This window comes from Lynx rufus, unplaced genomic scaffold (assembly GCF_022079265.1).
Source record: "Lynx rufus isolate CCGP_SWC_20201006 ecotype Redwood Valley unplaced genomic scaffold, mLynRuf1.p SCAF_6, whole genome shotgun sequence".
In the NCBI taxonomy this organism is placed as follows: domain Eukaryota; kingdom Metazoa; phylum Chordata; class Mammalia; order Carnivora; family Felidae; genus Lynx; species Lynx rufus.
Window position 1 is genome coordinate 77,706,382 of NW_025814878.1, and position 288,358 is coordinate 77,994,739.

General features: G+C 35.6%; 3 protein-coding genes, 1 non-coding gene and 1 pseudogene across 5 annotated transcripts; 1 reads left to right on the top strand and 4 right to left on the bottom strand.

The window, feature by feature from the left end:
- Positions 1 to 5,315: 5,315 nt before the first annotated feature.
- MYO6 (myosin VI) lies at positions 5,316 to 148,958 on the bottom strand. The gene is made up of 32 exons (XM_047102759.1): positions 148,773 to 148,958; positions 90,286 to 90,417; positions 85,189 to 85,258; positions 80,896 to 80,969; positions 77,032 to 77,161; positions 74,283 to 74,388; positions 73,038 to 73,093; positions 68,420 to 68,517; positions 67,937 to 68,101; positions 65,461 to 65,541; positions 62,624 to 62,804; positions 56,594 to 56,738; positions 54,339 to 54,496; positions 52,830 to 52,921; positions 49,723 to 49,795; positions 47,625 to 47,752; positions 45,052 to 45,147; positions 44,602 to 44,775; positions 41,018 to 41,056; positions 39,314 to 39,407; positions 32,804 to 32,934; positions 32,631 to 32,708; positions 30,701 to 30,830; positions 28,771 to 28,861; positions 27,470 to 27,620; positions 24,958 to 25,166; positions 24,223 to 24,301; positions 22,952 to 23,112; positions 13,831 to 13,934; positions 12,775 to 12,906; positions 7,637 to 7,855; positions 5,316 to 7,115 (listed from the first exon to the last, which is right to left on the bottom strand). The coding sequence occupies exons 2-32, from the start codon at positions 90,400 to 90,402 to the stop codon at positions 6,916 to 6,918; spliced, it is 3,762 nt and encodes a 1,253-aa protein (XP_046958715.1). The 5' UTR covers positions 90,403 to 90,417; positions 148,773 to 148,958; the 3' UTR covers positions 5,316 to 6,915.
- Positions 143,129 to 146,549, bottom strand: LOC124529145 (26S proteasome complex subunit SEM1-like). The gene is made up of 2 exons (XM_047103020.1): positions 146,466 to 146,549; positions 143,129 to 143,371 (listed from the first exon to the last, which is right to left on the bottom strand). The coding sequence occupies exons 1-2, from the start codon at positions 146,547 to 146,549 to the stop codon at positions 143,129 to 143,131; spliced, it is 327 nt and encodes a 108-aa protein (XP_046958976.1).
- Positions 148,959 to 171,367: 22,409 nt separating the features above from the next.
- SENP6 (SUMO specific peptidase 6) lies at positions 171,368 to 287,404 on the bottom strand. Of its 2 annotated transcripts, XM_047103313.1 has the most exons (24): positions 287,255 to 287,404; positions 264,877 to 264,970; positions 262,873 to 262,933; positions 253,648 to 253,790; positions 252,490 to 252,594; positions 247,798 to 247,818; positions 236,924 to 236,994; positions 223,399 to 223,544; positions 216,862 to 217,159; positions 210,958 to 211,190; positions 208,038 to 208,208; positions 202,751 to 202,784; positions 202,148 to 202,342; positions 200,982 to 201,208; positions 199,558 to 199,667; positions 199,301 to 199,417; positions 187,853 to 187,975; positions 186,592 to 186,684; positions 183,536 to 183,963; positions 177,340 to 177,443; positions 175,703 to 175,791; positions 173,990 to 174,058; positions 173,740 to 173,890; positions 171,368 to 171,895 (listed from the first exon to the last, which is right to left on the bottom strand). In XM_047103313.1, exons 1-24 carry the CDS (start codon positions 287,304 to 287,306, stop codon positions 171,686 to 171,688), a joined length of 3,345 nt encoding a protein of 1,114 aa, XP_046959269.1. In that variant the 5' UTR covers positions 287,307 to 287,404; the 3' UTR covers positions 171,368 to 171,685. The 2 variants fall into 2 exon arrangements, with proteins under 2 accessions (XP_046959269.1, XP_046959271.1); XM_047103315.1 differs by lacking the exon at positions 247,798 to 247,818.
- On the bottom strand, positions 240,960 to 241,062 carry LOC124529500 (U6 spliceosomal RNA). Its single transcript, XR_006966386.1, has one exon. It is a non-coding gene; the product is annotated as a U6 spliceosomal RNA (small nuclear RNA).
- On the top strand, positions 279,056 to 279,908 carry LOC124528365 (protein LSM14 homolog A-like; annotated as a pseudogene).
- Positions 287,405 to 288,358: the final 954 nt, after the last annotated feature.

Consider the following 288,358-nt stretch of genomic DNA (forward strand, 5'->3'; position numbering starts at 1 on the left):
GGAGATGCAGTTCTCTCTGAAACACAGATGTATCCAGTATGTAAACAGTGGTGAGGGTATATATGCTCTGCACTTTAATGTCTGTAACGCACGCACACACACACACACACACACACACACACCTTCAGTTCTTCGGCACACTAGTTTTACAAGAAATTAGTGCTTGCACAGTAGATCGTTTTGTTGCCAATAATTTCTGAATTGTTCCTTTAATAGAAAAAGGAACTGGCATTCAGATATATATACTATGGGAAATCTAACTTTTCTTGTTACCACATAAAGCTATTTTTTTTTAACTTTATTTTTGAGAGGGACAGAGACAGCATGAGTGGAGGAGGGGCAGAGAGAGAGGGAGAGAGAGAATCCCTAACAGGTTCCATGCTGTCAGCACAGAGCCCAGTGTGGGGCCCGAACCCACAAAACCGTGAGATCATGAGCTGGGCCAAAACCAAGAGTCAGACGCTCAACCAACTGAGCCACCCAGGCACCCCCCGCATAAAGCTATTTTAAAGGAAGACACTATGTTGGGGGGAAAAATTACATTGTACTTTGTGACATAACCAATTCCTATTTTCCACCACAGAGAACTGTCTTCCTAAAATTTAATAATTCTATTGAATACTTCTTGACATTAACTTTGCTGTGTGCACAGGTAGATTGGCATCAAAGTAATCCAGTTTAGTCAGTTTTTAAATGTGCTACTTAATGAAAAATGATTTCTCTGTATCTATTTCAAATGTTCCACTACTATTTGCTGCAAAACCTTAATTTCAATAAAATGTAAGCACTATATTCATAGATTTTTAATAAAATGGATCTGTGTTTTAGTAGCTGTTCCCTGGATTTGCTTTATGGATTATGACACGATTTTAAGCATGATTTTAATGCTACCAAAAGATGAGAAAATATTGAACGTTGGCAGCACTATTTTAGCAGTAAAACTTCAAGAATAAAAACAAGTTATTTCCTAACAAACACATATTCTTTTGGGAAGTGGTATCCCCTCCTGGTTACAAACCCTTGCAAATTCACTCCTGTTGGCCTCAGAAATGCATGGCTCTCAACCCTATTCCCACCCCCAATTGTCCCCTAAAGTGAGGACCTGTGATTTGGGAGAAGGAATTCAAACTGTGACATGGTGATCAAGTGCCACAAAGAACGGTGGTAGGAGACGTACCTACTCACTTATCTCTGGAACCCAAGGGAAAACACGATTGTTAGAAGCATGATAGGCCAACCAAAAGCACTTGAAAACGATTCCATCAAGAGAAAAAATTAAATTCTAACACTATCACCTCCTCATAATGTGCCCTCCACCCTCTACATTTCAGTTGTGCTCTAACAAGAGTAAGGAATGTAGTTTTTGATGGGGAAAGAGAAGTAGGCGAACACTTCATTCTGTTAAAAAGGGTCCTGCTTTGAAGCCAGTGTCTCTCACTCACTGGATCACCCACTTTTCAGATTGGTCTTTTCCAACCAGCCAGAGAAGAGCTGTTGACCTGCACTCTCAGAAACCCCACCTGGATCATTAGGTTCCAAATGAGAGGCAGGAAGTAGCCTATGGAGACTATCTACATTCAAAGTCTCAGCAAGAAGGCCTCTTCTTTGGATCCCTAGATTTTACTTCCTTTGTCATGTCACAGATTGGTAAGGACCTGGGGAAAGGTAGCCAAGATTTGGGTTTTCTCTAGTTGATGAGGGAGCGTGGGGCAAGCTGAGGGCAAAATACAGTCTAACAGCACCCCCACCCCCCAGGTGGAATATGGGTGATATTCCTCGGACACTCCTGGCTGCCCAAGAACCAAGGAAAGGGATTTAAGTGCTTGCCATGGTAATGTGGGAAACTAAGGCAAATGTAAAATCAAATTCCCTTACTGCCTACAGCCCATTGACCTCCCTTTAGGAGCTCAGCTTCCTCGATGATGATATTTTGGTGGGGGCAAAAGGCAATCTTGGCTTAACATTATCCCAACCTCAAGGATCCTGTAAGTCTACTTCCTTTATCCCAACTGCCCAAAGATATATGCTAGCAATCATACTCCAAGCCCCCTGATATACATCTTAGGCGTCTCATGACTGAGGTTTTATTAAAAGGTAATAAATGGTGTTTCCCTAGCAACAGCTAGCCCCTCAAGGTCCTGGAAACCTTGCTTCCAAAATTCCTTAGAGATTTGTTCTATCCCTGACCCCCTCCCAACCTGAGGGTATATAAGGAGTTACCTGTTATGACCCCATGCAGCTCTTCATGCCCATGGATCTTGCCCCCACGCTCTAGTAAATCACCTTTTCTTGCACCAAAGAGGTCTTCAAGAATTCTTTCTTGGCCGTTGGCTCTAGACCCCATGAACCCCCATTACCCCAAAACTTCATCATAGTCAATGTGAGTAGTTGTAGACCACATATGGTCAGTCCTGTTTGTTCCCTGGATGGGAAACCCATAAAAGTTTAGGACCAAAACTCAAGGATATTCCAGTCAGTCACCTGAGTTCCACTGCCTCTTCCCACAGCCATCTAGCGCAGGGGTTCCAGCTCAGGACCCCAGACTTCTCCAATTGATTCCATCTGAGACGTGGGGCAACAAATGTAATACTTATAATTGTTTTTAACACGCTGTAACTGTATTAAAAGCACAAGATGCAAGAGGAAGTTCTACATAGATGGCATTTATTATTTCTATTTCCAGTACATCAGTATTTTAGGAAATAATCAGATATACATTTTTAAGGAAATGAGGAAAAATTAAGTAACAGTTGCAATTAGATGGATTTTCCAAAGTGAGAAGAAAATGGACAATAAGCCAATCTGAGGTTTGAAGGTGAGATTCTGCACAGATACAAATTAGGATTAAAGATTCTCATTTTAATGTACATTTTTTCCTGATTATCTTTTGAAAGATTTCTGGAAAGTCTGACAACCAAACTTACTTCATCTATTAAGTTGGTGATGGGAAGGAAGAATACACTGATGTGAACTGAACTTAACTGTATTCAATGATCTGGTACTGACGTGGGTAGACTCTACCTCTCAGAGTCTGTCCAACTCTATCCCTCCGTAAGACTTATGCACAGAATGTCTACTCACTGCTCATCTTCTCCAGTGTGGCGGTGCCATTTCTATATGCTAAGAATTTATACACCAGGTCTACTGTGACCCAAGTTTTAATAACCACAGGTTCTGCTTCTATATTACATATAATTCACTCTAAAACTCAGCAAAGATCAGGAGTGCTTTGTCACCTAAAATGTATCAGTGTTGTTCAACCTGGGGAAGTAGAGTTTTCAGGGGAAGACCCATTTCTTTCTCTTCCATCACTGTTCCTCTTCTCTTTCCTTATTGTTACAACTGTTCCCTCGACTTGTCCTTATTCTCATTTTTAGTATCTTCTGCCCTCTCCTCCCTTGTTAGTTTGTCTTCTGGGAGAAATAAACTCTCAATACTTGTTATTTCTGGTAATGAAACATAGAATATGTCACACCTTCTGGAGATGTGGAATGACAAAGGAACAACCCTTTGTAAATCTACAGGGGGCTACTCAAAACAATTTTTTTTTTATTCTTTTTGTTCCACATGATTGGAGCAAAAACGTTTATATCTCGTTCATGGTCTAGAATTAAATTACTTGATCCCTCTGGATTTCTTTTACCTCCTCTGTAAAAGGAGGCAGACCAACCACTAACATTGTATTAACTGATGATTCATTCAATAAATATTTATTCTACTTATCCAAGTACTCTTACAGTCCTTCACAAAAAGAAACCAAAGAGCTACGTATCTGGATCCCCTGAGAACCATAGTAATAACCTGTGAATTAAAATATTTTTTTAAAAATCCAATTAATAGAGCTCTACAATTAATCCTCATTATTATTCCTGCCTGTTTCTTCTATTCTCTAGCTAAGCTTCCACAAATACCACCTACCTATTTTCCACGTAAGATTATATTTTCTTTGTTGTTTGCAAAACAAAAGTGTTCACTGTGTTACAGGAAAGAATGACCTATTAAAAAGACATTATAGGAAGCAGAATGTAAGTTACAATAGAATGTCTCTTGTGTAGGCTTATACTCCTATGTGCATTATTTTATTTTTTCCTCACATAATCCTTTGAGAAGGTGCCATCTACTCAACTTTACAACAAAGAAAATTCACTGTTCTCTTGACATGTGTGTACTAAAGAAACTTCCTTTCTCTCAGTGCATACCCATAGCTCATAATACATATCTCAAATGTGTTAGTGGAATTAGGAATTACATTATAATCAAATTGAATTTTTCCTTCTCATTCTTAGTATTTTATGTATGTCTACTTTTGTAAAGTATACACTAAGGAAGGAACATGTACTGAGTAAGAAAACCCATTAAGAGAAGATTAGTTCTTGGGGCGCCTGGGTGGCTCAGCCAGCTGAGTGTCCGTCTTTGACTCAGGTCATGATCTCACGGTCCGTGAGTTCAAGCCCTGTGTCAGGCTCTGTGCTGTCAGCTCAGAGCCTGCAGCCTGTTTCAGGTTCTGTGTCTCCCTCTCTCTCTGCCCCTCCCCCGCTCATGCTCTGTCTCTCTCTCAAAAATAAACAAACATTCAAAAAAAATTTTTTTAAGAGATTAGTTCTTAATATACAGTACACTGGTTGAAATTTCAAATTTTAAATCTCAATTCAAATGACATTAAATAGAAATTGACTTTTGATTCCTATAGTTTTCACACAACGTTTATGGGTTTGACTGTGAACACTGTAAAGCAGCTATATCCACATCTTTTAGAACACCATTTCTGCTACTTCTTTTAAAGGCTGACAGGCTCCCAAATTTTTCCAGCAAAGGGGCATGTGTGTGTGTGTGTGTGTGTGTGTGTGTGTGTGTACTTGTGTATCTATTATATGTAGGTTACTGTAAATCTATCTGAATTAGGGCAATTCTCCTGGTAGCCAAAATTAACTCAGGAGACAACTTTAAATAGATAAGTTCTAGGACAGCTGTGTGACATAATTAGCAACAAAATAGCTTAAAACTGTGATTTTATTAGCTATTAAAATAAAAAATGAAAGACTTGCAACAATGCTTTGCTGTGATAAGTGTCTTACAAATTCTTCAAACATTAAGTTCTCTCATTACAGTAATTTTAACCTGTTTGATGGGTTTTCCATCTAGTACTTAAATGTATCTAGGAGATACATAAAACTCCTTCTGAAAACAGTACTAAAGGGATAAGTCATTAAAAGTCAATTTGGTTATTAAATTTTCTTCAAGGACTTTATTTGCTACTAGTTAAGCTCATCATTCACTATCCTACACAAATAAAAACACCAATTAAAGGCAAGTGATGAGAAGAGAGAGAACAGGTCGTTTATTTTCAGTAACCAGACCTTCTGCACCAATCACAGGGGCCAAATGACCCGAGGGTGGGTGAATCTCCACAGTAATACAGCCTTCAAAAGATAATCCTATTCACATTCCCAATAGCACAGATAGGACAATTTAATTTCTTTAACAGGAGACAATCATTTGCACAGTATCATAATAAATAAATATTTCTGTACTAAGACACATCTTATGAGAGAAACAATTCAGAAAAAAGTGTGTGGCTCTCACAAGCATTAATCTAATCAGCTGGGAAAGATCTTCCTGGCTGAGGTACTCTTTCTAGAAAAAACAATCACTGGAAATCATTTCAAAGGCTAGGGTCTTTAAAAATCAGGGGGAAAAGTACAGAGAATAATTTTATTTTTCTAATTTTATTCTAAAATACAAACACCACTATCATTATATCAGCATAACTCCATGATGTATTTTTGTCTCCAAATTCCTAATATAATGTCATAAATATTAAATTTGAAACTGCTGACATTTGATCAAAACTAACACACAAAGAAAAAAATTAAATCGTCAGTTACATGAAATAAGCAATTACCAAGTACTGGGCTTTTGAATTACAAAGCTTACAAAACAGTTCTATAATTACCAAAATCTCAAGGCCAAAAAAGACACTAGACATTTTCAAAAACAAAGATATTTTGAAACAGAACACTAGCTTAAATCATACGAAACAACTTGGACAAGATTCTGATACAAAAATTGCAACTGAGATGAAGTTGAAAGAATAATTTGAATTCAGTCCAGTTAAGCCACATTGCCACCGAAAACCTATTTCCTTTTCTAAATGAAACAAGTTATCTCAAAACTTTTAAGCACTGAAATGGCCTGAATTTCCTTTATTTGTCCACGGACTGTAAGAAAATATTCTTATATAGCAACAAAACATGATAGAAAAGAAAAATAAATCTGTGAGTACCTTCTTTATCGCAGAGTACATCAAATACATTCAGGCTCTTTTCTAGAATTCTAGAAGTTCAGGTGAATTGCTTTACTCAAACTAAGCCACACCACAAAGGAGGAGGAAAAAAAATTTTCCACTTTCAATGGAAATATCCATCAATTTCTGAAAAAGTGAATTAAAAAAGTACACAGCATTCCAGATCAAAGCATCAGTGCCTTGATTAAGTGCCTTAATTTTCACAAGAAAATTTAACCTAAGGTTTCATTATTCCAGTTATATGGTTCTGTGCCATCCTTGCAAAGTCAGTATTTTGAGTTTTTAAAACATTTCCTTTCCTAGAGAACAATTACAATGGACTTCAGGTAGTCTGTTGGCAAAGAATGAGAAATGTCAGAATCTGTCCAAGTGTTAACCAGTATTAGAAGGAGGAGAGGTTTAACAGTTACAGTTGGATACACGAAAACAATTTTTAGGTCCCAAGTTCACTACCATAATTTACCTTAAATTAACAAAAAGCCATGATTAATAAAATCTGTTCACTTTGTATCAGCAGTTCTAACATGGTCACAGAAAGGTCAAATCTTGGGGGGCACACACCCTACTTAGTGCCCCAGCCTGGCTCCCAGCTGTCAGGTCAGGTGCACCATCTACTTTAACAGGTTCTGCAGCATGGCCGTCGCATACGTGGGCCTCGCCTGTTTGCTCTCAATTGCATTCTGGAGGTACTGGATACCTCCGCAGCGTTCCCAAATTTCTTCAAACTGTCTTGGCAAAATCTCAGCACCACGCTTTCGAGTCAGGCCTGTCTCTTCAAGATTCAGCTCACACATCTCCATGTCATCCTTCCCTGCGCAGGTGAGACATCAGAGAATTAAGCATGTATCTCTTTAGAGGCGCTTATTATAGACTTTATACCTGAAAGAGTTACCAATTCTCACAGAATTGAGAACTTTTAAAACTTTGTTTTCTTCCTCTAAGACAGAAATCTCCTTAATAAGTTCACCAGAAACAAGTTAAATTTGTCTTCCACCAAGGACCCTTTCAGAAAGTACTAACACTGCAGTTGATCAAACACGTTATCAACCTTAATAAAAATGCTACATTTCTTTAAACAATTATAAATCAACTGATATAATTAAATACCAATGATAAGGCTCTAAGGACACAGACAAGTTTCTATGTGTTCTACGAGGACATAATTAATCCAAACAATTTCACATCATAAATTAATCCTCAAGTAACTGGAAGTCTAATTTAACTGCAAAACTCCATCCCTCAGTCCTGAAATTTAATGGATTATTAATATTGTATATTAGGCTGTTTCCTTCAGAGGGTTTATAATCCTTTTTCCACGTGACTCACACACACCAGCCACAAGCAGGATGGGCGGCTTGTCAGGATGGAGTTCCATCTGCCGGGCAATCCATGGGCCATCAAAGTGCGCGTACCACCAGCCTTTTTTCTTATTCTGCGGGTCTTTGTACTGGTCGGCAGGGCGGATGAATGGGATGCGGAAGAAGCGCTGCTGTCGGTTCATTTCGATCTCCTGCTGCCTGGCAGGAAGCTGAGACGCTGGGTTCTGCTGAGCTATTACAAAGAACAAGCAAGGGAAGTTACACCAGCAGCCCAGGGGATAATGCAAACAGCCTTTACTCCTAAAATGCACCACACATTTTGTAAGAGAAGAAGAGGGGTTCCTAATAGTAAATCTAAAACACATGTAAATATCAATTACTTAGAAGTGAGTAAAACGTAGAGTGTGATCTCTTAGAATTTTCTTTCCCTAAAGATGTTGCTTAACATCGCAAGTACACATATACACACACACCACTCCCCCTCACCCCCGCCGTAACACCAACAACAAACAAGCCCCAGCAGATTCCCACAAACGTCTGTATCAGTAACCTAAAATAAGAAAAGCAAACCAGTATTATTTGCTAGGATTTACAATTTTCCTCCAAAGAGTTCAAAGCTGAAGGCCACAGAATAACTTTCATGAGACTATCCATGATAAAACAAATGAATGGTAATTTCACAAACGTGAAGAATTATAGATACCTGTCAATCTAATTACCATTTCCTCAGAAAAGTGGAAGACAAAAGTTTGCTCTTTTGCCAACTGATTTTGGGATTTAAACTGACCAGAACAGATATTTTACTACTGCCACTACTAGACAACTTCATGACAACAACAAAAAAACTGCAACAGTTAAGCATGAACTTTCCTGAAATCCTCTTTCTCTTGGGATAAAATCCACTGAAATAAGTGGGAAGTATATAATATTTGGTTTTGTCATAAAAAAAAAAAAAAAAGAAAAAGAGAAAGAAAAACCTTGCTTTTCTGCTATTACTGGACCCGGCACTCATATCAATTTTTTCCCCTTGCTCAATTTTCATTACAAAACAGTTAGGTTTTTATTTTATCTACGAATACAAACACTTCCCTGGGCAATAATTTTGCAGTTTCAGCAGCATAATTTCAGAAAGTCTGTTTAATATGCTTTTTACTCACAACTTTAAAAGTAGACCAACCGTTTACTGCAGCTCAATTAAGAACCTCACTGAAATGCTTAAGTATGTCAATGAAAAATTATAGAATATATGTAAGTCAAGAAGGCCACATGGCTTTTGTAAGAATTTCCAAATACTGAAAGGATGAAAACACTCTTATTCTACTTTTAACACCAATAGCAAAGGCTTTATAGCAACTGAATTTATTTCTGTGCAAACCAGAGAAAGCAAAAAGCAGTTAGCAAAGCTGCACATGCCTAGGAAAGAATGACACCAAAGCCCAGTTTTGTTAGTGACTTTAAAGAGACACACCGCCTGCAGCATGTTCGTAGACATGAGTTCATTTACTCTTTGTTCCTCCAAACTACTTACAGTTTAGTGTTTCCATTTTAACTTTAAAAAATTTCCTACTTTGCAGAAAATATACTACCCCCAAATTAAGAAATTTTAAAAGCATAAGAAAAAAAAACTTTCCCTCCATCCTAAGCAGTAACAGAATACCGAACTGACAGGAAACTTACTAGGATACTGATGGCCACTTGTTAAATTAACCTTTTTTCTTTTAAAATAACAGCCTCCTGTACCTTAATATATTGGGTAAAATTTAGAAATCCAAGGGAAAGTCTTTGATAGTTTCTTTTTTTTAAACTAATGTTGAGAACTGAACATTGCATTAGGGAAGCCTTAATTTCCACAAATATTCATCTGAATAAGTACAAAGATACGGATGTTAAAAGTCTGAAACTAGGGGCACCTGGGTGGCTCAGCTGGTTAAGCACCCAACTCTTGATTTCAGCTCAGGTCATGACCCTGCAATTCGTGGAATTGAGCCCCAAGCTGGGTTCTGCATCACAGAGCTTGCTTGGGTCTCTCTCTCTGCCCCTCCCACACTCTCTCTTTGTCAAAATAAACATTTGTTAGTTTGAAACTAATAAATGACTTTTTTTCACATCCAATTGTGTCACCTTTAAAGTATGAAATGTTTTAAATGTGGCCCTATAAATTACAAGAAGCACTTAAAAAAAAATCAGGTCCAACAAGTTGGCAAACAAATATGGCATTATATCCAAATTATTATTGCTCAACTGACTGCAAAAAAAATTTACTGTATGCTAAGATGACTCAAAGCTTTTAAATTATCAAAAACATGCATCACAGGACACTATACAAGTCACGGAATAATCTCCTTCTTCTCTTAGGGGGCATCCTATTAAACCTGTATAGATTATCACACAAATTCAGATGTCTTTGGAGTGAAATGTTGATACCCTAACAGTGTTCGAAACCAGCACCTAAAGTTAGTCTTAATTCTAAAATATCAGCTGCTTATTGAGTTTTGCTACAATAAGAACTGTGCATATTCACAGCTTAAAGTGCTATTTTTTTAAAAGGAAACAATTTCATAAAACAACAGATTAATTTTGTTCTGCATATGTATTTTGGAGTGATCCAAATGAAAGCATAATCTCAAATTAAATATCTTAGTATGGCCAAACCAACATTAATGTAGTACAACTCCACTTAAAATTGTAGCAAAACAAAGTTTAATAGAAGTTAGTACTTTATAAAGTATTTTTAACCCATCTTCCAGTTAGCTCATAAGTTACAACCCATTGACTTACGTGAATTGTTCAAAAATGGTGCAAAATCTGTGAATAAATATTTTACATTGAAGAAAACATAAAAGTGGCAAAACTGTTAAATGAGCATTCTTCTCATTTATAAAGCCTTCCCATCAATCAAGGAGGTGACTAATAAATAAATATCCTATCCACAGCCAAATATTCTCATAATTACCTACAAGTATATGCTCCTTTCTGATTTTTTTTTAAAAAATCTATTTTGATAATATTTTAGGAAATTCTGCTTGATGAACATATAAAGAGGATCTAAATTCAAAAATATATGTATTTCATTTGTAATTCTGGGATACAGTAATATTCAAACAAAAATCCAACATGATGACTCAATAACAGATATTATAGTACCTTCAAAGCATTACTAGAATTTTTGTAGAAATAAAAAACTTCTAAATTCATCAAAAAAATATATGCCTTAGAGAAAAAGCACTGCCATGTTCATACACACTCAGTATGTTCTAATTTCTTTCAATTCCCTCAATCTTAAACTCATGCAATTTTTATTTTAGTAACTACGAAATAAAACTACTCTCCAAAGTCACTGTCTTAAGCAACTAAATACTGTAAATCATTACCGGGTAATTTGCCACTGCCCTAAGAATTATTTCTGGAAATCTCTTTCCATAGTAAATGTGATGAGAATGTGCTCACCCAGTACAGCATATAGGAGGAGGGTCTGATTCTCTCTACTCCCAGTTACAAGACTTTACTATGATCTGCCAAGTATTATTCTTAGGTAACAGCTACTTATATTTTTGTTAATCATAAGTTGTCACTTTATTTTCTCAAATTAAGGAATTCTTATCCTTGTAAATATTAAACTACAGAGTAGTTCCTTTTAAAGGTTTATTACCTACCCCTCTAGGAAACTACCTAGGTACAGAATTTTCTCAACTGAGCTGTTAGAAGTATCATAGTACACCTCACCTCCTTTTAACTGTACTCCTGTGTCAGAATGTATTTTACATGGGAAAAAAATAAAGAAAACAATAACTACTTTCAGAGCAGAAGTTACATTTTATCCTTAAAATGTCCCATAACCAAAGGCTACATACATGTGGAGTGTGTGTTCACATAAAATTCCATAAATTTGTTCATATACCTACATGGGACTCTTGGAAAATTTTCTTAATCTACTCTTTTGTTCTTCCAAATAGTATTATTATGAATGGAAACAGTGTAAGAACATACTCAGTAAGGTGTGTTCACACAAGGTAAGCCATGTATCATTTGCCCCTTTGGGGGTAAAGCTGGATGAGTACGGTACCAAAGTTTGGTTTAAAACTATAAGAAATATTTGTGTGTTCATTAAAAATATATGTGCCCTATATTACAACATTACTTTTCTTGTTTTAAGAAGTGCAATCATTCAAATGTATACATTTTGGGGGAAAAAAAACCATAATAAACACCTATCAGCTAAAGGCCATAATTAGAACATGACAGCTAAAAAGGTTATACCTAAACGGAATAGCCTATTCACATTTTTAGAAAACAAAGGAAACTGTGGTTAGAAACTTGTTACAGTAAACAGGTAATGGAATCATCCTGATATATTCAAATCCCAGAGATAAATCTCTAAGTTAGAGAAGAGAGTGGTGGTCACAAGAATATAATTGTGTAGAAGGCCTTCAAACTGCCAGTTCTTAGTTCTGGGTTCTCTCTCTTTGCCCTTCCAGAGCATTATATTCTGACTGATGACCACCACCACCACTCCCACCGCCCGCCCCCACCAAGCAATCACTAGCACTTACATCTAATTAACAATTACTTCCTTTACTCAATCTATTCTTTGCAACAACTTGGAAATACTAAAATTGTACCACTTAATTGACATTAATCAAACATTGCTTTCTTTTATTTACTTGGAAGATAGTGAGGAAGGCAAAATATAACTAACTGAGAGTTCATTTTCTAAGCCAACTTGGGTCATGCATTGTGAAACTATACTGTCAAGTATTGGGAATGATACTTTTTAAATAAAGACATTAAACATGGAAACTCTTTGCATTTCCACATATAATCGTTCTGCATGTGTATATACATATATGTAAAAAAATACATATTTACAACATTACTGCACAACTACTTCAGAATAGACAAGAATATTCTTACCTCCAGAGTTTACTTAACGAGTAAATTCAAATACTTCTCAATAAATATGACTTTAAAGACATATTAATAGAAATAATGCTATGAAAGATAAGCCACCGTGGTTGTGTTAGGCTCAGTGATTCACAGCTGCACGGTACAAGAAAATCTGTATTATATATTTTACCCAAATGTCTTATGTATAGTTACATATATTTATATATAGATACTCTGGAGCATTTAAAAGTACAGATTTGTTTTTACCATAATCAGTAACAGACTTTGGAGCACGTTGCTCTGTTTCAGTGTTTCTCTTCTTATTCTTGGATTTCCAAGCATGATACACTTTTAGTCTTCTGTGAAATTCTTCTCTGCAAGCTGCCAGGAGCTCAATATCTATGGATTATATAGAAAAAGCACCCCCCCACCAAAAAAGGAATTAGCATCCTAATTTAGTTGTCTAACATAATTATTCTGTGGCATAAACTTATATATATTTACACATATAATAAAACACATTTTTTGTTTTTAAATAGTACAAAATCAAAAGTAAGCATATTATTGATAAAGATGACCATTTTACAGTAATATTATCTTTTACATTTACAGAGCCTTTTCTTATGCATTATTACTATACCATTTGTTCTACGTAAGAACGCTGGGCTGAATAAATAAGTCTTTTATGAGTGAACCTGAATCAGAGAGGTGAAGTCACTTGTCCAAAGTCAGAGTCACTGTGCTCAAATGCAAGGTGTATTTAAATGCAACAGATTTTTTATGTTTGTAATTATGCAGACAAAGTCAGTGAGGAGGGAGAAAACATAACAAGTTCTGTACGCTTATGGCACCTGAGTTCATAGGCATAGCATCCTAAACTCAAACAGTGTGATTTAAACAAGAACACAATTATGTAGAATCATATGGATATAGTATTTTACTGCTTTGTTGGAAGAAAAATAGCTTTAAAAACAAAGCACTGCATTGCCATTTTTTACTTCGCATATGTAGGTCAAGACTCTGATATATAGGTATTTAAGTATTATGAATACCATCAGAAGGGTCAGTCATTAATACAGACCAAATCATAATTTCTCTCTGTTTTCCCTCTTAGACCTATATAAGAGACAGGCAAAATGAATTTAACATAAAGTCTTTCTTTGTGAGTAAACTCGATCACTATTTCAAGGTGAGAATAACAAAGAGAATGGTTTATGTTAGTTTATATGCCAAAAAAGAAAAAAATTTGCCCCAGTCTAAGTATTTCTTTTTTACCTGTTAGCCATGGAGCTTCCCAATTTTTCATCTTCTCCATACACTTACCACAAGAAGTATTGATGGTATCACGTAGTTCTGCATATTTCCATTTACTGAGATCGTATTTCTTGGTACCAGCAGCTGCCTTGGTGGCTTGTACAGCAGGACCTCTGTAATTATTATATATTTTTACATGTAAAATAGAAGCACAAAGGACATGTTGACTAAAGGGGCAAGAAGGTGAATCTAAGTCTGAGAACTGGAAATAACTACTAAAAAACCATATATTTTTGTATCTTTAACAGGTGAGATTAAGAATGGTATACTGCAGGGGCGCCTGGGTGGCTCAGTTGGTTAAGCATCCAACTTTGGCTCAGGTCATGATCTCACAGATTGTGAGTTCGAGCCCCGTGTCAGGCTCTGTGCTGATAGCTTGGATTCTGTGCCTTCTTTTCTCTCTGCTCCTCCCCAACTTGTACTCTGTCTCTCTGTGTCTCTCAAAAAATAAATAAATGTAAAAAAAAATTTTTTGTTTAAAGAATGGTATACTACAGGATTCCTACGTAAATTAAAATCTTCCAGTGTGCCATTTAATAGCTATATTATGTTTTCAATCAGAACTTCTGATTCTAAAACTCTGGTACCATGGACCTATCCCAGACTTCAGTTTAAATATTCCAACTAATGGATAAGTGGACACTTAATGTTAAAAACTACATTTATATATATTCCTCAAAATCAGAAAGAAAATCCTCTTGATTTCCTAAAAATCATTAGAAGTACATTAATGGTTTATGAGCCATAAAGGCGCACAGTACAATCACCCACAGACTACCAGAAGCTACAGGCGGCCAAGTCCCAACAAAAGCTACTGGCTCAGAACCTCCCTGGGCATGTGGTTGATGCAGGGTCCATACGTGAGTAGCCAAACTGCAACCCACTGCCATTAGTTGTGAAAGATGGGCTAAAAGAGCTGCTTGGAGTCTGGAAACCCCTGTGTTAAAGAACACTTAGAAAAGTTCTCTAAGGGGCGCCTGGGTGGCTCAGTCGGTTAAGTGTCCGACTTCGGCTCAGGTCATGATCTCACGGTCCATGGGTTCGAGCCCCGCGTCGGGCTCTGGGCTGATGGCTCAGAGCCTGGGGCCTGCTTCCGATTCTGTGTCTCCCTCTCTCTGCCCCTCCCCCGTTCATGCTCTGTCTCTCTCTGTCTCAAAAATAAATAAACATTAAAAAAAATTAAAAAAAAAAGTTCTCTAAGAAGATAAAACCACACCCTCATATTCAGCAAGTAATATGACAACTAGTAAATTATGGAGGCAGCCCAAGTATCCATCGATATATGAATGGACAAAGAAGATATGGTACGTACACACACACACACACACACACACACACTCTGGAAAATTATTCAGCCATAAAAAAGAATGAAATCTTGGCATTTGCAACAATATGGTTGGATCTAGAGAGTATAATGCTAAGTGAAATAAGTCAGAGAAAGACAAATACCATATGATCTCACTCATATTTGGAACTGAAGATACAAATGAGCAAAGTGGAAAAAGAGGCAAACCCAGAAACAGACTTTTAACTACACAGAACTGATGGTTAACCGAGTGGTGGGGTGGGGGTTGGATGAAATAAGGGATGGGGATTAAAGAGTACACTTACCATGATGAAGAAAAAGAAAAATCAGTAGCCAAGACTGAGAGCAGTGAGATAAAGACTATGCCCAATGTCCCCACACTGCTAGTAAATGGTAGCACCTGGGATTGAAACCCAGATTGCTCTGACTCTAAAAGTCCTAGTCTTAGTCCTGACTCTACCTTCTTTTATTTGCTTTATTCCTTCTACAAACATTAATGAGCACCCACTTAGGCCAACCCTTCACGCTAGGACCTGCTGACATAGACCTGTGTAAATTAAAAAAAAAAAAAATTAATTAAAGGAAGAGATTTTAATTCATGAGGCATAACAGAGATTTCAAAGGGCACAAATATAGTAGGAACATTGGTAAGAGGGAGGGAGGAAGGAAGGAAGAGAGAGAAAGAGAGAGAGAGAAGAGAAAGAGAGAGAGAGAGAAAGAAAGAAAGAAAGAAAAGAAAGAAAGAAAGAAAGAAAAGAAAGAAAAAGAAAGAGAAAAAGAAAGAAAAAAAATATATATATATAAAGATAAAATAAATTAAAAAATAAAATGGGATAAATTCAACTTTTTCATAGCAGTGCTACTCAGGGCTTACAACTTGTTTCTATATACATAACTTGAAATAACTATTCAGAAAACTTGGAAACTTCTTTTCTGTTAACAATAAACATTACTTTTCAGCAAAATATGACACCTGTCACACAGCAGACACTTAGAATAAGCTATAAGTAAGATCAATGTAACAAAGGAAGAATTTAAACACATCACATTTCAAGACATAAAAAAAAAAGAAAGATGGCACAAATATGAAAAGAACTAAATTTTAAAGAACTAAAATATTGCTTCTCAGGTATCACACAGAAATTTCACCTTTATCATTTCCTCTTTCCACATAAGAGGAAAATATCTCCTCTTAAAGAGGGATGATCAAGGTAGGATACCTGAAAATGAGGTCATATTTTCTCATTATTTTACATTCTGAAAGATAACTGCAATCTTGGCAGTCAAGACACTACCACTTAATGAGAAATGATATTTGAAAATATATATACTTCTTCCTGAAATAAAGTAAATTGTTCCTTTAATATTAAGCTTAACAATGAAATAAATAAGGCACTTTTGCTTCTTTAAATGGCCTCTTTATTCTTTCATTGTAGAGAATAAAAAATAGCACACTTCACTCTATGTACTTAATAACTGTTAGACATGATGATTGTTAGTAACATATAAGCCTGGCTAAAGAAGAATATGTGGCCAGTTAGTTCTCTCATTTTTACGGTTCAAACCTGTTTTAGATTTATTGCAGAATCTATCCTTTTCATAAGCTGTGTGACTGGCAATTTTCCATGCAGTTTTTTCTTCTTAATTGCTTTGCTCAAAAAGAGCCAGCTGCGTGTCAGCAAGGTCTTTCTATTACCCTCAGCAATAAATTAAGCTTTAACATTGTTCAAATATTCTTTTTACTCTTCTATATCTCTAAGCCACCATTCAGTAAACTAACAAAAAAAAATTCTCTTTTCTTCCTAGGTCTTCTAAGAGTCTTTTCGAGGAGAGCAGCTGAAAATTATTATGGGTTTTTGTTAATTTCTTTTGAAAAAGAGTGAATTTACATAATGTAGTTTTATAGATTGTCAGAATACCCATGAGGTGTCAATATACATAAGGCATATTTTGATACTTAAAAAAATAACACTGAATTCAAATTATTATTGCTTAAAATATGGTTTAATATTACTACCTTTTCGTTCATATTATGTCAAACAAAAATACATCTGCTAAAAAACATATTCAGCATCCCAAGTACATGAACGAAATGCATTTAAATGCTTTCCCCCATCTCTGGAATTACTAAAATAGTAAAGTAAAGGTGGAGTTTACTGCTTATTTAGGTTTGTTACAAAGACAATCATAAAAATGATATGCTAGAGTAGTAGCAAAACTGACTTCCGATTTTTAAAAATATATTAATTTTAACACTTTCAATTAACTCTGTAACTTCAAAACTGACAGTTAAAACGTTACCTGTTTATATCCTCTTATAAAGGACCAGATCCTGCTGGGAAGTCATATTCTCTGGTGGCTCAATTTTTACATCAGTGGTTTTTAAACCATGTGCTATGGTGAAAAGACTCTCACACTCTTTCTCTACTTTCCCTTCAAGGAGGCACAGAGATTCCCACCAGGGAAGGGACAGGGGCTGTGGGGCAGCACCACCTCCATGGAGAGTTTCAAAACTTTCATTCCGTTTGAGAGGAAAGGTTCCTCTACCGAGACTGAGGTGGTGAGGGCCAGTGACAAACTGGGCAGTACTACCAACAAGGAACAGTCACATCCAAAATGGCAACCGTTTCCCCACTGAGTATCACCGATTTAGAAGAACCCTGGTTTTTAGCTTTTTCTGTTAGGGTGGCATCAGGGTGAAGTGACATTTCTTGTACAGAAAATTTGCAAGGAAGAACAGACTATTCATGTAACAGGTTCCGGTCCAAATAATGAAGAGTGATTTAAAAATGTGACTTTAAGGTGACACTCATTTCCCCCAAATTCCACTGCACTAACCTATTCAGATATTCTGACATTTCTTTCGCCATCTGTTCCCTATAAGAAAAATGACAATACAACATAGTTTTATAAAGACAACTATATAAATTACCTAAAAGATCTAAAAGTATAATTTAAAATGTATGTTTTAACAGGATTATTGATTTAACCATTCACTATAATTTTACTTTGTAAAAGTCTATAATATACTTTTCAAGATGGCATATAACCATAAAATACAGCAAAATTTTTGTTTAAATACAGTTGAAGTTGTCTGAACTCCATTTTTGCAGTAGGAACTTTCAGATAAAATCTCATGAGAGCCAGGCTTTATGTATGGAATGTAATTAGCATGTTCTAAATGCACACAAGAAACTTGGCAGGATATAGATTCTACACAAGGGTTTTTACACTGGGGTTGCTTAGTAAATATTAATTAGACAAGGCATAACAGTGGTAAACGAAGCTGATCTATTTTATGGTGTCAGAGTTTAAACTTTGATATATTCTAAACTCTAAAATTCTAAATCAAAGCATGCTTTAAAAAAATAAAAGAATTCAAATGCACCAAGTGCTTGTTAAATTAAACACCAGAAGTATTCTGACTTTCCAAGGATAAACATTTCCTGAAGGCAAAACTTATTTTTCTTTTATTCCTCAGGGAAGTATAACTTTTCTCAATATTTGTTTAATTCTGTGAAATGGGATAGATGTTTCATTGTGTTCATCAACAATTCATTAATTTCATTATTTTATTTTCCTATTTGTTTTTCTTTCTTCCTTCATAATCATTTTCTCACGGCTAATTCTATTCATCAGACTCTGGCAGCCTCAAAATCTTACACATCAACAAAAATCATAAGAAAAGAAAATGGTTATGTTTGCATCAGGGTGCAGTTTCCTGGATGCCTATCAGGAGCTCTGACCCTGATTTAAAGGAGTAAAGGACCTTTGTAATTCTTTCTTTGTAATGAACATTAGGGGCTGACAGGAGGACTATCCAAGCAAGCACAGTCAGAGAAAAAGTAATCTTTCAAAACTGATGATCAAGGATAATAAATACAAAGTAATAAACAGAAATATGTATTAAATTATATATTGAGCAATTCACTTATCAATCTCCATTTAGGCTAGTCAGAATTTTCTAACTTTCAAACTCAGCAAGATTTTAATAAATATTTTTAATTCTATTATCACCCTACCTCAAGGTTTCTATCTTAGCATCCAAGAGCATCTCTGTTTCTACCATCTCTTTCTCCTAAACTTTCCTCCATTTCTTTTGCCACAGCAGGTTTTTTAAGGGAATTCATGGTCTTTCTAAGCTCGTTACCATGTGGCCTGTTGATGATATACAGATTTCTCCATATGCCCCAACACTACCCTGGATGGCAATCTCTACTGATTCAGCATCTCACCTGACCCTATATTACTGCTCTAGGAGCTGCACCAAAGAGACTAGACAGCAATGGTTCCTGCACCCAGGTGCTTTTTTCCTTCTAATTTTCCCAAACTATATGCAAACAGTCACCTTACACACTGGTTGCGGGGCTTATTTAATTCCAGCTCAAACGGTAACTATAAAGCTGTTGTCCTAATGGAGGGAAATAGCACCCAGAGATGTTTTCAAAATTTTTGGTGCCCTGTGGTATCAATGCTGTGGTGAAAGTATACTGCTGGCATCTGAGGAGGTGAAGGGCCAGGGGTGCCAAATGTCCAGCACAAGGAACAACTGCCCAGTGTCCCATGTGACATTGGCATGTCCACCGGACAGAGGTGAAACTCACATATACACAAATATACAGGGTTTTTTTCCCCATGGTTTTGATATTCACAGAATTTTTCCAGAAATGCAACTACTGTATGGAAAGGAGACAACTCAACTCTGTTCAGAACTTTACAAAGTCCTGTTCAAAATTTCATGGCACCGACAGAACATTCCTTTATCAATTTGCATTTGTAGCTGTCGCATTTATGGTGATGCTATGTATGAATAAAAACATCTGGAGTATTTGATTGTCCCAGTTGTGAGCAAGCACGTTCATATTAAAATATATATAGTATATATAAAATATAAGCAAAAAATAACAAAAATTTACTCCGATGAGGAAACTATTTCTCCTAAAAAGTAACCACAACTTGTTAAAAAAAAAAAAAAAAAAAAGGTTGTATGACTAAATCAAATTTTGAAAAGAGAAATGACATACGGTGTCATTTTGGGTCTTGCTCCACTGCTTCTGTGAAAAATAATGTATTTTAGTTAATGTCAAAACCAATTCCAAATTGTGAAAATCTAGATTGTGCCAAATTTGTTTCAATGACTTTACTGATTAAAAAAAAAAAAAAGCAAAAACCTGTTACCTTTATTTAATCTGAGATCACTCAAAATTTTAATGTTTAAAATTTTCATTAAAAATTATGAGAAAAGCATATTAAAGGCATTCAATGAAAATTAAAGAGCAAATATATTACATCTAGATTAGAAAATTCATAGAGTGTGAAGTGTGCTTGTTTTTTTACAGAATGTGAATATTATTTCATAATTTTAGGTAATGTGAAATTATCACTTTGCATCAAGGATCATATGTGTGGTTAATTGATTAAGATCATATTTTACAACATATTATGTAGAAAACAATTCTTACTTAGAAGTTACTGGATTGGAATCCAACCTGGAAAAGTAACTTGGAATTGTTTAATGCAACAGAATCCATTTGCATATATTTTTAATGCACCACAGAACCCAAGAATGACATATTCATACTATATATGAAGAACAGGATTACTTGAAGAATTCTTACTTGTAAATTTGTCAGAAATAATTCAGTGCTAACAAAGGTGAAATAAACATTCAAAAACATTTACTTGTAGCCCATGGAGTACAATGAAATTATCAAACATGGAAAATATGTATAGGACATCATCCATAATGAAGTGCTAATGCTTGTAGTACAGAGTATAAAATAACCAGGAGGTTCTGAAGGGAAGGAGCTCATGAGGACATGAGGGTCAGGAAAAGCTTTCCTGGAAAAGAGCTTAAAGGGGCATTCCAGAGGAGGGGACACCAACCCAGAAACTGTCTCACAGGAAAACTAAAACTAACTCTTTTGCCATTCAAGTCATAACTGCTTGAATATGTCCCAATTACTTAGTAGTGGTCCCATTACATAGCTAATTCTGCTTAACATAAACCACAGGTAACTTATCATTTATGTTAAATGTCCTGAATGATCCACTCTTTCTCTGAGACCACTCACCCTTGGAAGAAGTGCACCTTTTTTAAAAAAAAAATTTTTGAGTTTTTAAATTATTTTTGAGAGAGAGAGAGAGAGAGAGAGAGAGAGAGAGAGAGAGAGAGAGAGAGAAAGCATGTGTGCACGAGCAGGGGAGTGGCAGAAAGAGAAGGAGAGGGAGAATCCCAAGAAGAAGCTTGGGAATCCCAAGCCGACGTGGAGCTCAAACTCACAGTGAAATCATGACCTGAGCCAAAATCAAGAGTCAGAAGCCTAACCAACAGAGCCACCCAGGCACCCTAAGAAATGCACCTTTCTGCAGATGAGAAGGAGTCCACTTATGAGCCAGTATCTTATACATATTATATGGAATGGAACTGGATATAGTTTAATGTTTTGAAGGCTTAAACATAAAGCTTGGCCATGAATACCAATACTGACTGCAATAATGAGTATTAGAAACGAACTTCAGCTGTAATGAAGCCAGCTCGGTCAACTGCAGTACCTCCTCACACACAGAGAGGGCAGCTATAGGAGTTTGGTTCATAGGAGCTTGGCCCAGCTACTACTCAGTTACACTCAAAGGCTCTCAGCCATTCCAACATAACACAGGTGCAAGGAAGAGAAGAGCAGCTGAGCTGAGTCTGCAGTTTTAAGAGCCACAGCCCAGGAAAATATTTTAATTATGGTGAAATGTTAGTAAAGAGCTCAAATACTGGACTCAAATCCAAGAGCTTAATAATTACTATAATACTTTGTGTGACAGGCCCGTTCAGTTTATTTAAATATAATATACTTTCAAATACAGTTCAGACCCCAGAGCTCTCCCAAAACTATCACTTAGTAGAAAAAGCACGAAGGTGACAACATACTCTTTTCCATCCTTTTGTTTTAGCTAAATAAAATCTAATCACTGCCTCTCCATTCCTACCAAGTTTTTCCTTTCACAAGGACATAGCGACATCTAGTGGTTGGTTGCATTTTAATTACTATTTTTCACCAACAGTACTCCGACATTCTGAAAAGCACGGTTACATAAATCTATGTGCCTCTCAATATTATACAACATATATATCTACATACAGGGGAACCCCACAAACTAGCTATGCTCTGATTTTATAAGCAAATAATCAAATTACCGAATGTTTCTACATTCTAAATTTTTTTTTAATGAAAAAAGACCTTCCTGCAACTTTTAATAAGAACATCCATATTTCTCCACACTCCAATAAAATTCAGTACTTAGAGATAATTTGGAAAACTGGGGAGCCAATACATTTCAATATCATAAATATTCCTTCTTGGAAAGGGAAATCTATTGAGAAACATGATGTGTGTGTAAAATTTTTCCTCATTGTAAATGTTAGGGTGTATATTAAATAAAAATTTGTATTAGAAAAATAATAAATCCCAACCTCAAATACATTAAACTGGATTATAATATATTCATTGATTTCTGTGCCAGTATTTAATGGCAGGTACCTAGAAATTAGATGTTTACTTTTTATACAATATTCCTTGACAATTTCAGAGTAAAAGTTGAGATGTTTCATGAACTGAAGTATCAGTTTTATTTTTCAATAGTTTAACAATTTGATGCAATCATCTGTCTCATTTGCTTGGGTATAAAAGTAGATACAAGTAATTTTAAAATGATTTTACTTAAAACAGATCAGGACCTAAAGAATATGACTGCCCTGGTCCCTTTATGCTGAAATAAGCAGCAGAGATGGAAAGAAAGCAGGGTGCTACACCCCACCCCGCAGCCCAGTACCTCCGGAGCACCAGGTCAGCCTGGGCCTCGTCGCTGATGAGCTCAGCTTCGCTCTGGGCGATCCTCAGGGCCAGCTCCCGGTCGCGGCGCTCCTGCTCCAGAACCGCCTGCTGCTGAGATTCCTCTTCCCGCTGTCGGGCCAGCTGCTCCTCCACTTCAGCCTGCCAAGGGCAGAAAGCTATCTCACCAAGTTCTCTCCACATGTTTACTTGACCATTTCCATTACTACTTAAAACTGCTCCACACAATTCCTTACTACAGGATACATATTGTTTAACCAGAAGTCTCTCGAGGCTCCATTCTCTTCTATGTTACAATTAATGCTTCCTCTCTTTCCCAAATCCAAAAGAAGGTAAACGAACCACAGTTCTGCCATTCTATCACCATGAGTATCCCAAATACCACATGAGAATCCTGGGTATCACATTAACGCCAAGACCTGGACAGATGTCAAGAATTTAAAGTGCTGGTTGTGCTCAGGATGAATTATGAAAGCCAAGACAAACAGAAACTCAAATATATGATCAACCATTCTCAGACATGGGCCTTTTAAAAAATGGGGGTGGAGAGAATATCTTAATCCTAATCTACTGATACTAGTATCTACAAAGTTTTAAAATTATAATTATGTTGTAAGTGAATATTCATTGTATTGAATATTCATTGTATTGTATTGTATGTATTGTATTCATTGTATTGAATATTCATTGTATATAAAGTGTAATAACAATAACAACAAACTAGTATTTACTGAACTGCGCACTTAGGTTCTAGGTGCTTTAACAGGGGCACCTGGGTGGTTCTGTAGGTTGATTTTGGCTCAGGTCATTATCTCATGGTTTGTGATTTCAAGGCCTACATCAGGCTCTGTGCTGAGAACGCAGAGACTGCTTGGGATTTTCCCTCTCTCCCCTCTCTCTCTCTCAAAATAAATAAACTTAAAAAAAAAATTCTTTAACGTGTCAACTCATTTAATGCTCACAACTATCATTTATCCCTATTCCACAAAGAAAAAACTATAGCCCATAGTCACTCATGGTGATTTGTTCAATGTCACCGTATCTATCAACGACAGAGTCTGGATTTGAACTCACTTCCCTAGTTCCAAAGTTCCTTCCCATAACCACTTCAGAAAATGCCTTCTGTCTCTGGGGTAAACCAATGACAGCTTATCTAGCAAATCAAGGTTTTGTTTTCAACTTCTTTTGTTTTATAATTTTGTAGATTCTCTTTTCATAGAAATTCAGTCTGATTATCTAATAAATACATACCTGAATACGTTTTTCATCATCTTCCCTTTTCTTTCTCTCTTCTTCTTCTTGTTTTCTCTTTGCTTCCATCTCAAGTTTCCTATGAAAAAATAGAAAACTCCTCAAAAATTTATTGAACAAATCCATCAGAAGGCAATTTAACTATTAATAAACAAAGGTTACAAAATAAGAACTCAAATTAACCTCTTGGCCTTATGCATTATTAGCTTTGAAAATAATAAAATCTAACTCTACTGACAGTAATTTTTCTGAAATAAACAAAAAAATACAATTATATTCTATAACCTTTAAATCTGTATATTAACTTTGTTATAAACCCTAGTTACAACGTCCTGATCACACGTCTCCCTCTTCTGCTTCTCCAACTAAACAACTCTTAACACTTCTTCTGTCTGCCCTATGGTGGCAACCTTCCAAAAAGTTATCAGTTTTAAAACTGCAGAAAAGTAGAAGTGCTTTTTTATTGTTTATAAAATAACAACAATCCTAGCTCTAAAAAGAAGTTAAGAAATCCTCAGGTGTAAGAGTCTAACCAAAACTCAGATTATAATTAAAATTATTTTATGTTATTATTATAAAATGAACTTGTGTTTTCTATTTTAAAACTTATTCTAAAATTAGTTTTAAAATAAGAACATAATGTTTTAAAGTAAGAATATTCATTAACCAATATTAACACCAAAAATTTACTATTCTGTTAGCTTCCAATTCAAAACAGTAATATAAATTCCTTACATCCGCCTTTCCTCCTCTTCCTTTCTTCGACGTTGTTCATCTTCCTCACGTCTTTTTCTTTCTTTTTCCATTTCTTCTTGAATACGCCTCAGCCGTTCTGCTTCCTCTTCCTGCTGTTTTTTTTTCTGTAATGCGCTGAGGAGTTCCTCTGAGCTTTTAACTAGTGCATCATATTCTCTCTGTATTTGTTCCCTTGTCATCATAGTGGACTTAAGAACAAAATAATAAACACGTACTTAAAAAAATTAGCTCTTCTATTGCACAATGTGAATATACTGAATGCTACTGAATTACACATTTAAAAATGGTTATGATGGTTATGTTAAAAATGGATTGGTTAATATTACATGCTTTTACCACAAGAAAAAAAAAATATATATACACACAAATACAGCAAACACTGGAAAAGTTGGTAAGCAGTAAGGCCATTATCTTTGTTATACTACTGGTACACTAATGTTCAAAAATATTTTAAGTTATCTCTGCAGACAAATACTTGAGTCTATTTCCTATTAATCAAGTAATAAAATATCTAAGGGTGTACTGTAGACAAAGTAACATTACTATAGTTGAAAATTATGTTTTAAGGAATGATTTGTTAATTTTGCTTTTGTTTACTATTCTTTTTCAATAGATGTCTTTTATTTTTTTTCTATTAAGTATAATTTATTGTCAAATTGGTTTCCATACAACAACCAGTGCTCATCCCAACAGGTGCCCTCCTCAATGTGCATCACCCACTTTCCCCTCCCTCCCACCTCCCATCAGCCCTCAGTTTGTTCTCAGTATTGAAGAGTCTCTTATGCTTTGCCTCCCTCCCTCTCTGTAACTTTCTTTTTCCCCTTCCCCTTCCCCATGGTCTTCTGTTAAGTTTCTCAGGATCCACATATAAGTGAAAACATATGGCATCTGTCTTTCTCTGCCTGACTTATTTCACTTAGTATAATACCCTCCAGTTCCATCCACGTTGCTGCAAATGGCCAGATTTCATTCTTTCTCATTACCAAGTAGTATTCCATTGTATATATAAACCACATCTTCTTTATCCATTCATCAGTTGATGGACATTTAGGCTCTTTCCATAATTTGGCTATTGTTGAAAGTGCTGCTATAAACATTGGGGTACAAGTGCCCCTATGCATCAGCACTCCTGTATCCCCTGGGTAAATTCCTAGCAGTGCTATTTCTGGGTCATAGGGTAGATCTATTTTTAATTTTTTGAGGAACCTCCACACTGTTTTCCAGAGCGGCTGCACCAGTTTGCATTCCCACCAACAGTACAAGAGGGTTCCCATTTCTCCACATCCTCTCCAGCATCTATCGACTCCTGAGTTGTGCATTTTAGCCGCTCTGACCGGCGTGAGGTGGTATCTCAGTATGGTTTTGATTTGTTTACTATTCTTTAATAAGTAAAGGGAACTGTACCAAGGGAATATTTAAGAAATTATTAAATACACCCAAAATTGTTGGATGATTTTCCTAAGTGAGCTTCCAAAAATTGCAGCTGGGTTGATGTTCATTGAGATAAAACCACATACAGAGAAACGGCTACTGACAGATTTGTAAAATCAGTTAAGTTTATCCAAAGCATTTTCATTCTTCTCTTGAGCTCCTTTCTCCATTCTCCCTCCAAGATTTGCCACTGTCTACTTAAAATATCTGCAGAAAATATGTGCTTGCTTTAAGATATTATAGCCTGCATCAATACACTGACTTATGGATAAGAAAAACATTAAGACCCTAAAATATAACAGAATAGGCTTGAAGAAACAGATGTACTATAATTAACAAGCATATAGAAAACATTTTCAATCCCTCTGGTACTTAAATAAATGAAAATCAATACAAAAAAAGAGGCCCCATTTTTTTTCTCTAAAAAAACTTGGGGGAAAATTAATTGCTAAGTTTAAAACACTTAAGTAGTTCATGATATAGCCTATATAAAGATAATGTAATGACAGGGACAAGGCATATAACATAACAATAAGGGCACAAAATCAAATTGTGAGAACTTTACAAGTATATGTGCCTCTAAAAAACGCCTGGAAGGTGACTGACTATCCAACAGTGTAACAGCTGAATGTGTTACTGTCTGGGGTTAAGGGTTTTTTGGTGGTTTTCTCCACATTTTCCATAATATTACATTACTTTTATAATTTGAAAATTAGTTTCTGAAGGTAAAAAACATGAAACAAATTAAAATAATTTGCATTAATCCTCTCTCAGTGATGATTACTCAGAAGCTTACCAACAGAGTATAGTATTTTAATTACTATTTGGGAGGGGGCTTTCCTAACAAAAGATGAAATTGCATAAAAACTGTCTTATTTTTTCGCTGTAAAAATTTTCAAACATAGAACAATACAATGGTCATCACTTGCCATCACTGAGACTCAACATGTGTAACGTTTTGTATCTTTAAAAAAAGGACACCTTTCTATACAATTCAATATGAACCACAAAGTATATTAAATTGTTTAAAAAGTCAGTCATTTGGATCAAAATTCCATACCTTAATTTTGGCCATTAAAGCATCAATAGAAATTTCAAGGTCCTTGACCTGTTTATTCACCTCTGGTTTTCCATCTTTCAATGCATTTACTACTTCATTAAATTTATCGAGTCGTTTTTTCAGTGTGCCGACCTTAACCAGTCCATCGATGCTGTAAACATAATACTTCATCAAGGTTTAATTTCACCACTCAATGCCATGCATAGATTTTTCATCTTAATAAAATGCCAAATAAACATCTTGCTATAAATAGGGTATTTCACTTCTGTTTTCATATTGTCTAGGATTCTCTTTTTTAGATCTCTTGTTGAAAGTAAAAAAGAAATAAATATGGGTGTGAATGACACTGATGCCTGTTAGTATTTTAGCCTTCTTTATTTACATGAAAAATTTCAGAATTCAAATTATAGAAGAAGTTAGAAGAGTTATCTAATCACTTTGATGAGATTTAAGGATTAACAGTTATACAGGCCTCTAAGTTTAAAAAGTCTAAATAAGACTCAAATAAAAAGACTAAATAAAAAGACTAAACAGTGAGACAATATAATTCCTATACATAATCTTGAGAATTATGGTGACAACATTAATGTTTTTAAAAACAATGCCAAAAAAATAAAAAAATAATAAAAACAATGCCAATTTGTCATTTATCAAGAAACTCAAGCCACTAAAATAATTAGAATAAAAGAGCTTCTTTTAGCCATTTATTTCAACCTTTTACAGTATTTTCATTTTTGTAAGCTACTTCAAATCCTTTTGTAGAATAAGGCAAGTAATTAAATAATGAAATAATTAGTTAATTTCAAATACATAATATAAAATAACAGATTAATACATCTTTTTACAAAGAACACTAGTAAGGAGAAAACTCTGTAAGTATCCAAACTGCTCTTCATTGACCTTATAGCCATTTTATATTAGGGTAAATAGGTTTAATAGGGTTCTTTAGGCACTATTTTTTTTAATGTTTATTTTTATTTTTGAATGAGAGAGAGTGAGAGAGAGAGAGTGAGTGGAAGAGGGGCAGAGAGAGAGGGAGACACAGAATCTGAAGCAGGCTCCAGGCTCTGATCTGTCAGCAACAGAGCCCGATGCGAGGCTCAAACTCACAAACCACAAGATCATGACCTGATCGGACATTTAACAGACTGAGCCACCCAGATGCCCCTATATTTTTTATTTCAAATTTTTATTTAAATTCTAGTTAGTTAACATACATGGTAAAACTGGTTTCAGGTGTAGAATTCATCACTCACATGTAACACCAAGTGCTCATCCTAACAAGGCACTATTCATCTTACCGAGGTTTGTGTCTCCTTTTGCAAAGCCACATTCTAATAGTTTTTTGCATTTTAATGCAGGCTTCAGCTCGATATTTTATTTTGTTTTTCACTACATATGAGAGGAAAATACAATGACAGAAAATTATTCAGTTTAAATCAGGCATATAATATTCTTAAAAACCACTCATTTCCACACAGCAATTTTCAGGAAAAATGAAATCTTGACAAACACATTAGACCAGACATCAAAATCGGGAAGTTTAATATTTCTGTAATTCCTTACACTTCTTAAAACAAAAAGTACATAATGTATGTGGCTAGGTTTACACCTTAAATATACTATTTCCTTATTATGTCATACTATTGCTTCCCAAACTGTCCTAGGCAATACTGGTCTATTAAATGTTAACAGGTATGTCTTGAAAGAAGGACTCACTTGTCAAATAAATTTACAAAAAGCTATATGCTATACCTCCTTCAGGAGATGCATTGTGAACATACAAAGTAAAGCCTCTGAGAGCCCTACAGTAAAGAAACCTGTTTAACTTCAGTTACCCAGAACATCTTACACTAATCTGACCTCTGAACCTTTTTTTCAGAGCTTCCCTATTAACATCCTTCAAAGATTCTGTCTGGTTACCAACTTCACCACTGCAGAACACAGTCCACAAACAACTGGTATAGCATAGATAATTTACATACAATGTATTTTCCATCATAATGCAACTATAAAGCTGAAAGCCTTGAACCATAGTGACAAATGTGTCTATATTTTACTTGGAAACTATGGGAAAAAGAGCTTTTGTCATCTTTTTTATTATAGTTGTCTTTTTATCTATATGCACAATTGTCTAACAAAAAAACCTCAATAATAATCCTTGTTTGCAGATTTCCTTTCCATTGAGTCAAAGGAATTTTATTTTTCTTTTAATAAAGTACACCTTACTGAATCCTTTTTGTGTGCCTAGCACTGGTGAGTAGGGAGAAGGGAGGGGCAGCTGTAAATTTAATCAAGTTACTGACAATAATTCTATACAATTAAATATTTGCCATAAACCCTCAGGTAACCCAAAAACATTATGCCCCTAACCCTTGTTTTAGACACAAATAGTTACTATGACCTAGCAGACACACACGAAGTAGCAGCTCAGTCCAGTGTGTCAGAGAGAACAGGGTCTGAATGAGCAGTGGCAGGAGAAGAGGTTTGGAAAGGGAAGCTGAAACCCAGTTTCACAGGGTCTTGAAAGACATTCTAAGACTTTGCCCTACATCAAAGGAAAGCCTTAATAAAAAACATTCTAAGACTTTGCCCTGTATTAAAGGAAAGCCTTAATAAAAGGCTTTAGTTTAGAGAGGAACTCTAGGAAGAGAACTCCTGGGAAGCCAAGGAAACTCGGTTTGGGAGCTACTGAAGCTAACATGTGAGTGGGGAAGTGGGGCTCCACTAAGTCCCTGGCAATAAAGAGGAAAGAATGTACAGCACTTGGAGGAAGAATCAATAGGATGTGTTCACTGGCAAGATTTCAGGGACAAAAAGGGAGAGACACCATTACAATCTTGAAATTTCTGGTGTGTGTACCGGTGAAGCCATGCAGGTGGAAAGAGAAAAGTTCTGGCTTAAGTCTGAGAGACTGGGGGGGTCAGGTAGGGGGAGCGGGAGGAATCAAGACTGAGTTCTGTTTCTGTTTTGTTTAGGACACGGTGAAATTAATTTTCCCATAACACATTTGGATAAAGAAGATAAATATCACACATAAAAAATATTTTTTTTTAAAAGTCCACAAATAATAATTTACCATGTATATAGTACACACCAAGTGTTACGTACAGCCTGAATAAGTAACGTGGTCCCTGTGGCCCGTCACTCACCACTCAGACTTTATAACATTCCACAAACCGACTCATTTCCAAAGTAATTACAGATCTTGGTATGATAGGAAACACCTACGTTTGATGACTGAGAGGGAGCACCACTGAACTTTCTTCCAGCGACTGCAGACAAGCCAGTGATTGACTCTTTTAACCAGTTCTGCTAAATGGTCAGGGTCAGACTTCATAATCTGATCAAATTCTGCAAACTAGGAAATAAAATAATTTAGCAGCAGTATCAAAAGAAAATGTGTTTGAACACAAAGAGAGATACAAAATACTAGAAGTCAAAGCTAGTATCTAACTTTCTAGAAATTATCACAATCCAATAACAGACCCAAGTCTCAAGAGAGTACAGAGCAAATTCAAACATATCCAGTTGTATTTTGCTGCCTTCCTCTTCCATCAGCACCCTTTTCCGGAGGGGTAATCAGGGCTTACTCATTGCTAGTTAGCAAATTTAACAATAAAAGTAGAAAAAATCTTAAATGACAAGTACAGATGATTGGCAAAAAGGTTTTACTGAGAAAAGAGTGAAATTAAGGGCTGTTTCTGAACTGGCTCATCCACATACTCTGATATCTGTATACAGCTTCTGATAAGTGAAGGTCAGCTATATAATGTCAGGTACCACTATACTGTGCTCACTCTCCCAACTTCCATCCCTATTTTGGTCAGATATAAAAATTGCTACTAAGAGACAGACAACACAAATAAAACAGCCATGAGGTTACTAAAAAATAAAATCCATTATTTCCATAATTTACCACCAAATTATAAAATGATTTCTATCCTTTATTAAATATCTCACTATAATATATTGAGGATGTCACACACCTATCAATAAATGGCTTCTTATAATCAAAATTAAGTTAAAGGTAACATAACAAGATTAAAGATCTTTGAACTCTTGCCTTGTGCTTTCAACATATGTTTCTAATTAATTTTTCTGGGGGCAAAATAAGACCAAGTGTTTTCTCAGGCTACTAATTCTAAAATTATTACTAAAGCCCTGAAATAAGAGAAATGTCGAGCTTATGATAAATATGTATGATTATATAGCTAAGCCAACTATGAATATACATTTTTAATTTTTTTCTTTTATAAGAAATGTTATGGGTTCTCTGCAGTAAAAATATTCAAAATGGAAATGCATACATTGGTAATGCATTACATAGGTTTTTATCTCATGCTCAAAAATGTGAAATCAGATTTATTACTATCATTAATCTAGTCTTCAAGGCACTAGAGATATTTATTAATGACACTGCTAAGTCAAACAAATATGGTTGGCTATTATATAATAAGAGTTGTGTTTAAAATTATGAGGATGCAATTATTCACTCAATATTAATGAAGTCAGGAATGGTGAAAATGTTATGAACAGATTGTGAATAACATTTAGGTATTTGTTTTGTACACACGTTATGAAATATTCTATAACTCAGTCTTATAACCTAGTACAAGAATCTATAAATACAAAAACTATGGGTTAGCCTAAAATTATGTCACCTACAAAAGTATTTACACATTCATTCATTCTAAGATTTGAAAGAAGTTGGTACAAACCTCAGTCCAATTTCCAGTACCTTAAACATCTATTTATACTCTAATAGAACTTGTTCTTACAATGAAGACTCAAAAGTACTGTGAAATTTTTAATTATTGAAGACTGAATTAATATGTTTTAGAAAATGTTTCAACTTTTTAAAAACATAAACATTTTCTGGTTAATCCTTATTTAAGCAAAAAAATCCAATTAAACAATGCTCTGACTCCAGTACTTCCAAATGTGAAATAAAAACTGTAAAACTTATACAGAGTAGTACACATTGTAAACTTCTAACAAGTAGAGAAACTGTGTACACACACACACACACACATATGCATACTATTACTGACACTCATATAATTCATGAATAATAAGAACTACTAAACACTTCAAAACATGCCTTGACTCCAACTATCCATATTCATCATGTTAAACTTTAAAATACAAATGTACTTACCTTGCCAGGCCTAAAAAATACTTTTGTTAACCCAAACTTGTAGTCAATTTCATTCAAGCCCAAAGCTTTAAAAAGAGCCTGAAAAATAAAAGTTCAAAAGTTAAATGCCAAATAGTAGTTAGCAAGAAAGACAGTTCATAGCTAAGAAATTTCAATTTAGGCAGTATTCGTACCTTGCAAAACAGTCTTGGATCTAATCTTGCAAGTTTATCTGGCATATACTTTTTATACATGTTGTAGAGTTCATGAAAGGAAGCTCGTGATGGGAAACCACCCTGCATTAAGTCCAAAACAGACACCATACCTAGATTGAAAAACAAACACAAATTACTGCCAATCTCTGCACCGAAGTCCAAAAATAACTTGTGAATGATCAATTTTATAAATTAATGTTTAGAAAGGGGCAATTTATACGAATCATCAGCAAAGAACTATTACATAGGGACTATCACGTCCATACTCAATATGTACCAACTTATCCACCACCTAAAACTATTGTAGCAAATTTCATCTAAAACCAGCAGGACTAATCATTTTCTGGGGCACAAACTACTAGTCTCTAGAAAGCTCAAATCTAGTTTGTATCTTTTTTCTGCTAAAAACCTATGCCACAATCAACAGTATAGGAGGTAAAGGCCTGCATTAATTCACTTTCTAAGTCCTGAGGTTAATTTTTTAAAAAGATTCCTAATAGAGTCTCTAAGAAGTAGCCCCAAGTTCTCACTCAAGCTTATACAAGGCAAAAGAGAAAGAAAGGGGAGCTCAGTATTTCACTATAAAGATCCCTTTTCACTCACCTCTCAAAGAAGCTAGTCTATTGGGGTAAAGAGTCTATAGGAGTATCTATTTTCAATATAACTCTAGTACGTCTAATTTGAGCCTTGAGTCAGTGTGAAATTTTCACGTCAGAAAAGCATACGGTAGTCCGGGAAAGGTTCAACAATTGTAGATAATGCCAGGACTTTTATTTACAAAAAGGCCTGTATTTCACTCTCTGATACTTTCATATCAATGGAGATAATAAGATTATTCAACAAAGCGTTAAGACAAATGGCTAGCCATTTAGAAAACAAATGTTAACACTGGACACCGGATCCCTCCTCACTCCTTATACCAAAATAAATTCCTGGTGGTCAAAAATTTAAATTGGCAAAATGAAACTACAAAATATATTTTTTTAATAAGTGGATTGTTATTTTAAAAATAATCTCCCAGGAAAGATATCTTTTCTAGAGAGTCAGACTGAATTTTAACCTATCAGACTGGCAAAGGTATAAAACACCAATAGTACTCAAAGTTGACCAAGAGTACTCAAAGTGTAAGAAAACACACACATATACTACTGGTGGGAAAGTAAACCAGTGCAACAATTTTGGATGGCAATTTGGAAATATTTATCCCCTTGACTCAGTACTTTCTACTTCTACTTCTATGAATCTATCCTACAACTTGTCACACATGTGGACAAAAATGCACATTGAGAATGCACACATGTCCACTGGATCGCTGAAATAGAAAAAAATACAGAAATAAATATCAATGAATTAAATGATATTACAACCATGTGGCAGAATATGGTGTATTAATTTAAAAGAATGGGCAAAGCTTTATTTAACCAATACAAAAAATATACCCAAGACACAAAACTAAGTCATCACACCTGAGAAGACTTTTTAGTTATTATTATTGTGTACTATTTGATTTTTTCTTAGAGTCAACTACATAACTATTATAATTTTTAATACTAATTAACGAAGCACATAAAGGCAATCATTCCTAAGGAAAGAAATCTCTAAAACTAAATCTAGTTAGTTCTAGGCTCTAGTCAAGAAGTAAAGATTTGGCTAGTATTGTTACAATTCTTGCCCATGTATATCAAATAAACAAGTACCCTTGGGAACGTACACATGTGCCACCTCTGAGTCCCCTAGCTTGCTCTGTAGCTGAAGACGACATATGAACTTACAAACGTTCATTAAGAATTTCATGAAGCTTCGGGGAGCCTGGGAGGCTCGGTCGGTTGGACACCTGACTTCGGCTCAGGTCATGATCTCACCGCTCAGGGGCTCAAGCCCCACGTCAGGCTCTGTGCTGAAAGCTCGGAGCCTGGAGCCTGCTTCCAGTTCTGTATCTCCCTCTCTCTCTGTCCCTCTCCCACTCATGCTCTCTTTCTCTCAAAAATAAATACACATTAAAAAAAAATTTTTTTTTAAAAGAATTTCATGAAGCTTAACAAATTACCAAGCCTAGGGCTGCTTTCTCAGCACTTGAAGCTAATTTACTCTAAAGACCTTTCAACACTTTAAAAAAAAAAAAAAATCACCAAACCAAGTACTCTTCCTTCTAGAAATGTGACTGGTGAAGGGCTTATTGGTGCAGTCTGGCTGGTTATATTCAGAATCCTCTTTGCTGCCACAGATAGGCAGGAGAGCCCCAAGGTTACAGAGGAAGAACACCTGCCTTCTCTTACCTTCCCCTACTTTGCCCTGGTGTTGGCTGATCAGAAGATAGTAACTTTAGTAAAAGAAGTCCTAAATCAATTAATTCTTCTTAAATCAGAAAAAAATAATGAAAACAGAAAGGCAATCTAGAATTCAAATCTTAAATGTCTTTATTTTACAAAGCTTCATAAGTATTTTTATTTCTACTGGTTATTGGGGTGTTTTGTTTTTTCATTTTCCTCATTACCTAGCCACATAATTAGGACCAGTTCTGTATCACTTTACTATTATTATTACTTTAAAAAAAAAGTCAAACTACTATGAATTGGTGTCATCTACTAAACTGCCAACACATCTTAGCATATTGAAATACACTGCCTAACTGAAAGATAAATCCTAGCTAAAGCATCTATAACCCCACACTCTACCAATTTAAAAGTCTATATAGCTAAATGTAAACATGCTTGACTTGCCAGGACACCGGATGCTCATTTAGGAAATAAATGATTTATTGTATTAGGCTAAACAAACCATGAAGAGAAATTTAAATGAGAAAGGAGTCAAACTCAAAATAAAAACTATCTGAAGAAAATATCACAAAAATACATCCATATGTATGAATATGGCAGACATGAATTATTTAACATTACAGTATTTGTTAAAATTATTAACAAAAAGTCTTCACATGTGCCAGACCGTGCATTTCATTCAACAAATATTTACTAAGTCTAGTATAAGCTCTGCACTGCTCAGAGGCTGGGATAAATGTGCAAGCCAAAACAGACACTGTTTCTGCCCTTGAGAGATTTATAGGTTAGAGAAAAAAATTACATGATTGCACAAATCTATATATAATTTATGGCTAAAATGAAGGTACTCAGCACTCTTTACTCAGACCCCTCTTTCTGTTAAGGATATCAATAAAGGCTTTCACAAGGAAAGGACAATCAAGCGTAGAAATGAAAGATGAAGACAAAAGTCAGTCAAGAGCTTCTCAGAGGAAGCAGTATGTGCACAGGCCTTGTGACAGGAGGGAATATGGAGAACTTAAGGAACCAAACAAAGGCCAGCATGACTGGAGCACAGAGAGGAGAGAGAGAGTAGAGAGAGATGGAGCTAGGAACACATGGGCCAGACCTTTGGGGCCTCATAAGCTACTAGGATTTTACTCTTTCCCCTAATAATACTCAGAAGCCATTACAGCATTTTGAGCAGTAAAAAGATGTGATCAGACTTGAGTTGTAAAGCAACAATTCTGGATATATGTGAAGAACAGACGGAGCAGATGCAAGGAGAATACTTAGGAAGCTACAGCAAAAAGCCTGGTGAAAGATGGTGATAGCTTGGATTGGGAGTACTAAGACTCACTGTTTGCCAGCAGAGCAGATCTTAAATATTCTCACCACAAAAGAGAACTGGTAATTACGGGATCTGATGAGACTGTTAGCAAATGCTATGGGGATAATCATTTTACATACAGAAGTATATCTAATCAACATGTTGTACACCTTGCATTTACATTATAAGTCAGTTATATTTTGATAAATCTGGGGGGGGGACAAAGACTATTTAGGAGGTCACATCAGGCAGTGGGGACAGAGAATACATAACTATGCTGTGCAATATGGCACCCACTAGCTACATGGTTTGCAGTTGCACTAGCCACATGTGACTATTTAAATTTTTAAAAATTAAAATTAAATTTAAAAATCAGTACCTAAGTCATACTAGCCACATGTCAAGTGCTCAACAACCAGAGGCATCTACCATATTGCACAACACAGATATAAAATATTTCTATCAACATGGAAAGTTATATCAGACAGCACTGGGAAGAGTGAGAAAGAAACAGCCTAAACCAAAGCGTGAAAAACTCTTAACAAACACTACCCAGAGAAAAGAAGACCCTGCAGAGGAGTTGAGAATTTCCAGAAAATTAAAAAGAAAAGCAGGGGAGCACCTGGGTGGCTCAGTCTGTTAAGTGTTAGACTTCAGTTCAGGTCATGAATTCGAGCTCCAAATCAGGCTCCCTGCTGTCAGCATGAAGCCTCCTTTAATCCTCTGTCTCCCTCTCTCTATCTGCTCCTCTCCAGCTCTGTCTCTCTCTCTCTCAAAAATAAATAAATATTAAAAACAAAAAAAGAAAAAAAAGAAAATCAGCCACATGCTCTGATTCAGGAGCCAAGGAAAGGATACATTAATGGGCCCAATCAAGTCAAATGTCGATGTCCACTAAGATGAAGACTGAAAAAGGAATATCTGATTTAGGATCAGGGAAATCTCGGGTGACCTTATCAAGAATTATTTTGTTGTGGAGAGCCTGGGTGGCTTAGTTGGTTGGGCAGCTAACTCTTGATTTCAGCTCAGGTCATGATCTCATAGTTTGTGAGTTGGGGTCCCAAATCAGTCTTCACAATGACAGCATGAAGCCTGCTTGGGGTTCTCTCTTTCCCTCTCTGCCCCTCCCTGCTCGTGTTCTTGCTCTCTCCCTCTCTCTCAAAAACAACTTGAAAAAAAGAAAAGGAAGTACTCTGTTGGACTGATCAAGGTGAAAGCTGAATTCTCTTGGGTTACAGAGTGAGTGGAAGGCATGAAACTGAGAAAGCAAAAATAGGCTATTCTTGGACAGAAAAGGACAAACTATAGAATAAACAGTGAGGCTAGAGATAAGGAAATAGCTGGAAGGGAATGTGGGTCAGAGGAAATTAAGGTTAAGACTCCACATGTTTAAATGGTAGTGAGAGAGACTACCTCAAAGGGAATGATTCAATACAAATAATCGATATTGAAGATTCAAAAGAAAGTAGGAAGGGATGATTCCAAAGAACTATAGTCTCAACTTGGAAGAGAGGCACTTCCACCTTCTTAGCAAAAGGGAAGGTTATGCAGGTAGGTAGCAGTGTTTGGTAGCACACAGGTGAAGCTTTCCATCTTCTAGTAAGAAGCTGAGGCTGTCTATTGGCAGAGATTCAGAGATCTGGAGAGAGCAGGGTGGGTTTGCCTAAAGCTTATACAATTGTAATTTAAGAAAAAAGTACAAAATTACAAAATACAAAAGAATATAAAAGCAGGTACAGGGCTTTCAAAGGAGCCCATCTAAATGAGGGACCCTGAAGCTTAAGTGACCCTAGCTTTATAATGAATCTGACTTTGAGAGGAGCAAAATAAGGAGTAAGAAAGACCAGAGAGCTTAAGGAAGTATCACAAATTTGGGATGGAGCAAAAGGCAAGTAGAGGACTCATGCCCTGGGAGACAGGAGGCGTAGCATGGGTGTGGAGAGAAGATGGGCATGCAGTACAGGAAAAACAGTGAGCCTTGTGCCTAAGACTTCTATGACTGAGCAAAGTTAGAAGGTGGCAGGTGAAAGGTGGAGAGTGATAGTTTAGCCAAATGCACAGAAGTTCTGCAGCAGCCAAGGGCATTGTGTTTTCATTTTTTTGTAAGCAGTGGAGTGAGAGCAAGGACACCAAAACCCACCTCCTGACCCAGCTATTTAAGGAATGAGAAATGAACTACTGCCAGCCCGAGAAGGCCTGGGTGGCTCAGTCCATTAAGTGTCTGACTCTTGATTTTGGCTCAGGTCATAATCTCAAGTTTCATAAGGTCAAGCCCTGCTTCAGCTCAGCATGAAGCATGAAGCCTGCTTGGGATTCTCTCTAACTCTCCCTCACTCTCTGCTCCTCTCCCACTCATGCTCTCTCACTCTCTCAAAATAAATGAATAAACTTAAAAAACAAAAGAAAAACCTACTTAAGGCACATCTAGGTTTGCAGTTAAAGAGTTTTCATAAATTTTACTTCAATGCTGTAAAGTTGTTTTATTTCACAATAAACTATATCCCAATTTGCTAAAATAACTTGCTAGCCATGCTTTTCTTATAATTTAAGGAAATAGAAAATAAAAATCTTACTGTACTTAAAAACAATCAAGATAGCTGTGACTGGTTTAAAAACACTCCCAACACACATGGATATAAATTATAAAAATATGAAAATACCTAGGAGTGCCTGGGTGGCTCAGTCGGTTGAGCCTCCGACTTCGGCTCAGGTCATGATCTCACAGTCTGTGGGTTTGAGGCCCGCGTTGGGCTCTGTGCTGACAGCTCAGAGCCTGGAGCCTGCTTCAGATTCTGTGTGTGTGTCTCTCTCTCTCTAACCTTCCCCCGTTCATGCCCTGTCTCTCTGTCTCAAAAATAAATAAACATTAAAAAAAAATTTAAAAATATATATATATGAAAATACCTGAACATTGAAGTTGAGACAAAATCTGGGCACCTTCAAAGTGGTGGCTTGTCATCTTTAAATTAGGTTTGATACAACGAATAAAGCTTGCACCCTAGGAGAATAAAGATACTTTTTAAGACAATACAATAAGCATTCTTATTTTTCTATTTCTATGAACATCAGTAACTATCAAGCATGTTGCCATTAATATCTGAACCTCTTTTAAAATAATCACTAAAGAATCTAAAACTTAATTAGCATACTTTTAAAATTTCAAGCTTGGAATGAATTTCTGCATTATATACTAATGTTAGAAACATAGTACATTTTAGATTTGAGTACCAAAAATTGTGTTATTGTAAAAAGAAAAGTCTTTCATTGAAAAATATTTTAACATGTTTAAATATAATACATTTTTCAGACTGACACATATATGATTTTATTCTACATTTAAGTATATTTATATGCTATATTTCTGTGGTAAGAAAATTTTCCTATAACAAGACAAAGTAATAAAATTATGCCTCTTAAAATTTAGACCAAAGTGGGGAAAAATAAGTCAACCTTTTTCATCATTCTGTAAGTCCCTAAGCTGCACCACTTCACATTTTAAAGTTCTGTTTGTTAAACAGCATTTTTTTAAAGCTTTTAAAGGTATTCATTTAGAATCAGTTATCGGATTACGTTGAATGAGGCACAAAGAATATGGATATGTGCACAATGAACCTGTTGAGTATTAAAGTGAATATACCAAACATCCAAATAACTGTTCCTTTTCAGAGCAGTCCCCTTAAAAAACTGAATAGTTATTTCAACAATGATGCTCACTGCAAACACTTTCAGAACACTTTTTGGAAGTATCTTCTTATAAATCACAAAAGTACTCTCATTATTTGCCCTGTATTTGGTGTAATCTATATTTGGGCCATAAAGATAAAGGTAAAATACCCTCCTCATCAGACTTGGTTTTTAAAGATGTTTAGTTCCTAAGAGATAAATATTTGCAAACAATAAGAATATCTGCTAATGCTTCCAAAAGCAAGTCTAACAATAAATTAAGCAATAACAGCATCAAAAGAATAAATATTTGGCTTTTCAAAATGACTACGTGAAAAGGAAGAATACCTGGTTAAGTTCCGTAGATCTGTTTAAAAAATAAGCCTCGCCTTGAATCATGCCCACATAACCCACATATCATACTTCTTTCTCTGGTAAATTTTCCATTAAAAACCAGAGTGAACTATTAAAATGTCTAGTTAATTAAAAAAGGGGGGATATTGCCTCTATAACAGGACATAAAAATGTTATGTCCATTTTTTCCATGACAACACTGTCAGGCTGGAGAATGTTACTACTAGAATGATAAAATGAAAATGAATTACATGCATTATCTTTAATCCTAAAAAATATATTTTCTTTCTCCACATAAATAACTAATTATTTTCACTTTTCTGAAACTACAGGATAATCTGAATTGAGTAACATTTGAGAGAATTCTGTACATTTATAAAATAATGTGACTTCCCATATATATTTGACTTTCTTCAGAACAAGCCTAACCAAAATGACAACCATTTAAAAAACTAATTTTTTTAATGAGGGAATTCAGTTTTAAATTAATTTCTAATTATTCTATGTTTACTCTCTGTTTATTTGAGTAATTACTAACAGTAATTTCAGAGGACTATTTAAAAACTGTGAATTTTTTAAAATTTTACTCACAGTACTTCGAAGTTTATCCAGAAGCAGATTTAACTGTGTCTGCAGAAGAAAGCAAATCACTTTACTATTTCAAAAAGCAAAAGTACACAATGTCATAAGTTACCATTAGCTCTCCAACATTAGCATAAAATAACATGCAATAACATCAACATACAACACAGTGCAACTTAACAACTGATACATAAATTCTTTTACACTAACATGCAAAATATATGGCTAATATGATGACAAGGACAGTAACTTATACTAGTCATACAGAACTTGTATAATTAAAAGACTGAAAATTAGCAATGCTATAAAATATACACACATACTTGCAGGCGGGATGAATGAGGGAAAAGTGTACAGGCAACAAAGGAAGTACATGAAAATGCAGGGGATGCATTCCATAATAGATCAACAGAGCTGTACTTGAATATGTAGCAAGCTGGGTGCAGTTTCTGTCACACTCCATTGAAGAATGAAGACATACTTAAAATACACACTAATGGTATTAGAAATGTTTTATATAACACTTATCATAAATGAAATTGTCCTGCCTGGCTGTCAAAACCCTCTTGGCTATTTTAAAATATTTTACATTCCAATTATTTTTAAAAGCTTGGACAATTTTCTCAAAAACAACTTGACAATGTATACTACAAGTTACTCTATTTTCCTGTTTCTAATAATATTAACATTAAGTGACAGTAATTTACTCTGGTTTAATAATACATTAAAATCATGTTTTGCTTTACTTCTCTGCAAAGTAAATTATGTAAAATTCTCATGTCCATTTTATACTAAGATGCTTATTATACTACTTACAGAAGATAAATCCAGATGTTAATTCCTAAATTAACATTTTGAATCAATCCAATATGTTAATAATTATTATTTTTAATAATAGTCATTATTTAATAATAATATTTAATAATAGTTATTATTATTATTAATAATAATAGGTAGACTGTACTGAATACTTTCTATGAGTCAGGCACTGCTCAAAGATTTTCACAGGAATGATCAGGTTCAAACCACAAACAATTCAAATTAAGTATGTATTATCAGCCTCATTTTTCAGGTAAAAGCATTAAGGCCCAGAGGGATAAATTATTTGCCTATGATCATGGAACGAGTAACAGTAAAGCCAAGATTCCAACAGTTCATTCTCTTACACACGAAACTACAGTATACTTCAGACATCATAGGCTTAAGTTATAAAAATGGAGTAAATTTCTGATTGGATTAAAAAAAACACAGTCACACCCCACTTATCTGGTTGACTGAGTTCTGACAACTTTAATCAATCTGGACCACAAACAACTGAAAAGCAAGTACGAGAGGCACTAATTTGAAAAGAAAACAAATGTCACATAGTCCATGCCTCTTAATCCACAGACTAAGCATGGTATTCTCCAAAAAATTGGAGATAAACTAATTCAGAAGAGAAGCAGCAAAAATAAACTTGAGAGAAGAGGGAAGACTGTCAATTATCAAGGAAGCAGTCAAGGACCATAAGGCATAAGGATAAACAGCTTTATGAAACTCATGCTCTATTTGTATTTTATTTTTAAGCATACAAATATTCATGTATGTAACAATAGAGTAAGACTTCCATCAAAGAGGATTGTTTTCTAAATCACTAACAGTAAAAGAGTTATGTTTCAAATAACCTGAAAATGTTACTTTTCAGCAGAGAACCTGTGGTTCTCAGAAATGATGGGTAACTGAAGTCTTACTGTAAATGCCAGCCTGTTTTCTTTTATTGCCTTACGTAACTTGAATTTAACAAGCTATTCTACTATATTTTAAATTAAGAATTAATATTAATACATCATTTCAAAGTATCTCAACACATTTTTGAAAGCTATTAGTAATATCACTCAGTTATAGTTTTTTAGCAGTTTAATGTGCAAAATACATCCTATTGAATGTAAGTAATATTTAGGCATTTCATATCTCAACATAAAAGAATACTTTAATTCAAAGAATTTTTTTTTTAATTTTTTTTTTTAATGTGTATTTATTTTTGAGAGAGAGAGACAGAGTGTGAGCAGGGGAGGGGCGGAGAAAGAGGGAGACACAGAATCGGAAGCAGCCTCCAGGCTCCGAGCCTGGACGCGGGGTTCGAACTCACAGACTGTGAGGTCATGACCTGAGCTGAAGTCGGACGCTTAACTGACTGAGCCACCCAGGCACCCCCTTTAATTCAAAGAATTTTAAGAATGTTTTGTTTTTATTTATACTGTCTAAAATTTCAAGTATGTTCTTACAAGCAATACTACTATAATATTACATTATGCAAATAATAATATCCACTTCATATAGGCTAATATACTATTTTATACTAATCTGCTATCATGTGTCTATTCAGGAATTTCAAAATATAAAAATAAGAGAAAAAATATTGCTCAAGAGAATTAGGAACTCATAATGAATATAACTTATAACAAAGTTAAAGAATTTTTATTCAATTACTTGTAAAGTACTATAAACTTTCTCCTATATTTATATATACTTTAAAAAAATCTAGGTTTATAAACATGATTTCATCGAGATAGTTAATTAGAGCCCATTTCTATCCACAAGGGATTTCAGGAGGCTTACATTGTTGCTATTATTATAGTATTCTGATGCTTAAAGAGTTTCTAATTACATCATTTTTAATATTTAAAGTACACATAATAGAAGGCATATGCAGAGGTTTTTTGTATATACAACAATACTTTGTGAAGATGTATACAAGAGAAATTAATTCTATGTCTTTGTTCTATTTATAATTTTTTATTCATTAAACTTGTGATAGAAAAGTTTTTAAATTACCTTTTTCTATGCTAAATACTCAACAATTAGAACCAATTCGTGTTCCATTTCTAAGACACATCATGTGTCAATTCCCTGTCAGACCTCAAAGAATAAATTTTTGATCTAAAATTAATAAAACAAATGAGATGTTCTTCAATGTTAAATAAGCAGTTTGAAGGGTTTGTCACACAGAGCATTTATCTTTTACAAAGTTATCAAAAGCTTTAATCAAATTTTAGTGTAAAACACAGTGAGAGAAAACACATTGAAAATAAATTAAAAACTAAATTAATAACTTGAGACGGGCTCTTTTTAACATGGCAGCCATTCTACAAATGAGAGTCCAGGAAGGTGATCATTTACCTGAAGCCCCTGGCTGTGCCTGCTTTTCCTCTCTCAACTCAACTAGTCCTCTCTAGCCATCCCGAGCTGGACTACTCCAGCTAAAACAAAACTGCTGAATGAGGAAGGAAACAGAAAACACATGGGAAAGAGAAGGTTTGAAGGTCAACCAAACAGTAAGCAGAAGCATTAGGAGAAGCAGGTATGAATCAGATACGTTAAGCAACAAGAAAGAACAGACTCATAAGATTTTAAGAATTTCTGTATGTTCAATTACTACACCTATTTTATGTTATTTTGTATACAAATTATCAACAATGCAGGGTCTGCTCTTGCACTTCACTCATGGGATTTCTGACAGTGATCTGCATTATCCTCTGTAAAGTACAAAACAATATATTTTACTTGAAATGCACTAAAAACAAATTTTCAAATAACAAATTTAACACAAATACCTTAAACTTGTTTCCCACACTGATGAAGCTAAGTTTTCCTGCTTTTTGTTTAGTATCTTTGTTGTTGTTTGTAGATGATTCAAATAATTCTCGTATAAATTTATCCCTGGATTCACATATTAAGGATTCAAGAGACATATGTAAAGCATCATTATTTTTTTCCACAAACTGGGTCTGAAAAATAAAGCAAACAGGAATGATTCAGTCCATCCCTTGGTAATATCCCTTGATACAGCTCTGCTCAACAGAATTTCTGAGATGACAAAACTGTTCTGCATCTGCACTATCCAACACAGTCCCCACACATGAAGTGTGCCCAGTGTACTGAGGAACTGAATTTTACATTTTATTAAATTTAAACTGAAATAACCAGATGTGGCTGGAGGTTAACATTATGTGCAGCGTAACTTCAACTTCAAATGGTTTTCTCTTAGTAAAAGTCACACTCACTGTTTCATAGCACACTGCCCCTGCAAAATGCCTGATAATGAAGCCTTCATCATCTCTGATGTTCCTATGGACTGCCAGCTTAGATTTTCTGGGTATCTGAAAAGAGTACATGCATTAGTTATTAAATTATCAAAAACATATTATATAATCTCCTTAGAAAACATCTGGGATGTGAAACACTTAAAATTACATGGGAATTTTTCACACTTCACACAATTATACTGCCTTTGAAACACCTAGTAAGCTTTAGACTACCAATGAAATGTAGCAAGTATTTGGTTATAATCTCTCAAAAAAGAAAAAATGAGTCAGACAAAAATAAACACTGTAAATATGCAAAACAACAGGCACTTTATAAAGTTAACTGCCTATGTCTAAAGTAGTGGTTCTTGACTTAACTGGTGAATTAACTGGAAAACTTTTAAACCCCCTAAGCCCGTATCATTTACGTCAGGTGATTTGAAGGTACAACCAAGGTTGAGAAGCACTGTTCTAAAAAACATCTGAAATCAGTACTTCTTCCACTTTTAAAACTATACATCCTAACATGTTTATACAATGAGCCTGAATCTATCTGAAGAACACTGAATCATTTTAGGGCTATACTATCAGTGACAATATCTCATATTTAAAAGTTTCCAAAATGTCTTCACATAAAAGAATATATATGACCCTCAAAATAACCTAAGGATAAGAAAGACAACCTCATTTAAAAATGAAAAAACTAAGACTTTGAGAACATTACCAGGCTTTTTCTAGGCGAGAGGGATAGCAGAGCACAGAGCCTCTTCTTTGTAAGGTGATACACCAGTATAAGCCAGAACAAGGGCCCTGGAGTCAAAATGCCCAGCCTGATTCCCAAATCCACCACTTCCTTACTATGCTACACATGACTGGTCACTTAACCTCTCTATGTACATCTCCCCATCTCTAGCATGGGCATACAAACAGGATCTACCCCAGAGATTATGAGTATTAAATAAAATAACTTAAGTAAAACCTTCAGATGACTGGCACATAGGAAGTGTTCAATAAATGGCTATTACTGCTTTTATTTCCAAAGAATTACAACAAAAGTAATGGCTTATAAAAATTAGAATTTATTGTCTTGCTCTTGTTCTCTTTGAAGACAAGCAGCCAAAGTCCATTCTTGATGTTTTAGCTTGTTGTCCTTGTAGTTATATGTACTATATAACTCAGGGTTCTCTGAGGCCCTGGTCACAATTTTGTTGACTAGCAATCTGTACTCTTGGTAAAGCAAGCTGGTCACAACAAAGACTAGTGAACAGTGAATATATAGGACCGGATATACATCTTCAATCTTAGCAAAAGTTTTGGTGAGGATTCGTATCACTTGATTTCTATCTCCACTGAAGAGACACAGGCTCTGCATTATAAGAAATATTTAAGGACATAGAAGAACTCCAAGTCAGTGGGACACGTGGTTGCTAGATTCAGTCCCTAGAGAAGGTTATCACAACTACATCAACTTTTCAAGTAAATACATTCAACCTGTTTACCTAACACATTCTTAACTTAGTTAATGATGTAAGGAAACAAGAATACTAGTCTTCATTCAGTTCAGCTCCTGGATCCATCAAAGCAATGACTGATATACTATGGTACAATTTCAAAATAATAAACAGTATGGGAGCCATCTGCAAGTCTAAGCAGCTTTACTTTTCTTCTTTCCTCCCTTTCTTTCTTGGTTATTCTGTCAGATAAGGCAGCACCTATCTTCCTGGATGAAATTAACATCCGTATTTTTCTGTGCTAATTGGGCACAAGGATGGAGCTGTCTTTGTATTACCTCAAGGGATGATGGTCGAGTGTAAAGATAAACACAGAATTAGGTGAACCCAGGAAACACTTCAATAGCCTCAGGGTCCAGCCTCATGAAGAAAGCCCTACTGTTCACTGGTATAAGGATTCAAGCACAGCTCTATGACCCAACAGCAGTTCAGGGAACCAGGTCCTCTAACCCCTTCAGAAGTGTACTTCTCATTTATTTCCACTGATCTCTGTTTTTCCCTGTAGTTAATTTTTCTACTGCTTCAGTTCTGTGTCTCTGAGTATATTTCCCATTCAAAAGTCCCTAGGAAAGAGCATCAAAATAAATTGGCTACCCATTATCTAATATGGATTGCTTGCACAAGTCAGACTCTAAGCCATAAACTTTATTACTGGTCTTACAAATGTGCAGACTGGTGGCTGCTTGTGATTCTAGATGCTAACCCCTGGAACATGATCCAGGTCACATGACAGAAGCAAAGCAAATGGTGTCCATTTTGCTAGAAGGAAGAACATAAAAATAGCAAGTAAACCTGTTCATCCATTTTAGATAGATGAAATGTACTTTCCATCCAGCTAAAAGGGCCTTCATTAGAGAGATCATCATCATCCAAGATACACATATATAAACTAAGGGCCTATCTATAGAGGATGCTGTGCTGGATAAATTATAGTTTTTCTAAGCCCCATATAATTTATTATTCTAATTACTTAATATGCAACATCTTTCTAAAGGTTTCTCTTCCCACCACAGGGTCTCAATTTTGGAATGGCAAACTCACAGTGAGTCGGAAATGTTCTTTGTGTTTCTGGTGAACTGCAGATGTAAAGTGTTGATCACTTGGCTGGGGAAGGCGATTTTCTTCATCTAAAATATCCAGTATCCCCACTAATTTTGATTCAATTAAATCTATTCCAAAAAAAGTCAAAATATGACAGGGTAAAAACATTTTAAGGATATGTGAACAACTTACTGATTATAAATTTAAAGGACTGGTCAGAAGTAATGTAACAGATGATTGTATTGTAAGTATCTTCACAGGCTATAGAAAGCAGATAGATTTTATTTCAGATTTAGCAATCTATCAGAAAGTAACATCATAAACAGGTTTCCCCCACTATGGAAAAGTTTGCTTTATGCCACTTCACTTTTACAAAAGGCCTATATTAGTACCTGCTTTCATAGAAAGAAACCCAAAAAGAATTTTCGCATTTGCAAAATGGTAACTGTTTCTCTGATTTACACTATTTTGGTTTATGAAAAGTTTCATAAAAATGTTGATAGCAGGGGAAACTATTTAATATAGGTTCTAGAAAAACAAGTTCATAAACATATGATTAATGTAAAACCATTCCAATTTGTAAGCTTGGATGAGAAGCTAAGGAACCAAAAATTCCTCCTCTTCCATATGATATCTACATTCAAAATGAAGTAAAAGTACAGAAGCTTTTTCATGCTTAGCTTTTAAAATCTACTTTTCAATAGTGATTCGAATGCCTTCCAACAAAACTTCAGTAACAGGACATTTTTATGCTCCCTTCATGTTGTTTGAATTTCTTGCTTGTACAAAATAACTATAAAGTGCTCAAATACAGTATATAAAAACTACTAAATGGAACAGACTTCAAAAGCCATAGGATGTAAGAAGAGAAATCAAAATTCAAACTGCATTGCTCAAAGAATGATGCTTTTTAGGCAACTGGTGATGGTGAAGGGGGGGCATGCAGAACTAAACCATAAATGAGTATTTTGATAGGTGTAGAAGGATATGAAAGTGCGCTGAAAGATAAATGGCAGGGGAGGAATTCCAGCCAAGATATCAAATCACAAAATCAAAGGCACAGAGATCTGAGAAAAGCTGTGATATGTAAAGACAATGCTCAGTGAGCCAACTAGCATGTAAGTGCTTTGAAAAGTTGTGCCAATGTGAAGCATTATTATTTATTATTATTATTATTATTATTATTATATTACACTATCTTGTCCAAATGTAGCATGAGTTACTGACTCCATTGTGAAACTGAGTTTGCAAAAAACAAAGTTTGACCAACAGTTGATTTTAGAGATGAGGTGGGAAAGAAAAGGAAGATTAAGCACTAGCTCAGAGGTGAGAGAAAAAGGTTTCTTTACTGATAAAAACAGACAAGAAAAACAAAGACCCTATTCTCCTACTGCACAGCATTATCTGGATATGACTCACGAAACTTGTGAGACCAACTTGCAATTGGCCAGAGGGTGCTGCCAAAGCAGGGAACAGAAATAAGGGAACTGCAGAACCACAGAGCCAAACACTGAAAAACCTCACTTGGAGCCTGGCTAACATGGGTTTCCTTAGGTGAGTAATTCATCCCTTTACTACTTAAGCAGTTTAGTTTCCTTCTTTTATTTATTTTTTTTAAATGTTTGTTTATTTTTGAGAGAGAGAGACAGAGACCAAGCGTGAGCAGGGGAGGGGCAGAGAGAAAGGGAGACACAAAATCTGAAGCACGTTCCAGGCTCTGAGCTGTCAGCACAGAGCCCTATGCAGGGCTCAAACCCATGAACCGTGAGATCAAGACCTGAGCTGAAGCCCAATGCCTAACCAACTGAGCCACCCAGGCACCCCTGTTTCCTTCTTAAGTTACTCACGTTAGGTTTAAGAACAAAAATATTGATCACAGCAAACAGAAAAAATTTTAGGAAAACTTTCAACATACTGAATTTGATGCCTTGGTAGGAAAAATAAATTCCCAGTAGTACCAGAGAAGTAAAACCTCTCCAATACCACAGCTTCAAGTCCTATAACTAGCAATATCAATCACAGAGCACAGAAAAATTACTAGTAAAAGCATTCACTATATCTTCCCATAGTTCCCAAAAGTGGAATAAAAAAAACATACCTATACAGTCCTGATTATCCACATAATGCACTTCATTAACACCTAAACCTTCTTTTTGATAGAGTTCTTGTTCCTAAAATGAAATAATCATAATCATAGATATGGAAATACTGTATAAGAAATGGCTTGTTTTGTGCCACTTCTGATCATAACATTTACTGATTAGTCCAGAGTACAAAGGTTCATACCAATAAGTTCAGGAGCTAAAGAGACTTACAAAACATTAGGGAAGATAAATCCTTGTCCCTAAAGCAATATGAAGTCAGAAATTAAATGGCCAACATATGATTTACATATGTGGAAATTTTTCCTCCTGCAGATAAGCATATTTTTCGTGAAATATGCAGATCTGTTTGTAACCATTCAAAAGCAAGGAAATACCAAGGCTTTGAAATATCTTTAGCAATTTTAAATTCATTTTTTAAATTTAATTTTACTTTATTTTAGAGAGGGAGAGAGCACGAGCAGGGGAAAAGGGCAGAGGGAGAGAGAGAACCCCAAGGAGGTCTTATGCTCAGCATGGAGCCCGACATGAGATCATGACCTGAGTCAAAATCAGGAGTCAGATGCTCAACCAACTGAGCCACCCAGGCACCCCGTTAGCAATTTTAAAGTCAAACTTCTCAGTAAAATAGACCAAGAGTTAATGAACTTTTTCTGTAAAGGGCCAGACAGTAAATATTTTCAGCTGTGGGCCATAGTGTCTTTTTTTTTCTTAAATATGAAATTTATTGTCAAATTGGTTTCCATACAACACCCAGTGCTCATCCCAAAAGGTGCTCTCCTCAATACCCATCACCCACCCTCCCCTCCCTCCCACCCCCAATCACAGAAGTCCATGAGGGAGGGGAAGAAAAAAAAAGAGGTTAGAGAGGGAGGGAGACAAAGCATAGTGTCTTTGTCAAAACTACTTAATTATGCCACTGCAGCACAAAAGCAGCCACAGATAACAGTAAATGAAAAAGCATGGCTGTGTTCCAATTAAACTTCATTTGCAAAAATAGGCAGCATGTTGGATTTCTCCCAAAGGCCAGAGTCTACCAACCCCTGAAATTTACAGAAGAATGTAAAAACCGGCTGTGGTAATTTTTAAAAGTTTAAAGAAGAGCTAAACAAACTAAACTGTTTTAGTCCTAAACTGTTGTCCAAAGACAGGAGAAATTTCTTAATATATACAGACAAGCACTAAAATCAAGGAAACAGCAATTAATTGCAAATGGGTTCTAGTATCTACAGAGTGATATATATAAGGAATATATTACTGGGAAAAATAAGTGTAATTTGGAAAAATAATTTACAAATTAAAGTTGAGTTCCTAGACTAAGTCTGGTATCTTCTTAAAATTAAAAAAAAAAAAAAAAAAGGATTTTACTACAGATGGGTGAGCAACGAAATGAGTGTAGGTTGACATGTATTTTAATATTTTTTTCCCGAATGTTTAAATATTTCCTCCCACAAGATATACTAGAAAAGGTTTCTATCATTTTAGAAGTCCCATCCATTTGAGACACAATCTGAATTTGGAATTTGAAATCCAAACATTTATCTTACTTTATTTTATTTTAAAGTTATTTATTTATTTTGAGAGAAAGAATCCCAAGCAGGCTCCACACTGTTAGCACAGCACCTGACTTGGGGCTCAATCCTATGAACCATGAGGTCATGACGTGAGCCAAAATCAAGAGTCAGGACACACTTAACCAACTCAGCCACCCAGGTACCCCCAAACATTTATTTTAAGGAACTGTTAAAGAAATAAACATATATCAAGATACTGTTTCCTCGTTATGTTTCTAGATAAAGCTTGCTGGGCTGGCATGGAAGGGAAGAATTAGGGGAGGTTAAGTGAGAAGTACACATGTACAACTTCAAATAGTAATGGAAGAACTAACGTGGCTGGATAAAACATTTTCAGAGTAATTATCTTAACTGCTAAGTATTTGGTTTACCTGTTTATTTATGCCAGAACTGGCTTTAACTATAGTATACAAGTAAAAAGTATAAAAATGAATGTGCTGGGAAACCCACAAAGACAAAAACATAACAAACATGTGGGAAAAGATTAATGGAATGGGAACAGGAAAGAATACTTCACATTTCAGATCCAGATACAGTTAAGAACAGAACTGGAAAACAGCAATGCTAGTATGAGAAGAAAACAGTATTGTCAGTCAGGCAGCTGGAAGGTAGGTTCAGACCTGCAGCAGTCATTAAACTGCTCTGGAAATTCACTTTCTTCGTCTGTAAAATAAAAGGCTGAACTAGATCATTTCTAAGTTCCCTCTAACTCTACCATCCACATTCAGTAGAACATATCTCAAAAAGCACAAAGGAAGGAAAGTCAAGGGTACTGGTAGATAAATACTGAAGAATTCAAACATAAGGTAAAAATGGGGAGCCTAATCACAAATCAACTGATCCAAACCTATCTTTACTTATTCTGAACTCTAAAGAATTATAACTTTCCTAGACTCGGGACTGTGAGTATTGGCCATGCCCACTTACTCACTAGGAGCAGTGGCAGCAAGCCCCTTCCTGGACCAGAGACTGGAGGCCAGCCGTAGGCACACCACTGACAGGTGCCTGGGCAGTGCACACAGTAGTGTGGCAGAGAATACAATGCCCAGAGGCACTCCAAGCAAATGGCCCCACTGCATCCCTCGATCTGGTGGCTTTCCTGACACACACAGAGAGAGGGTGAGCACGTAGCAGAGTGGGCAGAAGCAGAGAGACATAGAAGAAGGGTGGGAGATGCCAACGTCAGGGATAGGGTAGAAAGTTGTTTGGCAGTGGCAGAAGTAGGGGCAACAGACTCAGGAAAAGAAACAAATGAAATACCAAGTCTAGCAAAAGTCACTAGGAAGCAACAGATGTTCACTTCTGAGATGCCTATTAGGGTTTTTATTGGGTCCCTAAGCTTCCACTGTATCAACAAACACTTCTGTTGTGCCTGAGCAACAGCTAGCCCCTGGGGCCTTTTCTGGGCATCTCTGATCCTCTGGGCCACCTTACATATTATACCCCATCAACTGGGGCAGCATGCCTCTGTTCCTTGAAATTAAAATAGCTTAATGCAGTTCTTAAATTTAAATTGTAATGACAATTACCTCCTTCAGAATCCTTTCATTAAAAAACTGTTGAAGCTTTTCATTGCAGTAGTTGATGCAAAATTGTTCAAAACTGTTATGTTCAAAGTACTCTGAAAACATAAAACCAGAGTCAAAAGTCATCATCAAATCAACTTCATACTATAAATTTATCTTTGGATAAAATTTTATTATGTCAATGCTTAATTTAAAATTAAGTAAAAAAATACATATATTTGCATTATACTCCCCAAATTCTCTTATTTCAAGACAAATTTTGTTAGGTATTTCAATTAAGTATTGAAAATAATTGCATTTTACTTAACAAAAAAGGTACACGTTAAAGGAGATAAATGTCGTATCGTAAAAGATACAAAACGTAAACCACTTAAACCAGTTTCTTAAGCACAAGGTGTTAAAGCAATCTAAATTAACTGAAGAACAAAAGTGGCTTAAAAGACAAGTGCTTTAAATCTTTTTCTGTATAATCAGTAAAATTATAGTTAAAAAATATTACGAATACTCACTCATTTCTAAAGTAAAGAGACTGCATTACGTTACCTCTAAGATCCCTGTAGCTCTAAAATGTTATGATTCTGTTATGTGCCTGTTACACTAAAACTGGTGCTTTTAAAATTTTACCTCAGTGATGAGTGTTTTTCTACCTTTGAACCAAAGGTAATAATTATAAATTTTAAAATATGTATCACATCAAAACCAAAATTCTACCCCTCCCCAAAAGTAAATACTCATACCTTCTCTTGGCAAAAGCAAACTACACAGGAGGAAAACACCACTCCTACACAGCCAGAAGGAACACTCACATTGATAAAGCCCAATATAAAAATGGTCCGATTTACTTGGAGATTTTTACAAAAGAATCATTCACAACAATACATCTGGCACTCAGATGTTAGTGATTCTTTTCATTTCTGGTTGCACAGCTCCGTGGCTGTTCTCAAACATTTATCTTGAATGTAAATTAATATATACTACCCTGAATATATATTTATATTTATATTATGTAGTTATATGTATAAAATATCTTTAATAAACATATTTATTCATTTGGTGGAAATTCATTGGAAATAGCAATCTGTTAACACTAGTGATGAATTTCTACACATAGCAATGAGTTTGGGTTATATGTTAGGTCAACTTATATCCAGCCTTACATTGCAGTCAGTGGTTTTAATGACTTAATCCTCTTTATTAGTAGGACTCAAGACTTTACCTTTATTCAGTTGTATTCATTTAGGAGTATAGAGACATTTCCTAACTATAATGGTTTCAATCAACATGTTTTATTATTAGCATTAGTGTGACCAAAACCTCTGAGTTTTTCCTTTTGTTAAGCATCAGCTTCCTAATTAAATCATATTATAAAATGAAATGTAGGTATGGACACATAACTGAAAACATATCAAGTGAAAGGTACTGCAAGGGAAAAAATGGTTCTTTTAATTTTAGATATATGTGAAAAACTGAATAAAAAATAACATACAAATTCACAAACAAAACTATACTTACCAAAACCAGCAATATCTAGGACTCCAATAAAATAAGATGATGTTTCAAAAGGAAAACACTGATTTACTCTGTTGACCACATGATCAAAAAGATGGCTATAGACAGTCTTTGCCAAGGCATCGCGGGCATTGTTTGCTTGCTCCACTTTCAAGGGTACCCTACAAAAGAAGACTATACCAATGAAAATTCTTTACAGTAATAATTGTGAAAATAATGCCAGATGCCCAAGATCAAAGGGTATCTAAACACATTCACTGTGAAGAACAAAATAAATAGCTACAAAAGGTCATTTGTGAATAGGCACAGATAAATGAGGCAAGAAGCATACTAAAAGAACTAGAGAAATTATCTACACATAGATAAAAAATGTATTATTGAGTAAAAGAAGTTTAGGCTCAAACCACTGACGACCTTAATTTATACTTTATATGCTGAATATATAAAAAAAAATCATTCAGAGGAATAATCTTCCTTTTAACTTTCTTCAAACACAAAAGAAACTATTTAATTCAAGCTAAAGTTTGGCACCTTGTTTAACACTGGGAATAAATGCTTACATCTTAAAATTCAAACTGTCCAATTCTATTTAATATAAGTAACTATATGGTGTTACAGTATTTGATGTCGTAGATATAGACACACAGCCCTCTTCCTCAAGAAAGTTAAAATCTGATTAAGAAACTGCCATAAAAGTGAATTTTCAAACGCCTTGCTAAATGCTATCATAAAGGTAAGTATGGGGCACCACGAGAACACCAGAAAAATTGTCAAATTTGGAAGTAACCTTAAAAGTCTAAACTGGTTTTCCAACTTCCTGCAACAGAACCCTTTCCTAAGTGAATCCTATGTGAGCACTCCATACATAGAACACATAAAAGAACTGCTTTGCAACAAAGGGGAAATGGAGGAAATGCTACCTGAAAAATCACACACCTGTGCTTTATCCAGACTTTCCATGGACCCCAGAAATATTTCTAAGGAACCAAGCAACTGTAGGGCACTACTATGCACCCTCCTTGCTAAGGTTTTCTTTATAATAATTTGGAATCAGCTTAGCAAATAATCAGGCTAAACATATCTTGCTAATGTTTCCCAAAGCGTAAGAGCTACCAAATTATCTGAGTGGCTAAAAGTTTGTTTTTACATCCTCCCGGTTTAATTTGTTGAAAATCTTCCTGAAATATGTCACTAGAACTCACTCCCTGCCTTATTTAGCAAGGGATAGAGGATCTGACTGTTTCCCCCCATAAGTGAAGATCTTACAGTGCCCCCAGAATGATGGCTGAATATCAATTTTATTTTATGTATCAAAAACAGAAATGTCTAAAACAAAATATTGAGCCAAAAATGTACAGATACCCAAACACAACCTAGAAATTCTTGGTTACAGATTTAAGAAATTCTGGCTAGACTCTTATTTTCTTGTCATTTGTAATTTCCTCTAAATGAAGAATCTGAGAGGTATGGGGAAATTACATTTGCTGAGTGTTTTACTAAAGTGAGTTCTCCTCAGTAAGTTTTAGAACAGGGGTGGCTGGGTGGCTCAGTCAGTTGACTGTCTGGCTCCTGATTTTGGCTCAGGCCATGATGTCACGGTCTGTGGGATCAAACCCCATGTAGGGCTCCACACTGATAGTACAAATCCTGTTTGGGATTCTCTCTCTCTCTCTCTCTCTCTCTCTCTCTCTCTCTCTCTCACAAAATAAATAAACATTAAAAAAAAGTTAAAAAAACAAGTTTTAGAACATGCCATTTGTAAGGAAAATCACTTAAAATAAAATGGTCTGTTGCCTTCTGAAACTAAATAATGGTAATGGCTGCACAAGATTGTACATATACTAAAAAATACTAAACTGTACACTTCAAAAGAATGAATTATAATTAAAAAAAAAACAGCTGTCCTGAAAAACTGAAAAAACATTGCCTAAAACAAATACTGATTAACATAATCAACTCATATTTTTGTAGCTGTACAAGTAAACCACTCTTACTTTATAAACTTCAAATCTGTGCCATGCAGCATATCTAGATGCAAGGAACAACTTTAAGAGCTGTGGAGGTCAGCATTTATTTATATAGTAGATTACTGCAGTAAGATGCACAGAATTCTAATTATCGAGCACGTGTTTTAGAACATTATAATGAAATGAATCATCCAAAAGATCAACTTTAAATCTCCATGTTGTCAAAGAAAGATATTTCCTTGACAAACAACAAGGCAGTACTTTTACAGAGCAATGAGTTAAGGAACTTACTTTATGACTGTTCCTTTGGTGCCCCCTGCTGTTGTTAGCATGACTCTTGTAGTTAAACTTACACGAAGATCATCTTGATCTAAACCCAGTAATTCAGCACAATATTCCAATGCCTGATTAGATTTATTCTTCAGATTACAACCACCTAATGAAAATACATTTAAATTTGAAATTAAAAGACATTATATTAAACTAGATTTTCAAGATCCATTTCTTAGAAGTAGACTTCACATATAAATCTATGGAATAGACCGGGTTTATCTGTGACTTATAATTTCACCTCACTTTTTCACCATCTTTGTCAGACATTCCTACTGCCAAGGTCAGTGGGAGACCCTCACTTGAGGCAGTCCATGATATCTCATGGACTTCTGCTCATCAATATTAACCTGCCACTGTTTCATTTTTTATGACCCTGCAAGCAAAATACACTAATGATAGATTATAATCCTTGTAAATCTCTAGAGAAATATAGTAGCTTATCATTAAAATTCATACAATTCTTGAAAACTTCAAGACGTAACTGTAATGGCAAATGGTGGCACTTCAGTAGGTCAGTGTGGATGTCTGTCAACATATGAGGTTTTGTGTGTGTGTGTGTGTGTGGTGTGGTGTGGTGTGGTGTGGTGTGTGTCTGTGTGTACCCACACATGCATATGCATGTGCTTATGCTTCCCGTTTGGGAAACAGGAAGAGTGTGAGGAGGCAACGGCGATTACCTGTACATCATATACATAGATTTATACTTATGGAGGCTGTTCTAAAAAGCATTATACAGAAAGACACTATACTGCAATGTGCCTCTGCACTGATATGGCTGTAAGACTCATTAGCTGTGTGACCCTGAAAAAGTTACTTATTCTCTCTGTGCTCAGTTTCCTTATCCATTTAGAGAATACTAACTATATTTACCTAATAAGGTTGTTATAGAGATTAATGAGGTTACATATGTGTCATTCTTGGAATAGTACCTGGTACACAGTAAGCACTATATAAAAGTTAGCTATTATTATTTTTATTATTACTACTATTCTAAAAATAAACATTTTACTAATAGTTAAGGTTTAATTTTTATAACTAATTCATCTGAAGACTAATTTCAAAACTACAAAGAATTTGTAAAAATCATAAGTTTATCATGACAAATTAGTAAACTACTTAGTATAGAGTGGTCTCAGGAGAAATACACCATGAGATTCTATATGAATAAGGGGCTGTCAGGATAACTCACTGGGGACAAAAACAGCTTTTTCAGAAAATGGCACTGAGACAACTGGATATCCATGTGCAAAATAATTAAGTTGAACCCCTGCCTCACACCATCAGTAAGACTTAAATTAAGAGCTAACACTATTAAACTCTTTGAAGAATACACAGACATAAATCCTCATCATCTTGGAACAGTAACGGTTTCTTAAATATGACACCAAGAGTACAAGCAACAGAAAAAAATTCAGACAAATTACACTTCATCAAAATGAAGAACTTTTGGGGTGCCTAAATGGCTCTGTTATTAAGCATCCAACTCTGTATTTCGGCTCAGGTCATGCTCTCACAGTGGTGAGATGAGCCTGCGTCAGGGTCTGCACTGAGTATGGAGCCTAAGATTCTCTCTCTTCCTCACCCTCTGACCTTCCCCCACTTACATTCCCTCTCTCAAAATAGAAAAATGAAAAACTTTTATATTTCAAAGAACACAACGCAAAAATTTAAAAGACAACCCACAGATTTAGAGAAAATATTTACAAATTATATATCTGACAAAGAACTTGTATCTGTGATATATATTTTAAAAACCTCTTACAACTTGATGGGGCACCTAGGTGGCTCAGTCAGTTCAAGTGTCTGACTTCAGCTCAGGTCATGGTCTCACACAGTTCATGAGTTTGAGCCCTGCATCAGGCTCTGTGCTCGGAGCTTGGAGCCTGGAGCTGCTTCAGATTCTATGTATCCCCCTCTCTCTGCCCTTCCACCACATGCATTCTATCTTTCTCTCTCAAAAATAAACATTAAAACATTAAAAAAAAAACAAAAAACAAACTCTTACAACTTGACAACAAAAAGACAACCCAACTGGGGCACCTGGGTGGCTCAGTCAGTTAAGCATCCGACTTCAGTTCAGGTCATGGTCTCATGGCTCGTAAGTTTGAGCCCCACGTCGGGCTCTGTACTAACAGCTCAGAGCCCAGAGCCTGCTTCGGATTCTGTGTCTCCTACTCTCTCTGCCCCTCCCCCCCCTCATGCTTGCTCACTCATGCTCTCTCTCTCTCTCCTTCAAAATAAATAAACATTAAAAAAAAAGCGTTTTTTTTTTTTAAAGACAACCCAATTAATGGGCAAAGGATATAAACAGACATTTTTCCAAAAAAGAGATACAAATGGTCAATAAAGACATGAAAAAATGCTCAATCTCATGAGCCTTCGGGAAAATGCAAATAAAAAACACTTCACACACACGAGGATGGCTATAATCAGACAGCATTTGTGAGGATGTGGACAAACAGGAACCTCCATACATTGCTGATGAGGATCTGAAATGAATATAGCTACTTTAAAAAAGTCTGACAGTTCCTCAAAAGGTTAAACACAGTTACCGTATGACAGCAATCCCACTCCTGCATATATCTAAGAGAAATAAAAACATATGCCCATATAAAAACATGGACAAGAATGTTTTTAGCAGCATTATTCATAATAGCCAAAGGCAGAAACAATCCAAATGTTCATCTAATGGTGAAATGATGAACAAAATGTGGTATATCCACAGAATGGAATATTACCCAGCCAAAAAAAAAAAAAAAGTAATACTGATACATGCTACAACATGGGTGAACCTTGAAAACATACTAAGGGAAAGAAGTCAGTCAGAAAGACCACATATTGTATGATTCCATTTCTATGAGATTCCCATAATAGGCAAATTCATAGAGACAGAAAGTAGATTAGTGGTTGCCTAAAGCTGAGGGATTTGGGAAGAAATGAGAAGTGATTGCTGAAGGGTATGGGGCTTCCTTCTGGAGTGATGAAAATGTTCTAAAAACTAAACTGCAGTGATGACTGCACAACTCTGAGTATATGAAAAAACCACTGAATTGTGTAGGCTAAATGGGTGGATTGAATGGTCTATGAACTGTATTTCAATTAAGCTGTTACCAAAGAAAAAGAACAAGGGGACAAGAATACTTAGAAGATATATTAAAGCTTTAATTCTGTAAAAATAAGCTTACTACTGATTTCTTATTACTAAACACACATAGATTATCTAAATTTTGTAAGTCAATCAACTGGCCATCAAAAATTCATTAATGTATTGAAACATTTCACCATTACTATTTTGCAAGGTTTCTTATACACTTTGAGAAATTATGTAAGGCTAACATAAGAAAACATATATTTTAAAAGTTTTAAAAAGGCAAAACACTTGTAAAACAACGTAAGGTTTTCATGTCACTCTCCTTCCAGAAAAGAACTTCTCTGAATACTCTTTAAGTTTGCTGTTATAGTAACATTTACTTCTGTCATGCAGAATTTAAAAAACACAGGAAGTCCCACTAGGCATTTTTTGTATATGCCATCATGCAGAAACTTTTCGATATGAGTCTTCTAAACACTTAGAAGAATAAGTTTTCTTTTAAAATAATTATAAAAATATCCATAGCTTTTCTAAGTTGCAAAGACATGCCAAAACTGAGCTCCCTGTGTGTGTGTGTGGGGGGGGGGGGAATCCATTCTAACTAGAAAGAAACCATTTGAATCTATAGGAAGGGTCACAGGAAAACAATGGAGATTAATAAAATCTGAACTATTAAAATAAAAAATAGCCAAAAATAGCCTAGTTTATTAATTTTCTTCATTCAGTGGCTCTTTACAATCTGCTCTGCTTTCTGCTCATTTTCAACAGAAGGAAGTTTGAAAAGAAAAATAAAAGTTAATGTAAATACATGCTATTATTTGCCTTTTGACTGTGTAAGTGCTTTTTCCACTACTGGATCACACCACGTTTATGATCTCTGTATACATCTGCATGTGCTACCATAGGGTGATAATTTGAAATAAAAATTACAAATCCTTCAAAAAAACTAAAAATATGTTGCACACTAAGAACATACCTGATTTTGCTTTTTTATTTTTCATTTTAAACTGGAATTAATCTGTATTTTTATTTTACTTAATCATTAAAAACACTTATGGTGATTATTATGTACTGGATATAAGTATATACATCACTTAATATTTAACTCATTTATTCCTCTATACAACATGAGGCAAGGACTATTGTTATCCTCAGTTTACAGGTGAGGAAACGGAGACAGACAGCAGTTAAGTTCCCGGCCCAAGACCACACAGGCAGGTTACTACCCTAGTGGCAAATACTCTGGCTCAAGAATTTATACTCTTAACTACACTGTGTTGCATGTGACATTATTGACTTCACAGCATCACAGGATATTAAATTTGAGAGTCACGAAGACTATCTATTCCAGTCTGCTCACTCACAGATCAGGACTCTTGGGAAGTTTCAGTGACTGGGGGCAATTTGGGCCAATTATCACAAGTACCTGAGTTAGTTAGATGTGGGTGGAACCCAGTTCTCACATCTACAATTTCATTAGTAACCACATTACTTCTGTACAGGTTCCACTTCCATAAAATGCAGATAGTATCCCTTACCTCATTATCTTTATGAAATTTAGATTATGATTATATGTTGTTTACGATGAAACGCAAAATATGAAGAGTCTTGCAAATAGCAGACACATTTTTTTAAAGTTTATTTATTTTGAGAGAGAGAGAGAGAGAGAGAGAGCGCGTGCACGAGAGAGCATGAGCAAGGGAAGGACAGAGAGACAGGGAGAGAGAGAATCCCAAGCAGGCTCTGCACTGTCAGCGTGGAACCCAACACAGGACTCGATCCCATGAACCGGGAGATCACGACCTGAGCTGATCACGACCAAGAGTCGGACGCTTAACCAACTGAGTCACTCAGTTACCCCAAGCAGACACATTTTTTAAATATTCTTTTTTCCTTCCTCTTGTGCTCCTTCCTTATATGCATACTACTGCTAGGTACTGTACTTTAAAAGTAGTTCTCATGGGCTGTTTACATATAAAGAAAAGCAAAGGTCAGAGAGCTTCTGGGATCTGACACTAAAGTCCATGTTATTGACTACTATATTAAATAGTGCTTTCAACATTTTTAACTTATTTTTAATATAAAATATTTTAATAATGTATTTATATAGGAGTCAATAATCTTTTCTCTAAGTGTCAGATCTTAGGCTTTGCTGGCCATACAGTTTCTGTCACAACTACTAAACTCTGCCGCTGTAGCATGAAAGCTGGCACAGACAAGGCTCAAATGAATGGGTGTGGCTTTGTTCTACCAACACTTTATTTGCAAAAATAGGCAGCTGGTCAAATTTGGCCATGGGCCACAGTTTTCCAACCCCTGTATTCATGGATCCAACTTAAGATTACATAAAAAGTCTTACTGTTTATGTAGAAACACTGGAGTTCAAATGTTACTATCATGAAGGCACTTACATGTTCTTTTTATTTTGCATAATGTATAAACTATTTTCATTTCCAAATAATAAAGTATATGGGCTGGTACATATTCAATTGCCTTAATTAACTGATCCAAGTTTGTATCAATGAACCAGAAAAATGTTAAAATACCTTAATATATGGTAGAGAATTATGCTGTGCACATACTGGCAAAGTAGAATTATCAGTTGAAAAATTTAACTAAATATGACCCTTCTGCTGGTCACGGTTACTTATCCTTCATAAAATAAATTTATTCCCCCTCAGTATCACTGACTTGTTCAAAACAGAGCTCATAATGACTAATAATGCAGCATCCTTCATTTCCAAGATTTACCACACAACACAATATATTATAGAAATTTCAGGGTATTAAAAAGCCTGCATACAAAGAGATTGAATTTGCAAAGAAATGACAGAACTTCTAATTTTATTCGTCTTTAAAACAAAACAACCACAAACAAATGAACAAACAAAAAATACCTGAGGTGCTGCCAGCTTCCTCAAAATCAATATTTCCAAGGTGCAGGACACCAGCTACTACCCGGAACAGATCAAGCTTTTCTTCGTCATCCAAACCAATCTTTTTCATAGCTGTGCACATTCTAATAAAATCTCCATGGTCATCTAACAGAGGATCTTTCAAGGAACCTGCCTTAAGATACTACAAAACAAGAAGATAACTGCTCTTTTCCCATTATTTAAGTATATTAAAACCACTACACAAAGTCTATTAATGCACTATATATAACATGCAAAAATAAAATATGTCAATGGGAAAACTTTACTATTCTAACAATTCAAAAACTAAATGACTGAGAAAAACGTACATAGGATCTTTCTGTATTATTTCTTTCAACTGCCCATGAATCTAAAATTATCCAAATAAAAATCAGTAAAAGATGGAATGAGATGTTTTCCAACTAAATTACAATTTTAGCTCTAATGTATTATAATGTTAGGGTATGTTAAATAAAAATATAAATTGACTGAAAAATAAGAATATATCAGTGGTTGAAAGGAATCAACCTTAATCCAGAGGTCAAAAAGAACTAAGGTAAAAAATGATAATAAAAATTCAAATCTAACACTTAGCATTATACTCCTTTAGGTTAAGTGCCATCAACTGCACCAATATTCAGCAGTGGTAAATAGTGGACAGACTAATAACAATTTTCATGGCCTAAGAATCACTTTTTAAATCTTTCTGTACAAGCATATATGAGGTAAAGTGTATTAATAAGCATTGTGTTTACTGTAAAAATTTATGCAATGACTCACATTTCAGAAAAAATAAAGAAAAAAATGTGTTTTCTTTGCTAAAAGAATTTACATCTAAAGTATTCATTTGTTAGAACTTATTAAAAAGCTCAGAAAAAGGAATAAGAAAGTTAGGCCTGCAGAAACTAGGAGTAGAAAAATAAAAGTTACTGGACACAGAGAAACTGGACTAGGAATTTTCCAGAACTTGACAATGAATAGGTAAAATTAAACATTAAGTAACACAGCATCAGAATTAATTGCCCATTAAAGACACTTCTAGGAGACTTTTTTCCTCCCAGTTGCCAATTGCTTCCCAGCTAAAGTTGGGATTATCTTTCCACAAAATTCTTTAAAATGCTTAATTATGCTTGGGTGAAATTTCTGGAAAATGTCTAGATAAAGAAATTTAATTTCATTCTCAAAAGCAGCAAAGGAAATGATCACATGCAGCCAAAGTTAACAAAAAACACAGACCATGCAGAATTTTTAGTCTTGCAACTGAATCGTTACTTCATTTAAAAACTGTTTCTAATCAAATGTTAATGAATATATTGCTATAATGGCAGACTAAAAATACTGCACTCTCCTAAAAATTGCACACAGCTTAGACACTCAAATGGAACTAGGCGAAGGATTCTAATTAGTCAAAATGATCACCTCATCCTCCTGATAAAGAAGACATAAAAAGTAATTTAAACATATTAATCCATTATTCACTTATATATTTTTATATATACACTCAATAATATAGTAAAATACCTAACAAAGTATGCTGCCTCTAGAATCACAAAGAGTACTTTTTTTTTTTTCTAAGCAGAATGCCAAGAGTATTTGGTATTCTTTGGAGAGCAAAATCCAGTTTTCTTCCCTCTCTACTTAGTTTTTTCCATGTCAAAGATCACATTTAGACACACATCTTCTTCCCTGAGGACAGCTGCATTATCCCATAGGTAAATGTTTCCATTATCTTAGTGGAAAGAATACAATTTCTATATTTCAATGATGCCTTATAAAAATATAGATTATCATGACAAAAGAAGATACCATAATAAATATTAAAGTAACTTCTTAAAGTTCCAACCATAAATGTCACACAAAGTTTACAATTTTTAATTTGGACATTTATGTCGGAAATGACAAATAAAATGTCAACTTAAAAACTAACCGTACTCATCTGCTTAGAATTTAAAATAATGGGAATTTTTATTTGCTTTCTGTTCTTTTCTATGAATATTTTAGAAACATAATTCATCTCACTCATTTTGAAAAGAGCCAAAAACATCTGATTCACACATTAAAAGCTGCATATAATAAAAACTTGTACAACTAAATATTCATATAAATCTTTAAATAAAATTAATAAAGGCAAAATGAACTAGTCCCTATAATTAATCCTGACTATTTCATAATTTAAGCTCCTTGATTAGCTACAACTTAATACTACTTACTACTTGAATGTTACATAGTAAAATTTGTAAGAGTTGTAGATTTTTAGATTAAGGATTTAATATTTTTAAAATAATTAATAGTATAATTACTTCTAATTACTCTCAGAAATATAATAATTTAGTAACATCAATATATATTATAAAAATACAATGTTTTAAAGAGAAATACAATAATATATAAGCATTAGTTCACAAGAATGCTTACCCTATTTAATGTCTACTTCAAAGTTTACTTCAGGCTTAAAGTAGAAAATAACTTATGAAGAACATATTTTATACTTAATCCAAAGTGGGTAATGTGAGAGTAAGTTTTAAAATGTTAGCAAAGGATAATTCTTAGGCAATATAATACCCTCACGTGGGGGAAAAAGAACCAGAGAAGAGCAGTGCATTGAGGCCTAACCAAGAAGAACCAAAACGTGTCGCTTCTGTAGATACCAAGAGAGGGACAGAGTTATACACCGTGAGAGAGACTTGAATGAGCATTTAGTTTTTAAAGTATAAACCTAAAAGTAAGAAATATGATTTAGGCTCCAAAATAAAAAATGTATCTTTCAGTATGATTTTTTTGCATTAAAGATTTTAATTTAAAAAAATAGCCTACTATACCTCAGGACTTTTTCGGTTCTGTAAAATCTGTTTGTCAGTTTCTTTGTTAGCAAAGTATCTAGTGCAGCCTCGGTTTAAATACTAGGAAAAAGAAATTTAAAATAAAACAAATATGACCCACATGAAAATAATACAGAAGAAAACACAACTTATCAAACAGGGGTAACCAAAAAGAATTTTTAAATATAACCTGAATATCATTTAATCTTTCAATTACAATCGATACCGCTATATATTATAAATAAACCTTTTACCCCTAATCAAACTAGGAATGTTGAAAATCCTAATTCCTGAAAGTAGATTAAATTAAATAGTTAATATAAAAATCAATACCATTAAATCTTTCCTATTTTTAAAGGGCAGTAATTTTAGAGGCAGGAAACTTTCTGACCTAATAAAGAATTTCAGCAGCTGCCTTCCTAGGATGCCTGCCATTGTGCCAGGAAAGGCTATACAATCTGAGACACGCAAAAAAAATATGCTCCTACTTCTCCAAATACAAAGAAATACTAAAATAAGACAAGAATGGTACCATTACCTTATCATTAACATAATGTCAACAAAGCCACACCATCATTATTAAATTTCATATGATTCATAATAACTTATACTCCTTTTCTAAAAATCATTGTAGAGAAATACCTCTTCTACTTTTATGAAGATACTGTGGGCAACTAACTTCACATTCCAATTAATCTGATGAGCTCTAGAGAAGGTGGGACATTGTAGAAGCATATAAATAGAGGCAGTTATACAGCATTTTAAAACAGTAGTTTAAAATTTTCCAAATACAGATTAAAATAAACTGAATAAAGAAACGCTGAATTGCAAACACACACACACACAGAGAACAATAATTAAATATAATATGTGTCACAATTCTCAAGCGGAAGACTCCTGCCCAAAGAGTACTATCAGAATCACCCGGAGAACTTTATTCAAATTGCATTCCTTATCCATTTCCATGATTCCCACATATTCCACACAGGGACACAGTTTCCTAGCTGCAAATCTGTAAATTACGCTAACCATCCCCAGTCACCACTTCTTGAAACTGTATTGGCTTGTGATTCTTGGCACTCCTGATTTTCCTTGTACTTCTCTCACAACCCAACTTGTGCTTTCTTTCCTGGGCAACTCTTCACCGTTCATATTCTTCAACTCCAGAGTCTGGATCTGGCACCTGCTTCTCTACATTACAAAATCTCCCTGAACAATCTCATCTACTCATGGTCATACTTTTAACTACTACCAGAGTTCTGACATCTCCCAAACCTATCACTACAGCACCAACAATGACCTTCAGACTAGAAGACCAATTGTCTTCTAATCTTCTCTCCTTAGATGATCCATAGGTTCCAAAACTAAACTCATCCTATATGCCACAAATCTTCCATCTGGCCCTTGTTTGGTATTTACATCCACCCAGTTACCCTAGTCAAATCTGAAAAATTATTCCAGAATCCTCCTTCTCCCTACCATATTCAGTCTCCAAGTCCTATCAATTTTACCTCCTAATATTTTGCACATCCCCTCCTCTGTAACCTTCCCATTGCTAAACCAAATTCAGGCACTAAGTAACTTATTTCGACTATAGCCATGGGTTACCAACTAATTCATCCATAGTTGCAATTTCTATCCATCCCCTCCCATACCCCCTTTAAAACCACCCTCCATATTAAAGCCAGAAGTATAGACCTGATATCCAACTTTCTACTTAAATCTCTTCAGTAGCTCCTTATTAATATAGAAGTTAAGACCAAACTCTTTAGCCTCACTTTCCACCACTTCCTGCCATACTCTTTAAGCTTTTTCTGGTCTTTCTTTCTTCATCTTTTTCCACCTACTAGGAATACTCTTTGCATCTTTCTTCCTCTAGCTAATACTTGAAAATTCTTCATGATTCTAATCAAGCATCAGTTATTAATGTAAGCTTTTCCAAAATCCCCAACATCCTATGCACACCTCTTTCTTATCATTCAACCTATCAGTCAGACTGTGTGTGTTTGCGTGTGTGTGTGTTTCTGACCAGATTCTAAATTGCTCACAAGCAGGAACTGTTCATCTTTTTCACCCAGGCACAATGCCTGGTACCCAGGGGGCAAGCAATAAATATCTGCTGTTGAATTAAGAGAGACAATCATACATCCTTTATTAATTCAGTGGTCAAATTTTTTTTTTAATGTGTCAAAGATAACTTTAAAGCTAGCATTACAGAACTATTATAAATTTATTGAGTTTAAATTGATAACTGGTTTCATATCTATCCTTTCATCTATCCATTTCATATCTCTTCAGATAGTGTTATATTATAAATTCAGCAGTAAATCTCAGTAGAGATCTACATGTTATCACATTACACTGGATTCAATGTAAGTTACATACAACTAGAAATTAAAATTCACTAAAATAAGTTTTAGAATTGAAGGCAAGTCCATTTGCAAAAATTGTATGTGATTTCTTTTCATCCACCTACCCGAAAATTATCTGGGGAGTTCAAATGAAGTTTTTCCCTAATATCTTCAGAAGCACCAGCGCACAACCTATAAAAGATATGATAATTCCTTTCCTCTTTGCCTTGAACACAGATCCTAGATTTCTCTAGAAGGTAATGTGAAACAAATCCTCCAACAACTGAACTCTAAAAAACAAAACAGAGAGAAAATACATGTTTGCATTTAAAGTCTGAAAGTATAATCTACCAATGTTAAATTATGTTGCTACTAACCATTCGTCTATCAAAGAGGTTGTAATATTTATCAAATAAAGGGGGAAAAGCAGATAACTAAATAAAGAATATTTATAAAGATTATAATGAATATATATATTCTCCCCACTATCTAAAGTAATAGAGAAAAACTTAAATGGATTTACCATGAGTTCAAGTACAGCACCAATGCTATCAAGACCTTTACAAAAACACTTCTCAAACATATCATCTCAAAACACAGTTACTCACCTTTTCATTGAAATGTATTTCTACAAATTTTCCAAATCTACTGCTATTATTGTTGCGAACAGTCTTTGCATTTCCAAAGGCTTCTAAGAGTGGGTTAGCTATTGAAAAAGACATAAAAATATTCCATCAAAAAAGAGCATAAAGGAAAGTTACAAAACAATAAATATGCATGGTATGTTTCCTTATTAACAGAGATAGAAAAAATGTCTTCAAAAATATTAACATGAAGTAATTCACATGTAATGTCAAATTCCTCAAATATTTATTGACTACCACTATATTCAAGCCCTATTAAAGTACAGAAGATGGGAAAATTACTCAAATTATGTAAAAACAAAATGTAAATGGTATGGAAAATACTAAATTTTAAGAAGTCATTAGGTTACAAAATTTATAACTCAACATTGAAAATTACTCCCTAAAAATTGTAAGATTTTCACAAGTGCATCATCTTTACTAAAGGAGTAGTGATCATAATATAGAAAAGAGCAAATCTCTGGTGAACAAAATACAAGCAAGAAGGTATTAGTTGACTTACCTTCCTAAACTGTTTTATATATGAGTAAAACCTCCAGATTTACCATTTTTTTTTCATGTACATCTAACAAATTAGTTTACAGAATGACTAAAAAAGGTCCTCAGAACAATTGTTTCTAAAACCCCAGCCTATAAGAGACTCATTTTAAAGCTAAATACACCTGCAGATTGAGAGTGCTGGGGTGGAGAAACATTTATCATACAAACAAATGTCAAAAGAAAGTAGCAGTACTTCTATCACACAAACTAGACTTTTTTTTTACTCTTGTATTGTTTTATCCTGCTTTGGTGTCAGGGTGGTACTGACCTTATGGAATGATTTTGAATGTGTTCCCTTTATGCCATTATTTGTAAGATTTTGATAAAGATTGTCATTATTTTTTTAAAATGTTTGGTAGAAGAATTTGCCAATGAAGCCATGTGCATGCGGTCAGCTTTTTCTGTGCTGGGAAATTTCTGATTCCTAATTCAACTTTCGTTCTTGTTATAGGTTGAAGATTTCCTGTTTCTTGAATTGAAGACTCATGATTCAATTGTGGCAACTTGTGTGCTTTAGGAATTATCTGGTTTTCTTCTAAGTTATCTGATTTGTTAGTATATAACTGTTTACAGTAATCTGTTATCACACTACATATTTCTATGGTTACCTGTTGTACTGTTTTCCATTTGTCATTTTGGTTTCCAACTCTTTTTTTTTTTTTTAATGTTTATTTTTGAGAGAGACAGAACATGAATGGGGGAGGAGCAGAGAGAGGCAGACACAGAATCCAAAGCACGCTCCAGGCTCTAAGCTGTCAGCACACAGCCCAACATGGGGCTTGAAACCACAAAACTGCAAGATCATGACCTGAGCTGAAGCTGGACGCTCAAATGACTGAGCCACCCAGGCACCCCTGGTCATTCCTTTCACTGTTATGTTATTGTTTATTCTGGCCTCCACTTTATTTATTTCTGATTTTTCTTTGTGCTTTCCTCCCTCTACTAAATTCAGCTAAGTTTCTTCTTTTTCTAGGTCCTTGTGGTGTAATGTTAAATTGTTTACTTGAACTTTTTTTCTTAATACAAGCATTTATAGCATAAATTTCACTCTAACATCGGCTTTTGCTGCATCCCATAGGTCTTGGAATATTGTGTTGCTTTTTTTCTTTTGAAACCTATTTTGATTTGCCACATGATTTCCCACTTGGTCCACTGTTTGTGTGATAGTGTGTTATTTAATACTTACATATTAAATATTTAGTATTTACATTGTGTATTTTCCAGCTTTGTTTTATTGTTGATCTCTAGTTTTGTACCACTGTGGTTAGAGAATACACTTGGTATGCTATCAGACTTCTTAAATTTATAATATTTGTCATGTCTCTTTTTATGTGATTTAACCAGGGGATTCTTCTATGTGTACCTGAGGAAAATGTGTATTCTATTTTTCTTGAATGGAATGTTTTATACATATCTTTTAGAACCCGTATTCTCAAGTATGCTTCAAGTAAAAAATGTTCTTGTTGAAAAAAAAATAACAACTTTAAACAAGGGTACTTGTTTAAAATAAAGCATGTCAGAGGGGAGGTGAGTAGGGGGATGGGTTAAATAGGCAAAAGGGATTAAGAAGAGTACACTTATGATGAGCACTGAGAAATGATGTACAGAACTGCTGAATCACTATATTGTACACCTGAAACCAATGTAACACTTATGTTAACGATAATGGAATTACAATAAAAAGCTTAATAAGAAAAAAAAAAACTTAAACTCACAATGAACAAATGTAAAATTTTAATTGTTTTTATCTTATAATCTACACACATATGACTAAGGAAGATTTATTGGACTCTATTCTTATACTCACCAGTCTCAACTATAAATATACTAGATTAGTGCCAATCTTACATGTTTCTCCATCTGCAGCCTCATAAACTGCTTTATGATGCTTATTACTATAATATTTTTATGAAACATTTTATTAAAGTCCATCTCTCTTACACAATCCACAGTAGAAAGCTTATTAACAAGTATCCAAACCCTTTTAAAGATCACTTTCCGATTGTTTCACTTTCCAAAAAAAAGTAACAAAGTACTAAAACTGAAAAATGTTTGCATATACATCTAACCTTTCAGATGAGCAAGAAAACTGAGGCCTAACAAAATCAACTGACTTCTGGAAAGCCACATGACTGGCTAGTGGCAAAAGGGGAACTCAATTTCAGGTCTCCCCAACTCCTCTACAGAGATCCACTAGTTTTTGCTGAAGGGTTTAATATATTAAGTAAAATATCCAAAATTAGGATAAGAGCCTACCAGAAAATTACAGTAATATTATTGATACATTCATTCTAAAACCAACAACCAATTTTCAATTGAAGACGGCACCAAATGATTTCTATGTTCTTCTAGTTAACATCTACTATCCTCTAGTAAGGAGCTGGAAGAATACTTTCCAACTTTTCTCAACTACAGCATGTACATGTTGTACACTACATTCTCACAGAAGAAACCAGGTTTATATCCAATTTGCAAGCACATTTGTACCTCAAGTAAACAAATCAGAATACTAATTAGTATTTTATTGAATTAACTCATAATTTGTTCTTTTTATTTATTCAATTTTTAAGGGTGATTCCCTCATTAAAGTGAGGTACTTTACTATGAATTAAGCACTACTTATTAGATCTTCAAACCTGGGTATGTTACAAAAGCACAGTGAGAACTATAAGTAAAACTATAAAATTATGTCAAGAAACATGAAAAACATGATTGCTGCAAACTTTAAAAATGTTTATCAGAGTTGAATTTATGTTCATCCACACTCATATTTCACAATTGTGAAAAAAAGAACATAACACCTGCTAGCTATAATGTAGCAAAATGAATGAACACAGAAGCCCCTCAATAAATTTCTGTCCAACTGAAATTTTTCTTTAAAATACTAAGAGTATTAAAATATGCTCTCAGTACAGCACATAGTTACAATGCCTGAGTTTATTTTTTTTCTTAAGATGCCTGAGTTTATATCCCACTTCCACAACTGATGAGCTACATGCTCTTCAGCAAGTTACTTAAAATCTTTTTACCTCAGTTTTTAATCTGTAAAGTAGGGATAAAATAGTACTTACCTCATTCTGTAGGGATTCAAATTAGGAACAGATTTTCAGCAAATCAGACAATGTGTAATACATCTCCATATGTTAACTTCATCATCATCATTATGAAAATATTTACTGACTGCCTCATACCAGAAAATGAGGAAGGAGGAAGGAGAAGGAGTGTCCACATAGGCTCAAAATACCTCATAAAACTACAAGGAGACCACCATGAATAAAGTATAAGGACTCAAAGGAAACATGGCTCAATTAGAGCAAAGGAGACAGAGGCCAGACCACACAGAGCACTGTTAGTGATGTTACAGATTTGCAGCTATATCTTCAGAGCAATATTAAGCCATTAAAAGATTGAAAAGATCATCCCAATTTCCACACAGAGCATAGATTACAGGGAAGCAAAAACTTAAGTGGGAAGACCAGAGAGGAATCTATGATGCAGGAGGGTGGTACAGATTCAACACGGTGGTAGACTAGAACAGTTGTTTCCAAATGAGGTACAAGAAGACTTTGTAAGGGGTATGCAAGCACTGACCTTAAGGAAATCAATTTACAGACTCCTGCCTTCCAACTGTACCTATTCATTAAAATGATTTCCCCAAAAAAGCATTTTAATTCCAAATAACCCTCTTCCTCTCTCCTTCTTTACAAAACACAGGGTCAACTAAACAAACAGGAGACCAGAAAGTATCCTATATTTCTTTCATTCATCCAAAACATATTTATGGATCATATCCCACATATTAAACACTATTTCAGGCAACTGTAATATATAAAAATCTCTGCCCTCTTAGCACTTACCTGGGGTGAGAGGGAAGACAACAGATATTAAATAAAGGAGAATATATATGAGCAAAGATTTGTAGGAAATGGAAGGGACTTTTGGATCTCTGGGAGAACATTCCAGACCACCTAGAGGATTCTCATAAGTTAATTTCAGTACATATCTAACAATAAAAAATAAGAATTTAAAAAATTAACAATACCTTCAACAATTCTATCATCAATATCTTGACCTGTTCCATAGGATTCAGTCAGGTATCTGTTTAAAATACAGGTAAAAAAATTTACATGACTAATATTGTACATATTATATTTGTAATTTTAATATCATTTAACACATGTGAAATTTAAACTTGGATCACCACTACAACTATTTATTTAAAATTTACAAATTTATATTTAAATGCAACTATTCTGTTATAGCTTTTTAAACATTTTTTTTTAATGTTTTATTTATTCTTAAGAGAGAGCAAGAGAGAGACAGAGCATGAGCAGGAGACGGGAAGAGCGAGAGAGGGACACAGAATCGGAAGCAGGCTCCAGGCTCTGAGCTGTCAGCACAGAGCCCAATGCAGGGCGAACTCACAAGCTGTGAGATCATGACCTGAGCCGAAGTCGGACGCTTTACTCACTGAGCCACCCAGGTACACCAAGACCCCACCATTTTAAACTGTGTCATAAAGTATGGAAGGGGTACCTGGCTGACTCAGTCAGTGGAGTACAACTCTTGATCTGGAGGTTGTGGGTTCAAGCTCCACACTGGGTGTAGAGATTATTTAAAAATAAAATATTTTTAAAAATAGAATAAATAAAGTATGCAAATGTATTCAAAGTCAACCTGTTCAATGAAAGACATATTTGTATCTCTTTGTTCATAACACATTCACAGTAGCACTATTCCTAACAGCCAAGATGTGGAAATAACCAAAGCACCCACTGATGAATGAATGAGTAAACAAAATGTGGTATATTCATACCCCACAGGTGTATTCACCTTGGAAAGGAAATTGTGACACATGATACAACATGGATAAAATTTGAGGACATTATGTTAAGTGGAATAAGCCAGTCACAGAAAGACAAATACTGTATGATTCACTCATATGAGGTATCTAGAGTAGTCAAAATCACAGAAGCAGAAAGCAGAAAGGTAATTGCCAGGGGCTGGGATAGGGGAAAATGGAGTTGTTCAATGAGCACACAGTTTCAGTTTTGTGAAATAAAAAGTTCTGGATATTAGGTGAACAATGTGAATATATGTAATACTACTGAACTGCACACTTAGAAATGCTTGAACTGGTAAATGTTATGCGATGATAGATAGTAGATAGATAGATAGATAGATAGATAGATTTGGATATATTTTTTTTTTACCACAAATAAAAAAAAACAAAAAAACAAAAAAACAACCTGTTCAAAATATTCCAGGTTAGCTAAATACTCCTCACCTTAAAACAAATTTTGTATTTTCTGTTTTGCCAGCTCCTGATTCTCCAGATACGATGATAGACTGACTCATCTTGAGCACTTTCATGTCTCTAAAAGCCTTATCAGCTAGGGTTAAAATAACACATTAATAATGAGCAGTGTGTTAAATACAAATTTACTAAATGACTGAAAGTTATTTTATTATCAAAGAGCACTTGCTCTTAAAGAAATTATAAATGCATGTTTACAGTTAGTAACATTTAAAAAAATTTAATGTTTATTTACTTTTTGAGAGAGAGAGAGAGACTGAGCAAGGTAGGGGCAGAGAGAGAGGGAGACACAGAATCTGAAGCAGGCTCCAGGCTCAGAGCTGTCAGCACAGAGCCTGACGAGGGGCTCAAACTCAGACCGTGAGATCATGACCCAAGCCGATGTCAGAGGTTTCACCAACTGAGCCACCCAGGCACTTCTACAGCTAGTAACATTTTAAAATAAAATCACTCAAGTGTTCAAAACATCTCTAAATAGTTTTTACACTAAATGTCCTATCTTACTACCCTAACAGCTAAGTAATATGAAATCCAAATAAACAACTCTTAATTTTTTGCACTAAAATGTTTTTCATATTATGAGCTGTGTCTCAGTTCTTCCCAATTCCAAAGCAGGTCTAAAAAAAAAAAAAAAAAATGCTCACAATGCATAACTAATGAGGGCCCCAGAGAAAAGCAAGTTAACACCTACCAATTAAGAAATCTGGCAAACAAAAGTTCTGCTGGAGAAAATAAATACATAAATGCAAAATCTGTGTGGTAGTATTAAAAACACAAGTTGAGCACAATTTAATTCTGTTAAAGTAGTCTCATATTAAAACAATTTTAATTCAGGGGTGCCTGGGTGGCTCAGTCTCTGACTCTTGATTTCAGCTCAGGTCATGATCTCAGGGTCATGAGATTGAGCCTGCATTGGGCTCCTCACTGGGCATGGAGCCTACTTGAGATTTTCTCTCTCCCTCTTCCTCTGCCCCTCCCCTGTTCGTGCACACACACACTCTCTTCCCCTCTCCCTAAAAAATAAATTATTTTTTTTTAATTTAAAAACAATTTTAATTCAAAATTAGGTTCTAACCAATTTAACCCTATAACACAATTATTTCTCACTTCAGACATATGCTACCCATACAAGTGAAGAAAAGGCTTTACAAATGGCTTTTACTCTATTAGACCAAATGCAAACTGCATGCAAGAGTATACACATCCTTCTGCCCAATTTATCAGCAATCTGTTCCACTCACTTTCATATCATTCTAAATATGTTTAACAGTAAAGAACTAAAAATAAAAGTCAGTTTATTTAAATTTTGAACATATAATTTCTCTCCAGTAATGAGCTTGGTCATATTCAGGTTCTAAGGATTTTGTACCATTTTGCTAGCTCATAGAAAGCATACTAATGCCCATCAGAGCATCTCAGAACTAAAAGTCAATCTGCTATTGCACTGGATTTGGGTGACAGTCACTCTGTGTGGTAGTACACAGTACACAAGTCAGCCAAATTAGGAAGTGAAGCCTGGCTTGGCCAAAACACAGGCATGAAAAGAAAGCCCAAAGCGAAACAGACTGCACCAAGAACTAGTACCAAAACATGTCAGCACTTAACTGTTGGTTATGTCTGGATCCAAAGGGTTAATTAACATCTTTGTACTTGCAGTCACCAGCTATGAGAGTATGTGTGTCAAAAAACTCCAGGGGCGCCTGGGTGGCGCAGTCGGTTAAGCGTCCGACTTCAGCCAGGTCACGATCTCACGGTCCGTGAGTTCGAGCCCCGCGTCAGGCTCTGGGCTGATGGCTCGGAGCCTGGAGCCTGTTTCCGATTCTGTGTCTCCCTCTCTCTCTGCCCCTCCCCCGTTCATGCTCTGTCTCTCTCTGTCCCAAAAATAAATAAACGTTGAAAAAAAAAAATTAAAAAAAAAAAAAAAACAAACTCCATCTCTATGTTCCTCAGAGCTAAAGTCCTTCAAGATGAGAGAAAACCTGGGCACCTGGGTGGCTCACTCGGTTAAGCATCTGACTTTGGATCAGGTGGTGATCTCACGGTTCATGACTTCAAGCCCCACAATGGGCTCTGAGCCTGCTTGGGATTCTCTCTCTCTCCTTCTCTCTCTGCCCCTTCCTTACTCGTGCTCTCTCCCTCTCTCAAAATAAACTTAAAAAAAAAAAAAAAAAAAGATGAGAGAAGACCCGAGAAAGGCAAAGACTGCTATCTTCCCACACAGATTCCCTAGAAGCATATATCGTTTTCAATCCTTAACATTCTATAAACCCCTGATGCAAGATAAGGCATGGAAAACGTCAGCTCTTAACAAACTCTTATCTAGCCCTAGTAACACCCTCACAAGTGATGACCTGGGTAACACTGGAAAGTCTGAGCTCCAAAGCTATGAAGAAGGACACTTTCCAGATGGAGCTAATCGTGCTGAGGAGTCAAAAAGAACCATTATGTCAGCTTTTATTATGTCCTACTTTCAACTGGGTGGACAAACTTAAGAGGACACAGACATTTAACAAAAATAATGCTGTACAATTGCCCCATTCTGCAAAAGTAGTCTTCCCTATCCAGTATAAGATACATGCTCCTAAATAAAGGTGATACATTCAAAATGCATAAAGGCCCACCAAAATACATATTCAATTCATGGTATCTTTTATTATCCCAAAAGAAAAACAGCAAATTTGTATAAGGCAAAAAATTAAAATACAACTAAATTACTTACCAATTGCAAAGACATGAGGTGGCATTGTTCCAAGAGATTTTCCTTGATACGACTTTATTGTTTCTGAAGAATATATTTTAGGTATGTCAAAGTATGGGTTCACTGCAATCAGAATGTTGGCGACATATGTCTAAACAGAAAAGGCATAAATGTAAAATTTTCCAATAGTTCATTTTCATTTAAAACCAAACAAGGGTCAGGGTGCCTGGGTGGCTCAGTGGTTAAGCGTCTGCCTTCGGCCCAGGTCATGATCTTGCAGTTTGTGAGTTTGAGCCCCACATCAGGCTCTGTGCTGACAGCTCAGAGTCTGAAGCCTGCTTGGGATTCTGTGTCTCCTGTTCTCTCTGCTCCTCCTCCACTTGCTCTCGCACATGCGTGTTCTCTTTCCCTCTCTCTCACAAATAAGTATTAAAAAAATTAAAAAATAAAACCAAACAAGGGTCATAGGAAAAAGAAAATTCAGCAAATAGATACCTTTAATTCTCTATATAAATTAGGACTCCTAAATCGGCATTTCCAGCCCTAAATGTTCCCTCTACAGGACCCGTATTTCTCTTTTAATAAATATTTTCATCTTTTCATCCCATCTGCATCTCAAACTCTGCATATCCAAAATCAAGATTATCTCTCTTGACCACCCCCCCCCCACCGTTTGCCTCAAAGAAAATGCTCTCCTCCTGTATGCAACCCCTGCCCCCTGGTTCATGGCATCACCACCAAGCCACAGACAAAGAGCAGTGTTGAAGTCTCCATATCAATTAGCCTTCTTCTGTTGACTCCACTTTATGGAACCCATCCTCCTAGTTCTATTTCTACAGCTTGAGTTTTGGTCATTTATATTCCTCACCTGTACTACTTTATTTACCATGCTACCGAAGAGCTTAATATAACTCACAGGATCCTCTAGGCCTATCCCCATCACTGAACGCCAAAGACTGATTTAGTGCTGTGGTGACCACTTGGTCCCAGATTTTTGCAAAACAACATATGCTAACCATTGCCTAGAACACTGACAGGCTAAATGTTTAATGAGCAACTTAAGTTTGCTTTTAAATTTGGAATTTAACTGTGGTTCTAAAAGACCAGAAAAAAGCACCAACAGGATTTATAAAATTCCTTGTGGGTAGAAAAAGAGTTGTGGTTTAGCAATTAGCAGTGGTTTACTGGCCAAACTAGGGCAGGCAGGACCATATTTTTTCTCTTTTCTACCATACTTTTCTCTTTTCTGCTTCTAGTTGTAGAAGGGAAATGATGTAGAAACCCTGAATTCTCAGATTACTAATCTAAAATTCAGTGAATGCTCTCAAAGATGTTTACTGCAGTGGAATAAAAAAAATTTTAATTTTTAAATTTTTTAAATATTTCTGTGGGAGACAAAGGAAAGTTACAGAGATATTAGTAACCAATAAAAATGTTAAATGTGAGTTCTACTCAACTCTAAGGAAGAACAGTGATAATTCTGGTTGATGAGAAATAGAAAAATATCAAATGTAAACTCTTATTTCAAACTGTTTCCTCCTCTTCCATATGTTATAGTAATAATAACTAGATGGTTATTTTGATGGTTTTTTAACCAAAAGACATAATTGGCTAAAAAAACATACTAATCATGGCTTCAGTTAACTTTGAAAACACTGGTTTTCCAAACAGAAGCTGATGATGCCAAACAGACACTAATAGAGGTCAATTGCCTAACTGCATACGTATCTTCAGTTAAGAAAGATCTAAAAAGCTAGGAATAACCCTAAAATACTCCAGAGTGATACAGACATTATACATGAGAAACCAAAACTTAAGTTTCACAAATAGATCATTTTTTCTATCAATCATGCAATTTAGAAAAGACTTATAGGTCAACTAAATGTGAAAAAAGAAAACTAACTTTCTTGAAAGTATAATTAATATGCATGTTAACCTTCAGTTATTAATGGACAGGTCAGCATGTGCAATACCACACCAACAAAGAAACATTAAAAGACCAATGAAAATCCTATGTGTTAAGCTTTTGTATAAACATCCCAAATAAAAATAAAGTATCTCAATTCTTAAAAAGGATAATCATTCTTATAAAAGTAATAAAAATTTTCCAGAGTGCCTGGGTGGCTCAGTTGGTTGAATGTCCAACTTCAGCTCAGGTCATGAACTCACGGTTTGTGAGCTCGTGTCTCTGCTGTCAGCACAGAGCCCGCTTCGGATCCTCTGTCTCCCTCTCTCTCTCTGCCCTTCCCCTACTTGCTCTCTCTCTCAAAAATAAATAAAATATTTTAAAATTTTAAAAAAGTAATAAAAATTTTCCAAACTTCTAGAAAAAATATACAATTAAAATTTGCTCAAATAAATATGATTGCTCTACCACCAAGTTATTAATATAAGACATGTACAGGCAAAATAGTGACCAGTTCTACTTCAAAGATTAACAAATCTGTTAAAACAAATTTGTTTTGGGGCGCCTGGGTGGCTCAGTCGGTAAAGCGTCTGACCAGCTCAGGTCACGATCTCACGGTCTGTGAGTTCGAGCCCCGCGTCAGGCTCTGAGCTAATGGCTCAGAGCCTGGAGCCTACTTCCGATTCTGTGTCTCCCTCTCTCTCTGCCCCTCCCCCATTCATGCTCTATCTCTCTCTGTCTCGAAAATAAATAAACGTTAAAAAAAAAAATTTGTTTTAACAAATTTTAAAAATGGGCATTATTTTGGTAACTAAAACAGCATTTAGCACACATCAGATACTCAGTATGAGTCTGCCGACTGAGTTTTGCTTCTAAATATATTTCTAATCAAGAATAACCAAAAAATAAAAAAAATTAAAAAAATAACCATGTATCAACCCAAATATATTCCCTGACTAGTTGAATTTAAAAAAAAAAAAAAATCAAACAAGAAAGTGAGGACTAATACTATATACAATTGAAAGACAGCAAGTAAACTCTTCTAAAAAGACTAGTTCTATTTCCCAGCTGTCACTACATGGACAGATGGCAAAGACAAAGGTAATTTAGTCAGAATTAAGTGAGTATAATTAGGAGAATTGATAGTGATATAAAAGATTAAGACTGCTATTTGATCTGGGAAGAGTCAAAGAAGCCATGTGTTTTCTTCTTTCAAAAATAATGGAGTCCCATCTTTAGAACAGGAGAACTACAGTGTGGTAATTTATCTCCAGCCAACAAAGCAATTTACAAGTAGGTCATATTAAAATAAAAACCTCATACATACCCAATGAATAATTATATTTAAAACATACCAGTTAAGTATCCATCTGAAAAATGTGGTATAAACCCTAACTTATATTAAAAGCATTGTCTTTCATTTTTTAATATTCTGGTTTTTTAAGGTAAGTCATCTTGGGTTTAATGAAATACTGCAACTATTTCTATGATCAGTGTTTTGATGTTCTTAAGATTTCCTCAGGCACTGCCTTCTACTTTAATGTACATTTCTTTATCATCAAAATTTTTATTTCAACATATATTCTTTATAGTTATCTTAAATTTTTGCAGAATACTGTGAATAGTGAATTAACGTATCTATAGACATATACCAAAAATAAGAAATCAAAACCCAAAATAATTAATTTTTTTTAAACTAAATTGGACATTTTAAAGTCTGAAAGATAATGCTCTGAATTCATTGTTTCATTCCACAAATATTTATTAAGTGCCTATGATGTATGATGCATGTTCCTAGCCATGGAATTAAAGCAGTAAACTTTCAGAAAAAAATCCTTATCCACATGGAGGTCATACTCTATTCAATAGGCTCAGAACAAGATTTGATCTGTTAGAAAATTTCAAGCTTAACAAAATCAAACAGTAGCATGTAAAACAATTATCCCCACAAAAACCTAAATCATAGGTAAAATACTTACATAAATTCTGTCTTTACTGTATCGAACTTTGATATTATGAAGAAGAGTGGCTTCATTTAAATACATTAGTGAACCTGAAACATAAAATTTGTAAATCTTTAAATATTTCAAAAGTAAAATCAAATTAATACTATCTAAATCTGAATCACTTTGATCCAAGCTAAAAATCCACCTACTAGGTTAGATTTAATTCCATCTTTTTAAAACACTGGTACATGTAAACCCCAGAGGCCAATTTAAAATACCTCCAATCTACACATGTGTTACAGTGATATCATTAAACAACATAGTTCCAACCAGGTAAGTACATCTAGCAAATACCAGGTGAGTACACATTAATGAACACTGGTTAAAAAGTTCAGTACAATTCAAGTGGAAAGAAAGTACTACTTCAGATAGCATTGATTTTAATACACTTTCAATACAACAAAGTGAATCCACTAATTAAATCTGATGCTCAGAATTTTACAGAAAAACTACAAAAGATAAAATTTTAGAATGAGTGGGGCCATCAGATCAGTCAGTACTTCACAACTGATATGAAATAAGAGTCCTGCAAAAATGGTATGTGTTAACCCAGGACATGCAACTACTCAACAACACAATCAGGGTAGAAATCTTATTTTTCTGAGATCTGCTCTACTCATATGTCAGAGTATAATATTACATTATATATACACACACACACACACACATATATATACATACATATATATATACACACATATATATACAATATTGTTAATGTGCCTTATATGATATGTAACATTAAAATAATATAATGTACTCTGATTTACTCTATTCTCCCAGCCTAATCTACTCTCCCAGCCTTCCAATCACTTGAGTTTCATTTCTCCATTTCTACCACATGCTGGAGTAGACAAAACCACTTTTTCCCAACCACTTTGTTTCTATTATTAGCATTTTCTCTTTTCTCCAATCCATCCAGACTACTCAGCACATGAATCTAACTATGCTAGAAAACTAATTAAAAAGCTCTCTCCTCCTCAAAATATATCAGTGAGATTCCATCAACTACCAAAGTCCATTTTCAAGTCTGATATTCAAGTCCTTTATTAAACTTGCATTCAACTGATCTTTTCATATAATTTTCCACAACTCCCTTTACTATGGTCTAACTTGCAGGCAGACTAAACTACTTATCAAACCCAAACATATTCATGCATTAGACTCCACCTCTATATCTCTAGGTGTCAAAAATCTACCTATCCTCTAAGGTCAGTTCAAAAATTATCTCTCAAAGGAAAATTCCCCATTCTCGCTGCTACCACCACCACCACCACCACCACTAGAACTACTACTTTCTTCTTTGTACTTTCTTTATGGTACTTAGCCCAGACTGCCTGTATGATGATTATCATTTTGTATATATCTGATTTTGGCTACTAAACCAGATAGATCCTTGAGGGCAGAACTATGTCTGATTAATTTGCTTGTTTACTTAATCCTTCATGGAAGTCGTACTTATACCTACACTGTATATATGCCTAACATAAAATTCAGTACCTAATCAATTCTGTCAAACAAGAGTCTCTTGCTATATCTATCTCAATAAAGACTGCCCATGCTTCTATAGTCATATAATGTAGCCAGTTCACTTTCACAGGACATGTGTCTCACTGTTTCCTAATGCCACTTAAGGCAGAATAAAACAAGAAGTAAGTTGGTGGGTGAAGCCTCCTAACAGATGAATGGCATCTTTCCCTTGAATTGAGAAAGATTTAGAGGAGTTAGGCAGCAGAGGTGTATCCAATTTAGGTTCTGGTCACCAACCTTTCTATATCCCTGCACTTCTCCCACCTTCGTCCCAGGAGCCTGACTTACATGTCATCTTTTCTTATCGATGTTCAACCACTCCCCCATCTCTCACCTTCTTCTGAACAACCATTGTGAAATACCATTTACCTTTCTACGTCTTAATGAAAATGGAACAGCCCATGCATTACAATTTAAGAAGAAGATCCTTGTGTCCATTAGCAGATATTTTAATTGAGTTTCATTAACAGATATTCCTGAAATATCTGGGGATGTGTTGGTGGAAGAAGGTAAAGGAAATGAGAGCAAGCAGTCATTCACATGTCACTACAGGTTTAAATGATTAGCGTTCCCAGGGCAGTGTATTGTGGGAGTAGGAATTCTTAAAGGAAGCAGAGAGAATATCATACAACCAAGTTCTAAAATATTAATGGATCAGGGGCGCCTGGGTGGCTCAGTCGGTTAAGCATCCAATGTCAGCTCAGGTCATGATCTCACAGTTCATGGGTTCGAGCCCCGCATCAGGCTGTGTGCTGACAGCTCAAAGCCTGGAGCCTGCTTCAGATTCTGTGTCTCCCTCTCTCTCTGCCCCTCCCCTGCTCATGCTCTGTCTCTGTCTCTCAACAATAAATAAATGTTAAAAAAAATTATTATTAATGCATTAGAAACAATTCAAAACCATTTATTATGTTTAGCTACATGTGGATATATAAACAAAAAAAACATTATTATAATATGTGAACAGGATTAATTCATAGTTCTGAATGTCCCAGGAAGTTTTAACAGAACAGAATTCTCTCTTATTTTATATATAGTAGAATCTCATTCTTTCTTTTGCACTTTCTTTTCAGTTTTTGTTGTTGTTGTTGTTGTTGTTGTTGTTGTTGTGATTGCTGTTAAGACAAATTCTCCATCAATTTTGAGAAATTGGGAAAACGGAAATCCAAATTTTTTTTCCTCAATCTCTTACACCAAATAATAACAGCTACCATTTGAGAGACTGATGAAGGTCAGGCACTACACCACGGATTTTAAATATATCATCTCTAAACATGCCACATACACATTATTACTCCCATTTTACAGATGAGATGCTCTAAGAGGAGAAATTGCTCACAGGCACACATCTTTCTAACAGCATAGTCAGAATGTGAACTCAGGCTCTCCCTGAGTCCCTTGTGTCTCCTATTACTCCACTATTCCATGCTGTCCCATCCATACTTGGGACATTAGAGGCTTACTCAAATGTGAACTCTAAAGAAAAATCAACAAGGACAAAATACATTCCTTTCTCTTACCTTTTTTTGTTTTTAAGATTTTATTTTTAAAATACACCCAATGTGGGGTTTGAACCCAAAACCCTAAAATCAAGAATTGCATGCTCTACCAACAGAGCCAATCAGGCACCTCTTACCTGTTTTAAATGGAGAATTGTTTTGTTTTGTTTTTAATGTTTATTTATTTTTGAGAGAGAGACAGGGTGCCAGCAGGGGAGGGGCAGAGAGAGAGGGAGATACAGGATCTGAAGCAAGTTCTAGGCTCCAAAGTCAGCACAGAACTCGATGCGGGGCTCAACTCACAAACCGTGAGATCATGACCTGAACCGAAGTTGGACACTTAACTGACTAAGCCACTCAGGTACTTCGTTAAGTAGACAGTTTTTAATGTCAGATACCATTAATGATACCAAGACAACTGGATATGATTCTTAAATATTTACTGCCAAATAAAAAAATGAAACTGCTTAACCTTGAAAACAAAAGAATAAACATGGCCTGGTTCACTGTATAGTTTTTCCACCAAACATGCTAAGGTAAAATATAATGTCCTAAAATCAATTTTTCAATTAGTACTTATACATTTAAAGAATTTTTTAAGTTAATTTATTTTGAGAGAGAGAGAGAGAGAGAGCACAAGCTGGGGAGGGGCAGAGAGATGGAGAGACAGAATCCCAAGCAGGCTTCACGCCATCAGTGCAGAGTCCGATGCAGGGCTCGAACTGACAAACCGCAAGATCATGACCTGAGCAGAGATCAAGAGGCGGAGGCTCAACCAACTATGCCACCCAGGCTCCTCTTATTATACACTTTTTTAATGTCTGTTTCCTTTAAACAGTGACATTAAATGGGTCCTCTTGACTCAACTTCCAAATTACTGAACCACATATACTACCATAAAAATCATCTGATTCTAGAGGAGGCTCAAAATAACTCTTTCCAAACTGTTAACAAGAGATCTTTAGTTCAGGCTTCATAGTAAATTATTACCATTCCCCACATTTACACAACTGAGATAACAGTAAAAGGGCATTCAAGAGACTCTTTCACCAAAGTGCAAATGTGAAACAATAATGAATTCAGGACTTTTGAGCTCCTCCATTCACATGAACCTTCATGTCAAAAGGCTACATTTCTTCTGAACCAGTATAGTATACCTAGTAATATAACCACTGGTTTATTTTTTGGAAGGATAGCTTCCTTTTCTGTGCTAAGAACTATTTTTTAACTTGATACTTACAATTATCTTCCACATCTTTTTTGCTGTCTTCTTCTGCAGGGAACACTTGGTTTATGAGAGCCAAAAATGTCTAACAAAAAAACAAGAGCTCATTAAACTAGCAGCTTATAAACAGTAAGAAAAATAAATGAACTTAATTGGTTGCATACATTGTAATAATAGCAACAATATGCTCTTCACTAAAATATAATACAAGATCCTTCTATTAAATAAATCACTAACCCAAAAAGAGGATAATAACTTTACTCAAATATTATGCACTTTTATCATGAATATAAAATCAATAATAGAAATCAATAAAAAACATCCTGTCCTCTAACACCCAGAATGAGACAAAATAAGAAATATATTAATATTTTAAAAAAAATTTTTTTAAGTTTTAGTTCTTTGGAGAGAACGAGCAGGAAGGGTAGGGGCAGAAAGAAGGGGAGAGAGAGAATCCCAAGCATGATGAGGGGCTCAAACTCATGAGCCATGAGATTACAACCTGAGCCAAAATCAAGAGTCAGACACTTAAACCAACTGACCTACCCAGGTGCCCCTCAGAAGTAACTAAATATTAAATTTACATGGTATGTACTTTAGCAACTTTTTAAAAAATAAAATTTTTAATGTTTGTATATACAGTGATTTTATTGCAAAAAAAAAAAAGTAACATTCGGTCAGTCAGATATACCAACAGCACAGACTATTATTTAATTAATGCTATTGTTTGAGTAAAACATATTAGATCCAAATTCCTGTACAGAAATGTGTCAGAAATATAAACAGTATCCAAAACTATGTGGTCCATAAAATTACAGATATCTATGAATGAGTCTGTATTTATTATATCACTTAAATGCTATGGCAGAAACTCTAGAATTAAGATAGTATCTTGCAAGAGAGAATTACACCTAAAGAGAATTAAATTTTATTCATATCATTCTAGCAGTTATTTATAAATTTGTACTTCTCAAACAATTACAATTACTCTTGTGGTTGAAGTTTCCATCCATATCAAATAAAACTCTAAGGAAAAATGTTCAATTATTTTAAAATAATATATGTAGGTCTACATATGTACATATATGCAAGAGTGTAACACAAAGCTACTGCTATAAAGAGTAAAATCCAGGCTGCTGGTAATACCTCAAATGAAAGTCACACCTAAATTAGAAAACTTTTATGTCCTAAAAACTCTGGAAGTTAATTATTTGGAACCCAGTACACATGTTCTTAATGTTATAAATGTGCAAAGGTTTAGAGGATAGACCACAAAATCAGAACTGATCCATAATGTATTAAGTATATTAATGGTAATATAAAGCAATCCACAATTTATAACAATGATTCTATAGGAAAACGTATTAAAAAATAACTGCTAAAGTCACAGACATTAGCATTCTTTCACAGATGTGGAAAATGGGGTAAGGACTCCTCAGACCCAGGTTTGGGTTCTATCTTGTTAGGAGCCACGTGAAACAGAAGAGGTTCCAGAAAGTCAGAAAATGGAGAAGTGGAAGACAACAAAATCCTAGAATGGAAAGGTTAAGAGCAGGAGTAAAAGGCCAGTAATGAGTCCTAAAATATAGTTTCCCTCCCTCCTTCATCCCCCAGTTACCACCAGCCCTCATCTTCTCTCCTTTACTGCCTTCTTTCTCAATAAGAAAGAAAATTTGTTTCATTAAAGCAATTGTTTTCTTTTACAGGGAGGATGCTTTTTCTCCTATCAAGGGAAGATCACATAACAAAGCACACACTAATCACCAGCAGTAAACATGTACCACACATCAAACACAGCACATCAAGCTCCAATGACCAAATGGACAAATACGTTTCTGCATTTGAGAAGATTATAGTCTAGTAGGGAGGGACAGAGAAATGTAAACAAACATTTCTGATAAAATATTACAGGCAGCTAAGAATTTTTACCACTCCTCCTAAGAAGTAATCAACAGTAAATTCTACTGCATAGGAGGAGGAGGAAGAGATCGGGCATCTGTGGAAAAAATTCATAAAGGAGGTGACCTCAATCAGAATCTTGAGAAATAAATAGTATTTGCTAAGTAAAAAACTATGGAAAGTGGCATTCCAAGTAAAATGAGTACTGTGAGCAAGGACACTAAGTACCCAAAACCATCTGGTTCATGGTGAGGGCTTGATAAACACTGGAGAGGAAGAATGGAAGAAAAGGAGGAACAGACACACTAGAAATAAGCAGATGGCAAGAGTATGAGGAGGAAATGGTTGGTCGATAAAAGATAAGACTAGCAAAGTAGAGAGAGAAAGAAAATGTAGACTCTTAATAAGCCATATATTGAGGGCTTTAGCTTGAAGTCCGGTCTGCTGCAAATAGGGAACATGAAATCGATTTAGAGGTTCAAGACAGCATTTTTAACAGAATAAAAGATATTAGAAAACATCAGAATGCATCAGTAATAATGTTTCATTCATGAATATGCATTCACATGCACAATACTACTCCCTGACATGTATAATCTCTTTCTTATAAATACACACACATACAACACACATATCAAATGCAATGTAAAATCTATTTCTTAATATTGGTCACAATCAGAAAATTTTAAAAGCCATTACTATCATCAAAGACATGTTTCCCACTAGAGCCAATCACACCCTCTTCCATTCTTTCTACTATATCAGCAAACAGATCTACTGGACTTGTCCATCACTTTATGCACTTAATTCCTTAATATTCAAAAGATGATGATCTCTCTACCAGGAATTACCTAAGTAAAAGATTGCTTCTCTTATGGATCTTTTTAACTGTATGATTATTATGTCATTTTATAACTTATTAAGACCCTGCTCAGAGAGTAGGGAAAAAAATCAAAGTTAGAAGCAATCCCTGTGAATTTGTTAACCTCCAAAACATTTTTACGGAAAGAAGCTTCTTCATTTATAGAATAACCTACAGATCCATAAGTTTTCATAACTCCACATTTTAAATCTTAAGTGTTTTTATTGGTTCTCTATATGTACCTGATTAATACTAATAAGGCACAGTTGAAAGCACATAAAATATTTAAAATATGAAAAAGCATATATTCATAAATCAAGTTTCCTCTATGACTGAATTGAATTATTTTGTGGATATAACCAAATATATATAGCAGAATATACCTAGAAAATAATACTTTTCATTTCATTGCAGCCTTTTCATTTACTGTGCTTATGAAATACATTAAACAAAAATGAAAAAAGACTTTGAAGGATAATGAAAGGCTCACTAAATTTCTATCCCTCCCTAAATATACTACTTTGACATACTGATCATTTTGAATTAAATGGCTCTTGAGAAACAGCAGGTGAAAGAATGCCACTGTCACCCTCCTTTTTATCCCTGAAATCAGGACATAAAATTCCTATGTGAAAAGTGACCTCCCTGTACCAGGAAGAAAGAAGAGAAAGGGAATCAAGGCCAAGAGAAATCTATAACTTAGTCATACTAACTCTTATCTTCCTAATTACTTCACCACAATGTACTACCCTTAGCCCAAACCCCGTTTGTCTTATCAATTCTTCACAAATTTTTTTGTTTCTTTGTCAAAAAGGTATAAAACCTTTCTCCTCTGGTCACTTCTTTGGATCTTCATTCTCTTGTGAAGGTTCCCAAGTACATATAAAAATTTAATAAAAATGGTATGCTTTTTAACAGTGACTCTGTCTTATGTCAGTTGATTCTTAGGTCCAGCCAGGGACCTGAAAGGGTAGAGGAAAATTTTCCTTCCCCTACAATTTCAAATACATGAAAATAATTGAACTTACTTCTTAACCCTTTCATTCTCTGAACATGTATGGCATTGTAAGTACAAAGAGGTCCTTGGTTAATAAGAAGAAAAACTAGAAACACTTTGTGTTTTCTTGCCTGAGAGCATCTTTAATTGGCCTCCTCTAACATGGCACATTATATATTATGCATTTAGGTTCCTGGGTTGTTTACAGTAACAGAATAGTTTTCTCTGTGAAAAGACCTCATGAGAGATCCACCTTGTTTTTCTAAGGTTCCCAGAAGGATGGCAGTCATATGGCATTAGTTAACCATGTATCAGTAGAATATAAATTATTCACGAACATTCTCAAAGTCTAAAGTAAACAGAAATGACATCAACAAATTTAATTTAGTAAGAGGTGTTTAACAGTATTTATTAAACTGAAAATTGTTAAGTTCTCCCACAAAGGCAGACCTTACAGTCCCCATGAAGACCAAAGAGAGTCCAGATCACTTTTTCCCCAAACTCCCATTTTGTAATACTGTCTAGTCTATGTCTAGGCATAAAAAGGAATAGGGGCGCCTGGGTGGCTCAGTCAATTAAGCATCTGACTTTGGCTCAGGTCATGGTCTCAAGGTTCTCATGGGTTCAAGGCCCATGTCAGGCTCTGTGCTGACAGCTCAGAGCCTGGAACCTGCTTTGGATTCTGTGTTTCCCTCTCTTTCTGCCCCTTCCCTACTCATGCTCTGACTCTCTCTCTCAAAAATAAATAAACATTGAAAAAAAAAAAAACAAAAAAGAAAATAAACAGATGCCATGTGTACAAAATTAAAGTATGCTTTTATGTTTTAAAAACTATCATTATAACAAAAAGCTATCATTATAACACAATAATAATAGGTATGTTTAAGACTTAAGTATCTGTACTTAATAGAATATGCTCTATCAAGTATCTAATCTCATGCTAATAAATTTAAGTAAATAAAAAGCTTAAGAAAATCATCTAGAAGCTAATGCAAAAAGCAAAATTTGGTAAAATAATCCCATTCACTTTTCATACTTTTGTAATATATTGACTACATCACAGACATATTAATAACTTGAGCAATATAAGGAATAAAAATGTTACTGTTCATATTTTATCATATAACTATTTCTTAAAAATGATATGAAAGGCTCACTAGATTTGTCTGATTTTATGATAGGATCCCATTTTTCCCCTACGATATAAAACAATAAATAACTCACTAGAAAACTAAGATTCACTTACCAGAAAATTGTTTTCCCTTATACTGAGCTAGGAATATCTATTTCATTAAGAAGGGACACACCTATAGAAAAAAAAAATCAAATTTTGAAATCTTTCTGAGAAACTCACCTTGCCTTTTTGGTTCAAGGGTTCAATGGTTAAGCTGTCAGGGCCAATATCTACAATATTGCCCATTTGAAATCCATCTGTAGGGTGTGGCGCCCAAACAGGCTTTCCATCCTCCATTTTTGAAGGGAGTATCTATTTTGTTTGAAAGGAACAAATAAAACAACATGAATAACTTTGGAAATAAAAAATAAATACTTTTTTAGAAAGGTAACATGTGAATTGCAATTCATAGAAACACATGTCTGACCCTATCACAGGTAAACCCCACCCCCTTTCATCTTGTGGCTGCACCCTGACCCTTTTTATCCACCTTTAGATAAGGACCAAGCAGAGGCTACTCAACCCTCAACCTGCTCTGCTACTGCCTTCCTTCAATTGTGATTGCAGTGGAGTACTGCACTTTGAGCAGTACAGAAACCGAAACAGCCATAATGTTCACTTATTGCCCCAGTGTAATTTATAACAACACTTCCTTTTACTCGCTGAAGTATTCTGGATAGCACAATAAACAGTTGTCCTAGGAATAGATGTTATTGTGTGGAGTTAGCTAAGAGTTTAACAAAAGTCATTGTAGACCTAAAGGGATAAAAATGAGACGTGTGAAAGATTATCTCCTCTGGGAAAATTTCCCTGACAATCTGAAACTACAAGGATGCCTCACCCATGTTGCCTCCTATGGTATCTTCACAGTACCACTCAGCATACTGTTTTTGTTTTTCTTTTTTTACTGAGGTAAAACTTATATACAGTGAAATGTACAAATCTCATGTATACACGTTGGTGAGCTTCGACAACTAGATATACCCATCTAACAAACACTGCCATCAATATATAGAACATTTCCATATAGAACTGAAAGTTCCCTTATACCTCCTCTGGTCAAACCCTAACCCCCATAGGCATCTACTGTTCTGGTTTCTCTCATCACAGATTACTTTTTATCTTTTCTTGAACTTCACATAAATGAAATCTTACCGCTTTTGCATATGGCTTATTTGATTCAACAAAATGTTCTTGACAGTCAACCATGTTGTTGTATATACTAGCCCACTGACTGATTATACCACAATTGTTTACCTGTTGTCCTACGGATGGACATTGAGATCGTTTCCAGTTTTTGCCTATTGTGAATTCTAATGTAATTTTTCAAGTGTTCTTCTAAAACTTCTATGCTTAGTAATCTCATATCTAATATGAGCAATCTCATATCTTTGCAATTCTGTCTTTTGAGAATATGCCAAAGGGTTCATGACATGTAAGACATTTAATTTTAATGAGCTTAGATTCTAGGAGACTAATGGGTAATCACAAATTGGCTAGTGAGTGATCCTAGATGTTCTGGTTTCATCATCTCAGTGGGAACTTATTTTTCATTACTTATCTATACTTAAAGAAAAATTGATACATGTGCCATAAACTCTCCTCTTTTGTGGCATTCTCAAATCTGGGATTTCCCCTGTGGATGTTGTCAAGTCTATTTTCTTATGAAAGTCAAGGATGTATAGTATGTAGTTCAATCAAAAAGCTAGTAACAACTGGCATGTTTGCAATATACTTGTTGGTTAATGTCTTCAATAGTGAGATGTGCTTTTCCCCATGCAGCAAAGGCTATTAGGATTATGGGTATTCCAAGATAAGAAATTAAATGAAGATTCTCCACAGAAGTCAATCAGTAACATTGAGCAGACTTACATTACCACACCTTACATCTACACACTTTACCTAAAGAATCATATGTAGTCCCATGGCTTTAAGTACCATCTTTAGGTGAGTGATGCCCAAATTTATTGCTCTAGTCCAGAACACCAGTGAACTGAGTCCCCAGATTTTATGCGTCTAGTGGACATCTTCTCCTCACAAATATACCTAAAAGGTGTAACATGATTATTATATTATTACTCTGTCCCACCACCCCAGCCTGTTCTTCCTTATCAGTTAAGGCACCAACAACACTCAGTTCAAATCAAACATGGGGTCATCCTCAATTCTTCTAGCTCCTTGCAAATCCATATCACTCCTCTAAACCTATCAAGTCTACCTCCAACAGGTATCTTATTTTTACCCACTTCTCTGTTTCACCTCTGCCATCCTAGTCAAAACCAACATGGCCTTTTACTAGGACTTCTGTAATTAACTTAGCTTCCCACTGCTACTCTTGCCAATGTGCACAGATCACCAGAAATCCAACCGGAAGGTAAATCTGACCATGTCATTCCTGCTCTATCAGGGCATGAACTAGACCTCTCTGTGTTCCCAAAGCCCAACACAGAGCAGGCAACTTAATATTCACTGAGTGAATGAATGAATTGTTCACACAATTTGGGAAGAGTAAGAGGATATGGTGAACTAGGAAGAGTTGAAAGGTCTTAAAAACCTAAGCTTGAAATTAAGCTCCACCACTGTCTGACTAGCTCTTAAGCAAGTTACTTAATCTCTCTGATCATTATCTTTATCTTTACCCATAAGTGATATCACTTACCTTACAGAATTGCTATGAGGATTAAGTGACATAAAATTGAGATCACCATTCTCATGATACCCAACAGATACTAGTCACACCTCTCCCCTTATTTTCCCCAATATCCATTGTTTGAAGCTACCAGTAAATTTTGCAAAAATGGTCTTGTGACACTTTTAAATACAGAAGGACATTACAGAATAGTCATGAAATATCATTTAGGAATAATTATCTGGGGGAAAAAAAATCACAGCAAAGCAAAATTCCCAAAGTTCAAAAAAGAATTGCAAATTCCTTTGGACAATTGAAATTGCTTTCCTAGTTGAACAATTTGCCAGAACTTCCCAATTAAGATAACAGATTTAAAGGCACACATGTAATGTTGCCCCTTCATCTAATACCTAAATCTACAGTAAAGTGATTCTTCAAAAAAAAAAAAAAAATCAATCCATAAGGATGGGAAAAAACAAAGAGGGGACAGCAGCAACAATATTTGGGAAGTTGAAAATCAAATGGCTGAGAGGCAACTGACTCAGGAAACCTGAAAGGACTGAATCTCAAGTCAGGAATAGGGAAAGATGGAAGACAACCCACATTTACCCCTGAATCTCAAAAGACAGAGAACTATACTGCGAAAATACTTCTAGAACCAAGGGTAAAAAGAGGGGGTCTAACATAAGAAAGACTAGGTGAAAGTTGTTTAAGAAAGAGATTTTCTGGGGGCGCCTGGGTGGCTCAGTCGGTTAAGCGTCCAACTTCGGCTCAGGTCATATCTCGCAGTCCGTGAGTTTGAGCCCTGCGTCAGGCTCTGTGCTGACAGCTCAGAGCCTGGAGCCTGTTTCAGATTCTGTGTCTCCCTCTCTCTCTCTGACCTTCCCCCGTTCATGCTCTGTCTCTGTCTCAAAAATAAACGTTAAAAATAAATAAATAAATAAATAAATAAATAAATAAATAAACAAACAAACAAATACATAAAAAGAGATTTTCTGGAGTGTGTAGGTGGCCCAGTCAGTTAAGCATCCAACTCTTGATATCAGCTCAGGTAATAATCTCACAGTTCATGACTTAGAACCACACATTGGGCTCTGCACTGACGGAGCAAAGCCTGCTTGGGATTCTCTTTCTCTGTCCCTCCCCTGCTTGCTCTCTCTTCTCTCTCTCTCTCAAAATAAATAATAAATAAGTAATTAAAAAAAAGAAAAAAGAAAGAGATTTCCTAACACCACCAACACGCACATACTTCACATCACTGGGCAAATGCCTCCCCACTCTCCCATCACTACCCCAAGAGAAGCTTAGATGTTATTCTCTGGAAAAGACCAGGTCTCTGGAAAGAGAAATGCCAGAAAGAATTAATGGTGTACATATAAAAATTGCCACTTGCTAACAAAAACCCTCTCCTTGAACAAACTTTAGTTAGGCTCTTCTGAGCCTGCTTCCTGATGAGGCCATGCAACTAGGCCTTCCATGTCTGTACTATCCTTGTTGGGCCTACATCGGCCAGTTTTAGCAAGAATCCTGATAAGCCACTTTGGAGAAATTCCCCTTCCCTTGATATCTGATTAAGTTTTTCATCCCCTACCTTTGATATATAAATCCTTAAACTGCCTTCAAGAATCCCTTATCCTTGTTGTTTTCTCTTACTTTGCATTCACTGACCCTCTCACTCTGCTCATTGGCTATAATCCCCAGCTGCCTTTTCTGTCCTCCAAGTTGAGCCTGATCTCTCTCCCCTATTTTAACATCCCTTGTTATAAACTGACTGTGTCTGTTATGGACTGAATTTTGTCATTCCCGCCTCAATTCATATTTTTTTAATATGTGAACACTAATTCGTAATATGACTATATCTGGAGATAGGGCTTTTAGGAGGTAATCAGGTTAATGACATTATAAGGGTGAGATCCTGATCCAATAGGACTGGTGGTCTTATAAAAAGAGGAAAAGAGATCTCAGATCCTGCTCCCCAACCAAGGGCCATGTGAGTGCACAGCAAAATGGTGGCCATCTGAAAGCCAGAAAGACAGTCCTCACTAGAACCCAACCGTGTTGGCATCCTGATCTCAGACTTCCAGCCTCCAGAGCTGTGAAAAAATAAATTTCTATTATATAAGACATCCAATCTATAACATTCTGTTATGACAGACCAAATAGACTAATACACTCCTACTGCAATAATCCTGAATAATCTTGTCATCTTAACAAGTGTCAACATAATTTTCCTTTAATAGCATAACACTAGAAATGAATATTCACTAGAAGGTATAAAATATAAAGTTGAGGCAATTTTACAGAAAGCCAAGAAAAAAAGAGATAAAAAGTAGGGGGGGGGAGGAGAAGAAAAAGAAGAGATACGAAAATGAAACACGTAAAATTATTAAGCATCAAAATACCAGGAACAACAGACATCCTGCCCACCCCCCTCAAAAAATAGAAGGGAGAAAACTAAAATGTTGGAAGAAAATTCACCAGAACTGAAAGGCATGATTTCCTAGAGTCTAGCCAAAATGTCCATTAAGTCCTCAATACAATAACTGGGAAAAAACACACACACACACACACACACAAAGACACTATGTCCAATTTCAGACCACCAGAAATAAAGAGAAGATGCTACACACATCTAGAGAAATCAGAGAAAAAAGAAGGGAAAAACATGGGTCATGTCCAAAGGATCATGAATCAAAATGGCTTCAGCAACACTGAAGCAGGAAGTCAACAAAGCAATGCCTATAAAATTCTGAAGGAAAATTATTTCCAACTTAGAGCCCTGTACTTAGGCAAAATACTGGCCCAAACTGGAGCAGTATAACCCAAGAGGCAGCCACATTGAGCACTGTCATCAAAGACATCCACTGACCTTGGACCACATGAAGCTAGCCCAGATTCTTATCTGAACTTGTTGTATTCTAACTCTGTACTGATGATGTACTTGTGCCTGGAGAAACTGTGGACAACTCATACCCCCCCCCCATTAAATATCTTCTACTTACTACTCTAATATTCTCTTAGAATAAACCTTTTTTTTAATAAGGTTTCACTTAATTGGGGTGTCTGAGTAGCTCAGTCGGTTAATGATCTCTTTGATTTCAGCTCAGGTCATGATCTCATGGTTTGTGAGTATGAGCCTCAACTCAGTGGGGAGCCTGCTTGGGATTCTCTCTAGCCTTTTTTCTGCCCCTTCCCCACTTGTACACATGCCCACACATGCTCCCTCTCTCTCTCAAACATAAATAAAGGTTTCACTTAATTGTTTTTAGAATCCTAAATACTTATAACAAATACCTTCAGTAATGAAGTCTTACTTTTCATCCCACAACAGAAGACAAAATTCTTTTGGGCATGTTACTTACTATTTACTCCCAGAAAATCATTCAGAAAAAAAAAAAAAAACCCATGCAATCAACATTCATACTTATTAAGGCATGTCTGCTTATGAAGAGTACTTAAAAAGACATTGAAAAAAAATTTTTTAAAGACATCCCAATTCCCAGTGCTATTATACTAGAAACCTTAAACACATTAAAGCCTGACTATATATGCATTACCCCTGGAGTTAGGTCAGCAAATTTAAAATTCTTGAAATTCCTTATGTTTTTCGGGAAAAGAATGGAAATGTTCTACAATATGCATCAACCAAAAATTATCTCGTTTTTTATACTTAATTGACAACTGAAATTTTTTAAGTAAGCACTATAGTGATCTACAGAAGTACAGTTGACCCTTGAACAACATGGGTTTAAACTGCATGGGTCCACTTACATGTGGATTTTCAATAAATACATTGGAAAATTTTTTGGAGATTTGTAACAATTTGAAAAACCTCACAAACCACATAGCCTAGAAATGTTGAAAAATTAAGAAAAAGGTATATCATGAATGTACAAAATATAGATACTAGTCTCATAAAATTTATATATGTATTTGCCTAATTTATCATTTGCTACCATGAAATGTATATAAATCTACTTTAAAAGTTATAATTTATCAAAATTTACACACAGACCATACATGACACCATTCACAGTTGATAGAACCATAAAAAAAAAAGATACAGTATTGAATCCAGTATTAGTACTGAATACCTAAAATTCAATTAGTACTGAATACCTAAAATTAACCGTAGTGCACATTATACTACTGTAATGATTTCATAGCCACCTCCTCTTGCTACTGCAATAAGCTCAAGTGTTGTGAGTACTGGCTTAAAATACCATGTGACAATCATCTCTGAGTGAACAGTTCATCTCTCCAGTATACTGTGCATCACAGTAAAAAGTTATCTCTTGCAGTTCTCACTACCAATAAAGTTTTGGGAAAGTCAAAAGTTATATGCAGGAGTGCCTGGGTGGCTCAGTTGGTTAGGCGTCCAACTCTTGATTTCAGCCCAGGTCATAATCTCAGTTTCATGAGTTCGAACTCCATGCCAGGCTTTGTGCCGCCCTTGCAGAGTCTGCTTGGGATTCTCTCTCTCTCTCTCTCTCTCTGCCCCTCCCCTGCTTATGTTCTGTCTCTCCCAAAATAAATAAATAAAACTTTAAAAAATTATTAAAAAAAAAAAGTTAGGGGCACCTGGGTGCCAACTTCAGCTCAGGTCATGATCTCACAGCTCATGAGTTGGAGCCCTGTGTCAGGCTCTGTGCTGACACCTTGCAGTCTGGAGCCTGCTTTGGACTCTGTGTCTCCCTCTCTCTCTTCCCCTCCCCAGCTCATACTCTGTCTCTATCTCAAAAATAAATAACCATTAAAAAAAAAAAGTTATATGCAGATTTCCAACTGTGGCAGGTGGTCAGCACCCTTAACCCCCAAGTTTTTCAAGGGTCAACTGTAATCTGTAGAAGCACTAAGTAATCCATAGAAGGCAATCAGTACCCTTTCAGAGGTTATTAGCTAACTTTTCGTTTATTCTTTGTTTAAAGGTAAGAAGCATATCACCAGAAATCTCCCTGGGGAGCAAATGTATTAAAGGCTAGAGTGACAAATAATACACATCCATATTCTTCCTTCTTGACAACTCTAGTGATAATCCCAATATAACAATCCTGGGCCATAAAAAGAACCAGTAGGCCCATACCACAAACTATGAGTCATCACCTACTCCTTTACATTCAAAGATTACACTTTAAATATAGCCATGATACATAACAGTGCCTTATATTTTACTGTCTGGGGTATTAGGAATTGAGTACTAGCTCAAGGTAATTTACAGTTGTGCTAAAAGAACAAGATATCAAAAAGGAAGAAAGGAGCATTAAACAGAATATGCAGAATCCTTTTAAGTTTGCCTTCTACATTAACTTACTCCATTAATTACTTACTTAGCCTCCTATTATGTACTACATAGTTCCAGGTGCTGGAGCTATAATGGCGAGCAAAAGGACACAATCTGGCCTCATGTTGCTTTTTAATAGGAAAATAACCACCTGAATAAACCAGTAAACAGAACTGGCAAAAATCCCTGCCCTCCAGGATCTTATATCCCAGTTGGGGGTAAGAGGGTGGCATAGATGTATCAAATTTGCCTTTTAAAAAGACTACTCTTTCATCTGGCCAGGCCCTGGGCTTGCTAATGAAAATAATGTTATGTGTACCTTTGGCACACAAGCTTTAAACTGGCAGCTACTCTAACCTGTATCAGTCTATCCTGAAGGCTATTAGCTTCTCAGGTGTGCAGATACTGTGAACACTGAGCACCAGGTAACAGCTGGCCATGGCTGGTGCATTCTGTGTGTACCTAGAACAATCTTTCACTGCCCATATCAGTTCCATTACGAACGTCTTTGTACAATGAAATTCTCAAAAACATTTCAGTAGGGTTCCCTCTAGTTAGTAAGTTACCTTTGAAAAGGTCTTCCTAGAAAACATTTCCAAGTCAAGCTTGTTCTGCTAGTTGTACAAAATACAGGAATTATTTAATTGCTGTAATACTGGATTATGCATCATTAAACATTAGTACTGAAATTTATTGCTATTATCTTGGTTTTATCAACAACAAACATTCATTAACGGGGAGAAAAAACCTACCACAAAGTCCGAACTCATGACAAAAAAATAAGAAATTATCTCAAGATAAGAATATCTAAAAACTACTTCAATTTAATTAATATCTTCACTCATTTATTTTTTCAATGAATATTTACCAAGCACCTCTTACATGCCAGTCACTGTTACAGGTTTAGATATCGATGAGAAAATAAGAACTCCAATGTTTCTCAATCTACAACATTATAAGAAAGACAAGAAATGTCTAGGTCAGCTATGACACTCTGGTTTTAACAGTAGTAGGTCCAACTGATCCTGTGATCAGTCCTGATGACTGACCATCTTTACCAAAGTTATACTGTAATTCCAAATATAGCCTCAGAAAGCTTAATATACTGATTAATATTTAAAGCTAAGTCTATTACCACTTGATTCCTAGACATAGGTTTAAACACCAAAGGTAACTTCAGCTTAACTAGTATAGCTAAGATTAACTTGCAACAAAAAAAGAGGGTTAAAAAAAATTAAAAGCAGGGGTGCCTGGCTGGCTTGGTCGGTTAAGCATCTGACTTTGGCTCAAGGTCATGATCTCATGGTTCATGGGTTTGAGCCCTGCATTGGCTCTGTGCTGACAGCTCAGAGACTGGAGCCTGATTTGGATTCTGTGTCTCCCTCTCTCTCTGCCCCTCCCCCATTCATGCTCTGTCTCTCTTTCTAAAAAACTAAACATTAAAAAAATTAAAAGCAAATATTGATAAATTCATATCGTTATTAAATATTTAAAATATTTATAAAATGATTTGAAAACTGATACCATCTGGCAAATTACTCCAAATGCATATTACTATAATTATGAGAGTTGGTTATATGATTTTCTTTCAGATTTTCAGAGAAGAAATCATAAACTATACTTCAGCTATAAACTCTTACCTAAATTACTATCACAAAACAAATTTGAATTAGCCATAATTTAAACAATACATGTAGATAATCTATACTAAAATAACCTAGCCAAAATGTAGACCATTCTAGAGAAAGCCCTTGTATTCTTCAGAGACTCAATATCTCAGTTTATTTCAGCTCAAAATTTCTCTTACAGATGGTAAAATACCTAAACAAGATATTAATTTATCCCAGGTGATTTAGATTTTTCATACCCCGTGACTAATCTTGTTTATTGTCCAGTGATTACATCCAGAACTTACCTGGTTTTGTACTGAGTGCTAGATTTAAAAGTTATTTCTTAAAAGTTTGTTGGTCTTTCAAAAAGGAGTTTGTAAAAGATTAAAGACTAATTCATTTTCTCCACCACAGGATAATGTTGATCTCCTATTAAGTGGTTAACGAAATTTTAACTTGGTCTTCAACCAAAAAAAAAGGCCTTTTCTTCCTGAAGGATCCTCCTGTGTTTAAAATGGCCCCATTCTGCTCAAATTGAAATATTCTACAGTTTAAATCCCAGGCCTTGAGTCAATATTAGATTTTTCAGAAACTAACAGATCTATATGTAAGCAAACCACAACCTGGATGGTACACTATTAACCAAGGTAATAAGAAGCCTGAACAATCCTGTCTTTTAAATACATCATTGACACTGTGAGCATCTTAACTCTCCTAAAATGTGCATAATAGAAGTTGATTTTCACCTACAAGCAGGAAGGTCATTTTAAGAGCTGACACTGAATCTGGGACACCTGGGTGGCTCAGCTGGTTAGGTGTCTGACTCTTGATTTCAGCTCAGGTCGTGGTCTCACGTTCATGGGTTCAGCCCCACATCCAGCTCTGTGTTGACAGCACAGAACCTGCTTGGGATTCTCTCTCTCCCTCTCTCTTTGCCCCTCCACCATGTGTGTGCGTGCAAACGCAAGCACGCGCTCTCTCTCTCTCTCAAAATAAATAAACTTAAAAAAAAAAAAAAAAAAGAGCTGACCCCAAGTCCAATCTAATGCAGGCCACATAGTTCTCCTGAGACAGGAATTCATTCAATGGAAAAAAAAACAAACTCAAATGCTATGACCAGGAGGAATAAACTCTGAGAGACACACAAATTAAAAAGGAAGAGTAGAAGGTGTTATTCTGTTATAATTTCTATCACTCATAAATGAGATAATAAAACCTAGGATATTCAATAAAGTTTTCATATAATCCATAACACTAAGGTTTTTTTAACATTACTAACTTGGGTTGTGTGTGCATGGGTATAGCCGAAGACAATTTTCTTCTCATAGCTGGTATGGAATTCAATTCAGTTAGCCAAGGGAAACAAAATTACTATAATGTTTCACGGACTATTCACTATTCAGCAGACATTACACTACTATAATATGTTATCTCATTTAGTTTTTACAGCTCTGGGAGGCAGCTACCATCGCCACTTGGAAACTGAGGTTTGGAAGTTTAGGCAAATTGCCCCAACAAAGACTATTAAGAAATGAGTATAGAGAGAAGATGAGAATCCTGTGTGACCCCAAGTCCAAACTTGTAATCATTGCACTACATAGCTCTGCCTAATCAAGCTTCTTGTCTGCACCACTGGTTTATATTTGTCACTAGATCTAGAAAAAGACCTGGTTGTATAATGTTATGTTGTCCTAACCTATTTTGTAATGGCATAAGAAACAAACAGAATTTAAAAGATATGTAAAGACTTCATGAAAAATCTCATTACTTCTTTCATAAACACTAAAATGTTCATTATTCCTTACTTGTAATTTGGATTTGGATTTAAATTCTTTAATGTGTAGACTACAAGAAGTTCTTTTATTTCCTTCACACAAGAAATTCTTGGCTTGAGTGGTCTGTGCTAAAAGGTAAACATGATGATATGAGTACTTTTGTCTTCCAGTTAACGCTGTATTTAAATAACTAGCTGAGGGGTGCCTGGGTGGCTCAGTCGGTTAAGCATCTGACTTGATTTTGGCTCATGTCTTGATCTCATAATTCATGAGATCAAGCCCCACAATTGGCAGATTTTCAACAGGGCATACATTTTGTTTTTAACTTCTAATTAGTCATAGAGTAAATATTGCAAACTCCTCCAGACACTTGAGTTGTTTTTTTTTTTTTTTTGAAAAGCAAGTGTAATAGAATCAACAAGTTTTTTTTTTTACAAAACTAGTCTTCAACCAGATGACCTAGGATTAATGGGTAGAAGCCTTAGAGTCAACCATATTTTAATAATATTTTCTAACCTCTGCAGATAACAGTAATTTCACTAACTTTGAAAGAACTGAAAAATATTAATGGACTTTAGGGAACAATTTTTCTTTCTCAACTACCAACCACCAGCAGAACAGGTAACCATCACAACAGTGAAATGTTAAGTCTCTGACAAATCCATTCTGAAACAGCTCCTATAGAAAATACTGAGTGATTCACTTCATTTCAGTTCTTCTCACTTTTATAATTAGAAGAACTATACCTATCTTGTGACTGTAAATATTAACTATTTGAAGTAGCAACAGAACGATGAGACTGCATAAGTACTTTAACAATATGCCTTTATACAAAATGTAATTTCTTCAACACATAATGTCACATACTTATAGGGAACTGTTTGGAGAGAATAAAATCTCAAGGAGACTTTGCACCATGAAGTAGCATTATTACAAATACATTCTGCAAGGATTTACTGAATTCCTATTATGTGCAAGGCACAGCCTCAGAAAAAATAAATATATTTCTCATCCTAAACAAAAAACAAAAGCACATCTTTTTCCTACAAAACAGAAACACATGTAGAAATATAAACCTAAAAATTCCTAAAATAACGAAGTTATCTCCCATTGTCATTAAAAGAATTCAAACATTATCTCTGGTGGGGGGGGGGGGGCGGTGGTGGAAGGAAATAACTAAGTGATAATATCCCAGGTACTCAAACATCTTGGGGAGAGGGGACAGTCAGGAAATAAGTGCCGTACAATGTCTCTATAAAAACTGTAAAGTGGGCAAAGTTAGTTTAAACTACCTTCTCCTTCCTTTTCTCCATCTGAAGAACACTAACTTAGGCCCAAAAACCAGGCAAAAATCAAGACATAAGGTCCCTGAGATGAAGATTCAAACCCCAAACTACAAACTTTCCTTTTTAGTTAAGTAAATTAGGGAGGAAAAAAACAAAACAAATATTTTCTTGCTTTATAAAGAAGTCTACATTTGCTTGCATTATTAATTCCCTAGGACTAATACTTTTTTAAAATGTTAATTTGAGGGGCGCCTGGGTGGCGCAGTCGGTTAAGCGTCCGACTTCAGCCAGGTCACGATCTCGCGGTCCGGGAGTTTGAGCCCCGCGTCAGGTTCTGGGCTGATGGTTCAGAGCCTGGAGCCTGTTTCCGATTCTGTGTCTCCCTCTCTCTCTGCCCCTCCCCCGTTCATGCTCTGTCTCTCTCTGTCCCAAAAATAAATAAACGTTGAAAAAAAAAAATTAAAAAAAAAAATAAAATGTTAATTTGAGGGGCGCCTGGGTGGCTCAGTCGGTTAAGCAACCAACTTCGGATAAGGTCGTGATCTTGCGGTTTGTGAGTTCTTGCGGTTTGTGACATTTAGCTATGTCATCATGGAAGTTTAGAGCATCCATTACGAAAGATCCTTTAAGCGTGCAGCTTAGAGGGAGAAATAAAGAGGGGTGTAAAATGGTCAGGAATCTGAAAGACAGCAGTTCTGGATGGTAAAAACACTTGCTATACCTTTAAAATCCTGAAGAAAAGTAACTTTCAAGCTGGAATTCAGTGTGTGTGTGTGTGTGTGTGTGTGTTTAGTCTGTCATTTAAGTCTGAAGGTAGAATAAAGACCTTTTTTTTGACATGAAAAGACTTCATTATTCTATACCCAGGAGAGAGCAGTGAGGAAAGCCCTAGAATGACAGCCAGGCAGCAAGTTTACAGAGCAACCATGTAAGGAGGGGCAAGGGTAGAGGGAAGGGCAGGACCGTATTGTAGGTTATAAAAGCCTTTTAAAATAGTCTATTTGGCTATTTAAAAAGACTGCTCTTTTATCACTTCAATAAAAAATGTAATATGAAAGTGCATCTTTATGAAGCACTGTTAGTATTGAATGGGGCTTATGAGAAGATTGTGATTAATACTACTTTAATGTGAAAAATTAAACTGAAGGAAAAAAGCAGGCTCAAACCAAGAGTGTGAAGAAATTCTTCCTTCATGAAGAGTACTCAGTAATTCTAACAGATTCTATTCTAGGATGGTAATTCTTGTGAACTGAGACTAAATTGTAGCTGAGCTGAATTTTAATTGTTGAATAATCACTGTGTAATTAAGTCCAGAAAATGAATGAGATTATAAAAATAGTAACGAGTACTTAAATTACTCTGACTTGAAGTTTCTGGACTCAATTGACCTTAATAACTAAGGACTTTATAAAGTCGATACTGTTAAAATTCAAGATTGGATTTTAGTGTAGGTGGAAAGCAGCAGCTTTAAAGGAAACCATTCACAGCTGCGTTGGTGGTTTAGGCGTGAAGGCAAAATGCCCAAAGTGTGGTTGCGGAGAGGGTTTTCATTGTGAGATCTACTTAAAAAAACAAAACAGTTTGCTTATTTTAAACTCTGTTTAGGGAAACAGCAGCCTTTTAACCCTGTAAATACCATTCCTTTAAGATATTGTCATGCTTTATGAGTTAGGAAGATGTGTGAAGCTTTGGATCCAGTCATCACTATTTTACATTTAAGAGTGATTAATTTTGTTTTTGAAAGTTTACTATTTGATGACTTTCTTATGTGCCTTGACAAAACCACTGTAGTTTCATAAAACACTTTTTATGAAGGATCATAATAACACATAAATTGTGTTTGTCTCAAGTCTTGCTGTGAAAATCAAAAGTCCAGACAGATTTTTCTAACTCAGAAATCCCCATAATGGTGTTTATTTGGCTACTTACAAATCTTTTTATCAATATCTACTTGGACAAAAATCTACCTCTCACCTAAACTTTGCCAACTCTTAGGTAAAACTTTGTGTTTTTATCCATGTTTAGAGAATCTATTGTGTTACTCTATTTCCTTAGTTTTATTTATCCGACACATTTGTGTGAAATGCTAAGTTGAATGGCCAGCAATGAACAGATCTGATTTGAGGTATATGTACAGTCCAACAGATTATAACAATCAGAAAAATCTAGTTGCTGAACAATAACCTTAAAAGATGATTGCCATATTGAATTTGCTATGTAGTGGATTTATGAGACAGTCTCATAAATAATCATGAAATTAATAACCAGTTAACAATCTTTATAGATAAGGGATTAAATTTCTCATACAGTATTAATTTTTCTTCTAATTTTGTTTGAAACACCCAGTCAGCTACTAAAACCTACTCTGTTTATTTGTTTATTCATGCATTCAGTTATTATTTGTTGCTGTTTGGTATCTATCCCATTCTGCCATTCATTCTCTCTGATACTGCCCTAATTTTGACATGTTGTTTTTTTCTCTCATCATATTGAATTCTTACATACTGTCTCTTCTACCAGAACATCTTTCCAGTTTAATTAGATGGCTGTTCACTGCCTGTGGAACAGAGAATTAGAGTAAAGAACCTTTACACTTTGACATGGACCTGCCTTTCCAGCTTCATCTTCCACCAAGTCTTTTTTTCTTCTTGTCCTTCACAAACTGCCGTCCAGTTTCAGTTTCACATTTTGAAATTTCTGCTTTTGCTACTTTATTTGTCTAGAATGCTACTCCCTAATTCTCTATTTGTTGAAATCCTTGGACTTTTCAGGATCAGCTTAAATTGCTTTCTCTAAAACCTAAGTTAAGTCTCCCTGGAGCTGACTTTAGTCAGGCAGCCAAAGTAATCCTGCCTTGATGTTCCCTTATAAGAGTATTTCACTTTGTCACATATTTATGTGGAACACTTTGGCCAGGGAAGAGCAAAGATGTTTACCAGTGAGAGAGGGACAGGCTGACAGATCGGGGGAAAAAGCAATGCGAATATAGTAGATATCATCAATGTTTGAAATGTTCAAATTAATATATATTTTTTAATGTTTTTTCTTATTTTTGAGAAAGAGTGCGAAAGGGGGAGGGGCAGGGAGAGAAGGAGACACAGAATCCGAAGCAGGCTCCAAGCTGTGAGCTGTCAGCACAGAGCCCGATGCAGGGCTCAAACCGATGAACCCCTCTTTGTTTCTCTCTCTAAGCTGCAAGCTTAAAGGATCTTTTCGTAATGGATGCTCTAAACTTCCATGATGACATGGCTAACTGTTCACTGCTTGAATTCACTGTGCTACCCACACTGTGAGAACAGATGCAGCCTGGAGGCACAAATCATATAAAGCTCAGGAATGATCTAATACTATTTCTACTATTTATTTTAAAATGTGTTCCCCTGTTTTCTGTTTTCTCTTTCAAAAAGTTCTATAATTTTGATGTTGTACCTCTATGAGACTGCTACTCTCACATTCTCCTCTATTATCGATTTATCTCTATTCTACTTTTTTTGGAAATGTCCCCACTTGACCTTCTAATTGTTCTGCTGCAAGCTTCCACAATCACATTTTTTATTTCCTTCCATTATCTTTGTTTCCTTCTTATTGCTTTTTTTCCCCTACCATTTCTGTTCTCTGCCATGGAAAAGCTTTCCTCAACACATCTAGTTTTCTTTATATATATATATATATAGTTTTCTTTATATTTCTATATATACATATATATCAATTTTTTTAATTTAAATTTCAGTTAACATACAGTACAGTATTGGTTTCAGGAGTAGAGGTAATTCGCCACTTACATTCAACACCCAGTGCTCATCACAAGTGCCCTCACATCTAGTGTTCCATTCACATTTAGAAGATACTAAGGCTGGACTAAACCTCTGCGTGCGATCAAGACATCACCTCGTACACTTCATTCTAAAGCAACTGGGCAGTATTCAACTTTTTTGTGGGGATGTTCCAACCATTAGCATCTGTTCATCTTCATCTCAAGTTCAGTTTTCCAGAGAACAAGGCCTCTGGTTTCTGGCAATTAATTAAGGACCTGGAGGCCTAACCTCTTCACATATAGCCTTTCAACCAACCCCACTGTTTTCTGCCCTGAGGCTTCACCCTCACCTTTGTTAATAACTGAAACCTCCAAACCCTCCCTAGGCCTTTCAGGGATTCTTCAGTTTGATCATCCCTTCTTGTTGGGTTTTCCTCACTGCAAGAACTTACAGTTTCCTCTGCTTCACTAAGTCAAACACTATTCCTCTATTCAAATTTGCTGAAATCCTTCATCTCCTGTTACTTCTTCTAATCTCTTTGCCCATGCAGATTTATTCTTTCTTTTATTCTTCTATTATCATTTTAGTAAAGTATCAGGAAAGAAAGAAGAGATAAATGTACACAAACAAGGGGCACCTGAATGGCTCAGTCTGTTAAGCATCTGACTCTTGATTTCAGCTCAGGTCATGATCTCACACTTGTGAGATCCAGCCCCACAACGGGCTCCACACTGGGCGTGGAGCCTACTTAAGATTCTCTCCCTCCCTCTCCCGGTGCCCCTCCCCAACTCACACCCCGTCTCTCTCTAAAAAAAAAAAAAACAAAAAACAAAAAACAAAAAAGTATGCAAACAAGAAATTCAGGTTTAACAAGGGAAAACACTTTTATAGAATAATGCACTGTTCTTTTCACCACTGCATGGGGAATACTTAACAAAGTTTGCTAATCTGACAATTTCACATTTGAAATTTTAATCACTCTTTTTTAAAAAGCCCCAATATTATATTAATACAATTATTCCATTCTTAAGAGATTTAACTTAATCTTTTAAAGTTTACCATGAAATGGATTTCAAGGAAGTGAATTATGTTTTCACTGACCTGTATTTTCACTAACTTCCATTATATAATTGGAAATGTGTTCCCTAAAGGGAAAGAGGTTTAATCCCAGGGTAGAGTAAAATCATTTCGGATCTTTTTTTTTTTTAATTTTTTTTTTCAACGTTTATTTATTTTTGGGACAGAGAGAGACAGAGCATGAACGGGGGAGGGGCAGAGAGAGAGGGAGACACAGAATCGGAAACAGGCTCCAGGCTCTGAGCCATCAGCCCAGAGCCTGACGCGGGGCTCGAACTCACAGACCGCGAGATCGTGACCTGGCTGAAGTCGGACGCTTAACCGACTGCGCCACCCAGGCGCCCCAAGATCTTTTAAATTTTATAATCATTTTGAGAGGTTTACAGAAATGCTCAAATGTATACAATAAATGAAAAAGCACAATAAAGGAAAATTTGAAGTGCCCCAAACTAGCACAACCATTACAACTGCTCATCATTCTTCACGCATTGTACCTACCACATGGTGGCAATCCCCAAAATGGCCTACAACTTTAGCATTTTTGCTTTGTTTCAATATTTTCATATGCTACATTCTAAATAAAGAGTCTTACAGCTGGATAAAAACAGATGTAGAAATATTCAGGAAACTTCAAAGATGCTCTATCACTGAAAAAGGTGGAGAGAAAACACTTATTTTTTTGGCATAGTGACAAAAATACATGTTTGGGATCTTAATTTCTATGGCATCAGTTCTTTTGTAACTTTGTAGGAAATACTTGTATACTTCAACCTATCTTCTAGAGAATAATAAGAGTTTATTCTGTTAATAAAACACTGATAACCCATATCATTATCCAGGGTACCTCATTAATATCAATAAGACAAAATCATTTAAAATGTGCTGGACTGGATCAAGCCATGAAATAAAACCATCTTAACCCAAAACTTCAAAACTTAGAATCAAATAAAAACAATGACTAGGGTATCAACTCTTCAGCAGAATATCAGAATTAACTGTTTTTAAAATATGAACAATCAATGACCCATGTTATTGTGTTCATTTCCAAACACAAAAACAAAGGCAGGGAAAAGTTAAGTGACTCATCCGTGGCCACATAACAAAGAGCACTAAGACAAGGATCCCCTTTGTCCATCCATTTGCTTTCAATTAAATTGTGCCAACCCTTCTATTTTCTTTTAAAAATCTGTTTCTATCAGAGCCCACTAGTAGAAATATTTTGTCACAAGAAAATTGTTTTAATATATATTACTTAATAGTCATTTTTTTGTTCCCAAAAAAGTCAAGTATGTACTGCAATATACATTGCTGAAAGCCATTTAGAAATGGTTAGCAGTCAGTGTAGTTTAAGAGAAATCTTTTTAAATGTTCAACCCAATTGCTTCTGCCTCAAAAGTTTTCAAATAGATTCTTTTAAAAGGTCAGGGTGGCAATAATTATCAGTTTTACTTACAGAATTAGAAGAAAATTTTACTGTAATAACCAATACTGAAGAAGCTATGGCGGGACTTACAACTTTAAGCACTGCTGTGAAAAAAGTAAAGTGGTACTATACTTTTGAAAAGTAATGTGGCTATATACATACATCAAGAATCTTAAGAATGTGTAGACTTTTTGATCTAGGGTTACTTCTGGGCATCTATACTTGAGAAAATAATCAGAAGTTTATAAAAATATTGTCTTTAGCGGTACTTACAAAAAAAGAGGAAGGAAAAGAAAAAGGAGTAGAATATGAAGAAAACAAATGGAAAAAGAAAAAAGAAACTTATAAATTAGCTAAATGCTTAATAATAAAGGGTAATTAAATTATACAGTACTATGTAACTCAGCATTTGACACATCATGACAGGTGTTGTGTTTTTTTTTTTAATGTTAATTTATTTTTGAGAAAGAGAGGGAGAGGGAGAGAGAGCATGAGTGGGGATGGGGCAGAAAGAGAGGGACAGAGGATCCAAAGCGGGTCTGACCTGACAGCAGAGAGAGCACTGACAGCAGAAAGCCCAATGTGGGGCTTGAACTCACAAACTGTGAGACCATGACCTGAGCCAAAATCAAGAGCTAGACACTCAACCGACTGAGCCACCCAGGTGCCCCAGAACAGAATTTAGATTCAGTGAAACCTGGTACTAGGTTGAAGAGCCTAGCAAAAACACGAAAGGCATTACCTACTTTGAGATTGGTGACTGAAACTAGTTATCTAGATAGCAAGTGTGCCTACAAACCTCTCAGCATCTTCCCTCAGTTCATCAATTAAACTTTCTCCTAACATACAGAGTAACTTCCATCGTTGTTTTTGGTCAAAGTGTACACTGCATATGAAGGAATAACAAATTGCCTATCTTTTTTCATTTGTTTAATAGCATGGAAAACGCTATTTCTTTAGGTAGCTACTTTCTCTCACCTCCTTCCTCAAGTTCATGCTTGGCAGCCATTCTCAACTACTCCAAGTTCCCCAAGTACTCCAGGATGATCGAATCTCCACACCTGCGCTCAAGGACTTCCTCTGACACCATTATTCCAGACCAAGTTTTGGCAGCACCTCTTTCTGAGGTTTCTTCTGCCCTCAGCCCAATCTCTTCCCACCACTCTTTCTCGCCTTTGTTGCCACTTTATCTCACATACACTCTTCCAACAGAGCACAAAACAATGTTATTACTTATTCCTTATGTTCCTTATGTTATTATGTTATGTTACGTTATTCCTTATATTCTTCTCACTAAGCTAAAGCACCCTAGTGATAGGGATCATACCTGATTCATATATGTGTCCTTAAGTCAAGGACATAAAAAACCTTCTATAAATGTTGCATATACAGAGAGGTTTAGAGTGCACCATGAGATAACTTACAGAAATTTATCTTGAATATTAGAAAAATATTCAACCAGGCATCAGAAGCAAATTTTTAGTCTTATATGTTTATGCCACAAAATACGAGCACAGTTCAACTTTTCTTATATATTTCATTTACCCAATATTTCCTCAAAAGAAAATGGTCAAGGAATCAATATGACATATATCTTAGACAGCCCTCATGCAAAAAATTCCATAACTTATCCTGAGAGCAGAGTAACCTTGATAATAAAATCCATTACCATAGATTCAAAAACTCTAAACAAAATATTAGCAAATCAAATCCAGTAAGAAATAAAATCTATCACAACCATATTTAGTTTATTCCAGGAACACAACTGTAACATTAAAAAAAAAAAATCAAATCAACCAAAAGATACTCAAAATTATTATGGATAGCAAAAAATCACAGGAAAAGATGTTTGACATGATAATCATTGGATAAATGCACATTAAAACCACAGTAAGAGGGATGCCTTCCTGGCTCAGTTGGTAGAGCATGCAACACTTAATCTCAGGGTCATGAGTTCAAGCCCCATGTTGGACGGACAGAAGGAAGGAAGGAAGGAAGGAAGGAAGGAAGGAAGGAAGGAAGGAAGGAAGGAAGAAACACACACAGTAAGATACCATTACACATCCAGTGGAAAAGGTTAAAATTTTAAATACTGGCAATACTAAATGTTACCAAGGATATAGACCAATTGCTCACTATACCACCTGAAATCCTACTTCTAGGTATTTAACCAAGAGAAATATCCACACAAAGAGCAATATCCAAATGTTTATAGCAGCTTTTTAAAATAGTCCCAAACTGGAAATAATTCCAATAGCCATTAACAGAACATATAAACAAATACCTGTACAACAGAAAACTACTCAGCAATAAACAGAACTAAACTACTCAGAGTCACAACAACATAAATGAATCCCAAAAGCATTATGCTGAAAGACAGAAAACATCAGACGTATAGTATAAGATTCCATTTATACAAAATTTTAGGGTGCTTGGCTGGCTCAGTCAGAGGAACATAAGACTCTTGATCTCAGGGCTGTGAGTCTGAGCCCCATGTTGGGTGTAGAGATATCTATATATCTATGTATCTATATCTATATCTATATATCTATATCTACATAGATATATATATAGATATAGATATATAGATATAGATATATAGATATTTTTTTAAGTACATATATATATTTAATGCTAGAACAGGCAGGGGCACCTGGATGGCTCAGTCAGTTAAGCGTCCAACTTTGGCTCAGGTCATGATTCATGGTTCATGGGTTTGGGTCCCACATCAGGCTCTGCATTGAAGCCTGGAGTTGCTTCAGATTCTGTGTCTCCCTCTCTCTCTGCCCCTCCCCCCATTCATGCTCTGTCTCTCTCTCTCAAAAATAAATGAATAAAGAAAATTTTTTTAATAAATAAATAAATAAATAAATAGGCAAAACTAATCTAAAATAACAAAAATAAGCTATGAGATGGTCAGGAGTTGAGGAGGAGAAATGGAATTGACTACAAAAGGAAACAAGGAAAATTTCTAAGGAAATGAAACTATTTTAAACCTCGAAATGTACTCCCAAAAAAGTGAATTTTATTGAATGTAAATTATGCCTCCATAAACTTCACTTTTTTTTTCAATTTTTTTAATGTTTATTTGTTTTTGACAGAGAGAGAGACAGAGCATGAGCAGAGGAGGGGCAGAGAAAGAGGGAGACACAGAATCAGAAGCAGGCTCCAGGCTCTGAGCTGTCAGCACAGAGCCCAATGCGGGGCTCGAACTCACAGACGGTGAGATCATGACCTGAGCTGAAGTCGGATGCTTAACCAACTGAGCCACCCAGGCACCCCTAAACTTCACTTTTAAAATAATCAATCAGGGGTGCCTGGGTGGCTCAGTCAGTTAAGCATCCGACTTCAGCTCAGGTCATGATCTCGCAGTTTATAGGTTCAAGCCCTGTGTTGGGCTCTATGCTGACAGCTCACAGCATGGAACCTGCTTCAGATTCTGTCTCCCTCTCTCTGCCCCTCCCCCATTCACGCTCTCTGTCTTTCTCTCTCAAAAATAAACATTAAAAAAATTTAATAAAAAAATTAAATAAATAAATCATTAATTATCCTACAACCCAGCAAGAGCATTACTAGAAATTTATCCAAAGGATACAGGAATGCTGAGTCATAGGGGCACATGTACCCCAATGTTTATAGCAGTGCTATTAACAACAACCAAATTATGGAAAGAGACCAAATGTCCATCAACTGATGAATGGATAAAGAAGATGTAGTTTATATATACAATGGAATACTACTTGGCAATGAGAAAAAATGAAATCTTGCCATTCCCAACAATATGGATGGAACTAGAGGGTATTATGCTAAGTGAAATAAGTCAGTCAGAGAAAGACAGATACCATGTTTTCACTCATATGTGGAACTTGAGAAACTTACCAGAAGACCATGGGGGAAGGGAAGGAAAAAAAAAATAATTTCAGAGAGGGAGGCAAACCATAAGAGACTCTTAAATACAGAGAACAAACTGAGGGTTGATGGGGAGGGTGGCAGAGGGGAAACTGGGTGATGGGCATTGAGGAGGGCACCTGTTGCAATGAGCACTGAGTGCTGTATATAAGTGATGAATCACGGGAATCTTCTCCCAAAGCCAAGAGCACACTGTATACACTGTATGTTAGCTAACTTGACAATAAATTATATTTTTAAAAACTCATTAGAATCTCACAACATTAACAGTACAAAAGTTTGATAAAATTCAACAGGCAATTGTGATTTAAAAAAAAAAAAAGACTCTCAGAAAACTAGGAAGAAAAGGTAAATTCCTTAATCTGATCTAAATATATATGGAAAAAAGAAAAATCATACTGTTACCAGTGAAGCACAGAAAGCTTCACCTTTAAAAACAGAAACTAAGGAAGGATGCATGCTACCATCACTTCTATTCAACATTTTATTTGAGGTCTTAGCTGATAAGTAAAGCAAAAAAAAAAAAAAAAAAAAGCAGCAGCAAAAGATACAAGGATTGGCAAGGAAGCAATAAAACTCTTCTTTGCAGATGTCAAAGAAAATATTTTTAAAATCTACAGATAAATTATAGCAATAATAAATGAGTTCAGTCAATTTGTGTAATATAAGAGCAATGTAGTACAGAAATAAATTACATTTCTATACACCAACAATAGAGTTGAAAAATAAGACTTTTTAAAAATATATTATTCAATAGCATCAAACAACATCAAATACCTAGGAATAAATCTAATTTAAAAACATACATATCTCCCCCCAAATACTTACAGTAACTTTATATATAAGGTGACAGATACCACCTTAACCAAATGATCAAAATTCTCTGCTCAGTATATCATACCACTTCTGTGGTACTTCTACCAAAAAGGCATAACCTAAATCTCAAATGAGGAAATATCAGACAAACCCAAATTGAGAGGCTGAGAGGCTTTATACAAAACAACTAGCTTAGGGGCTCCTGGGTGGCTCGGTCGGTTAAGCGTCCAACTTCAGCTCAGGTCACGATATCGCGGTCTGTGAGTTCAAGCCCCGCGTCGGGCTCTGGGCTGATGGCTCAGAGCCTGGAGCCTGCTTCCGATTCTGTGTCCCTCTCTCTCTGCCCTTCCCCAGTTCATACTCTGTCTCTCTCTGTCTCAAAAATAAATAAACGTTAAAAAATAAAAATTAAAAAAAAAAAACTAGCTTAAATTATTCAAAAAATTTCAACAGCCCACGAAACACAAAGGAAGATGAAGAACTGTTTCATATAACGAGAGACCAAAGCAACATGACAACTGAATGTAACACATGATCTGGGATTTATTTTTGCTATGAATGACATATTTGGGACAATTCTTGAACTCTGAATAAGGTCTGTAGATTTTAAATAACAGTATTAGTAAGTGTTACTTGTGGTCATTGTAAGAGAATGATATAGTTATTAGAAAATACACACTGGGGCGCCTGGGTGGCTCAGTCGGTTAGGCGTCCGACTTCAGCACAGGTCACGATCTCGCGGTCCATGAGTTCGAGTCCCGCGTCGGGCTCTGGGCTGATGGCTCAGAGCCTGGAGCCTGCTTCTGATTCTGTTGTCTCCCTCTCTCTCTGACCCTCCTCCGTTCATGCTCTGTCTCTCTCTGTCTCAAAAATAAATAAACTTTAAAAAAAAAATGAAAATATACACTGAAGTGTTCAGGGGTAAAGGAGCACACAACTCACATAATCAAAAAATTCTAAGTGTGAGAGGTGTGTGTGTGTGTGTGTAAAGAGAAACAAGGATAAAGAAAATGTGGTAACGAGCTCATCTGAGGAATCTAAATGAAGGGTATGCAGGAATTTTGGTAGAGTACTGTTCTTGCAACTTTTCTGAAAGTCTAAAATTAGAGTAAAGTAAAATTTAAAAAGAAAAAATATGTAAGACTACTACAGAGTAATTAGCAAAGACTTAAAAAGAGGCACCTGGGTGGCTCTGTTGGTTAAGCCTCCGACTCTTGATTTCTGTTCAGGTCAAGGTCTTAAGGTCATGAGAGCCCTGTGCTGGGTAGAACCTGCTTCAGATTCTCTCTCTCTCTGCCTCTCCCCATTCTCAAAAAAAAAAAAAAAAAAAAAAAAAAAAAAAGACCTAAATAAATTAAGCAATACACTATGATCCTATGATCCTAGATGAGAAGACTCAATACTATAGGTGTCAGTTCTTCCCAAAGTGATCTCTAGGTTGAATGTAATCCCAACTAAAATACCAACAGATTTTTTTAAAAATTCTAGAAGCTGATTCTAAAATTTATACAGAAATGTAAGGGCCAAGAATAGCCATGACATTTTAAACAACTACATGGGAAAATAAGATTTACTGTAAAGCTACAATAAGAAAGTGTGGATGTCTCCGGAGGCAAGGGAAACAAAAGCAAAAATGAACTACTGGGACCTCATCAAAATAAAAAGCTTCTGCACAGCAAAGGACACAATCAGCAAAACTAAAAGGCAACCAACAGAATGGGAGAAGATATTTGCAAATGACATATCAGATAAAGGGTTAGTATCCAAAATCTATAAAGAACTTATCAGACTCAACATCCAAAAAACAAACAATCCAGTGAAGATATGGGCAAAAGACATGAATAGACACTTCTCCAAAGAAGACATCCAGATGGCCAACAGACACATGAAAAAATGCTCCACTTCACTCATCATCAGGGAAATACAAATCAAAACCACAATGAGATACCACCTCATACTTGTCAGAATGGCTAACATTAACAACTCAGGCAACAACAGATATTGGCAAGGATGCAGAGAAAGAGGATCTCTTTTGCACTGCTGGTGGAAATGCAAGCTGGTGCAGCCATTCCGGGAAACAGTATGGAGGTTCCTCAAAAAAACTACCCTACAACCCAGCAATTGCACTACTAGGCATTTATCCAAAGGATACAGGTGTGCTGTTTCAAAGGGACACATGCACCCCCATGTTTATAGCAGCACTATCAACAACAGCCAAAGTATGGAAAGAGCCCAATGTCCATCGATGATGGATGAATGGATAAAGAAGATGTGGTATATATATATACAATGGAGTATTACTTGGCAACTAAAAAGAATGAAATCTTGCCATTTGCAACTATGTGGATGGAACTGGAGGGTATTATGCTAAGTGAAATTAGTCAGACAAAGACAAAAATCATATGACTTCACTCATGAGGACTTTAAGAGACAAAAAGATGAACATAAAGGAAGGGAAACAAAAATAATATAAAAACAGGGAAGGGAACAAAACAGAAGAGACTCATAAATAGAGAACAAACTGAGGGTTACTGGAGGGGTTGTGGGAGGGGGGATGGGCTAAATGGGTAAGGGGCAGTAAGGAATCTACTCCTGAAATCATTGTTGCACTATATGCTAACTAATTCGAATGTAAATTTTAAAAAAATAAAAAATAAAATTAAAAAAAAGAAAGAAAGTATGGAAATGGTGCATAAATAGACAAATTGACCAATAAAAGAGAACAAAGATTTGTACATAAATATATACACATATGATTTATAACTAAAATAGCAATATAGAATAAAAGTAGCAATGCAGAGAAAAGACTAACTTCTCAATAAATGCTACCAGGAAAACTGAATATACACTTGGAAAAACTAAATTTGAGACATCATACACAAATATTATACATAAGTGGGTTATAAATCTACCTGTGAAAGGAAAACAATAAAGCTTCTAGAAGTTCATACAGGAGATTATCTTCATGTCCTCAAAACAGTAGAAAACTTCAAACAAGGAAAAACCACAAAAGAGAAAGATTCATAAAACTGACAAATTAAGTATTTGTGTCCTTAATTACAACGCTATACTACTTTCCTCAAAGAAGGTACTTTCAGCAAGTTTTTTATGTTTTCCTATGGCTTACATGTTGGTATGACTTTCTTCTTCAATATGTGAAATGCTGCTACCCTGTGCTTCACGGAATTAATTTGTTAGGAAAAATCACATATAAACCAATGCAACTTCCACAGGTATTATGCTCACTTCTCTGTTTACCCAGCAATAGATCATACTTATTTACATTTCTCTCTCCCTTTTCCCAAGCTGTGATACCCTAGCATATAGTTGGCACTGAATAAGTCACTGAATAAATGACTAAATGAAATTTTACATTTACTTAATGAAAAATGTTATATATATAACAAATTCATACTTGAAAAATAAAAGTATGCAGTGAATATTAATACATAATTAATTACAAAGTGACTTCTTACATCATTACATTTGTGCCTCCTCCACCATTTCCAAGCATTAACAGATTAAACAATAAATGGTTTTCAGTTTTTCTGTAACAGTTTCAAACTACAATACTTTTCTATCTCAAGCAGGCTGGTAGTTTACTCTTCTCCTCCATCCTCTTCTTTTTCTCCACTTCCTTTAAAGCAGTACAAACTTCCCTTTCACCCTGCTCTGCTCCTTACTGCCACATCCCATGGTCTGTTAGTTTTCTCCAGAAAGAAAAGAAAAGAAAGAAAAGAAAGAAAGAAAGAGAGAAAGAGAGAGAGAAAGAGAAAGAAAGAACGAAAGGAAAAGAAAAGAAAGGAAAAGAAAAGAAAAAAGAATCAGTACCTGATTTTATTACACTCCTAATTCTAGCTTTCAACTTCACCCCCATTCTCTGTGCCCAACCCGAGTTATTTCAAACTTCTCTCCCAAAACCCAACCCTTCAAATAAGGTCACCCTCATTCAGGATTTCTTAATCCACTCACAGAAAGGTTCTTCCACCATGGTCCTACCGAAGGCAAACTGATGAACAAGAACTATATTCCAACATATTCCCTCCATCCCTTTATATTAAGGCAGAAACTGACTTCTCCCTAACACACAGCCTGCCTTTCTACTCTCCCTCACCTAGAAGATGCACAAATACAAGGAAAATTCATGTAACTGTGGTTCAATCTAAACAATAAATTTCCAACTCCTTCAAAACTGCTAGCAAATAAATGGTAACAAAAATGACCATAGATAGTTGGATCCTGACCTTAGTGAAGAGTCTCATCGTTATTGTCAAAATAATCAATTTTACTGACCTCCTGACACAGCCCAAGGCCTTGCCTAATTATGGTATGTGTCACTATTACTGAGGCAAGTAGGATGTTTAAAACAGCAACAACAAATTAGGTATCAAATGTCATCTCAAAGGTGGAAACTACCCCCTCTGTGAAATATTTCACTGTTAAAATAATGAGCTCCACCCGGTGAGCTGTCACCAAAATACAGGAACAGTCAAAGGGAGGAGCACTGAAAGCTCCATTTAACAAGTCTGCGTCAATGTCCTCATTTCACAAGTTGGGTTACTGGTTCAGTGAACCCAATAATCATGTAATCCATGCACTATCCCTCATTCGAAATCAACACAAGACCTTATGCCAGCCTATTTCCCAAAGGGCAGAGAAAAAGCTCTGGGAGAAAACGAGAGGAACTTTGAGCAAAGAGAGACTCTAGGTATCTGGGGATACCAAACTATCACCTGTTCTTTTGTGAAAAGCTAAATTTCCAACAAATAGATTTCAGAGAGGTTCATGAAAACAGCCACAAACCTTAGTCAGAGATTCTGTTTTCAGCTTAAGAGAGTGTAAGCACAAAAATAATAGATATACGACAAGGAAACAAGGACAGATGGGAAACAGGCCTAAAAGGGAAAAGGGAAAGAAGAGAAAAGAAACATGAATCCCATGAGATGGGATATCAGAGCAAAGATGAAAAGTTTAACAACCAGGTCAACAAACTGGTGAAGAAAATGGAAATTCATTTAGCATAGTAAACTAAATAGGAAGCAGGCAAAGGGAAAACTAGAAAAAATGTGTAATAATTGACAAATTAAATGACCAAATTATGTATTTTTTTCCTACTTCTTTTTCTACTTTTCTTTTAAGCAGCCATAGAGAAAAGATTAAAAAAACAAGATTATGTGGAAGAAGCAGCAATAAGAGACTACCATCTTGACAAGAAGGGACAGAAAAAAAGATAAGCCCACAACAACACAAAGCTATTCTAAACTGATATGAATTAAGACAATTAATGTATATTAATTGCATTTCAACCTATTACTAACTTTCCAAAAAATGACCAGCACAAGTTCAGGTTTAAAATGCAAAGGAAATATGTGTAAGAAAATTCTATTAAGCCAAGGAATTGTGAAACCCTTCCAAAGTTATCTCCATTATCCTGCCTGCACGTTAAAAGACTCAAATCACTTTAATATTTGAAGGTTACTCAGAATAATTAGTTTCACTCTGAGCCCCAGCAGAGCTCCTCATCTGTCTATGTGCGGTTTAAGTGACACCCCCCCCCATCCCTTTGTCTTATCTTATCTTGACTAGAAACAGTTTCTCCAACTGACACTAGAGGAAACATACAATCTTGAAAACCTGGAAAGCTGTTTATCACAGAGCACAGATCAACATGTCAACTCCATTTTGGAGATGAAGGCACTCAGTATCCTTTCTCACTAGACTGAATGGGTCAATTTCTCCAAGGGTATCATCTGCACTTAGCATGTATTCTGTGCCTCAAGTACACTGAAGAATCGCCCTTCCATCCACACAATCTGCACTCCTTCTGCCAGAAAAACCTCTCCCCTGTTCTTCACATAGTGCATTTCTACTCACTGCTTCAAAAATTAAGCAAATCTCTCCTCCCTGAAATCTTCCATCAAAACCTTTCTCAGAATTAGGTGCTCCTTCGTACACACCTGCTTTTAACTTTCTAAAATATTAGTTTCTTTTTGATTAGGACTCTGTTGTTACATTGTAAACTCCCTTACAGTTTAAAGACAGGAATCATGTCCTGCTTACCTATATACTGTCAGCACCTAATACATATATCATACATAGGGAATTATTAAATATTTGTTGACTGAACAGATGAATAATGAATGCCCTGTTCAAGTCAAATGGCTAAACAAGCTTCATGTTACATTAAAACCTATACTAAGAATATAGTCTCAGATGCTAAGATTAAAGTTTTGGGGAAGCAGATATGGATCACTGGTTCATTTCCATAGAATTTCAAATCTAGCACATACCTCCCCTATCTCTGCAATGGAAACAAAAGATTCATAACCTGGATTAAATAGAATTTTAACATCACATATTTAAAGTGTTCTATTTTGGGGCACCTGGGTAGCTCAGTCGGTTAAGCATCCGACTTGGGCTCAGGTCATGATCTCATGGCTCCTGAGTTGGAACCCTGTGTCGAGCTCTTTGCTGACAGCTCAGAGCCTGGAGTCTGCTTTAGATTGTGTGTCTCCCTCTCTCCCTGCCCCTCCCCGGTTCTCTCTCTCTCTCTCTCAAAAATAAACAAACATTAATTTTTTAAAAAATAAAAAATAAAAATGTGTCCTATGTGGGGGCACCTGGGGTGGCTAAGCTGGTTAACTGCTGGACTCTTGATTTTGGCTCAGGTCATGATCTAACAGTTCATGAGTTCAAGCCCTGTATCACTCTGTGCTGACAGCATGGTACCCACTTGGGATTCATTCATTCATTCATATTCTCCCTCTTTCTCTCTCAAAATAAATAAACTTAAAAAAATAAAATGTCCTGTTTTAACAATGATTTTTACCATTAACCAAAAATGTTACAGAATACAACATATAATTCCCAAAGTAAAACGGACATATTACAATAAAGTACCACAAATGAACAAAAACTTTGTGAATTAAAACATTTAAATATACTGTTTTAAATATGCCTTTTTAAATGTTTATGTATTTTTGGGAGAGAGAGAGAGAGAGAGAGAGAGCGAGCACGAGCAGGGGAGGCACAGAGAGGGGGACAGAGGATCCAAAGCAGGCTCCACGCTGACAGCAGCGAGCCCCATGTGGGGCTGGAACTCATGAACCAAACAGTGAGATCATGACCTGAGCCAAAGTTGGATGCTTAACTGACTGAGCCACCCAGGAGCCCCTAAAAATGCATTTTTTAATTTATTTATTTTTAGAGAAAGGGAGAACACATGTGCAAGTGGAGAAAGGACAGAAAGGGGGGAGAGAGAGAGAAGGGGGGAAAAGGGGGGGAAGAGGGAGGGGAGGAGAGAGGGAGAGAGAGACAGAGAGAGAAGGGGTGGGGGAAAGGAAGAATCCCAAGCAGGTTCCACACTGTCAGTGTGGAGCCCAATACGGAGCTTGAACTCACAAATCATGAGATCATGACCTGAGCTGAAGAGTTAGATGCTTGGGGCGCCTGGGTGGCTCAGTCGGTTAAGCGTCTGACTTTGGCTCAGGTCATCATCTCACGGTCTGTGGGTTCGAGCCCAGGGTCGGGCTCTGTGCTGACAGCTCAGAGCCTGGAGCCTGTTTCAGATTCTGTGTCTCCCTCTTTCTCTGACCCTCCCCTGTTCATGCTCTCTCTCTGTCTCAAAAATAAATAAATGTTAAAAAAAAAAAAAAAAGAGTTAGATGCTGAACCAACTGAGCCACCCAGTGCCCTTAAATATGCGTGTTTTCAGAGGCATTTTTGAGGGCACCTGGCTGGCTCAATTGATAGAACGTGTAACTCTTGATCTCAGGGTTTTGAGTTCGAGCCCCCCTGTTGGGTATAGAGATTACTTAAAAAAGAAACTCTTTTTAAAAAGGCATTTTAAAATAAAAATTTAATTAACAAACAAATTTAAATGGTGCCAGGAACAGTTAGGGGAATTACTCTTATATTCTGGTTCACTTTTAAAGCATTTTTTTCCCCTCCAGAAAATAAGAAAAGTGAAGGCAGAGATATAATTTTTTTTTTTTTGTAATTGAACAAGTTGGGTTTATTACTTGTTGTAGTAAGAATGCTCATCATGGAGAAGGGTGGGGCTTCTCAAAAAGAGGGTGTTAGAACCGATTTTAGAATTTTGCCTTTGGCTGGGTGATTTTAATGAGAGTCTGAGGATGCAGGAACTCACTCTGGATCGGAAGCTGTAAACAGGTAGGGGTAATTCTATGACTAGGTGCCTCAAAGAAAGAGATTTAATTTCTTAAAGCTATTCCTATTATTTTCACTAAACAAATATAAGACATAGAACTAAATACCATAAAAACAATAAAAACTGTTCAATGGTTGCATTATTCTCAAGAAACCATAAAATTCAGGGGTGCCTGGTGGCTTAGTCAGTTAAGCCTTTGACTCTTGACCTTGACTCAGGTCATGATCTCACAATTTTGTGGGCTTGAGCCCCACATCGGGCTCTGTGCTGGCAATGCAGGACCTGCTTAGAATTATCTCTTCCCCTCTATCTCTCTTCTCCTTTCCTGTTTGCACTCTCTCTCAAAATAAATAAACATTAAAAAAAAAGAAATTATAAAATTCAGAAGAAAATATACTGCACTGTATAATAATTATATGATGCTTTACACCTTGAGCATTATAAGAAAATTATAATCAAAATGGACATAGGAAGTCGCTAAAAACAGTGAAATTTATATCAGAGGGAACTATTTACAATTCAGTTCGGTTATTCTATGATCATTTCCTTTTGACACCATATTACTATTTGTTTTAGTTTGCCTATCATACAGATCATGCCACTACTAACCAAAAACCACTGATGCATGTACAAAATACTTAAATTTAAAAAGCTACACTCTTATGCATAATATATGAATTCTAATTAATCCATTACTTTCCTATTTTCCAACCCACTTTAAAATTTATTCTTACTTCTCCATTCCTGTAAATCAGAATATAATATGGTGTCTTGGTTCATATTTTATTAGACAAATTGTATTTTCTCAAGCTTGGGAATGTTTCCCAGGGTCTTATATTTTAAAATATCTGATTATGGAAACTTTTGAAAAGCAAAAAGTACTTTTTTTGCCCTCAATTACAACTCAATTCAAATGTAAACTAAACTAAAATGAATTAGGAAAAGAGAACTCAGTGCTTCCTCATAAAATCACAAATTCAACTTTTTTTAACCTTTTGTAAAACACAAAATCCATTTCAAACAGCCAGACGTATATCTCTGTAAAGAATTATGATAGAAAACCATATTTCATCCATCTTTATCATTAAATTCTGGTATTGCCCCTTAAGAAAGATATTATTTTATGTAATTAAAACAAGATACTTTTATCACCCATCACAGTGACAAAAATTAAAAACCTATAATGTCAAGTTGTTCTGTTACTGAGACTATAAACTAGTAAATATTCTGAGCCAGCACTCAGTATACACAAGGATATTTATTGTACTACTGTTAAGAGAAAAAATGCAAACGACCTAAATGCCTATCAATACAGAAGACAGTTTAATAAACTATGCTATATCTGAATTACAGAAAGCCATGCAGCAATTAAAAAACAGTAAAGCTGGGGCACCTGGGTGGCTCAGTAGGTTAAGCCTCCAACTTCAGCTCAGGTCATGATCTCATGGTTCGTGAGTTCAAGCCCCACGTTGGGCTCTGTGCTGACAGCTCAGAGCCTGGAGACTGCTTCAGATTCTGTGTCTCCCTCTGTCTCTGTCCCTCCCCAACTGATATTCTGTCTCTTCTCTCTGTCTCTCAAAAATGAATAAATGTTCGGGGCACCTGGGTGGCTCAGTCGGTTGAGCGGCCGACTTCGGCTCAGGTCATGATCTCGCGGTCCGTAAGTTTGAGTGCCGCATCGGGCTCTGTGCTGACAGCTCAGAGCCTGGAGCCTGTTTCAGATTCTGTGTCTCCCTCTCTCTGACCCTCCCCTGTTCATGCTCTGCCTCTCCCTGTCTCAAAAGTAAATAAAACGTTAAGAAAAAAAAATTTTTTAAAAAATGAACAAATGTTAAAAAAAAAATTTTTTTTAAAAACACTAAAGTGAGGGGCACTCAGTTGGCTCAGTCAGTAGAGCATGCAACTCCTGATGTTGGGGTCATGAATTCAAGCCCCACATTGGGTATTGAGCTTACTTAAAGAAAAAAATAATAAAATAAAAACAGTATAGTGAATCTTTACCTTTCAAGATGGACACCTAGGGTCCCTGGTATTATATGAAAAAATGAAGTCGCAAGACATTTGTAGAGTACAGACCTTTAATGTCAAAAAACACATACAAAACTACATTATTTCTACAAGTTTAAAACTGCAAATAATAGTAAAAGAAGTATACACACCAAAATGATAACAGTCTCAGTTTCTAGATAGATAACAAGCAGGTTGTGGTCTTGGGGTATGTCAATTATATCTGTATTGTTGTTGGCAAAAGAATGTATTCTGTTATGAGTGATTAATTTTAAATGAAGACAATGTAAAAAAAGTTCCAAAAAAATTTATAGGGGTTGACAAAGAATATGAAGAATTTTTAAAAACTTCCCTAGTAACAGTCCAAAAGATCAGACATTTCTTTCTTAGTAGTAAAAAAAAAAAAAAAAAAAAAAAGGAAAATGATTATTATAAGTTTAAAATAACTTTCCAACCATGTTCCAAAATAAATTAATCAGGATAAAAGAGAAAAGATATTGAAGAAAGTACAGCATAATATTTATCTGACATGGCCAAAAGAATTCATAAATTAATCTTTTAAAAACAAAAAATATAGAAACATTAATATTTATTATTTCTAAGTGATGGCATTATAAATGAATTTTCTCCTTTTACACACTTCATATTTTTCAAATTTTTCAAAGGATAGCTTTTGGTTGTATAATCAGAAATAAGTAATCTTTAAAATACTTTCATCTGGGGCGCCTGGGTGGCTCAGTCGGTTAAGCGGCCAACTTCGGCTCAGGTCATGATCTCGCGGTCCATGAGTTCGAGCCCCACGTCGGGCTCTGTGCTGACAGCTCAGAGCCTGGAGCCTGTTTCAGATTCTGTGTCTCCCTCTCTCTGACCCTCCCCCACTCATGCTCTGTCTCTCTCTGTCTCAAAAATAAATAAACATTAAAAAATTTAAAAAAAAATAAAATACTTTCATCTAAAAATATAGTAAATTCTATGAAAACTCAAATTGGTGCTATAAGTGTATATGTGTACACAAGTGTAATAGCCTTCCTTACATAGTCAGACTTGATCAACCCTAAGGCCAGAAAAAAAATAGTACACAAAATCACAACACGGAGATTAAAAAAGGACAAAGTACCCAAATTAAAACACTAATAATTATTGTGTTGATCTAATACTAATAGATATAAAAAGAAGCACAGCTTACATTTTTTTCACATGTAGAAATGATCTCATCACTGCCAAGGTATCCTACCACATCCTCCCAAGCTCTTAACAGAAATAGTTTCAGCTATGGTTTCATCTTCCCTAAAAAAAATCCTTTCTCACCATTGTCATGAGTATTTTTTGTAGCAGTATTTTAGGTGCCTCGGCTCATTAAGCTCATGACTATACCAATCTCACCATTTCTAAACGATTTTATATCAATGACTTTACCTAGAATTTATATTTGGAGAAAACAATTTTCAAAAGAAGTAAACAATATATTCATAGTTCAAATTTATAATGAAGTTATTTCCTGAATTGACATTCATTGGGCATCTATTAAAACAGGGCAAAGTACTAGGCTTTGAACACACAAGAATAAAGCCAGAGTGTGTACAAGTTACTGAAGGAGAAAGACAAGTAAACAGTATGGTACAACAACACTTAAAGTGCTAATACAAAGTATTCACAGGCAAGGGGAATAATGGTGACAGGGCAATGAAGAATGAGGCCCAGAACAAAGGAGATCCATTTCAGTGGAGTATTAAAAGATGAAGAGAATGAAATTTAAAGTGGTGATATGCTACACATTCCAGGAAAACAAAACAAAACACCAATGTGCTCTACCTATCAGGATTCAAACTACTTTGTAAATGTTACTAATTACTGCTACTTGAAATGCATTAGTCAACTCCATTAAAAAGCTACTTTTCATTCTTTCATAAGGGTAGCACTATGAATTTCTGATACAGGTCATACTCTCTCAAACAAAAGATATCAAATTATTAACCAATAGCAAAATAACATTAAAAAATAACAACCAGGGATGCCTGGCTGGCTTAGTTGGAAGAGTGTGTGATTCTTGATCTCAGGATTGTGGAATAATAAATAATATAACCCTTTAAAAACAGTAATAATAACAACCATAACCCAAGCTTTGAATAGCCCTACTGGAAAAGGAGAGGATCCTTTTACAGGTCATATACACCTCCCGACCTGTATTTGGCAATCTGCTCCCAGACCGTCAACAGATAAGCAGCACAGACAGCTCTCAAGACAGGAGACTGATCTTTGGCAAAACCAGGCATCCACCCGGGGTGCTACTATCCCCATACACCGCCCTCATATGAGCCAAGGTAGATCTGGAACCTAAGAAGGTATATTTCCAGTCTGGACAGTTGCCAAAGTATCTCATTCAAAGTATCCAGGAATAAGGGCCAGCCTAGCGCCCCACGCCCAAGGCCAAGGCAGCAGTACTTTCTGCATGTAGTCCCAACCCAGAGGTGACCTGTACACATTCTTCTACACCTGCTAATAGCCATACAAGAATTTGTTCAACCCAATTACTATTCCGACTCTAAACTTACCAGTGGCAACCCAGCAACTGCAAATTCCAAATCCTAGGAGGATCATATTTACAGGAGAGAGCACACTGGTCTATTGGGAAATAACTCTAAGTACAGTACTGTGAAAACAACACCTTCTTTACAATGTACAAATGATAATATCAAAGTACAATCTTGCATACATTGCAATAAAATAATCCATCTAAACCACCCAAATTTTTAAGAAAAGTCCGGGGGGGCGGTGACTAAAAGCTAAGGGGAAAACTCAGCTTCCTTGATTTTCCTCACTAAAGAAAAATCTCCAAGAAATATACCATAGCATTCTATTATTCAAGAAACCATTTTTTAAAAGGTAGAAGACGTTGAAAATAAAAATACCAACATTGCTTTAATACGTTTCATTAAAGATCTCAAAACTCACATGAAACACTAAATACTACATTTATTCTCTAATAATAGCAAAAAAGATCCAATAGAATATAAAAGGATATCACCAATTCAGTGGTAGAAAGACATGGATATACAAAAAGAGTGTGTCAAAAATAAAAAATAAGTTTATTCAAACTACTGGATTATGGGAGGAAAAAATCTTTCAATATAAATTTCTATAGGGTGGGTGCCTGCCTGGGTGGCTAAATAGGTTAAGTGTCCACCTCTTGATTTCAGCTTAGGTCATGAGCCCAGGGTTCTGAGAATGAGCCCTGTATCAGGTTCCACGCGTGGAGCCTGCTTAAGATTTTCTCTCTCTCTATTCCTCTGCCCCTTTCCCGCTTTCATGTGTGCATATTCTCTCTCTCCCAAAAATTAAAAAAAAATAAATAAATAACAAATAAATTTGTATAGAGCTATAATTAATATAAATTCATAAATCCTATTTGGTGCAAAAATATTGAAATCATGCTTTTAAATAATATTCTTAGAAAAATAAATACATAATTCATAACCATTATGTAAAAATTAAAAAAAAATTTGTATTACCTGTTATATATAACATCTCAACAAAAACATATTTGGTTTGGACTACAAATGGACCCTCATCTACATAAATCATCAAGCAGTTAAGTGGGGCTGCAGCAAAGTGTTATGGCAGCATCTAAGGATAATTACTCTTCTTTTTCTTAAATTCTTTTAAAATGTTTATTTACTTTTGAGAGAGAAAAAGCGCGCACACATGCACAGGGGAGGGGCAGAGAGCAGAGGAAGACAGAAGATACGAAGCAGGTTCTGTGCTGACAGCAGACAGCCAGCCAAATACGGGGCTCGAATTCACAAACTGCAAGATCATGACCTGAGCCAAAGTCAGACGCTTAACCTAATGAGCCACTCAGGTGTCCCATATTTACTTTTCTTTATAAGAAGCAATAGTCACAGAACCTAAGAATCATAAATCCCAGGGGCACAAATGAAATTTCCTAAATCAATTTACAGAGATGAAAATACATTTAATTTTCAAAGCCTTTCAAAAAAGAGAAGAGGAGTTAATTTCATTTTTGAAAAAATACACAGACATACATACAGGCATACAAAAAAATACTAAACTATCATCTACCAAAATGCCAACAATAGTGATTATCTCTACATGGCAGAAATATGAAGAATGCTTACTCACCCATTTTGGTTACACAGATTTCCACAATGAATGAATGATAATTGTGTAGAAGGTTAAAACAGGATTGATTAATCCACAAGATATTCTATAAACTAGATTCAACAGAATTAACTTCTACTTCTAAATTTTGTAATGAGTAATGAGTACATCATTTTAATAATTTTCAATAAATCTTTAGTCTCCACCACAGAATGTGTTCTATTCTTCAACTCCTCCATGACACATACAACGTGTTAATAATTATTGTACAAAAAACTCCATTTTTACAACATTTTGATCACCAAGAGTTTTCTCAGTATTTGGCAAAAAGTTTTACTTACACAGATTTAATACAAAAAAAGAGAAACAACTGAGCCACACAATTGAGTCATCTGGATACCTTTGAAAAAGTACTGACATCTATGTCTCACCCTCCAAGATCTCAGATATAAGGGTTTAGGCTGTGGCCCAGACATCAGGATTCTGAAAACAGCCCAAGAATGTATTTCTTCACTTCCAACAGTAACAAATGGATATTAAATCACTTTCATGTTGATACAGCAACTATTTGGAAAGTCACCCCAAATTCTCATTTATATTGCAGAGAATAAGGGAAATACTTCATCTTGTCTTATTCAATTGGGGGAATTTTTTAAAATTTTTTTTTAATGTTTATTTTCTTTTGAAGGAGAGACAGAGCATAAGCAAGGGAGGGGCAGAGAGAGAGGGAGACACATAATCTGAAATGGGCTCCAGGCTCTCAGCTGTCAGCACAAAGCTGGATGCAGGGCTCTAACTCACGGACTGCAAGATCATGACCTGAGTCAAAGTTGGATGCTTAACCAACTGAGCCACCCAGGCACCACAGGAAATTTTTAATATTCAGGTTATAACTTTAATTAGCTGATTTCTTCCCTTAAATTTTATTTACAGAGTAATACATTGAGCATCTAGTATCCAAAAACAAATACTGCAGCTTTGATGAGGAGTAAGTACAGATAAACATATCCTCAGTTAAAACATATATTCATTTCTTCCCTTTTTGTTCATTAATCAGTTTCTTGTAGATATATACACACTTGAGCAGAGGCCAATAAAAGGGCCCTTTGCAGAATTCTTTTACGAGGAAAACTTCTGTAAAAAACAACATCACTGGGGCGCCTGGGTGGCGTAGTCGGTTAAGCGTCCGACTTCAGCCAGGTCACAATCTCGCGCTCCGTGAGTTCGAGCCCTGCGTCAGGCTCTGGGCTGATGGCTCGGAGCCTGGAGCCTGTTTCCGATTCTGTGTCTCCCTCTCTCTGCCCCTCCCCTGCTCACGCTCTGTCTCTCTCTGTCCCAAAAATAAATAAACGTTGGAAAAAAAAAAATTAAAAAAAAAAAAAACAAAACAACATCACTAACTTATGTGTATGTGCCTCATAGTTTATGCTTTTATATATTTCTTGGGCAAAGCCATCTACACTATCCTTGTTAACAAGTCAAAGATTCTATAATCATGTTATTATCCATCAAGGTTCATCTAAATTGTCAATATGATATCAAAAAAAAAAAAAAACACCTCAGGAAAGACAAATCAATTAAAAGACAACTAACTTCCAGTTAGACAAATAATAGTCATTGGAAAATGTCTATAACACTAAAGGCATGGTGGAGGGAGGGGGAGTGCTGGTTTAGAAGTTCAAATACTAAATAGAGGATAACAGATACTTAACTCCATACTAATAAACAATATGAGAAAATTATCTTGGACATGTTTTCAAATAAGTATCTCTTTATGGACTCTATGGCAATCTCTCTATGGCATCACTTTTTTTTTTTTATTAAAGTGTAGTAGATATGCAATATTATATTAGTTTCAGATATACCACACAGTCATTCAACATTTATATATATATGTATATATATATATATACACATATATATACACATATATATATATATAATGAAGTCATCACAATAAATCTAGCTACCATCTGTCACCATACATATTACATATTATTAACTACATTTCCTATGCTGTACATTGTATCCCCATATCTACCTTATTTTTGAATGTTTGGCAGGGTTTTTTGTTTTTATTTTATTTTTTTAATGTTTATTTATTTTTGAGAGACAAAGAGAGACAGAGTATGAGCGGGGGAGGAGCAGAGAGAAAGGGAGACACAGAATCCAAAGCACGCTCCAGGCTCTGAGCTGTCAGCACAACCTGACGAGTAGCTTGAACTCACGAATCGCGAGATCATGACCAGAGCCGAAGTCAGACACTCAACCAAGCCACCCAGGCGCCCCACGAGTTTTTGTTTTTAATTCCAGTACATTTAACAGTGTTACGTTAGTTTAAGGTGTAATTCAACAATTCTATGTATTACTCAATGCTCATCAAAATAAATGTAATCTTAATCCCCTTCACTTATTTCACCCTTCCCCCACCTACCTCGCCTCTGGTAACCATCTGTTTGGTCTATTTTATAACTGGAAGTCTACACTCCCTCTTGTAAAATAAAGAAATATTCTTGTATTAAATTCATACAAAATAAACCAGATTAAAAATAGGTAACCTTAAAAATCCTAACAGTAAAATGTTTTGAAAGGCAACAACATGATTTCTTTTTTTTTTTTTTTTTAATTTTTTTTTCAACGTTTATTTATTTTTGGGACAGAGAGAGACAGAGCATGAACGGGGGAGGGGAAGAGAGAGAGGGAGACACAGAATTGGAAACAGGCTCCAGGCTCCGAGCCATCAGCCCAGAGCCTGACGCGGGGCTCGAACTCACGGACCGCGAGATCGTGACCTGGCTGAAGTCAGACGCTTAACCGACTGCGCCACCCAGGCGCCCCAACAACATGATTTCTGTAGTAAATTCATTAAAAAATAACTATATAATACTACTAATAACTATTATAGCTTCCAATTTATATCAGTATGTTTTTTTTATTTCACTAATTTTTTTGTATGTTCTATTTAGAATTTAAAACCTTCAGTGTCTCACTTAAAGACAGTCATACAACACTCAAGAATGAATTGAAGATGACTCAATAAAACTACTACAGCAGGCCACCTGGGTAGCTCAGTCGGTTAAGCGTCTGACTTTGGCTCAGGTCATGATCTCAAGGTTCGTGAGTTCAAGAGGCAAGTCAGGCTCTGTGCTAACAGCTCAAGAGTCTAGAGCCTGCTTCGGATTCTGTGACTCCCTCTCTCTCTACCCATCTCTCTCTCTCTCCTTTCTCTTTCAAAAAATAAATAAAAGATGCCTGTGGCTCAGTTGGTTATGTGTCCAACTTGGACTCAGGTCATTATCTCATGGTTCCTAAATTCAAGCCCCACATCAGGCTTTGCACTTACAGTTCAGAGCAAACTGCACTGACGGGTTCAGATTCTGTCTCCCTCCCTCTCTGCTCCTCCACTGTATGCACTCTCTCTCTTTCTCAAAAATAAATAAATAAACATTTTTTTTAAAGGAAAAAAAATTTAAAAAAAAACCACTACTACAGCAAAAACAAAGGACAGGGATAGTCCAAACTGAAACGGCTCCTGTGGGAAGGGATATGAGAGCTTTTTATCTTTTATTTTAAATCATTCTGGGGAGCCTGGGTGGCTCAGTCAGTTAAGCAATGGACTTCAGCTCAGGTCATGATCTCACAGCTCGAGGTGGTTCAAGCCCCACATCAGGCTCTGTGCTGACATCTCAGAGCCTGGAGCCTGCTTCAGATTCTGTGTCTCCCTCTCCCTCTCTCTCTCAAAAATAAACATTAAAAAAAATTTTTTAAATAAATCATTCTGATGCCATTAGTGATATATAGAAGCAAAAGAGCAAAACTGGAAGAGAAGACAGGTGACCCTAGAATCTAATCCAACATATTTATACATATATTCAAAACATTTTTGCACTCTTTTAATATGTACTGAAACTTCCAAAAATACAGTATCTCACAAATTGAAAAACACTGTCTTATAGAACCCAACCAAAAGGTGTTCATCATTTTAGGAAAAAATATTACAGAGCAATGCTGATCATGGTATTTGAGTCACCCAGTTAACATATGTGTATGTTAGTCTGATCTGCAGCAGCTGCATTCTTGACTATTCTACACATGGGTATTAGCATCACACTACTTTATCCTACAGTACAGGAGAAGCTAAGTCTTCACATACTGAAATACATGTATTAATATATAAATCTATATTTAAATTTACATATTCATAATATACATATTATAACCTATTATTATGTACATAACTTAATATTACTTTCATGTTATGTCACTATGTTCATTTTTTATTTTACATATGTATATACATATATAATACATGTGTATATATATTCACACACATATATATATATCTAATTTCATTTCAGTGTAGTAAATGAGGTATCACAAATCAATTGTTTTGAAAAGGGGGCACCAAGTCTGACAGAATAGAGAATTTCTAGTATAACAGTAAAAGAGAATGGGACTGAGGCCAGGAAACTGACATTTTAAAGGAAGAATGAGGAACAAAGAGGGAGAAATAGAAAGGTAGAAAGCATCTTGGGAGAGAGAACTATGCCGAAGGAGAAAGAAGTCTCTATAAGAGCTCCACCAAATGGCTCAGAAGAGGCTGATAACAACTGAAAATAAACCAGAAGATTTGAAAATGGGAATGTCACTGGTAATCTCTGAACAGTTTCAGTATAGTAGTTGAGACAAATGATACTGCAGTGAGAAAACGAGTAAACAGAGGAAAAACAGAAAGAGCTAATAAGAGCATTCTCTTTCAAGAAGTTAGGATAAGGGAATGAGAAATAAGACAAAAGAACAAGGAGCACGGCAGGATCAAAAGGAGGAAGGGTTTTTGTTTGTTTCTGGGTTTTGTTAGGCTAGAAAAGACTTCTGAGAGGTTCATTCAAATTTACTAGATATCAAGACCTGACTTTATTATATATGCCTAAATACAAGTTTTAAGAAATAATACTCTTTTACAAACTGAAATGTTTATAGATGATATTATATGATATCTGGGATTTGATTCAAAATAATCTGGAGGGGGAAGTAATTGTTATAGATCAAGAAAAGGTAAAATAAAATTAGCCCTAAATTGCTAACTGTTGAATCTGGGTGATGGGTACATGGTGGTTCTTGGCTCTTCTTTTCTTAATATGCTTAAAACTTTCCATGATGATTTTTTTAAGAAAATTCTCTCTAAAATATGCTCAATTATTTTTCATTTTTATATATAACTATGTGCTATTCCATTAAATGTCAAACAGATGATACTGATTTTTATCACAGCATATTTTAAGGTTTTTCTTAGGAATGAGTATACATTAATTGTTGATTTATCTCAATTTCTCAATTTTCCATGTGACCACAGCAATTTCATATTCAACTAGATGGAAAAAAGAGGTGAAAAATAGATGAAAGCTGATTCTAAGGCTCTGGGTCACAGAGTTCACAAATCTATCCCCTAAAGGAATTCTATTTGACAGTATCCATATTATACCATTTTTAAAAATGCTTATTTTCTAATCACAGCTTTATATGAAATGTGTTTGAAATTGCCTCTAAATTTATAAATTTTACAATACTGATAGAAAAAATGAATTCTGAACTAAGAGCCATAGGAATTACCTTTTCAGTGCTGCCTCTAACTTAACTGTATAACCTCATCAAGTCTCTTAACCTCTCTAAACCTATTTCCTCAATTTTTTTTTTAAATGTTTATTCATTTTTGAGAGAGAGACAGAGCGTGAGTGGGGGGGAGGAGCAGAGAGAGAGGGAGACAGAATATGACGCAGGCTCCAGGCTCTGAGCCGTCAGCACAGGAGCCACCCAGGAGCCCCAGTTTCCTCAACTTCTTAATGAGGAATTGGAATTAAATTAACTCCGGAGTAATGCCCATTTCTAACTTTCTAGACTTCTACATGTCTGCTCTACAGGAAACCTGAACACCTCCACAACCCAAGCAGACAATTATCTAGACCAGCATTTCTCCAAGTCAATGGACCCCTGAAGATCCCGGAGACTGTTACAGAGTCAACAAGGTCAAAACTATTTTCATAATAATACTAAGACACTTGCCTTTTTCAATGTAGTTACATTTACCCCAATTATGCAGAACCAATGATAAGTAAAACTACTACCACTTTAGCCAGAACCAGGACAGTGATCACTGCCCCCCCAGTAAAAGAATGCTGGTTTCACTTAGGTATACCTCTAAGCAATAAAATTTATTAATTTTAGTACATCTTGATCCTAAATACATCTTTTTAGCATTCTATATGATGAAATAGGAATTGCACATAAAGTATTTCTGCTGTAAGACAAAATATGATGGCTGCCTCAAGGAAAATTATTTGTCCAAACGTCTGAGTTGTAATCTTCAGGAATTGGTTTTTTGGTTTGTTTTTTTTTTTTATGGAATACCATTGTTACTGGTAAGATTGACTAACCTTGGTTATTCAAACTTGGGTTTTTGGCAAATTTGGGGTTTTGTTTGTTTTTGTTTGCTTATTTTTGTGTTTTCTGTGGGTTTGTTATTGTTGTTTTACGTTTATTTATTTTGAGAGAGAGAGAGGGAGAGAAAGAATCCCAAGCAGGCTTTGCACTGTCAGCACAGAGCCTGATGCAGACCTCGATACCATGAACCATGAGATCATGACCTGAACCAAAATCAAGAGTCGGATGTTTAACTGTCTGAGTCACCCAGGCGCCCTGGGTTTTGTTTGTTTTTTTGAGTAAAGCCTGTCATTTCAGGGAAAGAGACTTACAATATCTGTTGACAATATTAAAATTCAAGTGAAAAGCAGAATCTTGGAAAACTTGTATCTACCACCTTGAACATAATAGCTTCTGCTGTTCAAGTTTAAATAGTTAAACAATTTTTCTGATAAAATCAAAATATAATTTTTTGATATTACAAGATATTACAAGATCTACATAATTCAGCAAGACAGTGTGTTTCAAATGACCAACACATCAGGTTATAAAATCATGCATGGGTAAAAGATTCATTCATTCAGAGTGCAAAATACACCGACAGATTGTAATATAACAGAGTGCAAAAGTTCACTAGTATGGTTTAAGATTCCACTTTGAAACTTTAAGAAATTACCACCTGCTTAGTTTGGATGAAGGATCAAAGAATATACACAATTATCTAAAAAGGTTATGTTACTACTTCCTTTCCCAAGGATATATTTGGGTGAGGCCAGATTTTCTTCATAAACAGTTCAACCAAAAACAACATAATGCAGCAAAAACTGAATCCAGTTATCATCTATTAAATTAGACATTATAAAGATTTATAAAAAATATAAAATAGTGCCACTTTTTTCACAAATTTTTGTTTTGGAAAACAGTTGTATTTCTTTTTGTTAACTTTTTTAAGTAATCTCTACAACCAACATGGCGCTTAAACCCACAACCCCAAGTTCAAGAGTAGGATGCTCTATCGACTGAGCCAGCCAGGTACCCTGCAAATAGTTCTTTTTCATAAAATGTCATTTTCTGTTAACATGTATTTATTAAATATTATTTTTAAATGGGTTAAATAATTTAATTTCTAAATTTTAATTTCTAACACAGTAAATAATGACAGCTATAACCAAACAGATAACAAAATCTTTACAGAGTCCTCAATAATTATGAATCTTTAAAGAGTCCTAAAACCTGAGATCCACTATTCTACATAAAACTTTACCAAATCTTTTGCTAGGCTGCTCACATTCGCTACTGAGAGTAGGGGAGGATGAAAGAAGACACATATATATTATATAACCTTTGGTAAGTATTATAATAGAGGTATAATTCCAAAAAGTAAATTTGGGAAAACAGTTTTGAAAGATTTAATTCAAACAGGTCATGAAAGACAGGTAAGACTGACTAAAGGTCAATCCATTCCAGACAAAGGTCTGTTTGAACAAGAGTAGAAAGGAGGGAGAATAAGGACATGTCTAGGAAATAGGCTAATGGGGCTAGAGCCTGGCACAGTGGCAGAAGTTTGACAAATACTGCAGTAAGCCAAGACATTAGGCCACGGACGGCTTCAATCCCACAATAAAAAGTTTGGACTCTAAAATGTATTAACAAAGGGCTAACTGGGACTCTTATTCAGCAAGAGACTATTACAATCAAATTTCTACTTTGAAATACAACCGTAATGGATATGCACAGGACAGACTGTACATTGAGGAAAAGGACCAAATTCAGGGAGACATGTATGGAAGAAAAAGTAATGAAGCTTGCATTCAGTCAGAGGGAGTAGAAAGTGAAGGATGGCCTTCTAGAAGCAAAACAGGGTTTGGCAAGTGAACAACTATAATAAGAGGGAAAGGGTGAGTTAAAGTGCTGAACTTCAGGGGTGCCTGGGTGCTCAGTTGGTTAAGTCCAGGTAAGTGATCATGATCTCATGGTTTGTGAGTTCGAGCCCTGCATCAGTCTCTGTGCCTGAGACTCACAGCTCAGAGTCTGGAGTCTGCTTCGGTTTCTGTTGTCTCCCTCTCACTCTGCCCCTCCCCTCCCTGCTCGTGCTCTGTCTGTCTGTCTCTCTCTCTCAAAAATTAACATTTAAAAAAAATTTTTTTAAAGACCTAAACTGGAATAACGAGGTAACAGGACTGTCATAAGGGAAACAGAAGATCCAAGTTTCTCAGGGGAGGTGGATTTGATGGGAATTATGAAAATTTGAGGTGTCTTGTATAGCATCAGTTCAGAAATGCTAGTCAAAATGATACAGAAAGAGATTTGGGGAAAATTTGCCCTAAAAATAAGAATTGGGACCACGGGATTAATATAATTATCAAAAATAAGAACAGGGGTGTCTGTGTGGCGCAGTCAGTTGAGCGTCCGACTTCAGTTCAGGTCGTGATCTCACGGTTCATGGGTCTGGGCCCCGCATCGGGCTCTATCCTGACAGCTCAGAGCCTGGAGCCTGCTTCAGGTTCTGTGTCTCCCTCTCTCTCTGTTCCTCCCCCACTCGCTCACACTCTGTCTCTCTCTCTCAAAAATAAAGATTATAAAAAATAATAATTAAAAAAAAAGAACAGAGTGAGTAGAGTTTAATATGGGACTCCCATTTGGGAGTTTATTGGACACAAACAGTAAAGGCACAGGCAGAGAAAATTAAGCAGTAAAAACAAAATAGGAAAAGTCAGAGTCTTCACAGAGGGCATGACCACAGAAGCTAAGAGAAAAAAATTCAAGGAGGATTAGTTGGTCAATAGCTGAAGAAGTTGGAAAAGAATAATGACCAAAATGAGGCCACTGGATCTATTAATTACTAGGTTACAGAGTAGTCTCTGTTGAGTGTTTAGGGACAGAACACAGATTACAATGAATCTGGGTTCATGGCCTCATTAGCATGGTATTAGGTACAGGAAATAAATATTTTATCCAGAGCTACATTAAAGTATGTTTTCCAAACAACAGTTTGTCTGCTTTTCAACTACAATAATTTTTTAATAAAACTATCTCTCTAAATTTAACTGTTATTTTCAGACAATTTACTTCAGGCCACACAAAACACTGATTTTAGCATTAAAGCAGAATACTATCATTTACCTAATAAATTTTATGACACACAAAGAATTTACAAAAAAAAAAGAATTTACTATTACATTATATACTGAACCTCAATCTACTGCTTAAAAGAATATTATTCTTAGTAGATAAGCCTACCAAAGGACATTTTAGTACAAATCCAAGAAACAGCATTTATTTAAGAAAAATCTCTATTACCCAATCCCTTTTTATTGGTAATATCAAACACAATATGAGACCAAATTTAATTTAAGCATATTTATATGAAATGTGTATTTAGCCAGACCTATGTTTATACAACAATATGTGAAATATCCATATATATTAGTACAATCTAAAAAACAATCATTTGTTGAAAAAAGGATTCTTCCCCTTACAAAAGAAATCACTAATGGAATACTTTAAATAAATAAGAAACTTTCCCAGGATAATATGAAATTACAGTTCAATTCTTTATTTAACTTACACAAAGCTTTACAGGAATACATTTGTTTAAAGCAAATTCATGAAGTATGTAATCAAAATGGGCAGTGAAAGGATTTAAAAACTGTAAAGGTGGAGGGCACCTGGGTGGCTCAATCAGTTAAACAGCCAACTCTTGGTATCAGCTCAGGTCATCATCCCAGGGTGCTGGATGGAGCCCACATCAAGCTCCACACTGAGTATGGAGTCAGCTTGGGATATTCTCTTTCTCTCTTTCTCTCTTTCTCTCTCTCTCTCTCTCTCTCTCTCTCCCCTCCCCCCCTTCCCCTGTGTGGCTCTCCCTAGCTCGTGCTCTCTCTCTCTCTTAAAAAAAAAAAAAGGCAAACTTATCAGTAGAATGTTACCTATGAGATGCAAAATTCTGACTGACATATTTTTTCTGGGCTCTAAAACATCTATAGTGAAATCTGTCATATGCTCAAACCCAGGCAATTCCCATCTTCCTCGCCCTCCCCACCTTCTCAATTTGCCATGGAATACCCAGTGACTAGTTCTACACTAAGCACTCATCTGTTTTCTCCATCATCTCGATGGCCAACACAAGATATAGTTTTGTTTGAAACCTCAAGCAAAAGGATTAAAAGATACATAAAATCATCTACTCTCATCTTCAAGCCAGTAATGATGGACAGGAAGAGCAGAGAACTAATACATTCCTCCTCAAAACACATACACATGAATACACTTTGTTCTTCCTCAAAATACCAAAAGGATAACAAACAGCAAATCATGCCCACAAACCAAAACACAGTTGTTTCATCTAATTTTAGAAAAAAAATAACAAGGAACTGGAGAAAAGTTCTCTCTGGAATAACTCAATCCTCAAATCAAGGAAATTCAAAGAGCACAACATGGAAAAACCAACAGCCTCAATTCTCCCCTTTGGGATACTAATTCTATCAGCCCAAATCAAAATAAACACTATGTTTTTAGAAGATCCCAAAAAAGTCTGAAATTTCTCTTTTTCAAAAAAGACAAAAAAAAAAAAAAGCCCACTCACAGAGAAGATACCTAAATGTACCATTTCAAGCACAGGTACTCTATGATTTACTCCAAACCTGTTTTCTTTGTACCATATGCTTTTAAGACAAGCTTATAAACATATTTGTTTCTAAAAAAAAAAAAAAAAAAAAAAGACCCAATTATATAATTACACCCGGAAGTATCCTTTATTTAAAGTCTCATAGCCAGGTGTTTCTTATTTGATTAATTTGCTCAGTCCTAGACTATACGGTTAGTTGTTCCTTTTCTGGAGGCTGTGAACAAGACCCAGTCTAACTGTACTTGAAACAAGTAGTCTCAAGTAATGTGCAGATGTCTCACAAGATTTGTTTAATCTGAGTAAAATCTTGTACTTCTTTTCCCTGAAACCTTCAAAAGTAGAAAGAAAATATAAATATAATCTAATTGTTTTTGGTGGGCAGTACTGCTCATATACTAGGGACCTTCATACCGTCTCTTTAAGAAGAGAAACCCGTTTTAGTAATCCTCAGGAATTTGTCCAAAATAAAAGACATGGATTTAAACTTGCACCCAGAATTCAGGTTAACTAGGTAAAACTAGCATTAACAAAAGACAGTTGAGTAACCCCAAACTGCAACAGATGTATACAGAAATTTAAAGTGTCTTTAAAAGGACTTGGGGAGGAAGGACAATTATTTCACAACAGCCTTACTTCTATGAACTGTTACTACATTATGCATGTGTTCTGGTCTTTTTGCTATCAAGAGTTCAGGTGAACAGGAGGTAGAAGTTCCATAAGGCAAAGCCCTCTTCTTAATAAAATAAAAAAAAAATTTTTTTTAATTTCTTTTAACTTAGTCATTAAAAGATTTTTTTCAGGGGCATGTGGGTGGCTCAGTCAGTTAACCATCCGACTCTTGATTTTAGCTCAGGTCATGATCTCATGAGTTCATGAGTCCATGAGCCCTGCGCTGACAGAGACTGCTTGGGATTCTCTCTCTCCCTCTCTCTCTACCCCTCCGCCACTCATGCGTACTTTCCCAAAATAGATAAAATTTTTTTAAAGTAATTTTCTATGAAAAACATTTACTCTACCAAACCAAGACCACCTAATTTCAGAAACCTCATTAAAGCACAACAATATATTAATAAAAGGATTTTATGCCAATGGACCTAGGTTATGTTTCTCATTGGGTTATATGGATCATCAAAAGTTCCTAAGGGGAGCCTGGCTGGCTCAGTCGATACAGCATGCGACTCTTGATCTCTGGATAGCGAGTTCAAGCCTTATGTTGGGCATAGATATTACTTTAAAACAAAAAATAAACCCTCCTAAAATAACTGTCCAATTAAATGAGAAAGCGAATGAACTATTTTCTAAGCATGTATAAGACAGGTAGTCTCAAGTATTTTTGAGATGTATCACAACTCTCAAAGTTACTTAAATTGTACCAAGGAAATGCTACAAATTCCCAAAGGTTCTAATCAATGCCTTATTTATTCTCCACTTGCTGCAACAAACCCACAATCCCTCCTTTGCTCTGTTCCAGCCCTGGGAGGATGAGCCTGCAGAGATCACCACCTAGGCTCCCCAGCTGGGTTCAAGCAATGCAAGCCAATGAACAAGACCCAAAAGAGGGAGGAGAGGTCAGGAACTTCCCCTCCCTCCCTCCCTGCCAGTCAGGCCTGCCTTAAAAGCCACAGTTCCCTGGGGCCCTCCTCCACAATTCCAGCTCTCAACTCTCAGCTCTGGTAATCTCTGGAGAATTAAGGGCTTCTCACCATTGCTATCCCCTGAGTGCTTCTTTCAAGCACCCCCACCCCACCCCACCAACCCCCCTCCACTTCTTGTTTGTTCTCTAACCTCGGTAATCTGTTCTTTTGTACCATCAAGGATAAAATCTCTTTCCTGCTAGGAGCTTGCCTGATGCAGTTAACAATACCAAGTCTGGTTAGTCCAAAATAGCACATTATCTAAAGAAATCCAATTTTAAAAGTTTAACAAGGTCTTAAGATATAACAAGGTCTTAATACAAATAAGTACTACTTATTTGTAATATTGCTATTTCTATAATTGTTTAAAAATTAAATATAATCAGCTCACTTCCAAATGAAACTGGGTAAAAGCTGAAAAACTCATTGCAATTAAATTTAGGTGTGAAATTCAACACTGCACTGTCCTCCCAAGATAAATGCCTATAGGCCGCAAATAAGCTTAACAGGGAAAAAAAAATCGATGAAGGGCTGGTAACTGATATTTCACTTCCTTCTACCATACACTGTCTGGTTAATCCAAACAATTTTTTTGTTGTTATTGTTAAAGCCCTCCCTAAGCACAAGATGAAGAAAAGTTTTAAACCAGTGGTTCTCAAATTTTGGTGTACAAGTAAATTCAACGAAGAAATATGTCAAAATGCTAAGCCCAGGTTCCACCCACACCTTCCTGACAAGTGTTTCTACCAGTTCCCAGGTAATTCTGATGCACACCTAAATTTCAGAACTTCTTAAAACTGGCCAACTTCAAGATTCCACCCAAATCTCCAATACATTTTTTTCTCTTTGACTGAATATTTCACATTAAATATTGTCAAACAGGGGCGCCTGGGTGGTTCAGTCAGTTAAGCATCTGACTTGGGCTCAGGTGATGATCTTGCAGTTCATGGGTTCGAGCCCCACGTCGGGCTCTGTGCTGACAGCCTGGAGCCTGGAGCCTGCTTCAGATACTGTGTCTCCGTCTCTCTCTACCCCACCCCTGCTCACTCTCTGTCTCTCAAAAATGAATAAACGTTAAAAAAAAATATTGCCAAACAAAAAAATTTTTAAAGCACAGTCACAATAATAATGCACACTAATTATATACCACTGTGAGATGTGTTTCACATGTATTATTATCTAATTTGGTTCTCACAAGAACCACACCAGGTAGGTAATATTGCCCCCATTTTACAGATAAGAAAACTGAAACCCAGAGAAACTAAGTAATCTGACCAAAGTAATGACTGGTAAAACCAGGATCACCTCTGGTCTGCCAGTCCCTCTTACCTATACACTGGATAAGCTAGTACTTGTACCTAAATGCAACTCTGGAGCCTCAGGACTGTCACAAAAAGGATTAAGCCTAAGGGCCAAGCAGTTAGACAAGCAATAATCCTCCCTGTCCACTCCCTCCCCACAACAACCTCTCCTGACTCCCCATCCCTCCTCACTCACCGAGGCCTTCCACTTACATGGTATGCTATCACACTGTGGTAGAACATCACAAATCTGTGTATATATCAGCACTCTTTCTACTCTTACCTACTGCATGCTAAGTATCTCCAAACTCCATTTCCACCAAGTACTGACTGTGAGCCTGAGTAAATTTAACATCTCTGTGCCTCAGTTTCCCAGTCTATAAATTATGGGTCATAATACCAAGTGCACTAAAGTAACGTAGTGATTAGCTGAGACAATGTACATAAAGTACTTGCTTGACATAGTATCTCTCTAACACATAGCAACAGCAACAACTCAATAAACAATAGCTGCTAGTCCAACATATCAATCGTAGGTCCCATTTATTTTCTCCCAGCTTTGTTTCCTGAGACTGAGATAAAAAATGGAACATATGCTTACTTATCAGGAGTAGACAGGTAACAGTGTTATAACTCAGTGTTACAATGCCAGGAATAAAATATTTCAGAGTAAATGAGTCTTTGAGTAGCCATCAGATTGTACTACTTGACAACTATTTCCCAACTTTAGGGTCAGGCCCGTTGATTACACACTAGTATGAAGAGTCTATAATTAACTTAATTCAAAACAACGATAAAATGTCACCCAGCACAGGGACTTGGTGTTAATTTATCACTGTATCACCAACACTTAGAACAGTGCCTGGCTCATAGCAGACACTCAAATATCTGTTAAGTGAACGAAGGCATAAAGGTACCAATGCAGACACACCTTAGCTCATTAGTGAATCTTTACAAAAAACAAGCATAATTATCAAACCAGTATCAATGTGGCAAGTAATAAAAGTTATTTTCAAAATTCCCCCAAAATATTTTTCTCCTTTTTTTTTTTAAGATGTGATACAAACACACACAAAAATCCAAGCAGGTAATGAAATAAACATATTTTTGTAAGTGTTCCATCCTGGGTTCTGTGTCCTAGAATTAGTAGACAGTTCAAGTTTAGGTTGCTTCAACACTTCTGGATGCTACAAGGTCTCCATCTTATAACCATGTTTGTCTAGTTCAGGTTGTAACTGATTGGAGAAGTCATCCTCTACACTGTCATCATCCCAATTATCCTCCGAGACATGTGCATCTGGACCTTCGTCTTCACCTAAACCAGCCCACTCTTCCGCAGGGAACTCCTTGAACTCCTCATCCTCCTCCAAGAGACCCAAGCCTACAAGCTGCTTTTTCTCTGACACTGCGACCCTCCCCACGAAAAATCTCTCAGGCCCGGAAGAAAGTTGGAACTCTCACACTTCCTCACCAAAGCCACCCAAGCTGCTGCTGCATCTGAAGCCGGCCTTACCATACAACTCTCCTTTCTTTCTTAAAACAGATGTGTGTCCTTTAAAAACTCTCCAACTATAGGGGCGCCTGGGTGGCGCAGTTGGTTAAGCGTCCGACTTCAGCCAGGTCACGATCTCGCGGTCCGTGAGTTCGAGCCCCGCGTCAGGCTCTGGGCTGATGGCTCGGAGCCTGGAGCCTGTTTCCGATTCTGTGTCTCCCTCTCTCTCTGCCCCTCCCCCGTTCATGCTCTGTCTCTGTCTGTCCCAAAAATAAATAAAAACGTTGAAAAAAAAAATTAAAAAAAAAAAAACCTCTCCAACTAGAAAAGTTAATTACTAACCTCAGCTCCATGTGCTTGCTTTGGCAGCACATATACTAACCTCAGCTCCATTAATCTACTAAAAATGTTAAAGTAGTTCCATAATAATGCATCATGTTCATCTCCTGCTTTATATGAAGAAAAAAAAAAAAACAAATCTAGTAACCATTTAACAATTATCACTTTAGTGATGCTGACTTTTCAGAATTTCTGGAACCATTCAAACTGAAGCCACAAAATGAAGTCACTGCTAAGAGGTTGACACCAACTAACACCTAAGAGATAAGAGAACTGTGATCTACTATGGGAATACACAGACAGAAGTTCCATTCTCAGCTATTCTTCTAGGCAGCCACCTATGTATCCTTCAACAAGTGCTTAATTTTTTTGTCCCCACTTTCTCATCTGCAGAGTAGGAGTAAGTTTATCATATCTACTTCAACAAGTTGTTTTAAGGACCAAATGTACACAAAATGATTTCCAAAACAATAAAGTGCCATACAAATGTAAGTTGTTAAATTTGATATAAACTTCAACAGATTTTAAATGGATGTTTCTATTTATCTTTCTTTTTATGTCTCTGCCACTCTTTGTATTTGCTAGATCCAAAGATCTGCCAGTACGCAGAAGAACCAGTTTCTGCCTAGCCAGGTTTCAAATATACTAGGCCCTCAGTAAATATTTGTTGAAAAAGATGTTCATCCAGGGGCGCCTGGGTGGCTCAGTTGGTTAGACATCTGACTTCGGCTTAGGTCATGAACTCACGGGTTTGTAAGTTCAGGCCCCGCATTGGGCTCTGTGCTGACAGTTCAGAGCCTGGAGCCTGCTTTGGATTCTGTGTCTCCCTCTCTCTGTGTTCCTCCCCCACTCACACTCCATCTCTCTCTCTCAAAAATAAATAAAGATTAAAAAAAAAAAGATATTCATTCACATATAAGAGAAATTTTAAAATTCTGCTATATGCAATACCATACCTTGTAAAGGTTAAGTAGCAGGTTACTTTCAAATAAAATAACAAGTGACGTAACTTATATAAAAGATGCCTGTGGTTTTCTCAAAAGCACCGCCTTCCTTTGTGCACATTACTCAGCCTAGATATAAATATTCACCTATGTGAATATCACCCAAAGAATGTACTTCAATATTGTGGTTTCACTGGAGTCATGCTTTCTGCATTGAAAAGGACTTTTCTTCTCTTTAACACTAGCAAGATTTCTGAAGATGCCAGATTTTTTCTTCCAGTTTTACATCCTATGCTTCAGCATTTACAGGGAGAACTTTTGGTGGACTAGTGGTCACTTCTCAAACTACCAGGTCATTCTTACACTAAATAAGAAAAAAAGTTTAGGGGCGCCTGGGTGGCTCAGTTGGTTGAGCGTCCGACTTTGACTCAGGTCATCATCTTGCGGTTCGGGAGTTTGAGCCCCGCATCGGGCTCTGTGCTCACAGCTCAGAGCCTGGAGCCTGCTTCAGATTCTGTGTGCCCTCTCTCTCTCCGCCCTACCCCTGCTTGTGCTCTGTCTCTCTCTGTCTTTCAAAAATGAATGAAACTTTTTTTTAAGTTTATTTTTGAAAACCAAACATGCAAAAATATTCCAACACTTATATTTTAATATTATTAATAATGAATAGTCCACTAAATTTGTCAAATAAAAGCATAACTGTTTTAAATGGTAAACTTCCTGGGTCCTCTGAATATTATATAATGCCTCAAAAATCGAATTTAAGCTTATTTAATGTTAGTTCTTGATTATCTACACACACACACACACACGGAGATGTGTTACAGATCATCCATTAATAATTTATATTAAGCCCTTGGATGATGGTTTTGTATTTACTGTTGAATATTAGTATCCTTGAGATGCAAAATTCCTAATAGTTCAAACCAAATAATGAAATATCTGTAAACACAGTCACTCAACTCAGCTGTCCTACCATTTTTCTTCTTTCTCATTTACCCAAATACAACTACATTCTTCTGTTGAAAGGACTCCTACTTTGCTACAAAAGATGGACTTTGCGTGCTCATTTTTGTCCTTTATTATAGTTTAAAGGACATTCCTGAAATAAACACAGGCCATAAAAAAATCGTCCTAATAGTACAGGTGACAATTTAATAATAATTTGAAAACAAGCCCCCAACACCAGGATTACACAGTTAATATCTGAAAGATAGCTACTGTATTAATGGGCAATGATCTTTCTCATTTGAAGAAAATATAAAGTTTTATCCTAAACAGGAACACTACACTATTCATTTTATAGACAATGAAAACCAGTGTTATTAATTCTAATTCCTATGAACCCATCAAAATAAAAAGTGCACAGCGTGTATAATATTCTAGAATTTACATCAGAAATGATAAAGTGGGGTGCATGGGTGGCTCCACTGGTTGAGTGACTCTTGATTTCGGCTCAGGTCATAATCCCACGATTGTGGGATCGAGCTGCATGTCAGGCTCCACACTGGGCCTGTTTAAGATTCTCTCTCTCTCTCCCTCTGCCCCTCTTCTCCCACTCACGCACATACTCTCTCTTTAAAAGAAAAAAAAAAAAAAAGGAAATGATAAAGCAACACATTACTGTTCAAAGTTGTCAACTTAAAAATGACAAAACAGAATTCAACATTAGTTCCAGAACCACATTCATGACCTATCTCATTCGCACTCCTGTGTGCTTTCTTCAAGTTACATTCTTTAACACAATACCAGTTCTGCAGGTTTATTTGAACGGTCTACCAAATGAACTGAGATCAAGGCAACCAGGTCCGATGGAAAGGACAGGGGTTTCATGGTCAGAAGACTTAGGTGTGAATGCAGACTTTGTTCCTCTGAAGCTGTAAGACCTTGCACAAATATTTAATCCTCTAAGCTTAAATTTCCTCATGTGTAAGAGGACAAGACCACCAACCTTGAAAATTATTTTGTAAATCAAATCCCTCGGTTTGTGTTCTGATTATGGCAGATGCTTAATAAATGGGTGACTATCTTATACAACTAAACGGCCAGTTCACAAATTATTATAAAGTGCCTCATTAAGGGGATCACAAACTGTATAAGATTTATTAAAGCTGTAATACCTTTTTCAGATGAAAATGTTTTAATATACAGAAATGAAATATTCAGAGGTTAGAAATCTTTTTAAAACTGACATTTTACAGACCAAAGTAAAGCTTCAATGATCAACGGTGAAAATTGGTTAATTTTTTTTTTATGTTTGCGGTACTTAGACTTATTCAAACCTCACATGCTCAAATATCTTAAAACTCTATGAAAAAGGAACAGTACTTTAGAATCCAGAGACAGCCCAGTTATCTAAACAATGGGCTACATGATACACCACAGTCTCCAGGCAAAGTCACAACAGGATGAGAAAAGAGCCTTCAGCCACTCTCAGATTTCCTGCCCACTGTTATTTTAAAACTCGATCATATAAACATAAACAGAGGGGAAAAAAATCCACTTCAAATGAGCCCCATGGGTTATGATTTGTGATCTGTTTTTAATACCCTGCATTAATTTACATTAAATACTGCTATAGTTCATTACATTTTTCTTGCTCACATTTCTGGGCACTAATGAATAATATATGTATATTACAGTTTTATACAGTATATATTTAGAGTTTTTAATCATGATCATCTTTTCTTAAAGTCATTCATCATTTCTGTTACTCCCTTTTTAAAACTTAGTTTTGGAAAACAAAAATGTAACTCAAACTGGGAGAACAATAAATAGTATGTCACACAGAACATACAAACACAATGGGCAAATCTGCTTAAGACCCAAATGACTTCTGTTTACCACTGTGCATCTAATTCTGCACAACTTAAAATACTCAAAACGAGCTGGATATTTAAAAGTCAATGAGTTATTTTGAACGGTTGCATTGTTTCAAGCTCTGGCTACAGCCCAATTTGTAATGTTTCTAAAATTAATGATAAAAAACACCAATGTAATTTTTTCACTAAACAATTTCCAATTGTAAAACCACAGCCCAAGATACCCATGAAGTTTAGTTAATTTGTACAGATATGCCGTTTTGCTACCAACCTTTGTACCGTGACCATTACCAGCGCAAGTTCAAGATTCACATTTTACGGTGTGAACAGAGTCAACTGAATCTTAAGAATTTTTAAAACTCTCAAACCCTGACTATATTCAGATACGTTGGATCTACACCACCAGAGCATAACACCAAATGAAATTTTTATTTAGCATGTACAGCAATCTGTGAACTTGAAATAGTGTTCCCAGTTGTTCACTAATATCTGTAGATTAGGATACAAGCATTCCTCCACCGCAACTTTATACCAGAAAAAGTGTCACTTGTTTTCTTAAATTGTATAGAAACAGTATTTCTGACACGGGTGTTCTAGTAACAACCCTACCAAATTATTTCCTACTTAAAATCCCAGATTTTGAGCATTTTAATGGTTTCAAGGGGCTTTTGAACATTAACAAATATAAAAAACTCTTGTTCAGTAGTACGCATATAAATTAACATACTCAAAATACTAGACAACTTAAAAACTAAAACCACAGCTTTAGACAGTCCCAACCTGGTCTCCTACCTGGTTAAACTATTAATTTAATATTGGCTGGCACCTGATCCTCGTATCTCAGAACAAACGGCTCCATTCCTACACTGGATTTTAAGCTTGTTGACTTAAAAGAAAATTATCACGGAGTGTCCAAGTCAGAATGGGACACCTGAGTGCCCTGCTTCTACCTGGGAGCTAGAGAAGATACACAAAGGTATCTTGGTGACGATAAACCCATGAAAGGAGACTCTCATTGTCCTGTGGAAATGAGAACCAGCCCTGGCACTACTGTGAGTCGCCGCCGCCGCCGCCGCCCGGGCCCACCCATCACCTGCTTCACCCACACGCGTCCTCGAGAGGTGAAACCAGCCGTCGTTCCCCGGGCTGCCCGAGGAGGCCCCGAAGCAGGGCCCGCCAGGGGAAGCGAGGCCCTGACGCTGACGCCCCGAAGCAGGGGCTCAGGGTCACTCACCGGTGCGGACGCGAAGGCAGGTGCGCGGCGGCGAGGCTACCTGTGGCCGGTGAGGTGAAGGGCGGGGTGGGAGGTGATGAAGTTGAGCGAAAAGGCCGACGACGTGAACGAGCTCAGAGTCGCGGTGGCGGCGACAGGGCGGCGGCGGCGACCGGGCTCCGGCTCGCTTCCTGCTCGGACAGATCCCGGGTCCGTCTCCGCCCGCCGGCCGGCGCCCCGCCGAGTCCCCGGCCCCAGCGCGCGCACGTCACGGCTACGGAGCGCCCGAGGGGGCGGGGGCGCTGCGGGCCGGGGCGGGCCGACCGGGCGCGCGAGCGCACGAACGCGCGCTCCGAGAGGGGGCGCTGGGCGCCCGCGGCCGCCCCGCCCCTCCGCTCGCCCCCCGAGGGCAGCGCAAAGCCTCCAGGGCTGAGGTGGGCGTCCTAGGGCGCCGGAAGGGGCTGCGGCGGACCAAGCTTTCTATCTCGGTTCGTCCAGCTGCGACCCCGCCTTCTTCGCCGCGGGGGCAAAGCAAGTTCTCTCCGGTCTGGATGCGGTGACTGCGCACTCCGGCAACAGCACGAATCAGTTCACGGAGAAAGTTGTTCAGGGCTGGGGGCTAGGACGCCGCGTTTCGCTAAAGGGAAGGCGGGAACAACACAACGTTGTTGCGAAGGGAAGATCACTGCTGCAAACTAGGCTCCAGTCTGAGTTGCTTGGGCTGGGCTGCGCTACGGAAGGAGCAACCTTGCTGTTCTCCTTTGGGTAGCAGAGGGTCTGAGATGGAAATTTTGCGTTTCTCCGGCCCCCGCCACTGCCGTCACATGTATTTATTAGAACACGATATTCTTTGTCGTTTAAATTATACTGTTTTTATAAGTAACATACTTGTGAATCACATTTGAATAGTAAATATGAAGTTCCTATGCAAAACGGAATTATGAAAACATACACCGTCTTCACAACGAAAGAAGCTTAAGAAAATGAAATGGTAATTGACTGTAATGCTAAATATCTCCAATGAAAAAAGAGTACTTACTTATGAGAATTACATTTTTTTCTCAACGTTTCTGTGTAGCAACTAGGAAACTTAAGGAAATCGACACGATTTTGATAAGAGACAAGTTTCAAATACTAAATTTTTCTACAGTTCTTTTGGTGGAAAAACTAAATTATGATGAGATATTTTAGCATACGACTAAAACAAGAAAATATTAGGAATAAAATAGGGAAGTAAGAAAGAGGAAGAGAAACCAAGAAAGGAAATAATTTACAGCAACCTCAGAAATTCAATTCCAGATTGCCAAGAAGTAGGTCTTAAGTATATAAAACTAGATTTCAAAACAATTGGAGAAAAGAGAGAGAAACAAGAACAAGAAGGAGAGAGTATTTTCAGTTCACTGCTTTGACTTCATTTTGGATTTAAGATTATAAGGCTTTGGCACACCAATAGAAGCTGATACAGTTTATTGTGAGTAATGACTTTTGTTTTCTCTCTCTCTCTCTCTCTCTCTCTCTCTCTCTCTCCTTTTCCCCACTTCCAATCCATCACGGAGCCCCTTTGCCTCAAGCTCCATATCTCTCAAATGTATTCAGTTCTTCCTTGTAGCTACTACCATTATCTCCTTTGAGGTCACCATCATTTCAGAGCTTGCATATTGCTTTAGCCACCTAACCATTTAACCATGCTGTGATCCTGTCCCCATCTAATCCAGTCTCTACAATGCCACCAGGTTTCTATTTTATAAAAGTCTATGTACTCCTCTTTCTAAACTCCTATAGTCACACTCTACTACCCTTAGTATAAATCCACATTACTTAAGATGTCTTCTGTGATCCTTCTTATGTTTTTGTTTAGCTAGCACAGTGGGGATTTTTCTTGCCTTTTCTCTTAATTGAATTTTAATGCCTCTTCATTGTTCCTCAGTTCATCACTATCCTAGACCCCATAAAGCTGTCCTAAACCAGGCTTCTTCACAAGGTTACCTGCTTGTCTTTTGAACTGCTTGCATTTTGGACCACTGTCTTAGCCCTGCTTACCTGTCCAATCTCCTTTCTGCCCACTGCCTTTCTCCATTTCTTGTATTTTACATTCAAGCCATTTTGAAGTGATAGTGTGCTCAGAAAAGACAGTTACACTATTTATGACATTGGAGTGTTGCCAGGATAAATCCAATGAATCATTTAGAACAAAAAGTATTTGTCCCCTCTAACTTTTTCTGGGGTGCCTGGCTGACTCGGTCAGAAGAACATGCAGCTCCTGATCTCAGGGTCATGAGTTCAAGCCCCACATTGGGTCTAGAGATTATTTAAATAAATAAACTTAAAAAGAAGAAGACATTTTCCCTAACCCCCTTATCCAAAGCTTCAGTGCAATTTGGTGGTCATTTTCATCTCAAAACGCATTGCACATATCTCTTCCAACACTTATTTTACTAGTGATACTTTGCTCATAAGTATCCCCAACTGAACTGTAAGCTCTTTGGGGGAAGAGTAGGCAGACAACAAGCTCCTTGTTTGCCTTTGATTCCATAGTGTCAAGTAGGTTGGTGCTCACATGGTTCTTACCCATTAAACAATGCCTATGATGGTGATGATGATGATGATGATGATGATGATGATGATATGATTGAATAAATGGGACAGACAGCAAGAGAGTTGAAAGTTCTAGGAAACTGCATTTACTGTCTTTAGAATGGTGGATATAAGTGTGTCATATTTGCTACCCAAACTAATCTTAACAATTTATTTCATATTTGTAAGCTTTTCAACTTTGCTCTCACCCATTGAATATTTATAAGACTCTTCCCTGAGTCTCCTTGTGCTACTACTCCAGGGATTCCTGAACTGAGATCCGTAGATCCCCCATCAAAGATGGGGGCTTCAAGAACCTCTATGAAACCATTTGCAAAATTTTGTGGTTTTTTTCATTTTTTTTAATGTTTATTATTTTTGAAGGAGAGAAAGAGAGAACAGGGGAGGGGAGGAGAGGGGCAGAGAGAGAGGGAAACACAGAATCCGAAGCAGGCTCCAGGCTCCGAGCTCTCAGCACAGAGCCTGACATGGGGCTCGAACTCACGAACAGTGAGATCATGACCTGAGCCAAAGTTGGACGCTTAACCGACTGAGCCACCCAGGTGCCTATGTTTTTTTGTTGTTGTTATTTGGGTTTTTTTTCATTTTTATAGGAATCAATATCATATGTATTTAAAGGGTCTCTATACCCTCTCTGATTAATATCCACTTTATCAGCTTCAACTACATCTGTGTTGCCAATTCCTAAATTAAGTCAGGCCAGACACCCCACACAGACTCCTTCTCTTTCCCCTCCCAACTGCTTCAAGAGATTCCCCTGCCAGTACACCATATTATAATTACAATTTTAACAGCCACTGGTCTCAAATGTGGTTACTAAGTCACTCAGTACTCCTTCCCTTTCTTACTCCTAGTTTTGGAGTCACTGAAATTCGGTTCATTCTATGTCATGATAATTTTATTTCTAAGTTGATGTCTTTCTCTCCATCTTGCTTTGGAACAGGCCATCCTCTTCTTTTATCTGAACTCTTGATATTGCCTCTGCTCATTCTAGTCCATTCCCTCATCACTGTTAGTTACCCCTCCTCTTGAATCGGATTATGTCGTCTCCTCTACCAAAATCTGTTGACTTTCAGATCAGTTAAAACTCATTTATATGATACATAGAACCCTTCACAATCCTGAACTTACCCTAGTCATAGGAATTTAAGCATGACAGACCCTTTCATAATGCTCCTGTCATCAAAACTCAGTCTGTTATTTCCTCTGTCCTGACTCTGGCAGAATTTGTATTTCTTTTCTCTATTTTCCAGAGCACCCACTTCATACCTATATTGTAGCACTTATTAAGTGGTATTATCATTATGTTTTTATATTTGTTTCCCTCTAACAAGTCTCCAAAATACTGAGCTTTTTAATTAGAAATTTCGCCCTACTATTTTTTTTATTCCTGGAGATTAGCATAATGCCTGCCTCGTTAGCATAATAATAACAATGCTGGAATGTATTGAATGCTTGCTGTGTGCTAGCACTATACTAAGCACTTTACATAGATTATCCCACTAAATTCTCACAGCCCTGTGGGGTAGTACCATGAGGATTTGCTTTTTTTGCCTGCCTAGCTTCTGAATTGCCATCCTGGAGCAGGACCCGCCTCATACTTTGGAAACGGAGTTTTGGCCAAAGTCCTTCTCCCCATTATCTGGCAACTAAGGCATACCATAGTGGTGGTATGGGACCTAGGGTTAACTCAATTGGATGCTCTCACCTGAAACTTGACATCTGGACAAAGTGATGCAAAGATACAGAGACAGAGGGGCGCCTGGGTGGCGCAGTCGGTTAAGCGTCCGACTTCAGCCAGGTCACAATCTCGCGGTCCGTGAGTTCGAGCCCCGCGTCAGGCTCTGGGCTGATGGCTCAGAGCCTGGAGCCTGTTTCCGATTCTGTGTCTCCCTCTCTCTCTGCCCCTCCCCCGTTCATGCTCTGTCTCTCTCTGTCCCAAAAATAAATAAACGTTGAAAAAAAAAAATTAAAAAAAAAAAGATATAGAGACAGAGATAATTCACAGTGGTGTAGATAATTGTGGCAACCTAGGTCTGGTCGTGTCAGTGCCAACAGTGACATCCTAAATGGATGGCCCTGCACATTTTACACACCGTTTCTCCATCATTACCAGTGATTGTGTGAGCTATGTGATACTTGTGCAATACATTCTTCTGGTTGAGTTAGCCAGAGTTTGTTTCTCTTGCTTTCAACCAAAAGCCCCAATTAATACAGAAAAGTTCTATCATTATCCCTATCTCACAAAAAAGGAATAAGTAGGTGCTCAAGTGCTTATTGAATCACTCAGTGAGATATTTGCAACACTCTTACTTCTAAAAGAAATTTTTATCATTGCCTCAGATTTTAGTATGTTTGCACTAATGGTAATCATCTGGGATTTATAGGGAAATAAAGTACAGAAAAAAAGCGGATCCTGAAAGAGAGCGTCTTAAGATTTTTTTCCTTAGCATATATCTAAGCCCATCCTCATACACCATCAACATCTGCATCTCCCATACTTTATCATGAAAAACTCTTGCTTAATGTAATCACTGTAAAATCATAAGTGATTTTGTTAAAAAATTGAACGAAGTTTTAAACATCATTCCTGGGACGCCTGAGTGGCTCAGTTGGTTGAGTGTCTGACTCTTGATTTCAGCTCAGGTCATGATCCTAGGGTTATAGGATCAAGCCCAGTGTTGGGCTCTGTGCTGAGCATGGAGCCTGCTTGGAATTCTCTCTCTCTCTCTCTCTCTCTCTCTCTCCCTCTCCCTCTCCCTCTCTCTCTCTCTCTCTTTCCCTCGCCCCTCTCCCCTGCTTGCTTGCTCTCTGTCTCTGTCTCAAATTAAAAAAAATAATAAAATAAACATCATTTCCTGAATGAAAGTAGCCTAATATAGTTTAGAAATATTTTCAATATAAAAGACTAAAAGCTGAAATGTCATTTATCAGTAGTTACTTGAAACATTTTTTTAACCAGTTCACAATTTTTTATCAGTGTCCTAGAAATTTCTTTAACTATAGTTTCCTTTATTTAAACTCCCAGGTAGTTTTTCCTGAATTGTTCTAGTGGCATTATAATTAAAACTGAAACAAAAGCACAACTGTGACCAAAGATCTGCACCTCAGACACTTTAACTGAACTGTCAAATATCTTCAAAACAATTTTCCAGGGGTGCCTGGCTGCCTCGGTCAGTAGAGCACAAAACTCTTGATCTTAGGGTTTTAAGTTGGAGCCCACATTGGGTGTAGAGATTACTTAAAAATAAAATCTTTAAAAAAAAAAAAAGCTTCCATGTAATTTGCCATATCCGGTGATCTTCAGCTCAATTGCAGTAATTTAAAAAGGGACAGAGAAGAGTCAATTATTTTTTTCAGACTTAAATGGGTCAAATATAGTTTAACCACATTATAGAAATTAAAAGAAAGCAAATGAGTGAAGGCCATTCTGGGCGTACAGAATTATGTTAAAACTTATTTAACATGAAGTAAGTAGTGTGGGAAGGAAATAGGTTCCAGGCCTAGCTGTCCAGGCCTGTGACCTGTGTAAGTCACTTAATCTCACTGAGACTCAATTTACTCATCAATAAAATAGCTTTGATAATAATACCTCCTGCTCAGGGAAAGTACTAAATAAAACAATACAAAACTGAAAGAATTTTGTAAACTAAAAAGAGGCTTACAAAAATACTGTAAATCCCATGAACAAGTGACGTAAACAAATAGACTTAAAAGAATACATTCATATGTAATTTTGAATTTGTCACATGCTAGAAAAGTTTATAAATATATTTGAGCAAAAAAAAACAATCTTTAAAAATAAAACCAATGCTAAATCTTTTTTGAAATTACCTATATTTTAAACACGTTAATATGAGAAGTCAATTATAGAATTTATTTTTATATTCAGTTTTGGTGAAATCTGAATGTTAAAAAATTCATAGAAACTTATATAAAACATATAACTTCTATAAACTTTCCTAGTCTACACTAGTCTTCCTGCTATAGTTTAGGAATATAATGAGAAAAGCAGTTGAATATTTTTCTTGCATTTTATAAATAAATGATTATACTTGAATTTATGGATATTATTTAATGTTAAAAATCAAAGGAAGGGGTGCATGGGTGGCTCAGTTGGTTAAGCATCTGTCTCTTGATTTCAACTCAGGTCATGATCTCGTGATTCGTGAATTCAAGCCCTGCCTCTTCAGGCTCCACACTGACAGTGCAGAGCCTGCTTAGGATTCTCTCTCTCTCTCTCTCTCTCTCTCTCTCTCTGTCTCTTTCTGTTTCTCTCCCTCTCCCCCCCCCACTCACGCTAGCTCTCTTTCTCTCCCAAATAAATAAACTTTTTAAAAATATCAAATGTGCAATTTAAAGATGCTTTGAGAAAGTAGAAGAATAAGATTGAACTAAATTTTAAGACAGGAAACCATAAATATATATTTTATAAAGAGATGATCTGTGTAAAGAATTCAGTGTCACAATTCAAAAAGATCCATTCTCCATAGCCTAATAGTTCAGAAAATACACCAAAAAATAAGTGGTATTTAAAATCTGCAAAATTATATTTTTATAAATCCCTAATGGGCTACAAGTTAAAGTTCATCATTCTTGGTGATTGGTTGGTTGGTTCTTATTGAGATATTATCATAAATATGATTTAACCCTCAGATTGGATTTAATGCCCACTGAAGTATTTTGTGCAGATCTCTATGTCATCATACTTCAAATTGTATTAGTTGTTTTATTTACATGTCTGTGAGCTCACTGAGATCTTACCTGTCTTTGGACATCCAGAACCAACTGGGGCATAAAAAGCATGCACTTGTTTCAGTGTTGGTGGAATGGAACTGAGCTGAATGAACTTGAGCTCTAGCAGGTCTTTATTCTTGAGAGTGGAGGTCCTTTAGAAATGAGTTTCTTAAGACGTTTCAGAACTTTGTCATAGGAAGGAAGGGCTTTGCCCAATTCTCCATGGAAACATAGAATTTAAATTTAAATTTAAATCACTATTTCATTAGTGATCCAATTTTTTTCAGTATTTATAAAGAATTTGTATATACATTTTATCTCATTTTTCTAAAAAGTGCATTTTCACAATATTTATTTTTATTTTCACCAGTTATCCTTCAGTTTCATATGTGTTGAACATTCTGTGATGTTGATATCTTATAAAAATATAAAAATGAGAATAAATTATAACTTCTCTAAAGGTTATGAATGAAATATTCAAACTTGATACTATATATTATAGAATTAACTATTATGTAATATTTAAAAAAAGCAAAGCTTTGGTGTGGGGTGTCCTATTTAAATCAGTGATATACAACAGTCTTCTGAAAAAAAATGCTTGTTAAATAAATGAAAAGATTGGTAGTGGCTGTTTTCTTGCCTTAAAAATAGCAGTTTCTTGAAATAGATCAAGGAAGTATCAAGTAGTCACTGACCAGGAAGTATCTTAATTTTTCAGAGTTAAATATTATCCTACAGTTAATAATAAACATAAGTTTGAAGAGAACAAAGCATTAAATGGATTCACAGAGTAATAACTTGTGTTCATTCACATAGGCTTTATTGAGTTTTACTAGATGATGATTATATTAGTCAGCCTTTGCTGTGTAGCCAACCAAATCTCAATGGTATTTAACAAAAAGAATTCATTTTTCTCCTGAGCAAGTGTAGTGCAGAAGGTCTCCTGGGACAGCTCCAATTCAGGCTGCTGACCAATTCAGCTCTGTTCTAGTGTCTCGTTCTGGGGCTCAAGATGTAGGCCCAGTGGCTACCTGGGGTACATACTCTCCTTGTGTCAGAGGTCAGAAACATACTGTGTCTCTTAAAGTGTGGGCTCAGAATTGGCACACTGCTACCTCTGTCCACATTCTATTGGCCAGAGAAAGTCAGATGACCAAGCCCCCACATCAGTGGGGCAGGATGAGTAGTCTTATCCTGAATGTGAAGGCAATGAATGTTTGCTGAACAATAATCTAACCTAATTTATCCTATTTATTAATTATTCAAAATGATGTGTTATAAAGGGTTGGAAGATTAAGAAGAGGCATGTGGCAGGCTTCTGAGATACTGATATAATGTACTGGTAATATTGTATTTTTTACCTGGGTGGTGATTACAGAGATGGGTTCACTTGGGTATACACTCATTGAGCTATACATTCATTAATGAACTGTGAAATTTTTCTGTAAGTATGATATACTTCAAATAGAAGCTTACATTAAAAAAATTAAACATTTTCAGTATTTTTTTTAGATTTCTGAATTTTTGGTTACCTTCTCTTAGAAAAGTCATGAATGACATGATTCTTGGATAGAAAAGTCCTTTTTAAAAAAAACTGGTGTGAGATGAGGCACTGGATAGCTCAAATGGTAGAGCATGCAATTCTTGATCTTGGGGTCATGAGTTCAAGCCCCTTATTGGGAGTAAAGGTTTACTTAAAAAATTGCTGTGAGAAAGCTTGTGTCTTCCCCAAAAAATAATATGTATTCCTAAGATTAAATATTATATTTTCTTATATTTTAATAACATGACAATAACCAGGCTAAGTTAATTCAAGCAAATTAATAAAAATATCTAAGGTCATTTCTGGATACAATCAAAAATTTTAATTCTGTGGGGTGCCTCGCTGGTTCAGTCAGAAGAGCATGTGACTCAAGGGGCACCTGGGTGGCTCTGTCGGTTAAGCGTCTGACTTCAGCTCAGGTCATGATCTCACAGTTCGTGAGTTCGAGCCCCACATCAGGCTCTGTGCTGACAGCCCAGAGCCTGGAACTTGTTTCAGAATCTGTGTCTCCCTCTCTTTCTGCCCCTCCCCTGCTCACACTCTGTCTCCCTATGTCTCTCAACAATTAATAAATGTTAAAAAAAAAAAAAAAAACAACACCCTACTCTTGATCTCAGGGTTGTGAGTTTGAGCCCCACGTTTGGGTGTAGAGATTACTTAAATAAATAAAACTTTTAAAAATTGTAACTTTCCTTTTGGATATGTAAAAACAAGTGTAGATAAGTGTATTAGTTATTGCCAATTTGATCACGCCAGTAATTACATGAACAGAATTAGAAAACAATCTGCCTCAACATATACCCTCCAAAGTTTCCAAAGTTCAGTATTATCTTCTAATAAGTATGATACATTTTTAAACCAAAAAATTAGGAATTAAAACATAGTTTTTTTTTTCTAAGTTTATTTACTTATTTAATTAATCTCTTTAACCAGCATGGGGCTTGAACTCATGACCCTGAGATCAAGAGTCCCATGCTCTTCTGACTGAGCCAGCCAGGTGACCCCAAAAAGTAGTTTTCATAATTCATACAGCAAGTGTAATAAATATATCCAAATTGTCATTAGATAAAATTTTACTTTTGCATTTAAATCTTTGGAGCATATAAGACTAAAACCTTAGTGTTATTCAAACTGTGGATGATATTATCAATGCAGTGGATTTTAAAGAGCATTTAAAAAACTTTTTCAATGTTTTATTTGTTTTTGAGAGAGAGAGAGAGCGAGCTGGGGAGGGGCAGAGAGAGAGGGAGACACAGAATCTGAAGCAGGCTCCAGGCTCTGAGCTGTCAGCACAGAGGCCAATGTGGGGCTCGAACCCATGAACCGCAAGATCATGACCTGAGCTGAAGTTGGACACTTAACTAAGCCACCCAGGTGCCCCAGGTGCACTTTTTAAAAAGACTAAAACAGGGGCACCTGGATGTTGAGCGTCTGACTCAGGTTATAATCTCACAGTTTGTTAGTTCAAGCCCCACATCTGGCTCGCTGTTGTCAGCACAGAGCCCACTTCGGATCCTCTCTGCTCCTCCCCTGCTCAAGATCTCTCAAAAACAAACATTGGGAAAAAAAGGACTAAAACAAATTATCAGAGTGTATCTTTTTAGAAAGTATAAGAATGGTTTCTGGGGCACCTGGCCGGCCCAATCAGTAGAGCATGCAACTCTTGATCTTGGGGTCTTGAGTTCAAGCCCCACATCAGGTGTAGAGATTACTTTTAAAAAGTTTGTTTCCTGGGGCACCTGGGTGGTTCAGTCCATTGAGCATCCGACTTCACCTCAAGTCATGACTTCATGGTTCATGGGTTTGAGCCCCACATCGGGCTCTGTGCTGACAGCTTGGAGCCTGGAGCCTGCTTCAGATTCTGTGTTTCCCTCTCTCTGTGCCCCTCCTCTGCTCAAGCTCTGTCTCTCAAAAATAAAAACAATAAAAACTTAGAAAAGGTTTGTTTCCTGAAACTTTGTAGGTGTGTGTGTGTGTGTGGGTGGGTGGGTGGGAAGGAGAGAGAGAGGAGAGAAAGGCAGGCAGGGAGCAGGAAGGGGTAGAGGAGTTAGAGAGAAAGAAGGAGGCTATATAGGACTGGATTTTGTATATGGGCAAAATCTAAAATACACATATCAATGAAGTCACTGTCAAAAAGTCTGACAATGAAAAGTCTAACAGCCATTGCTTATCCAAGAAAGAATGGAGTCTCCAATCGTGAACCTAGTTTTGCCCTGGGTTTTTTAGGTTACTTGAATACTTGAGGAAGTCATGCCCAGTGCTATGTCTACAGAATAAGTTCTCCCCAGGATTTCTGTGGTTATCCTATTTGTAGCCAAGTCTCTAATGATTTAATGAAAAAACAACTAAAGGACAGTTGTAATATGCTAATTAGTACTTCAAATAGTGCTGATGACAAGCAGCAATTTATTCTAAAGCCCACAACCTAAATGAACAGCTGGTAGAGGCATGGTAACAATGAAGGATTGGGTTACTAGTTTAATTCAGTATTTGCTGTGTTCACCCTTTGTGTGGTATTGGTGTCTCTCTTGCATGTGGTCTCTTCTGTCTTGCTCTGCTTCAGTCTCTTTGAACACATCTCATTTTATTGTTTTCCTCTCCAGATTCATAGTGATTTTGTTACAGTGGTTTTGTCATACATTCTGGTATTTCTTTTCCTGACCCTCTCAGGCATTTTTCCTTTTATGTAAGCTTTGAGATTTTAAATATAAAACAATAACACTACTGGTATTATATAAAACTGAATTATAGTTATATAATATTAGAAAGGAATTGATGTTTTTATAGTATTATGCCATCCCATCTAAAAACGTGGTTCTTCATTGTCCATTCCTGCATGTCTTATTTATGGCCATCAATGAAATTGTATAGCTTTTTCATTCAAAGCATATGCTTTTTTATTAAATTTATTTCTAAGTATTTTATTGTTCTTAGTCATTATTGTGAATAATTTTACCCCAATTTCTTTTCTAGATTCTCATTGTGTATTTATCCAAACACTGTATCAAATTAAAAAAAAAATGTTATCTAAGTTTTCTAGTTATATAATCACCTACTCAACAGAAAACATCCATCTCTTATTTTCCAAAGTTTATACCAGTTATTTCATTTTCTTGTCTTAGTACATCTCCTGTAAGTGCAAAAACAATGTTAAGTAGCATGAAAGCCTATCTAGTTCTTGATATTAACTGGTTGTGTTTCACCATTTAATATATTTTGTTACTAGGAATTATAGCCTATATTATAACAGATTTCTCTATTCTCAAATATTGTGTTATGAAAAACTAAATTTTTTATATGATCATATAAATTTCCTCCTTTAATCTTTGACATAACAATTAAATTGATACATTTTCTGATGTTGAACACCCTTGAACTTGGTTATCACTTATTTGCTATGGATTCTAATTGCCAATTTAATCTATTTATCAATTTATCTATCTATTTATTTATGAGCGAGCATGAGCAGAGGAGGTAAGATTTTATTTTTAAGTAATCTCTATACCCAACATGGGACTCAAAGTCACAACCCTAAGATCGAGAGTCATATGCTCCACCAACAGAGCCAGCCAGGCGCCCTTGTTCCTAATTTTTTAAATGTGAACTTTGATTTCCTTAATTTTTCATTTTTGGATTTAATAATGAAGGTGTTTATAAACTTCCTTTGGCTCTAGCTTTCACTAAGTCTTAGAGTTATTAGGTATAATTAAGTAATCAGTAGACCAATTAAAGAAACAAACTGAAATTTCAGAAATATTAGTAATATCATGAATTAACATATGACAAGATGGAAATTCATTCTAATGTCAAAGTGTTTTTATTTATTTATTTAAAAAAATTTTTTTAACATTTATTTATTATTGAGAGACAGACACACAGAGCGTCAGCTGGGGAAGCATAGAGAGAGGGGGAGACACAGAATCTGAAGTAGGCTCCAGACTCTGAGCTGTCAGCACAGAGCTGGACACAGGGCTCGAATTCACAAACTGTGAGATCATGACCTGAGCCAAAGTCGGTTGCTTAACCAACTGAGCGACCCAGGTGCCCCAATGTCAAAGTGTTTTTAATAAATGATATTGACATAAATGACTATCTTGAGGAAAATAAAATTCAAGAATATAATGTGTATCTTTTTTTTTTAATGTTTATTTTTGAGAGAGAGAGAGAACGTGAGTGGGGGAGGAACAGAGAGAGAGGGAGACAGAGAATCTGAAGCAGGCTCCAGGCTCCAAGCTGTCAGCACAGAGCCTGACGCGGGGCTTGAACCACAAACAGTGAGATCATGATCTGAGCTGAAGTAGGATGCTTAACCAACTGAGCCACCCAGGTGCCCCTATAACATGTATCTTTTGCATTATACAGAAATAAATTCCACAGTTTTATTATTTGAATTGAAAAAAAAAAAGTCTTATGAGAAATATGTGTGTATATGTACTGTCATGAGTCAAGAAGGAGCTGGTTATCCAAGATTGAAAACTCAGAAAATACATAAAAATAAAAATTTTGGTATGAAAAATATACCAAAAAGTCTTCAAACACAATGGATTATGAAAAGATACATGTATAACATAGATGACAATGTAATATGCAGAAGGCTTAGGTATTAATTGAGAAAAACAAGATTACTACTACTCTAAAGGAAAAATGGACAAATGACAGGCATAGCCACCACAAAAAAAAAAAAAAAAAAAAAAAAAAAAGCTCAGATGTAAACCAGAGATCTGGGAAATACAAATCAAAGTAATAACGAAAACAGCTTTATATGCACAAGGCTTGCAAAATTAAAGAGAGCTATGATACCTATTGCTGTTGGGGATGCAGCAAAAAATTGTATTTTAAAAAGTTGCTGGGGAAAATGTAAATTCTTACATGTCTTTGGAAAACAAGCTAATAATACCCATAGAAATTAAAAATACATATTATTTTTGACCCAGCAATCCCTAGGAGTATATTCCAAAGAAATAAAACTACTAGTGTATAAATAAATAAAAACAGGAAAATATATTACATGCTCATAGTTGCAGAAAACTAGAAACTAAAGTGAATGCCCATTTAGTAGTGTGAATGTCACTTCAGCTGCTAAAAAAATACGTCCCATTCTGGAAATACAGTAGGAGTGAACTCCGTTGTTCCTTTTGAAATTAGGAGTGTCATCTAACTAGCTTCGGCAGTGCAGTGTGAGTGTGATGTGCCACTTCTGCGTAGAAGCTTTAAGAGTCAATGTGCTTGCTACTCACCAGGTTCTAGTTCCACTCTGTAGTGCAATGGAAACTTGTATCAATCTACCCAGACTGGTAGCTGAGTTAACTGATGAACAGAAATCTCCTGCCTTCTCATTTGGGCATGTGGCATAACCGAAGCAAAAACTTTTTTGGGAGAGTAAGCCACCAAGATTTTGGAATCATTATTATAGCGTTAACCAAGCCTATCAGGACTGATAGTGTAAGGGGATAGATAAATAAATAATGGTCCATTATAGAACTGACTTTGACTTTGATTATATTAGATAGCTTGGATAGATTGTCACAAGATGCTGCTGACACAAAAGAAAGATACTGAAAAATGTTTGTATTATCCCAGTTTTTATAAGGAAACAGTACATCTTTATACATGTATTACTGTATGTAGAGATTATATGAATTTGGGGGAAAATATGAAAGCATACAAAGTTGTTAAAATAGGTTAAAAAGGAAAGAATAAATCCAGACTAAATTAAAGAAGAGCAAAGCTATGTGGTGTGATCACATGCCTCAGTTATTCACATTTAATTGTTATTACAAATAATGTTATTATGGAGTAGATATGATCAAGTAATTTCACACAGTATCTCATTGACTCCAAGATGCTTTGATGCTTGGAGGTTTGTCAGTCTTGCCTACATCAAGAAGTTTTCACACACCTAACTGAAAAAGCTACCAAGAAGAAATACATCATTTGTTTTTCTTTGAGAAACATTTGTTTCTCAAAAGTATGGTCTTGCCAGGAACTTGGAAACGCAAACTTACAGGCCCCACTGAAAACAATCCTGAATCAGAAACTAGGGATGGAGCCCAGTAACGTCTTTTATCAAGCCTTTCAGGTGATTCTGATGCAAACTTGTCCCTTACTTGGTAAAATGTAGCTTTAATTCAGAGGTTAATATTTTTTTTTTCAAATTCCATCTTAGAAATAAGGTAAGTTATCATTTTATTTTAACAGTGTCCTCTCTGCTAATTCCATTTTGCAAATATGTTTCTTACTTTAAATATAAATTCCTAATGACCAGAACTGACTTTGTTTTGTTTTCCATCTAGGAGGTCATACCATTACAAACTAACTTTCCTTGAGATCAGGTGTCCACCTTAAGCCCAAATTAGCTGAGACAGAAGAGAATGGAATTCAAGAGAGCAAGTGATTAAAAAAAAAAAAAAAAAAAAAAAAAAGCATAGCTATGTTACAGGTGCTTTGGGTAATTTCTCTATTAAGTGTGTTTGGAAATTTCAGGAAACAATTGACCTAGTAAAATTGTTTTAATTTTACATTGATCAAGTATTTTTACTTTTAAGACAATTGAATATTAATACTTTATGCCAATTTTATACTTTCTTTTATGTTTATATTTTTTAAATATAACACTCTGGTGTTTAAAAGGTTTTTAATGTTGTTTTCTTTGGTAGTTTCACATGCTTTGTAAATTTTAAAACCAACTTTCTGGGGCGTCTAGGTGGCTCAATCAGTTAAGTTTCCCACTTCAGTTCAGGTCAAGATCTCATGGTTTGTGAGTTCAAGCCCCACTCGGGCTCTGTGCTGACAGCTCAGAGCCTGGAACCTGCTTTGGATTCTGTGTCTCCCTCTCTCTGCCCCTCCCCTGCTCGTGCTCTGTCTCTCGCCCTCTCTTAAAAATAAACAAACATGAAAAAAAATTTTTTGAATAAAAAATAAAGTTTCTGTCAATGATGTCTTCACCCAACCATTTTCTGCCCATTTTCCAGTTGTACATAGGATTTATATTTTTTTCAAACCTGCACTTTAAACATTACTTAATTTAGCGTTTTTATTTTTTAATTTTTTTTTAAAGTAGGCTCTACCCCCAATGTGGGACTTAAACTCGAGACCCTGAGATCAAGAGTTGCATGCTCTACCAACTGAGCCAGCTAGGCACCCCTATAATTATTTTTGATAATCATTTGTTCATAAAAAAAAAGTTTTGACAGGAACAAAGGAACACCCTTTTCTGTTGTTACCTGTTTCAAAAACTATTCTTGTTGCATGTTTCTAAAGGAACATTTCAAATAAAATCTCTAAGTTATGTCTTATTTTAGTATTCCTAAGGCATAATTGTGTCCTTTACCCCAGCTATAGTGAACCCTAGCTATAGTAATTCGCAATTAATTACGAATAAGGCTTGCACTTATTCCCAGCCCCCTCAGGGGCGCCTGGGTGGCTCAGTCAGTTAAGCCACCGACTTCAGCCCCCAGGTCATGATCCCACACCCCGTGAGTTTGAGCCCAGCATCAGGCTCTGTTCTGCTTTGGATTCTGTCTCCCCCCTCTCTCTGCCCCTCCCCTGCTCATGCTCTGTCTCTGTCTCAAAAATAAAAACATTAAATAATATTATCATTACAGCCACTGTGATCTTGTCAACATTTATAGTTGATCATGTTATTCCTTTGTTTAAAATGCTTCAGTGACTTTTCAGGATAGTGACCAAAATCTTGAATGTGGCTTCAAGGCACTGCATGATTAGGTCCCAGCCTACTTTTCTACCTTACTCTTACCTTCAGTTAGAGGTCTTCAATTTTATTTTTAAAATTATGAAAATGTTTAAACATACTAAAAGATAATACAGCTCAATAAACTCCCATAAACAATTTCCATAATATTTAGCTATACTGCAGCTCTAAAAACATAGGGGCATCTTATTTTCATCTTTTTACTTAGCCAAGCTAACCTAACTTCTAGGGTAAGATGGTGTGTCCAAAGCCCAGCCTTGCTGGGGAAATTACTTCTTTGGACCTCAGTTTGTTCATTTGTAAATTAGGAGTAATGACAGTATGTACCTCATATGGACACTGTGAAGAATGAATTCCATGTTAAGAGCTGAGAACTCGGTCTGCCATATATAGTAGGTGCTTAATAAATGAGGCCATTATCATTTAGGACAAGTCATAACATCTCTCTACTTCAGGGTCTTTCCACAACCTACAAGTACTAGTCTTCTCTTGCCCTCTCAGACTTTGTTCAGTTTGTCTACCAATAGTTCAAATGTCACATCTTCAGGGAAGACTTCCCTAACCTCCCAGATTAGGCTATAGTCCTTTTTTTTATTTATTTTTATTTTTATTTTTTTTTTTTAATTTTTTTTTTTCAACGTTTATTTATTTTGGGGACAGAGAGAGACAGAGCATGAACGGGGGAGGGGCAGAGAGAGAGGGAGACACAGAATCGGAAACAGGCTCCAGGCTCTGAGCCATCAGCCCAGAGCCCGACGCGGGGCTCGAACTCCCGGACCGCGAGATCATGACCTGGCTGAAGTCGGACGCTTAGCCGACTGCGCCACCCAGGCGCCCCTATAGTCCTTTTTTTTAAATTGCAACGGATGATGTTCTTTATTATATTTTTGAAGTTTATTTATTTAGAGACAGAAAGAAAGTGCAGAGAGGGCAGAGAGAGAGCAGGGGGGGCAGAGAGAGAGCAGGAAGTGCAAAGAGAGGGAGAGAGAGAATCCCAAGCAGGCTCCATGCTGTCAGTATAGAACCCAATGCAGGGCTCACAGCTTGTGAGATCATGACTTGGGCCAAAACTGAGTCACACACTTAACCGACAGAGCCACCCGGGTGCCCCTAGGCTATAGTGTCTTAATATGCTTTATGCTTTTCCTGCATGGTACTTATTTGAAATTATTAATTTGTGAGGCTGATTAATGGAATGTCTTTCCATCACACTGTCAGGAAGCTTCATTAAGGGGAGAAGATGGTATCTGTTTGGCTCCCTTGTTTTAAATCCTCAATATCTAGTACAAACTAGGTACTCAAAACATTTATTCAATATTTAAGGATCAATTTTTTTTCGAATTTGTTTTGGATCAAATCCTGTTGTCAGTATGTATAAAGCTAATTAGTACAAATGTAGTTAAGTTTTATAACAGGCTTAAGTGACTTATTTCCAGTTATTTAAGGGATTAAAAATGTTGAAAGTATATTAACAAAGTACTTTTTTTGCACAGATATCTTAAGAAAAAAAATGCTTCTAGCTACAAAGTTTGTTGCAGTTTATTTCTAAAGTAAATGATGATGGAGTGGAAGTCGGGGGAGGTGTTAAACGGTTCAGATATAAACAGAAGGAAAAGCCTCCAGATAATCTTCCAATTCACTCTCGTATGTTTAAAGTTCATTTAAGCAATCTGTACACCCAATGTAGGGCTCAAACTCACACGACTCTAAGACCAAGAGTTGCACATTCCTCCAACTTGAGCCAGCCAGGGGCCCCCTACTTTCATATTTTTATACAATTTCTACTTGTATAGGAGTTTAGGAGACTTGATCTTACAAAAGATTAGTATCATCAACTCTGCTTTTTTTTCCCCTAGAAAAATCCACTTGTATACAAGAATTAGATTTGTAGTGTTTTCATTACAATGGCTATAGAAAATTGCTTCTCATGAAACTTCATTTCCCCAAGACACTGGTCGCCTATTTTCAAGTTTCCAATTCATATATCCAACTATCAGTAAAATGAAATATAAAAAAACCAATGTAAGTTTCAAAAGCACTTTTTCTTAAAGTTCAGTTCAAAAAAACCCCAAATAGTTAACTGTGTCTTATGATGCGTAGTATTTATAAATAAGTTTAGAGAACCAGTCAACGAGAGAAAGGAGGATACAGCCAAATTCTTTATCTAACATGCTGTGTTCTCTATTTTCCTCACTTAGTCATTCTGCAAACTAGCATATTAAAAGTTCCAAGAAGTGTATTCAACTTGATGTAAATTATTTCTAAACTTATCTGACAAAACTTATGAATATGCCTCAAAATCAGACTTATCAAGCACAATTTTGAGAATTACTAGTCTGGCTCCATTAACTAGTCAACTAGTCCAGAATCCTATTAAAAATATACAGCTACCTTGATTGTACCAGTCCTGTAACTCCTGGTGACCATGAATAGTTCACATAGCAAAGCCATTTAATAAATTCACTTTAGAATCCTATCAAGAGTTGATGATTTTTATCTTATAATTTGCAGAATTTACTTCCTTTTGAAAAGCATCTTGCCAGTTTCTAGAGTGACTTAATAATTTTCTTTATAATTCTTCAACGTTTAGGAACAGCAATGTAATAACCTTACCTATCAAGTTCTTAATGAGAATTAGTGGGGATGGGGGTTAAAGTGATTATCTTAAAGCATTTCAGAGCAGCAAATGCAGACAAGCCTTATTACGTTTTTATCCAGCAACTTGAAAGCTGTCAGGAACATATATTGATCCTTTTAAATCAGTGCCTTGAATATTAGAATTACTCAAGGAATTTTCTGAAAATATATGTCACTACTGGGGTTGAGACCCTAGGTATGTGTATTATGTAAATCCCTAGATGATTTTGATGCACATTTCTAGATAAAATTCCTTGTTTTGGGTAGCATGTTCTGACTGTAATTATTTGCAATAAGGATAATCTGTTACTTGTGATAAAGATGGTAAAGACCTCTAAGCTTTTAGTTTTTCTGTTTCAGGTCATGAATCTATGCTATTTTCCTCTGAGTACATTACACTCTATTTCCTTAATAGTAGTTTAGTGTACTCTACCATTATTCCTTGATCTGTTTTGTTGGAATTAAGATGGTAGGGCTACTTCTCCCCAAGGTACACATTTGTTCCATGTGGTCGACCAATTCTTCCTCTGTAGTTAAACTTAAGTTTCAAAGAGCCATTTTCATAACCCTCTTACTTTGTTCTGGGAGTAGAAAAACCAACAAATGTACCAGAAAGTCCTGCTGGAGTATTTTAGAACATTCTTTAGATTTCATTTCCCAGTACAGTCTGGTCTGCCTCTGTGAATTCAGTTGTCTTATTGGCTAGTCTGTAGCATGCCCCTACAATAATCTCCTTCCTTTAGTTCTCTCAAAGTGATCTACAGAGCAACCTTGTTATCTGTAGCTCTTCTAGACACACAGCACTACATTACCTCATCTCTTAAGGATTCTATTTCTTCTAAGTTATTCTTCTATCATTGTATTCCAGTAGCTTTTTTTTGTAGTAATCTCAACCCCCAACCTGGGGCTAGAACTCATGACCCCTAGATCAACAATGCTCTATCGACTGAGCCAGCCAGATGCCCCTATATTCCGGTAGCACTATACCACCAACCTTTGATCATATACCATATATTAAAATGTATTCTTTATTATTCTTGTCCAGTGAATTGTCTGAGACTTTAAGTTCAATTTTTGATTTCTAGGAAACTGAAACCTATTCTTTTTATATTGTATCTTACAGTCTTCAGAGATCATTGACAGTTTTTTAAAGAAAAAAAATACTGCATTTTGGCGATTTAAGAAATAATTTAGATAACTATTTTACCCTTTCAAATAAAACCTCCTACTAATTGACTTATACTTTAAGCACAGGTTATTATGCTTAACTGATTTAGGTTTATGTGACCTTGAAATAATAGCATTAAGTTTTCAGCTATCTTAGCAACATCAAAAGGAAAGGACCAGTTAAATGCCACCTTTGCTCCTAAACTACCAAGAGCTCAGACACATACAAATTTCATGGCAAGTAATCTAAAACTCTTCTAAAAATGATTAACTGTTATTCTATCCAACAAGAAAACAAATACAACAGACCTATCTAATTAGTTAAGACACCAGATACTCATCATGCAGTTTCAGTGTCTAGTAACAAACCTCTAAACTGTAAAATTTGTTTCACAACTTCTAAGTACTAATAAACACATTTTAAAAGGTTGCTAGCCACTTTATATATAGAAGTATCTAAGTACACAATTATCAAGTGAATGTGCATGTACACCAAAAATTCTCAAGTCTAGATTCAGAGCTCAACCTGACAGTCTCCACAAATATTCTACATATGCCAAAATCATTAGCATAACTTTTAAAAATAAAGTTTTGCATGGGTTGGGAGAAATATGATTAAATAGCTGGATACTCCACCTCTAGAAAGTTGATAAGACATCAATCTATATTTTTCATGTCAAAATGTGATTGACTTGAGTTGGCCCAGGGACAAATTATCTTTTTATCTTATCAAAAATAAGAGTGCAAATGTAACCACTGGACATTAAAACAAAAACAAATAAGCATTTTAGAATAGTTTTTCAGTACTTTCAAGTTCTGACAAAATACAGTACATTAAAAAATTAAATATGCCCATTTTGCTTACTGCTATCAGATTTTTAAAATAATTTTCATTTTTTGGTCCATATTCAGTAAGTAATAAAATTAAACTCTTAAGTTCTACTTTTTCATATTTAAACTAATAGCTCTAGGGTATTCCTGAAAAAGAAATAATGTAATCATAAATAAATAATGTTAAAATATGCAAAGTAACAAATCTGTAATTGATGCCACTAATGGTGACTTTCCTTAAGCTTACATTTTAATATTTCCCTTAATGAATATGTCTCATACTTTTTTTTTTTTTTTGGTTGTTATTAACCACACCCCCACCCACTCCAAACACACCTGTGGACTTTATTAAACTCAAGAAAACAGCCTAAAATGTTGTTCACAATTGGTGTATTTGGCCAGGTTAAAAAAAAAAAAAATAGCTAATGATAAAAATGGCCTTCATTTTATTCTCAACTACTTTTGTTATATGTGTATTTTAAAATTCATTATTTAACAAAAAATGACTTTTAAAAGATATATTTCAAGTCTCAAAGTTAATTGGAAAGAAATGTGTAACATTTCATTTGAAAATAATAGTTTCAGCAGATATATGCACAATGCCTACATGAGTCGTAATTCTGTCATCAAAACCATCACATTTTAGTATTTTTAAAGGAGAATTCAAGATAGGAGAACTTTTTCTGCATTATGAAATTGATTTAAAGACAAGTACTTTTACATGTAAAAATAATTTACACTAAAAAACTCAAGCACAGAAGTCTGATATTTTGTTTATCAAAATAACGAGAACAAAATGAGCAATGAAAAAATAGCAAAAGCCATTACAAAAAATAGTAAATTCCTATTTAAATTCCTGTGTTCACACAGATTAAAAATGTTTATCAACTATATCACACAAATTGTAGCATACTTTAAGCTATAATATAGAAAGGTAACATGGGATATTTGAAATTTAAGCTGCACTTACCAAAATAGTTTTAACCTGAGTCTTTGATGTCTTCAGAAATGTACTTGACAATAAGATATGATAAAGTATAACTATTATTTAGTAGTATAATTCAAGATTATTTTTCTTTGAATTTCTCTTAATACTGCTTCTTCTTAAATATTTGTGTAAAATTATAAATATTTATTACATTTTTGGGGTTCTCTGAACACAAGGGAGTGTATGATTTAAAAAGCTGTTATTTTTTTCCACTATACAAGCATATGAAGATGTCTTTCTTGTTCAAAATTCCTTATATTTAATCATATTTTCATATTTCAAGTTATTTTAGAACAAATGCAGGTCAAAAGATTATCATAGATACTTTTAATAGTCCCATGAAATATGTCACACCCACTAAGGAATTTAATACAAGTTCACTAAAGAATATCAAATTAATCATTTCCTCCTATAAATATTTTCTTTTTATTTATTTTGTGTTGAGAAGTTGCAGTTTCAAGTACTATTAACAGAAAATACATAACAAAAGCTTCCTAACAAGTGAAAAAAATAATTATAAATGCTGGAAAAATTGGCCTCATTAACATATTTACAAACTTTTACTTAATACATACTCCATTGGAAATTAATTATATGACATTTATACAAGCATTAACATTTCCAGATCACTCTGAGTAATGAGCACTTCAGTTCTTTACTGTCTATACCCAAAGTTGAAAGTCACTCAGTTTCTGAAGGCAATACTGACAAGCATCAGAAATGGGTCAATCTGAGATGCTATTGACATATTGTTCTGTTCCTTCACCTAAAGATGTTTCTGCTGAATAAGTGTCCTTAAGCTTCTTTTTTTCTTTGCTCTGATCTTCCTGAAGTTTCAGAATTATGTTTCGGATTTCTTCTCTTTTTGTTCTCATTCTTGGGGGAGGAAACCAGTTTGCCAAATTCATAGGTAGTTCAAAATTGAGTATTGGATTCTGGAAATAAAAACATTAAATGCACATTAGAAAACCATAATAAGTATTTTAATTTCAATCACAAAAGCATTAGAGTTAAAAATGGATAATAAGTAAATTCATTTAATAAGTATGTACTCATTATCTGTCTCATGCCAGATATTGTGCTAGGCACTGGAGATAATGAGACAGTTTTTGCCTATAGATCTTGTAGTCTAGATCAGAGGTCAGCAAACTATAGCTGTTGGGCCAAATTCTGCCTACTGCCTGTTTTTGTAAATAAAGCCTTATTGAAAAACAGCCACAATAGCTGAACTGTGAGCAGGCATAGAAACTGCATGGCCACAGAGCCTAAAATATTTACTACTTGGCCCCTTTATAAATGGTTTGCTGATTCTGGTCTAGACAGACAGATAACTCAACAATTAAAACAATGGACACGACAGGTATTATGACAGTAGAAGCAGAAAGTCCTATGAAAATCCATGTCTGGGGGCTTAACACAATTCCAAGAAGTGATATTTACACTGAGACCTGAAGAATGAGAAGAAGTTGGTCCAATAAAGAATGACAGAAGCAACTAGGAAGAGTATCCCAGGTAGGAACATATGTACCAAGGCCTAGAGGCAAGAAAGAACATGACACAATATAAAAAACTGAATGACATAGAATGCTAGAGTAAGAATGGTACGAAATGAGGCTAGAAGCTCGAACAGAAGTTGGGTCACACAGGCCATATGAAGGATTTTCATCTTTCACATGCATAAAATGATTAGACTTCAGCTTATGGAAATCAACTGAAAAATAAAAGGCAGCAGGCTTGGAGACTGGTGTAGTGGTTCAGAATAGTGATGCCAGTTTCCTGGACGTAGAAAGTAGCAGCAGGAATAAAGGATTGCACATATATGACATTAAGTGATAGAATTCACAGGACTGAGTGCTATACTGGATAATGGATGAGGAAGAGGATGGAATCAAGATAATTATAAAGGATATCCAAGAGTGGTGTGCATGGTTTTGTATCTCTGAAGTCGAAGGAAGAAAGCATTATGAAGAAGGAATGGTCAACAGTGTAAAATGGTGCCGGGAGGTTGAGAATAATTTCAACATAAGGGCAAGAGTAAAGCCAGATTACAAAGATTTGAGAAACGAGTAGGATTTGTGGAAATGAAGACAGTGAACATATAAATACTTCTCCATAAATATATCTGTAAAGGGGAGAAAAGAGGGTATAAGTCCAAATGATGGGAGAGATTTCTTAAGGTGGAAAGAGCGAGTGAAGAGGGAGAGTTGATCAGTGATGAGGCATGAGGTCAACAAACCTTGGATTTCATGAAGTATAAATAGTCTTTTTATTTTTAAAAAATTTTCCAATTTGGGAGTTTTTGCTCCCTGGACAAATTTTTGAAATGATAGTTTTCAAACTACTTAAAATATTTCCTTATTAATGTTTTTAACATTAATGTAAGGTCAAATACAGTTGACCCCTGAACAATGTGGAGATTCAGGGTGCTTACCCTACTGAGTCCAAAATCCATATATAACTTTTGACTCCCGAAAAACTTACCTAATAGCAGCCTACTATTGACCAAAAGCCTTATTAATAACATAGTCAATTAACACATATTTTGTATGTTATATGTATTATATTACTATATTCTTACATAAAGTAAGCTAGAGAAAAGAAAATATTACAAAAATCATTAATTAGGAGGAGAAAATACATTTATAGTACTGTACTATATTAAAAAAAAAAAAAAATCTGTGAAAAAGTAGACCCATGCAGTTCAAACCCATTTTGTCTAAGGGTCCACTATAAACTATTTTATTATTTATCATATCAGATCCAACATACTGAAACCCACCTCAAAAAAGCTCTCTACATACTGTAATACATATACACCACAATCACTGAAGTTGTTTTGCTGGGGTACTTTTGGATTAGAGCCTTTCATAACATCTTTGGAAAAACTTCTTTTGCTTCCTTTTTTAACTTCCCATTCCACCTCTAAATACCTGCAATAATGCACATACAGTAAGAATATACATATATAAGTATACACAGTCCCTCATTCCCACCAGAATACAAAGTACAAGTTATGACTTTGAACTTACTCTCTTAGAATTTTTACAACATTCGATCGAGAAGGGCCTCTAAGTGAGTCCATCAATAGGATACAAGGTCTGCAGGGTAAAATGACCAAATGTTAACACTTTATAATGTTAAAGAACACATAAAAAGATGAGCATTAACAAGAGAATTTAAAACATTCAGAATTCCCCTGACTCCGTAAAGCTTGGGTGAAAAATAAATCTTACAGACACATACACCCCAATAATACTTAAATATCCACGGTTATACTAAATACCAAATTGTAGAATACTAACTGAACCATATCTTATTAGGAATATATTTCACTAAAGTTCTATAGTTAGTTCCTTAAAAGAATTCAAAATTTAGTAAAAAGTCAAAATAATTCTGAAAATTTGAACATCCCCAGATTCCAAATCACCAAAAGTGGGACCAAGCAAAGTAGAAATAAGTTCATTTCTTAAAAGTTCATTTATATTTTTTAGTGATCTCTATAACCCAACATGAGGCTCAAACCCACGACCCCAATATCAAGACTCACACATTCTTTCAACTGAGTCAGCCAGATGCCCCCAAATAACAGGTTTTGGTTAACCAAAACCTGTTATAGATAGCAAAACAGGTAATCATCACACAGAAAAATTAGGGGTGCCTGGCTAATTAGGGGTGCCTGCATGGTGGAGCATGCAACTCTTGATCTCGAGGTTGTGAGTTCAAGCCCCATGGTGTGTAGAGATTACTTAAAAATAGAAAAAAAAAAAAAATTAGTTTAGAATCCAGTGTTTTTTGAATCCAATGTAAGAATCCAGTGTAAGATTTAGAATCTGGTGTAGGAATCAGTGTAAGATTCTACTTTAGAACACTCGATATAAGTAACACTCAACCTTTAAAATATTGTTGTAAACCTAAGAGGAAGTCTAACGTAGTACAAAAAGTCTTGAATGTTTAAAGATCTGGGTTCTTCTTGACTAAAATTCTACGGGATTTGATGCAGATCTCTTAATTGCTCCAGCTCTCTACATTTTCATTTATTAATGAAGTTTGCTTTTCAAAAGCTATTAATGGAGTTTCACCTAACATTTTCTACAAAAAAGTCAAAAGAAATGGAGTCTAGAAATAGGTAATACTTCATCAACTAAGTAATTCATAGACCCTGAAAGCCCTCATGACATGTACTGTTTTTTCATTTTGTTTTTTGTTTTGTGTTTTTTTTTTTTTAAAGCAAGCTCTACACCCACCGTGGGGCTTAAACTCATGACCCTGAGATCAAGAATCACATGTTCTACAGCCTGAGCCAATCAGGTGCTCCAGACATGTACTTCTGAAAACCAAACAGATTCACTCTTGAGACATGTCCCTAAGGACTGCCTTGAGTCACTCCACAGTCTTTACATAGTAGCTATTGAACCACTGTAAACGTCAATTCCCAAGTTACTGATCTGAATGTGAATGACAGTTCTTTGTCCTTTCTTTGCTCCAAATCAATGTATATCCAAAAGAAATAGTAGGTGTCTATGGGAATGTGTGTGCATACACAAATAGAAAATGGACAGAGAACTGAAAGGATTATCCATTCTGCCCAACTTGAGCCCTGGACATTCTCCTCACCCATCCTGACACGCTTTGTGACTTTTAGGCACTAGTTTAAATAAAAACTGTCCAGTTATGTTTTATTTTAGGAGGGTATGTAAATAAAATTTGTCATGCAGTTTTCAAGATATAAAGTTAATGCTTACTGTTTACAGATGGTAGGCTTTAAATGCCACTGTCCTATTTCTGAATTGCAGTTGTCATCGGCAAGGAATCCATCATCACTGCTATCATCCTATAAAAGACAGGCTGTTAGTATTAAAAATATATAATCTAAATAATTAATAACCTCACAAAGTAGCACTATTGATGATAAAAATCTTTGTAGCAAATATGTAAATTCTTTTCCATTTAAGTGATCAGACATGAGAAAATGCAGTCACTCAATTGTAATTCTGTAATGCCATAACACTGACATTTTAATGAAAAGAAATTACTGATCAGAAGTCCATTGTTACATCTATTTGCTCAATGTAAAAGAAAATTTTAATGATTGAAAATATTATGATTCATTCTTCTTCAGTCAAATACTACTGCTCTGATTTTAGATATTTCTACAAAAATTTAGTTTGTTGGTTAAGACGACTGTTTCACAATAGGAGCATGAAGGACTTATATTTATTATTCTTTTACATAATTTTCTCAAATCAGAAATATTTAAAGAGTTTTTGGAAACACCTCCTTGACAAAACCATATATCTGCTTCACTTGAGAGAAGAAAACTTAGTGACACTGTGTCTTATTCTGTCGATTATCTTGAATGTAAAACAAGACTTTTTCTATTCTTTAGAAAGTTTCTGGCAACCTTATAAATTAAATAATCAAAAATGGAAATAATAATAGTAATTGTATTAGATTAGCTAGTTCACATAACTGTTACAACCAAAGGAGTGTAAGAACAGTGCTCTTTGTAAGCCTTTAATGTAATACATACAATGTGCCTGTATAAGTTGCAGAGAAAAACTATATTCCTTAAACATATATTGTAGAGCAAGGGACATGACAAAAAATGGCTTTTGTTCACAAGAAGATTAAACAAAAAGGACAAATGGTACAGTACAGAGCTATCTTCACTACTAGATAAACTCAAAGTTTATCTTAACAACTAAAGAAAGGTCAAAGAATTAAAGAAATGAAATGCTGTAGAATTCTTACAAACTTTTCCTTCAATATAAAGCTCTCTTTAACTGAAGTCATAAAATATTTTCAAAAATAGATTTTGTTCTTGGTGTAAATAAAATTTATTATAGCAAATGAAACTCTAAGGAAATAATGAGAATTGACCTATGTTAGTTTTAACTAAATACTATGTGCTCCTGCCATGATACTTATACATTAATTTAGAAGAAAGAAAAAAAATCACTGGAAAAGTGGAAAAAATAATATAATTTTGTGGTGCTCATGTACCATATAATCAAGTATCTAAACATTTGCCTCTTGAAGAAGTTAGACCAAAGGTTAAGTATGACCCATAAATGTTTTAAAAGAGGAAGGGAAAAGGATGGTAGGGCTACTGGGGTGGTGGCTGGGTTCAGGTGGGAGAATTCATTTTCTATTAAATGGATGGCCAAAACTACAACAAAAGCCCTAAAAGAAAATAATGCAAAACAACATTAATACATTTATGCTGTCAACTTCTGAATTAAAAACTCAGTTTGTGCTTTGAGATGAGACCCAAATTCAGAAGGCCTGTGTTATTGGTTGAAGGAATTGCCTATAGGACTCCAGGGAAAAATTTAATTAGATAAAATATTGGAGCTTTTTGCCAAGCATTAGGTTTTACCTGGTTATCCTGATCTTCTGAGAAGTCGATGAGTTCATCTTCAAGCATTTTACTGCCTTCCGCTGACTCATCACTATAGTTTAGTCTAATTTTGCTTAAACCATCTATATCAGTAAGAAACATTACATAATTTTTAAAAGGACATGCATATAACTTACAGTATATGATGTTAAAATTAATGCCAATTATATAGTAAATATAGATCCAAAACCTGCATTAACATGTAATATCACAAATATAACTTACTTTTTAAAAAAAGTTTATTTCTGAGAGAGAGAAAACATGAGTGGAAGAGGGGCAGAGTGAGAGAGAGAGAGAGAGAGAGAGAGAGAGAGAGGAGAGAGAATACCAAGCAGTCTCCATGCTGTCAGCACAGAGCCCGACATGGGGCTTGATCTCACAAACCAGGAGATCATGACCTGAGCCAAAATCTGGAGTCAGACTGAGCCACCCAGGCACCCCTCACAAATATAACTTGCTTTTAATAAAAACCTGGACCAAGGGGCACCTGGGTGGCTCAGCTGGTTCAGAGTCCAACTCTTGATACTGGCTCAGATCATGATCTCACAGTTTGTGACATCGACCCCACCTCAGGCTCTGAGCTGACAGTGTGGAGCCTGCTTGGGATTTCCTCTCCTTCTCTGCCCCTCTCCTGCTTACACTCTCACTCTCTTAAAATAAACATTAAAAAAGATAAAATTAAAAACAAAACAAAACACAAAACAACAACCCTGGATTGACATGTCAATTACAAAGTTACTTCTACAACTCAGACCCTAAAATTCATTAAAATTTAAAACTAGACGTCAATTATATTATTAAATATATGTATATTTAAATATGTATATAGATATATACATGTAGATATATAAAACATTTTTGTACTAGGTCTGCTAGTTATCTTTAGTAACAGAAGCTACAATAGTCTGAAAATAACCTAATGTCCAAAAATAGAAATAGCAAATTGTAGAACATAAAATGAAATATTATATATTTTTAAAATTAAAATTGTAAAAATATGAAATATTGTACAATACAGATTAAAAAATAAAATGATTAATGGGGTGTCTGGGTAGATCAGTTGGTTAAACATCTGACTCTTGACTTTGGCTCAGGTCATGACCTCACAGTTTGTGAGTTCAAGCCATGCATTGGGCTCTGTGCTGACAGCATAGAGCCTGCTTGGGATTCTTGGTCTCCTCTCTCTCTGCCCCTGCCCTGCTCGTGCTCTCTCTCTCTCTCAAAAATAAATAAGCTCTGGGGCGCCTGGGTGGCTCAGTTGGTTAAGCGTCCAATTTGGGCTCAGGTCATGATCTCGCAGTTTGGGAGCTCAGACCCTGCGTCGGGCTCTGTGCTGACAGCATAGTCTGGAGCCTGCTTTGGATTCTGTGTCTCCATCTCTCTCTCTCTCCCTCCCCGACTTGCACTCTGTCTCTAAGTCTCTCTTAAAAATAAACATTAAAAAAAAAAAAAGCAAAAAAAGGTTTAATAAAAAAAAACATGATTAAAATTAAGTAAAATAGGCTTGTTTTTGGACAAATAATAAAAGAAAAATATTAAAATGAAAATAATCAGTTTAGGATAGGATGTTGTGATTGGAAACATACTACTTAATATAATAATAAAACACTATGGTAAATCCTTTTGCTTTATGAAAAATAACCTGGATGGGTCAGTCGGTTGAGCGTCCGACTTCAGCTCAGGTCATGATCTCACAGTTCGTGGGTTTGAGCCCCATGTTGAGCCTGCTTTGGATCTGTGTCTCCCTCTCTCTCTGCCCCCTCCCTCACTTAAGCTCTGTCTCTCTCTCACAAATAATAAAACACACACACACAAAGTTTTTCAATTAAAAAAAAAAAAACCTTTCAATTGTTTTCAAACATCTGTATTTTTATGTTTGAAGCTAAAATATCTATATTTGAATAAAATCTGTCCAAATCCTCAGGCAATTCATTATTAATCAACTGTAATCAAGTTACTCTAGCAGCCAATTCTACAGAAGCTGCATCATATAAAATATACCTTACACAAGTTAAAAATATGTACATTTCAAAAAAAAATGGAAAAAAATAATTTAAATGGTGTAGTCAATTCTTTCATTCAGTAAACAAATGTTCTGGCATAAACTGAGAGGTGGTAACTCAATCAGCTGTTCTTTTAATCAGTCCCAGTTCCTGAGAGCTTCTCACATAGTGAGATCATCTGAAGATGCCGAGTGAGATTCTAGAGTTTAAAACATATACATTTTTCATGTACCAGAGCAAGACAACATTTCATATAGTGCCCAACTGAAAAACCAGCAAATGAAAGTACTGATACTACACATTATTTTCCTACAATTGACCTTAACCTAATTCTTGTGATAAGATACAATTCCCACTTATTTACTACAGCATATTACCTGACATCAGAAGTCAACACTTGTGACTCTGTATGTTTGATGGTTAAAACTATATTAAAACTGGGGTGCCTGGGTGGCTCAGTCAGTTAAGTGTCGGACTCTTGATCTCGGCTCAGGTCATGATCTCATGATTCATGAGATGGAGCCTGACTCTCCTGCTTGCACTCTCTCTCCCAAAATAAATAAACATTAAAAAAAAAAAAAAAACTATAGGAGCGCCTGGGTGGCTCAGGCAGTTAAGCGTCCGACTTCAACTCAGGTCATGATCTCACGGTTTGTGAGTTCGAGCCCTGCATTGGGCTCTGTGCTGACAGCTCAGAGCCTGGGGCCTGCTTCAGATTCTGTCTCCTCCTCTCTCTGCCCCTCCTGTGCTCATGCTCGGTCTCTCTCTGTCTCTCAAAAATAAAGGTTAAAAAAACAAAACAAAACAAAAAAACCCCCACATTAAAACTGTCTAAATGCTTCATTTAAATCTTTTCAATTATATTCCCAGCCCAAATAGAAATCAGTTCTTGAAATATTAATCACAATCACAAAAATTGTTATAAGTTCTTATCCTAATTTTTAACATGCCATCATTTTATATAGAACAGACTATATAACCAACTTCTCTGAGGTAGTAGAAGCACCTCTAGAGAGCACTCTTATTTAATGTACTTTTGTGTGAGTGATCCCTTGGAAACATCTGATAAAAGTACAGAAATGTACAGACTTACTCTAGGGTACTATTTTTCAAACTGTGGGATACTATCATCACTGGATGAAGGCAAGCATTGAAAAGAAGAGAAAATATGAGGGTATCACACCCAATAAAAGTAAATTAATTTCCCTTAAGGAAGATACATTTGATATGGCTACACACATACTAAAAACAAAACAAAAACAAAAAAAAGGGGGGGATAAACAAATACTAGAAAGGCAAACACATGATTCTACACTTGGATCTCCACTAGGATTTGTGAGGGTATTTACTTAAATTTAACTGGATACTACTTGACTAGAACATTAATTTGAAGGAAAGGGCTACCAGGAATTTCTGGGGTTATGCTCATATGAAGCCCTAGGTTTTGCCCCATTGCTTTAAGTCTTGAACTGTAATTCATTTTTTAAAGTGTATATATTTATTTTTTTGAGAGAGGGAGCAGAGGAGGGGTGGAGAGAGGGTTGGGGGGAGACAGAGAATCCCAAGCAGGCTCCACACTGTCAGCGCAGAACCCGATGCAGGGCTTGAACTAACAAACCCTGAGATCATGACCTGAGCTGAAACCAAAAGTCGATGCTTAACTGAATAAGCCACCCAGGTGCCCCAAACTTTAATTCATTTCTAATTTGAATTCACATTACAGTGTATGAGATTACTGATCAACGGAGAACTTTAAAGAAAATAGTTCTATGGAAATCTAATTCACATATCATACAATTCACCCATTTAAAGTGTACAATTCAGGGGGTGTCTGGGTGGCTCAGTCAGTTAAGGTCTGACTCTTGGTTTCAGCTCAGGTCATGATCTCATGGTTTGTGGTTTAAGCCTCTCTTTCTGCCCCTTCCCTGCTAGTACTCATGCACGCTCTCAAAAAAAAAAGTACAATTCAGTTGTTTTTGATATATTTACACATATGTACAACTATCATCACAGTAAATTTTAAAATCTCAATAGGAAACCCTGTACCCTTCAACCATCATTTCCCTCCTCCTCACACTCCTGTCTGTCACACCACACTAGCCCCAAGCAGCCACTAATCTACCCCATAGATTTTCCTGTTTGGGAGAGTTCATGAAAATGGTATCATATAACATGTGGTCTTTTGTGACTATTTTCACAATAGTTTCAAGACTCATCCATGTTGTAGCATGTAGCAGTATTCCTTTTATGACCTAATAACATTCCATTGGATACATATATCACTAATTGATTATCCATTTGTCAGTGGATGACATTTGGGTTGCTTCTACATTTTGGCTACTATAAAGTTGCTGTGAACATTCGTGTCCAAGTTTTTGTGTGCTTTTCCTTCTCTTGGATATATATGTAGTAAGAATGAAATTGCTGGGTCATATATTAACTCTACATTTAATTGACTTTACTTATTCTGAGAGAGAGAGAGAGAGAGCGAGTGAGCAAGCAGGGTAGGTACAGAGAGGGGGAGAGAGGGTGAGAGAGAACCCCAAGCAGGCTCTGCACTGTAGGCACAGAGCCTGATGCAGGGCTTGAACTCATAAACCGTTGAGATCATGACCTGAACTGAAATCAAGACTTGGTTGCTTAACTGACTGAACTGCTCAGGCACCCTACATTTAATTTTTTGAGGAACTATCCAGCTGTCTTCCAAAGAAAGCAGCTGTACCATTTTACATTTCCACCAGTAACATATGAGGGATTCTGATTTCTCCACATCCTCACCCACATGTTAGTATCTGACTTTTTAATTGTAGCCATACTAGTGTGATATGAAGAAGTATCTCATTACAGTTGTGATTTACACTTCTTTTATGTCTAATTATCTCCATCACCTTTTCATGTGCTAATTGGTACGACTGTTTTAAAGGGGATGAGAAACCATGCACACTTGGTCTTAAGAGTGCCAAAATGGTAATCTTTAAAAAAAAATTTTTTAACGTTTATTTTTTTGAGAGAGAGAGAGAGAATCCCAAGCAGGCTCTGCAATATCAGCACAGAGCCCAACCCAGGGCTCGAACTCAGAAATTGCGAGATCATGACCTGAGCCGAAATCAGAAACTTAACTGACTAAGCCACCCAGGTGCCCCAGTAATTAATCTTTAATATGACTATTCGTTGCCTCTTTTTTTTATTTTACCCAAGCAGAAAATATGTCAAACAAATAAAAAATATTCTTACAAAACTCAACACTAGATGAGTTACTAAAATAAAGTGGTAAGAGTACCAAGACAATGTTCAGCATTCTTAATTTTTGATAGGTTCTTTCTGAATTCATGTAACCTCTTCTATGCCTTATTCTTTTTTCCTCCAAAGAAAACACATTAGATTTACTCACAGTTTAATAAGCAAGGCACATATCATTAGCATATTATGGATTTTATCAAGTAACTATTTTACTTTTGGGTTGGAGAGAAAATTAAATGATTTGATATGAAATTTAAGTATTGGCAGAGAAACTTTAGATTTCTCTAACAAGTGCAAGAAATATAGAACCAATTCAAGGAAAAAATACTGATTCAACAAAATTGAAGGAAAATAAAAAAGCAGAAGCTGGAGCAGTGCCCTTCTTCCCACTAAGAACCATGAAGGAGAGAATGAGGAATAAGGAACTGACCTTTAATTGGAATGTCAACAACTATTTTGGAGGAAAAAGCTTTATTTTCTGACTCTAATTATTTGATCTGTATTTGCCCATCTGTAAATTACAAATGAACGAATTCATCTTAAAGATCTAAGATCTAAGACTGTCCAACTACTGTTTCTGCCAAATACATAAATTTCCTATAAAATAAGAATAAAACTAAGTTGTTATAAATGAAAAATGTAGACCTTATAGCACAATTTTTAAACGTTCTATGAGGTGTGGAAAGCCACAAGGGAATTTCTTAGAGTGATGGAAAGATTCTAAATCTTGATTGCTATAGAGATTACATGACTGTACATATTTATCAAAGCTCACTGGGCTATACTTAAAAATGGGCAAATGTTATTGTAAGCAAGTCATGTCAATAAACATGACTTTAAAAAAAAAGTGTGCCCTAAAATCTTAATCCTATGTACAAGAAATCCAGTGTATTCTGAATTCCTTCATTCTTTCAAAATATTCAGAAACATACCTGTATGGTGCATAGAATTTAAATATTCATTCTGTAGGCCATTTTCGCTTTTAATCCTATCAACAACTTTCTGGCATGTGGATTCTCCTTTATTCGGTTCTTCATTTTCACTTGCAGTATGATTTATTTTTTTCAGACTACATTTCATACTGCCTATGTTTCTCCGAGAATGAGGGTCACTTTCTTCCTGTTCAGCACTTGAATCAATTCCAGCTATGCAATGTTTTTTGTTTAGCATCTTCTTAATTACAGGCTTGGCAGAAGAATTTTGTGAACTGTCCATTTCACTGGCTGAAGGAGAAGAAATACAACTGTCCTCTACAGTTGAACATTTTTGCATGACTGTATTTTCATGGTAATGAGGATTAGGTTCATACTTTGGTTTTTCCAAACCAGGGAAACAAACAACAGCCAAAAACCAGTGTGCACTGTAAAAAACAAATGAAACTACTGAATACATTATTTATTAGAAGAGCCTATTATATTTGGCAATATCAATTGAAATATTTTTTCTAAAGCCTTTGCCAACAAACTTATTAAGAATGTTCAATTTTTAAGATTCTCTTATGTTTTATATGATCACTAATAGACTGCAATATCTACTCAAAAATAACATATTTTGTTCAGAATTATGTAGCCTGCATTCTATTTTGCAAACAATCCTTTGTATCTTTATTCTTTTGAATGAAAAATTCATTCTTATTTCTAGGCAACTTAATAAAATAGAACTCCGATCACTGTAATTCACCATTTCCATTTACCTTTGTTTCTTGACCTATTTATGTCAAAGGATAGAAAACTAGCCTCAAGATTAAAATGTTTTCAGAAGTCTAATTAGACTATAATTTTGAACACTTTCTAAATATTGCACATATGTAGCTTTTAAAAGACTTTTACTATGTTTTTCTTAAGAATAAGATTAGGAATTGCTTACTATTGAAAATATTAAATAATTCTTTGTCTTTTTTTCTACTTTAAGCATTATTAGAAAACTTCAAATATTAGTAGAGTTCCAGCTATCAGGTGGGTGCTCGTGATATAGCTGAATTCAGGTATCACAGTTTCCAATAATAGGTTATAAGCCATGAGTAAAGAGCTATACAGCTAACATTGACTAATATTAATCTAAAAAGGAATTTTATTAACTTACCATTTGCTAGACAGTGTTACATGCTATAGATGTCAGAGAACTTATTAGCTGAGTACAGCGTTTGTCATATAGTAGGTGTTCAATAGGTATTTGCTGAGAGGAAAAATGCTTAACTTGACATAAATAGAAGTTATTCTACATTCTCATTTTTACAAAATGTTAAGTTTCCCCAAGGTAATACTAAGAAACAATGTCTCTTCATCAGATTGCATTAAAAACAGGGTGACAGAGCCTGGCTTCATCCTCAGCATTATAAAGGCAAGATGGAGGAATGCTTCTCCCTGTTCTTAAGTATTGACCCTCAGTATCCTAGGGACTTAGATCGGGCTGGCGTAGTACAAAGAGCAACACACCATCCTTCTCCCTTCCTTAACTCCAAGACATAGTTGACTGTAAATCACATCTCAATGTCAGAAAAGTTAAATGTGAAAAAATGTGTTTTGAAAATTAATATGGTATCATACTAATTCCCAACCTAAAGGTATAACCTAAGTCCATCATAGTTTTTAACATTTCTTAGGTATGACAATACATATAAACCATAAATTTTCTGTTGTACACCTAAAAACTAAGAAAAATTCTTTCTTCACCTAGCTGAAAGGATAAGGTTGAATCAGACACATCTGAGGTAATTTTCAACCTCTAAGAGACAGGGTTTTGCTTTTATGATCCCTTTTAATAGCAGCTACATTGACCTTAAATCACCAGTGGGAGAAGAGGCTAGAACAATTTCACTTAAGATGGATTAGCTTACAGACTTTAAAAAAACTACCACCACCAGGAAAATTAAAAACAAAACAGCAAAAAACAGATACCTATCTGTGGCTGCACTCATTAGAAACCACAGGTCTCATGATTAACGTATGATTTTAAACAATTTCATTATACTACTGACTGCATTTGTTTTTCATAGTGAGAAAAAAAGAGAACACATTCAGAAGCTAGTCTGGCACACTTAGGCTTATTAGACATAAACAATCTTATTGAATATCAACTTCAGACAAACTTACTCCACAACCATAATAAATTGAGACAATGCAAGGCCATTTCTCAATTTGTCTAAGCAGAGACAAACTAGGTCACAGCACAACCAAATGAATACCAAATACTCCCCCTTTTTGCTAAATGGGTAAATGCCACTTTTTTACCCAAACAACTGCTTCCTTACACCTTTCCCCACATGACCAAACCAAAGCCCAAATTGTGTTAGAGGCTGTTTCAAACACACTTTTACTTAGAGGCTCCATGGTTGCCCATGGTGTGTGGTCCTTGATGCAAGGAACAAATCCAAGCTGTCCAACTACAGGTGCATTCCTAGGGGATTTTGGCTGGAAGGCACAGGAGAACAGAAAAATGAAATATAAAAACTCTCAAGTCTACACTCTGATCCTACACATCAATGCCTCTCTGGTCACTGTGGGAGAATAACAGAAAATATTTAACCACCTCCATTTATTTAGAAAACAGCTTCAAGTAGTCAGCATGGTTTTCAATTTAAGTAAATTACATAAATCTAGTCATCTTTTCTTTTTTTTGGTTAAGAGTCAAAGTGTTTTTTAAAGTAAAGATACAAAATCTTCTATGTGACCTAGTCATTACTCTCTATAAGGAAGCCTTTTCACAGGCTGTTTGGTAGACCACAAGTGCCACTTTTTAAAACTGACGTTATTCTACATGGACACATAAAACCTTTTTAAAATTAGAAAAACCTCTTGCCAGTGTTTATAAAATACAATGTCTTAAATGATTCACTGGAAAACTGCATTTTCATAAAATAAGCAGTATAATATGGATATATACAACAAATTTCAGAAAGAAGTTTAAAATGAATAAGTTCTTCACCTCATAAACACGTTTTCTAAAAATAACACGTTTTCATATTTACATAAAGAAAATTCTTACTCACGCTTCATTAAGGGGTACAAAAATAAAATCCTTCTCAAAAATGTCTACATGCCGGGTCCATGTTTTTACTCTCCCATGTCGCTTTTGCTGTATTCTATAAGACAAGAGATAAACTATCAAGCTTCTGAAGTGTTTCCAGTGCTTCAGCTTATATGTAGCCATTTAAAATTATGAAGACTACGATGTTAACAAAGAAAACAATTGTGTAAGATGATTTAACAAGCTGGGAAAAGAAAACAGAACATTTCAGATGGACCCAGGAAGATGTGAAACTGCTCATTACTGAATCTGCAAGAATTATTTAATTCCCGCTACTACTTACTAGGTGAACCAGTGCTACCATTTATATTACTACATACTAGCAACTATATTGAGAAGTGTATCAGACCATGACCTGAAGAGAAGAGAGCAGGAAAAGTGAGCATTACGGTAGATGAAATAAAAAAGACTATGAACATTGGTCTAACCAATCACTCTCATCAACTCTAAGATCTAAATTAGGAAATCACTGAAATAGTATGAAATATGCACAGCAGCCATCAATTCAAGACATTTGACAGAACTTAGGACACTCTGTATATATCTTTTGACCAATTATCAGTACATATTAGAGCTGGACGTAATCAGTATGTGGAAAGGAATTATAAACAAACTGACTGGAGCTTAATATATAGAACAGTATTTCCTTAACTTGTCTGAGCACAATTATCCAAATAACTTGTTAAAAGTACAGATTCGGGGTGCCTGGGTGGCTTAGTCGGTTGAGTGCCTGACTCTTAATTTGGGCTCTGGTCATGATCTCACTGTTAATGAGATTTGGCCCCATTTTGGGCTCCGTGCTCTTAGCGCTTGAGATTCTTTCTCTTCTTCTTTTGCTCTCTCTCAAAATAAATAAACATTAAAAAAAAAAAAAATTCTTCTAAAGAAAAAAAAGTACAGATTCACAGGTTGCTCTCTTAAATATTATGAATGGAACATCTAGGGTAAAACAAAGCCATCTGTATTTAATAAGTATCCAAGTAATTTTTTGTTTTTAAACTATCAGGCATATTTGGGAAATACTGATTTAGATATTGGACCAATAATCTTTATTGAATTCCAGGTATTCTTGAGGCTTTAGAGGACTATGAATTGACAACAGAATTAAAAGATATTGCCGCAATTAAAATTAAAATTAAAATTAAAAATAAGTACTTTTTTAATTAAATTAAACTTGAGAGACTTACTACAGATCTATTAAATATTTTCAGATTTTGACTTACGACAGATTAGTTGTTTCATGTAGATTTCTTCTTTCTCTCTGATTAAGGCGTTTATAGAAAAAAGAACTGAATATATGAATTCGGTCAGCTTCTTCTTTCTTCAGTTTTTCAAGCACCAAATATCTATTTTATTAAAACAAGAAACAAATATAATGAATTTAACAGTTTACTTTATATTAGAAACAAACAGTGGTCAAGAATCTATTTAGCCACCACTGTCTCTATTTCTTAAAACTGAAAGAATTTATTAGCCAAGTTTACATCATATTCTAGACAATGATTAATAGATTATTTTCAAGGAATGAAAGTGATATTTGAGGATAGAACTATGATTTGTAAGATCTGATTTTTAAAACAAGGGCACATTCATGAACGTCCATAGAAATATTTATGAAAGTCAAAAAGTGGAAATGACAAAAATGCTCATCAACCAAAGAAGAGAAAAATAAAATGTGATATATCTGCACAACGGAATATTTAGTAATAAAAAGAAATGAAGTATTGATACATGCTGTAACACAGAATAGCCTTGAAAACAATACACTGAGTGAACAACACTAGTCTCAAAGGACCACATATTGCATGATTACATGTATATGAAATTTTCAGAGGAGACTGGTGGTTGCCTATTGTTGGGGGTAGGGTTGGAGAGAAATGAGGACTCAATGCTAATGGGTACTGGGGTTCATTTGAGGGATGAAAATGTTCTAATATTGATTATGATGGCTGTACAACTGTCTGAATATATTAAACCACTGAATATATATTTTAAATATTTTTTAAATTGTTTTAGTAATCTCTACACCCAACATGGAGTTCAAACTCACAACCCCAAGATCAAGAGTCACACACACTTCCAATTTAGTCAGCCAAGCACCCTTGAATATATATTTTAAGTGAGCATTATAATGGTATGTGCATTTTTTCTCAATAAAGCTGTTATTTTTATGAACTGTTTTTTCTATTTTAAGTACTTCAGTTAATAAATCATGAAGACCCAACCACAGACTACTTTTTATAAAGACAGAAAAAATTAGAAGCTGTACGAAAGTGAAATTGTAATAATGACTTTTTTAAAAGTGATCTTACATGGGTTCTAATTTTTACTTGCTTGGTTGTTTTTTCTATGGGTCTATATCAAAACAAACAGTGGTGATCCTTAATATTATAAAAGGAAATTATGATTAACTGATAATGCTCCAAGCTCCCTCAGAGAAGCTATGCAAATTCAGGCTTATGACCATATTCATTTTATTACTATGAAAAGCATCTGAAAGCCTTATAAAATCTTACACAGAAACAGCAAATATCCCACAGGACATATCTTTGAGACTGGTCACTTTTACCATAATATTTGAACATTTTTTTAAAGCTCAACTTCTGACGAACAGGATAGAACTTATAGATTTCTTGCTTTACGGCAACTCAGTGTGTGCCCACAAAAGATACTCTAAGACAATAAATTACCTCATGGCCTTATTTATATCAACTGCTGAATTCTACAATTACATACTCAAAACAGAACATGTCCTGAACTAGATCTGAATGTAGGACCTACACCACAATGGATGAACCAGGCAGCTTTTACTTCCCTAAACTACATGACTATTTTGTAAAATTAAAATGAATAAACACATAATTCAACTTCAAAAAGGAAAGATATAAGCGATTTAAGAAAACTGATGCTCTACTTCATATGTAAATAAATCTATGCTTTTTAATTAAAAGTACCTAGTTTTGTCTTTATGATCTGATCTATATATCCATAAGTATTTCTTTGACTATATATAATTCTGGGGATTTTTTTTTTTTTACACACGTTATTAGAACTACAGATTAATTAGAAGAGCCATGTCTCTTATTTTTTTAATGATTTTTTTAAATTTATTTTTTAAAAATAGGCTCTATGCCCAATGTGGGGCTCAAACTCATGACCCCAAGATCGAGAGTTGCATGTGCTACAGACTGAGCCAGCCAGGTGCCCCATGTCACTTATTTTAGAATAAAAGGGAAAATCCAAGTTTATTACAACCAAGTAGTAGGAATTTCTTTGATTTGGGTGCATTTTTTTCTTTTACTGCATAAATCACTTAAATATCAAATATCATAGTAAAGCTGTTTGCTTGCTTACTTCACAAAATGAACAATCTAACAATCATTTTATAACTTTTTAAATCGTGTCACTAAATTAAAAGATGACTTTAAGGTTAATCTGCAACTCTGTGTGACTTTGAAGGTAGTTTTTACTAAAATAATTATTTTCTTTTCCACATTTCATTAACACTCTCTAGATGCAATGCCATACTATTTCTTTTAATACTGGCAAAGTTTAAGTTTGTCACAAATAAATGGAGGCTAAATAACAATGAATGGGTCACCTAGATATCAAAGGGGAAATCAAAACTACACAGAGACAAATAAAAATGAAAACACAACAGTCCAGGGGCTCCTGGGTGGCTCAGCCAGTTGAGCATCTGACTCTTGATTTCTGCTCAGGTCATTATCCCAGGGTTGTGGAATTGAGCCCTACGTCAGGCTCCATGTTGTGCATGGGGCCTGATTAAGATTCTCTACCCCCCCACTCCCTCCCCCACTCATGCACTCTCCCTCCAAAAATGAACAAACAAACAAATCTTTGGGAAGCAACAAAAGTTGTTCTAAGAGGGATAATTATAGCAATATGGGCCTACTTAAGAAGCAAGAAAAAATCTCAAATAAGTTACCTAACCTCACACTTCAAGGAGCTAGAAAAAGAAGAAACAAAACTGAAAACAAGTCGAAGGAAGGATATCATAAAGACTAAAGCAAACATAAATGAAGTAGGGACCAAAAAAAAAAAAAAAAAAAGAACAGGTCAATGAAACTAGGAGCTGATTCTCTGAAAAGATAAACAAAATTGATAATCCTTTAGCCAGACTCATCAAGAAAAAAAGACTCAAATAAATAAAATCAAAATGGAGGAGAAATAACAACCACCACAGAAATACAAAGGATTATGAGAGAATATTATGAAAAAATGTATGCCAACAAATTTGACAACTTAGAAGAAATGGATAAATTCCTAGAAATATAGAACCTTTTAAAACTGAAGCAGAAACAAAAAATTAGAACAGACAGATTATTAGCAATGACATTGAGTCAGTAATCAAAAATCTCCCAACAAACAGAAGTCTAGGACTGGATGGCTTCTCTGGTGAATTTTTCCAAAACTTTAAAGAAAAATTAATACCTATTCTACTCAAACTATTCCAAAAAGTAGATGTGGAAGGAAAGCTTCCAAATTCACTCTACGAGGCCAGCATTACCCTGATACCAAAACCAGCTAAAAACACTACCAAAAAAGAGAACTACTGACCAGTATCTCTGATGAACATAGATGCACAAGCCCTCAACAAAATACTAGCAAACCAAATCCAATTATACATTTAAAAAATTCATTATTCACCATTATCAAGTGGGATTAATTCCTGGGATGCAAGGGTGGTTCAATATTCATAATCAATCAACATGATACATCATATTAATAAGGGAAAGGGTAAAAACCAGATGATCTTTTCAACAGATTCAGCAAAAGCATCTCACAAAGTACAATATCCATTCATAATGAAAACTCTCAACAAAGTTTAGAGGGAACATATGTCAACATTACAAAAAGTCATATATGAAAAACCCACAGTTAACATCATATTCAATAGTGAGAAACAGAGCTTTTCGCATACAATTAGGAACAAGATGACTGTCCAATCTCAAAACTTTTATTTAATATAGTACTGGAAGTCCTACCCACAGTAATCAGGCAAGAAAAAGAAATAAAAGGCATCCACATTGTTAAGGAAGAAATAAAAATTTACTTTTTGCAAATGACATAATACTATATATAGAAAACCCTAAAGACTCCACCAAAAAACTACGAGAACTGATTGATGAATTCAGTTAAGTCACAGGACACAAATTTAATCTACAGAAATCCATTGCATTTCTATGCACTAATAATAAAGTAGCAGAAAGAGAAATTAATAAAGTACCTAGGAATATACGTAACCAAATAAGTGGAAGACCCATACTCTGAGAACTATAAAACACTGATGAAATAAACTGAAGATGATTACATGCTCATGGATTTGGAGAATCAATACTGTTAAAATGTCCATTCTACCCAAACCAATCTAAAGATTTAATATAAGCCCTATCAAAATAGCAATTTTTTTTTTTTACATAAGTAGAACAAGTAATACTAAAATTTGTATGGGACCAGAAAAGACCCAGAATAGCTAAAACAACCTCGAAAAAGAAGAACAAAGCTAGAGGTATAACAATCCCTGATTTCAAGAATTACTACAAAGTAGTAGTAATCAAAACAATATGGCACTGGCACAAAAATAAACACAGAGATCAATGGAACAGAATACAGAGCCCAGAAATAAACCCACATTTACATGGTCAATTAATCTAAAATAAAGAAAGCAAGAATACACAACAGGGAAAAGACAGTCTCTTTAACAAATGGTGTCAGGAAAACTGGATGGCTACATGCAAAAGATTAAAACTGGACCACTTTTTTATACCATACACAAAAATAAACTCAAAATGGATTAAAGACCTAAATGTGAGATCTGAAAACTGTAAAAATCCTAGAAGAAAACATAGGCAGTAATTTCTTTGACATCGTCACAGAAATGCTTTTCTAGATAGGATTCCTCAGGCAAGGAAAACAAAAGCAAAATTAAACTATTGGGACTAAACCAAAATTTAAAAAAAAGCTTTCACAAAGTGAAGGAAACCATCAACAAAATAAAAAAGCAACCTACTACATGGGAGAAGATATCTGCAAATGATATATTCAATAAAGGGTTAATATTCAAAATATATAAAGAACTTCTACAACTCATCATGGAAAACAACAACAATCCAATTAAAATGGGCAGAAGGCATGAATAGACATTTTCCCCAAAGACATACAGATAGCCAACAGACACGTGAAAAGATGCTCAACATTATCAATTATCAGGGAAATGCAACTGAAAACCACAATGAGTTATCACCTTATGCCCGTCAGGATGATTTAAAAAAAAAAAAGAACGAAAGAAAAAAAAGAAATGATTAAGTATTGGTGAAAATGTGGAAAAAAAGGGACCCTCATGCACCACTGGTGGGAATGCAAATTGGTGCAGCCACTGTGGAAAACAGTAGGAGGTGCCTCAAAAACTAAAAATAGAATTACTATATGATCCCAGTAATTACACTACTGGGTATTTATCCAAAGAAAATGAAATCACCAATTTGAAAATACATATGTACCTCTATGTTTATCACAGTGTTACTTAACAATAGCCAAGACATGGAAACAACCCAACTGGTCATCCACAGATGAATGGATTAAAATGTGGCATACACACATACACAATGGATTATTACTGAGCCATCAAAAAAGAATGAGATCCTGCCATATACAACAACATGGATGGATGTAGAGGGTATATGCTAAGTAAAATAAGTCAGAGAAAGACAAATACCATATGATTTCACTCATGCATGGCATTTAAGAAACAAGACAAACTGAAAATTATAGACAACCCATCCCTATACTTTTAAATACAGAGGACAAACTGGTGGTTGCCACAGGAGAGGTGGCTGGGGAGATAGATGAAATAGATAATAGAGATTAAGAGTGCACTTATCTTGATGAGCACTGAGTAATGTATAGAATTGCTGAACCATTATATTGTACACCTGAAACTAATACAATACTGTCTATTAAGAAAAGCACTGTGTGGGGCGCCTGGGTGGCGCAGTCGGTTAAGCGTCCGACTTCAGCCAGGTCACGATCTCGCGGTCCATGAGTTCGAGCCCCGCGTCGGGCTCTGGGCTGATGGCTCAGAGCCTGGAGCCTGTTTCCGATTCTGTGTCTCCCTCTCTCTCTGCCCCTCCCCCGTTCATGCTCTGTCTCTCTCTGTCGCAAAAATAAATAAACGTTGAAAAAAAAAAAAAAATTAAAAAAAAAAAAAAAAAAGAAAAGCACTGTGAAAAAAAGCTTGTTTCCTACTTGTAGAGTTAGAAATGGAAAAGAATGAACGGCTCTGGTAACAGCTGAATTACTTATTTTAATATAGTGAAATTTAAGATAAAAGTTTCTTTTTAATTCACTTCCAAACATGTCATGAGAGAAATACAACAGATTTTTCTAAAAACCATGGATTTTGTTAGGTTTTCATTTCCATTTGGAATGCAGATTTGGATCAGAAAAGGCAGAACCTTTAGATAATACACGTTTAATGTAGTTTTAAAGTACTAACGTAAAATGTCAAGGGGCCCCCTAAAATGTAAAAAATTTAAGAGTATACACACATACTATAAAATCTCTACCACAATGTAAAAAGATAGATGTATGAAATATAATAAACTAAATGTAAACAAAACACAGACATTCAACTTTATATGCTTTCAAAAGCAAAAGCTATTTTAAAAATAAATAGATGTTAAAAGTAAAGTGATGAAGAAATATATACCATGTAAACAAAAACCAAGACAAAGCTGGAGTAACTACATTCATTTTGAACAAAGACGGCTTAAGCACAGGGAGATTATTAAGGATATAGAGGGACAAAGGGTTGATTCTCCAAAAAAAAAAAAACCCCATAAATGGTTTAACAATTCTATACACTAGTGTTCATCATTAATCTCTATTATCTATTTCACCCCCCTCTCCCCCCACCTCTCCTCTGGCAACCACCAGTTTGTTCCCTGTATTTAAAAGTCGGGGTTGGGTTCTTTTTTTCAGTTTGTTTTGTTCCTTAAATGCCAGACATGAATCAAATCATAAGGAAAAATAGACAAATCCATTATTACACTTGGAGGCCCACAACCTTCTGAATAATTGATAGAAGAAGTGGGCAGATGATCAGTAAGGACAAAGATGACCCAAACAGCACTATCAAACAGCTTGACCTAATTGACACTCATAGAACAACACTTCATCCAACAACAGTGGTACTGTTCTACACACTGACTTAAGGACTTCTGGCTTGGTTTCTTAAGTTAGTATACATTAGAATTAAGAGAGGACATCTGTTTTTAAAAATTATAATAAAAAATGCATAACATCAAATTTACAATCTTAACAATTTTTTAAACATGAGACTCAAACTTACAACCCCAAGATCAAGAGTTATATGCTCCATCAGCTGAGCCAGGTGCCCCCCAATCTTAAGAATTTTTTAAGTGTACAGTTCAACAGTGTTAAGTAGATTTACATGGTTGTGAAACAGATCTCCAGAACTTTATCTTGCAAAACAGAAATTCTATACTCACTAAACAATTCCTTTCCCCTCCCCACCCCTCATCTTCTGAAAACTACCATTTATATTCTTTTTGTATAAATCTGACTGTTTCAGACACCTAATACAATGGAATCATATAGTACTTGTTTTTGTGACTGGCTTATTTCACTTTGCATAATGTCTTCCAGATTCATCCATGTTACAGCATGTGACAGATTTCCTTCCTTTTAAGAACTGAATAATATTCCACTGTATCTATATACCACATTTTGTTTATCCACTCATCCAATAATGGACATATGAGTTGCTTCTCCCTCTTGGCTACTATGAATATGGGTGTGCAAATTCTTTCAATTCTTGTGGATATATACTCAGAAGTGGGACTGATGAATCACAGGGTAGTTCTATGTTTAATTTCTGAGGAGCCACCCTACTGTTTTCCTCAGTGGTTGTACCATTTACATTCCCACCAGCAGTGCACAAGGATTCCAATTTGCCCATATACTTGGCAACACTTGTTATTTTCTTTCTTTCTTTGATAGGAGTCATCCAAATGGGTATGAGATAGTAACTCATTGTGGGTGTGACTTGTATTTCTCTGATGAATAATATCGAGAATTTTTTCATTGTTGGCCATTTGTAGGAGATAACATCTTTTGACTTAGCTACGAAGAACTTTGAACTCGAATGAATTTGTTAGAGGTCACAGGAGTCTAACGTTAATCTGCAAAGTCAAGCATTTAAAATCTAGGGCAGTTTCTCTTGCTAGCAAATCTGATACATTTTATAACTTACCGAAACATACTCCAATACCATTAAATCTTCAAAAGGAAAAACAGTACTTTTGGAAATGGTATATAGTTAACATAATAGTAATATAATATTATCCTCTGATGTTAAGTATATCCTGATGGTTGACAATGTCGTTACTGTCAGTTTTGTGTAGTTGTTCTATCAATTGTAGATAGAGGGGAATTAAGGTCTCCAGCTCTATTTGTGGATTTGTCTGTCTTTTTAGATCAGTTTATTTTTATTTCACATATTTTATAGCTCTGTTGTATGGTACACACCCATTTAGGATTGCTAAGTCTTCTTGGTAGATTCACCTATCATTGTATAGTGTCTCTCTCTAGCCCTGGTAGTTGTCTTTGTTCTTAAGTTTATTTTTCTTTCTTTTTTTTTTAAGGTTTATTTATGTATTTATTTATTTAGAGAGAAAGCGCATAAGCTGGGGAGGCGTAGAGTGGAGGAGAAAGAGACAAAATCCCAAGCAGGCTCCACACTGTCAGTGCAGAGCATGATGCGGGGCTTGAACCCAAGAACCATGAGATCATGACCCAAGCCGAAATCAGGAGTCAGACACTCAATTGACTGAGCCACACAGGCGCCTCTTAAGTTTATTTTTCTAATGATATCATAATTCACTCCTGCTTTAATATTTGCATGGCATATCTTTTTCCATCCTTTTACTTTCGACTTACATATATTATTATCTTTGAAGTCACTTTTTTGTAAACAGGACATAGTTGGGCTATGGTGCTTAATCCACTCTCTGTTGATCTTGGTCTTTTAACTGAAATAAATAGTGCATTTAAATTGAATGTAGTTAGTAATATGCTCTATCTTCTAGATCACTGATTCTTTCCTCTCTCTTCTTTATTTTGCTGTTGAGCCTATCAAAGTTTTCATTTGTTACTACAGTTTTAGTTTTAAAATTTCCATTTCTTCCTCATTTACATCTATGTTTTTCTAAGTTTCACATATGTTCACAATTGTTCATTAAAGAATTTTTATAATGGATGCTTTAAAAATCTGTCATAATTTTTAAGTTTATTTATTTTTGAGAGGGAGAAAGAAAACAGGGGAGGGGCAGAGAATCCCAAGCAGGCTCTACACTGTCAGCGCACAGCCCGACATGGGGCTCAAACCCACAAACTGAGAGATCATGATCTGAGCCGAAACCAAGAGTCAGATGCTTAACCAATTGAGCCACCCAGGTGCCCATGTCATAATTCTAATATCTGTGCCATCTTGGTGTTTACTCTCTGTTTTTCTGTTTGAACTCTGTTTCTTGATGAGATAAGTAATTTTCAAGTGAAATATGGACAGTTTGAATATTATAGGACTCTAGATCTGATTTAGTTCTTGTGCTTTAGCAGGCCTCCCCTGGCACCGCCTTCCAGTGGATGCGGTGGGTGCTATCTCATTACCACTAGGTGTAGGTGAAGTTCAGGTTCTCTACTAGGCCACCATTGTTATGAGAGGTGTTATGAGAGGTTAATAGTAAATAGGGGTGGAAGGCTCCCCACTAGGACTCCATTGATACCACCTCTGCTAGAGAGGGAGAGAATAGAGTATCTCATTATTCCCCAGGGACCAGGTACAAGTCCAGCTCTACATTTGACCCCGATCTAGCTCAGGGTCACTATAACCTTAAAGTTACTTTTAGCCCTTATCTACCTTGACCTCTGCTGTACTGACATTAAATGTATCCTCTTTATTTAAAGCTTTCACTTCCTTTCAACTTCATGACATAACCCTCTCTAGACTTTTCTTCTTACCTATCAGATCCTTCAAAATTTAGTCAAGAGAATCTCTTTCTTCCCTGTCTCTCTTTAACTTTCCAGATTCTGTTCTTGTAGCTCTTTTCCTCATTCTGTATTTCTTCCTAAGCAATTTCACCCATTCTCATAATTAAATTACCACTTGCAAAATAAAACCTCCTAACTCTCTATGCCTCCAAGCAAGAACTCAAATGACTTCCAGAACCATATGTTCAACTGCTTATTGGCACTGTCCCTTCTGTTGTTATTAAAGACATCTAAAAGGAACTCATCCTGTCCTCCATCCAAACCTGTTCTGTTTTTGCATTCACTGCCTCACAGGTAGTGACAAAATCATTTAGCAGGTCTCAGTAGTTGGAAAGCGAGGAGTTATCTGCCATCCATTCCTCTCTTTCTTAATATCCATTCAATCAGTTGCTAAACAACTCTACCTCCTAAAAAACATTTATTTCCTCTTCACTCCAAATAAAATGACTTAATCAGGTTTCTTATATCACCTTAATTAATTTCCTTAAGTCATCTCTCAACTACACACCCACAATGAACATTCTTGTCAAAATGATCTTAAGAAAGCTCAATTATAATATCAAACATTTCTCTGATCAAACCTTTCACTCTTTATAACAATGTTTTCTTTTCCCAAACTGTTGAGTGCAACCATTAGTAAGCTATAATATCAATTCAGCAGCTTTCAACAACCAGTTCTTTAAAAAATATTGTTTTATGAAATACATTTGAATGAACTAGAAAGAAATATATTTTTAAGTTTATTTATTTATTTTGAGAGCCTGACTTGGGGGCTCGAACTCAAGAACCGTGAGATCACTACCTAAGCCAAAATCAAGAGTCTGATGCTTAACTGACTGAGCCACCCAGGCGCCCTGAATAAACTAGAAAATATTGGCAAGTGCTAGACATACTGATAGGTAAGTTCTGTTTTGTTTCATATACACACTCATTTTATATCACAAACCACTGAACACATATAAACTTAAACATACAGAAACACTGCACACACATGTATTAAGCATGTGTATACTGGGTCATGATATAAGCTCTTCCAGGAAAGCTTCTTGGTCCTTCCTATTTCTGTACCCATGAAGAGAATGAAACATTCTTTTGCTGCTATATCTATACCATGTTAATGCTTCTGTCAAAGCTTGAATCCCTTTTTCTGCTCCCTACAAAACCATAAACTTCTAACACAGTACGTGGTTCATAGCTGGCACTTGATGAAATACCAAGTAAAAAATCATACTTTTGTGCTTACACAATAATTTATTACCTAACCTAGGGTAGTAACCATTTTTTAAAAGGCTTGAGGCAGTATAACAATAACAACATAATAATCTAGCATTTATGAACATGTTGTATTTGCCAAGTATTTTCCTAGTGCTTGACATGTATTATTTAATTCTCATACCCTTTTAGATATTATTTTCATTTTTTAAATGAGAAAACACATAGGTAGGGACATTAAATAATTTCCCAAATGTCACATAAGTGGTAGTGATAGAATAAAAAAATTAAAAAGTTTTGACTCTAGAAAACAAAGATATACATTATAGAATGTTACAAATGTGCTAAAAGAAAGAAAATTAACTTACTTCAAATAAAAGTCTATAATAACATCATTTAAAAATTCTCCTTCACTTAGACAGTGTAGGTCCTCATTAGTAACGGAGATGCCTCCCTTAGCTGGAGGTGGTGGATATACTATCAATCTGTAACAAAATAAACAAAAAAACACAAGCAAAAACCACAAGTGTGTGTGTGTGTGTGTGTGTGTGTATGTACAGAATTGAAATTTAATAAAACGGAAAAGAAATTTAAAAGCACTGCAAACATAAATGAATACTCTCACTTTTCTACGGGGCCCATGAAGATGGTATGATTCTCTCCAGTTTCTTCCTCATCATCAAAGAACTGGAATTCTTGTTTGTTTTTAAGTTGTATTTTAGATTCAAGGGACACCTAGTAAAGGAAATTAAATTACCAGTTTACAAAGTCAACTGAGAAATTTTTCACTAAAAAAAAAAGCAAGCACAAGACAAGAATACTTTTCAATTAAAGAAAATTACAAATATGAATTTAAAAAGTATACATGACTTTAAAAAGAAACAGGCAAAACTACGGTCCACATTCTTTGTATGTGTAGTTTCAAGAACAGTGATATGCTTCCAATTTTTGTAACAAAGGTTTTATGGTATCTTATCTAAGATCCCTATCATCCTTATTTAGATTATGTTTGTAAATCGAAAGAATATAGTGGTTTTTCCTTCTGAGAGTGGAGGTCTATCTAAGTTCAATGGCTAGGCAATCCATGGGATATGGGAGGAGAGGTTCAGGGAACGCAGTCCAATGAGCTTTAGTTCTCCAAAATAACAAAGAAACAAAGAAACAAAGAAAGACCCTGCATTGAAATTTTATTCTATTGCAGCTGCCTTACAGCTCCAGTTGCTTTTTTCGTCCTCATTAACAATCTCTTATAGCAAGTTTTACAAAAGAAGGGGAATGGTTCCTCTTCCTTCTGTTCTTTTCCTCAACCCACTTACTGTGTGAATAGCTCTTCTCTGGTGAGACCTTACTCAGCTTCACCAAGATTGTGCCTTGGATAGCCCTATTTCCAATTTGTAGGCAGGTTGGAAGATTTTAAGTATTTCTAATAAATTAAGTTGGCAAAATTCAGTTGCATGATAAGGAGACAAATTTTTATTATGTAACATTATACTATGTATTATAGTACACAGCCTTTGTTTCAGGTGGCCTTAGAGTTACCTACTGTATGATTAGTTATTCTAGAATTGGATATATATGTTGACAGTCACAATCAAATGATATGTATTCTTTGGTTCTCAAATTTTCAACTATGTGTACACATGGTACATATAAATGTACATCAAGGACCAAAATTCCTTTATTTGTACTGAATCCAATACATCACTAGGAACCACTAGCAAATTTAAGAGTAACGATTAATTTGAATGTAGCAGTATGAACATGTATGTTTAGACTGGGGTAAAAAGAAAACAGGATAAGAGAAAAAGACAAGATGAGAAGATAATGCAATGTGGAAAGAACTAAAAAAATGCTTTTGAGACCTGTACCAAGTACTATTTGTGTCCCAAGTCACCTACCCACCATTAATTTTCTGACACAAGATAGTTTATGAATCACATATAAAAGCAAATAATTCTGAAATGGAATTAAAAAGATCTAACTCCAATATTTCCCTTTAAAGCTAGGCATTATTTAAAATTACATTAAAAAACTAAAAAACATAATTACATTTTTAATTTTGTTTTCTTTTTGCCCACAACTTCCTTTGATGCTCTCTTCATAGGTTCTTGTACAGGCAACAAGTCTGCTATTGGCTTCTTCAAAGGGAATTTTCGCAAAAAAATTGGACACATTATTCTTTATACCAATGTCAGTAATGATACTTTCAAATACCATATTTGCCTGAGGATCAAGGCCATTTTGAAATATTAAAATTATGTATTGTTCTTCCAAATCTGAAAAAAAAAAAAAACTTTAAGTCTAAAAGAAAAAGATAGGTAGATAGATATTAAAAAAAGAGTAACAGCTAGTTATTTCCAAGGATATCACTAGAAATCCTGGTACATATGTTTAAAATAGTTTGGTATACAGTGGATGTATAATAAATACTGGAATAAAGACCAGTAACGGTGTCATCTAACAATGTCACCTAAAAGTTATTAAGAAAAAGGAACTAGGACACATTACCCTAGCAGGAAGCGTAAGAACAAACCTGTTCATGGATGTATTAATTTACCTCGTCTAATAGAATCCAAATATATTTATAGTTTTAAATATATTTTAATTAACATTTTTGTAAAACACAAATTGCCAGGTGCACTATTAGTAGCTCTAGAGAATTTAATTGCAAAAACTACTATTCACTAATATGCCAATTCTTACAGCTTTAATAGTAACTATCAATTTTCATCATTAAGCTGAAGCAGCAATTACTGCTGAAAAGTATTTACCTTACAATTAGTCATCCTATGTCATAAACATCAGAGGTGAAGGGATACAAACTGGAGAACTACATCTATTATTGTAGAGGATGAAGACTCATTCTAAGAAGCCACAAACTTCCTACTCAGGCTGTTTCAAAGATTCCAGAATTATATGGTTGATTTACACTTAGCACTCCTTCTAGCGCATTAATTTTCTTTTTCATTTTACTCCGATTATAGTTTTAAAATAAGGAATGCAGATCTTTTTTGAGTTTTAACTCGTTTTGAAAACCTTCTAAATGGGTAAACCTGGGTATTATCTTTAGAACTTCCACTTTCTGTGGGCTTTTTTCGTCATTTATAAAATGGGAGACTATATAGATATTTCGAGATCACTGTAAGGACTGTAGATAGGACATCTATTCAAGTGCACTCACACTGTATTATTTTAATGTGTTCCACAAAACTTACTTGTTAATTTATTTATTCCCTTAGAATCATTCCAAACTTTATCTTCCATATTCATTTGCAGTTGCATGCTCAGCTTTTGATAAACTGCTGGTATTGTCTGAAGAAATACAACTGGTAATTTTCGGACATTACACCATTCACATTTAGTTAGATCAGAGGTATTTAAAGTAATCCCTACAGGATCATTTTCTGGTTCTGGAGGAAAATAAATGGAAATAGAAAAGGAATTAATTCTAAAAATCAAGAATGGAGGAAACTGTGAAGAAATACAAGTTTAAAGTTAACCACATATTTGCTACGCTCTATAAACAGTAACTGTAGTGGGAAATGAAAAATCTTTATAACTATCTTAAAGAAGCTTCTACATTTTTTTTTTTTAAATGAAAAGAGGATTCTAATGAAGTATACTTACAAAATTAAACACGGGCTTTATAATGTTACAGAATTAAATTACACTATTAAGATACATGCCCTTTGTCCAGAAAACATGTAAAAATGAATTCATCTTCATGAATTCTATGAATATCATTTAATATTTTATTCTTGTAAAGTGTTTTATTGTAAACAAAGCTATAGTGACTAAAAAGACACAAAATAGCTTACCTTCTAGCTGTATCTTGATAAAATCTAAACAAAACTAAAAAGTAAGATAAATTAGTATCAATCATAAACTTACAAAGATTTTGCTACAAATATCCTAAGTGTCGTATTGTTATTTGAGACTTAGACTATAGAAGGCAGAAAAACAAAACCATCTACCATGTACTTAAATATGAGATCTCCCCCCCATTCCAAATTTTCCTTCAGAAAGGCAAGCTTCACCTTTTTATTCAAATACTTAGAACATTTCTTATATTGGTTTATATTTCTTAGAACCTCAAAGAGATATTGACAGAACATTACAATGAACACCTGAATACCCTTTACCTAGATTCACCAACTGTTAAAATTTTGCCACAACTACTCCCCATCACTCTTTCTATGCATATACACTTCCTTTTGCTAAACCAGCATAAAACAAGCAGAGGACATCATGACATTCCCTAAGTCATTCAACATGTATCTCCCAAGAACAAGGACATTCTCCTATACAACCAAAACAGCATTACTACACCTAAGAAAATCACGATTAATTCCATCCAACATGTACTTCTTACTCCAATTTCCCCAACTGTTCCAAATTTTCCTTTATTGTGTTTTACCTTCCCCAAGCCATAATTCTGTCAAGGTTACATTTGTTTCTTTTGTCTAACTTGGTCTAGACCAGAAATATGTCCCCCTCTGTTCCTCATGACATGACCTTTGAAGAATCCAGGCTAGGTTCTACAAAATGTACAACATCTTGAACTTGTGTTTCTTCAGTTTAAAATTCAGGCCACACATTTCCAGCAAATTTAGCACACAGGTAATGTCTTATACCTCCTACGACATCACACTGGAAGGCACAGGATGTCAGGCTGTACTAATAACAAGCTTAATCACTTAGCAAAGGTGTGTCGGGTTTTCCACTGTAAAGATACTATTTTTCCCTCAGTAATTAAATAGTAACCTGTGGAGAGATACTTGAAAGCTTGTGAATATCTTGTTCCCTAATAACCTTTCCGCCAATGGTTTTACATTCCATTGAAAATTCTGCCTCAATCAGTTATTATTGGTACTTATAAAAAGGCGATTTGCTAATAATTTTAACATGGAGAAGACATATTAAGTCAATATATCCTACTCATTTTCTGTGTTACCATTAAGAGAATGCAAAAGGCAGACAAGAACTTCAAAATGCATTTAAAAATAAGTTGGAGGACACCTGGCTCAGTTGGTAGAATATGCAACTCTTGATCTGAGGGTCATGAGTTCAAGCCCCACATTTGGTGTGGAGCCTACTTAAAAATAAGTAGGTTGCGGGGCGCCTGGGTGGCGCAGTCGGTTAAGCGTCCGACTTCAGCCAGGTCACGATCTCGCGGTCCGTGAGTTCGAGCCCTGCGTCAGGCTCTGGGCTGATGGCTCGGAGCCTGGAGCCTGTTTCCGATTCTGTGTCTCCCTCTCTCTCTGCCCCTCCCCCGTTCATGCTCTGTCTCTCTCTGTCCCAAAAATAAATAAACGTTGAAAAAAAAAAAATTAAAAAAATAAGTAGGTTGGATTGATATACCAAAGAACAAACAGGTACATTAAAAGCAAGTTTATTAGTAAAATGCTCATGGCAGAATCTAGCTGGGAGTTTTATGAGCATTCACTGTAAAATTATTTCAACTCTTTTGTTTAAAAATTTTCACAATGTAGGGGCTCCTGAGTGGCTCAGTTGGTTAACTGTTCGACTTTTGATTTCGGCTCAGGTCATGATCTCACAGATAATGAGATCAAGCCCCACATAGGGCTCTGCACTGATGGCATGGGGCCTGCTTGGAATTCTTGCTCTCATTCTCCCTCTCTCTTTCAGAATAAACATTTTTAAAAAGTAAATAAAATTTTCACAATGAAGAAAAGGAAGCAAAGAGATATAAAATAAATTCAGTAATTATTACAATAATTACTAAGTCTAGAATGTTACTAAACATACTTTCTAAAGACTATGCCTGTAGATAATATGATAAATGGGGACACCAAGAATGCTTACTTGTAGCTAGGGAAACATTACAACATACATAGAAGCTGAAGTTACATGCTTTAAAAAGTATGTTAGATGATTCAAAAAGTGGCAATAAGGATGACATAAACACTAATGTGGAAGCATTTGAATAAAATTGCTGTATGAGATATAAGAATAGAAAGAAGCATATCTAAGTATCTGTCATTTAAAAACTTGTATGTGGGGCACCTGGGTGGCGCAGTCGGTTAAGCGTCCGACTTCAGCCAGGTCACGATCTCGCGGTCCGGGAGTTCGAGCCCCGCGTCAGGCTCTGGGCTGATGGCTCAGAGCCTGGAGCCTGTTTCCGATTCTGTGTCTCCCTCTCTCTCTGCCCCTCCCCCGTTCATGCTCTGTCTCTCTCTGTCCCAAAAATAAATAAACGTTGAAAAAAAAAAAAACTTGTATGTAACTAAATTACAAGCAGACACTTCGCTTTTTCACCATCATATCCAAGAGTTTCTAAATTTAAGGTAGCTGAAAACCTTAAATTTTATATCTTCTCATTGGAAAAAAGAGGGATTGTATTATATTTGGGTATAAATGCTATTCCTAATAATGTAAGCCATTTTCCTGTAAATTAAAAGTATTTACTTTTAAATAAAATTGGCACTTCTAGGGGTGTCTGGCTGTCTCAGTTGGTAGAGCATGTGACTCTTTTTTTTTAATTAAAAAAATATTTTTATTTTTGAGAGACAGAGAGAGAGAGAGCAAGCAGGGGAGGGGCAGAGAGAGAGGGAGACAGAATCCGAAGCAGGATACAGGCTCTCAGCAGGATCCAGGCTCTCAGCCCCGACATGGGGCTCGAACCCACAAACAGTGAGATCATGACCTGAGATGAAGCTGGATGCTTAACCAACTGAGCCACCCAGGCACCCCGAGCATGTGACTCTTGATCTCAGCGTTTTGAGTTCAAACCCCACAATGGGCATAGACAGATTACTTAAAAATAAGACAATATAAAGATTTTAAAGTGGAACTTCTAGATAGTATCAATTCTTACACTGAATGAAATTAAAGTAATTAAATTATCCAATAATAAATGAGATTTCATAAAATATTTAAAACAATAAAACATTTAAAATCTGTTTCTGAGATTAATGATGACATGGAAGATAAATCACTTCACTATAAAACACAAGGCAGTTATATTCAAGAAGAAAATGTCAAATCATCTTTAATATATTATCTGAAAAAATTACAGATTAATTATCCTTCATTAAAGAATGTTCTTTGGAAGAATCCCATGGTACAAGGAAAGTTAACACCACAGTTGCAAAATTCCACATTATAAGCACAACTTTTTGGTTGAAATATTTCACTTAAGCATTTAAAGAAAAATTATCTGTGTGAATACATTCTATAGTACATATACTGCCTTTTACTTCTTAAAGTAAATCCATGAAGTTAATTTTCTTCACTAAATCATATATACACTAACCTATAATTTTCATATAAAAAATTTTTTCATTCTGATTTTAATGTTATGTAGGTTTTTTTTAAAGTAATCTCTATGCTCAATGTGGGGCTCAAACTCACAACCTCAAGATCAAGAATTGCATGCTCTACTGACTGAGTCAGCCAGGCCCCTGAATGTAGTTCTTGATAGCTAGCCTTGAGACCAAATGTGCACCTTTCAACTAAATATCTAAAATGCCAGCAAAGCCTTAATTATCATCGTGTAAAGTTCTGATTAACGGTGTCAATGTGGGAAAAAGCCAGAAAACCTATAGAGTGCCCCTGAGAATTTTTGAGCTATTTTGACTTAGAATGACACTTTTGTTAACTGACAGAAACCAGGAAAGATAATCTGTCCTATGAAGACTTGTAACAAAACACAAATTTCATAAATCCTTGACAACCTTGACATATGTTACAATGTTATTGGGTAATAATGGATTGTCTAGTCTATATATAATTTGCTTTAAATCTCTGGAGTACTTCTAGTTTTTAAATGGTGAGAAGCTGGAGTTTTTTGATTAAAAAATACAAAACAAAACAAAACAAAAAAACCAACCAACCAAGCAAACAACCAAAAAAACACAGGATGTCTGGGTAGCCCAGTCAGTTAAGTGTCTGACTCTTGATTGTGGCTCAGGTCATGCCCTCATAGTTCCCACCCTGCATTGGGCTCTATGCTAATAGCATAGAGTCGGCTTGTGATTCTCTTCATCCCAATCTCTCTCTCTGCCCCTCCCCCATTTGCACCCCCCCAGTAAAAAAACAAAAATTAAAAATTAAAAAAAAAAAATTTAGGTTTCACATACCGTTTTGCTCTGATAAGAAATCAAGTCCATATATCATTTTCTCCTATACTAACCTATATATATTTTTTCTTTTTGGCCATATTTGGCCATATTGTATCCTGAAACTATGAATCCTAGAAAATAAATAGCTATTACTTACCATAATTTAAATAGCAACAGTATAACTACGTTTTAACTTTCCTTATGTGGCATAATGTGTTTTCTTAAAGACATTACTTTATGTCTAAAGAACAATAATAGGGGACCAGGCTTCAAACAATAGATGAAAACAGACAGTTGGGGATGCCAAGTTAAGCAATCATAAAATAAAAGCTTACAAACTAAGTGTAGTGCTAAACAAAGATTAATTTACCAATAATGTACAGAATACATTAGGAAGAAGAAAAATGATGACTAAGAAAGCTGGTTATATTATATTAAAATTATATTAAAATTTCAAATGCAAAATAAACATTTGAATTAAATTGGTGTCAGCAGAATAACATGGATGACAAGTAAGATAAAGGAACTACAGAAAGTCCTTTGGGCTTCCTGGACACTGAACTAGTCCAAAAGCACAGTGCCTCTTGTGTGGTGACTGTATTCCAATAATCTATTTCTAGGAGTCTTAATGTTGCAAGACATTTTTCTACAGACCCCAAAGTTTTTGGATTCATCTTTCTCTCATTATCATTCTTTAAAATACTCTCTTCACGCACTGAGCTGGCATGAGAATAAAACAGTAACGTATTAGTTTTCTAACTCAGTGAGAGTAAGTATCTTCTTATGATGGATATGTCACTACCTTGAACATTACATTAGAATTTTTTATCCAACGATTTTTACTGTAAGGAACTATTTATAATTGTCTATATACTCTTAAAGCAATTTGAAATCTTGAAATAATTTTTAATATTCTATTAAATATTTTAATTTATAAGTTTTAAAATATTATATATTAGCCTTAGCCATGTAATTTTGAAAATTATAACTGATACAGTAAAAAGCTTAAGAATGTACTTACAATTACAGGTTCTATTAATAGTCGGAAGAGTGTTCCTACTCGTATACTTCGACAGTTTAAAATGACACTGTCAAAGGAACTTTGGCAGCTTAAAGATACAGGATCAACTAAAGTTTCTTGAGACGTCACTTTACGACGTTTTAGAGGTGTGTTGACAATAGAATTACCAAACTGAAAAAGAAAAAAAATGTTTTCACTTTATAAGCAACTAAAACAAGGTTGAAACTAAGCCGACATATGCAAAGAAGACCCAACATAAAAAACATAATTATCAAAATATTAAAGACTAATTTTACTTCAACAGAGGATGTAAATATTTATTGATTTCATATAACAGAAATCCTTCTTATTTTGTCCAGCTATACTATACTTTACACCTAGTCATTACTTGAAATTACAGTAATAGCATAGCACCAAGAATGTACTTTGGGAAATCAGACTACCTAGGTCCATATCATAGCTATACCACCTTGTAATTATCTGATTTTTAAAACAATAATAACTCTTTTCCTAAACTCCTTTCCTAAACTAAAATAGATAGAAGAGTATCTATTCAAATGACGTAGAGTATATAAGCAGCTGAGCACAACGCTTCATGCACAGTAAAATGCTGGATAAAAATTAGCTAGTAATAGTGATAGTGGCTGTAATATTTGGACTAAATCAGCAATTCTTTAGAAAACAGATAATTTAGGGGAATGGTTATTTACACTACAAAAAGATTCTTTAACATATTTTAAAATGTACTTGATTTGTTAAAATTTCAGTCACTTCCACATGCAAATTAATCATAATATAAAATACCATTTTAGGAGTATATAATTTAAATGTAACTAAAGTTACGTAAAAATTTTATTAATAATTATCACAAGAATAAAACATGATCTTGATAGAAAGCAAGGAAAAAACAAAACCACTGCATAGAGACAGGCACTATTCTCCCACTGTCCCTCTAGAAACATTTCCATGATCTATGGTATAGGTAAAAATATGTATTAAAATATTATATATGTATATATACCTATATCTCTACAACTGTGCACACACACACATATTTATTTCTCAACACTGAGTTTTCAGGCTCATTAACAGATCAATCATGAATATTTCCCGAAATTATTAACAGAAACCTACTAAAGAGGTTTAAAAGCTTTTTCAGTTTCAGAATTATTTCTTCAAATAAAATGTCATTTAGCTCAATAATAAAATTGGTAATTATAAGAGCTGTTCCAGTTGAATCCAAAGTGGAGAGACTGAGTCTAGAAACGAGTGGTCCACATCTTTCCCAAGGAGCCTCTAAAAGAGCACTGAGAAACTCTTACTATTCACTGTGCCAGTCTGAAAACTGTTCACTCACAAACTCCATCGTATGGAAATCCATTATTTATTTAACTGAACCCTCCTATGCTGGACATGTGAGTTCTTTCTGATCTTACCCCATGACAACACTATTCTCCTCCAAGCATTTTTGCTGCTCAATCATGGGGTGTGTGTGTGTGTGTGTGTGTGTGTGTGTATAAACTAATGCCTAATTGCCCTCTAGCATACCTATACCAATTTACACACCCAACACTCTTTCTCCAACACTAACCAAAATTACAGACTATTATATACTTTAAAAATTTTCAACAATCTGACAGTTAACAAAATGTATTTTAATTTCATTTTCAGTACTTCACTACATTGTAAAAACTCTATTCATTTCCTTTATTCATTTTTCTATGGTTTGCTTCTATAAAGGACCAACTCACACTTTGTCACACAGTTCACTGTTTCCCCCACTCACATCTACCCATCAAATTCAGTTTATGGTATTTTGGTACAGTGTTCTGTACTTTTCATTTAATAATATATATTCATCTCTTTATTTACTATTTTTGCTTGCGCTGAAATACTTGGAAAGGCATTCCCAAGATTATATTAAAAATATTAGTCCATATTTCTTCTATCATCATACTTTATTTTTCCATTTTAACAACTGAGTATGTATTTTTCCATATTTTATCTATACTGATAACAATTCCTAACATTTACACACATACGTAATTTTTTTTTTTTAAAGTTTGTTTTGAGAGAGAGAGTGTAAGCACATGCACGCAAGCAGGGGAGGAGTAGAGAGAGAGAGAATCCCAAGCAGGCTCTGCATTGACAGCCCCCAATGGAGGGCTTGATCTCACAAACTGTGAGACCATGACCTGAGCCAAAATGAAGAGTAAGGATGTTTGGAACACCTGGGGAGCTCAAGTCAGTTGAGCACCCAACTCTTGATGTCAACTTACGTCATGATTTCAGGGTCATGGGATCGAGCCCCACATCGAGCTCTGCACTCAATGAGGATTCTACTCCGCCTGCTTGGGATTCTCTCTCTCTCTCCCTCTGGCCCTCCCCTGCATTTGTATGTTCTCTCTAAATAAATAAATAAATACACACATACACAAAATATAAAATAACATAAGAGTGGGACAGTTAACCAACTGAGCCACCCAGGCACCCACACACGTTAATTTTTTAACATGTATGTTTTTTACTTTTTTAAAAAGTTCTTCATAAAAAAGAAAAAGCACGTATTTCTGTACCTTGGTATTCCTCCTACCAGCACCATAGAAATCCTAAAAGTCAGTGATATAGCTTCTTCCTGTCCACCAGATTATACAAGAGTATGTGTTTATATTTCACTTGTAAGGTTGGTGTTTTTTCTTCATTTTGAAATTTTTTACACCTTAAGCTTTTAGTTTAATAGAAACCTGTTTTTGTATGTTTTAATGTTCTTTTAAATAAACTTCCAAGTGGTATTTTAAGCCCCACTTAATAAATAATTCTTTTTCTCCTTAAGATACTGTCAAATTACCCTCCAAAAAAAAATTTACATCCCAAAGGGGAGAGCCAATCTGAGTAAAAGGTCAATAAATGTGAAAAGTACCTGGTCTTTCATTCTTGCTTTTCTTGGCAATGTAACTGTATTTAACTCTGAATCTGCTGGAATGCTTCTTAGTTCATGCTCTACTCTACAGATATTTTCATTTAGTGCTGCTTCTACTTTTCCAGTGGATGGTGCTGGGGAAGAACATGCTGAATCAGCAGGTTGAGGAGATATGCTTTCTCTTCTGTTAGTCCTGTCATTGTCATCATCATCATCATCACTGGACAAAATGACTATAAAGAAAATGTTAAATACTTCAGGTATTTCATTTCTGTCAGTTAATGGGAAATATACCAAATTTGCTTTGGATCTCTTCTAGAACCAAGATTAATAAAAATGAAAGAAGACACAATCCATTCTATCTGATGAAAAGTTAAATTTGAAGACAATTAGAAATGAAGAAAGGATAAGAACTGGCATTTTTTATATAGACTTACAAATATGAAAGTATTCTATAGTCCATTACCATCACCCACACAAGATATACACCCAAGTTACAGCAAAATTTAACCGTATGTCATAGATCTATTTCAGAGTTCTAGAAAGTCTCAAGTATAAAGATAACCTGCACAGAAACTGTGCACAAAATAGCATGCATTGTAAATGTGTGTGAAACTCCATGTGACCAAATAATTTTATTTTACATAGGAAATCACTAAAATCGTAATTGGTCCTTAGGAGAACATGAACCAGTGTCAAATTGCTCAGTAAATTCTGTGGAGTAAATGAATGTGGACCTGAAAAGACATTAATGAAGGGAATTTGCTCTTTTATCTTCTACGTGAGTAGAATAATGATATTGGATCTTAACAAATCCATCTTTATATCATAATTTCTGCAAGCCACCCACAATGCACTTGAGTCAAATCCTAACCCTTTTATGGTTTACAGATGTATATAATCTGGCCATTGCCTACTTCTCCAACTTTCTCATACTGCTCCATTTCTCCCTCTTTATGCACCAAGCACAACATCCATTTATTTTGTTCCTCAAACATCAAAGTTTGATTTTGTCTGGATTGCAATTCCCCTAACACTTTGCATTTTGGTCATTAAATATTAGCTTTTTCATTCATTACCCAATCTAAAGGAAGCAACTAGTTGGCTTATTCACAACAACTGATATAAATTTTCTGTTGTTTTTTGTTTTCTGTTGTTAGATGTTTACTTGCTCTCTCCCCACTACATATCAACTATGAGATCATTGCCTTGTCCACTGCTATACTCCCAGTCTAAAACTGCCTGGTGAAGAAAACAATTCAAAAATCATGTGTTGGAAGAACACATAAACTTGAAGAAGCATTTTTCTTTTTTAGAAACCCACATGTAAATGTTTAGTTACTAAATATGCCCCAGAGAGGCATCATTCCCATCACCATTTACCTGTCTTTTTTATTTTGTTATCTAGTCTCGGAAGCAAATGCTAAAGCTGGATCTTTTTCAGAACTGTTATTTTATTAACAGAAAATCTAACATGCCAGATTACAAGATCTAAATACATTTATACACATTTGAAAGTTAGGTTCTGTAACTTACTATTTGCCTCTGTGAAATTAGGGACAAAAATAGTACCTATTGCAAAGGACCTGTTATGAGAACAAATGATTTAATACGTAAAAGATTTGGCACAATGCCTGACATATGTAAGCTTTAAAAAAAGTTCATGAACTGCTTTATTTATGAAAAACCATACAGAAATATATTATATATGAATATATATTAAGGGGGAAGTCTACTGTTCTATTGACAATTATTCTTATGGTGCTTAAGGGACATTAAAACATCTATATGTACTTTAAAACTTACTTTAAAGCCCCAAAGCTGCAACAGATAGAATTGTACTATATACCTCTTGTTTTAGTAACTTAACATAAATGCGGATTGTGCTCAATGTCACCATAATTTGAAAGGAAATGAGAAGTGTGCAAAGACAACAAACATATACTTAAAAAGCTGGTCTCATAGCTGCTTTCATTCTGTATATAGAATACATCCTATGTAATATATAAGATTCTGCATCAGGGTCTATGATGGACTGAATTGTGTCCCCTCAAAATTCATATGTTAAAGCTCTAACCCTCACTGTGACTATATTTGGAAATAGAGCTGATAAGAAGGTAATAAAGATTAAATGAGTTCATAAAGGTGAGGCCTTAATCTAATAGGACTGATGTCCTTATAAGAAAAAGAAATGCAGAGATTTCTCTCTCTCTCTCTGTGTGGAAGCACAGAAGATGGGCCATGTAAGGACACAGTGAAGAGGCACCTGTCTACAAAGTAATGGCACCTTGATCTTGGACTTCCAGCCTTCAGAACTGTGAGAAAATAAATTTCTGTTGTTTAAACTACTTGGTTTATGGTATTCTGTTATGGGAACTCAAGCAGATTAATATAGGGTCTTTGTACTTACATTCCAACCTTATTTCCATACATATCAGCATGTCTTTCTCCTTACTTCGTTTTGGGCTCTATTCAAAAGTTACTATATCAGAAGTGTCTATTTTACCACCTTTTTAAAATAGCACCCTTCTTCATCTTGACATCTAACAATTAGCACTCTCTATTCCCTGGACCTGCTTCACTTTTCTATACAGAATTTATCACCACTACTTCAGACACTGTACATTTTATTATTTCACCACCCAAGACATAAGAGAAGTTTCATGAAAATAAACTATTTTAATAGGAACACGAATTTAAGAATAATTAACTATACAAGGAAAACAAGATTTTGAACCAGAAAAATCTGTTTTTTAGAGTCTAAACTCCAACAGTCCTTATGTATATAATAATATTGAGAAGTTAATCTTCTTAATCATGGGTTGCCTCATTAATAAAATGGGATATATCTGTACCTACCTCACATGTTATAATAATTTTTACAATAAACTAAACTTGGTTAGTGTATATACCTTTACCACAAAGTAAGGTATGTAAGCATTCAATAAATGAGATTTTTTATTACTAGTATAAAATGTCCTTAAAACATATTTTTCCATGGACTTTAATAGAAAATACTTAGTCTTCAATTGTTTTGTTTGTTCATTTTTTGAGCAAGGAAGGGAACAAATTTACGTTTTACAGTTTTAATGCATGGTTGATATGGTCCTAGGTTAAGTTCTGAATAGTAAACTACTCAAGCCACTTCAAAACCACATGAATTTGTTTTTTTAACTTAATCACATTAGCCTTAAGTTCCAGTTCTCTCATCCTAGAAACTTCATCAGGATGGTATAGCATTTGGCTCAATAATAGTACCCAGTAACTAATAAGTAAGTTTTCTTCATATCTAACCATAAAAATGTAAAACCTTCACTATTAGGAAAGATTTAAATTATTTTAACAATATTTAATATCGCACTGATAAAACACTAAAATGTATTGTAAAATATTCATCAAATACTAACATCATCATAGTATCATAACAGATGTGTTTGCTGGCTGATAGCTATCACAGTTATAATTTTTTTAATAGTTCTTTTTGAAAAATAAGCTAATGCACTGTTATGAGCTAAGGTTTGCTTTTTTTTTTTAAGTTTATTTATCTAAGTAATTTCTTTACCCATTGTGGGGCTTGAACTCATGACCTCAAAATCAAGAGTTGCATGCTCTCCCAACTGAGCCAGGTAGGGGCCGCTGAGCTAAGGTTTTTCTATTGAACTGAATTAAAATAGAACTTGACATATTTCTCAGATTAAATTTTTTTTTTTATTTTTAGGGGCACCTGGGTGGCTCAGTCGGTTAAGTGTCTGACTTTGGCTCAAGTAATGATTTTGTAATTTGTGAGTTCGAGCCCCACGTCAGGCTCTGTGCTCATAGTTCAGAGCCTGGAGCCTGCTTCAGATTCTGTATCTCCCTCTCTCTCTCTTCCCCTCCCCCACTCACGTTCCCGTGTGCTCTTTCTCTCAAAAATAAATAAACGTTAAAAAAAGTAAAATCTATTTTAAGAAAAAAATTTTTATGTCACCCCCTTTCATTTACCAGTTTTCAGAGTAATGATTTGGAACCTAAGCAACCTCCAAAAGTAACCAACTGGGCGCTTTTTTTCTTTTGGGGGAGTAGGGAGATGATATCATTGCGAGCTAAAAAAAAAAAAAAATTTAATATATTTGGCATATTTCAATAAATAGCAGTTATGAAACCTTTTGTGAGTCATACAGTCCCATTACTGGTCAGTAGGAGCCCTTTCATTTTAGCTCCTGTGTCTTTTGACATGTCCATAGTAGTTTTTGACTGCTTCCATGCTTCCTGAGTAAATGATCTAGATTTATCTTATACACTCCTGCTCCAGACCTGGAGTCAGCCATTTCTCTGAGGAGTTCTACTTATTTTTAGTGAGAAGTAGTATTCAAAAACACAAATATGGGAAATAGAATTGTTCACTTCTATCTAAGAGAATATATATAATAATTTCATGCCATTCTCTCCAATCCAAGTTTAAAATTATGAGATTGTTACTTCTTTGACTTTACTTTTGAATTCCTTTGCTCTAACACTGAAAATCTTGGATTCTGGAGATAATAAAATTGCTTATTTGTTTTATCGATATATGTGTTTAAAAATAACAATACAAAAAATGGCAATACCAATATTATTAACAGTATTACTGAATGCACTTAGAATTTCTTTGCAATTCTGTTTGACCTTAAAATATATCACATTAGGAATGCATAGCCACAGTATTATTTTAAGTTTTAAATTCATTTGAAATAATTCTGTGTGTTCAAGCCACCAACCAGATATATAATTAGGTTCATTAGTTTCATCTTGGTTTTGATTTTTTTAAATTTCCTATTTAATTTTGCTTTATAATCATGTAAAACATTTACATGGTTCTCAAGTCAAATCTACAAAAAAGGTATGTTTGGAGATATCCGGCATCTATGCCTAATTCCTACACTGTTTCCTCCCTTCTAATCAATTATTTTTAAAATTAGTTTTTAGTGTATCTTTCTTTTAAAAAAAAATCCCCTATATTCATTCTCCCACCTTCACAAAGGGTAGCACATTATCTACTGTGATCTGTACTTTGCTTTATTCATGTTATTAAAGATCTTAAAACTCACTCTATAGAATATTAAATGAGATCTTTCTCTCCTCTTACAGCTACGTACACTATAGTTTATTCAACTACTCCTTGTTTCTAATCTTCGCTACTTATTACAAACAGTATTGCATTTCATATACACACATATATCTAAAGGTAAGAAAAAGACTTAGGGGAAGATGGGGTGCCTGGGTGGTTCAGTTGGTTGAGCGTCTGACTCCTGGTTTCAGCTCAGGTCACAATCTCACACTTCAAGGGTTTGAGCCTCATGTCAGGCTCCATGCTGACCATGTGGGGCCTGCTTGGGATTCTCCCTCTCTCTCTGCCCCTACTCCGCTCATTCTCACTCTCTTTCTCAAAATAAATAAATAAACTTAAAAAAAAAAAAAGATTTAAGGGAAGAGTAAATGTGGTAAGAGAACTAATTTTCAATGAGTTCTTTCTACATGTCAAACACTTTATTTACTGGGCTATGGTAGGCACTTTATATGTTACTTCATTTACTTCCTCAAAAACCCTATCAGGCAGAAAATAATCCATTTACAAATCAGAGAGATTAAATGAACTGGACCAAAGTTAGAAAGCTGGGCATAACTGGCACTTGACCTAAGACCAGGGTCAAGGTCTGTGCTCCCCCCACCTCCCCACTATTTAAGATGGATGGGGTGAAAACAAAGTCAGTTATTATTTTCCAACTACATGGACAGTTTTAATCATCTACCCAAAGAACATGTTATATAACTGACACAAATACCTATTAAAACTATACTTCTCAAATATGCTCATGCTCACATTAAAAACATATGTAAAAAATACTGGATTGATATAAATAATACTAAAGGGAGTAAAATACTTACTTGGATCATTTAGGTCTGACAGGCTTGTTTTCCTTTCTTTCAGGTTTGTGAGTTTGGCTACTTTTGCCCTAGGTAAAATGACTTTCCCATTAGTCTGCAAATAATTCTGTCTACTATCATCACAATTCACAATAATATCAACTGGAATCTTTCCCAGACTGTTGCCATAAAACTTCTTGGATGATAATGCTGTGTTTTGTGACTTCTGTCCTCCAGAATTCTGATGAATTGATGTTCTTAATAAGGGTCCAGTAGATTCACTCAAAGTTATAGCTTGTCTGCAATTTCTTTGCACATCCTTAGGAAAAAGAATACCACAACTTTGGCATTTTGTCTGATTTTCCTTTTGTTTTCCACATTTTGGACAATACCCACACTGGTTAGAAACCTTAAGTTCCAAAAGAATAAAAAAATCAAAAGACTTTGGCATTTTATTTCAACATTATGGAATAAAAAATAAGATTTCAAAATTAAGTCTCTCACTCCGTATCATCATCACCATGGCTGCCAAAAAATCCTGAATACATCATGTTACTTGGGATTTAGCATCAGGATGCTGGAAGCAATTTTCGGGACCATCTAATCCAGCAATCCTTATGTTGGACCATGTACACTACTTAAGGGCTATATAAAGATTTTCTATGGCATACAGAACGTAAATAATCTTAAGGGAATCAACATCTAAAATTCTCAATTTCCACATATCATTCCAAAACCTGACTTGATTATGCCTCTGATGTCAAGCTATCTCCTGCCAGAATTGTTCTCCTACTTAAAAAAACAAAACACTTCCATTTGAAATATTACAATGGTGCATTGCCCTGGAGTATAAAAACCACCAAGCCAAACCAAAGGATAATTTAAATGTTGGAAAAAAGAATCAATTTTAAACACTGGTTAATAAAAACTTTTACAAGACAACTGATTTCTAAGACAGTGCTTCAAAAATATTTTAAGGAAGGCCTAGCGTAGGTTACAATTGTGAGATTATTAAAAATGTTTCTTGATAGTAGAGCTTCCTGTGATTTGGGGCATATAATTTAGAAGAAGTTTAAGAATTAATTTTCATACTCATGTACTTATTTATGTGAAAAAGGTTCTTTAGCACTTAGATCTTTAAGAAGCAAAAATATGAATAGATGTTGAATTGTCTCACTATGCCCAGCATAATATTTATTCATAGACACAGGAAGCAGTTGAAAAAAACAATCAGTATCTCTAATTAAAACATGCATTTCCAATAATTTTATGTCAAATAACTTATCAAACTTTATAACATATAGTTTTAATCAAGTGTGCTATTAATAACAGAAATAACTCAATCAAAAATAAATTTAACACTTTGAGTCTTATATAATAGGAAATAAGTGGATAAATACTTCTGACAGTGAAATAATAGAAAGAAATAGTAATTATCAAGTGTTATAGTATTTGGATGTTACCAGATCCATGTATGAGGAGAGTGATTTAATTAACCACTCTCTATTTTAAAATGTTACTCTTTTGGGGCACCAACTGGCTCAGTCAGTTGGGCATCTGATCTTGGTTTCGGCTCAGGTCATGATCTTACAGTTTGTAGGTTCGAGCCCCACAGTGGGCTCTGTGCTGGCAGCATGGAGCCTGCTTGGAATCCTCTCTCTCCCTCTCTGCCCCTTCCCAGCTTGCGTTTTCTCTCTCTCAAAAATAATAAAATAAAATGTTACTCTTTTCACTGTGTCAACTATTACATCCTATGTAACCATTTAATCTTGAAACAAAAAATGCTCAATGTCAACTTAAAAATATGTAAGAGAATGTATAGTTGTTTAAAATTTTTTAAATCTTTTAGGTGACGGAAGTCATCAAGTAGTTGTAGGAGGAACACGTTGTATAAACATAAATTTCAAAATTCACTGAGCTAAAAGCTTAAGTTCTGGACATCTTATTCTATGTAAATTTATACCTTAAATACACTTAGGAAATTGTCTAAAGACCATTGGTCTAGTCTTATCTTCTTGTTTTAAACAAGGGAAAACTGACAAAAACTGTTTCCCTTGTCTTACATGACTCACAACAGAGCCATTCTATCAAACCATGTTATCTATTCAAGGATCTACCCCAGATAACAACAAAGAATGAAACCAATCTTCAACCAAGGCAAAGCTGAACTTAGAACATTGTTCACTATCACAGCATATGTAGATTATAAAAAAAAAAAAAAAAAAGAACATGTCTCTTTCTCTGCCAATACATAGCAGAATTCTGTTATACTATTTGTGGAGTCTAGGTATAAGGAATTTTTTTCTCATAGCACTTGTGACAGTGCCCTGTGTATTTGGGATGTATAGTTAACAGGTGAACTATGCAAATAACTCGTTAGACACAAACATGGGACAGATTACCTACCTCTCGAATTTTAGCTTATTGTCAATAAGGGAAAGAAATACTAGTATAGTTAACCTTTGAACAACACAGGTTTGAACAGCATAGGTCCACTTACATGACAATATTTTTTGATAAATACAGTACTGTAAATGTATTTTATCTTCCTTATTATTTTCTCAACATGTACTTTTCTCTAGCTTACCTTATAGTAAGAATACAGTATACAGAGGCACCTGGGTGGCTCAGTTGGTTAAGCGTCTGACCTCAGCTCAGGTCATGATCTCATGGTTTGTGGGTTCAAACCCTGCATAAGGCTCTGTGCTGACAGCTCAGAGCCTGGAGCCTGCTTTGGATTGTTTCCCTCTCTCTCTATCCTTACTCCACTAGTGCTTTCTCTCTCTCAAAAATAAATAAACATTTAAAAAAATACAGTATATAATACATAACATGCAAAGTATGTGACAATCAACTGTGTTGTTGGTAAGGCTTCTAGACAACAGTTAATTAAATGAAGTAAATAAATGAATAAAATTCTGGAAGAGTTAAAAGTTAATATGCAGATTTTCAATTGTGCAGGGATCAGCACTTCTAACTCCTGTGTTGTTCAAGGGTCAACTGTACATTTAAATGAAATAATGCAATTATTCCCTAATGGATTCAAATGGTTGGCCATGTCACAATGCACCTAAAAGGGAAACTCAAACAAAACAGCAGTGCCTATCTTATGCATACCACACTGTGATAAAATACCTAATCATCTCAGAAAAATCTAAACCCCACTCTTTTCATAATAAGCAAAGAAATACTTCCATTTCTACATAGGTTTACAAAATATCCTGGTGAACCCCAAAAAAGTTTAAAGATATTAATTTATGTGGAAAACCGAGCCCCATCTGTTGTAGTGGGAATCAACTACATATAAGCTAACCCTGTCTTTTAAGAATCTGACACCAGAGGCACCTGGGTGGCTCAGTTGATTAAGTGTCTCGCTTTTAATTTCAGCTCAAGTCATGATCTCATGGTTTATGAGTTCAAGCCCTGCATCAGGCTCCATGCTGACAGTGCAGAGCCTGCTTGGGATTCTTTCTCTCCCCCTTTCTCTCTGCTCCCACCGACAGTGTGCACACTTGTGTTCTCTCTTTCTCTCTCATAATAAACACATAAACTTAAAAAAAATCTGACTCCAATTTTTCATTGCCTATAACAAAGATAAATAGTACATATTTCAATGGAAAGAACCCCAAGAAAAGGTAATACTCCCACATATTTCCTTTTATAAGTTGATACTAAACACCGAAAGCACATAGTATTCAACTTTCTGATATTAAAATGCAGAATGACCTATACTGTAAACTATTATCATATGCCTTCCATCAGCTAAGAAACACATACCTTGGAACTATTTGCAACAAAAACAAAATGCATGTTAGCTGAACCAAATATAATATTAAATTTTCCATGATAAAAACTACAGATTCAGAACTGTATCAACCTAACAATCTAAACACTATAATCTCAAAACTGCTCAATTACTTTTAGTAAAGTGTGTATGAAGTTATATATTTCCATAATAATTTCATGTTAGATAAAATTTCTTTTGGAAAACAAAGACTAATTAAAGTCTCATTTTCCCCCTCTTGGTAGGTAGACTATTACAAAATAAAATAAATCCTAGTCAGTAACACATACTATCGCCAGACTCTATAGATAAATAATAACCAAGTAAGCTTAATAAGAATGAACCTGTCTCTGATGAGACACCAATGAGATGTCATTTTTAGTAAATATCCTTAAGATGTATAATCTCATTAAATATCAAAGACTGTGTTTCCTTGTAAACAGTACATAGTGTAGCATTTCACAAGCTACATGTGGGGGAAAAAAACCACTAATCTTGTTTAAGAATTAAAAATTACATAAAGGGTGGCTAGAATCTATTCTTTATGTTCACTAAGAACAGAGTAAGAACAACTGGAATGCAGTAAAGAGTAAAAGAAAGATTTATTTTAGATGTTAAAAAATTCTGAGGTTTTCAGCTGGCATGCTTAGGGGAGAGAAGGACAGTGTGTCCTTTCTGCTTCTTTACCTGGATCAAGCAGTGGGCCAGGCCACGGGGAAATGCCAGTATGGGCTAGGCCAACCTTAGGCTGGCACTCCAGGAGAATGATCAGATAAAAAGCAACTGAACCAATAAGTAAATGATGGGAGTCAGGCTTCTCAGTCAGAGAAGGAAGTTACAAATATGCAAAGTGGGAAAGGCTAAGATAAACACTGTGGTATTAGACCAGAACCGGAACTATCAGTGTGAATGCATGCATTTTAACATGTACTAAATATTAACACATAAACACACATATATTTGCTAGTTTTGCCCACTGAGAGGGCCTCTGCACATGATACCAATTAGCAATAAGCATAACTAATGCCCAAATATAGTCCCTCCACTTATAGGAACAATGGCCCTTGGAGAAATACATAACTCTAGAGCTGAGACAGAGAAGATACAAAGAAGTCTAGACCATCTGGTTACATCAAAACTTAAGGAAGTATTCAAAGAATGATGTGGTTATGTCAAAAAGAAAGAGGAGCCAGCTTAAAGAACTTCCTGGGGGCCAAGACTGGGACAATCTGAGCATCAAAATAATGACAGTGACAGAGTATAATTTTTTTGAGTAAGAATCCATGTTGTGTCTACTATACTTCCAAAAAAAGAAAAGATCTATGTGTTGAGCTGTATAAAGAAATAAGTAAATATAAGGAAAATTTCTACCTTAGAGTGGTACATCCTTTTATTATACTTTATATACACTCTGCCTTACAGCAGCTCATCTTATTAATAAATAATACCTACTAATTAACTTTAAGGTGGACAAATATAGGAAAGTACATCTTAAGATAAATGTTATAATGTGAAAATTGTATACATTCTGATATGATGCAATGATGAGATTATAGAATCACTTGAGAGGATTCTTTAAAAATGCATAAATCATGAAGAAACATACTCCTCACAAATATCAACTTAATGAAAGGAAGGACTAAGAATTATTCCAAATTAAGGAAGACTAAAGATTACAACAATGAAATATAACACAATCCTGAATTTGATCCCGTTCCAGTGAAGGAAATTAATTAGGTGAAATGTGAATGGAGTTTGTGGATTAGACAGTAATTTTGGATCCATGTTAATTTTAAAATTTTGACAAGCATACTCTGGTTTTATAGCAACATGCCCCATTCTCTGCCCCCTCCCCTGCCTTTTCTAAGGAAACATGCACTGAAACATTAAAGTAATAAATAGGCATCATATTTGTTACTTATACTCAAATGGTGCAGAAACACACACATATACAGAGGGAAGGTGGAAAGGAGGGAGATCAATATTTCAAATGTGGAAAACTGAGGAATCTAATAGAAGTGTATGTAAGCTGTTTTATTATTTCTTCAACTTTTTTGCAAATTTAAAATAATTTCAAAATATTTCTGGTTGAGAGCTATTATTTGGAGTATGTTGCAGGAAGGCACTGATAAATTCTTTCCAGATATATGTGTTTTACATTTTGGATAATGAAAAAAATGACATAGTGAAGGCAGAAAAGTCTGCTTAAAAAATTTTCTAGGAGAGGCTCCTAAGCAGCTTAGTCACTTAAGCATCTGACTTCGGCTCAGGTCATGATCTCATGGTTTGTGGGTTCGAGCCCTGCATCTGACTCTGTGCTGACAGCTCAGAGCCTGGAGCCTCTTCAGATTCTGTGTATCCCTCTCTCTCTGCCCCTCCCCTGCTCATACTCTCTCTCAGAAATAAATACACATTAAAAATTTTTTTTTTCTAGGGACTCTTGGGCAGCTCAGTAGGTTAAGCGTTCAACTCTCAATTTCGTCTCAGATCGGTCAAGATCTCATGGTTCGTGGGACTGAGCCCCACACTGGGCTCCATGCTGACAGTGTGGAGCCTGCTTGGGATTCACTCTCTTCTTCTCTTTCTTTGCCCCTCCCCCACTCAACACTCGCTCTCTCTCAAAATAAATAAACATTAAAAAAAAACAAAAAACTTTTCTATGTCTCTTCTAGTGCTATAAGGAAAGATCCCCTAGAATTTAGTAAGTACTAAATGTTATACTGATAAAAATACCAACTAATTGATTAGCAACAAAGAAGAATTTCTCTACCCACCTCTATATCAGTTAAACATTTTTTTGAAGCAGGAGACAAAGGAGATAGAGACTGATATGTGCTACTATGACGTTTCTGCGGTACTTTCCTTTTAATTTCAGACTCCAGATGTGATTCTGACTCTTCAATTTTCTTTGTTACACGATCTAAAGGAAGAAGAAAAAAAAAACAAATGTACTGAAATTAAATCTTATAAATTCCTCATGACTTTTGCTATAAACAATACTAATTTATATTATCAAATTATTATAGTTTGATTAAAATAAATTAATGTTTCAAAATGTACAACAAAGAGTAAGCAAAACTTGGGAGCAGGGGAAGATGGCTAAGAGGATCCTGAGCTCACCTCCTTCCTCAGGCACCAAGGCAACAACTACATATAATGCAACTCATTCTGAAAATAATCTTAAGATTATTTTAAGAATAAGAACAAATCTTTTTTTTTTTAATTTTTTTTAACGTTTATTTATTTTTGAGACAGAGAGAGACAGAGCATGAATGGGGGAGGGGCAGAGAGAGAGGGAGACACAGAATCGGAAGCAGGCTCCAGGCTCTGAACCATCAGCCCAGAGCCCGACGCGGGGCTCGAACTCACGGATCGCGAGATCGTGACCTGAGCTGAAGTCGGACGCTTAACCGACTGCGCCACCCAGGCGCCCCTAAGAACAAATCTTTATAAAAGTATAAAAAAAAGGACACATTGAGAGGGTATGAGGGGCAGAGATGCAGTCGGGAACAAAATCCCTGGCAGGTAATCCAAAAGTGGGAGTGGTATCACAGGCGTGGAGGCCCTCCCAGAGGAGTGAGGGGATCAAGTTAGGCACCCTGGCTCTGGGAATCAGCCCCAAGAAGACAAGCTACACATAACACCTGGCTTTGAAAATCAGCAGTGACAACTCCAAGAGCTTTGAAAATCAGTAGGCCTTAACTCTGGGAAAGCTGAAGGCTATAAAGGGGGAAAAAAAAAAAAAGACTCTACCTAAAAAAAATTTTTTTTTTTAATGTTTATTTATTTTGGGGACAGAGAGAGACAGAGCATGAATGGAGGAGGGACAGAGAGAGAGGGAGAGACAGAATCGGAAGCAGGCTCCAGGCTCTGAGCCATCAGCCCAGAGCCCGACGCGGGGCTCGAACTCATGGACAGCGAGATCGTGACCCGAGCTGAAGTTGGACGCCCAACCGACTGAGCCACCCAGGCGCCCCAAAAAGACTCTACTTTTAAAGGATCAATGCATTTTATCACTTAGTCCAAGACCCAGGACAGAAACAGCACTTTGAAAAGCACCTGGGTTATATATGAAGGACATTCATTTGACTAAGTTTAGGGCATGTGTGAAAGGGGGAGGGATATACAAGAATAGAAATGCTGGGAAGCACCATTTTCCTTGCTCTTCTTCAGCCTAGCTAACTGGACACTTGCAGGTGCTAGTTTTGACATTATCTATCTTCCTTAGTAGCAGTGCTCATGCTACCCTGGCATTCCCCTGCGAAACCACTTTAATCAAACAGCCAAACCCCATGTGACCCCAAGCAACTCCTACAATGCCACACCCAGTGAGCAATCCTACAGGGACAGTGCCCTGCCTACAACCACACTCACAAAAGTTGTAGCTGGACCTCTCAGCCTGCTGTGCCAAGAGTTAACCTCACCCATCAGCAAGCCTGCAGCAGCTACAGCCAGGCCTTTCTGCCAGCCCTGCTCATCAGTGCACCCTTGCAGATGTGATGGCTTAGTCACAACAGGAGGGTGCACACACAACCTACACAAGGGATACCCCTGGAGCACCTAGTTCTAGTGACTAGAGGTAAGTGTGCTATTGGGTCTCATAGGATGCCTTCTATATAAGACCATGACTTTCAAGATCGGGAAAAGCAGCTGATCTACCCAATACATAGAAACAGCAAGAGCCAGAAAAAGGAGGGCACAGTGAGATACGTTCCAAACAATGGAACAAGACAAAACTTCAGAAAAAGAACTAAATGAAATGGAGATAAGCAGTTTACCCAATGAAGAGCTCAAAGTAATGGTCATAAAGAGGCTCACTAGACATGAACAAAGAGTAGATGAACAAATTATATCTATGTTACTTCAACATAGATGTAAAAAATTAAAAAGAACCAATCAGCTGAAGAATACAGTAAGTGAAATGAAAAATACATTGGAGGATGCAGATTAGAGGATGCAGAAGAATGGATGAACAATCTGGAAGATATGTTAGTGCAAAGTACCCAAGCTGAACAAAAGCAAAATTAAAAAAAGAAAAAAAAAAAAAAGCACACGCTAAGGAACCTCTAGGACAACATCAACCATACTAACATAACACATTATACGGGTTCCAGAAGGATGAGAAAGGGGCAAATAATTTATTTAAAGAAATAATGACTGAAAACTTTCCTAACAGAGATAGAGGAAGAGATAACAGAGATAGAGAGCTCCAAACAAGATTAACCCAGGGAGACCACACCAAGACAAATAAAATGTCAAACATTAAAGATAAAGCGAGAATCTTAACAGCAACAGAAGAAAAGCAAATGGTTACATGAAAGGGAAACCAAGGCTATCAGCTGATTTTTCAGGCCAGAAGGGAGTAGTATGATACATTCAGAGTGCTAAAAAGAAAAAACTCACAACCAAGAATACTCTACCAGGCAAGATAAGCATTCAGAATTAAAGGAGAGCTAAAGAGTTTCCCAGAGAAAAACAAGTTAAAGAAGCTCATCCTCACTAAACTACTTTACAAGAAAGGTTAAAGGGACATCTTTAAGCAGAAAAGAAATAGCCATAACTAGAAGGAAATTATGGAAAAAATTTTACTGCTAAAGCAAACATACAGTAAAAGCAATAGATCAATCACACACAAAACTAATATGAAGGTTAAAAACCAAAAGTAGTAAAATCAATTACGTCTACAAAAATTAGTCAAAGGATACACAAAATATAAAATATAAAATGACATCATACACATAAAATGTGAGAGGAAGAAGTAAAACGGCAGTGAATTTAGTATATATTGAACTTAAGCAACCAACAACTTAATAGACTGCTAAATATATAGAATGTTATATATGATCTTCATGGTAACCACAAACCACCAAAAAATATAAAGAAATGAACCCAAGCATAACACTAAAGAAAGTTATCAAATCATGGGGAAGAGAGCAAGAGAAAAAGAACTAAAAAACAACCAAAAACAATGAGCGTGATGGCAATAAGTACATACCTGTTAATAATTACTATAAATGTAAATAGACTAAATACTCCAATAAAAAGACAAAAGGTGACTGAATGGATAAAGAGAAAAAACTAGACCAGACAAAAGGTGACTGAATGGATAAAAAGAAAAAACTAGACCCTTCTATATGCTCCTATAAGAGCCTCACGTCAGACCTAAAGACACATACAGACTAAAAGTGGAGGGACAGAAAAATATATTCCATACAAATGGAATTGGAAAAAAAAGTTGGGGTAACAATACTTATATCAGACAAAATAGACTTTAAAACATAGACTGTAACAAAAGACAAAGAAGGGTATTAAATAATGATAAAGGGATCAATCAACAAGAGGGTATACCAATTGTAAATATCTACGTGCCCAACACACAGGAGTACCTAAAAACATAAAACAAATATTAACAGACATAAAGGGAGAAATTGACAGTAAAACAGTAATAATATGGGACTTTAACACCCCATTCACATCAATGGAAAAAGCATCCAAATGGCAAGTCAATAAAGAACCAGTGGCCTTAAGTAACATATTCTTAGGTAGATGGATTTAACACATAAATATTGAACATTTCATCCCCAAAAAGCAGAATACACATTCTTTTCAAGTGTACATGGAACATTCTCCAGATGAGATCAATTGTGAGGCCACAAAACAAGTCTCAACAAATTTTAAAAGACTGAAATATATCAAACATTTTTTCCAACAATATGAAATTAGAAATCAATTACAAGAGAAAAACTGAAGGGGGAAAAAAACCCCACCATCCCACAAACATTCGGAAGCTAAACAACAAGTTATTAAACAACCAATGGGTCGATGAAGAAATCAAAGAGGAAATAAATAGAGACAAATGAAAATGGAAACACAATGGTTTGAAAACTTTGGGATAGATCAAAGCAGTTCTAAGAGTGAAGTTTATAAAGATATAGCCCTACTTCAAAAAAAAAAACAAGAAAAATCTCAAATAAACAAATGTTCCCTTACACATAAAGGAACCAGAAAAGAACAAGGCCCCAAGTTAATACAATAAAGAAAATAATAAAGATCAGAGCAGAAACAAATGAAACAGAGACTAAAAACACAATGGAAAAGAAATGAAACCAAGAGAAATTCTTTGAAAAAATAAACAAAACTTCTAAACCTTTTTCACCAAGAAAAAAAGAGGACTCAAAATCCGAAATAAAAGAGAAGTTACAACTGATACCATAAAAACACAAAGAATTATGAGATAACTATGAAAAATTATATGCCAATAAATTGCACAAACTAGCAGAAATGGATAATTCCTAGAAACATAATTTTCCAAGAGTGAGTCAGGAAGAAATAGAAAATATGAACAGACCAATTTCTAGTAACAAAATGAAACTGGTCATCAAAGCTCTCAACAAACGAAAGTCTAGGACCAGATAACTTCACAGGTAAATTCTATTTAAAGAAGAGTTAATACCTATCCTTTCCAAACTCTTCCAAAACAAAAAAAAGGGAAGAAATGCTTCCAAATTCATTGTACAAAATCAATACAATGGTTGATTGTACCTGGTACCAAACCAAACAAAAACACTACAAAAAAAGAAAATTATATATCAACACCCTTGATGAACACAGATGCAAAAATCCTCAATAAAATATTAGGAAATTAAAAAAAAATTTTTTTTAACGTTTATTTATTTTTAAGACAGAGAGAGACAGAGCATGAACAGGGGAGGGGCAGACAGAGAGGGAGACACAGACTCTGAAACAGGCTCCAGGCTCTGAGCTGTCAGCACAGAGCCCGACGTGGGGCTCGAACCCATGGAGCATGAGATCATGACCTGAGCCGAAGTTGGACGCTTAACCGCTTAACCGACCAAGCCACCCAGGCGCCCCATATTAGGAAATTGAATTGAACAATACATCAAAGGATCATTCACTACAATGAAGTGGAGTTTATTCCAGGGAAGCAAGGGCAGTTCAGTATCCACAAATCAGTCAATGTGATACATCTCAAAACAAAATAAAGGGTAAAATCATATGACCGTCTCAATAGATATAAAAAAGCATTTGACAAAATTCAGTATCTGTTCATAATGAAGACTCTCAATAAAGTGGGTTTAGAGGGAACATACCTCAACATAATAAATGCCACATAGGACAAACGCACAGTGAGAAGCTGAAAGCTTTTTCTCAAGACAGGGATTTCCACTCTCACCACTTTTATTCAACATAGGACTGGAAGTCCCTAGCTACAGCAATCAGACAAGAAAAAAATTATAAGACAATCAAATTGGTAAGGTAGCAAAACTCACTATTTGCAGATAACATGGTATTACATATAGAAAACCCTAAAGACACCACCAAAAAACTATCTGAAGTAATAAATGAATTCCGTAAAGTTGCAGAATAAAAAATATATGGAAACGGGTTGATTTTCTATACACAAATAACCTAGCACAATTTTTTTAATCCCACTTATAACTGCATCAAAAAGAGTAATATTATCTACAAAAAATTTAGCTGACTATGTGAAAGACCTGTACTGTGAAAACTGTAAGACACTGATGAAAGAAACTGAAGATGACACAAATAAATGGAAAGGTATACCATGTCATGTATTTGAAGAATATTGTTAAAACGTCCATACTATCTAAAGCAATCCACAGATTCAATGCAACTCCCATCAAAACACCAATAATATTTTTCAGAGAAGTAGCTCAAATAATCCTAAAGTTTGTATGGAACCACAAACCCTGAATAGCCAAAGCAGTCTTCAGAAAGAAGAAAAAGTTGGAGGTATCACAATATCAGATTTCAAACCATCCTACAAAGTTACAGTAATTAAAATAGTAAAGAAATGGCACAAAACAGATGCATAAAGCAATGGAACAAGATAGAGAGCCCAGACATAAACCTACACTTAGGTGGTCAATTAATCTACAACAAAGGAGGCAAAAATATGCAAGGGGGAAAACAGTCTCTTCAATAAATGGTGCTTGGAAAACTGGACAGTCACAGGCAAAAGAATGAAACTGAACCACTTTTCTTACACCCTACACAAAAATAAACTCAAAATGGATTAAAGACCTAAATGTAAGACCTGAAACCATAAAACTCCTAAAATAAAACATAGACAGTCAACTCCTGGACATCAGCCTTAGCAATATTTTTCTGTATCTGTCTCCTCAGGCAAGGGAAACAAAGGCAAAAATAAATAATTGGGACTATAAAAGCTTTTGCACGGCAAAGGAAACCGTCAATAAAACAAAAGGCAACCAAGTGAATGGGAGAAGAAATTTGCAAGTGTTATTATCTAATAAGGGATTAACATCCAAAATACATGAAGAACTTACACAACTCAACAACAAAAAGACAATCAGATTAAAAAATGGGCAGAGGATCTGAATAAACATTTTTCCAAAGCCAGACACACGAGGAGATGAATCAACATTACTAATCATCAGGGAAATGCAAATCAAAACCACAATGAGATATCACCTTACACCAGCCAGGATGGCTAAAATTAAAAAGACAAGAAGTAAGATGAGGATGTGGAGAAAAGGGAATCCTTGCTCCCTGTGAGTGGGAATGTACAGCCACTATGGACAACAGTATAAGGGTTCCTCAAAAAACTAAGAAATAGAAATACCACAGGATCCAATAATTTTGCTACTGGATACTCACCCAAAGAATTAAAAAAAAAAAAAAAAACTAACTAAAAAACTAATTTGAAATGATTTATCCACCCCTATATTTATTACATCATTTGTAATAGCCACAATATGTAAGCAACTTAAGTGTCCACTGAGAGATGAAGGGATAAAGATGTGCCCCCCACACATACACACTGGAATATGACTCAGACATAAAAAAAAAAATGAAATTTTGCTTTTTGTGACAACATGGATGGACCTAGAGGGTACTGTACTAAGCAAAATAAGTCAAACAGAAAAACAAATACCTTTTTTCCCTAATGTTTATGTATTTAATTTTGAGAGAGACAGAGCACACAAGTGGGAGGAGTAGAGAGTGAGAGGGAGACACAGAATCTGAAGCAGACTACAAGCTCTGAGCTGTCAGCACAAAGCGTGACACAGGGGTCAAACCCACAAACTGTGAGATCATGACATGAGCCGAGATGAATGCTTATCTAACTGAGCCACCCAAGTGCCCCTAAAGACAAATACCTTTTAATTTCACTTATGTGTGGAATCTAACAAATCAAACTAACAAAAAGCAGAAAGTCCCATAAATACAGAGAACAAACTGATGGTTGCCAAGAGTGAGAAGTGGTACGCAAAATGAGTAAAGAGGAGTAGGAGACACAGGCTTCCAATTATGGAATGAATAAGTCACGGGGATAAAAGGCACACACAGGGAATAGTCAGTGGTATTGTAATTGTGTTGTATACATACAATCATGTGATAGATGGTAGCTACATTTGTGATCACAGTGTAATTTATAATCGTTGAATCACCATGCTGTATACCTGAAACATGCATTATTTCATGTCAACTATACATCAATAAAAAGTAGTAATAATAAAAGAATAACCAGAACTTTAAGTTGTAGCCTATAATCATGTCCTGGTAGCTTTACTTTTCACTCCTCATCAGGATCTGCACACACTGTGGACCACTCTCATCAAGCGTACCAATATTCTCTTCAGTTTATTCTGTTTTTAAGACAGCAGAGGGACTTCCCACAACGAACCAATCAGTCAGTCAATCAATCTGTCTCTCTCTCTCATACACACTCATACACACACATACACACTTAAAGTTAGTGACTCTTCTTAGATTAGTAATAAGAAAAAAACAGAATTCAAACATTGGGTGCAACTGTTTAGATAAAGGAAACTAAACTAATATTCAGCCTAATGGTTTGTTATTCAAGAAATACAAAAGGATTTTCCTCACTATTTTTCAATGCAAATTTAATACTTTTCATTAAGGACATAATTAGAATTTTTAAGTGATTGAATGAACACCCAAAAAGTATAATTTATTACACTCTGACTTTATCAGCAAAGATTTAAGTATGCAAGACAACACATGTTTCTAAAACACAAGTTAATGAGTCTACAAACCAAAATTTTCTACCTTCATAATCCCAAATTTGTTAAATACTTCCATATTCCTATCTTCAATATCCTCTTTTAAAAAAAATTTTTTTTGAGTTTATTTATTTATTTTGAGAAAGAAAGAACAAGCAGGGCATGGGCAGAGAGAGAAGGAGAGAGAGAATCTCAAGCAGGCTCTGGGCTGACAGGGGCTTGAACTCACAAACCATGAGGTCATGACCTGAGCTGAAGTCAAGAGTCTGATACTTAAGCGACTAAGCCACCCAGGCACCCCAATATCCTCTTTTTTAAAAAAGTGTATTTATTTTGAGAGAAAGAGAGAGCGTGTGCATATGCAGGTACACGAGTGGGGTAGGGGTAGAGAGGGAGAGAAAGAATCCCAAGCAGGCTCCACACTGCCAGCATAGAGCCTAACATGGGACTTGAACTCACAAACCGTGAGGTCATGACTTGAACCAAAATCGAGTCACTTAACCAACTGAGCCACCCAAGTGCCTCTAATATCCTCTTATCTTTGAATTTTTTTAAATAAGGAGGTTACCTACACATACAAATCAATATTATGTAATATTTCTGAGTCTGAAATACGATATTATCTTAAGAAGCCTACACAATTTGGACGCCTGATGGCTCAGTCGATTATATGTTCGACTTCAGCTCAGGTCATGGTCTCACGGTCATGAGTTCAAGCCCCACATCAGGCTCTGTACTGACAGCTCAGAGCTTAGAGCTTGTTTCGGATTCTGTGTCTCCCTCTCTCTCTCTGCCCTCCTCCTGCTCATACTCTGTCCCTCTCTCAAAAATAAACAAACATTAAAAAAAAAAAAAGAAGTCTATACAATTATTCTTGTTACTGTAATCACAGAGTTGCACTAAGTGAATTCTACCTTTCCAGCATTTGTACAGTTCAAACACTTTACTTTCCTGGACAAGAAAGCTGGAAATCTAAATAATAGCTGACTTCTCCTTGTGCCTCCTGCCTCACATTCAAGGGAATTCTACTAACAGCTCTTAAATTCATTACTTCCTCTCCAACACCACTGCCAGTACATTTCAGATACTTAACTCTTGGCCTAAATTGATTTCCCTCACTCCAAATGAATCCTTCCTCATTACTGCCGAAGTGATCTAACAAAACATATGACTACATTCTAATGTTTAATATCTTTCAATGATTCTAGTAGCTAAGGAAAAAATTCAGAACTCTATCTCTTTGCAAGCAAAAGTTTGTGTTGATGTTCCAGTCTTCCAAACAAACTGCTCCTCAAAGAGGTTCATTTCTCCAGGGTGTATGTCCTATCATGCTCTACATATTACTGTTCTCTTCACAAGTAAAGCCCTCCCCATTTAAGTAAATTCAAACCATTCTTTGCTAAGAAGCTGCCTCTGCCCCACACTAAGCATAAATAAACAATCCTTGGAGCTTCCACAGCATTTAATCTGTATTTCTATTAGCACCTAATTGTATTTTACTGTTATTATTTGTACTGATCTGTTTCCTCCCATTATATTGTCAGCTTTGAAAGAGCAGAAAATAATGTTTTGGCCACATGTTTTCCTAGTGTCTAGAAACTGTACAAGCTAAGGGCTCAAAAGATGTTTAATGGATTAATGAATCACACAGCAGAAGATAAAACCGTATGACATACTTTAAAAAGATGAAATTACATGAGTGAAAGGAAGAAACGCTGTTACTACATCATCTTTGAAAATGTCTTAACTTTGTCACACAGAGATACTCATTCACTCGAAGATCTAGAAACATAAAGACTTGGCCTCTAGGCAAAGAGAGGAACTGAAAACTGCTCTTAACAACTAACACCAGAGGTTACAGAGAAGCTACTCCAGTCTAGAGCATCCGAGTTTTAGTCAGTATTCCTATAAAGATTAAATTACTTTGTTAGACTCATTGTATACAAAAAGCAGTTTCTATACAAGTGAAGAAAACAGAATGTTCACCCAAGACCAAATAGTAGGAACATCAAGATTAGAATATTTCTTATTGGATTCTCCAGCGCAACATCTTTTTAATATACCACACTATTTCCAGCTAAGCAGAAAGGTCAGAATATGGAAGCTATTACAAGTAAAAATGACTAGCTGGTTGAACATACAGAATAAATTTTTAATCTAATTTAAAAAAAAAAAAAAAAAAACAAGGTCCTCCATTAAAAAAAAAAATGTTCATGGTAGCTTTATTCATAGTAGTCGTAAAGTGGAAACCACCCATAATCTACCTCAGGCGAATGGATAAACAAACTGGTACATCATACAATGGAATACTAAAAAGGAAAAAATACTAATGCATGTAGTAACACAGATCAATCTCAAAACAAATTATCTTGAACGAAAAAAGTCTTACATAAAAGAGTACATAATGTTTTATTCCACTAATATGAAGTCCCAGAATAAGCAAAATTAATTTATGCAGGGAAAAATAAGAACAATGGTTACCTTTGAGGGGGCAGGAGTGAGGACTGAGAAAAAATATGAGGAAATTTTGATGATACTATCTGTGCTGTCTTCCCAGGGGTTTGCGTTGGAAAAGTTTGTGTACTTATTAAAATTTATTCAATTGTACACTTAAGATTTAAGCATTTCAATGTATGTAACTTTTTAATAAAAAGAGAACTATGAGCAAATATTGACCTCTAATGATAGAAATGCTGAAAGGTTTAGGAAGGAGTAAAGTGTACTGATATCTACAATTTAACATGCATAAAAAAATGAATTCATGTACAAATGGATATAATAAAGCACCAGAGAAAAGTGTTAACTGTAGAAGCCATGTGGTAGAAATATGTGTATTCACCATAAAAGTCAACTGTTCCGTATGTTTGAAAATTTTCATAATAGAAGCAGATATACGTCCCAAGAAGAGGGACAGAACATAAACAACTATTGTTACTCTGGTTATGTATTGGCTTTTTAAACTATTTTTACAGTCGTTCAAACTAGAAAAACAGTTGTCTTCTCTATCGTGTAGCTGCCACCATGACTGATTTTCAATATAAAATAAAATCAAGATTTATCTTTAATATTTTTTAAAAGTTTATTTCGAGAGCGAGAAAAAGTGAGGAGAGGCGCAGAGAGAGAGAGAAAGAATCTCAAGTAGGGATTCAACACGGGGCTGGAACCTACAAACTGTGAGATCCTGACCTGAGCCAAAATTAAGAGTTGGATGCTCAACCGACTGAGCCACCAATGCCAATTTCATAGTTTTGATAAATGTACTATTGTGACTGTAAGATGTTAACATTAGGGGAAGCTAGGTAAAGGATAAATGGATACTATGTACTATTTTTACAATTTTTCTGTAAGTCTAAAATTATTTCAAAATTAAAAAAAATTTTAAGGATTATTTCTTATCCACAAAATGAATGTTATCAAACTTTAAAAATTATTTGCAACAAACCTGGGGCTGATTTGTATCTAAAACCATATGAATGGGCCAAATCACTTAACTTACCAAAATGCATTGGTGCAATGGGAATTATAACACCTATTGTGCAGTTCTCTGAGGATCAGAAATAACTTACTTTCTGATCCAGCACGAAAACGGTAAAGCACAGTGGTTTCAAGCATGAGCTTTGGCATCATCTAGGCCTAGATTGCAATACCAGCTCTGTGTCCATGAGTAAGTTATCTAATCCCTCTGTGCTTCAGTTTCCTCTGTATCCAATGTAGGTTAAGTTAAATTTAGCTTAAAGGATCTTGGATAAGGAGCTAGAACAAAAGTAAATAATGAATACAAAGCATTTAACTCAGCATCCAGTACTTAGTAAGAGTTCAATAAAGACTTAAGGTATAACACAATAAATGTTGAAAAGGGTAGTCAATTATTACTAAACTTAATGAGCATAACTAGGTAGTGCCAAGTACAGTAATTCATGTTCATAATAACTACAAAGTTATTAATAAAGGATGAAGAGGGGTGCCTGGGTGGCTCAGTTGGTTGAGTGTCCAACTCTTGATTTCAGCCCAGACCATGATCTCATGGTTCATGGGGTTGAGTCCCGTGTTAGGTCTGCACTAACAGTATGGAGACTTCTTGGCATTCTTCCTCCTCCCTCTCTTTGCCCCTCTCTCTGCTCCTCCTCTGCTCATGTTTGCACACATGCTCATGCTCTCTCTCTCTCTCCCTCAAAATAAATAAATAAACTTAAAAAAAAAAAAAGGATGAATAGGAGTTTGGGATATTCTCTTTATAAAATAGGGCCATGTTCAATAAACAAATAAAAGATTTCCACTCAAGAGTAGAAAAGAATATAGATGCTTTAAAAAACAAACTCTTAGCTATCAGGAAAACCCAGCTATTTAAATCAATTAGATTTTGGATAAGAACAAGCAGTGCTATGGTTTAAGCAAGTAAAGGACTGGGACAAACTCACAGATTAAGACTCAATATTCTAGGGGTGCCTGAGTGGCTCAGTCGGTTAAGAGTCTGACTTTGGCTCATGTAATGATCTCATGCTTAGTGAGATAAAACCCTGCATCAGGCTCTTTGCTGTCAGCATAGAGTCTGCTTCAAATCCTCTGTCCCCTTCTCTCTGCGCCTCCCTCCCTCCTTCCCTCTCTGTCGTTATCTCTCTCTCTCTCTCGCTCTCTCTCTCTCTCTCTCAAAAATAAACATTAAAAAATATATATGTTTTTAAAAAATCACTATTCTAGATAACGAAAATCAATTTGATGGTGAAACATTTTCTGTACATGTTATTTGCCTTTATTTTTGCACTAATATTAGTATATTAATAGATTATGTCAATAAAAATAAAAATTTCTACCCACAACTTTTTTTCTCCACATCTATTATTAACATAATTGTATCAGGTATGGTCTCTTTAAAATTCAGTGGTTGCCTAATATATTCTAAATTTTAGGACCATAACCATTTAAAGCAAGAAAACTACATTATACAAGATTATAATATAGTTCACCCAAACACAATTTTGAAGCTATAATCCATCTACAGTTAATATGTGGATCCTGAATTTAGTGCAAATCCTAATTAAAAAAAAGATTTCAAACTGTAATCTCTTCAGTATGTAACTATTCCCTGAAAATGTTAGGTCACAGGTAAGTAAAACTTCAAATCAGTTCAAAAAATGCTTTTCTATGTATTTCTATTATACTTGGGAATATTCTAAAACCAGTGTCATATCTCTATTTCCACCCTTCTTTCATACAACTATTCAAAACCCTTCACAGGTGTTAATAAATAAAACTGTACACTTACCGACACCTTGAGGCCGACTCAACCTTACAGAATTATTTTCAAATTTTTGGACATGAGGTGGATATTCTTTCCTAAAAAAGGAAATTTACATAGATTATTCTAACAGAAAAATATATTTTCAGAACAAAAAGGTGAGGAATCACTTACAATGTGTTTATTAAAAGTAACCCCCCCCAAAAAGGCAAACCACAGCTTCCTTGCCGTATAAAAAAATACTATAAAATAATAAAACTATATGATACAAATATGCTAAACCCTACTAAATTGTAAGATCTTTAAGAACAGTGACTACATTTTAGACTACATTTTAGATGGACTCTTAATCCATCAGACCCCACTGCAAACTTTCATACAAATATTTAATAAATGGATCCAAGTTATTATTGTCCTTTCAAAGTAGTCACCAAAGTTATATATTTATTCCCTCAATGTACAAAACTTTAGTTTTCTTTTGAAACTGCCATCACAATTTATAAAACACATTAAAAACAAGAGCATGTAATACTTCACTGTCACACATTTTTTGAATTAAAAAAATCCGCTATTTAATAATGTACAATTTGGGGCGCCTGGGTGGCTCAGTCGGTTAAACGGCCGACTTCAGCTCAGGTCATGATGTCGCGGTCCGTGAGTTCGAGCCCCGCGTCGGGCTCTGTGCTGACAGCTCAGAGCCAAGCCTGGAGCCTGTTTCGGATTCTGTGTCTCCCTCTCTCTGACCCTCCCCTGTTCATGCTCTGTCTCTCCCTGTCTCAAAAATAAATAAAACGTTAAAAAGAAATTTAAAAAAAATGCCCAATTTTGCTGTAAATGTTTCTAAGCAATTAAAAACAATTCAACAACTACAGGAATAAATGATGATTAGGATATTGGCTTTGAGGACAATTTGAAAAACAGTACAAAAAATGTTATGTCCCAAATCAGCAATATGAAACAAGTATTTTATTCTCACGCTATATTATGGAGATATAATTATACTTGAAAAAATATATCAAATTACACTGTCACTTTATATACAATCAATTTTCAGGATTTTGAACATAATCCTCAGAAAATAAAGATCCTAAAATACCACATAAATCCAAATACACACTAATTTGGGGGTAAAGTCAAAAACCTACAGGTAGTTGTGGGATAAAAGCATTAAAGATTTACAAAAAGTGCAATAAGCCTGGGAACTACAATACCTACTTACTCACCCTAAATAAAAACTTCTAACATATTCCCATTTTACTTAACCAGGGAACTAAAAATAAAAGAGGCTATTCTATTATTTGTAAATTCATTCACACTGGTGATCAATACCTATCGGAGTAATATAATTAAGTAAATTAAAATTCTAAAGAAATTTTTCTAAAAGAATTTTATATTCTTATGTTATAAAAGTCAAAGGACCTAAATTAAAAAGAAGATAAGAAAATGACACAAGAAGAAAACAGTAAAGAGTAAGGATAGTAGTGTGTTTGTGAGTTAGCAGATAGTGAGCATCATGTGCCAGGTACTGCTCTAAGTGCTTTATATCTATCAAGTACTTGAATCTTCACAATTACCTTACAAAGTATATACTATTATTAGCATTTTATAGAGGAGATGGAGGCACAATAAAGTTAATTAACTTGCCTATATTCACATAACTATTGAATAGCAATGCCAGAATCTGAAATCTGGAAATTGCATCAATATTGATAAGTAATGGAATTTTCATTTTTGAGCTGCATTTTTGTACAACTGGGCAATGTCTACCCTGAGAAAATTTTAGATTCATGAGGACGTAAGTTGTGAAGATAAGAATTTGCCTTAGAGATAGTAGTAGTACTAGCACTATGAAGAAGATAGGTTTTTAGCTAATTTTATTAAACTTAAAACAAAACTCATGGTTTTATAGTTCATACACTTTCACACTAAAGGGAATATAATATAGTCTTATCTTTAAAGCAGATAATTCATTCTTTTAACCTTTAATTTTTATAATTATATGCTTGGAAAAATAAAGATATCAACTTTAAAATGCAACAGAGGCAATGAATCTAAAGCAAAATACAATGATACTATTATGGTAAAATAGTGAATAACACAAATAGTATACATTCTTAAATACTAAGGATTATCAATACAGAAAATAATTATTTGACAGAGAATGGGCACAAAATCTGAAAATAGATATTTTAGATTTTGTTACTTTGAACCTGTTTGATGACTTATTCCGGGGTATGCTATAAACACAGGTTTACTCAGTAATAACTGACATAAATCATCTGAGACAACCAATCATACATGTGCAGGGGTTGATGAAAATGCTGCACTGAATGCACCATGTTTTTTGCAATCTGACACAGTGCACTGAACTATGCCTTGCTAATGAGGAACAAACACCACACAGAATACATCATATAATATCCATGACTTTATCATGTATTATAATGTTAATAAACTAGTCTGTGTATTTACCAAAATTCCCAGGTCTTAATAGCCATAATGTATTGAATATTTGCTCCATGTTTCCTTATGGAAACAGGGGAAACTAATTTTTCTTTAAACAGGGGAAACTAATTTTTCTTTTAAATAGTGTATAAATAAATTTCAGAAATAAAAGCATACCATAAAGTTTAATATAACAATACAAGGATTTCAGGACAAAAGTAGCATTACTTTGACAAGAAAATTTTTAGAAACTTTCTAGCCATAAACTATCTTGTGTTCCTTAATTTTTAGTTTTTAAAAAATTGTTAGGTGATCAAAAACCAAATTTTATACTAATTTCTTGGTTTGAGGGTGCTATCGCTCTACAGATACTAACATTTCAAACTCCAAGCCAGTATGAAGCTCAAGTCTAGGATTTAATTTACCAGTGGATATTTCTTTCCCTCAAACCAAGCAGAAGCACAGAAGCTTCTTTGTCATCTGATATCTACAAGGTGGGAGGATTTTTTTGCTTGGGAGGGTTTCTGTTTGTATAGTTAAAAAAAAAAAAAAAAAAAAAAAACAACAACCCACCTCATGAACTCAACATTTTACAACCTGCAGAAACAACTGGAAAGCTTTTTTTCTTCTGTACAGAAATATTGAAATAACATCAAAATGCTTTGCTTTATTAGAGGTTAGATAGGCCTCAGCTCTGAAAGGTTTTTAAAATAAATTTAATTTTGGAATAATTTTAGATTTACATGAGTTAAAGACAATTCAGAATTATATTCCTCACCCAACTTCTCCTAAAGTTAACACCTTCAGCATCATCATACATACGTCAAAAAAAGAAACCAACACTGGTACACTACTATAACTAAGTGCTAAATTTTACCTGAATTTCACCAGCTATTCCACAAATATCTTTTTGTTCCAGGATCCACCTCATTTAATTGTCATGTCTCTTTTAGGCTCCTCTGTTTCTCAGTCTTACATGATCTTTCATGACCGTGGCACTTTAGAAGAGAACTGTCAAGGCCCCTCAGCCTTGGTCACTCTGATGTTTTTCTAATGATTAGACCAACGTTATGAATTTAGGGGGAAGGTTACTGCAGAGCTGAAGTGCCCCTCTCATCACATCACATCAGGAAGTACATAATATCAGTACGATTTATCACTGGTGATGTTAACCTTGATCATTTAGCTAAGGTAGTGGTTGCCAGATTTCTCCATTCTAGAGTTAGTATTTTTCCCTTTCAACACTCTGTTTGGAAATAAACAAATCAGTCAGGCCAGCCCACAAAAGGGATGAGGGTAGATAAACCCCACTTCCTGAAGAGTGGAATATCTACGCAAATTATTTGGAATTCTATAATAAACAACTGTCCATTTCCTTCAATTCATTTTAAATAGCTTGTAAAACCCCAGGATAATTTGAGTAAATAAATGATTCATTTATTCAACCAATTTTTATCAATAAGATATATGGGTATTTATTTTATACTTCAGATTATAATCCAATTGTTTTAGTTTTGGTCTTTGGGAGTGCTTTCAGTTGGCTCCTTTGTCCACTTGCTTGATGTGATGTCAGTTCTTTTTTTAAATTCTGATAAAATACATATAATGTAAAATTTACAGACATATAGAATGCTTCATAATCCACAGGTCATCTTTTTACAAAGGGCCTTGAAAATCTTCTCTTTAATGTTACAACTTTAGTATATGTGCTGTTGAAGCAAATACCCTTTTGTTTTTTCAGTACTTGGCTTGGTTTTTAACAATACAGGACACTCCACACTCATTTTGTATTTTCCCTACCCCATCCCTAAAATCAGCCATTTCTCCATGTTCTTTTTCTTAGAGAGTGGTATTAGAAACCAGGATCTAGGGGCGCCTGGGTGGCGCAGTCGGTTAAGCGTCCGACTTCAGCCAGGTCACGATCTCGCGGTCCGTGAGTTCGAGCCCCGCGTCAGGCTCTGGGCTGATGGCTCAGAGCCTGGAGCCTGTTTCCAATTCTGTGTCTCCCTCTCTCTCTGCCCCTCCCCCGTTCATGCTCTGTCTCTCTCTGTCCCAAAAATAAATAAACGTTGGAAAAAAGAAAAAAAAAAAAAAAAAGAAACCGGGATCTAGGTGCTGAGTTTTTGTCTTGGTTTTTGCTTGGTTTTAATTATAGCTCATTTTATTAATCTTTTCATTGCTCTAACTGATCTATAAGATGTACATTTCTATGAAATAAATGTATTCATATTCAAATGTTAAAATTCATTATTCCAAACTCATGTTAAGCTCATAAATTGGTGTAATTTTCTGAGATATACTAAAAATCTCCCACAGCTATACTCTAAGAACTTCTTGCATTTTAAATATTTAGGGACATTTTATATGTTAAGTTGTTATACTTTTATAGACTATGCCTGTTACAAAACATGCTTTTTCCTTTTTCATACTTCTTCTAAAAAAAAAGTTTATTTTGAGAGAGGGAGGCAGAGGGAGAGAGAAAGAGAGAAAGAAAGAGAGAGACAGAGAGAGAGAGAGAGAGAGAGAGAGAGAGATCTATCTAGTTTGGGGGGGGGGCACGGAGAGAGAGAATCCCAAGCAGGCTCTGCACTGTCAGTGTGGAGCCTGACACAGGGCTTGAACTCACGAACTGTGAGATCATGACCTGAGCCAAGATCAAGAGTCAGACGTTTATCTGATTGAGTCACACAGGTGCCTTTCCTATTTAGTACTTCTAATTCCTAATTCCATCTTGTTATTAAAATTAACTCATGCTGTTTTCACCTTTTGTGATTCTAAATACCCTTTACCTTATAGATTGTTAGTTTATGCCTGATTCTTAGAAACGACATAGTATAACTGGGTTTAATCCAACCAATTTGTCTGCTATTAAATATATTCAACCTGATCACAATTACTGTAACAACTGACAGATTTCACATTTTCCTTTCATCTTTATTACCTATCATTTTTTAATATTTGTATATATTTCAGTTTCCTCTTTTCCCCTATTTTTATTGGTTTGCATAATTACTATTCATTTGTTTTCCCTCCCTAATTAATTTAATAGTTACCTTTCCTCTCTCAACCTTTATTCCAATTACATATTTCTGTTAACACGTTATCAAGATTCCAAACATTTATTCAAGCAAGATGTTCTATTGCATCCCTAATGAGATGAGGTCTTTAAAATCTTGTTACTTCTACCCCTCCCAATTCTCCCAGAAAAAGGCCTTAAGATTCCTTTTATTTCTACTTTTCTACCTCCTCAACTCCCAACATTTTGCTGAGATAGTTTTGAATATGTAGTCATAGACTACATTGATTTTCCTTTGCAGTACATTGATATTGGGAAAGTAGAACACGCTTACTCTTAATTAAATTCCACTGAAGTTGTTTATTGTACCAAATTATAAATAATATACAAAAGATTGTTTTTTAAAAACTCTCAGGGGCGCCTGGGTGGCGCAGTCGGTTAAGCGTCCGACTTCAGCCAGGTCACGATCTCGCGGTCCGTGAGTTCGAGCCCCGCGTCAGGCTCTGGGCTGATGGCTCAGAGCCTGGAGCCTGTTTCCGATTCTGTGTCTCCCTCTCTCTGCCCCTGCCCCGTTCATGCTCTGTCTCTCTTTGTCCCAAAAATAAATAAACGTTGAAACAAAAAATTTAAAAACAAAAAAACAAAAAAAACAAAAAAAACAAAAAAAAAACTCTCAAAGATTGGGGCACCTGGGTGGCTCAGTCAGTTAAGCATCCAACTCTCATTTTGGCTTAGGTCATGATCTTGTGCAGGTCATGAGACTGCATCCTGCATTGGGCTTGCACTTGGCAGCACAGGAGTCTCCTTGGGATTCTCTCTCTCCGCCCCTCTGGTGCACGTGCACACATGCACACACTCTCTCTAAAAATAAATAAACATTAAAAAAAAAACAAAACTCTCAAAGGGGTGCCTGGGTGGCTCAGTCAGTTAAGCGTCTGACTCTTGATTTTGGCTCAGGTCATGATCTCAAGGTTCGTGAGTTCAAGCCCTGCATCAGGCTCCATGCTGACAGTGTGGAGCCTGCTTGGGATTCATTCTCTCTCCCTCTCTCCCTCTCGCTCCTGCTCTCAAAATAAATAAATAAATAAACTTAAAAAAAAAAAAAAAAGAAACTTTTCAGATCACCTTACAAAGCCTTTTAAGACCTAGGTCCTAGCTGACCTTGCCAAACCTACATGGTATAACATTTTCTCCTTTGCTCCACAAACTCCAGCAATAGTAGTCATTCTTTCTTTTCCTTGAACATACCAAATTCATTCTTGTAAAACTATCTTAGCACCTTCTCTTCCCTATTTGGAAAAGCTATCTCTGTGATCATGGCATGCTGACTCTTCATTTAGTCCTTGCTTAAAATGTTAGCTTCCTAATAAAAAGTTTCTCTGAACATGCAATCTAAAGAAACCATATTGTCACTCTCTGTAACATCACTCAATTATACTCTTTACATAGAACTTATTATTTCATGTTTTACTTGTTCATTATTAGTCTTTGCCCATAAAATTTGTAAACCACAGGAATGCAGGGATCTTGTCCTTTTTGTTCATCACTATATCCTTATGGCTAGAACATAGCAAGCACTTGATAAATATTTGGAATGAATAAACGTGTATATCTAAAAGGCTGTATGCAGTCAGGAGTCCATTTATCAGGTTAAATAACTGTATAAAATAACTGTATAAAGAATGGTTGTGTTGGTAAAAACTGAGCCACTACTAGCCACCATGCAAAAATCCAAAATACTAATTTTTCACCCAAGGTGCAAATATCATAATTCAGGCATTTAAGGACACTTGCAGGGGCACCTGGGTGATTCAGTCAGTTAAGCAACCAATTCTTGATTTCAGCTCAGGTCATGATCTCATGTCATGGTCATGGGATCAAGCCCTGCATGAGGTTCTGTGCTGAGCGTGGAGCCTGCCTGGGACTCTGACTCTCTCTCTCTAATAAACATTAAAAAAAAAAAAAAAAAAAAAAAAAAAAAACAAGACACTGCAAATTTGTTTATATATATTGACTGGACATCTTGGTTGGAAACAATATACCCAGACTCTAGACTGTTTATTCTCCTTCTTCCTAGTCTTCTAGAGTTTCCATATTCAATCACTGTTTTCTTTTCAATACATTTTATGTGGAAAGACAAATCATTCTTCTCTTCCTCCATTTATTCTTTAAAAACAAAAAGTCTATTGCTGTTCTCAAATATTCACTCTCCTAAAAGAACTTTAGCATTAACTGGTCAAATTTCTTAAAATGACAACACAGTCACTGAGATTTTGTCTAAAATTGCATTTAAGGAGTAAACCAATAAAGAATGTAATAGAGGTCTCGGGTGTATCTTTAGATACATTTATAAAGGCTTTATAACTATTAACTTTATTACTGGATATTTAATTGTTGCTGTAAATAAAATTTTGGTCTCTCCAATATATATTCCAATTGATCAGAGTTGAATGAAGGAAACTATTAATACTATTAGTCTTGTAGCCTACCATCTTGCTCAACTTTATTATTTCTAAACTTTCAGATGACTCTTATAAGGAAGACAGTATCATCTAAATACAATTTTATTTTCAGATATCTTTAGACAGCAATTTATAATACTATAATAAATTGGTACCACCTCTCTCAACAATTTAATAGCACTTATCAAGAGCATTAAAAATATTTGTAACCTAGTCCAAAGAATCCTTTCACAGAGAATTTAAGAGAATCATTTAGAAATTTACACACAAAGTTGTACTTGAATGTGTCATATATAAAAGTCATGAAGTAATGAGTAAATAAATTATGAATATATGCAGGATAACCTATTATGCATTCATTAAAAATCATTTTTAAAAGTCAACTTAAGCGCGCCTGGGTGGCTCAGTCAGTTAAGTGTCTGACTTCAGCTCAGGTCATGATCTCACAGTTTGTGAGTTCAAGCCCCATTTTGGACTCTGTGCTGCAGCTCAAAGCCTGGATGAAGCCTGCTTTGGATTCTGTGTCTCCCTCTCTCTCTGCCCCTCCCCTGCTCGTGTTCTCTGTCTCAAAAAATGAATAAACATTAAAAAAAATTTTTTTAATGAATAAATAAAAGCTTATGAATTAATAAATAAAAGTGAAAAATGTTACGATGCATTTAGGTGAAATGCATACATTAAAAAGCACACAGAAAAAAAACATTGAAAAAGAAATGCGTCAGGATCCTAATAATATAATTTTCTATTTTGAGAGCCTTCAGAAAATTATAAAATCTCTATAATACTTATCTTTCAAACATACTCTTTATGCAAACATTTCTAGTATTTTACCTATGTTCTTTCAATGTATTCTATTCATCTTTGTACTTTATTGATGCTTCAAAATTCTCTACAATATCCACATACTTTTTACACTAATAAATAATAAGTATTTTTAAAAATTTTAAATTGGAAAATCACTGCATGCTTCAGTTTCATAATGGGCCAACAGATTCTTTACCTAGGGAGGAAAAACCAGTTCTAATACCAGATTTAATATTCTAGGTTACTGGTGCTACCAAATATACTGTATTTAGAACCTATCTGTCCATGAGTCAGAAAGGAAGTCGAGTCATTCAAGTTGTCAAAGTCACCTACAACAACAACAACAACAAAATGGCAGCAATTTTTTGAAGTTTTTCAAGCTCTAGATATTAATACTGCTATTTATTATTTATTCCAGCTTAGTTTCAAACTCAAAGCACACCTCACTGTGCTCAGTACACAAATGAAAAAAAGCCTGGAAAAGACTTACCTTCCACAAGTATCTATTTTTTGTTTATTAAACCATTCTCTTATAAATAATTTAGTTCAAAAATGTATAGTCTCTCATGTATTGAGGGATAAAGATAAAGGACCTTCTAGTACTCTTTAAAGATCAGAAAAAAGATGTAGCTTAGTGTTCACATGAAGGGAACAAAAAGGCTTATGTGAAAAGAATTCACAAAGTAAAATGTACTGTCGCAAAAGTTCTCAGCTAATCTCCAACAAAGATAAACACAAAATAATTTTAGATAAGGATCCAAAGATTAATGGGCTAAATTCAACCTAAAGATAACTATGCTGCTGAATAAAGCACTCAGGTATATCCATTACAAGTTTTTTATAAAGAGTAGCTGCTTCGTATCTAATCCCTGGCAGTAATTTTAGTACAAGAGACTAACAGAATGTCAAGATTACTTTTTTTTTCCATCATCTATTACTTAAAGAAATTTCAAATTTTACAGTTTAGTCAGTTTTAAATCATTATCTCACTTGTTCCTCACAAATCTCCTTAAAATCGGGCAAATATTATTATCCTCATTTTACAGTAAGTTATGTGCCTACTGATACTGCTGGTTACTTAATTCCACATCTTCTGACTCCTGTTCCAGTATTATTCCAAGAGGGTAGGGATTTCTGTCTGCCCCTAGAATAGTGCCTGGCACATAAAGTCATTGAAAATATTTGCTGAATGTATCAATGAATAAATTTCCACTACAGAAATATGCATAAGCCAAAACCGTACAAAAAATCAGCATAAACCCTACAAAGTTATTGTGAAAAACAGAATAATTTAAGATCTTTATATTATTGTGAGAATATTAGAGTACTTACATTTTATCTACTATAGCATACAGGAAAGTATTTACATAAAATGAGTCTGTTTTGTTTATGACTGTATAAAGAGTTAATGTATATTCTTTAGCAATTATATTTTAAAAATCTTATTAATGGATTTCCAAAAAAAATGTAGCACTTATGAGTTAAAAATTTTAAAGATATAATGACCCATCTATATCTGACAGAAAATAATGCTTCATTCAAAGAGAAAAATAAACATAATGAGAAAATAATTTTTCTTCCCCAGTAGATTAAAATATCTGCACAATCCATTCACCTAAAACATGTAAGAATTGTGAAGTATTTCAGAATTATAAAATATGACTAAATTTTTTGTTGACAGGATCATCTTTATAATTCAGAACTGTGGTGTTCAGAAAGGGGGAATATATGCATTTTATAAAATAATACAAGTTGTCCTCTTTACTTTCTATAAACCTTTAAAGAAACTATAGAGTTAAAATTATGTAATTAAACAACTGTGCATTCTTAAAAAATTATTTTGAAGTTATTTACGTCATTCAACACTTCTGCTAAAGGACATGTGCCTGCCAATGTTATTACAAAGTGAACAATCAGCAATCATAAAATTGTTTTGGGTCAGAATAGGCATACATTGATGTTTAGAGTTTTAACTCTACATTTAAGGCATTCTAATTCCACTTCCCCCTCAACTCTATCTAGTAAAGTATAAAAACAAAAGTATATCAGTAAAAGCAAAGTAGTCCTATCAATATACTTTAATGATGAACTCAATGGATATTTTTCAAAGCATATAAATAATCTGGTATCTTACTGTTATATCCATGCTCTAATTTCATCAATATTAAGCTTACCTTTCCTTTTGGTCCAGACTGCTTAAAACATGAAAAAGAAAAAAAATGTAAGAGGCAAGACCTCATTTTTGATATATCATTGTAGTTTTAGTAATTGCGGTCAATAAGGCAAAACTCTGATGTGATTAATTTGTTTTAAACACATTATATATATACTATATACTAAGTTTTGAATCTTGTCAGATAAGTAAATTATTTTTAAGTTTTTGTTAATATAGAAAATTTATATCTAAACATATTTAAGAAAAAAGGATGTACAAAGATATGAAAGATTCTTGGGAGAGCTTTATTTAACCATCAACCAATTGATGATAGGTTATTTTAGAGTAGTTATATTGTCTTCAAAGAACAATAAAATTTCCTGAAAGTTACAAATTTTTAGTGGTTCCAATTCTGTTATCAGGTGTGATAAATTAGCTTCTGAATAAGAAAAAAATTTTTTTTAAGGTTGGAACTTTTGCATAAAAGCCATAGATTAAATACAGCAGCATATGGTTTTAGACACAAGGAAAGGCCTTGGATTTAAAATCATGGCCTCCAATCAAAAATACAATTTATAACAGGTCCACCCTTCTCCACATTCAAGGAAAACCTAAAAAGCTATCAATATCAATTACTCAATAGTAAAACTACAAAAACCTTCAATTTAGAGTAAGATTCATAACCTAGAATTATTTATTATAAAATGAACAAAATATTCAAAACTGTAAGCAAAACATAGTTTACAAACTCCCCGAGTCCCCATATAAACTCTCACATTCCAATAATGTGGAACAAACAAGTAAAACATCAATCATAGTAAATTAAGGGGAAAAAATAGTAATGTGGGTTTATACAAACAACACTGAAAAGACCTGTTTTTTTTTAATTTCAATAGTAAAGAATTATAAGCTTACATGAATACCATATTTGAAATTTTATCTCTACCATTAAAAAAAATAGGATGATCTCTATAAAATAAATTTATGTTAGAAAAATAACAAAAAACTGAGGGAATATTACTACACCCTTATTAAAGTAAATAAAATATAAACATAAAACTTTAAGTCCAGCTTATCTTATATATTTATTTCTTCTGGAGCTTCAGGAAAACTAAAATGAAAACTGAAAGTTAGGCATTAATACCTAATATAGCCATTTCTAGCTCTACATTGTTGTGCCCAAGAAGTGAGAAGAGTTTAGTAGTCTATCGTTTTTGTTTTATAAACTCACCTGTATAGAGTAAAGGAAATAAGTAGAAGACAGAGTAGCAGTAGAAACAGGTTTGGTTCTTTCCAATAAACCAAGGGAGTTAGGAAGAAAACAAAAAACAAAAAAATATACATATGCCCATGCTCACTTCTCTTATCCTTGAAGAAAATGCATTTATTATGATAAGATATTTAATTTATAAGTCACTGTACTTCTATAAAATTCCTCAATATGTGTTTATTATCAAGTCCTGCACTGGAGGAGCATATATATTAGAAAAAAAAAAGAAAAAAAAGTTTTTAAAAAATGGATAGGGAAGCCATTATTAGTAATGTAGGACTTTGTAAAAATGTCAACTTACATTCTTGTTGGACTATTTCATTCTTGAACTAGTGCTGTACTAGTGTTCTTAAAATTTTTTAAAAAGGAAGGAAAAAAGAGAGACTGATTGATTCTGGTATCCATGACCTGATTTAAGACTTCAAAAATTCTTTCAAAGTGGTGCTTTTCATTAATAATTAAATCTTGCTTATTCCAGGAGCCCATTTTCCCATTTATGGATTATATATGCTTTTGTAGACATTCATTTTCCCCTATGGTCCTTACAAGTCTTTTCACCTATCCTTAATAAAAAACAAAAACAAAAACAAGTGAAAATGTAAATAAAACATAAACCAGTAAATGTTTTCTTTTAGCAAGTCTCACTGAAGTCAGGGGTGGAGATGGTATAGAGTTATATAGACCTTTTAATTTCTGCATTTCATTTTTCCATACTAAGACTACCCTCCTTCATCACTATTAGTATGCAAACAACCTCTTTTAAATATGACTTATATTAACATTTGTAGTAGCAGTAAGAAAATAGATTAAAATCCTAATGTTCTCCCAAAGAGTAGTTCTAATAGTAGTAATCTGATCAGATATTTTAACAATCTTCATTTATTCCCTTTGGATTAAAAAGGTGTGATGTACTTGTTCCCACATCTTATTAAACAACTGCAAATTATTCAAAATGCAGGTATGATTTACTTTTAAAAGACAAATTATACCACTCTCCCCAAGAGGACTGTGTGTATGAATTACCAGCTTATGGCATTTCCTTTCATTTCAAATTAAGAGTTGAGAAAATAGGAAAAATTAGGAGAAACTGTAAAAGCCAGTAAAAACCAGGGTGCTCACCTCATCTGAAGCATGACAACTGTGCCAACACTATACCAGTTAAAACCAAAAGTTTCGTGGTAACCATTTTGGTGAAAGCTTTCTTCATGCCTTTGGAGATGTGGTTCCTACTGCATGGAGTCTTTTCTAATGAGTACACTCAAAAGCTTCTTTGGGGGCACCTGGGGGGGCTCAGTTGGTTGAGTGCCTGACTCTTGATTTTGGCTCAGGTCATGATCCCAGGGTGTGTGAGATTAAGCCCTGCATCCGCTGGCTCTGTGCTGACAGCACAAAGCCTGATTGGGATTCTCTCTCTCTCTCTCTCTCTCTCTCTCTCTCTCTCTGCCCCTCCTCCGCATGCTCTCTCTCTCTTTCAAAATAAATAAATAAACATTAAAAAAAAAAGCTTCTTTAATACTTCCTTTGTGAATTCTTCACTGCCTCCTTCTCTGTAAATAGCACTATGCAAACTGTTTCTACTACACAGCACTTACCATGTAATCATTTGTTTACTTGTCTTTCTGTCCTCTACCCTAATCAAACTTGAGTTGGAAGGCAGGGACTTTGTTATATTCACCTCTGACTATTCTGTACCTCATCTATGTCTAGTATGTAACATAAAATCACTCAATGATTTTGAAGGAAGAAAATTGGAAAAACTCCCAGTGACCTGTTTTTGAATGTCAAAATCTTTTTAACGACAATCACACTTTAGTAAGTATAAGAAATGTTTATTCTGTAAATAAGAGACAAACATAAATACAATCTGCCCTGCTGATATGACTTTTCAGTTTTCCTTACTGCCCCTAGTTGTAAGAACAGTATTTTCATTCAGGATTGTTTCTCTAAATATAAACTAATTCAGGTTTGTTTGTTTTTAAAGAAACAATATTTTGCTAGTAAATGCCATTTCCTATTAACAGAATCTAGCCTTTTATGCAGATGAACAATAATACATATGCAAGGTATAATAGGTGCCAAGACCTAGAATAAAACAAAACACAAACCAATTTCCAGACTGAAATCAGTTTTTTAACATTAACAATGATGAAAGGAGGTATGGAGAAACTAGGTCACACTGCAAATAACTCCAAACTAAAAAATAAGTTCAAAAGCAACAATAACTTTGGTTGCAGAATATATCACTTAATTATAAATTATAGATGAGTATTTCAACATGGACCACATTTCAGAAAAAAGACAAATCTTTGTCAGCAATGGATTCTATCAGTGTGAACAGTGTGTGAAAATAGTGTGTCTCTCCTTTTTGCCTCTCTACTAATTACTCTCCTTTTATTATTTATTCTCATGTTTGTGCCACATGTTGGCTAGAGAGCTTGATCTGTGTACTTTACAGTAAGATAAGACAAGTTTTTGGTATGTGCAGTAATTTCTTTTGGTCTTTTTAGTTGTATTTCTCAAATATGTGAAAACTATGATAAAATAATACATTTAAGCAAAAGATTTTATTATCTGAAAGTATGAGAAAGATTTAAGGTTTTTAGGCTGAAAATCTATTATGCTATAGCCAATCTATCTATGTACACAGCAAACATAGCAAGGGTTTCTAAGAGTCAGGACACATTTTATGAATGAACAATAATCTCGACTGACATTTTTAAAAAATGAAGAACATATATACCAAATCTTCAAATTTTACTATTCATAAAAACATTTTACACAACTATTCATAAGGCAAAAATTTAGATTATTTATTTTATTGTTGAAGCCTAAGAATTTCTTAGTCAATTGAAATAGACCCAGAACTGAAATTTCATAACCATTCAAAAAATGGTTATGAAAAACCTCCAAAGCATTTAAAACACCAAGCTTTCCCCACTGTTACTTTCATTATTTCAAGGTTTAAGTATTACTTTCATGATCAATGAGAACATCCAAATCTACTAAAACTATTAAAACACAAAATTTTCCCAATTAAAGCTAATAATGTGATTTGTTTTGAAACTATGAAATCCAATAAATCTTAAAATGAGCTAATAACTAGTTTTACTTATCAGAGCAAACCTAACACCTGAAGATTTCTTGTCAAATGTTGCACAATGTTGTAAAATCAGATTAATTTAACTGGAATATAATGTAATAGAAAGGTTTTTATTTATGTCTCTATTCACAGAACGTGATTTGTTCAAAAGCAGATATAAAATAAAATTCTTAGGACATGAATTATTTCAGAGACATGAATATCTTGTTACAGACAACAGAAACACAGTAAAATTCCCCAAAGTAAAAAAGTTGGTTAAAGGAAAAACAAAAAAAAAACAGTGAAGAAGTATTAAAGAGGATGGTATGTATATACTAAACAAAGGCAATTAGAATCCTTACCTTTGGGCTGCTGTTTTTACTAGTGACGTCTGTACATTAGCATGTTGAAAACGTCTACCATGAACTACAGTTCCAGAACATATTGATGCATTTTGTACATTTTCACTGCAGATGCAAGAAACAAAGAATAATTTGAACAGAGGAAAAATTACATACACACATGCAAAATAAATCCTTTCAAATCTGAACACACATACACAAAAAGCTCCACACTAAAATATGTATTTTTACAGATCAATCCAATGACCATGTTAAATTGTCCACCAAGAGTTCTCCACTTTCTGAATTTGTCTCTGAAATGTTTCTAATACAATTCATGAAAGAAGATAAAACAGTAGAAGAACACTAGAATAGAAATCAGGAATCCAAATGAATGTTCTGTACTGTAAGATATCCTATAAATTAACTCAGATATATTTTTTCTTATTCTGTTAGGAACTATACATAAAAAAAGCTTTTAAACTGTATTACAAAGATTTCTTATATGTCAAAATAAAAATCAAATGTACTAACTGTAAAAAAAAGAAAAAGAAAAAAAAAAAAATCAGGAGTCCCAAATTCTACTTCTGATTCTGCCATTGACTTCAAAGTTACTTAGCCTTCATGTACCACAGTTTTCTATCTATAAGTTGACAAAACTGAAATTGAAACAGTGCTTTTCAATCCTATTTCTGGGAGGTATAACAGCACAATCAATCATATCAGTAAAAGTGGTTCACTAGGACAACCCCTAAGGATTATAACTAGAAAAGAAAGAGGAATAAGAAATCTTAAAAAAAAAAAAAAAAAGAAAAAAAAGAAAAAAATCCCTTTTGAGATAATCCTGATTCAGTGTCCCCTAAAGGAGACATGACCCTTCTACCCTCCAGTGCCTTCTACTTCTAGTATTATGACCAAGATTTTACTAACTATATGAGAGGAAGCTCATCTAATGAAATCTCACTCTACTGGAAATTTTCTTGCAATATTTTTATTCAGAACCAAAAAAAAATCATTGCAGTCAACCATAATCCCAAATTCAAAGCAAAGAATTCACACCCTGGTACAACTTTACCTCTTGGCACTGCTAAAAAGGTGAAAGTATAGGCTGGGTCAACTGGCCACAAAGGCAGCTAATTTTTGGTGTCAAACCCTTTATCTTTTCTGAAATGACTATACCTCAATTTCTTATTGTTGCTCAACATGTTAAGTCCAATTGGGTTGCCTTTCAAAGGTTTTAAACTGTCAGCCTTGTTTCGTCTCGCACATGTCTTCCAGGGATCACCAGAACTGGTAGAAACAATTTCAGATTGACGATTTAACTGTAAAAAGATCCATAAATGTTAAAGAGTCAATAAACACAATATGGTTGTTTGAAAACTCACTTATTAAAAAAGCTGTAAAAATAGTACCAGCTGTTGGAGACGGGAGAGAAGGATGACAGTGTCATGAATTTAAGAATAATTCAACTGTAATACTTTTTTTTCCTAAAGAGAACACAAATATGTAGGACCAGGGGTATTCATATTATTTTCTCTTCATTTAAGTGTCTCCAAACGTCTTTAAGATAATTAAAAGAGAAAAACAGAAGACATGAAGGGTAGACTATCTTCAAACAGAGCTTTACTGAGAGTAAAGAAAAATATTTCCCCTGATACTGCTATTTGTAGGACAAGTACAGCCAAATGTGTTAATAAGTCATCATTTCAACTTACACAAGGACTTTGGCCTTAGCATCAAAGTTTCTATACAAACACAGAAACTGAAATGTCTTGATACTTTCATTGTTGCCAGTGATAATATATAGCATATCAACAATCACTTTTGGGAGATTACAGTGTGACAACAGGATGGCCCACTCCTTGGAAAATTCTTTTAAACAAAGAAACCTACTCTTACTACATTCATCACATCAGACATTTAAAAGCTACTTTCAGACTCATTAAGACAAAGGTCCACAGTTCTTAGTGATAATTTACCCAAAAACAACACTTTCAAAATCATTCTTATTTTTATTTTTATTATTTTAATGTTTATTTTTGAGACACAGAGAGAGAGAGAGAGAGAGAGAGAGAGAGAGAGCGAGCGCACAAGTGGGAGAGGGGCAGAGAGAGAAGCAGACACCGAATCCGAAGCATGCTCCAGGCCCCGAGCTGTCAGCAAAGAGCCCAACGAGCGGCTCAAACCCACAGACCATAATAAGATCATGACCTGAGCCCAAAGTCAGGACGCCCAACCACTGAGCCACCCAGGCACCCCTCTTATTTACTTTATTTTTTAATCAGTGGCCTAATATTTTATTTTCCACTCATATACAAGAAAATACAATTGTAAGAAGAGAGGAACATGGCTTTTATTCCACAATTGATCTCCATAGAAACCTAACATTTCCCTAAAAAAGTCTCTCTCACAAAAAAGTCCTCCTGAGTACAGAGTTCATTTTGCCAACACTATTCTTATTTTTAGGCAAATCTACATTACAAAATTCCAAAAAGATCTATTTTTGACACACTGCTTATCACTTTCTCCTCCTTGAGACATTTTGTTACTTCCTAATCTTTTACAGCCATGTGCTTAGACTCTTCCATTTCTGGCAATGGCACATTAAGTAACGCAGATCAATTTCCTTCCATTATCTGAAAACAACTAGAAAAAAACCTGGACAAAATGCAAACTAAAAAAATGTATGTTTGAGACAGCTGAGGACTCTGAAGGCAGTGAAGAATTAAGAACTAAGATCAGGAACAAGAAACACAAGAGACCTGAGCCCAGATTTGTATTTTCCCCTGATGCATCTATTGATTCCAGAAGATGCAACTGAGAGGCTAAGTCGGAACTTCCAACAGAGAACTAGAGAAACAAAAAGCAGGGATGCACATCTACCATATGTGACTGGCCTCATAAACCTTCAAAATTTGGATCAGAATGATAGGCTATGAATAATAGCCTTCATAAACCTGAAATCCAGCTTCTAATCATCTCAACCTTCAGTTCAATTAAGGAAGTTCCAAATGTTTAATGTAAATCAGAATTACTTGCATAATTAATTACAGAATTAAATTGCTGTGTCCAACCTTTTACAGTTTATTCTTATTCATTAGGTCTAGGGTGGGCCTAGGAATCTGTATTTCTAGCAAGTCCCCAAGTGATGCTGATAACACATCTGGAGAACCACTGGATTAAGGTGATCTGAGACTGAGATTGCTAATGTTCCTAGTAACAAGCCAGAAGTAAATATATTTCTCTTCCAAAAAGATAATTTTCTAGGCCTCCAACTACCTCCATGATTTTTCATATGCAATTAACATTCATAGCAGACTCAACGAAATTAGACACATGATCAAATCAAGAGAAACAATTAAAAAACGGGGGAAAAAACCCACAGGGGATAAAGATAATGGGATTATCACACTCATTTCTGTTAGAAGAAGAATACAATCTCTTTTGCATTTGGTGAATAGCATTATTGTGGAAAGATAACAATTTAGGAATCAAACAGACTTGTCTCTTTCTAGCTGGGTAACCTTCCTTATAGTCATAGGGTTATTTCATGCATTAACAAAAATATACACAAACTGCCTATCCCTGCAATGGGCAGATGGGTAGGAATTCAGTTATCAACAGTTCCCACTCAATTAGAAATACAAGTATCCTCTCTTAGCCTAACAACTGGTCATTAAGATGCATTCATCTGAGGAAAATTAGGCCTATCTAGTCATTGTGACCTAGCCCTTTCCCCATATTATTCTGAAAAAATGCCTTAAGTCAATGAATGGTTCTCAAAGTGTGGCTGCTGGACCAGCAGAACCAGCATCATTTGCAAACACTTAAAATGCAAATTATCAGGCCCCACTCCAGATCTCCAAAATCAGAAACTCTGGAAGTGGGGTCCAGCAATATTTTTATCAAACCTTCCAGGTGATTCTGACGAACACTAACACTGGAGGGTCAATGCTCTGGGTGATTTTGATATATAGAGCCTGTTAAGAATCTCAGAAGCAAAAAGTTTCCATTACCGAATGATCATATAAAGGCACCTGGATGGCTCAGTCAGTTAAGAATCTGACTCTTGGTTTCAGCTCATGTCATGATCTCACGGTTTCTTGAATTCAAGCTCCATGTCGGGCTCCGTGCTAACAGTGCAGAGCCTCCTTGGGATTCTGTTCTCCCTCTCTCTGCCCCTCCCCCACCTGAGCTATCTCCCTCTCAAAATAAATAAATTAAAAAAAAATTTTTTTTAATGTTTATTTTTTGAGATAGAGACAGAAGTGCAAGTAGGGGAGGGGTAGAGAGAGAGAGAGAAACACAGAATCTGAAACAGGCTCCAGGCTCTGAGCTGTCAGCACAGAGCCCGATGATGGGGCTCACAAACCATGCGATCGAACTCACAAACCATGCGATCATGACCTATGTAAGCGGACGCTTAACTGGCTGAGCCACTCAGGCACCCCTCAAAATAAGTAAATTCTAAAAAAACTTAAAAAAAAAAAAGGGCTGATCATACAATTTCATTCTATCTAGGCAATTACAAAAGCTAATATTTAGTGAATACTTACTATGAATAGGCATTATGTTAGTTACTTTATATTCAATCTCCATATTTTACACATTTCAGTAGTTCTTCAGATTGGGATTCAGCAACCACACTTAAAACAGGTCAATTACTTGCTGCTGTTGAGTGATAGGATTAATTTCCCACTTCAATTCTCTCCTTAACAAAATCTCTCCACCACATGTCATTTAAACTCTATTGACATTCTATCCTTGTGCTATGAAGATCAGTGAGCTGAAAAAGCAAAGTAACCTGTCCAAACTAGTTAAATGGCTTTAAACATTTAAAGACCAGTCTGATTCCAAAGTCTATGTGCTCCCATACTATACTGCATGAGAAATTTTTATAATGCTGTTTATAATGCTGTAGAAATATAAATAATGATGTTTAACAAGAAAAAAGCAGAAACAAACTGTGTTATTCCAGAAAGGACTCACCATTGGAATACCAACTATTCTACAGATACCAAAAAGGAACTGCACTAAAAATTCCTTTATATAAATGTAGAAAGTTCATCTTTCCTTTTAAGAATTGTTTAAGCCAAGGGGCACCTGGGTGGCTCAGTCAGTTAAGCGTCCAACTTCAGCTCAGATCTCGCGGTTCATGGGTTCAAGCCCCACATCGGGCTCTGTGCTGACAGCTCAGAGCCTGGAGCCTACTTTGGATTCTGTGTCTCCCTCTCACTCTGCCCCTCTCCCACTTGTGCTCTTTCTCTGCCTCTCAAAAAAAAAGCGTAATAAAAAAAATAAATAAAAAAAATAAAATTCAAGATGATATATTCAATCTGGATGTTCCTGAAAAATTTTAATTTTTCTTCCCCTCTGCCCCTCTGTTTAATAGCCTAACACAGTTTTTTAGCTAATGCAAGCATAAGATCAGGAGAACTGTAGACAGAAGGATTAGCACAAAACAATCGTGATTACAAAACCAACTTTAAATACAGGCATTAGCCACTGGTGGAAGACTCAGTGGAGCCATGCACTATATAGGTTACGTAGCCTCACAATTCTCACAACCATCCTATAAAATGGACAATTATTAGCAGGTCTAGAATCTGATACTCTGATGAACTACTCTAATACTTTACTCATCCCAAAAACGCTGTTTCTCTCAACTGAGTATCAATCCACATGGAAAACCTTTACACAGTACAAACAATAGGACAGGTATCAGCAAACCTTTTTTGTAATTTTTTTTTAATGTTTATTTATTTTTGAGAGAGAGACAGAGAGTGAGCAGGAGAGGGGCAGAGAGAGAGGGAGACACAGAATCCGAAGTAGGCTCCAGACTCTGAGCTGTCAGCACAGAGCCCAATGCAGGGCTCAAACCCACGAACCATGACCTGAGCCGAAGTCCAATGCTTAACTAACTGAGCTACCCAGCCGCTCCAGCAAACCTTTTTTGTAAAGGGTCACATAGCAAGTATTTCAGACTTTGTGGGTCAACAGTCTCTGTTGAAACTACTCAACTCTGTCCAAAAAATTCAAATCTGTGTTATAGCATAAAAGCAGTAATAGATAATACATAAACAAATAAGCACAGCTGTTTTCCAATAAAATTTTATTTATAAACACAAATTTAAATTTCATATAATATTTGCATGTAATAAAACAGTATTCTTTTGACTTTGGGGAAAATCATTTAAAAATGGTTCTTAGGCCATAGATTGTAGGCCAAATTGGCCTGTAAGCCTTAGTTTGCCAATTCTGTATTATATATTCATCAAGCAACAAATGAGCATAGTCAGTTACTAGAATTTAAGCTCCACAGGAAAAAGAAACTTGACTACTTTGTTCACTAGCATCTGGAACACTGTGATCAATACATATTTGTTGCATGAATAAATTTTTCATTGGGACTATGAAATGTGCAAAAATTATCAACATATGGTTCTCATCCACCCGAACTTATCACACATCAAATAAATCAATTTAACGAAAAAATAAGTATTCAAGAAATATAGCACGTAAGAATTTCAGGGGCGCCTGGGTGGCGCAGTCGGTTGAGCGTCTGACTTCAGCCAGGTCACGATCTTGCGGTCCGTGAGTTCGAGCCCCGCATCGGGCTCTGGGCTGATGGCTCGGAGCCTCGAGCCTGTTTCCGACTCTGTGTCTCCCTCTCTCTCTGCCCCTTCCCCGTTCATGCTCTGTCTCTCTCTGTCCCAAAAATAAATAAACGTTGAAAAAAAAAATTTTTTTTAAATAAAAATAAAACAAAAAAGAATTTCAGATAAGAAGATAACCTAAAAGAATCTATTAAATGATTACATATTTATAACGTACATTACAGGGGTTTTTGGGTGGCTCAGTTGGTTAAGCATCTAACTACTGATTTTCGTTTATGCCATGATCTCATGGTTTGTGATTGAGCACCGCATCATTGCGGAGCCTACTTAGGATTCTTTCTCCTCTCTCTCTGCCCCTTCTCCCACTTGTACTCCCTCTCTCTCAAAATAAATAAATGTTTTAAAAAGTTCATTAAAGGGGTGCCTGGGTGGCTCAGTCAGTTGAGCGTCAGACTTCCGCTCAGGTCATGATCTCGCGGTATGTGAGTTCGAGCCCTGTGTCGATAGCACAGAGCCAGGTACCTGCTTTAGATTCTGTGTCTCCTTCTCTCTCTGTGCCTCTCCTTCTCCGCTCATACTATGTTTGTCTCTCAAAAATAAATAAACATTAAAAAAATTGTTTAAAGAGGGGCGCCTGGGTGGCGCAGTCGGTTAAGCGTCCGACTTCAGCCAGGTCACGATCTCGCGGTCTGTGAGTTCGAGCCCCACGTCAGGCTCTGGGGTGATGGCTCAGAGCCTGGAGCCTGTTTCCGATTCTGTGTCTCCCTCTCTCTCTGCCCCTCCCCCGTTCATGCTCTGTCTCTCTCTGTCCCAAAAATAAATAAACGTTGAAAAAAAAAATTAAAAAAAAAATTGTTTAAAGAAAAGAAACACACCACATAAACTGAAAACCAATGTCACAGAAGTTAGTAACTGAATACACCTTTTATTTTTCCCTGCAAAGTTTACTATATTTCTGTCCACCTAAAGAACACCTAAACAGTAGCACTCTAAGCAATCCAGATGTCAAAATAAAAGCTAGAGGGTCACTTGGGTGGCTCAGTCAGTTAAGTGTTCGACTTCGGCTCAGATCATGATCTGTGGTTCGTGAGTTCAAGCCCTACGTCAGGCTCTGTGCTGATAGCTCAGAGCCTGGAGCCTGATTCGGATTCTGTGTCTCCCTCTCTCTCTGCCCCTCTCCTGCTCACACTCCATCTCTCTCTCTCTCTCTCTCTGAAAAATAAACATTAAAAAAATTTTTTAATAAAAAAAAAAAGCTAGGGAAAACTGCAATGTGAAAAAAAACCTCATAGTTTTTCATTGTAACTTCATAAAGAAAAATTTTAGAGTACTAAGAGAAAATCTTCAAATTCTATAAATTCCCTTAATTACAACAAAATAGAGATGTTGTAGGAGAAAAAAAACCCCACAAAGATGGAGGGAAAGTAAATTTAAAAGCCCCTATAATACTATTCAACTGTAAATACAAGAAATCTGTGAAGAGGGTACTATGTCAAAATAGTAAAATTCAACTTTGACCACATACTTCCCAAGATTACAAGAAAATAGGAACTTTCATATATTATTAGCGGGAATGGCAAATGCTAACTCCTATGAATGAGGCATTTGGTAATAACTAGCAAAATTACATATATATTTACCCTCTGAAACAGCAACTGCAATTCTAGGAATCTATCCCAAAAGTATACTGTAAAGATATGAAAAGATATAAGCATAAGGCTTTACTTATTTATTTTAAAGCATAAGGCTTTATTAAAGCACTACTTATAGTAACAAAAGACTAGGAAACACCTCTGCTCATCACTAGGCAATCAACTAAATATCTACTGTTTATCCACTCACAGGAATACTATGTAACAATAAAAGAGGTGATACAGAGGTTTTTTTAAAAATGTTTTATTAATTTTTGCTAGAGGGCGTGAGCCGGGGAGGGGCAGAGAGAGAGGGAGAGAAGATTAGAAGTGGGCTCTGCACTGACAGCAGTGAACCCGAGGCAGGGCTTGAACAGACGAACCCGTGAGATCATGACCTGAATCAGATGCCCAACTGACTGAGCCACCTAGGTGCCCCAAGAGATGATAAAGATCTCTAAATACTTTGCAGACTATACTGTTAAGCAAAACAATCGAAGTATCAAATAGTGTGGGCAGTTTCTCCAAGAAAGGATGTATATTCTATTAAAAAAGTGAAGAGGGGTGCCTGGGTGGTTCAGTCGGTTGAGCGTCCAACTTCAGCTCAGGCCATGATCCCATGGTTTGTGGGTTCGAGCCCTGCATTGGGCTCTGTGCTGACAGCTCAGAGCCTGGAGCCTGCTTCGGATTCTGTGTCTCCCTTTCTCTTTGCCCCTCCCCTACTCACACTCTGTCTCTCTGTCTCTCTTTCTCTCTCTCAAAAAATGAATAAATGTTTAAAAAAAAAAAAAAGGAAGGAAGAAATTAAAATGAAAGGCTAAACCATGTAATTTTTAAAAAAGGTTACCTATTAGTGAAAGAGAAAAGGATAGAGGAAATCAGAACAAAACCTAGACTTCTCTGAATAAAACTTCTTTTATAGATAGGACTTTCAAATCACAAAAATGTTTTTTGTATAATTATAAAACAAACTCATTTTAATTGATTTAAAAAAAAAAAGTAGTAGGGGCACCTGGCTGGCTCAGTCGGAGCTGCATGTAACTCTTGATCTCGGGGTTATGGGTTCAAGTCCCAGGTTGGGTGTAAAGATTACTTAACACAAATAAACAAAAAAAAATTTTTTTTAAGTTCACTCAAAAAAACAAAAACAAAACAAAAACACACAACATAGTAATTTAAATACTCATTCCTAATAGGATATACCTGACGGTGCCACCAAACACCAACAAGCAAACAGAAGGAAAAAAAAATTAATCATTTTATTAGTAATTATATTCGTATTGGTATTGTGAAACAATCTCGTAGGACAAAGCAAGTAAGTAACTAAGTTAACATCATTAGGAAAAAAGACACTAAACCCAAAAGCCATTAAAGGAAAAAAGATCAATATTTTGACAACATAAGAAAACTTTTTATCCAAGGCAATAATCGTCAAAAGCAAATGCAAAAGACTAGTCAAAAAAAATGGTTTAAACTATTAGCAGATAGTATCACAGCAAGGGGCCAAATTCTCCAAAAGACTCTATTTCATCAATCTATGAAACCATTATAAGACACGTATCATTGTAAATACAAACGTGCAAACAAATTTTTCTAAATGAACTATGTCATGCCATTATTATTATGCATCTAGATAGATTTCAGAGATGTCAAAAAAGTGTTACTTAGACTCAATATAGTAAGAATTCATATGAATCAATAATATTCTACAGACTAAATTTAAAAAATGGGCAAAGATATTAACTGACAGTTATCAAAAATGAAAAATAAATGGACTACACATATGAAAACACATTTAACCTTACTCATAATAAAAGAAATGCAAATTAAGACTATATTGAGAGATGCCTGGGTAGCTCAGTCAGTTAAGCGTCTGACTCTTGATTTCAGCTCAGGTCATGATCTCATGATTTGTGAGATTAAGCCCCATCTGAGGCTGCACTGACAGCACAGAGCCTGCTTTGGGATTCATTCTCTCTCTCTCTCTCTCTCTCTCTGATTCTCTCTCCCTCTCCCCGCCTCCCCCACTCACTTTCTCTCTCTCTCAAAATAAACTTTAGAAATATATATATATAAATCTTCTTTTGAAGTATTAGTTTTTAGTATATAACCTAAAAAAATTACCAAAAAAAAAAAATCAGAAAAGCAACACTTGCCTTTTTTCCTTTTGAGGTCTCAGAATCCTCATCTTCACCCACACTGAGTAGATTTGCCTCACTACACAGAAAACAAGGGGGAAAAAACCTTAAGTGACAATTACAACCCATACATTAATTCAGAAGTTTTATTCTCTTTGCTCACCTAATTCAGGGATCAGCAAATGTTTCCTATAAAGGGCCAGAGAGTAAACATGGTCTTTATACCAACTACTCTGCCATTTTGGTATGAAAGCAGCCACAGACCACAGGTGTGGCTGTGTTCCAGTAAAACTATTAACAAAATCTAATGATGGGCCAGATTCAGCCAATGGGCCATCGTTTGTTGCCCTTGCTATAAATGAACATATAATTTTTGTTTTCCTAACTGTAGATTCCATTTGTAGTCACTCATTTTTCCTTTCTGTCTTGGATTTAAAATTAGGGGAAAAGAACAGAGAAACAAAATAGAGAAAAAGCTGGTAAGAAAACCTTAGCTGATATAAAGAAAGTAATTCCAATGGTGTTACCACAGTAAAACAGTTACACCTTTGCAACTCCTGGAAGTATCAACACTTTAGAATCACTGGCCTGAGACTCTAAAAGATCAGACTGATATATCTATTTAATCTCAAAATATTAAAAAAGCTGAAGCTCCTAAGGATCCTCTTATAATGATAAACCAAAGAGTATGATTCATAAATGAAATATACAGAACAAGTAATATAATCATGACAAATCTAACAAAGAAAGTCAAAATACATTCTTCTAAAGACAACTGTTAACCTATTTTTAGTAAAATCTTAGTTATTTATAATAAAAATGTAAAATATTTGTTTCATTGCTGTTTATACACATCCCAACTTTTTTACTAGTAAAAATTCTCTTTTTTCCAAACATTTTACAAAAATATTTAAAAGGTGGTATACTTTCTACTCAATTTTGGATCTAATTCAAAATTTTCAAAATTACATAAGAAAAATATATTATTTATAGTGATAAAATATAATACTAATATTATATATATAATTATAATAAAATACTTGTATTTTATTTATTATATAATAATAAAAGACAGGAGAGAAAGATAACCACAAAATACCAATTTTAGGTGAAAACCTTACCAGTTCGAAGTTCTCCTTCGAATAAAAGTTTACAGTCAGTTCAATATCTCATAGATGAAAACACATGAAAGTGGTAATGATGAATGGAGCTGTTGCCCAGACAGAAAAGTGAAGCACCTACAATGTTTATTAGCCAATATCTTCTGAATGACTTTTTGTGTAGAAATTTTTAAAAATACTTATAGTTTGGTAGAACTCCTTGTATATATTTATGTATCTCTGAATTTGTTCTGGCCCAGTGGAAAACCAGATCCACAAACCAAGGCACCTAATAGCAATGGTGACTTTGTAATACAAATCTCATGATATGCAAAAGGTTGTGTTAAAACTATCATTTAAATTTTACAAAGCAGTCATTCTAAGCACACTAACAAAGTGTAATAACTGCTCTGTTTAACTTTTGCCTGAGTTAACATCTGTGTTTATCATTTATATAGTTTCTGCTTTCTCTGGTAGTAATGTGATCTAAGATGGATAGGGCAACTGGGAAGAAAGATACACTATAGGACTTAAACTTTCACAAAAAACTCAGGGGTCTTAATGTGGGTTCGCTTACTCATGATAAACAGTAGCTTTTCAAATCAGAAATGTTATTTAAAAAAAAGAACAATTTCTTTAATTGAAAATCTTTAATGATCAATTTTTAATAAGCTTACATGTATTACATGCACATAATCATTTCAAAAGACACATAATCATTCACATGCACATAATCATTCAAAAGAGAAATGAAAAAGCAAAATTATTTAATAAAAATCTGCTTTTTCTTTCCTTGATGCTACTATAAAAGATGTTTTCTTAAGAATATCATACTCTTAAAAATACTTCCATGGAATATAAATCATTCTTCAATGAAATGTCATTCTTATAAAACATGTGACGGAAGAAAAAAAGTTCTTACTCTTTATCTGTATCTCCTTCACTTTCGTCTCCATGATCAAAGCTCCAATTATTTTTAAAACCTCCATCTCTCTTAGATTCTGATCTAGCCAAAGCTGAAATAAAACAGAGATAAATATTCATTAACAAAGCTATTCAATATGAAATAAAATTTAGCATTTCTCAAGCTCTTTGATTAGTCTAGATGTTTTCTTAATTTTCTTGCTTTTTGAATATTTCTTATAAACATCTTATCTCCAAAATGAAAAAGAACACATTAAAATCTGTTTCTGCTAATTTACAGTTGTCCATATGCATGAGTTTGTTACCAAGAAGAAAACTCAAATTGGTAAGATTTGATACAATAAAAATAGAGGCGGAGCATATGAGTATGTATAAAATATATAAAAACCAACCCTGTATGTCCATATTTGATCACTGATCAAATTACTACCTGTTACTTTGTTATTTTGTTTATAAACCATTTATGAGAACTATATCCAGACACTAGCCTTTTCTTTACTTCAGTCAATCATCTCTGCCTTTTAACAGAAGAGAAATCAATGTTTTCTGTGTTGACAATATGGTGAACTCAACGTCCAGGAAAATCCTCTAGATCAGAACACCACATATACTCATGATGAGTTTTAAAATTTTAAGTGAGTGGCTAAAACCCTCTGAAACCATAAACAACCAGAAAGTGGGAACTGAGAGATAAATGAGTTCTGAAGCTGGCATTTGTCTCAGAGTCAAAAACCTGATGGCCTAGATCCTGGGCTTTAAGATCAAGTTTGGGATGCCAGCAAGATGAGAGGTTAAACTGATGACCAGAAGATCTGAAGGGCAACCTTAAGATTAGGTGAACTAGGAGAAAAAAAGAAACTGAAAGAAAGTAGGAATAATTCTGATGTCTTTCCTTTGCTCTGGGTTTTTAGGTTAAACTGATGACAAAGTGTATTTATCTCATGGTTAGGGAATTCCTAACCACCACAAGCTCACAATTACTCAGGTTTGGGACCAGAATTTTCATAACCATAACCTACAGGACCCAGGAAAGTCTATAATTAAAACAGTCTCACAAGAGGCTGAGTATCACTAGATGTTGGAAAAATGCAAATCAAAACTATAATGAGATACTCAGTCATTAGGATAGCCATTATTTTTAAAAAACATGAAATAGTAAGTGTTGGTAAGAATGTGGAGAAACTGGAAATTCTGTGCATCGCTGGTGGGAATGTAAAACAGTGCAGCCACCATGGGAAGTTCGGCAGTTCCTCAGAGTTAAACAGAATTACCCTATGTTCCAGAAATCTCATTTCTAGGTTTGTACCCAAAATAATTGGGACAGCACGGACTCTGATACTTACACACCAACATTCATAGTAGCATTAATCACATAGCCAAAGGTGAAAACAACTCAAATGTCCAGCAAAAGATGAATAAATAAATAAAATGTTCTGTGTATATATGCATATACATACACACACAGAGGAATATTATTCAGCCATAAAGGAATCAAATTCTGAATAATGCTACAACATGGATCAACCCTGAAAACATTACAATGAGTTAAACAAGCTAGCCATAAAATAACATATATTGTATGACTCCACTTATATGAGGTATCAAGGATAGGCAAATTCAGAAGCAGAAAGTGCGACAGAGGTTAACAGGGGTTGGAGAAGGAGAAGAATGGAGAGTTATTTTTTTAATTGGCATATGGTTTTTGTTTGGGATGATGAAAAAGTTCTGGAAATGAATGGTGGTAATGATTGTACAACATTATGAAAGTACTTAATGACAATCCAAATTGTATACTTGAAAATGATTAAAATTGTAAATTTTGTTATGTATATTTCTGCTACAATAAAAAACCATTTTTAAAGCCCCACCCTGCAAAAAGCCTCTATGTGACTAGCAGAATCAAATATAAATCCTCTCTAAAAATTTCAATACAGCCTCAAAAAGAGTTTCAAAGAATAGGAGTTCACAACCAAAATTATGAAATGGGAAGGAAGAAGTCACTATGAGCAAATCTGAAACCTCTTTACATGTATACTGGGGTTGGACAAATAATAGTGTATAATGGATGCAAGGTTTCTCCCTGTCAGAGAAAGAGGTTACAAATAAGCAACAGAAAAGAAAACCAGAATGAACTCTGTTTATTCTAATGGTACTAGAGAAAGAGATATCAGTATGAATCCATATTTGTTTGACATATATACAGATAGGTAAAAGAACAAATATAGGCATGTCTTGTAGCATGGGTTAGTATACAGAACTAAGGCTCTCTTCTCTGAGAGGTCTAAAAAGCAGTGACAGCCTAGTGGCAACAAGTACACTTACAGCCAGATCCTGATTTTTAAATATCATTCTCTAATAAACGGAGCTCAGGCTCCTAGAAGAAATGACTGATTCTAAGGATGGGGCAGGGAAAATACAAGATAAACCTGGAATATTCTGTATACTAGGAAATAAGGAGGTTCTTTTTCAAAAAAAAAAAAAAAAAAAAAGATGGGGGAATATCAAAAGGTTACAGGAGCCAAACTGAACCTCCCAATAGTTGAACAAGGGTGAAACAATTTTAGCAAAAATAAACAGTATTGAATTATAACTCCCAAAAGTAAACAAATATTCACGAAGTCATACTGACATAAATGACTGAATGAATAGATAACTAAATGGGAAAAAGGGACATACTTTCCTTAAAAAAGAATTCCAAATGATATATGCACAAACTCTTTCCTATAAGAGATGAAAATTCCCTTTCCCTTCAGTTTAGACTGGACTTGGTAACTCACTTACAAGCATCGACTACAGAAAGGGAAAAAAGTCAATTGACAGTGATATCTGACAATCACTACCTCAGCCATAATTAAGGTTAAAATCAAAAGTGACGTCTTATTCACAGGATGTAGTATTTAATACGATGTGATGAAAATGCCACTTCAGCTCTGTGGTCTTCTTCCCAAAAACCCATAATGCCAGTTAATCATGAGAAAACATCAGATAAACTGAGAAACAGTCTACAAAATACCTGACTAGTATGCTTTTAAAAAGGAAGGAAAGATTAAGAAACTATTATAGATCAGAGGAGACTAAGGAGATGTAACGATCAAAATGCGGTATCCTGGATTGGACCTTGGAATAAGAAAAGGACATTAGTGAAATAACCAAGGAAGTGCAAATAAAGTCTGTAGTTTGGGTAATAGTATTATAGTTATGTTAATTTCCAAGTTTTTAACAAATGTACTATGATCATATAAGGTGCTAACATTAAGAAAAAATGAATAGTATATAGAAACTATGACATCTTCGAAACCTGTCTATGAATTTAAAATTATTCCCCAAAAAGAACATTAAAAAATCAAAAGTAAAATGAACCTGTTTTAAAAAAAAGATGGTTAGGTGAAAGTTATGGTACCAAGACAGAAAAGGTAATTAAACTATAATGATTTCTAAGCTAATGAAGACTCATAATCGAGCAACTAGTATCCATCAACTAGGCAAGTTAGTCAAAAAGGCCACGAGGCAGCGAAAAGTCAAGAAATGTTTATTATTTATGCACTAAAGGAACTAGGGTTCTAAACACACAATTCTAACACATCTAGTCACATGATTTCGCAATCCACAGATTAGAACCTCTAAATGTATAAATGAAAGAACAATCAACAAATTAGAACTTCTAAATGTATAAATAAAAGAACAATAACCTCGAGAAAGTGATTACTGCCAATAAAAAAAAATAAGTTAGAAGAAACAAACATTTTTAAAACATAAGTTTAGGGCAACTTACAGTAGGAGCAAAACCTTAAATCCTTAAAAGTCCTGGAGAGCATTTCACATTTCAATATCCTGCTATAGCTGACATTAGTAATAATGAGAATAGAAAATTATGTCCACTAAACTCCACTTACAAAATTAAGTGGAAGAAGAGATAAAGGTTAAGAAGAGATCCCAGTAAGTATCACAAAAATAAATGCATTTTTCTCCATATGCTTCACTAAAATGACAGTAAAGGAAGGAGAGGAGAAAAAGTAGAAACCCTTAAGAACAAAAAGAAAAGCAGAAAGGAGATAACAGTAAATGAGAGATGTAACTAAACTGAAAGATGAAAACGTGATGGATGGGGAGGCACTGACTTAGTTGACTAGAGAAAACACACCTAAATACCTACAAGGGCACAAATATTACCAAACTGACACAAGAAGATTTGAACACTGCTGCATCAATAAAAGAAACTGAATTATTACAAATATTTCCATAAAGAAATATTCAGGCCCAAAAGGCCTCTCTAGTAATTTTTTTATACAGGTTATTTTTATTTCACAGTAAGTAATTTCGTCCTATTTTTTAAGTAAACTCTACCCCCAACATGGGGCTCAATCTTACAACCCCAAGTTCAAGAGTCACATGCTCTAATGACTGAGTTAGCCAGGTGCCCCTATAGTAATTTCTTTCAAGCTTTTAAGAAAGAGCAACACATTTATTTTCCCAGAAAATAAAAGAAGGGGAAATACCCTGCACTGACTTCGCAAAGTAAGAGTATCTGGATTCCAAACCTGACAATGACACCCAAGGAAGGAAAATTACCACTCTCTCATGGAGACAAATATAAAACCCTAAATAAAATATCAGCAAATCAAATCCAGTAATATGTAAAGAAAAATATATACTAATCGAGCAGAGTTTATTCCAAAAGAATCAACATTTAAAAATCATAAATATAATTCACAAAACAAATACTTTGCAACAAACAGAAAACAGTAACAAATACTGTTTAGGGGCACCTGGGTGGCTCAGTCAGTTAAGCGCCTGACTCCTGATTTTGGCTCAGGTCATGATTTCACAGTTCCTGAGTTAGAGCCCAGCGTTGGGCTCTGCGCTGACAGTGTGGAGCCTGCTTGAGATTCTCTCTCTGCCTCTCCCCTGCTTGTGTGTTCTCTCTCTCCTTCTCTAAATAAACTTCTAAAAATTTCTTTAAAAATTAAAAAAATAATTTTTAAAAATTTAATAAATACAGTAGACATTAATCCAACTACATCAATAATCACTCTGAACATCAATGGTTTAGGTGCACCAATCAAAAGACAGAGTTGTCAAAGTGGATCAAATAACAGACCCAACCATATGCCATCTACAAGAAACATACTTCAGACACTAAATAAACAAATGGACACAAACAGATTAAAAGTAAACAGATGGGGAAAGATATACCACACTAACAATAATCAAAAGAAAGCAGGAGTAGCTATGTTTTCAGACAAAGCAGATGTAAAAGCAAGGAAAGTTATTAGACGTAAAGAAGGGCATTACATAATGTTAACAGAGTCAATTTTCTTTAATTTTTTAATATTTATTTTTGAGAGAAAGCGCACCTGCGCAAGTGGGCCAGAGAGAGAAAAGGCACAGAATCTGAAGCAGGGTCCAGCTCTGAGCTGTCAGCACATAGGCCGATGAGGGGCTTGAACCCATGAACCATGAGATTATGACCTGAGCTGAAGTAGGATGCTTAACCATCTGAGCCACCCAGGCACCCCAACAGAGTCAATTTTCAATGAAGACATAACAATCCCTAATATGTATGTACCTAACAACAGTGTTAAACTATATAAGGCAGAATATAATAGAATTCCAAGAAGAAAACAGGAGACCTGTTATAATAATTGGAAACTGTAACATTCCTGTATTAGAAATGGACTGTGACAGTGGGCAGAAAATCACTGAGGACAAAGTTGAACTCAATAATACCACCAACCAACTGGAGATGATGGACATCTACAGACCACTTCTTCATCCAACAACACAAAAATACACATTTTTCCCAAGCTCACATGGAACGATTACTAAGACAGACTACATTCTAAGCCATAAAACACTTTAAAAAATTTACAGAAACAGAAATCACACAACGTCTGCTCTGAGATCACAACAGGATTAAACTAGAAATCTATAAGTGAAAGGCTAGAAATCAACAAATGGAAAATTCCAAAATACGTGGAAGATTAAAACACCTCTAAATAACAAATGGATCAATGAAGAAACTTCAAAATAAATTTAAAAATATTTTGAACTAAATAAAAATGAAAGCACAACTTACCAAATTTGAGAGATATAGTGAAAGCAGATACACAGGGAAATTTATAGCACTGAAAGCATGTATAAAGAAATATCTCAACTACATCACCTAAGCTTCTATCTTAGGAAGCTAGAAAAAGAGCAGTTCAAAACTGAAGCATAAGAAAAGAAATAATACAAATTAGGGCATAAATCAATGAAACTGAATAGGGAATCAATCAAAAAAAAAAATCAACAAAACCAAAATCTGGTTCTTTAAAGACTAATATAATCCATAAGCTGCCAGCCAGGCTAATTAAAAAGAGGGAAGACACAGGGATACCTGGGTGGTTCACTCAGTTAAGCATCCAACTCTTAGTTTCAGCTCAGTTGATCATCTCATGGTTCTCGGGATGAAGCTCTGTAGCGGGCTCCACACTGACAGCATGGAGCCTGCTTGGGATTTTCTTTCCCCCTCCCTCTCAAAATAAATAAACTTAAAAAAAAAAAAAAAAAGGCGGGGGGGGGGGAGACACAATTTACTAGTATCATAAATGAAAAAGGAACATCACTACAGATCTCATAGATATTAAAAGAATAAAGTAATAGTATTAACTCCACATCCAAATTTAATAACCCAGATGAAATGGACCACTTCCTTGAAAGATACAAGCTGCCAAAACTCACACAAAAAGAAACAAATGATCTACATAAGCCTCTATCAAAGAAACGTAATCAATAATTACTTTCCAAAACAAAACACCACGCCCAGACGGGTTCACTAGTGAATTCTACCAGATATTTATGGAATAAATTGTATTAATTCTCTATTATCTCTTTCAGAAGATAGAAGCATTCTATGAGACCAACAGCACCCTAGCTTCAAACCAGATAGAGACATTTACTAACGAATTGAATCCAACAATGTGTAAGAATTATGCACCATGACCAAATGGGATTTGTCCCAGCTTTGCAGGACTGGTTCATCATTCAAAAATTAATGTAATCCATTTCATCAATAGGCTGAAAAAGAAAAGTCATACAATCCTATCGATAGAGGCAGAAAAAGCACTTGATGAAATTCAACTCTTATTCATGATTTTTAAAACTCAGTAAACGAGGAATACGGAGGAACTCCCTAAACTTAATAAAGAGCATCTACAAAAATCCACAGCCAACATCATACATAATGGTGAGAAACTGAAGCTTTTCCACTGAGATCAGGTATAAGGGAGGAATGACCTCTCATCATTCCTTTTCAATAATGCACTGGAAATTTTGCTAATTCAATAAAACAAGAGAAGGAAAAAAGAGAGCTACAGATTGGGAAAGAAGAAATAAAACTTTGTTCAGAGATGATATTTCCACATAAAATCCAAAATAATCCATCAAAAAAAATGCAATTAAGAAGCAATTATACTGTCTGAAAAATATAAGATTAATACAAAAAGGTCAATTGCTTTCCAATATACCAATAATATAAAAGTGGAATTTGAAATTAAAAGCACAATACCACTTACATTAGCATGCCCCAAAATATAATACTTAGCTGTAAAGCTAACAAAATATGTACAAGAGCTATAAGGAAAACTACAAAACTCCAATAAATGTAATCAAAGTAGAACTAAATATCATGGATAGCACGACTCAATATTGTCAAGTTACCAATTCTTCCCAACATTATCTACAGATTTAATGCAATTGCAATAAAAATCTCAGCAAGTTATTTTGTAGAGAGTGAGAAGCAGATTATAAATTTATGTGGAGAGGCTAAAGACCCAGAATAACCAACACAATATTTATGAAGAACAAATCTGGAAGACTAACACCACCCAACTTTGAGTCTTACTATAAAACTACAGTAATCAAGTCAGTGTGGTGTTGGCAAACAAATAGACAAATCAGTAGAACAGAGAACCCAGAACAGACCCACGTGAACATAATTAGTTGATCTTTGACAAAGGAACAAATGCAATACAACGTAAGAAAAGTTAGTCTATTCAAAAAAATGGTGCTGAAACAACTGGACATCCACATGCAACAAAATGACTCTAGACACAAACCTCACATCCTTCAAAAAAATTAATTCAAAACGGATTGCAATGGAAAACTATAAAACTCCTACAACATAACATAAGAGAAAACTTAAATAACCTTGAGTATGACAATGACTTTTTAGATACAACACCCAAGGCACAATCCATGAAAGAATTAATAAGCTGGACTTCATTAAAATTAGGCACTTCTGCTATGCAAAAGACAACATCAAGAAAATGAGAAGACAAACCAGGCTGGGAGAAAATATTTGCAAAACACACATCTGATAAAGGATTGTATCCAAAATATACAAAATACTCTTAAAGTCATTAAAAAGAAAACAAATTTAAAAATGGGCCAAGGAGCACCTGGATGGCTCAGTCAGTTAAGCGACTAAATTCGTCTCAGGTCATGACCTTGTGGTTCGTGAGTTCAAGCCAAGTATTGGGCTCTCTGCTGTCAGCACGGAGCCCACTTCAGATCCTCTGTCCCTCCCTCTCTCTCCCTCCCTCTCTCTCTCTCTCTCTCTCTCTCTCTCTCTCTCTGCCCCTCCTGCTTGTTAAAAAAGGAGGAGGAGGAGGGGGGAGAAGGGGGAGGAGGAGAAAAATGGGCCAAAAGAGGGGAGGAGGGTTGCAGGACAGGCAAAATGGGTGAAGGGGAGTAGATACAGGTCTTCTATTGTAGAATGAATAAATCACAGGAATAAAAGGCACAGCACAGGGAATACAGTCAACAGTACCATAGGAGCACTGTATGGGGACAGACGGTAGCTACACTTGTGGTGAGCATAATAGATTTGTGGAATCACTATGTTATGCACCTGAAACTAATGTAACACCGTGTGTCAACTATTCTACAATTTTTTTTTTATAATTTTTTTTTCAACGTTTATTTATTTTTGGGACAGAGAGAGACAGAGCATGAACGGGGGAGGGGCAGAGAGAGAGGGAGACACAGAATCGGAAACAGGCTCCAGGCTCTGAGCCATCAGCCCAGAGCCTGACGCGGGGCTCGAACTCACGGACCGCGAGATCGTGACCTGGCTGAAGTCGGACGCTTAACCGACTGCGCCACCCAGGCGCCCCTCTACAAGTTTTTTAAAAAGGAAGGGGCCTTGGATATCTCAGCTGGTTGAGCATCCAACTCTTGATATCAGCTCAGGTCGTGAGATCAAGCCCCACGTCAGGCTCTGCCCTGAGCATGGAGACTGCTTAAGATACTCTCTCTCTCCCTCTCTCTCTGTCCCTCCCCCCACTTGCACACATGCACGCTCACTCTCTCAAAATAAACAAATAAACATTAAAGGGGCGGGGCAAAGACCTTAACAGACACCTCACCAAAGAAGATAGAGATGACAAACAAGCACATGAAAAGATGCTCCACATCATTGGTCATCAGGGATATGCAAATTAAAACAATGAGAAACACTCCCATTAAAATAGCTAAAATCTGGAATACTGACAACATCAACTGCCGGTAAGGATGTACAAAAAGAATTCTCACTCATTGCTAGTGGGAACACAAAATGGTACGGTTTGGGATTTCTTACAAAACTACACATACTGTTACCATACAGCAAATGCACTCCTTGGTATTTAACTTGGCATTTAAGGAGTTAAAAACTTACATCCACACTAACATCTACACACAAATGTTTATAGCAGTTTTATTTTAACTGCCAAAACTTGGAAACAACTAAGATGTCCTTCAGTAGGTGAATGGATAAATTATGGTGCATTCAGACAATGGAATATTATTTCCCTAAGAAGGAATGAGCTATCAAGCCATGAAAAAACATGAAGAAAACTTAAATGCATAACTACATACTATATGATTTCAACTATATGACATTCTGAAAAAGGCAAAACTATGGGGACAGTAAAAAGATCAGTACTTGCCAAGAGTATTTTGGGGGAGGCAGGTTTGAAGAATGAATAGGTGGAGCACTGAATTTTATGGCACTGAAAATACTCCATATATTATGATGATGGATACATGTCATTATACATCTCTCCAAACCCACAAATTATATACAACAGCAAGAGTGAATTACACTATATATATGAACTTTGGGTGATTATGCTGTGCCAATGTAGGTTTATCAATTGTAACAAATATACCACTCTGTTGGGAGATATTGATATGGGTGGAGGCTATGCACATGTGGGAGTAGAAGGTACATGGGAAATCTGTGCACCTTCCTCTCAACTTTGCTGTGAACCTAAAACTGCTCTTAAAAAAAAGTCTTTAAAAAAATAAATAAGTAAATACTTTGCACGGTTAGGGAAAAAAAAAAAAAGCCTGTTTTTTTTTTTTCCCAATTTCACTGAGATGTAATTGTCATATAACACTGTATAAATTCAAGGTGTACACCATAATAACTTGAATTACATATATTGTGAAATGATCACCACAATAAGTTCAGTTAACATCCAACACTTAATAGAGATACAAAACAAAAAGTTATTTTCCTGGTGATGACAACTCATCACATAAGAGAACTGATGAGAACTTTTTTCTTGTGATGATCTACTGTCAACAACTTAAAAAAAAAATACCATACAGATGTTAACTAGAGTCATCATTTTGTACATTAAATCCTCAGTACTGGAAGTTTGTACCTTTTGACCACCTTCTCTAAGTCCCCAACCCTCACCTCACTTCCTGCCTCAATAACCACAAATCTGATCTGTTTAGGATTCCACATATAAGTGAAATCATACAGTATTTGTCTTTCTCTGACTTCTCTCACTTAATATAATGCCCTCAAGGTTCATACACGTTGTCTCAAATTGCCAATGTCCTTGATTTTTATGGCTGAGTAATATTCCACAGTATATAAGTATGTATATGACTATTTCTTTATCCATTCCTGGTCAACGGATCTTAGGCTTTTTAAATGTCATGGCTATTATAAATAATGCTGTGAACATCTGGGTGCAACTATCTTTTTGGTACTTTTTTCTTAAGTTTTTACATAGTGTAATATTAATTTCACTTGTATAATATAGTGATTCCACACTTCCATACAACAACTGGTGCTCATCACAAGTGTACTCCTTAATCCCCATCACCTATTTCACCCATCCCTCCATCCATCTCCCCCCTGACATTGTTTCCTTCGATATATTCCCAGAAGTGGAATGATGAATGATGTTGAGCACCTTTTCATGTACCTGTTGGCATCTGTATGTCTTCTTTGGAAAATGTCTATTCAAGCCCTTTGTCCATTTTTAATTGGATTATTTGGGGGTTTTGGTAATGAGTTGTAGGAGTTCTTTATATATTTTAGATATTAATCCCTTACAATATAAGACTTACAAATACTTAATAAAGTCTTTAAAATACTTTTTCAGTATAAAGAAAACATAATATATACACTATAAATAGACTTCCAAATTCTGTTAACCCAGCCTGTATACCTGACTGGCATTCTCCTCCTGCCATAAAACTAATAAAACAAAAAAGTTAGAATACAAAGGACCAATAAAGACCAAAGGATTTCTTACATCACGAAAAGCACAAGCCATTGGGAAAAAAAACAACAAATGACTACATTACATTAAAAAATTCTGTTCAAGGGTCTCCTGGGTGGTTCACTCTGTTAAGTGTCTAACTCCTGATTCCGGCTCCAGTCATGATCACACGGTTTGTGAGATCAAGTCCCCTATCGGGTTCTGCGCTGACAGCACGGAGTCTGCTTGGGAGCGCTCTCTACCCCCTTCTCTCCTTGCCCCTCCCCTATTTGCATGCACGCTGTCTTTCAAAATAAATAAAAATAGAAATAAAAAATTCTGTTCATAAAATTATTCATTAAAAAATAAGTAATAATTTCATAAGATGTATGTTTAATCCATAAATTCAGTGAAAGTTTCCTATCCAGAGTATATAATATAGAACTCCAAAATTCCAAGAAAATGCCTATTTTAGGCAGAAGATATGAATGAATTAAGAACAGAAACACATACACACAAAAACAAAAGCACAAAAAGAAACTCATAGTATATTTTGTTTACTCAAGAGCCCGAAGCTCACAGAACAGGGATTAGCTCCAGCTTGGCACTCAATATTTTTTGAATGTTCAATGAACAAGGAGTATTTTTTAAAAAAAAATTTTAATGTTTATTTTTGAAAGAAGGAGAAAGAGAGAGAAAGAGTGTGTGCTAGCGGGCGAGGGGCACAGATAGAGGGAGACAGAGACTTGGAGGCAGACTCCCTGCTATCAGCGCGAAGCCTGACCTAAGGCTGTAACTCATGAACCATGAGATCATGAGCCAAAGTCAGATGCTCAATGGACTGAGCCATCCAAGCACCCAGGAATATATATGTTTTTTAATGAGCAATAAAGATACTCAATCTCACTACAGACCAGAATATTATAAATTAAAACCACCATCTGATAACCCCATCAGACTGGCAAAAACTAAAACATCAAACATTATGAAGTGGGTGATGATGTGTATAAACTGGAAAATTTAAAAACTGTTAATCAAACCACTCTGGAGACCAATTTGACAATATCTACATAAAGCTGGAACTGTACATGACCCAATGATTCCATCGCTTAAGGGATACACTAGATCAGGTGTCAGTGAAGTATGGCCCAGCTAAATATGGACTACTGCCCGTTTTTATGAGACCTAAAAGCTAAGATGGCTTTAACATTTTTAAATGGTTGAAGGGAAAAAAAAAATCAAAACAATGTTTCATAACACATAAAAATTATAAAAAAATTCAAATTTGAGCGTCCATCAAGGTTTACTGGCACACAGCCACATTTGTTTACTTATGTCTCATCTATGACTGCCTTCTTACTAAAATAGCAGCATTGAGTAATTGGACAGAGAGTGTTCAGACTGCAAAGTGTAAAAACATTTACTATCTGGCCCTTTAAACAGAAAGTTTGCTGACCTCTGCCCTACAGAAACACACGTGCACAAGGAAATGTACTTTTAAAAGATTTCATAGTAGCAATATGAAACATATGAAGGTATACATAGTAGCAATGTATGTAATAATAAAAAGGTGGCTACAACCTAAACTTCTACAAATGGGAATGTATAAATAAACTGTAGTATATCCATACTATGAGATACTAATTGACAATGAAAATGGAAGTTCTTATCAACATTAATCCCTCAAACAATGCTGTAAGAATGATAAGCAAGTTGCGGAAAAATACAGAACATAACTCATATTCTAAAACATGCAAGATAATTTACACGTGCGCACGCACGTGTGGGTGCGCGCGGACACACAGACAGACAGACAGACAGACAGACACACACACACACACACACACAGTTTAGAGATACATACATAAAGAGTAAAGTACAAAGAAATGCATGGGAAAGATAACTACCAAATTAAGAATGGTAGTTACCCCTGGAGGTAGGAGGATGCAAAAACGATAGGGTTTACCCCAGCTTCAACTATACTGGTAATGTTTTCTTTCGGCTAGTAAGCAGAACATGAGTTTTTGCTATACTATTCTTCATATTTCACATAGATATAAAATATTTCCTAATAACTTTTAAACTATCACCATAATGTTTTACAATAATGAAAAATAGGATATTTTTTTTAAACTTGAAACTTCTGCAACTGACAAATGTAAAAGCAGTAAAATATAAAGAGGAATTAAATGTCAATGTCAGAAAATCTCAATAAAGCAATTTCAGGTGGCTCTGTAGCACTATCGCCCCAGTCTTTCTTAAGAACTTGTCAGGATCCTCCAAAGACAGTTCTATTGGAGCTCCAAGCACCATGTTACAGGTACCCTGCTGAAGAGACCAGGTGAAGAGGCCTTTACACTACATGGAAAGAGAAGGGTCCACCTTTCCACATCTACTAGAGTCAAGACATTTGAATGAAGCCATCTTGGAACCTCCAGACCAGGGACATATGTTATGTAAAGAAGAATCACCCAGCTGAGGTGACTTTCTCAAATCCCTAATCTATAAAGCCTTTGTACTTTTGAACAGAAAACAGACCAATAGATTATCCAAAACTATCTCAAAATGAAGTCTAAATATATTATATTCTTGGGAGTGATATTAAATTAGATTTCTCAGGAGTCACCAAAACCACATACTCTTTGCATCGGGATGGAGCTACTACTGCTCAGTATTCTTTGTTTATCTACTTCTTTGTTCCATTCAGTGGATTTCTATGGACCTTTTGGCAGGATGCCAGCATACAGTTAGTTCTGTCCAAGGTCTTTATCAGGCAGCTGTTTGGTGCTACTGGTGTTTCTGGAAGCTCCTTGATCTTCTATAGAACAGAAATATCAATCAGTGGTATCTTATCCCAAAGTAATACAGGTGGTTCTATCTTTACAAGATAGAAAAAATTCAGTTATCTCTAAAAATTCAGTTATCTCAAGCTGATGCACACAAAGTTCCAAAGTCAGGAAATGAACAACTCAGATATGACTGTAAGAGACAAACAGTGCCAAAGAAAGGTGAGAAGATCATCAGGGTAAGAGAGGAATTCAGTATCCAGGGAGATGGACCAATGACATTTTAATTCTGCACATGAAATGCATAATTCAACAAGGAAAAAACGGACAGAAAACTTAAATTAGAAGGTAAACTTGAGAAACAGGCAAAGCTTGTAAATGGTGAAGACAAAGGAGACTCAAGAGTTGGTACTCAAACTGGGAAGGAAATGCTGATGAAGACTCCCAGACTTAATCGCTATTATGACAAAACTAAATCATTCTTTGATAAAATCTCCTATGATATTATAGAACGGAGACCAACCTAGGCTGAAGAAAGATCAAATGCCAAAATATTTGGAATCCCACTTCATCCAAACAGTGGTCATAGGAGTTATAGAGGCAGAGTCAACAGAGGTCATGATGGTGAAGAGGTAGTATCTTCACCATGTTTTCACAATTTAGTGGCAGATTCATATATAGGAGGTAGTGGGGTAGAAAGCTTGCAGATTTTTGAATGAGGAAAGACAACAAAGTTATTACATAGTCTACAAACAGGTCTCAGGGAATTTCTAGCTCTTCATTAGATTGCCATTTGGTTTCAATCTTTGCAAAAAATGAAGAAGTGAATTTACTATATGCTGGACACACACACTGGCTTTTTTTGTTGTTGTTCTCCCTACTCTATTTCAAAGACTATAATGCAGTTAATATGGGGGGGGGGGACCATACTAAAAAGCAAACATGAAATGTATTTGAAATAGCCAAAAGCCTCCAAAAGCAAGATCAGAATATGGTTTGTTGTATTGCTACTCAAGCTTGTAGCTTCAGATGTCCTCAAGGTAATTGTTGTTAACCTGCGACAAGGCAGAATGTCTAAACGTCTCCATGTGACCCCAATGATTGTACCAATTTTAGCAATGAAAGTCCTGTATCCTCAGGAGAAAGGGGTCCTAATTTTTGGTGATGGATGCAGAAAATTATGTAAAGTACAAAACCTAAGATAATCCAAAGAATAGGGCTAAAGAAAAACCATTTGTAATATCAAACAGATACTGCATAGATTATCTACCTTCCATACTTGTTGTCTTTTTTTTTTTTTAAGCTGATGTTGGCAATCATAATTTGCAGTTCATAATACCAGATTCCATCCATTGTTGCATCATTCCAAGCAACAGGACTTTAAGTATACAAGTTAAGTGGGTTATAATCATGATCATTAATAGACTGCTGTCCTTGACTTTGTATATTAACTGTTGTGTTTTGTACGGAGATAGTGTTTAATTTTTAATACCATAAATAGTGTGACCACGTTTTCTAAGAGTTCAGGTAATGAAAATGAAAAAGACTACAATAACAACTCCAGCATGACCCAAACATCACCAAGTGAAAGAAAAAAGGAAAGAAAACTTTCTAACATTCTTCCTCTTTTCTTACTTACGCTTACCTGGATTCAGAAATTCTTGAATCAGTCCCTGATCAAAGAGAAGTCAAACCAATGACTGTTTATTTTGCTCTTTATACCTGTGAAACAAATTACAAATTGTGTGGCCTACTTTGTTCCATCTTCTGTAGCTTCCAACTGCCAAGAAATTAGAAACTTTTGGATCTCGTAAGAACTGTCATTTTCAAGTTTAAGCAATATTTTGGCTTTGTGAAAAGAATTAAAAAATATATACATACCAGGTAAACGGGAGAAGAAAGGTGGCTGTATAAAGATGGTTGCAAATTCTTTGCCACTCTTGGCACTGAATGGTGGTCTATTTCCCTCCCCTTGAATCTGGGTTGATTCTGTGACATTTTTTGCCAATAGATGTGGCAGAAGTGACTGGGAAATTCCTGAAATTAAGCCTTAAGAGATCTGTGGCTCTTGTTCTTGTCCTCTTAGAGTGCTGCTTCTTCAATAACTGATAATTCCCCATAATTCCCTATTATTTTTCCTTCTCTTGTCTAGACCCCTCTCAAAGGGAAAGTAGGAAAGAGGAAGAGTGGGGAAGCAAAGGGATAAGGAAAGGAGGGAAGGAAGAGAGAAGGAAATGCTGAAGGAAGTTAAAGATTATATATGTCAGGTGCCAAGCTCCAGTTCTGATTTTCCCACCAAGTTGTTCTAGATCATATAACCCCTCTACAACTCTTGATTTCCTCAAATACTCAACATAGTTTTGTAATGGCAACAGAAACAATCAACTTATGGAAATGTAGACATGTAGACTATATAATTCCATTTCCTCCTTCCTCTCTGACTACACCAATGAACCTATAATATCAAGAACAATCAGCTAATGGGCGCCAGGTGGGCTCAGTCGGTAGCGCATGCAACTCTTGATCTCAGAGTTGTTTGAGCCCCACGATGGGTGTAGAGATTACTTACTAGATAATAATAATAAAATAAAATAAAATCCAAAAACAACAAGCTAATACCTAGAAAAAGAAAGGTAGTAAGTGAAAGAAAAGTAAAAACTAGAATTCAAATAAAAACAAAGGCAATATGAAAGAGAAGGAAAGCAAGAAAAGGAAGTTCTTTTTCTCTACTAAGAAAACCAATATAGCAATACCAAGTAACACATAGTGCTCAGGATTATATGCCCGGAATTGTTCTTTCAAACATATTAACATATTTAATGTTCATGGAAAGTTTATGAGGTAACTTCAGTTACCATTCTTGGTTCACAGATATGAAAACACAAAAGTGGTGAGCCAAATGTTGAACCCTGGCAATCCAGCTTCTGAGTTCACACTCTCATTACATTTCTAATGAAAATACCTTTTATGAAATCAACTCAACTGGGATAAAACCAGGAAATAAGCACACTTAAGTAAGGAGTAAATAAGGAATGATACTGTGATGCAGTTTCTAAGAGTAGTCCTATCAACAGAAAAAGAAACAGGGCTAAATGGATAACTTTGTTGTGTGTTCCACTTAGCAGGTGGAAACTAAAGACCTTGCTCATATTTATGGAATGCCAATCATTTAGAAGAAATTGTGCTTTAGTTCAAGAGATCCTATGAAGTATTTATTTACAGTTCTCGGTAAAACTGACAAACTGATTGGGTTCTGAATTACACTTATATGTAAAATAAAAGTATGGTTAAGGGGAAATAGAAAACATTTTTCATTTGGAGATTTAATACATTTTGCTGGTATAGAGGGCAACAGGGCAATAATTCAGCATCAGGCTTTTCAAGCTAGTGGTCAAAGTCCACAAAAGGAATTGGACCCAAAGTAAAAAGGGAAACAAAGTAGTTACGTAGGTATATGTGTGTTTGTACACAAAAGGTAAGGCCAGGAAAAATGGGAGTAAATAATGGTGAAGCAATTAGTTGGTAAGAAAAAGGAAAAAAAAAAGGGAGAAAAAAGCTCTATTTGAGTAAGTGTAGTATAAAAAAAAAAAGGAACAAATGAGAGAGCAAGTAGATTTGTTAAAGGTTCCACAGGGGAGATAAAGGGGGGGGAGGGGGAGGAGGAGGAGGAAGAGGAGGAGGAGGAGAAGAGGAAGAGGAAGAAGAAGAAGAGGAGGAAGAGGAAGAGGAAGAGGAAGAGGAAGAGGAAGAAGAAGAAGAAGAAGAAGAAGAAGAAGAAGAAGAAGAAGAAAGGGAGGGAGGGATGGAGGGGGAGGGGGGAGGGGGAGGTGGGAGGAGGAGGAGAAGGTGGAAGAGGAGGAGGAGGAAGAAACAAGAACAAGCTAGTTACCATCAACTTTGCCCTAAATTGATCTTGCTGATAATCTTTTGCTCTTCTCTAAAGCATCCTTTTCCATGTGGTAGCCAATGACCTTTCTGGGAACAAATCTGATAATGTTAACTCCAGTTTCATCTTGTACCACTCTCCTTGCCAGTACCACACTATCCTTTTAGTTCCCTAAACATGTCATGCTTTCTCTATTTTATTTCCTCAGCTTGGAAATCCTTCCCACCTTTCCTTCTCCTACTCATCCTTCAAAATGTCCTAATTAAATCAAATTCTTGTTATTATGAATAATTTATTTTGTTGTACCTGACAGCTGTAACTTTACGTTTACAAGTGTGATTATGTGACCATCGGCTCTCCTCACTCAACTGGAAACTCCATGGAGAAACCACTTCTTTTTCCCCTTCAACACTGTGCCTCTCTCAGCATAGTACCTACAACACTGCAGTTGTCCAATAAATACCTGGTGAATGAATGAAGGAAAAGAGAATCCTGCCATGCTATTATCACAAGTAGAAAAGGGTATAAAACAACCTTAAGTTAATAGAAGAGAAAGAAACAGAGAGAAAAAAGAGTTCAATACAAGTTGGGTCCTAATTAAATCTTAGTAATTTCAGTGTGATACTATACTAAAATATTAAGTACAATAGTAGCCAGTAGGTCTCCCTTTTTCTAATGAAGTCAGAAAAGGAAATAGAATTAACATTTTACTTCATTATAAGGAAATAAAACAGGCTTGTTAGTCTAGGGGTATGATTCTCGCTTTGGAAATAAAACATAATTTAGAACATGATTGACAAATAAGCATCTCAAACTTAATTCAAACAAAGCAGAACTATTAACTTCTCATTCCTCTACTACCAGTCTCCTCCACTTCAGTAAATGGAATTAACTCCCAAAACCTCCAACCAAAACCCTGGGGGTCATCTATGATCCCTCCCATTCTCTGATCCTCAATATGCAATTTACCAAGAAGCCCTGTAAGCTTCTACATCCAAACATATCTTCAATCTACCCACTCTTCCCCAATTTCCAATGCTACCATTCTAATCCAAGATCCTCTTTTGGTTTTACTGAAATAGAATTAATATACAATATTATATTAGTTTCAGGTGTGCAACATATTGATTTAACAATTCTGTACATTACTCAATGCTCACCACTACAAATGTAGTCACCATCTGTTACCATAAAACATTATTACAGTAATACTGGCTATATTCCCTATGCTCTACTTTTCACTTCTGTGGGTTATTTTATAATCTAAGTTTGTACCTCTTAACACCCTTTATCTATTCTAACCCCTCTATTTTAGACTACTCCAATATTCTAACTCATGTCCCTGCTTTTACTATTCCTCTACTCTAATTCATTCTACCCAAAGTGATTTTTTAAAAAGATAAATCATATCATGACACTCCTTAGCGCCAAACTCTTCAATGACTTCCCACTTCTTACAATAAAATAAAAATTCGTCTTGAATATTAGATCTGCTGCCTCCCTTTCTTATCATTCTCTCCTTTGCTTGCTACATTTCAGCCATAATGACCTCCTTTTTGTTTCAAAAATGGAACCATACAGCATCTCAAAACTTCACAGACATCATCCTCTCTGCCATACTCTGAAGTGTCCTATAGTTAACATGTTACCTTAATTCAGGTGTCACCTCCTCAGGAGGGAGTTTACTGATTTTAATATTATGTAAAATAGCTTTTCCACTCCTTTATTGCTCTATATATTCCTGTCTTTATCACACTGCTACCACCTTGTTTATTTCATTAACAACAAATTGTTCCAAGAGTAAGAAATACAATGGTGAAAAAATAAAGTCACTTTTTTCACGGAGCTTATATTTTAGTAAGATTGAAAAACAAATTTATCAAGTGACAAGCATTATGAAAAATAAAACAGAATAAGGGAATACCATGCGTTTGTATGTGTGGCAGCGGGACATTTTATGTAGGTCGTCAGGTCTGAGTAGACATGAACAAAGTGAAAAAGGGAACTTTATGAAAACATGGAGTAAAATTATTCTAGGGGCTTCTGGGTGGCTCAGTCGGTTAAGTGTTCAATTTCAGGTCAGGTCATGATCTCACAGTTGTGGGTTCAAGCCCTGAGTCAAGCTCTGTGCTGACTGTTCAGAGCCTGGAGCCTGCTTTGGATTCTGTCTCTCTCTCTGACCCTCCCCTGCTCGCACTCCGCCTGTCTCTCCCGCTCAAAAATAAACAAACATTAAAATTTTTTTTAAATTATTCTAAATGGATTTTTACTTATTTATTAATGCAGTACAATATATGAAAACCAGATATGAGAAACTGAAATCCTTGCTTTCCCTTATGCTCATATTCTAAACAAGTTACCATTTGCTTTCCTTATGAGAATGTTGAAGACAAGGTGAAACTCAAAATTATTATAACTGTACATTCCTAGACCCTTAAGTTAGAGCCAACTAAGAACGATAGCTTGAAATTCACAATCAGCCCAATATTTGTTGGCTGTATTTATGCTCTTTCCATCCTTCCTATGTTCATCTAGTTAGAACTTAAACTGAACCAGAAGCCTATAGAAGTCCAAAAGTTACCTAAGTACAAAAATATAATCAACCATCTGCATACTGAATGTACTAAGTAAGCATCAGTAACAGTAAGACATCTTTGGAGGTTCCAATAGCAAAACAAAAAATAACAGCACACAACACCACCTGTAACACAAGTTGCACCACTCTCGGCCTCTAATAGATATCTATTCTGCCCAAACAAGAATGGAGGTAAAACAGAGGTAATATGAAATGAACCCAGAAAAACTTAGAAGCTTTCCACATCTTCCCACTAGGAATCCCATACAAAACTCCCATCAATTTTAAATAAAGGCTGGCTTGCATAGCCATGTAAGTGTTTCTTTTGTTTTTGTTTTTTTGCTTTGCTATACTCAAGGAAGAATTAAGAAAATTAAGATCTCTTTCCCTATCCACCTCTATTAGGCCCTATTTGTTCAGAGTAATATTGAGGACCTACTGTAGTCCAGGCACTGTTCCAGGTGCTGTTAATAAAACCATAAACAAGGCAATACCTATCCCTCTACACCCTCTTACAGAATACCTACACCACAGTTAAGATATATTTTCTTAATTGAGAAATGTTTCTAATCAATTATTTTTTTTAAAGATTGCTTATCTTGTATATGAAAATCAACTTTGTGAAAGTATCCAGCTAATCCTTTTTAACAATCACCGCACAGTAAGCTCGTTTTTCTAAACATGTTTATAAACAATTTATATTTAATTTGGGATAAACACTGAACCCATACTCAAATTGAGCAATGCAAACACTCAAGTTCCTGGTCCACAGTCACAACGGATTTATCAGTATTTGAGAGTCCGTATTTATATGGGCAAGGAACCAATATTGTTACCCATTACCACCATTCCCAACAATAACATGCAGCTTTTCTTAAGACTTAGTCCACCTACAACAAATGTTTGGCTTTCCCTCACAAGTGAATAAAAATGGAACCACCCAAACTTTGTCTATTAGCTTTGGTGACCGTCCCCAAATTGACATTGTGAATCTCGTTCTATATTTTCAGATAAATTATGTTATAAAATATCTTTAGCAAAACATTTCGTAAGAACATCAGACATGGCCAGACTTAATCTGAATACTGGATGCAAAAGGAAGCCCGAAGCTCTGCGAAACAGAAACAGCAGAGAGCGTACATGAAACATACCCAAGTAAAACTACCTCTCCCCTCCCTACTTAGGATTGGCCCCCAATTTCACCCAACCTTAGCAATCTGAAACTTTCCATCAACACCAAACAAGATGCGACTGCCATCCGCTCTCATCTTTAGGCCACCACCAAAAAATTTAAAATGTCAAAGACAACGCGTGCACTCTCAAGGGACACCCACCAACTCCAGCTCGCAGCGGTATCCACCCGCGCCCTCTCGGCCATGTCCGCCCCCAGCCAAGCTCCTCGCACCGGCGGACTCGAACCCAGCGCGCTCGCAGCACATTCCCTCCCAGCCATCGCCCGGGCAGCTCCCGCCCCCCCCCCCCCCAGTACCTCTGCCGCCCCCAAACCCACCCTGTGCGAATAACTGAATATCCGGAGACCAGGAGGGCCACACTTCCCTGTATTTCCCCCACCCTATCCCCTGCAAAAGCAGAAATAGGTGTACCTTCCAGAAAAGTAATCTCCCCTGCGCTGCCGCCGCTCTTGCCAGCCGCCATCTTCCTCCTCCCACGCCGCCTCCTTCTTAATCCATGGCCCACACCACCGCCGCGCTTGCCGGGATGAGGGGCCGCGCCGCAGGAGGGTAGCCGCCGCAGGGTTGCGGGCCTAGAACTCGGCCGTCAGGGGGGCGGCGCTCCCACGGCCAGATGGGCCTACACAAAAGCAGGCCAGGCGCTCCCGGGCCTATCCGCGGGCTGGCGGGTGGCAAGGCCCGCGGCCTGGACTTCTCCTCAGGCCCCTCCGGGGGAACGCGAGCGGCGGCGACGGCGACGGCGCTTCCCGGGCCCGGTTCCTCTCGGCCCACGACTCCCCATCCACCGCCTACCCAGGCCGCCTGAGACGCTTTCCCCAGCCGCGGGACCCAGGAAGAGAGGCTGAAGGCGAGCACACAAACACACCTCCCTTCGTCCCGGGCCGTAAAATGGCCGCAGCCGCCGCGCCGGGGCGGCGAGGTCTCGGCGACCGTCAGGCGCCCCCAGGCCCTTCGCTCCCTCTGCCGCCGCCGCCGCCGCTACGGCCGTCCGCCCACCCCGCCCAGGCGTGAATGCATCAGCGGAGGCCTTTGCGACTGTCCATGTGGACAGGGGTGGGTCTCCTCTGCCACCGCCTCGCGTCCGTCGCCACAGCAGCTCCAGCCGCCGCCGCTGCCGCTCCTCCCCCACGGGCGCTGGAGCTGCCGCCCGGCTCCCGCCCCCACCGCGACGCCGCCGCCCCCAGCGCCGCTCCCCCTCAGGAGCCCGGGCTCGGCTCGCGGGCAGAACGGTCTGCGGCGCCGCACGGAACACCGACTTGAGGCTCCAGACGCCGTGGCTCTCGGTGGAGCGGGCCCTGCGCGGCGCCGACTCGGCCTGGACGCGTTTCGTCCAAAAAAAGTCTCGACCGCCGAGGGCCCCATGGCAGACCTGGTGTGTGAGCGCTTCTAAGCCAGGCTGGTGATGAGCTTGGGTTCTGTGGCACCACAGTTGCCTAAGAAAATGTTAGAAGTTCCTTTCTTTGACCAGGCCTTAGAATTGAAACCATAGTCAACTGAAGAGCGTAGGTAGAGTGA

What these genes read in the sequence shown, in the direction of transcription:
- MYO6 (XM_047102759.1), bottom strand. Translation starts at nt 90,402, where the DNA reads ATGGAGGATGGAAAGCCTGTTTGGGCGCCACACCCTACAGATGGATTT. An exon ending in TGGATAAACTTCGAAGTACT is followed by an intron (nt 39,408 to 41,017) that starts GTGAGTAAAATT and finishes TTATTCTCCTAG; the next exon opens with GGTGCAAGCTTTATTCGTTG. An exon ending in AAAGTCTGTTACTGATTATG is followed by an intron (nt 7,856 to 12,774) that starts GTAAAAACAAAT and finishes TCTTTGTAATAG; the next exon opens with CTCAGCAGAACCCAGCGTCT.
- SENP6 (XM_047103313.1), bottom strand. Translation starts at nt 287,306, where the DNA reads ATGGCGGCTGGCAAGAGCGGCGGCAGCGCAGGGGAGATTACTTTTCTG. An exon ending in AGTCTGGACCAAAAGGAAAG is followed by an intron (nt 236,995 to 247,797) that starts GTAAGCTTAATA and finishes TTCCTTTTTTAG; the next exon opens with GAAAGAATATCCACCTCATG. An exon ending in GAGTCGGCCTCAAGGTGTCG is followed by an intron (nt 223,545 to 236,923) that starts GTAAGTGTACAG and finishes TTCTTCCTTTAG; the next exon opens with ATCGTGTAACAAAGAAAATT.
- LOC124529145 (XM_047103020.1), bottom strand. Translation starts at nt 146,549, where the DNA reads ATGAAACCCCTGTCCTTTCCATCGGACCTGGTTGCCTTGATCTCAGTT. An exon ending in CAAATAAACCTGCAGAACTG is followed by an intron (nt 143,372 to 146,465) that starts GTATTGTGTTAA and finishes TCCGGGCCTGAG; the next exon opens with AGATTTTTCGTGGGGAGGGT.